At 34.1% G+C, this 288,358-nt stretch overlaps 4 protein-coding genes, 7 long non-coding RNA genes and 1 pseudogene across 11 annotated transcripts; 5 read left to right on the forward strand and 7 right to left on the reverse strand.

Annotated features, from left to right (window-relative positions):
- Positions 1-3,096: 3,096 nt before the first annotated feature.
- Positions 3,097-12,613, reverse strand: LOC123658408 (kelch-like protein 5). The gene is made up of 9 exons (XM_045593835.1): positions 12,490-12,613; positions 12,202-12,404; positions 11,884-12,081; positions 11,119-11,301; positions 9,600-9,752; positions 8,800-8,960; positions 6,495-6,702; positions 3,770-3,959; positions 3,097-3,239 (listed from the first exon to the last, which is right to left on the reverse strand). Exons 1-9 carry the CDS (start codon positions 12,596-12,598, stop codon positions 3,097-3,099), a joined length of 1,548 nt encoding a protein of 515 aa, XP_045449791.1. The 5' UTR covers positions 12,599-12,613.
- Positions 12,614-14,085: 1,472 nt separating this feature from the next.
- LOC123658409 lies at positions 14,086-16,605 on the forward strand. Its single transcript, XR_006743871.1, has 3 exons — positions 14,086-14,148; positions 16,163-16,166; positions 16,594-16,605. It is a non-coding gene; the product is annotated as an uncharacterized LOC123658409 (long non-coding RNA).
- A 6,058-nt stretch (positions 16,606-22,663) lies between these two features.
- On the reverse strand, positions 22,664-23,916 carry LOC123658395. Its single transcript, XR_006743868.1, has 2 exons — positions 23,829-23,916; positions 22,664-22,751 (listed from the first exon to the last, which is right to left on the reverse strand). It is a non-coding gene; the product is annotated as an uncharacterized LOC123658395 (long non-coding RNA).
- Positions 23,917-32,351: 8,435 nt separating this feature from the next.
- Positions 32,352-33,069, reverse strand: LOC123658463. Its single transcript, XR_006743877.1, has 2 exons — positions 32,993-33,069; positions 32,352-32,423 (listed from the first exon to the last, which is right to left on the reverse strand). It is a non-coding gene; the product is annotated as an uncharacterized LOC123658463 (long non-coding RNA).
- A 740-nt stretch (positions 33,070-33,809) lies between these two features.
- LOC123658462 lies at positions 33,810-34,196 on the forward strand. Its single transcript, XR_006743876.1, has 2 exons — positions 33,810-33,902; positions 34,073-34,196. It is a non-coding gene; the product is annotated as an uncharacterized LOC123658462 (long non-coding RNA).
- A 9,534-nt stretch (positions 34,197-43,730) lies between these two features.
- On the reverse strand, positions 43,731-131,633 carry LOC123658222. The gene is made up of 3 exons (XM_045593664.1): positions 131,300-131,633; positions 44,082-44,242; positions 43,731-43,790 (listed from the first exon to the last, which is right to left on the reverse strand). The coding sequence occupies exons 1-3, from the start codon at positions 131,631-131,633 to the stop codon at positions 43,731-43,733; spliced, it is 555 nt and encodes a 184-aa protein (XP_045449620.1).
- On the forward strand, positions 64,961-65,079 carry LOC123658762 (annotated as a pseudogene).
- Positions 98,367-102,002, reverse strand: LOC123658444. The gene is made up of 2 exons (XR_006743875.1): positions 101,937-102,002; positions 98,367-98,568 (listed from the first exon to the last, which is right to left on the reverse strand). It is a non-coding gene; the product is annotated as an uncharacterized LOC123658444 (long non-coding RNA).
- Positions 131,634-131,753: 120 nt separating the features above from the next.
- On the reverse strand, positions 131,754-168,083 carry LOC123658534. The gene is made up of 2 exons (XR_006743901.1): positions 167,879-168,083; positions 131,754-131,823 (listed from the first exon to the last, which is right to left on the reverse strand). It is a non-coding gene; the product is annotated as an uncharacterized LOC123658534 (long non-coding RNA).
- Positions 139,340-160,630, reverse strand: LOC123658535. Its single transcript, XR_006743902.1, has 3 exons — positions 160,618-160,630; positions 150,495-150,500; positions 139,340-139,456 (listed from the first exon to the last, which is right to left on the reverse strand). It is a non-coding gene; the product is annotated as an uncharacterized LOC123658535 (long non-coding RNA).
- A 14,192-nt stretch (positions 168,084-182,275) lies between the features above and the next one.
- On the forward strand, positions 182,276-183,422 carry LOC123658223 (lipase member I-like). The gene is made up of 2 exons (XM_045593665.1): positions 182,276-182,381; positions 182,465-183,422. Exons 1-2 carry the CDS (start codon positions 182,276-182,278, stop codon positions 183,415-183,417), a joined length of 1,059 nt encoding a protein of 352 aa, XP_045449621.1. The 3' UTR covers positions 183,418-183,422.
- Positions 183,423-211,270: 27,848 nt separating this feature from the next.
- LOC123658548 (D-beta-hydroxybutyrate dehydrogenase, mitochondrial) lies at positions 211,271-283,396 on the forward strand. Its single transcript, XM_045593932.1, has 8 exons — positions 211,271-211,499; positions 224,195-224,323; positions 230,779-230,958; positions 261,573-261,776; positions 262,534-262,687; positions 265,202-265,389; positions 270,057-270,230; positions 281,249-283,396. The coding sequence occupies exons 2-8, from the start codon at positions 224,207-224,209 to the stop codon at positions 281,405-281,407; spliced, it is 1,176 nt and encodes a 391-aa protein (XP_045449888.1). The 5' UTR covers positions 211,271-211,499; positions 224,195-224,206; the 3' UTR covers positions 281,408-283,396.
- The last annotated feature ends 4,962 nt before the right edge of the window (positions 283,397-288,358 follow it).

Below are 288,358 nucleotides of genomic sequence, written 5' to 3' on the forward strand. Positions count from 1 at the left end.
TGTTATCCCGTTTAAATTCTGTACGAAAAATACATGGTTTTGATTAGAAAAGTACATAAAAAATATTTTTTTTTTGTAATAAATTGGACAATTTCTTTTAAATCATCCATACATATAATAATACACATCTTTCCAATTTTTAAATAAAAGTAAAATAAAAAACAGTCTTATCAAATTAAAGTACAACATAATACAATATTTTTTACTCTCACAGAGCGTATTTTAAAAAGCCTGAGATCAATCAAGAAATTAATATTTTTCTTTAATTTTAAGTCACTAAACTAAACAGTAATTTAGCCTTTAAAAATATTTTGTAAAAATAATTATAATAAAAATAATAATTTAGTACAGAGCTAGCATAGCATAGATACGACAATAAAGATTAGAGAATATACCTATAGTGTAGAAAAATATGGTAGATTTTATATACTATACATCTCTGATAATTATATCAGTTCTTATAATGCAGAAACTCCTTATTTTTGTTTAATTTTTTTTTTAATATTACGAAGTCGGCAAACAAGCGTACGGCTCACCTGATGGTAAGCAATTACCGTAGCTTATAGACGTCTGCAACACCAGAAGCATCGCAAGCGCGTTGCCGACCCTATCCCCAATTTCCCCAGGAGTTCTAGTCACCTTACTCACCAACAGGAACACAACACTGCTCGAAAGCAGTATTATTTAGCTGTGATCTTCTCTAAGGTCGAGGTACTACCCCAGTCGGGCTGCTTCATATTTTGAGCAGGAAATTTCTTGCTGTGGCTTACCTCAGTTATTATTTATTACTAGTACCTGGGTGACCGAGCTTAGCTCGGTATTTTTAGTAAATCGTGTTTTTTGGAAATCATTGTATGAATTACATATTGATAATTGTGTTTGCAAGCAAACGAAAAAAAAAAAAAACGATTTCAATTATATCGACAAGTAATACAACGTAGGTAGACGAAAAAATAGTCAAGTAAATACGCATTATCAAAGATTAAGTTGTAATCAGATCTCGATGAAATTTAAATGTAGTCACATGATAAACATCAGCTTAACTTCGATTAACTTAAAAATCATCAAAATCGGTACACCCAGTAGAAAGTTATGTAGATTTTCGAGAGTTTCCCTCGATTTCTCTGGGATCCCGTCATCAGATCTTGGTTTCCTTATCATGGTACCACATCAGGGGTATCCCCTTTCCAACAAAAAAAATTTATCAAAATTGGTTTATAAATGACGAAGTTATCTCCGAACATACATAAAATATATATAATATATATACGGTCGAATTGAGTAACCTCCTCCTTTTTTTGAAGTCAGTTAATAAAATATCAATAATATTTTTCGATTTTACCGACATAATAAATAAAAAATATGAACTGGCTATTTAAATAAAAAATTACGAGTGCAATTACAAAAAGAAGGAAAAAAATTATCGATCTGGAAACATGGGGATTTGAACTGTGGTCTTTTCGGTCGATCCCGACCGGCCGATTTCCGACCTGAGCTATTATAACTTTATTGACATATGCGAAATTTAATTTCATTGCCTAAAAACTGGGATAAAACGACATTTTCTAAAAATAAATTCTAGCTAGATCGATTTATCGCCCCCGAAATCTCCTGCATACTAATTTTCATGAAAATCGTTGGGAGCCGTTCTGATCATCATCTGATTCTCGGAATTATATATTACGCTTACAATTTATATAACGCTTTTGGAACGCATACAATCTCGCTTAGTCTATTAGTAACTTATGTGCAAGATTAACTTAATGATTTAAAATTAGATAGCAAATATTTCTTTGGAAATAATTATTTTCCTTCGTAATTATCAAGATTAAAATTAGCATAGCAAATAAAAAAGCCTTTATTCGAGATTAATGTGCACTGAATAGTCGGTACACATATTTAAACTTAAAATCTGTCTTTTGCCATCATCATTAGCTGTCATGTAATACTAGAAGGACCATGCCAACAATATTTATTTGTCCCTAATATATGTATTTCACATAAGATTTTTTTTATATTACACCATCAAAGACTTATTACGGAAAGAGAATATGCGATAGCGAGCTGTTTTTGTGACAGTTTCTACTATAATCAGTTTTGTTATAACCCAAAGTATCAGCAGAAGTATGAAAAATATTAATATTGTTAATATGAAAAAGATGGAAAAATACAGATTCATTATTAAATGCCATAATATCATATGAAATGTTGATAGCTAAATAATTAATCAAACAGTCACACAATTTAGCTTCTTTTTAATGTTCCAATGAAGATATGTTTTAGCTACATAAAAGCTTTTATAAAAATTTGAATTTTCGGGTACATTCGTCAGTCAAGTAGTCATTTTATACATAGTTTGATAAGTTAGGCAGGAGTCGACTAAAATTTTTCACATTGAAACATTAAAAAAAAAACATGATCTTAAGGTGACCAAATTAAATGCTACTACACTCACTACAGTTTGATCTTTAAGCAAAAACTTTTGTCAAAATCAATGTATTAAAGCAAGAATACAGGAGACAAGAATAATTGTCAACGAATCACATCTTTGCACGCTCATTAAATATCTTACCCAGAAAACTTTTCAATGTTTTTTCGAGTCGAAATCGATCGAACAGTTAGTCGAAGTGGCGGAGCTAGGAGACACTTCATCAAGTTCACTAACAACAAATCACTAGTCCTCATCTAGGTTGGAGGCCGGTTCCTATATTAAAAAACGATACGTTTTGCTCACGAAATGTAAAAGAGTTCGTTCGTAAGTCTTCTTTAATGCCCGATTGCTATATTCAGAAATCATTTGCCTTACGAACTGTTAAATTCCAAACAAGGTATTTTTTGAAAATAGATAAATAAGGGATGGAAATGAGCGTACGAAGTTATCTGATGTTAAATGGCTACCGTAGCCCATGGTTACAACATTAGAGAAGATGCGGGAGCATTCCCGGCCCTCAGGGCTTAGGAAAAAGATGTCTGTACACGCGACGCTTGAAAACCTCTAAATTAATGCACATTCTTAAATATTCGTGAGCAAAACGAATCGTATTCGGAACGGTCGCTTCAGCCGACAACGTAGACGACGAGCTGGTGGGCGCGGTATCAGAAGAGGTTGCGCGGCGGCGGCACGGCCACGACGGCGGCGCCCGCGCGGCCCGTGCTCAGCGGCGCCAGCTTGCGCCAGCTGTCGCTCTCCGCGTCGTACACCTCCACCACGCACAGGTACTGCACGCCGTCGTAGCCGCCTGCGGGGAATGGCCTTAGTGCGCGGGCGCTCTCACATCCGCGCTACCTCTGCACCTTGTGACGTCACAAGCTTGACATGCGCACAGCGGTTTCACCTCAACAGCGTTCTAGCATTTGTGACGTCACTAAATAGGTGGAGTTCAAGTGACGTGATGAGCAATGCTATTTCTAGTATTTGTGACGTCACTACTCACTAACTTGACGTGCTCGACATTCAATTGACGTAATCAACGACGCTACCATTTCGAAACGGTTTTAAGTAATCTAAGGCATACACGATATCGTGTACTGTTTTTATGCACCATATCCCCAAAATCTTACGCGTCAAAAAAATTCATCTACATAGAAGTGAGTCTCTTCACTGTACTGTATTGGACCTACTATGGGAAAGCTATTTAAGTCGTTGACACTAGTTGTTAGCATAAATTAGAGATTAATAATTTTAATCTTGATTAGGTTTACTCCCAGTTCCAGTACAATTACAGTCTAGAACAAATGTGAAATAAGTTTGGGTAATAAGTATACAGACCGACGGCGACGATGCGGTCGCCCAGCAGGCAGGAGCCGATGGCGTCGCGGCCGTAGCTCAGGCGTGCTAGCAGCAGCCAACTGTCAGCGACGGGGTCATAGCGCTCCACGCACGCCAGGCGCCCGCCCGCCGTGTTGGCCGGCGCCTCGTGCCCGCCCAGCGCGTATAGGAAGCCGCCCGCCGCGCACACCTACTCCCACCAAGCGGAAATGATCAATTTGTAAGGACATGTTATTTATGTATTTTATAGGCCAGAAGTCAAAGGCTGTCGAAGGAGTTGTCTAAAGAATTCAAGCGCGTATAGGTAGCCACCCGCCGCGCTCACTTTTCCCCACCCCTCATACATTACTTGACCGAAGCTCACAAGAGTATATTTGAGTTTTAGGGTTGTCAACACGTTGCTGACATAACTTTTGCAGATAGCCGCCCGCCGCGCACATTTCCATCTACCTCCAAACGTTACACGACCGGCTCTCCGTATTTTTGTGGGTTAATAGAAGTTTTATGGTTTCCAAATTAAAAATTTCTCTCAGTTTAACATGTTTTTCAATTTCGCGAATAATAGCGGCAACCGAACATTTCTTTAGTTTACATTTTAAAATATTATTGCGATAGGCACAGCAGGGTGTACCCTACTCTCCAAGTAGTGTTGTGTTTCTGTGGTAAGCAAGGTGGCCAGAGCTCTTTGAGAGGGTCAGGGTTAGGGTCGGCAACTCTCTTGCGATGCTTCTGGTGTTGCATGGATCAATAGGCTATGGTCCGCATACCAGGCGGACTATACCTACGCTTATTTGCCTTCTTAGTATAAAAAAGAGTATGTATATGTTCTGATGTCAATTCGAAGGTTGTTGACGAATCTCTTTTTTTGCTTCAGTCTGATGAACTTTTCAAACTGTGGTCTAACGGGTTTTTCAATATTGCGAATAATTGCTGTAGACTAACTGTAGTACCTACATTCACTCGGCACATATTTATTAAGTTATGAAAAGAAAAACTTAATTTTATTCAAATATCTGTCTCTAGAAGTTTCGACATCGGCGAGCCAACGCCCACTGTCAGCTCAATAAAATCAAATCGTTTTTAAAAAAAATAAAAACGTGTTCGTTTCGGGAAACCCGACAAAAGTGATAACTTAAACTAATCTAAGTTGAACTATTTAATATTGAAATTGTTTAACTTGAGAAAAGACGGCTAGCGCGCGCTGTGGGTCAGAATGAAAGAGGGGGATCCTGAATACCGCTGCCGTATGCGCGAGAGAAAGGGAATGCAGGTAGTCAGCTCTCAGTGGAACTCTCTTTCGCTTTCAATAAAACAAGCTCCAACACAAGCTTGCTTCAAGCAACGCCTTAAAAAGCATTATATGTCGCTCATTAAGTCATAACTGTCGCGATTTGTAGTTTACTTTATGTGTACATATATTTATGTGTGTGTATATATGTATATATTTTTATATGTGTATGTATATATGTGTGTATGTATGTATACGTGTGTGTATATGTATATTATATAGTATACACTAAAATATTTACTTATGTTTTTTTATTTAATAATTATTAATTAATATTTAAATTTTATTTAATGTAAGTCTATCATATCGTAGTTTTTATCTATTTATTATCGATTTTTCCTCCTTAATTTGTGCACACTTCTAACCGCAGCTACTGCCCGAGTAGAAAAAAGGTCAGGCTCAACCAGATCATGTATCTGGACCGGATCAGGATAGAATAAGGCATGCCTGATCCGGCAAGCTCTATCAGGACCAGGTCCGGTCCAGACAAGGATAGCCTGATATAAAATATAATCAAGTATGGTAAGGCATACTGGATCAGGACCCGGGGCGGTCCAGATCAGGATAGCCTGATGTAAAATATAATCAAGCATGGTAAGGCATACTGGATCAGGACCCGGTCCGGTCCAGATCAGGATAGCCTGATGTAAAATATAATCAAGTACGGTAAGGAATACTGGATCAGGACCCGGTCCAGTCCAGATCAGGATAGCCTGAAAGAAATTACGCAAACTGAGCCTGAATCGCGCTATCAATGTTTTCAAGCGCACTTAGTATATATACAGTTATCAGGACAGTCTAGCAGGGAGTCCATTTCTACACAGTGGAGCAGTCGTAAGTAATAGGAAATAGTTAATTAGTAGTTAATTATTAGAAGTTAATAAATAAAATTTAATTAATAATAATATTTAATTAATAACATAATAAATAAAAATAATTAATATTTAAAGTAAAAACATAAATAAATAATACATTGGAAAAAATAAACGGAAATAAATATCATAATTATGTTAAGTAACTTATTTATAATATCAATTCGCTTTTTTTTTTGTTAAACAAATTTTTCAAGAATATTTCATGTTTTTTAAAAGGACCGGACTGAACCGGCTGATCAGGATGAGATGAGATTTTCTGATCTGGACCCGATCAGGAAATCTCATCTCATCCTGATCAGGTCCAGACCAATCATCTGCGTTACATGCCTTATCTAGTCCTGATCAGGCATTCCTGGTCAGGTCCTTCTAAGGAAGACGAAAAAATTTCTACTCGGGTGTATCGTGTCCAGTACCCAAAGGTTATCTGGAAGAAATCGTTATTTAGCGATAAGATCGCCTTTGTACATCTTGTATTGTATCTTTCTTTATGTGTGTCTGTATTTTGGTGTACATTAAGAATAAATAAATAGAAATAAATAAATAGTAAGTTATCAATTCTCACGCTGACGCCGCCGCGGCGGCGCGTCATGGGCGCGCAGTTGGCCCAGTGGTTGGTGGCGGGGTCGTAGCACTCGACGGAGCGCAGGCAGGCGCCGCCGTCGCGGCCGCCCACGGCGTACAGCCGGCCGCGCAGCGCCGCCACGCCGCACGTGCTGCGCGCGCCCGCCATCGGCGCCACCGTGGTCCACGAGCGCGAGCACGCGTCCCACCTGCGCGCACGCAACACTCACACGCGGCCCTGACCTGTCTCACCGCGACCTACCCGAGGGCGGTGACCGTCCACGAGCGCGAGCACGCGTCCCACCTGCGCGCACGCAACACTCACACGCAGCCCTGACCTGTCTCACCGCGACCTACCCGAGGGCGGTGACCGTCCACGAGCGCGAGCACGCGTCCCACCTGCGCGCACGCGACACTACACGCGGCCCTGCCCTGTCTCACCGCGACCTACCCGAGGGCGGTGACCGTCCACGAGCGCGAGCACGCGTCCCACCTGCGCACGCAACACTCACACGCGGCCCTGCCTTGTCTCCCCGCGACGTATACGTAAAACTTTGACATTATATTGCTACAAATTATTACAATTGTTCAATCTTTAAACCGATATTACTATACTATCATTACAGCCTATACAGTCCACTGCTGGACATAGGCCTCCACAAGTTTACGCCAAAAATAACGTGAACTCATGTGTTTTGCCCATAGTCACCACGCTGGGCAGGCGGGTTGGTGACCGCAGTACTGGCTTTGTCGCACCGAAGACGCTGCTGCTCGTCTTCGGCCTGTGTATTTCAAAGCCAGCAGTTGGATGGATATCCCGCCATCGGTCGGCTTCTTAAGTTCCAAGATGGTTGTGGAACCTTGTTATCCCTTAGTCGCCTCTTACGATACCCACGGGAAGAGAGAGGGTGGCTACATTCTTTAGTGCCGTAGCCACACAGCACATTACTATACTAATTATTTGAAATTTTTACAGAATTGGAATAATAGGCGCTAGAACGGCGATAATTAGAATAACGATAAAAATTAAATACTTCTCATCTTTCACACTTAAAACAGGGTTTGTAGTCCAATTTAAAAGAATAAGAAATGGGCTTGTAGCGAAAGAGTAATAACGATTGTACTGTTGTTCACACGTATATAAAATGGAATCTAGAATTCTTGAGAGATATGCAACAGTTACTACGAGACATTATTAATTACGACATTAATAATTAGCATCGACGCTGTTAATATACGTAAGGAATTTGTGGAAAAAAATAATTAGTTGAAGTTCAAAATTCTAACAGTTTTATTTCCACTAACGTAATAAATGTAGAAATAATTTATATTCGTCGGTTTGTAGTTTTTTTTTATCGTTTTTGTAATCATAGACTGACGGTCGGTCATATTCGCTAGGGCGCAAAATTTAGAAATAAGTCCTTGATATAAATTACTTTATTCCACGTTCACTTGATAGTAAGCGTATTACGAAAAATACAGATTAATTGGTAATGTACAACTTAATTATAATTAATTTTTGTTAATAACTATAATAATGGGATGGTTTATGCACTACTATCAATATAAGTTGGATGTACAGTGGTTACTTTCAATTTATAGAATAAAATGATTTAATCGTTTTGGGAAATATTATTAATTACCTAGGTACATGTACTTACTTAGTAAGAAAATAAAAATCGAATATTTTTTAATATAATTAATAAGCAATATCTGTTCTAACACAAAAATAAATAATAAGAATAGCAATCCATCACAGTATAGGTTCTTTTTTATATGTAAAATTATCATCCACAGACTAAATTGCTCAAGCCTTTTGTTAACCTTATATATTACGCTTAAAGTCGACATAAGACTACAGATCAAGAGTCTTGCGACTAAGCGACTTGCCTAGTAAAGCTAGGGATGTTACCCGACGCCAACGGTATTTTTCTATTACAATGTCTTTCACTTTTTTATCTGCACATTTTTACCGTACTTATAACTTAAGCAATTGGGTGTATATCGTTTTTTTTTTATAATTTATTTTTTCACAGTACACTGAGGTAGGACACAGCAGGAAATATCCTGCTTAAATTCTGTAACAGCCCGACTAGGGGAGTACCTCAGTTTTACAGAAGATCTCACAGCTAAATAAAACTGCTTTCAAGCAGTGTTGTGTGCCTGTGGTGATTAAGGTGACTAGGGGGTAGAGGTAGATGCTCCTAGTATCGCAGGCGTCTATGAGCTACGGTAATATTTTACCACCAGATGAGCTGTACGCTTGTTTGCGGAACTAGTTGTATAAATATAACAAATGCCGTTACCTCTCGACGGAGTTGAGGTAGATCCAGCCGTCATGGCCGCCCACGGCGTAGACGGGCGAGTTGGGCGCGTCGCCCAGCACGGCCACACCCAGCCCGTGGCGGTGCGTGTTCATGGGCGCCAGCGTGCTCCAGCTCAGCGACGTCAGGTCGAAGCACTCCACCTGAATTGTATGGTATGGTATGGTTAACACGGGCTGGTTTCCGCAACTCGAAGACTTTGCGCCTATTTTGCGTGTGTGGGAGTGATTCGATTCACTCTTGCCACCCAAGCTCCTCCAGAAACTTTAGAAGCTTTTTTGGCTTCTTGAAGCACTCCACCTGAAATACTTGTCACTGACAGACTACTTTCGAACTACTGTCGTTTTTTTTCGCTTCTGAATCGTATTTATTTGACAGTTAAATGAATAAATAAATGTAAGATGTAATACAAAAAAAAAAAAAAAAAAACACATTTGAAAGTAATTGTTTGTGTAGCTTGGTTTATACTAAAAATTGATATTTAAATGTTTTTTCAATTATTAATATGATAATAGATTGCTGAGTCAGTTTATATTTACTATTTGTTATTAAATAAGTATTCAATGAGATGATAGATATCATAGAATGATAAAAAAATAACATTATATTAATTCAAATAGTAATTGTTATATCTAGTTCGAAACTTAGTGCATGTAAACAAATACAAAAGAAAGTGCTTTGTATTTCAAAACATAAAATTACATTATTAATAATGTAACAAAAATCAAAGTATTAATAAGTTGAACGACGTGAGTCATTTGAAGGTCAAAATTTATAAATACCGAATTCAGAGTTTTCAGTCCATCTCGTCCTCCGACAACAATAAGCTTGTTTTGCATGACTGCAACACCAAACTGTAGCCGACGGGTTCCCATCCTCATAAACGGTGTCCAAGAATTAGTCCTCGGATCATACATCTCCATATTACTCGCACCCTAAAACAGTAAACATTAAAATTGTAAGATTATTATGTAAAGTTACTTTTGTCTTTGTTCATACTACTTACTGGTTTCGACTTGGCTTCAGCTGCTTGAAGATAAAACAGGGTCTACGGGTTAACTTCATTAGTCTCACGTTCTTATAAAATATGAATTTCTCTTATTTGTGTTGATCTCTTTAGATATGTATAAACAAAAAGAAATAAAATTAAATTGTGGATATATTTCATTTAACTCTATAATAAATAAATAAACTTACAAATATATAAAAACAATTTTAATGATAAATAAATCAATATTGTTTTAATTAAATAATACTATGTGTACAGTTCCTGACAATAGTTTTTGTTTTAAATGTTTTATGTTTTTTGTTTAAAAAAAAAGTGTAATTTATTTATGTTGGAAATTGGAAAGAACATATAAACAATGTCTGTGACAAATTACGTGCCCTTTTAGCCAAATTAACCATAATTAAACCCAAAATTCCATTCTCAATACTATTAATGTTTTATAAATCTTTAGGTGAATCTATTATATCTTATGGACTAAGCACCTACGGTCTTACATTTAAATCACATCTCGATAGAATCTATCATCTCCAATTACGAATCTTAAAAACAATCGTACCCATATACATAAGAAATAAATACAAAAACAACGCATTGAAATTATTTAACTACTGCAAAGTAATGCCAATACACACTAAAATAAAATATACATTATTAATAGAACAATATTTTAATTCAAACATTCAAATAAAAATGAGTCACTATAAACTAACAAGAAATATTACAAATCACACATTAAAAATACCTAGGCATAGTAATTTTTATGGAAAACGTACGCTTGAATATATTATTCCTTTCCTAATAAATAATCTGCCATCGAATTTAAAAAAAAAAATTCAAAAAAATAACTATAAAAACATATTAAAAAAATTCTTTTTAGAACAACTTAAAGAGACAGATTGACATGACCGCTTTTTTTTTTTTTTTTTATTATGATTATTACTTTTTTTTTTTTTTTAACCACTTAATGTTATTTTTTTTTCTTTCCAATTATATTCACATGTATAATAATCTAAATTTATATAGCTCTATATCATATTTTTATGTTAGTAAATAATATAGTATGTACTTTAGTATTATTACTTTAGAAACACAGTGCACTGTTAAACTACCTATTCATTGTTTTTGCTGCACTGTTTATCACATAAATTGTATCTTTTTTTCTTCTGTAAATAAATAAATAAATAAATAAATAAATAAATAAATGTATTTCATATTTTCTGTTTATTTTATAAAATGCTGTCTTTTATTGAACACAATAGATAGTAGTAAATTATTTAAATCGTGTCCATCACCTTATAGCCATCCATGCCACCAATAGCGAGCAGTCTTCCAATAGTTGATGTCCGAGGTCTTGTTCGATGGGAGAACAGCATCGATCTTCTCTCAGGTAATAAGTGCCACTTAACAGCTTCCATTATTAATGGTTGGCATTCTGGCACATCCCCACACGCTTGTTCAACTTTATCAATTAAGTACTAAAACATAAATATTTCAGAACATACACCATACCATACCACTTGTACAGAAATAAACAGGTAATTGTTTATATATAGATATTATAGACCAACAGTATGGTTCTACTAACATTTATGTGTCTACTTCTACATGTTGCAGTGCTATGTATTTTTAGCCTAAAAGCACCTTTAATAAATACTGACTACACACATTTTAAAAATAAAAAATATATTAAAGACCTTACGTTCTAAAATTGATGTGTAAAATAAAACAAAGTTATAAGTGAAGATAAATAATAAGACTGTTTCTGTTGTGTAGATTTAAGTGGCTTATATTACTTTTAATCTTTGCAGCAAATTTTAATTATCATTTTGTAGTTGTTGTGTACAAATGGAAAAACAACATTATTATAAAGTAATAGTAAAAGGAAATATAATACATCTTATGAGAATGTAATGAGTCATAACAGGGCCACTTACAGGTCTTTATATTGCATATCATAGAGTACATTATTAAACAGCTAGGACAATAGGACATATTTTTGTAATGATATTTATCTTTGATAATTTTAATTAACCTATTACAACAATGAAAAATCTTACCTCTGATGAAAGTAGTGGCAATTTAATTAATTTTAATAAGTTTGGTAGATGGCTTTGTCTGTTGGCATTATCATGTTGAACCCACGCCATTAGACTTTCAAATACATTTTCTTCAGTAACAACATTGAGATCATCAGATTTGAGTAAATTAGATAATTGGTCAGCTTGTAAAGTTAAAAATTCTTGATGTTTAACGACCTAAAAGTTAAGTAATTAATTTATTTTAATCAATTTAGGATTGCAATTATGTAAAATATAACAGCTTAAGTAATTACTTATTATTACTTTGAAATTTCAAAACATAGTGATTTCAATGACCTGCATGAAATGTTGATAAGTGTACTCCAATGCACTTTTATGTAAACCCATACAAGATTGTTGTTCAGCAAAGAAAGCTATCCCTAAACAATTGCATGGATCCAGCTGTTTTTCAAGGAAGTCACAGCAAGCCTTGGCAACTGAGTGTAACTGGAGTAAGCTCGCTGTTGACAAGAGGATCTCTACTGTTTCTTCACTTAATTCTGCAAATCAATGTGAAATTTGAAAATACTACATTGAAAGTCAGAAAAACAAAGGAACTTATTTATAGTAATGAGATTAAAATACCTATAGTGCCTGTATAGCAATAATGAACAAGTGATCTGAGTGCTTGTGAATCAACTCTTTCTAGAGTTATTTCAGATGACTGGGCTTCTCGTAGAGAGCCTGTGAACATGGCTGCAAAATACTCACTACAAGAAGCTAACACAACTTTGTGTGCTGGAATCCTGTTGCAAAAGATAAAATTGTTATAATAATGCTTAGTCATTTTAAATACTAAGACTAATATAGCAGCAATATTTGCGAAAAATTAAATGATGATTGTGATATTTTGGCCAAGCTAAGACTATTTAAATTAGGGAAAATGTTTTTGTATTGTGTACAAAAAAAGTTTCCAATTAAAAAGCATTAGAGAAAGAATATTAATGGAAAACATCCACTCGTTAAAGTACACTTGGTCATTCGTTAGTTAAGTGGGCTCCGATTTATGGGGTGAAATGGGGGTGGGGGGGTAAAGGGAGGTGGGGAGGGTGGGTTTTTTAGCCCCCCGTAGTGTGCATTTCACGTAAACCCCGTGGTTTCGAAGATTTCGTGTTTGAAGTTTTGGGGTTAACTTTACGTGATTCAGAGATATTACAATACCTTAGAGCTCCGTGTCTGACTCCACCTTAACTCCGGTGCAGCGGGAAGTGCACTCATATGCTCCATTCACCAACTTTCACACTTTATTTTCGAACAAATTTACGTAAAAACGATCTCGATTGCAAGATCAACAAACGATACGAACTGACGCTTAACGACTGACAAATCGACACTTTTAAACAAAATAACGCGTCAGACATAATATTCTAATAAAATTAGTAACATTGCGTGCTAGAATATAGGTTTAGAAATTCGAAAAATACCCAAAACCGAATCGGAGCACCCCACTGTCCACGTGGTCTTGGTCTGTCCTACCCCTAGAGTGTTTTTTTTGTGCCGCGGAGGCGCGGAGGGAGGGCAGCCCTCGCCCGCCGTGCGAAAGCGCGCGAACGAATGCGTAGAGGAGCGGCTGAGGCTGGTCGCCGAAGGCGACCAGCCTCCGCTGCGGAACGGAGCATGAGTGAGCGTGCTTTCGCACGCAAGGGCGGAAGGGCTGCACTTCCCGCAGCGCCGGAGCCAAGCGTTCCTCTAACTTTCGAAATTCTTCTTCTAACCTCAAAACTTTAACCATGGATATCTCCATAACCATGGGGTTCTGAGGTGTGACAGTGGTACCAAGGGTAGCGCCCCCCCCCTTCCCCCCACGGTCCCGAAATTCGGTTTTTCCTAATCTAAAGCTTTGTGTTTTAAAGGAAATGCTAAGTGACGCCTTATTTTGGTCAACGGTGTCTATTTGTTAGTCGTTAAACGTCAGTTCGTATCGTTTGTTGATCTTGCAATCGAGATCGTTTTTACGTAAATTTGTTCGAAAATAAAGTGTGAAAGTTGGTGAACAGAGCATATGAGTGCACTTCCCGCAGCACCGGAGTTAAGGTGGAGTCAGACGCGGAGCTCTAAGGTATTGTAATATCTCTGAATCACGTAAAGTTAACCTCAAAACTTCAAACACGATATCTTCGAAACCACGGGGTTTACGCGAAAAGCACACTACGAGGGGGGTAAAAAACCCACCCTCCCCCCTCCCTTCACCCCCTCTTCCCCCAGGACCCCATAAATTGGAGCCCACTTAACTAAAGATTTACCGTACACTTTGCACAAAGAAATATATCGATTAGTAGGAAACAATAACTTGTTATATTTAGTAACTTCGTTTTCACCTGCATCCAGCGGCTATTAAAGCAACGTCGCAAAGTTTTTGTGACTGGTAGTATCCATAAATATTTTTCATTGTTGTTTCGGAATGTCCTTTATTACAATGGAATTCATCTGGATTTGATGCACTAGAAAGGCTCAGCTGACTTAATTCCCGAGGTAAGCCTTCATCAATCGAATTCGTCGAAACATTATCTTTAGATGTTTCTGTTTTTTGAGACTCGCAAGTCGACATTTTTGAAATTTGCCGTTCAACGTTATTGTGAATGATTTCTTGACTTCAAATAAACCGGACTTCATCAAGCCTCAACTAACAACCTTGAAAATGAAAACAAAGACTTGTCACTGTTTGTTGGCTGTCAACGTCAATGTCGTCGCTTTTTCGTAGTGATGACAAATAAAGAAATCTGCTAAAAAAATAACAGGGTATATATAGATTTTATTTATTTTATTTATTCTTAATGTTCACCGAAATACAGACACATATAAAGAAAGATTCAATAGAAGATGTACAAAGTCGATCTTAGCGCTAAATAGCGATTTCTTCCAGATAATCTTTGGGTACTGGACTCGATACAGTAGCAGCGGTTAGAGGTGTGCACAAATTAAGGAGGAAGAATCAATAATAAATAGACGAAAACTACGATATGATAGACTTACATAATTATCAAAAAAGAAAAAAGACAAATAAGTAAATATTTTAGTATATAATGTCTCATGAGCGAAGCCTTCGCTCCGATGATAGTTTACTTCTTAAAATTCCTCCCCACTCCACTAATTTCTACACTAAATCGTTTACTGTCCAAGCTGCTCGGCTTTGGAACTCCCTTCCTTTGCCCATCAGACGCGTTGAATCCCTTCCAATTTTCAAGAAGTCGGTGAAACACTATTTCTCTCAATTTTAATCCTTCTATCTAGTCACATATTATCTCCTGTCCTCACTTTGAATTTTATCATAATAATTCATTAACTCTATATACGTCTATGTATGTCTATTACAACTTTCCATTTATATATGCCATGTACATACATATACTTTATTTTAATTTTTATTATTTTTTTTTACATTGTTTATTTGTCTAAATATATTGTATATGTTTAGGTAAAACTGTACACCTAAACTGTCTACATATATACCATTTCCTTTACCCAAAGGTTGCCTGGAAGAGATCGCTCATTAGCGATAAGGCCGCCTTTTGTACTTAACTCCTGTTTTTATTTTTGTATTTTTGCTCACTTTTGGTGTACAATAAAGAGTTTTTATTATTATTATTATTATATATAATACACATATATACACACACAAACACACACACACACACACACACACACTTACATACATACATATATACGCACACATACATAAATATATACATACACATACATAAATACACTGTGACATACATATATTTACATAATAATATGCATAAACAATAATTATATACACATAAAATACATTAACAAATAATTATTTACTAAAAATAGTATATAAATATCATACAAATAAATGTTTTTAACGGTATGTAGACAGAAAATGTTTTTTAACACGTCGTTTAAAAATATCTATCGACTCCGCTTGGCGCCTCTCATGTCTCGCGGGAGGGCATTTCATAGTTTTACAGCCTTAACACAAAAAGACACACTGACTGTGCGATATAGGATGTTTAAGTCTGTTGACACCCTGAGAACGAAGGCTTAACGTACTAGGGACGTTTGAGCCAAGAAAACTAAAACATTTTTTTTAGGTATAGGGGAATAGTGAGATGGAAAAGGATAGAGTAGAGAAAAGATAGAAGATGTAAGTTGCGGCGTTCTCTTATTTTAAGCCAGTTATCCTGTGCTCGATAATCTGAGATACGATCGTACTTTCTTAAACCAAATATTAATCTAATGATCATGTTTTGAAGGCGTTCAAGTTTATTAAGGAAAGTTTCAGACAGGTCAGAATAGTAGACATCAGCGTAATCAATAGGGAAAAGAAGTGTGTGGGCAAGTGATATCTTTGTTTTGATGGGCAAAAATTTTTTCCACTTTCTCAATGTGCCAATTGCAGCATATATTTTGCGACTGATCTCCAAGAAAGTGTGCTGTCTAGAATAAGGCCTAGATTTTTAATACTGCTATAAAATTCTAATTTCTAGCCACCAAAACAGACAGGAGGAAGATAGGAAACATTCACTTTGGATATCTGTATTGAATTACCTATTATGGAAATTTGCGACTTATTAGGATTTATCGACAGTCCATACGATTTACACCAAGAACATAACCAACATAACCAAATTCCTTATCCTATATCGTCAACAGGAGTTGTCAGATAGATCTGCAAGTTATCAGCATATAAATGAAAAGGAAGAGAAACGATATAAGTTAAAGAATTAATAAATATGGAGAACAGAAAGAACACCACCCTGAGGTACTCCAGCTCTGTCTCAGAAGCTGCTGCATGAAGAGAGCTTGTCAATGGTTCGAATGCTTTGTGCGCGATTATAAAGATAGGAAAGGAACCAATTAACAGCATCTAGTGAGAAATTTAAGTTTTCGAAAATTGCGAGGAGAATGTCATGGTCAACAATGTTAACTGCGTTCGAAAAGTCTAATAAAATTGAAAAAGATTTACTTCTTCTTATCCTGGGTTCTTCTTCTTGCGAGGCCTCTTGAATTTGATATTGTACCTCTCGAGCTCTGCTGCTCCTCAGTCCTTTACTACTTCAACTAAACACTGAGGAAAATAAAATGCTCAAATATGCGTTCCACCTAAAAAAATCGCCTGCAACGCCCGGAGCGTTTTTACGTTAGTCTAACGGCAATTTCAGCGAACGTAGCCTATGTATATTAAGGAAGATGTTGTCTACGAAAAATATACGAAGATAAATAATAGATTTGATAAGTTAGATTTATTATTATGTAGATTTGATAAGTTAGATTTATTATTATGGTTTTTGAGACAAGATTTGATTCGGTAGCCTTTGTATTTTAATTCTTCTTCTTATTAAATGTCTTTGTCACGTTTGCCATTGGAACATTTTAGTTCAGAAATGACTTCCGCTTTTTTTAAATATATTCGGGTAGGAGGGCTCTCGTTGAGAACCACGCGTTGGACGGGATCCTACGAGTGTGCCGGATTGGGCAAGAAGCACTAATGTGGAGGTAGGAAGAGGACCTGGCGGAGCAGCCGTATGGCATACGCGTAACGGCTGCCTTGCGCCCGGTCCTAGAGCAGTGGATGCGCCGTAAGCGCAAGCCCCTCGCCTTCCGTCTGACGCAGGTTCGCACCGGGCATGGCGGCTTTGGTGACTACTTGTATCCGACGGCCCAAAGACTGGATATCACGATTATGGCACGACGGTGGACTCGGCCCAGCACACCTTCGAGGTGTGTTCGAAATGGGCGGCGCTGCGTCGTGATCTGACGACAATCCTCGGAGCGGATTTGTTTCTGCCGAGCGCTATCACCACGATGCTCACCGGACAGTCCCCATGGAGAAGAAGTCTGGCTTTTTCGCCGAGGCTGGCCTGTCGCTGGAGGGATCCTGTTGCCCGCAGATCCGGGACCCTCCAATTAAAGCAGCTGAAGGCTCCCACAGGGGTTTGGTCGGTTTCTTAAAATATGAACGTTTTCCTTACAAAGGCAGGTATCTAAACTTTGATATAGTAAAACTTTTACAAATATAAGTACTATATTTTTCACACATAATATTAGCATAGTTATACTACTAAGCGTTATGTTTAATATCCCTAGTAAGGGGAAGAGGTTCTTCTTTTTTTTGCGGTCGGATAAAATAAGTCTTTGAAAAAACCGACTTTAATTACACCAACGACTAATACAAGAAAGGTAGATCACAAAATAGTCAAGTTAAGGTATTATTAGAGATAACTCAAAAAGTGCTCGATAGATCTTAGGTAAGTAGCCGTGGCAGAAGCAAAAATTATAAAACTGGGACAAGACGTGTGGCAAGTGAACCCCAGCATGCTTAAGATGCCCGATGCTGAGATCATCATACCCGGCGGATTTACCTCTACTCATATTAGTAATGAAGCGACTAACATCCTTCTCTGTAAATTGAACCTTAATCTGGCCGATGGTCCCAGCATCCGGCGAGCGAAACACACCAGTGCCTTGCCGCACTATCGGCCTGAAATGCTCACCAAACATATTATCAATCATATTTTGATCGCTAGCACCATCAACACTCAAATGAAGGCCAGGCTTATATGAGCAGAAATGCTCATATTTCCCGTTTCTTTTCAGAATTGTGTGAAATTGTTAGCAGAATGACGGGAAGCAAGTACATCTATTTTATTTGATCATGCCAATTTTGGCACCACTTTAACTTTTGCTTAAATAATTTTCTAAAAACCTCAACCTGGCCTCCCTGTGGTAACATGAAACATATTTGTTGCATCCCGCAACATAACCATGTTTGATGTCTAAATTATTTGAATTAGGCTCACACTTCTTTAATAACTATTACATTATTTATTATTAACAACTAATACTTACATTTTGTCCGTAGCACATTGGACAAATGTCAGGTAACCTCGATTTAACTAAGAATTATTAATTAAATTTCTGTTATTTTTATTTAATGTTTATTAGATTGTATACATAAATAACCAAAGATGATTGATATGACGGTCCTATAGTTTACCAATAAAAAGTTATACCTTATACGAACAGAATTATTTAAGCACTTTGCTAAAGAACGGAGAGTTCAAAATGTCATTATTAATGTCATTAGTTTTATAGGTTTTAATGATCTAATTAAAAGACAGATCTTAAAATTTACCTAATAAAAAATATCTGCAAATGTAAATTGGCATAAATTATTTAAAATGTATTTGCTATAGTAATTTTTCATTGAGTTACGGAAGTTACGGACAACGAAAATTACCGTTTACAAAAGTTTTATCAAGAAAAATGACCACAACATATTTGCCCTTAGCGAAGGCAATTCAAAAATAGGTGAATAAATGTTATAAATGTTTCCACATTTCTTTGTTTATGTATTACTAGCTGACCCAGCCATACGTTGCTGTGGCTCAGTAATTATTATTTATTAAAATATGTGTAAATTCTATATTCAAACACGCCACCTATAATCTAGAAATATAAATACGGCTCCATCTACCGGATAACTGGGTAAATTAGATGCCAAATCGCCATCTTTTAGGGTTTGATAGAAATAACCGCTAAACACACGCTAAAGCCGTATAAAAAGCATTTAATTTGCAATAACAAATATTGAGATCAATAATTGAAATAAAAACGAACCTATCTCTGAAATAGACCAAATTACAGATGCTTAAAAAATTTGATGAAAATTGGTTCAGTAGTTTCGGAGTTTATGGCTACCATACATCGTGACACGAAATGTAATGATTGTACACTTTCGTCTTTTATTTAGTTTGAAAGTTTTATTTTATTTTACGGTAACAAATAAAAAAGTCTCTCTGTCAGCTCCGACCGACGTACGACTAGAGTTTACTCCTTCAGATCGACTGTCTAAATAGGCACAAAAAGGGCTTACTAGTCTAAGAAAAAGATTAATACCATATCAAATGGTAATCTTATACTATTAAACGAGCAATTCTTGTATATATATTTATTTATTATTTTTAATAATATATAAATAATTCAAAGATAAATAATCTACAGTTTATGTTAAAAATATTGTATAATAATCACATTAATATTTAATATTTGCACACCGTAAGGTAGAACATGTTTGGACTATACAAATGTTAATCCTGTACAACTTCAACACCATGTTCTTGCAAATAAACAATTATTATTATTATTACTTTTTCGTTAATCGGGACGCAGACGTCGTACCCGTCGACGAAGATCCGGGCGTAGGGAAATCAAGCGTATGCGTGTAGTCGCCTTCCATCTTGCCACAGAGTACTATGATATAAACAGGAATAGAGACCAATCTTGTTCCATAAAAAGGGCCTGAAGAAACTAGCGCCATCTGTATTTTATAGTCAGAACTAAAGCTTTGTGATACCGATGTACATATAGTTATGTATAGGTATATTTAATTTTGTGTTTATTTCAGGGATTGATAATTGAAATACAATTTAGCTAATAATGTTTTTATTACTATTGACCTCGATTGATTAATTATCCTATGCTATAATATGTAAAGATTTAACATGGTATGGTAGAATATTGCAAAATTATCCATTTGGAGTGGCTAGATGAGTTAGATAGAGATATGTGGCTAACCTACCACATCGAACTATTATTAGTGTTCTGGTGAACGTTAAATTGATACTAAGTGGACTGTATATACATATATCTGGTTTATTAGCCGTTTCAGGAACAATAATGTGAATGCAGCAAATATTAAATAGACAGTCTTAGGCGTCGGATCAAAGGGTCGCTGACGTGTCGTAGGTCGAGCCGCCGTTGTCCTCTCTCCGATCCTATGGTGGGGCTGTCCCTCCGTCCCTCGCCGCGCACCGCGCCCGTGGTGTTGCGTTAGTCCGCAACATGCTCCCCGGCTTGAGAGCTGGAGGCTTCAAGATCTAGAAGTGGACATATATTATTAAATGCCCTTCTAATGGTGCCACCCTTGGTCCGGATTTCGGCGACTCTAGAAATCCCATCGCTACCCGGGTATGTCTTGATTACCCTTCCCAAACACCAAAGAAGAGGCGGAAGAGCTTTTTCTTTTATGAGGACAAGAGACCCAGGCATAAGCTCCGATCTTGAGGACTTCCATTTTGTCTTGGCCTGAAGTAACGAGATGTATTCCAATGAGAAACGACCCCAAAAATGTTGCCTTATAAGTTGTATCCTTTTAAAGCGTTCAAGAGCATTGATGTTAACAGCTGATACCTCTCGCTGAGGAATAAACATTAATGGTCGTCCAATTAAAAAATGGGCAGGAGTCAAAGCGGAAAAATCACAAGGATCAGAGGAGAACGGGGTTAGGGGACGGGAGTTCAAAACTGCCTCTACTTGAGTGAGGCAAGTAGACATCTCTTCATAAGTGAAATGAGTGATTTGAAGTAACCTACGAAGGTGATGTTTAGTACATCGAACTGCTGCTTCAGCTAAGCCGTTAAAATGTGGACTATATGGAGGCACAAATTTAAATTCAATACCTTGTCCAGCAAAATGACCTTCAAGATCTGATTGTGCTAAAAATTTAGATAATTCATTAAAGGTACCCACAAAGTTTTTACCGTTATCAGAAGTGATACTTGAAGGTTTACCGCGTCGTGACACGAAGCGATTTAACGCGGCAATATATGCTTCTGTCGATAGTGCCGTAACGAGTTCGATATGACAGGCCTTTACAGAATTACAAATAAAAATTGCCAAATAACATTTAATAAGCTTACAACCTCTGCCTTTTCGGTCTGCTACCAACACCGGCCCAGCATAGTCCACGGAACAGTGTAAGAAAGGAAATTCTAATTGAGTTCGTGATGCAGGTAACTGTCCCATTACAGGCTGAATGGTTTCGGCCTTGTATCTGCGACACCGAACACACTTATTGACAATACCTTTTGATAAGTTTCTGCCACCTAAGGGCCAATAAGTCTGTCTTATATTCGCTAAAAGTAATTGTGGACCAGCGTGTAAATATTTTAAATGAAAATAATTAAATAAAGTTTTACTAAAATGATGTTTGCTACAAATTAAAATAGGATGTTTGGTATCATAACTGTATGGCGCACTATTAAGCCTGCCACCAACTCTAATTATATTATTTGTGTCCAAGAATGGAGATAAAGTAGACAGTCTATTCTTTATAGGCAGCTTTTTAGCAGATTTTAAAATAACATATTCATCGGGAAACATTTCTAATTGAACCTTTTGTATTATTAAATTTAATGAATTTTGAAGCTCTGTTACCGATAAATATCCTTTTAATTTAGTTTTGTTTCGACAATTGTAAATAAATCTTTGTAAATAAGCTATCGATCTTTGTAAATAGGTAAAATTTGATGTTTTATTAATTAGACTAGAAATAAGATATATATTAGTAGTATTATTAACCAAAAGAGAATAAGAAAGTAACTCAGGTAGATCTTGTTTCTCGTTAAATCTAGGCATTTGTGGCCACTCGTTTTCATGTTTTAATAAGAACGTGGGGCCGTGCCACCACAATGAAGAACTACTGATGGAATCAGCCTTCACCCCCCGAGAAACAAGATCCGCCGGGTTGTCTGTTGACGGTACGTAGCACCACGTGTGACCCTCGGTAATTTCTTGAATTTCATGAACACGGTTTCGTATGAAACTTTTCATTTGAAGAGGTGATGTCTTCAACCATCCTAAGACGATAGTTGAATTACACCAAAATCGACATTTACTTATATTTAGAGTTAAAGAGGCTAGTACCTTAGCGCACAACCTTGCAGCAAGCAAGGCTCCGCAAAGCTCAAGACGAGGCATTGTCGTTGGCTTTATCGGCGCTACTCTATTCTTAGAGGTCAAGAGGTGCACAGTCACTAGCCCTGATTTATGCACAGAACGAATATACAAACAAGCACCGTATGCTCGTTCTGAAGCGTCTGAAAAAACATGAATTTCTAAAATATTAAAATCATCACTTCGAACCCAACGGGGAATTTTTAATTCATTAAGGGAAGACAACCGACTCGCAAAAGCTAGCCAACGATTTTTAATTTCAGTACACACTTCATCATCCCATGAATAATGCTCAATCCATAACCTCTGCATTATAATTTTAGCCTCAACAACGCAGAGGCCTACAAGGCCTAGTGGGTCATAAATTTGACTGATGACACTAAGGATGTGACGTTTAGTTACTTTTTTATGAAGTTCAATATTAATTGAAAATGACAGTATATCAGCATCACATATCCAGCTGAGACCTAAAGTTTTTGAAGCAACATTAGAATTAGTTTCTGAAAATTTTAAAATATTATTCGTTTTATCAGAACAAGGAGATATTTGTTTTAAAATTGATAGATTATTAGACCTTAATTTTCTTAAATTAAATTTAGCTGATTCTAAGGTAGATATTACGCCCTTGCAAAGTGTTACGGTATTGGCAATAGTAGAAGACCCCCCTATATAGTCATCCATATAAAAATCTTTTTGTATAGACTGTTTCACATCATCATCAAGGACATTAGATGCTAATGTAACCAAACATTTAGTGGCTAAGTATGGCGCAGATGCCGTGCCATAGGTCACCGTATTAAGAGTATAAGTTTTTAATGGTTCATTAGAATTATAACGAAAAATTATCTGTTGAAGAGAGCGTTGAGACGGATTGAGTTCAATCGCTCTATACATTTTTTCAATATCTTCAGTCACGACATACTTATGTTGACGGAAACGTATCAAAATGGAGTAAAGATCTTCTTGTACAGTTGGACCGACCATCTGGATGTCATTAAGTGACACGCCTGAAGAGGTGGCCGCTGAAGCGTCGAAAACTGTTCGATGTTTTGTAGTAAGGCTCGACTCACGGATGACACCGTGGTGAGGTAAAAAATAATTAATTGGTTGAAGACAACTGTGTAAAGACTCCTTATTTTCTGTCATGTGACCAAGACGTTCATATTCTTTCATGAACTCAATATATCTATTCTTAAAAATGGGATCTCTTTGAAACTTACGTTCTAATGATAAGAAACGATATTTTGCCTTTTGATAAGATTCGCCTAAGACTGAAGGATGTTTTTTCAGTGGCATTGAGACTACAAAACGGCCATCATTTTTACGTGTTGTGTTTTCAAAAAAATGCTGTTCACAGGCACGTTCCTCCGGAGACACGGAGTGCACAGTTGTTACCGAATCTAATTCCCAGAAACGAGACAAGTCTGGATTTAAGCTTTCATTTAAGAAATTACAAATAAAAGGAGAAGAGTGTGATTTAGGACGAGCAACATAGCCTGACACCAACCAACCCAGTTTCGTTTCATAAAGTTTAGGTAAATGTTTACCTAAATCAATAGAATTTTTTCCTAAGACTGACCAAAAAACGTTGGCCCCAACTAGTATGTCTATAGTTGCAGGCTTATTAAAAGATGAGTCAGCTAAATTTATTCCTGAAGGAATTGGAATATCCTTAATATTGATAAAAGAAGATGGTAAAGCTTCGGTAATCTGAGGTAAAATGTGACAGTCGATAGTAGCTCTATAGTCGTTATTAAGAGACTTTATAGTAAGACTACAAGACTGTGTACTTTTTGAAATATTATTATTAATACCTGTCACCGTGGCGCTCTCTTTACGTCGAGACAAACCCAGCTTACCGCAGAAAGAAGTCGTAACGAAGTTAGCAGTGCTGCCATTATCTAGCAATACTCTGGCTAAGTGCTCGACGCCCTTGCTGTCGTCGACCTTCACTTGCGCTGTGGAAAGCAAGACGAGTGGAGGAGTACTTAACTGTTTTAAATTAGTCGAATTAGCAAAGTTATTTACTGAAACAATAGGCTTAGTAGGCTCCGTTGTGTGTAAGTGCAAAAGCGTATTATGCCTTTTTTTACAATATTTACATTAAACAAGATTACATCTGTTTTCCACGTGCCCTGGCCGTAAGCAATTAAGACATACCTTAACATCCTTAGCCTTTTTTATACGATCTTCAATAGAAAGAGATTTGAATGTCTCACAGTTAAATAAGAAATGACTTTGATTACACATAGGACAATTTACTACTTTTTTATAAACGTTTTGTGCTTTATTTATATTATAATTTGAATTTTGATTATGTTTTATATCTGCAAGAAAATTTGTGTTAGGTTTATTATAATCGTATTTTTGTGATTTTATAATTTTGCTTTCTTGTAATGTTTCTAATAAATCTGCTCTATTGCTAAGGAATGTCATAAAATATCAAGTGGCGGTGGATTATTCAGGGAATTTCTATGTGTTTCCTATTCCCTACGAGTAGTTATATCGAGCTTATCAGCCATCATATGAATGATTAAGGTGTCCCAATACTGAGTGGGCTGGTCTAATGTTGACAGAGCACGTAAATTTTTATTTGCGATGTCTATGAGGTGACGAATAGATTGAGAAGATTCTTTTTGTATTTGTTCTACGTTGAATAAAGCCTGTACATGATTGTTTACAAGTAATCTTTTGTTGTCATACCTACTGCATAATAATTTCCAAGCGTTCGCATAATTATCGCCTTTTACATCTAAACTATCAATAACCAATAAAGCACTATCTTTTAAAGACGCACGCAGATAATGCAATTTATTAATGTCATCTATATCAGACCTTGAGTGGATTAAAGATATAAATGTGTCCCTATATTCCAGCCAATGTTGATAGTGACCATGAAAAGTGGGTATTGAAATTTTTGGTAATCTAACACAGTTAAATTTGGAACCACCTGCCTTTACATCTTCGAAACTCGCCATGGAACCATCCTGAAGCTCGCGCCGATGAGAGGGCTGCTCACCAAGTAAACCACGAGCCTTAGCAATAAGCTCGTGATACTGATTTTCAAAGTATTCGTGTTCCTGGCACTCATTCTCCAAATTATCCGATAACATTTCAATGTCACACTGTAATTGGTCGAAAACAGTATATAAAGTATCGAATTTACTAAGTCTTCCTTCTAAATCTAACAATTGTACACTGCTTAGTTCCTTTGAAGGTAGTATATTAATAAAATTAGAGAAGATGGTTAATTTTGCTTTAATACCAACACGCTTTTTAATTAACTTTTCCATCTTTGTTTCGGCCATAGCGTTATAAATGCGATCGAATAGTAAAGTTTAATAAATTAAATAAACAAATAACAATATTCAATTATAATAAACTGATGAACTGAATCGATTACGCAACTGAGAGAACTGCGAACAATAGGTGAGCGGACGACTGCGAGCCGATCGACACAAACTTTATAAATGTATAAAATGTGCAGTAATATTTTGCTTTTTAATCGATTAAATAAGGAATTTAAATTTTATTCCATTGAAATTATGTAACTAAAATCTCAATAATTCGTCTTACTTGGCACTCACTAAGTGAAGGTAGTTTTTAAGAAAAAAAAAGGGAAAAATATAGGATGATAAAGGATTAATTGGAACGAACTCACAAGCTTAATCCATCCAAACGTAACGATGATGTTCGTTTCTTTGTTCTTTTTGAAGCGCTGCTGAAGTCCACACAGTCCGAAACGGCGATCCTAAAGGACCATTGTTAGTGTTCTGGTGAACGTTAAATTGATACTAAGTGGACTGTATATACATATATCTGGTTTATTAGCCGTTTCAGGAACAATAATGTGAATGCAGCAAATATTAAATAGACAGTCTTAGGCGTCGGATCAAAGGTTCGCTGACGTGTCGTAGGTCGAGCCGCCGTTGTCCTCTCTCCGATCCGATGGTGGGGCTGTCCCTCCGTCCCTCGCCGCGCACCGCGCCCGTGGTGTTGCGTTAGTCCGCAACATTACTTAAGTAGTAATAGTAATTCAATGAGGCTACTACAAGATAACTTACCTGATACTGATACCTTTACCATATAACCTTACCGAAACCTTTACTTTAAAAATACCTTCACCGTTCATAACCTTAACCATTACCGTTACCAAAATACATTGACGTGTTCGTGAAACAGAAAGTACATAGCTCTGAAAAGAGCTGTTTTAATGTTCGTGAAACAAGATTGTTAGCTCTGAAAAGAACTGTTTGGAAGTAGCACAGCACACCATGCAAGCGGATGCACCAGCAATTACATGCACAGAAGTCTTCAAGCTAACTTGCACGTATTCTTCATGTATATCTTCACGAAGTACAATCGCGCCGCCGCCGAGTGAAGTACACGTCAGAGATCCGTTCGCCGCGCTGATCGCCGCCGAAACCAGCGAGCCGCGGGAACGTATGTTCTATTTATAGTTATCGCTCTGCGCTACCGTGCTTCCGACTCACAACGAAGCGCATGAGTCATCGACAGCGGCACGCGCGGAGAAAGAGATAGCCACGTGCGGAAAAGAGACGCAAGGCTTAAATAATAAAGATCTCTGATTGGTCATACAACTTCTTTACTATTGATATACTTAGTTTTTTATTGCTAATAATTTTATATAAATATTACCATTTTTTGTTTAAATATATTCGATCGACACCTTCTGATCAACACTTTCATTCCGACACTACAATAAAGATATATTTCGAACATTACAATTGAGTCGTATAGAATCAAAGGCGGCTATCTACCATTATTGGCAAAATTAAGTTATTTATGTGGCAACATAGCAAAGTTTGAATCAAAAACGTTTCATTATTCGTTAATGATCAGAGACGGCTATTTAACTTGTAAATCGTATCCAAACTTACGTTACAGAAACAAATACGGCCATCTTTCGGATGTGATTTTCAAAAATGGCTATCATAATGTCCCAGCCAATCACAGACGCGTATTCGACAGTTAGTTTAACGGTGATTTCAGTACAAGGCGTTGAGTTTTGTAGTCAGTTTTTAACAATTTTTTAAGTGATAAAATAATAAAAGCGACATAAATCAACGTAATTATATAAGATGGAAAGTCAATTAACACAAGTACATTATAATTATGCAAGAAAACGACAGAGAAATCCAGAAAACTGGAAAAGGAATGTAGCTAAGAGAATGAGGTGAGTACTTAGTTAGGGTTGACTATAATATATTTATATCTAAAGGATTTTTAATAATACCATGTAAGTAGTTTTTATCTGTAAATTTTATTATGCAAGAATCCAATAGTTTTGGTGTGTAGGTATACATTTTATAGAGAGTATTGTAATATTTTATCCATTGTTCAGGTACTCAGCGAAAAGTGTATCCGAAAGGGTATGTGATCATACTACAAAATCTTTTCAGTGCAATTCTCTTAATATGGCTTATTACTTGTCCAAGAACAACTGACGGCAACATCCAGTCTAGAAGATTATTGTGAAGAGAGGCTCGATGAATAGAATGATTTGCGAATTTAAATTTCAAATATATTAATGTTGAAGTTAAAAGGCATATTTTTAGAAGATAATTTTTTTTCATTTAATTATTGATTTCCAAAGTTTTAATTATTATTGATTTCCAAATATTAAATTATTTATTGATTTGGCTAAGATCTAGATTAGGTAAAACCGAATTTCGGGACCGTGGGGGGATGGGGGGGAGAGGGTGGGAAACGCTACCCCTGGTACCACTGTCACACCTCGGAACCCCATGGTTATGGAGATATCCATGGTTAAAGTTTTGAGGTTAGAAGAAGAATTTCGAAAGTTAGAGGAACGCTTGGCTCCGGCGCTACGGGAAGTGCAGCCCTTGCGTGCGAAAGCACGCTCACTCATGCTCCGTACAAAAAAAACCGAATTATGGGGTTTTTGGGTGTGGAGGGTGGAGGGTGTAGGGGAATCTATACAAGGTAACACTGTCATACCTCAAAACCCCATGGTTATGGAGATATCCATGGTTAACGTTTTGAGGTTAGAAGAAGAATTTAAAGCTATTGTAATACCTTTGAGCTCGTACTGTTTGCATTGTGTGACAAATCGACACTTTTAAACAAAATAACGCGTCAGACATAATATTCTAATAAAATTAGTAACATTGCGTGCTAGAATATAGGTTTAGAAATTCGAAAAATACCCAAAACCGAATCGGAGCACCCCACTGTCCACGTGGTCTTGGTCTGCCCTACCCCTAGAGTGTTTTTTTTGTGCCGCGGAGGCGCGAAGGGAGGGCAGCCCTCGCCCGCCGTGCGAAAGCGCGCGAACGAATGCGTAGAGTAGCGGCTGAGGCTGGTCGCCTTCGGCGACCAGCCTCCGCTGCGGAACGGAGCATGAGTGAGCGTGCTTTCGCAAGCAAGGGCGGAAGGGCTGCACTTCCCGTAGCGCCGGAGCCAAGCGTTCCTCTAACTTTCGAAATTCTTCTTCTAACCTCAAAACTTTAACCATGGATATCTCCATAACCATGGGGTTCCGAGCTGTGACAGTGGTACCAGGGGTAGCGTTCCCCACCCTCTCCCCCCCCATCCTCCCACGGTCCCGAAATTCGGTTTTACCTAATCTAAAGCTTTACCATTGATTTTCAAAGACTTAATTATTACCTATTGATTTCCAACGATTTAACTATTATTGATTTCCAAAGATTTAATTATTGTTGATATATTTTTGAGCAGCCCTAGGATTTATCGCCATCTGTATTCACATGTCAGTATCAAATATATCTGTGAAGAAAGTTGGTATCGAATCTGGCCATTTCTGGGGGTTAGTATCAAATACGGCTATTTTCAATAAAAAAATTCCATCACATTATCTACGTCTTTACACGTAAGAAAAATAACCATAGATTATAATTATAGTTTATACATTATTCATCGGTCACACAGTTTTGGAGAAATCATTTTTTTTAGTTTACCAAAAATTAGTTAAAGTGTAGATAGCCGCCTTTAATTATATACGACTGAATTGTGTTGAAGTTTTAGTACACACTTATCAAAATTGGAAACGAGACTGCTTTTCGCTATTGCTAGTATTCAATGTTCTTGTAAAGTATTAAATGTATGGCCAAACTCATATACAGTTGCAAAGGCCACCCTTTCAGTATAGTTAACAGTACTCTGTGGGCCACCCTTTCCACCTAATCTTGTATAATATAAATTACTGATAGATTTCCTGGTTGGTAAAGAAATTGAATTGTGAAATTGTGAAAACTACTTATGTGATGCTTATGTCTTATGTAACATTTAGTATGATATTTTTTAGCTTTCATCTGTACTTTATATTCTTCATCATCAACTTGTCTTCTCCCAGATAAAATTTTATTTATTACTTTACAATAATTAAAATTCATAAATCTAATCACAGTATTAATTAAATAATCTATGATTTTTCTTTTATGCGTATTACATTGTATAAAATCAAAATTGACTAAGGAATAAATAGACGTTTTAATAATATCCTTTAAATAATGAAATTCTAAGTTTTCTTTGATAATATGATAAACTATGTTTTGGAAATTGGATGTAAGTTTTATTAAATTTTTACTGGGAGTATAAAGCCATCGCCGACCTGCATACTCCCTGTATTTTATGTATTCAATTTCATCTTCGCTTGTGAAATCATTTTTGCAGACAGAGCAATTTTTAAAAATAATTGTTTTTGTTTTTTTCAAAAAATATTCGCTGATGTACTGTAGAGGTGCCAATATTCTTGTGTCCTTTTCTTTATTTTCTATGTCCTCAAAATTATTTTTTAAAATATTTTCAATATCAACTGTACAGGTTGACGTGGCTTCAGTATTTTCGTTGAGTACAAAGGAATATAAAGCATCGCATAAGTCATTTTCACAATTTTCTCCTTGTGTGTGGACACTGCTTAAATTGTTTATTAAAAGAGTGGCAAAAGCGGACTCAAATTGGTCGCATGTCGGGTTAACGTTTCGACACCCGTGACTTCTAACCGCCCCAAAGAAATTCTTTAGGGGATCTTGATTAAGGTGCCGAAACCAGACTGATGTTACCCCATATTCAAGTCGTAATTTATTCAATAAAACTTGAAATCCTTCCAGTGTCCACACCCAATTTTTTATGGTCGGAACAATTTCGACCCTGCCAGCAGAAGTCACAAATTGCATCGAGTTAAAACTGTTTTTGCTTCTGTCCATGTCTTTATATTGCCAGACGTTAGCGTAGCTGGGCCGAGTAGTGGCTTAGCATTTTTATTTTTAGTATGACTTCCATTGACGGAGTCAAAGACGTTGTCCATAAATAACAGCAGATCTGCAGTTTCCTTGCATTCCATGGGTAGAATTCCTTTATCTAAAAATAAAAAAGGTATTCATTCATATACACATCTAATTGAGTGTAAAACTTTATAGGGCAAAGGTTTCGGTAATCCTGTGTTATGTTTGGGGTACCTAGTGAACATTTTGTGATTACAAACTTCCTCGAAACTCGTCTCTACTGTACAAAAAATGTCAATTTCAAGGAAAAGAAAAATGGTTAAATAATAACTATAAACTAAACAAAACAAACAATTTGCAGAATAGTCTTGGTCAGTGGACTCGCGTTGACTTTTAGAGATTCTAAGACTGGTTATTAAGTTTTCTAAAGTTGCAGTGAAGTACCGATGCATGTTGAAAAAAAAAAAAAATGGAATAACAAAACCACGGGCATTATAAGCCTGTGAATATATCACTTACATAAAAAAAATATAAATTACCTGCTAGATATCCCATATTGCGACTAAACACCTGAGATGCAAATTTAACTTTCATCTTGTTTAATTTATCAGGATTTAAGTGGTATTCTGTTAGCTTTGGTATCAGCCTTATGCCTTTATAGCCAGGGTTTTCTTTAAAAGTTGTAATAAATGAGACCATTTGGCAGTTTTAGTCTCGCCATCTTTAAAAGTTAAATTTTTAGTCATTAAATTGTTCCTCATACCCTTGGGAAGGTGTGGGGGGTCATAAAGGGGAATGATTTCTTTATTATTTATTAATATTACATTTTCTTTTGGAGTTTCCCATCTTCTTAAGTAGGTCCCCCTGGTCTCATTTATTAACAAACGTATCGCCTGACGATTATTTGTTCCTTGGTCACAGACTGATGCTACCACTATAAAGCCTGCTTGTTGTACCTCAGTAAGCCAACTCTGGCCCTTTTGTGGCACTGGCTGAAAATGTATAATAAATGGCTTGTTTGAAGTTTTTAATCAGACCACGCACCATAAAGACTACTCTACTACCCCTGTAATTTTATTTTTCTTTCATTATATATTATTTGTGCTTTTAATGATACTTCATCAAATAATAATATGCGCAATCTTTCTGAAATTTTCATTTTTTCAGCCTTATCTTTTAATTGCATAAATATATTTTTATTTACCCCAGGTCGAAGATTGCATTTTTGAATCAGTTTTGCGATTGTCTGATTTGCGGCAATATAAATATTTTTCTTAAAAATCTATATGCCTTTGGGTTCTGTTTAAAAATCGATAATGCTGCAATTTTTTCTTGTAGCGAGAATCGTCGTCCTTTATCCTTTTTTTTTATCTTCTCGCAACTGTATCGACATTAACAGTTTTGCCGTGCTTGAGCAATTCTCAAGTACATCTAGTACTGTAGGATTGGCAACAAATTTTTTCGCTGCCTTTATTTCAGCTGTCTGCTTTTTAATTTTATAACTTTTTTTTTTGACAGCCATTATTTTCATCCGTACATTTATTTCTGGCCTGGAGAGCTTAAAGGTCCTAGCAGATATTTTCCTGCCTGAAAAGTAGGAAATGAATTTTGTATGAGTATAAAAGTAAATTTGTTTTAAATAACTGTTAACTCTTTTGTAATGTTTTACTTGCGAATTTGAATAATAATTATACACAGTGTACACAGATAGTCATAATTTTATGTATACAATAAACAATAAGAATGTAAAAAAGAAACACAGGACACACAGTAGTCAGACAGGAAATGCTGACCTCTAGTTATCCTATGGCAATAGTTCTATTAGAGAAATAATTTTTGAACACGGATTAGTATTTTCGGAGATTATACCTGTCCACATTTTACCTTTTTATAATATAGAAAAAAACATTATAAAGACTTAAGTGGTTTGAAAAAGGAAATCTCCAGAATCCAGTTACAAAAATTCTGTCATTGAGAGAAAATTAAACTATGAAGTGACTGTTAGAGGATACCTCTTTATACGAGAAAAATTAATAGTTCCAGAGGGAATCTTCATGCGGGTGAAGTTGCGCCTGTGCCTTTGTGTGTTTGAGCTCAAACACACATGAGCAGGAGGAGATCAAACTTATTTTGTATCATATGATTATAAAACTTACCTAAATTTTGTTCAGTCCTTTGAGAAGTAGAAGGTAGCACTTGCTCACATACCACTCTTTCCAGATCTGAAATATGACTAAGTCATTATAACTCAAGGCTGGTCAATTGTGCGTAGGCATGAATCATGAAATAACATTAGGGAAAACTGTTTGTAATATAAAGTATTTAATAAAATGTTTGTAATATAACCAATGAAAGATTTTTTTTTTACCAAAGTCAGATAACATTTACTTAACCATGGATTTAAATTGTCATCTAACAGTTTTTGTACAGAGTAACTGTCAAAAATTCAAAATTTATTCACAGAATAAGACTGTTTAGTATATAATAAAAGTTATGTCGATTTCGACCTTTGTGATAGTGCCAACTATGAAACTTTAAAAATATAGACACAAACACAAAATAATTTTATGATATTGTATTTAATGCTAAATAGTACTTACTAATATTTTCTACAATGCTTGTAGATGTATACATCAACTGCTGAAGTGATTCACGAGCTGAAATAAAATATATACAAACATATTTACGTACCTTTATCTTCATTTTACTTGGTATGATAGAGGCCATTGTGACTGTTCGCACCATATTTTAAGATTCAAATAATGCGACATATAAAATTTAAACTGCATGCTGGGATCAACATTGAAACATGTATTTTGATACAGAACCCTAGAAGAATAATATAATAATACCTGTAGAAGTTGATGGAATTGGCTGATTTACAAGTTCTTGCAAAGGTTTTCTTCCAACACATGGTATTTTTGGTTGTGACAATCGATTGAAACCTAAAAAAATAAATAAAGGAATAACTGTATTAACAATTTTGCTCAGATGCTTTAGTTTTGTAATTAATTAAAGCAACAGTGGCCACTCATATATAATTATGTGGTCAACATGTTTATAATGGTATGAAAGTCATTTAATTTGATTAAGTCTAGGAACTATACTAAATATGTTTAGTAGTTAGTATTGGTAATTATATTTTTATAATTTAATTTAGTGTGCATTTGTAAGTTCCAAAATATCACCTCCAATTGAATATAACCACGTATTAAATTGTAATTTATCTTTTTCAGGGTTCGGAAATCCATGAAGAACTGCATGTATGCCTGAAACTAATTATGCAATTATTGATGTATATTTCTGTCAGTTTCCTTTAGTAATAGTTAATTCAAATAAAAATATTGGAATTATAAAAAACATGTTTGACTGAAAGAGAAAAATGGAACATATTGGTGTTTCGAAACAAATTGGATTTTATATTAAAGAGATACGAAAACTGAACAATTTTTTTTACATAATGTAAAAAAGTAATTTTGAATTGCGTTCAATACAAAGTCCCAATATTTATGATTTGACTATTAAAATGTGATATGGTGTCATACCTCTGCTGTCCTTGCACCCAGGAACGCAGCAGTGCTTATCCGATGACATGATTCTTAAACTAAGGGAGTCTTTTATCTCAAACTTAACTACACACACTTCACACTGTGTGAACTTCCAACTTCCAACTTCCAACTTCCAACACCTCCAACACCTCCAACACCCCCAACACCCCCAACACTCCCAACATCTCCAACACCCCCAACACCCCAACACCCCCAACACCTCCAACACCTCTAACACCCGCAACACCTGCAAAATCTGCAACATCCGCAACACCGGCAACATCTGCAACAGCTGCAACAGCTGCAACTCCTGCAACACCTGCAACGCCTGCAACACCTTCAACACCTCCAACATGTCCAACACCTGCAACACCTGCACTGTGTCCTGTTCACACGCACTGGAGTCCTATCTCAATTTTGAAGACACAACCACACACAAAATTACTTTCTGATCACAAATCGACGGGTGCAAAGTAAAAAAAGTTACAATTTTGAGATTTTACAACATGGCAAAATAAAAAATACAAATATCGCCTCATTTCTTGTACTTTTGTCAAGTAAAAGAAGACATCTACTGCAGTTTTGTAAAATTACACGACGTACATGCGTTCAACTACCACCTGGCCGTTTTTACGCAGTCCGTGCGGGGGGCGCACGTTCATTCCTATTGTGTCATCAGTCAGATGTCATGTACTTCGCCGGCCGGCAACAATGTTTGTTTGTTTTGGCTTTTTACGTATTAAGGTTTGTGTGAATGTGTTATCATAATAATAAACCATTTGAATACATCACAATGGACATGGTAAAACGTTTTTGGAAATTTTTGGAATTGGAAAAGTCATACTTATAAATATATGGAACATCTTTATTAAATCCAGATTTATTAATTCCTATGTAGAAACGACCAAGTGGTAGTTAACTCAGTTGTCATATTTTTAAGCACAATGTAGAGGCGGACAACTGCAATATCTCGTAAATTAAACATAATTAGATGAAATGAAATATACAATTGTTTGTCTTTCTAAAAAATATAGCAGTAATGAAAATTTCAACAAATTTGGTTTGAAATTGACAAAATGGGAGCACTTTTTCCTATTATGCGCTCTCCTGAAAAGTTGCTGTTTTGTAAATAACTCTTTTTACTTTGTACCCGTCGAAATATGAATTAGTCGGAGGAACATTAGCTCAACTCAACAACAAACGCATAACATAACACAGAAAGATCACGAAAATAAACAAAATATCGCAAAAAACCGGCGCAAGCGACATTTGTAATTTGTATCAAACAGAATTGTATTGTGTGAATTTAACGCAATAAAATTTGTGTTTAGCGCCATCCAGGTATATGAATTATAAACATTCTTTAAAACTGCCATCTCTTATTTATAGTTGTCACTTTTCTTACGATTATAATCCGACAATATTAAAAAACACATCTAAATCTATTTTGTAGAGGGACTACATATAACACGTGGTTCAATAAGTCCCGAGACTAAGTACTAAAAAAAGGTCTTTTTTATAAAATTAATTTTTATTCATCAACATAGTCTCCTCCAAGAGCGATACAGTCCCTCCAACGCTTTTCTAACTTTTCTATCCCATGTGTGTAGAACGATTTGTCTTTGGCTTTAAAATAAGCCTCCGTTGCTGCGATAACTTCACTATTTGAGTCAAATTTCTTACCCTGAAGCATTTTTTTGAGGTCTGCAAACAGCCAGTAATCGCTGGGGGCCAAGTCTGGCGAATAAGGGGGATGAGGAAGCAATTCGAAGCCCAATTCGTTAATTTTGGCCATAGTTCTCACGGACTTGTGACAAGGCGCGTTGTCCTGGTGAAACACCACTTTCTTTTTGTTCATGTGAGGCCGTTTATCCGCAATTTCGTACTTCAATCGCTCCAATAAGCACATGTAATAGTCACTATTTATATTTTGCCCCTTTTCAAGGTAGTCGATGAAAAGTATTCCATGCGCATCCCAAAATATAGACGCCATAACCTTACCGGCCGATTTCTGAGTCTTTGGACGCTTCGGGCGGCTTTCACCAGCCGCTCTCCACTCCGCTGCCTGCCGATTGGATTCCGGAGTGAAATGGTATATCCAGGTTTCATCCATTGTTACATACCGACGTAAAAAATCCTTTTTATTATGATTCATCAGCGCCAAACATCGCTCTGAATCATTGATACGTTGTTCCTTTTGATTAGTTGTAAGCAAACGCGGCACCCACTTAGAAAAAAGCTTTTTCATGGCCAAATTTTTATTTAAAATAGTGAAAACACTACCAGCTGAAATCTTCACTATCTCGGCTATCTCTCGCACTTTTACCTTCCGATCTTCCAATACGATTTAGAGAACTTGGTTAATATTTTGTTGAGTCACTGCTTCATTTGGACGACCTGAGCGTTCCCCATCACTGGTGTCCATGCGACCGCGTTTGAAGTCGGCATACCACCGACAAATGGTTGCTTTAGAGGGAGCTGATCCTGCATAACATTTTATAAGCCACTGCTGTGCTTCAACGGTATTTTTTCCCATTAAAAAACAATGTTTTATCAACACGCGAAACTCGTTTTTTTCCATTGTATCGAAATTACAACAGTAGCGTCACTTAAATGTTTCAAAATCAATAATTTTATTGTTCCATTTTTAAAAATTTGACACATATTCTTGTATTGATAGCCAGTACTTTTTAAAAATCAAAAGAGTTTTTAATATATGCGCCATTTCCAGGTTAGTCTCGGGACTTATTGAACGATCTAGTACTTCGTGATTTTTTATCATTGTACCTATTGCTGTCCCCAGTTTTTTGTACTAAGATTAATCGCCCTGCATCTTGCCGTGCGACTGACCAAATAAGTTGGAGATAGTCAGCGAGCTTGTATAAGGTAACCGTGCTAATGAACAATTGGACAACTTTTTAATTGTACGTCGATCGGAAGTGCATTTCGATTCTGATACGATCGGTATCCAATTAATTAGTTGGACAACTTAGTTGGAGAAGATGTGCGGGCTTCCATATGTCACTATACCTATTAGTATACTCTGCGATTTAGTCGTAACGGCGTTCGGCCAACTTAATTGTTTGTGTGCGGGAGCACTAAGTTAATAATATTTTAAATAAATAATTTTTAATTTCGAGTCTGTTATGATAGACTGTCATAAAAAACTGACAGACAGATCCTAGCGTATAATCAAACTTTCATTGGGCGACTGCTAAGAATATTTTGCGAATTTCGATCATAGATGGGGCGACTTGAATCAAAACTTTCTGGCAAGCCTGCATTCGGAATTTTATTTTTGTTAGTGATCGTTTACTTGGTACACTACTGCAGCTTACATTAAGAAAACTAATTATTCTTATTATTAGTATCCCTAATGCAGACGTGAGTCCACCGACCAAATTTATGCTAACTTAATTGATATCTTACATGCAAAAAGACATAGCTTTTTTTATTATTTGTTATTTTTCTTTTTTTATGTATTTTTTATCTTTTTTTATTATTATATTGCGCCTTATCTTAATTATTATTGTCTTTGTTTATATATACACTCACTTGCTATCTATAATATATGTACACTTATTTTCTAGTTAACGTATATACCTATACACTTATGACCTATTTATTTTATTATTAGTAAGTTGCTTTTTTTTTCTTTATCCTATTTTTTTTTCTTAAGTACATTAAATTACAATTTACTCATACCAATACATGTGCAATATATTAATTATGTAGTGTTGTCTTCACACCCCAACACGTTTTAACATTTCGAGCACACCCTCAATGACGGCAGCATCCCTGTGGTGAATCGCCATCCTGAGGCTGTGCTCGAGGATGTCTTATGTAGAAGTTTCCGCTGCCTTCGCCACAAAGCGACCAATTGCGTCGTCACGGTCGTCGGTGTAATAGCCACAGGTGTTGGTGTGTCTAGCCACGGCGACTACAGCGTGCGAGACGCTGTCGTGGATCTTGAGCCTCCTTGTCTTCGTCTGGAGAATAATGACATCCTCATAGGTCTGACCCTGCGCCTCATGGATGGTTCAGACGCGTGAACCCTCACCGAACCCGTATCTCTGGTCAGTCAGCAATCTCTTCTCCTCTTGCGTAAAGACCAGGTACAAGATTCGGTCCCTTCCTACAGGAATGCGCGCGCCCGTGAGGCTCTCCATTTGCAAAGATCGGATCTTTGTGCTTCAGCTGTACACGGTCTTGTAAACCTCACTGATGGTAAAGCCGACGTCTTTGGGATTACGATGCGTGCATGACAACTCACATGAGATGGTTGTTAACAGGGTTGGTCTGCGGTATCGCATTTCGAACAGGTTGTCCCTGTCGATGTACGGCAGCTGATTTATATCTCCAATGAGAACTACCTTCTCTGCTCCCGATAGTCGGGCGGCCATTACTATGGCTCCGAAATGGTTCATGAGGTCCACCGTTAGGCGTTTGATTTTTGAGCCCTCATGGAAACCATTTATCAGCACGGATGCCATAGTGCGCACCTTTTGCTTGGCTTTGTTGCCATAGCGGTGCGCCAGTTTTTCCTTTAGGTCTTTAGCCGCCTCGACTGTGGTCGATGGTAGCCCCCAGGTCACGGACGGTAAACAGGCTTCCCGTCGCCCGAGATGGTTTTCGCCATCCACAGTATCCAGTTTTATTTTTATTTGTATTCCTACTCGTGCTATTTTTAAGTAGAAACGAACACGATAACAATTGTAAGCATTGATAGCGGATTTCATTTTTATTTTTAATAAATTTTAGTGTAAGCAGTAATTAACTAAAGTAATAACCAGTACCAAAAGTCTTCAATTATTTTCCTACGAACAATTGATATGATTTTTGTGTTTATTTTGAATTAATGATATTATCATACTTCTATGAAACCATTTCAAGTTAATAGTCTTACAAACACAGAAAAAATATTGACATAGTTATAAAGATCGGTGTTATCGTCATCATCTAGATATTGACATCGTACCATCTCCATATTGACTTATCGGAGATGGTACTAAGATACAAAATACGATTGGTGCTATTTTTGGGGCAATTCCTCGGTTGCCTTAGGATTTCATGAAGTTCTGATGTAGTGAATTTGACATCAAATAAATAGTCCTTTTTCGCTTATAAATAAGTTAAATATTAATATTAACACACAAATACGTCTTCTTTGTATGTATCCTACTTTTTTTTATGAAACTCTAAAAATAATATTTAAAGTTATTCGAAAGACATTTATTTACTTTGGGAAGAGAAAGTTTTAAGATAAATTTTTGTTAAAAAAATAAAATAAAAAGCGGAGAGGACAAGAAATTGTTCTTAAATTAAGGGCAAAGAGAAAACACATTTCATCTGGCTGAGGCATTTATTAACATTTATTTTTATTTTTCAATTTTTTATCTTAATACAACATATATAGTAATTAACAATACATAATAAATAGTCCAAAAGTATATTACGCCTACAAAATAGCGTAGTCGTTATAAGATAAACGCCACGTGAGTTGCTTACACATATTTTACGATTGTAAAGGCAACTCATCAATGACACTATTGAAAGATAGGAATGTTCTCCGAGAGTATAGTGAATTTTGTATTGACGCTTACGGAACATGAACGTGAAGAAGATTGGAATGAATTCAGAGTACTCTTAAGGAGAGCACTCTTTAGGAGGTAAATAAACATAAACAGACTGATTATTTTTCACGGAGGCAAGTCCAGCGAGTAGCCCAAGTGAAAAATTTTGGAATTTTGAAAGATATTGCTTTAAATTCAGTTATTATCAATCTGTAGAAGTTTAAGTCATCTCAAAATTTTAGCAACGTTTTTTTAAATCTGTGCCGTAATTAAATTTACGTTTATTGTTTGTCTTTTTTGGCAAACATAACATTATGAGAAAATATATGTTAATCTCTATCTAGTGGTAATCAAACGTATATAAGTATCTACAAAAATAGTTGCCTTTGTAAACAGTGTTATTGAAAACAGACGATGAAATTATACAATTGTTTCTGTGTAAAATAGCATTAATTTTGCATACATTAATCGGTATATCGGTTATGCGAAATCTATTACGTAAATAAAAGGTTAACAACTACAAGTGCGTCTAAAAATATGGTTCTTCAACAATAAAGTTCACTGATTTCAAAGTCCTTTACAGTTGTCTTAATTGAGCGTAGAGATTTTAGTAAGATACCTTTGCGAAAGTGATACAAAAAAAAAATACATTAGATTATTTTTTTTATACCATGTAAGTAGGATCAAACTGAAAATGACTGATGAGCGTTTTTATTTTAAAGTACATGCGTTTAATTGTAATTTTCAACACCTAGCATAAAAACGCATACTGCTTTTTATTTGTTGGCTGTGCGTGCTATAGCTTAAAAAGTACTCATAGTTTGTGCTCATGAAGCTAGACAAAAATTTTACAGTTAGGCGTTATTAAAAATGAATGAGCTATTCATTGGGGCTTTACTCAGACAAAGCTAATCAACACTGTAAAAAATAGAGTTATCGTTATCATCTTATGTAAGTAGATAAAATTGACCAAAAATTGCTAAACGTTTCTAAATCATAGGTTTACTTATAAACTTAACAGATATGGTTTTTTAGAAAGTGGTAAGCTAGATTGAGATAACGACATCCAATATTAACACGATTAGCCCGTATTTTATAAAGACCGGCATGAGTGTAACATGTCCCAAGTATATAAATTAATAATCACATTGATAGGTGTAATAAGTCTATTCTCGAGATCATGACTTGCACCTTAACCTATAGTATTAAAAATATCACATTAAATTGCTGTGCACATACGAAACAGGCAAATTTTGAGTGCAATTACATTAATATATTTATTACCATTAATTGTTATCCTAATAAATTATAAAAATTTAGGAAACAAGATTTAAGTGCATTATATTATAAACGAATGAATGAATGAATAGTCTTAGAAAAAAACACGAAAATATTTAAATATAAATTTTTAACGCAAGATGATCGCTTTGAACCGTTACTTTATATTTTATTATATTCGTTCTTAATTGACACATTATATCTATGCATTTTAGATTAATCAACGACGAAATTGATTTAAGTATGTCAAAACAGTTTTCTTACATAAATTTAGTATATTTTAGTTCTATTCTCATAAAAAGCGAACAAAATAAAGTAAAAGTAAAGTAAAATAAATTTACATGAGAACATATTATCTGGACCGCTAATATTACAAAAGTATAGTAGTAAGTAAATATAGTTACACATGATAGGTATGATAAATATTTTGCAATACAACAAAGCATGCATAGAAAAGTTTTTGAATACATATATCCAATGTCTAGTTTTTGAATGAATTGTTTATTTAAATACCGCAGAGACTGATGGCTCAAGAACTTTCGTTCTATCAGACTAGAACGGTATTTATTTAATTTTAAATTAGCTGCAACTATATATTTTTAATGTTTCGGTGTTCATCTAAAGAATAAAAAACTACGATGCTTTGACGTCTCCTTAATCACAAAGATATTTATCACGAGTGCACTAACGTTTGCATCATATTATTTAAAATTTACTATCATAATAATAATATACCATAATTTAAATCTAAATTTGAATAGTTGTCTTCTTAAATTCTAAAAAGATAATATTTTTAAATAAGATCTAATCTACTCACAAAAATATGGTGCATATACGTCGTTCAATCTACCACGAATTACTTGTGCAATATTTTGTATATCAATTAATTACTTTAATGGAATGACTCTATGTTCAAAGAACTATACCTACATTATTTTCAATAATATCTTATAAGTGAATCCACGATATTATGCATATATATTAGATATTTACTAAACATATTTTTTTATTGTTTTAAACCTATCAATATATATAACATTAATATATTTGACATTAATTGAATATAAAATCCTTCTTAAACACATTCCAAGATGCGAACGTTAGTGCTGCAATATCATGCTATAGCTATATTCATGTAGAAAAGTTCGAAGCAACTTAATAACTACAAATTAATATTATTATTTTTGTGCACTTACATAAACCGTAAAATTTCAAAAATATTTAAACTGTTTTGTTAAATTTTAAGAAAAAATACTTTTAATCACATTCGTCATTGAATTTCATCTTATAATGCATATACATACATTAACACAAAACTATTCAAACGTCTCACTTAAAACCTTAGATAAACGTTCGTTTTCTAAGGTTAAGTGAGACGATTGAATAGTTTTAGATTTCTGTTCGTTTTGCTTGACATTTTTGAAAAAAAAATTTATTAAGATTGAAATTTGTAAAGCTATGTGTGAACAGCGAGAAACATTAAGTACTAAATGAACTAGAACATAGGCGCCTTGAGCAAATTAAAATAACCCTTTCAGTCGTAGCGTAACAAAATACTATTCATTTGAAAGTACCTACGTAATTTATTAATACACACTAAAACACTTAAAATAACGAATTATATATTGAATTTATAGGATTACTTTATGTTACTAGCTGCCTGATTTAAGACGCTTCGTTTCGTGGATAAATGTATATTGAAATCGTCTTTATATTTAACATATTTTAAATATCAAACCAATTTAAAATAAGGTTGCATTCGATGACTGCTTGCAAAAGTGCTTTAGTAATGAAAGCAGAAACCGTTTGCGAAACATAGGCCGAATAATTGAAACATAAATATTTCATTAGATTTAGCTATATACACATAATTACCGATCTCCTATTTACTTTACAACCCTCACAATAAGGAATTAAGTAACTTAATATAGAATAAGTAGATTGAGTGAATAAATACTTTAACGATAGATATTTAGTAACATTTATTTTTCGTCAAATGAAGAACTATAATTTCTAAAATATTTATTTATGTATATTATGTACGTTCTATCGACTAACAATGTCGACTACCAGTCTCACATTTTAATTTAATAAGTGCTAGAGGGTACGTAATGAGAAACAAATTAGCTGCAGGGACATTATAAGGACGAAACCAGGTCGCATTACTAGCTTACTTTCAATGACTGTTCGTAGCGTCTGCGCGTACGCATTTCAACGGCATTTATTGTTTTTAGGTTCAAATCAGTTCGTTGAATCTTTACACTACACTTTAAGTGGTTAGGTTTTCGTCAGATTGCACCACTACTTGATATGTTTCATTACGTTCATCGCATTTCCTAGTTAATACGACTGATTGCGTCCAAATATTTATAGTAAGGATTCTCAGCTTTCACTGAATGCGAGTGCACATTTCCGTTAATTGTCAGTCTATCCATGCAGCGCTGTTGGAATGTTAGATCAGCACTGGGGGTTCGGTGTCCGGGAGGGTGCATCATCTAGCGACCGCGCGCCCAGCGCAGAAGTGCGTCGGCCAAGACATCCAGGTGGGCCTTTGTCTGAAAATTTATTTATTTAGCTTAATAAATATAGTAATAATTAGTAATATAATAACGGCACTTTTTCTTTTTATTTAAAACTACAATCAATTTCAGTGGAATACTGGTTTGGAGAGACGAATACATTTAGAGAATGTGATTTTTTGTGTTCTGAGGCCGTTTTAAGCTTGTTGTAAAAATTATATATATAATGAATGACTGAATGAAGAATAATTATTGTTTAATTTTTATTATTCTGGGTAAGTATTTAATCTAAATTCTGGATGTAAGGTGATAAAATATTTTATTTACCGTTTTATAAAACATGCAAGCCTGTCGGTCCTCATCTTCGCCGTTAGGACAATCGATGAAACCGTCGCAGAGTACATGGTCGTCGATGCAGCGGTAGCGGCCCTGCCTGTCCGTAGTCGGACACGCAAATCGCTCCATACCGTCAGCCGCCGGAGGACACTCTATAAACAAGGTAAAAATAATAAATTAACACATCACTTTTTTAATTTTCTATAATCTCAATACACGTTTTCGATCTTATTGCTTTTCTAACAACACGACCGCCTTAGTATCACAGTAGGTACAACTGTACTTATAAAGATAAATAATTTGTTAGATTTCTTTTTTTAAATTAAACGATTTTTGGAGCGCCCAATACATTATCTAGCAATGCCATTAAGAATCCTGCTACACGGCAAGAGTGAGAAGCATTGACCATAATCTCAAACCAATAAAAAGTGTTGAAAAATATGGATAGAAGTCATGATTGTACTGTTACACGTGAATGGAGTTTCAAAATTTATAATTGAGTTTGCAAACTTATATTGCACATCGTTCTAGGTAAACCAAGTAGGTACTCAATACTACATTAATGTAATTATCAGTAAATATTTTGAAACTCAAATACATGTTACTATTTTGAAACTTTTAAGGTTTCAGACCATTGTTACGAATTTAAATGTATTTTTTTATTTAAAGATAACAACAACCGTATCTCATCCGTATTTTATTAATTTAATTTATTTATTTCCGTATTTACACAACATATTCAAGTAACAAAATGTAGATATATAGCTGCCCGCCCGCAAACATTGTTTTGCCATATATGTTATTAACCTCCTTAATCCCCCTCCCCTCCTATAACTTAGGCGTATGAAAATTAGATGTTGGCCGATTCTTAGACATACCCGATACGAAGATTAGTGTTAACAATTACTGATGATCCTAAAAAAATAAATAAACAAATAACTAGCTGACCCATCGAACTTCATTCCAACATATTTTTTTCCTGAATATAGTGAATTTTTAAAAATCATTTCGTCATTATTTCTTATTACCGACATTTAAGGCAAATCCTTAATTTAGAATTATTTGAAACAGCAATTAGGGAGTGAAAATATATATCTAATGTAAAAATTAATTATTTGAATAAAGAAGAGCGAAACTCGCTCTCAATACTAAGCGATATTGCTGAATCGATGTCCGAAACGACATATCGTTAGATAAGAAATGCTGAAAGCGTGACAGTTAACAGACGTAATTTATAGCTAGCTAGTTAGTTGTGGTTTACCGAGTCTGGATCGCTTTGATGCCAAAACCTCCGCCGCCTCCGCGTGGGCTACGTGTTATAAGCACGTGGATGTCAAAATCTATGACGTTAAAGGGCACGTATAGTAAGCTTTTGTAACATCAGTAAATGTTAATGAGTTTTATTTGCATTGATATTATTAGTTATATGTATTTTCATTGGACTACGGTGAGTCAATAGGAATGTAATAAATTTGGTATTCTATGTATATGTTTGTTATATTATTGGTGGCGATAAGGCTTTAACGACAATATGTGGCTGTGGCTGTAACTTATGTTTATAATAGAGACGTACAGTAAGTAAATCAAGTATATGTTACGTATGAAAAAAACTACGTAAGAGCAGCTATAGTAGTATAATCTACACATATAATAAAATGGTAGGAAAGTCAAAACTGTACATTGAATATTTTTTTAAAAGAATACTTGGAGTGTGATCTACAATCGATACCGAAGCCAAAAATATAGTTTTTTGAATTTTTGTCTGTTTGTCTGTTTGTCTGTATGTATGTCCGGGATAAACTCAAAAAGTACTGCATGGATTTACTTCAAATTTCGCACGAATATTATTAAGAAGTCGGGTCAACATATAGGCTACATATTATCACGCTATCACCTACGGGGAACGAGCAGTGAACCTTCATTTCTTCAACGCATTCTGTAACAACATGTTAATAACCATGCTATATGCTAGCTTCATACTATAAATAAAGACATTCTGTAGTATATTTAGTGTCATTGCACCCGTGCGCGGGCGGGTCGCTAGTAATAAATAAAATTAAATTGTTGATTACAAGAAGTTACAGGTAAAAAAATTTAGAATAAAATGCGGACATCCTTAAATCGAAATGATTAATATATTTTTAAAAAATTGAACCTTAGCAATTTATAAATTTTTAATACTTACGATTATTTTTATTTAACTAAAAAATTTGCTAGACTTTTTTTGAACGACTGAGTTCGATTTTTTTATTTATAGTTGGTAATGGTAACAGCCATTCGTATAGCTTTATATAAAGAAAAGGCTCTCGAAAATAATTAGCTACATCGCGCAATTGTATATCGGCAGGTATTAAAACATTACCTATGTAACGTACCTACCTATGCGTTCTTAACGGAATTATCATTTTTTGATGTTAGTACTACATAATTTTTAAGTTTAGAGGTCACATATTTCTCAAGCACAAGATTCTTCTTAAAAGAGTATTTGTGATAAAAATCCTCTTTTCTCTTCCTCAGGGAAGAGAGTGAATTTAAACCGAAAATTCTGGAAAACAATTCAGGACAACCAAAATGATGAGAATGAAACAAAAATTTTTACATGCCAGAAGATGACGACGATGACGAAGAAGAAGAAAATTAATGCAGTTGTTCTTTAAATAATGAAAGGTTTACATATATTTTTAAGTTATTCATAATAAGGCGTATTCAAGTCGTTTTTTTTTTTGTTTGAAAACTAACACAATTGAGGAGTGTTTTTACAAAAGGGGATATTTGCATATTTGTAGTTTTTTGCTAACTGAGTATAAAGTCTTGTTCTTAATGATAAATCACATAATTTAGTCACTTATATTTAACGTAAGTAGACGAAAAATTGTCAAGTAAATGCGCGTTATCAAAGATCACTCAAAAAGTACTCATCATATTTATCTTGATTAAATTTAAACGAGATTACAAAAAAAGCATCAGCTTTCGATTAAAACAAGAATCATCAAGTAATCAATCATCATTAGTATACTCAGTGAAAAGTTATGCGTTATAATAAAATGTCGGTCGACGAAAAAATAGTCAAGCAAAAACGCATTATTAGATAGATATAAATCAAAAAGTACTTGTTAGATCTCAATTAAATTTAAATAGGACCACATGATACGCACCACCTTTTGATAAAAAAAAGAATAATCGAAATCGGTCCACCCAGTAAAAAGTTCTGAGTACACAACTAACGGGGATATTTATAACTAGAACAGAACAAATGGGGATATCATTAAGATTTCTATACAAAAAAATAAAATATACACTATATTTTTTTTTGTTTTGTACCACGAAATTAGAAAGTCAAATATTTTTTTATATTCTATTAATATTATTACATAGTACCTACTTATTATCTATATATATTCTATGGTTGAGTAGTTACGGGTTAATACTCGTAACTCACCCTTATATAACATCGCTCAAACTCAAAAAAAAAACCACCCAAAGTTTAAAGAAGTGTGTTTATCATATAAACAATCTATGTAATATTTAAAATAGTGATAAATAAATAAATTGTATTGTTTAATTTTTTTCTGAATTTATCCCAATTTTGAAATAAATAGTATTTTTTAAATAGTATTATTTAGTTAGTTTGTATTTTCTCTCTGTAACGGCATAATATTTGTTATTTGTGCATGAGTTTTACATCAAAAAAGTTGTGATGACGTATTTAACAATTTGTATTGTTTATTATCAGACATTTGACGAGCTTTGGGTGTTTGTGCAGTCCTTGTGGGTCTCCCCACTGTACCTCGGAGGCCACGTTAAGCCGTCGGTCCCGGTTGTTATCATGTACACCTGATTGCGATCATTACTCTTAGTAGGGAATAGGTATATCCGCTAACCTGCATTGGAGCAGCGTGGTGGATTAAGCTCTAATCCTTCTCCTACATGAGACAAGACGCCTATACCCAGCAGTGGGATATTTTACAGGCTGAAGCAAAAAATGACTACGCTGCGACGCATCCGTTTTTTTGCATAATCTTTAGTTCCTTCTAACGTGTATGATATTTTATACACACGCATGTTGATAGATGGTGTCAAACTAACAAATACTTTCGCAAAGACATAATCTTCAAGGTCATTGAGCAACGTAATGGCCTTATTAAGTGACTTGGTAGTAAATACCTATTATATTATTATATTAGTATAAATAATACGACGACACTTTACCTTTGCTGTTAGTAACTGTTACTCAGGGTTTATGCAAATTAGATTGAGTAGCAGTAAATTATTTATATGATATCAAAGTCCCAAGTGGTTTAATTGATTCGATACATACAACGTACATAATGTATAGGAAGGCTCTTTGAAGCCTACGCAAATGATATATCTTTGTAATCTAATCACGGACCAAAGGCTTCAAAAGGGACGTTGAATACATTGGTATAGATTTTGGCACTTGAAGACTTATGTTCTTTCTTCTTTGTAGCTGATACGGTTGACAAATTAGATTTATGTGTAATATTTTTATCGACTTAAATTTTTGTCACTGTTCGTTTGTACTATGTTAAATTTGATTCATCTTCCAGTTTCTTGTTGAACTGAAATTTTGCACGCGTATGTAAATCGGAGGATAATTTAACATTGCCATAACAGGAAGCTGATCTGATCTAACGTAAAATGTTTATGGAAATGCTGTAATAAAACGACCCATTACCTTTTGGCAATACCTTCGAGTTTAGCGTAGGGACAATAACAAATAAGTAAATGCATATATGTAAGAAATAAGTAAATATAATAAAAAAACATATAATCTTTTTAGCAATAAAAAACATATAATCAATGTAATAAAAAAACATATAATCTTTTTAGCTTTATAATAAAATAGTGACCCGCCCCGGCTTCGCACGGGTACAATGCTGATACTAAATACTATGAACAAGAAAAGGTACCTATTCTATTCAGTTCCTCTTTGAACTAAAATAAAGCCATTATTTCTCGTAAAAAGTAAAGGATAAAAAACGGTTATTGCGGGTTATCCCTAAGAGATAGACATATACCATTGGGGACTTTTTTGCAGAACTTTTTAAGGTATACAATACTGTGGTACATTATTTTAATCTATCTCGTAGGGTTAAGCCAGCGTTTGCAATATGAGCGCAAATAAAAGTGTTTCTTTACGACATCACAGTAGAAACCTCTAAAATCACATGTGTGTCTCTACTACTAGTTACGTCATCATTTTGAGTTAACTTTTAGGTAATCTTGTATTGTTGATACTTCAGCAAAATGGGAGAAAGAAGAAATGTCTCAAATAACTTATTGTGATTAAGGAATTTAGACATATTTTTACTCCATCAAGATTTAAATTGAAACTACAATAATCACGACCGACGATCACGATCACGATTCAGCTTGTAACATCCCACTGCTGGACATAGGCCTCTTTCTCCATATAAGATAACGGTCAGCTCAGCTCAGCTCAGCTCAGCCAGCGCCAAAACGATAAGATGGACAGGTCGCAGCTTAAATTCACCACGCTGCTCTACTGCAGGTTGGTGGATATATTTCCCTAGTATGAGTAACAATTCCACTGCACGTTCGAGTTTCTCTCAAAGATAGGATTAAAAATGAGACTATCCGCGAGAGAACGAAAGTAACCGACGTAGCCCACAGAATTAGCAAGTTGAAGTGGCAGTGGGTCATCTGTGTCGCAGGACCGATGGCCGTTGGAGTAGACGGGTCCTGGAGTGGAGACCGCGTCTTGGCAAACGCAGTGTAGGACGTCCTCCGGCCCGTTGGACCGACGATCTACGTAAGATTGCCGGTGTAGGCTGGATGAGGATTGCGGAAAACCGGGATGTCTGGCGCGAACTTGGGGAGGCCTATGTCCAGCAGTGGACTGCAATAGGCTGAAATGATGAAATACCCATTCCGAGCTGGAATCGAAACCACAAGCCGGGGTGTTTAGGCGCTTACATGACACGCACACCACTACATCAGAGCGGTTGTTGAGGTATAATAATAAAAACTTCATCATCATCATCATCATTTCAGCCTACCACAGTCCACTACTGGACATAGGCCTCCACAAGTTCATGCCAAAAACGGCGACAAATCATGTGTTTTGCCCAATAGTCGCCACGCTGGGTAGGCGGGTTGGTGACCGCAGGACTGGCTTTGTCGCACCGAAGATGCTGCTGCCCGTCTTCGGCTGTGTATGTCAAACTACTGTTGGATGGTTATCCCGCCATCGGTCGGCTTCTTAAGTTCCATGGTGGTAGGTGGTGGTCTTTCAGTAAAACATTTGAAAAAATTACACTAAATCAACTTCTTTTCCATTTTAAAGTTAATGGAATTTTTCACAGTGAACAATATGGTTTCACTAGAGGTCGTTCTACGACAGATGCTGGTGTGGCACTTCTCAAACATATATATGACGCTTGGAAGAAATCACAAAATGCTATTGGTATATTTTGTGACCTATCAAAGGCATTCGATTGCGCGGACCACGGGATCTTATTAAGTAAACTTGAGTATTACGGCGTTAATGGTAAAGATCTTAATCTAATTGTTTCATATCTAATAGAATTCAACACTTATCAATAAACGGAACGAAGTCTTCTGGATCTGTGCTAAAAATGGGCGTTCCACAGGGGTCGATTCTGGGTTCATTTCTTTTTTTAATATATATAAATGATCTGCCATTTTATGTTAAATATATTTGTGATATAGTGCTATTTGCAGATGACACTTCTCTAATCTTTAAAGTTGATAGGAAAAAAGTAAATTATGATGACGTGAACACTTCTTTTTTGCGAATTCAACATTGGTTTAAAATAAATAACTTGCGTTGCAAAAAACCAAGTGCGTTGTGTTTTCATTACCTAATGTTAAGCATCCAAATTATAATTTTATAATAAATAACGAGAGGCTTATTGTCAATGATACTATATTTTTCTTAGGGATACATTTGGACTCACAACTTTAGTGGAATTCCCATTTGTCATCCTTGAATGGTAGACTCAGCTCCGCAGCATTCGCAGTTAGAAAAGTACGACAACTGACCGACGTTGCAACTGCACGCTTAATATATTTTAGCTATTTCCATAGTGTTATGTCTTCCGATCTGTTACCGTGGGGTAATGCTGCAGATATTGAGACTATATTTGTTTTGCAAAAAAGGGCTATTCGTGGAATTTACGATCTTGAAGCTCGAGTCTCCCTACGGGATGTTTTCCAAAAGGTAGACATATTAACAATTGCGTCGCAGTATATTTATAAATATTCATTGTTTTGAAATAAATAGTAATAATTGCACTGTAAACACGAGAAGGAATAACAAAATTGTAACTCCAAGTTTCCGACTGCGCAAAGTAAGCGTTTCCTTTCTGGGTCATGGTATTCGCATGTATAATAAAACCCCACAAACGATTTTGGAATTGTCTCAACATAAATTTAAAGTTTTTATAAAAATAATAATAATAGATAAAGCTTATTACTCGGTGCAGGATTACATATTTGATAAAGATGTGTGGACTTAGTGGCGCTGTATTTTATGTAACATGTTACTAATTTTGTACTAAAACACAGTTTATATATTATTTTTCAACAGAGTAACTGCGGGGTTTCTTGCCGATTCTTCTCTGCAGAACCTAGATTCCGAATCGGTGGTAGCTTTACTTCTACAAATATAATAATTGATTTCTAAAGTTTTAATTTGTAAAATGGCGATTCGAAAGTGCTCTTAGAGCTTATTTAAATAAAGCTGTTTTTGATTTTGATTTTGACATAGTTGACTATTCCTATATAATACTATATTTATTGTATGCTTATTAATATCTACTACCGTTAGGTTCTTATCATTTTATGCCATTTTCTGGGAAAATTTAGATATTAGAAATAATAATTCGTTTTCTGAAATTGTTCAAAAATGGGCAATATAAAATATTTCTCCAACACATTCTACGATAGAATCATATAACACCGCTATTTTATTACTTAAAAAATGTTTACTTTATAATTGTATTTGCTCACAAACGAAAAAAAAACCGACTTCAATTTCATCGACGAGTAATACAACGTAGGTCGACGAAAAAAGCGTCGAGTAAAAACGCATTATTAGATATAGCTCGAAAAGTAGTTGTTAGATCTCAAATAAATTTAAATGGGACCAATTGACACACACCACCTTTCGATTAAAAAAAAATGTCGAAATCGGTCCACCCGGTCAAAAGTTCTGAGGTAACATACATAAAAAAAAATAAAAAAATAAAATAAAAAAATACAGTCGAATTGAGAACCTCCTCCTTTTTTGGAAGTCGGTTAAAAATGTTCTGCACGTGGTCAATAATATCTTACATAGCAGACGAAGCAACAGCTATGTCACTGTCAACGTATTTCAAAGGAAAACAAGAATCTTTTTTAACCGACTTCCAAAAAAGGAGGAGGTTCTCAATTCGACTGTATTTTTTTTATGTACGTTACATCAGAACTTTTGACCGGGTAGACCGATTTCGACAAATTTTGTTTTGGAATCCTAGAGAAATCGAGGGAATCTCTTGAAAATCCGCAATAACTTTTTACTGGGTGTAACGATTTTGATAATTTTTAATTTAATCGAAAGCTGATGTTTATCATGTGGTTACATATAAATTTTATCGAGATCTGATTACTACTTTTTGAGTACTCTTTGATAATGCGTAGTTACTTGACTATTTTTACGTCAATCTACGTTGTATTACTACGATGTAATTGAAGTCGGTTTTTTTTCGTTTGCGAGCAAACACAATTATTTAAATACTACTAGGTCGGCAAACAAGCGTACGCCGCGTAAGCGTACAGCGACGCCTGCAACACCAAAAGCATCTCAAGCGCGTTGCCGATCCGATCCCTAATGGAGGAGCTTTGGTCACCTTACTCACCAATAGGAACACAACGCTGCTTGAAAACAGTATTAATTTGTTGTGTATTCTGTAAGGTCGACCCCAGTCAGGCTGCTCCATATTTTCTACATGGAATTCCTGCTGTGCACTACCTCAGTTAAATCTAAAGATACGCTTACGCTTCAGCCTGTAATATCCCACTGCTGGGCATAAGCCTCATGTAGGAGAAGGATCAGACCTTAATTCACCATTCTGCTCCAAAGCGGGTTGGCGGATCTAAGGATAACACATGCTTTATTTTATTATATCAGTAATACTTATAGGCATTAATAATATCCAACACTATAAAGAAGCAACAAAGATTCCTTTTTAACAAGTTACACCAACTGGTTGAATTCCAAATATTCCGGGAACATTCCGATAAATGAAATAGTGTCAAATTGTTCATACCGTCCAAAAAGCGTTTGTCATATTCAGAATGGAGAAAATAAAGAAATAATGCTATTTTACCAAGTGAATATGGCTCAGACCACATTCTGCACGCATCGTTTAAACTAAAAAAAAACAAAACTAAAAAGTCTTGTGAGTTTAAGTAAATCATGAATTTGTGCGTCCTGCTCTATCGAATTCACAGGAAGGAATATTGAATCAATTAAACATAGTTCAGTACAATCTTTGCCATTTAGTGTAATGATTGATGATAAAAAAATGTGTATTTTTACTATGTGCCATCAAATTTTAATTTAGAGAGACTTAGTATTAAGCCACGCAATGCTACAACTGGCGAATACTATAACTTCCCGAAAATAGTCTAAAATCCCGTAATAATAATTATTCCGGGGTCATCCGGAGTATGGCCATGTATGTGTCCGGGCGAACGCTCTCGGTCGCGCTAACAAGACCCTGCTGCGACGTCCGCAGCGGGCCTTCGCGATGAGGGCGATACGTGGTTACCGGACGGTGTCCTGACCAGCGGCGTTCGTGCTGGCCGGTGATCCCCTCAGGGAATTGTAGGCGGAGATCCTCGCTGAAATTTACCATTTCGTGGCAGCGAGGAGATACCGGGGGAGCCCCTGACGTCGGAGGAGGTCGCACGCAAGCGGAGGCAGGCGCAGGACACCCTGTTGCGGCGGTGGACGGAGGACCTAAGGTCTCCAGTGCCCGGGCAGCGGTGTGGTGGGCGCGGTCAGGCCGGTAACGTCGGAAGTGTGTGGGGCGGCGGTTCGGGTGGCTGACCTTCCGTTTGATGCTGGTATTTTCTGGACACGGGTGCTTCGAAGAGTACCTGCACCAAATTGCGAGATGGGAGGTGACTCCAGCCTACCACAAGCGTGGGGCGCCAGAGGATACGGCGCTCCGCGTGGGACTCGTAGCGACGCGCGCTTTCGGCCGCTCTCGGACGGGATCTCTCACTGCTGAGCATCGTAAAAGCTATGCTTATTGAGCAGAGTGGGAGATCGTGGCAGTTGTCGGTCTCCTTCTGCGAAGAGGTAATGACGCAGATAGAGGCCGCGGAGCGGGCCAGGGAAAGTGACGTTTCCGCTGACCCACTCCGGCGCAGACGTACGAGGGCAAGGAGGAGACGGTTTACCCACTTCCTCCCCCCTCGTAATCGTGGGGGTCGCCGGCCGATAGTCGGAAGACTTCGGCCGGCCAGACGACAGGACCCCACATGTCTGAGGGGTGGCCTTGTTGTGAGCGAGGCCACCCCACCATTATGTCGGGACCCGGAGACTTGCGAATGCTAGCGCGACCCCATCTCACCCCTCAGAGACGGACACGTGTGGTTTTTTTTAGTCAGTAGGAGCCTGACATAACCCTTTGGCGCCCTCGCGCCGGAGGGTATCCATGATGGATTTTTTCCATGTAAAAAAAGAACTGCACAGAACCGGGAAGTTCGGCACGTACTTGAGGAGGCAACTGTGAACTGCGATAGGCTGTTGCGAATCGAAGTATTTTAAATGTTTGTGTTGTTCTAACATAGTTATGGGCTAACCAAAAAAACCTAATATTTCTGCGGTCTTAAAAATTCTATTGGTTGTAATCTCCAATCTCCTTCGTGTTTCTCCATTCTACGTGACTAATTAAAGCTGTTAATTAAAAATAAAAAACGGGTGTACTTTAGACCACACAATTGAAGTTAAGCTTCTGTAGCTCCTACAGTAATATATGGAACGTAACTCTCTCAATTTCTATCTTCACTAACTTATGTGTCCCTCTCAACTTCCCTTTGCCTCGACTGATCGCACTTTTCATATCGCTCACGTCCCATATTCACTAGCTTACTCCTTAAGTCAAGCGTGAGTAAAGAGGTATTACTTCAAAAATCAGTACTCAAAGCATTTATCCGTTTTTAGCCCGATTAACAGATAAAATTTGTTAAACATTATATTAGTACGGAACCCGCGTAAGAGTTTGGCTCATTGACCGGACTAACTGACTCACTCAAAAAAATACTATGGAACTAGAAATTTTTTGCGTTATTTTATCGTAGCAACTGATTTTTAATTGACGTCATAAAAAAAGATTTAAGTATGCACAAGTAACAAATATTTTTAATGTATTCATTTCGTTACAAAACAGTCACGAAATTATAGGCGGCAGATTGTATGTGAATATATAGTTATGCTGTTAGTGTACAGTTAACTAATGATATCTGAGACTGAGATGAATTCGCGATGCTTTTAGATATTATGACGTGAAGGGCGGCAATGTTGTAATATTATTTCACAATTTTTTGTAATTAAATAACTATTACTTATTTTTATAGTATTTATTATATATTATAGTTATAGTATATATTTTTAGTTATATTTAACTCCAATTTAATACGCTGAAAAACATTTTTGATATTAAATATTGTCACAAGACAAGTATAAATTACAATGTACAACGTTACTAGAGCAGACATTATAATAAGAACGAACAAGAAAAGTTAATTGAAGGGAAAGTTATTGTTTGAATGAAAAGCGATCTATATTTGTAAAGATTTATGTTACCGTACCGTACCGCTTACGAAGATAGCCGGCTACTCAGTTCTGAGCGTCTATTTTTAGCCGCGCCGGGGAAAGTGAGGCCACGGCTCGATTACGAACATCGAGCGCCCTCTACGTATCTACGGTGGGCTCTATGGCGGCAACGTGTTGTGCATTCGTAAGCATGGCACCGGACTATTCACGTAAATCGTCTCAAGCCTTTTTGAATAGATTCCGTCGTGTTTTAATTATATACGAAATCAGATTTGCATATGGGATTAGAGTTATACCGCTATTTTATAATATATATCATATTTAATAAAAACTGGTATGTTAAATTTTGGAACACGAAAATGATCAAATAAATTTGAATTAACGAAGAAATATACATACATTTGTAAACAAAATTATAATAATAATAATTTTTTGCTTAATTAAGCATCTTTAATCGCTCTGAAGAGGGAACACAAATTTTTGAAATAAACTTAATACAGTTCAGTCTATCTTATCTAATTTTGTTCTATGTTCAATGATTGGGCACTTACATTTAAAAGGAAAACTGTTCCACCGCTATTACAAAAAGGGGGCAAAAGCGTTCTCATTGTTGTTAGTTAATGAACTGAATCAAGGTTTATAGCAAGAAAATAATAAACAAGATTAAAATCAATTAGTTAACTTTTTATTAAATATTACATTTGATTCGAACTTAATTCCAAATAAATTTGTTTGTAGTACTATACAATATGCAGGAAAATGTTATATAAAGTATTCAAAATGACGCGAACGTTAGCTTTAAGGTACTAGCAGCTGAGCATCTCATTACAGAGACCCGTGTGAAGTATCCATGTCTGAACGCTATAGGCACTATTGTTAAGGAATATATTCACACTGCATTCCAGTTATATTCCAGTGAATATTAAAATAATTGATTGCTAAAAAGTTTACTCCATAAATTAATTAATATTAATATTTTTTCAAATGTTAAAATTTTCATAACTTGACTAAATATGTAAACTTTAAAACAAATAAGTAAAAAGTTTTTAAAAAGTATTCCAAGCTTTTCCTGTTATACGTTAATATTACTTTGACTAGAGTTTTGTTATTGTTATACAGTTAAAAGTTTTTTACTCGGTTAAAAAACGTAATCGAGAGAACTTTAGAAATGTAAGAAAAGTTTTACCGGAAAAAATAATAAAAAGAGTTTACAATTTCATATAATTATAATTTAATAAAAGAAAAGGAAGCTGCAAGTTTGCCTTTGATTCTTATTATGTTCTTTTTCTTATTAATAATAAGCAAAGTTGAGGTCTAGGTTGTGGTGCGCTTTCTTAGGAACTTTATATCTATTTCTCTATATCACTACTGACTGTGTATTGAAAGGTACGTAATATTGCGTCGGCGTTTTAAGCTAAACCATTTCGTCTATACTAGCGACTCCTTTCTGCGGGCGCACTAATCAATAGAGTCTGGGGTGCTGCGTTTAGCAGATTCTATTCCAAAGACGACAGCGTCACGATACGATATTAATACGAACCTGAACCTAAAACAATTTGAAGAAATTTCGAGGGTAGAAGTACTTTTTTTACTTTGTTTAGAATATAGAAATAAATTAATAAAATAAAAATAATACTAAGGGCATACCAAAAAATTTACTGTTTAGTTAAGTCTTTATTGTTATTTTTTATTTACTTGATAAATTAAAAACATTTATAAATGTTTGTCTATATGTGTCTGTACGGAATAATAATGAATAGTGCTGGAACGGATAAATAATACGCGGCAGCCTGTAATATCCCACTGTTGGGCATAGGCCTCTTTCCCCATGTAGGAGAAGGATCAGAGCTTAATCCACCACGCTGCTCCAATGCGGGTTGGCGGATATATTTCCTACTATGAGTAACGATCGCTATCAGGTGTATATGATAACAACCGGGACCAACGGCTTAACGTGCTCTCCGAGGCACGGTGGGGAGACCCACAAGGACTGCACAAACACCCAGACCACGGCAAACACCTGTATGGCCAATACAAATGTTTGTCATGTGCGGGGATCGAACCCGCAACCGCCAGCACAACGGGTACAATCCATGGCTGTGACCGCTGCGCCAACGCGGCGTATAAATAATAAAGAAGGTTAAAAGAATTCCTAAGGAATCAGGATCATACCGTTAAAAAATCAAATCAAATAAAAAATATTTGTTTGCGCTTATAAAATACACGCTCTACTTCAAGGTTTGTGTTGTTTCAATTTATTGCTAACAATAAAAAAAATTTAACATTTTTTTTTTTTATTTAGAAATAAAATGTTGATAAAAAGAAAAATGTAAAAGCTATAACTACGCTATTGCAAGGTCTGGGGCTAACGGTGGATGTCGCAAAATGCGTGCGTTCGGAAATTCCTGCCGTCCGGCACTGGTCGTCACCTTGCCGGGCGGAATACCACACATATACTTCTTTTGAGTAATAATATATATTTTTCTTAACTAGATGCAAAGACGATTAAGTGCAAAAGACCACAGGGTAATAGAGCAAAAGGCAGACAAGCAGGCAGCTCGTAAATGGCTTGAATTAACCAAAGACTGATTAATTTTATGAATTATTTATTATTTTTTAATGTTTTAATTAACTGAATAATTAGTTGTTGTAAATTGATAATTTAAAATAGATAAATATATATTATACTATAAAATAAATACTTACGTGATTCATACAACTGGTGGTTGCCCGTCGTCGAAATTCAAGTTGTCAAAGAATATATTTATATAATAATAAACAAAAGAGTATATATGATTAAATAAAAGGAAACTGTTTGTAGATTAGGCCATGTGGATGTAATCGCTGAAATAGCATTTTTTTTTAGATTATGCAGCAAACACATGTAAGCTTACGAGAGGCAATTTTTGAGATTCGGTACATTCGTCTGGACCGTAGATCGATAATTTTTCGTCTTTCTATTGATACTACGACATGGCATGTCTTTAAGGCTATGACTAGGGTAATTCTATAGACAGATGACATTCTTTTTAACCACTATACTGTCACTTTGGCAGTGTATCCATTCATTGAACAAAAACTGCTGCTATTAACTATTTAATTTATTATATTACAGTTTCCTGCGACTTCACTCACGTAGAAATCGACTATGTTTAAACCAAGAGAAAATAATCTACAACCTAGAGAAGCATGCAAGATAAGGAAAGAAATAGGAAATTTGCGGATCCCATCTTTTGGGATAAGGAAAGAAATAGGAAAGAACCCAACTATGATAGTTATTGTCTCCACAATAGGCATAAAAAAGATATTTTCAAACAGAAAAACGTACTAATTGACACTAAATCAAAATATACTATAGTTAGATCAACAACAAAAGCAGATAGTGAGTATGAAGCAGCCATGGAAAGAAATCGAAGTTGAAATGGGCTATGGCTTATAAAAGTTGGACTAAAACCACTACATTATGGAATGTTCCGTAACGTTGTAGATGAAGACCTTTGGATGGATGGAAAGAGTATACAAAGAAAATTGCTGGCCCACAATGGCAGCAACTAGCCCAAGACCGAGAAAAATAGAATGTTTTTTAGACGGCATATACCTGAAAGGGGTTCTAGTGATCAACTAAATTGGTGCGTACATAGCAAGATAATATATTTTTGTGGTATGATATAATATAAATTCAGCGGTATATTACGTCCAATAAATTAATTTTACATATTAGTATTATAGGATATTAGGTTTATTAGTATAAGAATTACTGTATAACTGGAAATAAAAGGCTTTTGAAGTAAAACTTCTTTACACACGCTTGACTTGGGGAGTAAGCTGGTGAATACATGACGAGAGCATTACAAAAAGTGTGATCGGGCGAGGCGAATGGAAGTTGAGAAGGAGATATAAGTTAGTAAAGATAGAAAGTGAGATAGTTACGTTTCGTAAGTTTTTCTTCAGTAGTGTAGTCAGCACACTTTTTATGTTATAAAATCAATTTTTGATGATTATAAAATTATTTTCTATTAAATTAGCTGCACAAAGATATACAAACTATCCTGGTTCCGTTTCCGTTCGCTAAAAAGCGTAAAGTGGCAAATTAGATAAGGAGAAGAGGCAAAAAAAAAGAGTCATGCTTGGTTGTAATTTATAGTGTTAAGTGTGGATTGAAAACGGAGGTAGGACATTTTATTACAAATTTTCTAAATATTTACGTTACATCCAATCAAAAATAAAATTTCATGCTTCTATAATTTTTATTTCTCATATGACAGGATAACATTTGAGATATAGTGATTCGTCCAAATAACATTAAGACTGGACTAATTATTTATGTATTTATATATTTTAATCAATATCTAACGGGGTCTAAGAAAAAATAATATAAAAAGTAATAATATGTCATCAATACCTTAAGGAAAAAACATCAAGTTTTTAAGTCCAGAAATGACAGATTTTCATACGAATTTCATTCCTTATTATACCCATTTAAGGTTAGAATTTTTACTAAAACTGAAACATGTGTTGACTCATTTTTAGTTTTTTGTTCATCGGTAGTTCAGTATTAAACTTTGATGTATCCAGCTAAATAAATTATGAACTTGCCATTTAACTTTTAACCCCATATTATCTCTTTAAAGGTAGATTGCCCAAAAATGCTGAGATACGTATTTATTGATTTTCCTAATTCAAAAATTAAATTTCACGCTTCTAAATTAAAAAAAATTATGGCCTCGTCATACACACTTTCAACCCATATTTTTCACCGTTTTAGAGGTTCACATCCCAATGCTGGGCGTAGGTCTCTTTGTCCAAAAAATAGAAAATAAATTTAGCACTTCTGCGATCCATAAGTGTGCGTATGTGTAATGTTTGCCTTAGATGTCATTCAAGTTACATTGAAAAAAAATGTATTCAATTAAAATCATTTACAAGTAATCGTATGACGAAAGATACAATCGTTAGTAAAATTCAAGTTTGTGTTTTTGCCATAGTGAACAAATTACGTGGGTGTAGGAGTGATCGAAGGTTTCAGTTGGGTTCTGCAGACTTAGTGGCGACGAATACATTCCGAACTAATCGTTACTCTGACGTATATCTGCAACCTACTCGTAAACTGTCCTTACGTAAAACGCCTTACCGCATGTTTAGACGAAATGATACCGATTTTCATTGATGATACTTTTTATGAAAGGTTCTTTTATATTTAAATTTTTTGTTTCCGCTTGAAAGTAATTCTTTATGTACCACAGGGTCGATTGAATTTGTGAGATTCTTATTTCCATGTGGTTTTTGAAGGCTTTCAACGAAAGTTAAATTTTATCCAGGTCGTCGTTTCCTCGGCTAGTCATGGTAGGATTTTAAATGTAAATGTTATTATTTTTTGTTCAGTAAAATTTTTATTATAATCTGCTTCAGCCTGTAATATCCTGCTACTGGTGATAGGCCTCTTTCTCCATGTAGGAGAAGGATCAGAGCTTAATCCATCACGCTGCTCCAATGCGGGTTGGATATATTCCCTGCTATGAGTAACGATCGCTATTAGGTGTACATGATAACAACCGGGACCGACGGCTTAACGTGCTCTCCGAGGCACGGTGGGGAGACCCACAAGGACTACTGCACTATATTGTATTATAATAATAATTATTAATTATGATTTATGTTAAGACTGCCTTTGGAATGCAAAATATTAAATTCAATGGATACTAATTAGACGGCAATATGCCATTGGAATTTTTTAAATTACTACAGTATTAAATAAATCTTAACATTTTCTGTCAACTTGATTAATTTTACCCGTTTAATAGCTAATTAACTTAATCCGCCAACCCGCATTATAGCAGCATGGTGGATTAAGATCTGACTCTTCTCCTGCATTCGGAAAGAGGCCTATGCTCAGTAGTGGGATATTACAGGCTGAAGCGATTATATTATTGGATTTTTGATTAACGTGAACATGTTTAAACGTTATCTATAACACCTACTGGTTGTGAAGAACCGCAATCAGTAGTCAAACATCTTATATATATATGTGTGTGTATGGAATATTATTCTAATTAATTAGTCGATTTTGTTAATCTATACCTACTAATATTATAAATCTGAAAAGTTTGTTTGTTTAAAAGCACTTATCTCAGGAACTACTGGTTCGAATTAAAAAATATTTTCAGACTATTTTTTTCCTCAAATAAATGCATGTGAAACCGCAGGGCACAACTAGTACTATTTTAAATTTTAAATCTGGATTATTTGTCAAAACAAAATATGTGTCTTTAATGTGAGGAGAACAGATGTTATTATAATTTGTTTCATGACTTGTACAATTTTAAATATTGTAGAGAGTAATAATGATGTTTTATTCATAGACGATTTAAATATTTTCGTAAATATCGTAATATTGTCAAAAATAGTTGAAAGGATTTTAATGTTATTCTTTTTAGAGATATTCATATTCTTAAGTGCTGTCAGGATATTAAGATTTTCTGGCTATGATTACCAAAAGACAAGCTATTTATATCATTTGATGTTATATTGATTGACGTGTAGCGTGACAAAGCAAATTACGTAGATCGTCTACGCCGTAGCGGCGTAGATGTTGTTAAAAATAAAATGTTAACGTATTGGGAACAATACCAACTTGAATAAGTACTAAGTATAGTTAGTACTACGGATTGAAATCAAGGACAGTTATATATGCACGTCACTGGGATGTGTGCGTCACCCGCACAAAGTTAATATATGTAAGAGTATGTATGTACATTCGTACTTTATTTTGATTGTTTCTTAAAATATATTTTACAAACAATATGAACATTTTATACAAACATTTCTATACGCAACCCTTTCTTTTTGTTTAAAGATTAAGGTGAGCGTTATGATTTTTATAATAGACTAGACGTCACTCCTTATTTTGATCCACGTATGTATTTACTTTTCTTATCAATGGCACAGAGAAATTTTATAACCTTGATAATAAAAGTAATGATATAAGGTATAAACAATTAAAAGTGTACACATTTTTATGAAGAAACAAAGTAATCTCTTTCTACAATATTTAAGATAATCTGAGTTTAACTTATCCGCCAACCCGCAGTAGAGTAGCGCAGTGGATTAAGTTCCGATTCTTCTCCTACACGGAGAAAGAGGTCTATGCCCAGCTGTGGGATATTACAGGCTGAATCGAGTTCAACTTCAATTTAAGGTTTCAATTTCCATTGGGTTGTGATTTATGGTTATTAACCAGAATACAAAGTTTGTATCACAAATTTTCAAGACCGACTGAAAACTTTCAAACATAATACATCTGTGAAGTTTTTGCTCTTAGCTTTAAGTTACGATGTTTATTTCTTTCGAAACTTTATTCCATAAAAGAATCACAACAATGGTCGCTATATCTCTGTGCTCACGATGGATATTGACTTCGTATTATAATTTCCGATAAATCGATTCCTCTTAGCTAAAATATTTTCTTTACAGAAATCGAGAGTCATGGATCTGTATATTTATTAGAGTAAAGAACCACGACTAAGAATCAGCTATGCGAGCGAGTCTCTGGTGAAGATCGTGAAGCCATTAATCATATAACAAGCTCTTTATTGCTTCAATGAAATACTATTTGAAGTTGACAATGTGAAAATATTTGAAGTGGCCATGTAGGCACTCGGTTTTTTAATCAGATTCATTTGTAGGCATTGCTTTATGGATTTAGATATGGTATTTATATTTAAATTCTAATAGGTATTCAGTTTGGTATAATTCACGTTTTGTAGACTGAAAAAGACATCTTGCATTGTATTGATAATACAAATTTTTAAAATTGATATATTGAAATTGATATATTGAATAATCGTAAAGTATTTTAGTGTTAACTATTTAAACAAAATCAAATTTAAAAATTTGCTACGAATAACTTTGTACGCGGAATATGATCTATTACACATACTGAACCCCCTTTTGAAAGAACGGTTTAAGAAGGGTTTAGTTTCAGACCATAGCAGTACATTTGTGCACAAAGATTTTTCTAAGTTCCCGCCAAATATCCCGACTGTTTATCATTTTATATAGTATTAATATGTATTTATCATATATATTAATAAAGATTCATTATAAAATCGATATGAAATTAAAACTGTAGAAACAATAAAACACATGTAAATATCTGGGGCATATCGATCGTCTAGCGCCGTACTAAATTATGTAGCTCTGAAAACAAACGAGATATTTATAACGACATCAACATGCTCGAAGAAGGGTAACGGTAAAAATAGATTAATAAGAGTTATTTTAATACTCCACGTGACAACTTCACATATATGCTTAAAATAGTATTAATTAAAAACTTTTTAAGTGGGTGGGTTGCTATTGCTTTAATAATATAAAGCTAGCTTAAATTTATTACACTGATCCACAGTATACTAAAGTATCTTATTTTTGGAAAGTACGTGTCATTTATCGGTCTCTCCGTTTCGAACTGAACAGCAATCGATGTAATTTGTCACGAAACCGTATCCAATAGTAGTTTATCATGAATAGTATTTACGGACATTTGAAATATAATTCCTCCGGATTGCGAGCAATTAAAACGAAATTGTGTGTTATTTGTCTACGGATTAATGGCTTTTGGGAGGAGTATATTTTAAATGTTTCCTTTCGGTATATATTTGTACATTATACAAGAAAGTACTTAAGCTGACAGAGCAGTGAATATTGTATTTTAAATTCGATGCCAAGAGTTGAAGATGCCAAACAATAGGCAATACGCTTTTGAGACCCCATCTTAGTATTATATTTCTGCCTATTGAGCCACCAAAATCTCGCATCGGAAGTAGTTTTCGTATTCTACGTGTGCATATAATACCTTCAGTCTCATCTGTGGCAAAAACGTTTGTGAAAAGATTAGTGCACTCAGTGGTAGATTCGTTTCTTTAAAGATTTAATTTTCTTTATAAAATAATTCAGTGCTTTTGAAGTGAAACTTCTTTAGGCGCATGGGGGGTAAAATTTTTACGGATCAAGCGCATCATGGCTTTTCAGTCACGAATTTTTAAACGTCCATACCACGTTGAATACGCCGGTTTCCGTCCGATCACCGAAGTTAAGCATCGTCGGGCGCGGTCAGTACTTGGATGGGTGACTGCCTGGGAACACCGCGTGACGGCTTTTTGTTTTTTCAATTCGTTTTTTAGTTGTTTTTTTTTATTTGTTTGCCAAAGAAGTTTCACTTCTGACATGTGTACTTTGTACGCACGCAATTTTTTTTTTCAATATCTTTTTTTAGCTTAGTTTAGTTTTTATTAGTTTTTGTCAAATAATTTGCCAAAGTAGTTTCATTTCTGGCATGTGTACCTTGTACGCACGCAATTTTTCTTAAATACAATTAGGTCGGCAAACAAGCGTACGGCTCACCTGATGGTAAGCGGTTAGTGTAGCTTATGACGCCTAAAACACCAGAAGCATCACAAGCGCGTTGCCGACTACGCAAAACAGTATTATTTTGCTGTGATCTTTTGTAAGGTCCAGCCAGGTACCTACTTTCCCAGTCGAGCTGCTCTAGATTTTAATGAGGACATTTCCTGCCCTACCTCAGTTGCTACTCAGTACTACTGACAATTGGCAGCTATTTTGTTCTTAAAACTGAAACAATTGAATATATTACTGGCTTCTTTGATAGCGTTAAATTAAATAAGAGATTTTGATTGAATTTTTATTGAAAATTTTGTGCCTCAGTTGCTCTTAAGTGTTTTATTAAATTTAAGTAACAAGATCTTCCTTAAAATATCGTAACATAGGATATATAATTATATCCTCGGGGATTGCCGGAGCGTAATAACGTTTCGTGTACTGCGTTTTATAAAGAAAAATAGTGTGGAATAAAATTTACAACATTGTTAGCATTTCTGAAATAAGAATTATAATTCTTTTAAAGTTTTTTTTTTTTTTAAAGATAATTTGAAGGTTTAGATATGATATCAGTAAGTATTTGTTTATTTCACTATATATCCTTGGTTTAATCAATTATAACAGTAAATAAACTACTCACTCTCTACTCTAAAAAACCACTGTAATGGTGCGTGAGCTGTATAGGCATTTAAACACCACCGGTTTGCGGTTGCGGGCGTTCGGGATTGATATTTGTATTTGTTCAAATATTTCTTTCGGTTTGGATGTCTGTCATTGTGGGGCTCTAACCCGTGCCTCGGATAGCACGTTAAGTCATCGATCCTGGTAGCTATCATAAATACCTACCTGATAGCGATTGTTACTCATAGTAGTGAATATATATCCGCCAACACATACCAATGAAAAGCGTCGGGTGTTTGATATATTAAATGTAACAATTATTCTACTTGCAACTGTCTATGTGCGGAGAGTTATAAAAACTTAGTAAAAAGTTATGAAAATATTGTAAAATGCACCCCACGTTTTTTACTCTGAATTGAATTATTCTCTTAATTATTTTATTATAATTTTATTTTAAAGTAATTAATTATGATTGACTGTTTAATCTTTTACTACTGTAATATAAACTCTTTGTAATTAAAAATTATGTTCTACTTTTCAGTTCGATTAGCTATAAAAGCGTGGTTTATTAGTTTTTGCAAACTATAATTTTTGTTATTCGTTTTATAATTTTCAATTTTTTTGTGAGTCCATATCATAAATAGCTCAACTATCGACAGCAGCTAGATATCAAGCCGTTTCATTTCACTTTTATCCAACACATTTGCGTAGGGCTGGTCGCAGGCAATGCGGAAGTGGAGAGTTTTGAAACAATATATACTCTATGCTATACTAACAGCTGGCTGCTTGCCAATATTCTGAGACTCTTGTTAGCTTCTGAAGAAACTCACGGAATAATTGTTTTGTCGTCTTTTAAAGATCGTTTCGTGTATTTGTTGGTGTTTATAATGAAATTTAAAACTCAAGAATAATATCACTGCTCAGAATAATAGTCACAGTCGGTTTGTTGTATTTGTATACGCGACTGTTTATTAATAATGATCATCATCATCATATCAGCTCACGGACGCCCACTGCTGAGCATAAGCCTCCCCTAATGCTTTCCACGACGATCGGTCCTGCGCAACACCCATCGGCGGCTTCCCGCGACCCTGACTGGACTGTCGGTCCACCTCGCGGCGGGCATGCCAATGCTGCGGCGTCCGGTACGCGGTCGCCATTCGAAAACCTTTCCGCTCCATAGGCCATCTGTTCTTTGAGCTATGTGGCCTGCCCATTGCCATTTCAACTGTGCGATCCTTCGAGCAATGTCGGTTACCCTGGTTTTCCTACGGATATCCTCATTTCTGACTCTATCACGTAGGAAAATACCGAGCATTGCCCTCTCCATCGCCTGCTGAGCGACTTTGAGCCTTCTTATAAGGCCCATATTTAGCGACCACGTTTCGGATCCGTATGTCATCACTGGCAACACACACTGGTTGAAAACTTTCGTCTTCAGAATAATGATACCCAATAACATATAATTTTCGAAATTAGTTGTGTTAGAAGAAATGATGTTTCAACATATTCATAATCAACAACTGAGGTAGGGCACAGCAGGAATTTCCTGCTCAAAATATGGAGCAGCCCGACTGGGGTAGTATCTCGACCTTACAGAAGATCATAGCTAAATAATACTGTTTTCAAGCAGTATTGTGTTCCTGTTGGTGAGTAAGGTGACCAGAACTCCTGGGGGGGGGGGGGAGATTGGCGATTGGGTCGGCAACGCGCTTGCGATGCTTCTGGTGTTGCAGGCGTCTATAAGCTACGGTAATCTTTTACCATCAGGTGAGCCGTACGCTTATTTGTCGACCTAGTGGTATAAAAAAAATCAAAATTAAAATTATTTTATTCAAGTAGGCTTTGAGGCTTTTGAATCATTATTTAATAAATTAAAATAATAGTAGTTTTAATTAATTATGGTTAAAAGGAAAGCTCGAAAAGAAGAGAAAAATCGCCAAGAAATGCCACAGTTAAGTACCTATTAAAAAAAACGTTTATTTATAAAATTAGTAAAATCTTGTAATACAGTACATTTTTATTATTATTATACTTTTGTACCGAATAATAAGTTTTAGCTCTTCTCAATTCTTTTTATTAAAATAAATTAAAGAATATGAGGAGTAGTATTATGTAATTATATCTTAATATATATAAATCTCGTGTCTCAATATTTGTCCGTGATGAACTCTTAAACTACTTAACCGATTTTAATCAAATTTGCACACCGTGTGCAGTTTGATCCAACTTGAAAGATAGGGTATATTTTGTTTTGATATATGTAATTATTATATTTAAGAAAAAAAATAAGGCGATACGAAGTTTGCCAGGTCAGCTAGTATTTTATAAGTTTTAGAATGACATTTATAAACATGTTTTGTTTACCAAATAGTTCTCGCCCTCTTTCAACCAATACGGAAGCGTTTTACATAAGTATACTGAATATAATAGTCTTATAAAGTTTTCATGGTTGTATTATTTTTAACATCTGAGTCAGTATTTGAAGCATTTGCTTTTAACAAGTTTTTTACAGTGGTAGAAAATTTCAGAAGTATTAATTATTATTTGTTTACAATTTCAACGCCACTATCAAGATGGTACAAACTTATGGTAGTAGTTAGTCCAATTTGCCTACCATTAATGCTTTTTCAACTAAGTGGTGAAATAATTATGGGAAATAGTATAGATCGTGCTGATTTCAGGTTAATATGTAAATTTTGATTCGTTTACTTAATTCGTTACCTTTAACAGTGCCTCATGTTTAATTGACGTTTTCTAGATACCTGTGTTTGAAGCATTGCTACTAAAATAAACTTTTATGGATTCGTGCGTGAGAAGGCTTAGAATGGCTAAAATTGTTTTAGTATGAGGTTATTCCCCCTTTCGCTGCTATTTTTATACTATTTTTGTTAACCTAGTTACGAAACGCGACATGCGTTATATTTAAGAAAGTTGTTGTGTAAGTTATGTTAAATGATACAAAATAAAAAGATATGAGAATGCTGTTGTTTATGTATCTACAAAAGTTTTCGATGCATGTGGCAAATTTATAGCCATTTCGATTTACCGACGTCAACAAAATAAGACAAAAATATCATAAAACGTAGCCTTTCGTTTTCTTTATAATGTTGTTTGTTCATTTTATCACGAAGTATCTATGATAGCTATACGAAAATAAGAACATTAGATTCACCTTTTATTACTATACCGTTCTTTGTTTTTTTATCTTTAATGATTAAAGTTTAAGATAAATTATTACTACATTTTTCGTAACTGTATGTATGTGATAACATAATTTTAAAATGTATTCAATGTGAATGTTATAGTTTGCGTGGTTTAGAGGAGAGTTATTTAAAACGAGGGTTGAGCAGATTGAGGCTTTTGTCGAGGTGCGAGGACGGGCGGCACCTGCGCGAGATGCACCGCGCGGTGTGCACCCGCGCGCCAGTCAGTCTGGCGCCTCGGGTCACCCCTCCCCCGCCTTTTCACGTCACTCGCGCACCCTGCTCCCACGCCCGCCCTTGTTTTCAACTTTGATTGATATTTTGTTACTGAAGTGCGTTTCCCGTTTCGAAAACTTTATTATGTTTTATTCTGTTGTTGATAATTATGGTAAATAAATCGGAACCATGCTTGTTATGTTTTCTTGATAAACACGAATGCGTATATTTTAATAGTTCATTTGATACTTTCAGTGTTTGTACGCGTTATTTTTGAAGTTATACTTCTTTTGGCGCGTTATATTATTATATATATTTTTACGATGCGCGCGTACACCGTCACAAAAAAAAACCGACACCTTGAAGTTAGCTAGCCAATGAAGTATAACTTTTTACATGCGTACATAAGTACACACACTTTTACGAAATTTATTTAAACAGTAAAAAAAATCAATTTTACAATTTAACACGTTTAACTTAACGCTGTCTGTTTTTATATTTTTAATGATAAATCAATTTAAAACATAAACGAGATCTACGCATCAAGTTTGCACATAACAATAAAAGTTATTCGCTCCGACTTAATTTCACATGCATATGATTATTATTATTATCATGCAAATATGACGCAAAAAGGCTTTATTATCCTGCTATTTGGCAAATCAAGTTATGGTTGGATCCAATTTCTTAGCGTGGGTGTCGTTACTGACTATCTCACGTAAACAATAGATTTTTCGCTATTCTAACGTTCGTTAACGTAAATTGTACAAGATAGATATTTATTCCAGTTTATAGGCTGCTCTTATTCAAAACCACCTACGAGCTAGAATGATTATTTTCACTCAATTTACATTAAATGTTTTTATTATTTATTTTATTAATGTTTTTAGTGTTCTTTCTTAATGATAGTTTTTAAATATATACTTGTAATTAATAATAATGAAATATAGTACCAAAATGAGTTTTTATTTTGAAAAACTGTACGAGTCGGGACAACAATCACTCTTTTAACTATAATGTTAAAAAAGTACATCATCTATTGACGACAACGCGTTGGCGTGACGGTCACAGCACTATGCGCAGCGGATTATGGTTATTGCACTAGCCGTTGCGGGACCAATCTCGCATATGGAATAAAATTGTGTAGGCCGTAAAGATTTTTGACTTGGGCTGGGCGTTTGTGCTCGTGTATTGTGTGTTTCCGGATCCCCGACACAGAAGTAAATCCTAGTGGGGGCCGTTTAGTGTGAGGCATTTATTTATACGTTTAATGTTTATGTAATGTATAATTATAATTTATAATTATATAACTGTTGCTTTTTCAATTTGTTCGATGGAGCATATTTCACTGAAAAGAAGAATATTTTGTTACCAAATACGCCATAAATGGAAAAATGTGTATTTTTTACATAATTTCGTTGAGTTGTATAATATTAGGTCGGGGAAAAGGTTTTTTTCGTATTTTATATAGAAATTTTAGGTAAGATTTTACTACTTACTTACTTATTTTTTTTATTTTTTTTATTTTTTTATTTTTTGATTTTAATTTAATTATGATTTTAATTGTAGCTTGATACTTAATTATTTGATTTGTGATTTTTTAAACTGTTTTTTTTTTTTTTTTTAATTTATTTGTTCCATAATGCCCGTAATGATTTTTGAATTTCTTTATTGATTACTTTTTTTTCTCTCAATGATTGTTAATCAATTTATAGTAATGTTTTTAGTATTATTATTAAGTTTTTTGATATTGAACTATTGTTGTGAAGCATCTCTTCTGAACTTTGTCATATGTTCTTTTTTAATATCGGAAACTATTTTTGGTTAAGTGATACTATTGTGTTGTGTTTTCCTGTATATTTATGTAATACCGTTTGTTTCCAAAATAAAGTAAAATAAAGTAAAATAAAATAAATTTATTTACATTATTTATAAATGGTAAATAATGTAAATAAATTTGGTAAAATCTTACGTACCATTTTGTTCGATAACTTGCCGCCATCTTGTAGGTAGTGACAGAATTGAAGAAGTAGTTTTGACAGTCCTCTTTTGATGTAAACTTTACACTACCTAAAAAAATTTAAAGGGACCGAAAGAGATGGAAATCCGAGGATGCAAAATCGGACGTACCTATATGGTGGATGCATTAAATTAAGACATCCTAGTCAAACTTTCTCAATTTTTGTAGAGTGGCTAAAGACGTATGTGGCCGGGTGTTGTCAAGATAAAAGATTACACTCTTTCTGTTGAGCAATTCTGGCCATTTAATCTCGCTTTCTTGGTTAAGTCTCATTAGCTGTTCACAGTAGAAATCCGAATCGATGGTTTTGCCTGCGATAAAAGCTCATAATTAATGTTGCCTTATTTGAATTAGAAGAACTAGTTCTTCCGTGACCATGGCGCATGCAACTGCGCCGAAATATCGGAGCCTCAAAGATAAAAAGGTACATGGTATAAATCCCGAAAAAACGAATTCAAATAATGTTAAGAACCATGAAAATTTAAAACAATATAATGTTGCCTTTTCAGTTCCACCACACACTCAACTACTACTTACTGTACTGTGTGGCTACGGTACTAAATAATATAGCCACCCCCTCTCTTCCCGTGGGTGTTGTAAGAGGCGACTAAGGGATAACACAGGTCAACTACCACCTTGGAACTTAAAAAGCCGACCGGTGGCGGGATAACCATCTAACTGCTGGCTTTGAAATACACAGGCCGAAGACAGGCAACAGCGTCTTCGGTGCCATAAAGCCAGTACTGCGGTCACCAACCCGCCTGCCCAGCGCGGTGACTATAGGCAAAACACATGAGTTCACGTTATTTTTGGCGTAAACTTGTGGAAGCCTATCTCCAGCAGTATAGGCTGTAATGATGATACACTCAACATTATCTTATTGCGTATCAAACCGGGTTTTGCGATAGTCTGTGCAGCTTGAATAACCTTTGACTACGATTTTTTCCATAAATTCTCATCGTTAGTGATCCACTTTTCGTCACCAGTGATCAATCTATTCAAAAATGGTATGATATCATTACGTCTTGAGTGAGAATGGTGAATGAGTACACAGTACATTAAATTTCTTTCGGTGACTTTATGTGGCACCCATGTATCGAGCTTTTTTGTATAGCTAGCCTTTTTCCAGGGTCCAGCCAGGGTTTTATGGTCAATTTTTAGATTTTCAGATATATCGTTACTACTTAAATGTCAATTTTTAGTTCCATTTTTTTCAAAAATGTCGTCACGATTGCCCGTACTGGGCGACCGGAGCAAAATGCATCTTTGGCATTAAAATTTAATTTCATATAGATTATTTAAGTTAGTCTGTACTGTTATCATGATTCAGCTGATAACATCCCATTGCTGGTCTCTTTCTCCTTGTAGGAGATGGATCCGAAATCAATCCACCACGCTGCTCCAATGTGGGATGGTGGATACATTTCTAGTATGAGTAACGATCGCTATCACGTTTATATCATAACACCTGGAACTGACAGCTTAACGTGGCCCCGAGGCACGATGGGGACCAACAACGACAGATGTTCAAACCGGAAACAAATATTTGTATAACGGGAAGGCACCAGCGCGATTTTTCTTTACGTGTAGTGTTATTATATGTATAAATAATTACAAAATGATACATTCGGCAGTGAAATTGCTGTTTTTTGTTAAATCCATTTTTGATTACTTTTTAACCGACTTCAAAAAAAAGAGGAGGTTACTCAATTCGACCGTATATATATATATATATATATCTTGTGTGCGCGTGTATGTCACTGAACTCCTCCTAGACGGCTGGAGATTCAAGCGAATTCGAGGATGGTTTAGATTCACAATTTGGTCCACTGGAAATATTTATTAACTAATTTTTCATTTATAAGTAGTTGTTACTTTTGGAATGTTTTACATTGGATCCGGTTGACTGCGCTACCATCGCAGCATCAAATATTAAATATTATTCTATTTTAATTTCAGCTTGTCCCGACAGTTGGTGCTGCGATAAAATTAAGATTTTTTTTTGAAATTTTGTGTTATGGCAAAACAACGTTTGCGGGGTCAGCTAGTATAAATATATATTTTTAATATATGTTCGGAGATAACTTCGTCGTTTATAAACTGATTTTGATAATTCTTTTTTAGTTAGAAACGGGATACCCCTGGTGTAGTACCATGATAAGGAAACCAGGACCTGATTATTAATATCGTATTTAATTAATGGAAAGCTGATGTTTATGATGTGGCCACATTTAAATTTCATCGAGATCTGATTACAACTTTTGGAGTAATCTTTGATAATGCGTATTTACTTGACTATTTAACCGACTTCCAAAAAAGGAGGAGGTTCTCAATTCGACTGTATTTTTTTTAATGTATGTTACATTAGAACTTTTGACCGGGTGGGCCGATTTCGACAAATTTTGTTTTAATCGAAAGGTGGTGTGTGTCAATTGGTCCCATTTAAATTTATTTAAGATCTAACAACTACTTTTCGAGTTATATCTAATAATGCGTTTTTACTTGACGCTTTTTTCGTCAAACTACGTTGTATTATACCGCATAACTTTCTACTGGATGTACCGATTTTGATAATTCCTTTTTGTTAGAAAGAAGATATCCCTAGTTTGGTACCATGATAAGGAAACCAGGATCTGATGATGGGATCCCAGAGAAATCGAGGGAAACTCTCGAAAATCCGCAATAACTTTTTACTGAGTATACCGATTTTGATAATTTTTGATTTAATCGAAAGCTGATGTTTATCATGTGGTCACATATAAATTTTATCGAGATGTGATAACTGCTTTTTGAGTAATCTTTGATAACTATTTTTTCGTCGATCTACGTTGTATTACTCGTCGATGTAATTGAAGTCGGTTTTTTTCGTTTGCGAGCAAACACAATTATTTTTCGTCTACCTACGTTGTATTACTTGTCGATATAATTGAAGTCGGTTTTTTTCTTTTGCTTGCAAACACATTTATTTACTATAGGCGTATTATGATGTTTTTAGACGAAATAAATATTTCTTTTAACGTAATCTATATTATAGTTTTAGTTAGGGTAGTTTTTATGTATGTTATTTTATCTAGGCTTAAGGCAATTTAAATAGGGTAGAAAAATGTTTATAAGCGAAATATTTTATGTTTTACGTAAAAATAATAGTTAAGATATGTAAAACATTTTCTAAATGATTAAGTCAAAGTAAGAAATAATGTGTAAGCCAATAGAACGCATTTAACACCTTCATATTATATATTATTGGTTTTTAGTCAATTAGCTTAATATCATCAACTCCTTTTTATAGACCTTTTTTATAGAGCCAGAAGATGAAGCCGTTTCAGGATTTGGCTGATACTATATCTCAAATGTATTAATTTCTTAGTCCTTGGTTGACCTCTATTGGACCATCGTGGGCGTACGAGCCGTTATGACTTGTACTTAAATATATTTCTCGTAAAACTTTTAGTTTTAGCGCCTGCAAAGTCAAATATTTCGAATAATACCAAGAATTTATTTATGTCGATTCTTTATTTGTATTCGTAAATTGACCTAATTTATGTATAAGCCTTCATTAAAGTTTTGCTCAACTAAATTAAAAGTTTAGATATCATTTTAACTTTATTCATTAAAATAAAAAATTGTATCCTTTGCGAATACCGGCTGACAAGCTTTTGAGCTGTAACTTTACACCATAGAATTTTTCACATAATGATGGTGAAAGATTAAGATTTTCAAAGAACAAAGACTTTTGTTAAATAACTTAGCATCCCAAACATTCTAATAAGTTAAAAAAATTATCGGTTTTCAGAAAAAGCCAGGTCGTGAAAAGCTAAATAGTTTTATAGAAAGCTTCCGCATTTCTGAAAATATCGAGCTGTTAGCTATTATTTCCATTCCAATATGTCTCAACTCATTTCAGGAAAATAACAGTTCGGGTTTATAAAACGGTGCAAATTTTCAATAATTGTCGTGTATTATATATGTATATATATATATATAAACTGCGCCAATAGGTTAGTAAATTATGTACTAAATCATCACTTCAGGCTACCGCAGTCACAATATAGCGCAAACTCAGTCGTATTATAGCGTAAACTCATGGGTTTTGCCCATAGTCACTACGCTGGGCAGGCGGGTTGGTGACCGCAGAGCTGTGTATTTGAAAGCCAGCAAGTTGGATGGTTATCCCACCATCGGTCGGCCTTACAATTTCAAAGGTTGTAGTGGAACTGTCTTATCCCTTAGTCACCTCTTGCGACACCCATGCGAAGAGAGGGAGTGGCTATATTCTTTACTGCCATAACCACACAACAAATGTAGGTACTAAATATATTATTTTTAGGATTATTTTATTTTTATATGCATATTTTTATGTACAAATATGTATATAAAAATCCTAAAACTAGCCGAAAAGATTAAATAAAATAACTAATTTCCTTTACTAATCATAAGACATAAGCGTAGATTATATCCAGAATTGTTGCGTTCTGACATTATTCGAGGTAACTATAGTACTGTTATTGTACTATTTATTTATTTAAAACTATTTTTGATATACCTATCTGATGGAACCATCTCAAATGGAAGGACGGATTTAAAAAAAAAGAACCTACAGCTCCTTTTAGTATGTTTAGTTTTATTTGGTTTCGTTAGGTCGCTTTTATTTTCTTTCTTTTCGACGTTGCTAGTTGAACAAATTCACAGTTCGTTTACTTATTTACTTAGCACTGAGTCATTTTAGCTATAGAAACATTTCCGTATAAACAGGTTATTAGGACCCTTAGTAAAATATGATACTGATGTTTACCAGTTGCGCGTCGGGAGAGTGAACTTTGCTCTTAAAATCCAATCAATAGACATAGGCCATAGATCATAAATTTCATAACAGCTTTTCTGTGTCCATTTATGGTGCTATCTTGGTTGTAGTAGTAAGCTTTACATATAACGTACGATTCCTATTAATATAAGCCATTGGTGGGTCTAAACAAAATAGGTTAATCTTTGCTTAACTATTTTGTCGAACGTTAATGTTATTAACAATAATGATGTATTCCACATGAGACACAAAGAGAAGCAAGTAAGAAAAGAATATGGAATGTTTATTTAAAATCTATAAAATGCTATTTCATATTCATCCATTATTCATAAAATTTGCTTTTCATGTAGGCTGAGGTCTTGTTTATTCTGAGTAAATCAGAGGTGAAAATATATTTCTCTACATTTCTGTACTTGTTTATATTTTATCGGAACGCGCAAAATAAGAATACGTGGTATTTCGTGGATTGGTTTACGTGAAAACACACATATCTTAAAAGTAGGAAACGTATTCTGGAGTCGCTTGTGCTATAAATATTTTCATATAACGGCGATTACTTTCAACTGAGTGGAATAAGATGTGTTATTATATGAATATATTCATATCATTCAAACAGTAGGTACAACTAACAATATAAAAAGTTTCGATATTTATCGATGAGGTGGAGGCCGCTATATATAATATAGATATGTCCCAGATTATCAAAGGGCATATGTCAGGAAAATATATGCCAGCATATAGCGGCACAGGAGGCTTCGGGTTGGAAAGATACATGACAGAAATTTATAACACCTGTGAGAGACCCGGTTTTGGTAGTTGCTAAGTGCACGAGAGTAATGATGGATGACAGCATACTCAAGATCGTAAAATCCTTTTCAAGAGATCTTGGTGTTGTCTTATACTTGGTCTAAACGCAGGAAAAGAAAAAATCCTAATAGCCCGGCGATACGGGACCGGCGACGGTTCGCGCGTCATGGCCATCTATGAAGTACAAGGGCAAACCTACGGCGAGGTCGTCATCATCCAGAAAAAGGCCACGAGGCTCAAAATCCACGCCTGTGCCTCACGCGGTAGTAGCGGTGACGAGACACACTTACAACTACTACTCTGACGACGGTGACGATGGGATCGGCAAGTCCATTAGTCGAGCGGTGGGTGCCTCGGCGAAAGCCATCTTGGAGCACAACCTAAAAAGATGCATCTTAAAGCACGGCAAGGGCTTTGCTCAAAATTCTAAAGGCTGGTACGGACTCCAAGTCTGTAAAATAGAGTGACACCAGTGGAGTGAGTGTGTAATGTTTATACATAAATAACACGTGGTTCAGTAAGTCCCGAGACTAAGTACTAAAAAAAGGTCTTTTTTATAAAATTAATTTTTATTCATCAACATAGTCTCCACCAAGAGCGATACAGTCCCTTCAACGCTTTTCTAACTTTTCTATCACATGTGTGTAGAACGATTTGTCCTTGGCTTCAAAATAAGCCTCCGTTGCTGCGATAACTTCACTATTTGAGTCAAATTTCTTACCCTGAAGCATTTTTTTGAGGTCTGCAAACAGCCAGTAATTGCTGGGGGCTAAGTCTGGCGAATAAGGGGGATGAGGAAGCAATTCGAAGCCCAATTCGTTAATTTTGGCCATTGTTCTCACGGACTTGTGACAAGGCGCGTTGTCCTGGTGAAACACCACTTTCTTTTTGTTCATGTGAGGCCGTTTATCCGCAATTTCGTACTTCAATCGCTCCAATAAGCACATGTAATAGTCACTATTTATATTTTGCCCCTTTTCAAGGTAGTCGATGAAAAGTATTCCATGTGCATCCCAAAATATAGACGCCATAACCTTACCGGCCGATTTCTGAGTCTTTGGACGCTTCGGGCGGCTTTCACCAGCCGCTCTCCACTCCGCTGGCTGCCGATTGGATTCCGGAGTGAAATGGTATATCCAGGTTTCATCCATTGTTACATACCGACGTAAAAAATCCTTTTTATTATGATTCATCAGCGCCAAACATCGCTCTGAATCATTGTTACGTTGTTACTTTTGATTAGTTGTAAGCAAACGCGGCACCCACTTAGAAAAAAGCTTTTTCATGGCCAAATTTGTATGTAAAATAGTGAAAACACTACCAGCTGAAATCTTCACTATCTCGGCTATCTCTCGCACTTTTACCTTCCGATCTTCCAATACGATTTTGAGGACTTGGTTAATATTTTGTTGAGTCACTGCTTCATTTGGACGACCTGAGCGTTCCCAATCATTGGTGTCCATGCGACCGCGTTTGAAGTCGGCATACCACCGAAAAATGGTTGCTTTAGAGGGAGCTGATCCCGCATAACATTTTATAAGCCATTGCTGTGCTTCAACGGTATTTTTTCCTATTAAAAAACAATATTTTATCAACACGCGAAACTCGTTTTTTTCGATTGTATCGAAATTACAACCGTAGCGTCACTTAAATGTTTCAAAATCAATAATTTTATTGTTCCATTTTTAAAAATTTGACACATATTCTTGTATTAATAGTCAGTACTTTTTAAAAATCAAAAAAGTTTTTAATATATGCGCCATTTCCAGGTTAGTCTCGGGACTTATTGAACGATCTAGTATAAGAAAAAGTATGCGCTCATGGTGCTTTGTGCTTAGGCTTTTTAAAATATTACAAAAGGAACTTGCTTAGTACATTTTCAATATTAAGTAACTTAAAATGTATTCTCGCGTAAGTGACAATGATGTATCAATGAGAATAAATGTATTTAAACCAAATAAAAAGTAAAGAGTTACTGAACGCAGGTATAAAAATTGTTTCTACATAAAGTAAATATATATATTTTAGTGGGTTTTTTAACAATTGGGCAATTACAGTTACGCTTACGCTTACGCTTCAGCCTGCAACATCCCACTGCTGAGCATGGGCTCTTTTCCCATGTAGGAGAAGTTTAATTAACAGCTATATTTCTTTAATTTGGTTAAATATTCCTATATTTTAAATGTTTATCGACAAAACAATTAAGATAAAAATTGATATATTGCATTGACAAACAATGTTTAAAAAATCTGAGGTTAAAAACGTTAAATTAATGTTTGTTTATATTGTCTATTTGTCTGTATTCTATATTTTGTCAATATTCTATATTTGACTAGCTCGTTGGCGTAGTTTGTAGTGGCTCTGCTATCTGCTCCGCGTATTGCGGGTTCGATTTCCGCCTGAGTCTGGGTGTAATATTTGTATTTTATCTATTAATATGTTAGCAAAAAAATATTTAGCTATAACAACGGCTGTTACATATAACACAAATATTATATATTATTATTGTAAATAATATTGAGAGAAAATGGAAATAACAGACATAAAAGACCTTGCAGCCAGATAATGAGTGCTCTACACAGCTTTCAAAATATTGCTACAATTCAGAGAACTTTGATAATGAGAAATCATAAGCCGTATCAAAGTGGAAAAACATAAAACCATAGGTTTAAAAAAGAGGCAATTGTTTGTATTAGAATAAAGATAGAAAAAATTTATTAAAATATTCTTCTGCAATAAAATTTAGCAGCATTTATTACAAAATTACATCTATTCGTCGATATCGTTATAGACATTGATAATAATATTCTGTAAATAAATAATGATTAAACTTGACTTATTTTATTTTTGACTGTAGGACAAAGTATAATAAAATACGTTATGAAAGTATTTTTAAAATAAGCGTGGTAGGATAGATAAAAGGAAAAATATTTTCATAGTCTAGAAAAGGAAAGTATAAGTATTTTATTACAATATCTATCAATATATAGCAACAATAACACATATTGTTTTCTAATGTTTACGCGAATTTTACTCATTTAATAAAACACTTTTTTCGGATTTTATCGCGGTTTATTGTTAACTTTTGATTGTTAACTTTGATTTGAGCGACACCTGGAGACCGAACTTCAACATGTCAAGCAAGTACTGCGAGACAACAAGCTTCGGGTACCGCGTCCTCATCGCAGTGAACGTGTGAAACCAGCCACCGTCGAACGAGTACCTGCTGTGCTACCTTTTATGAAAGGGGTCACTGACAAGATTGGCTTCATCTTAAAGCGAGCTTCTATAAAAACTTTTTTCAAGCCGCCAAAAACGATAAGTCAATTTTTACCATCTGTCAAGTGTCATATACCCTTACAAGATGCAGGAGTATACAAGCTTGATTGTGACTGTGGTCTCTCTTATATAGGACAAACAAAACGATCGATCAAAACTCGCGTTAAGGAACATATAGCTGACTTAAAACATCGTCGCTATACTAAGTCTGCAATCTGTGAACACAGTCTAGACACAGCTAGCCATTATATTAGATTCGATAAACCACAGATCCTCGCAAAAGAACACCGATTCCAACCAAGGATGATCCGTGAGGCTATTGAAATTAAAAAACATCCAAATTTCAATAGAGAAGATGGCTGGCAATTACCACCTGCTTGGGACCCCATTATTAATATAATTAAATCAAAAACCAAGCATAATTCACCACAGATTAAAGACTCAATTAGCACATTCTGCGTAGATAGGACTATATAAGATATTGATGTATGTCGGGTAGTTTCGAATAACTTTGTAACGTTGGGACGTCTGACACCTCAGTCCTCCCGTGACCATGGTTGCTGTAAAGTATCCGAAACGTCGGGAATCAAAAGTTAACAATAAACCGCGATAAAATCCGAAAAAAGTGTTTTATTAAATGAGTAAAATTCGCGTAAACATTAGAAAACAATATGTGAACCAGTACGGACTGGAAATCGCAAATAAAATTCGCCGCCTGGAAGATCTTATGACAAAGCGCGCAAGATTTATAACATCATTAAATTTCTTGAAGAGATGCAGAGACCAAAATCTTATCCCTACGTGTGTCAAGATTTCACCAAAAAACGACATCCTAGGGAGCGCAAAAATCTTAAACCAGGCGAGTAAAAAGTTATTACGGACGGTGATATATCAAAATCGTTTCAATCTAGCCGCCTTAGAAAAAGAAATAGGAGGGGTGACCGCCGCGTTAAAGATAGTTTTAACGACATTTGATTTTGATAATTGCATAAAAACTCTGAATAAGCGCGAAATGACAAAATATGATAAATGCAAAAAACGACAAATTTTAAAATTCGATAAGTTAAACAGCAAATCAAATGTCATAAACAACAAATCGAACACCACAGACAATGACAGCTCACGCGCGGTTGTCAATCTGTCAAAATGTCAATTAGATGTAAACACAATAAAAGTTTTGGAAAAGGGATTAAATTTCGCTGTTACACCTCGCAAGATACCCTTCGAAGAAATTATTTGTAACGTTGAAGACTGTCTGTCGAAAAACAATATAAAGAAGGAAGATTCGGAGGCTATCAGACAAGATATATCGTCAGCATTACGACGAAGTTCTGTGCCGAAACTAAATCTTCCCCGCGAACAATTAAAAGCCTTATTAAATCTACGAAACAGACGTGAATTAACGGTTCTTCGTGCGGATAAGGGTAATGCAACGGTTGTGATGGATACGTCAGATTACAATGATAAAATTCAACAACTATTATCGGATGAAAGCACTTACACAAATATCAAAGCCGATCCAACTAACAAGGTTTTGAAAATTACTACTAATCTAATCAAAAAGTACTCCGAGTCGTTGAATCTAGACGTCAAATCTTTGATTCCTTCTTGTCCAAAACCACCTAAGCTGTATGGTTTGCCAAAAATACACAAGGCTGATGCTCCACTCCGTCCAATTGTCAGCCAGATCGACTCACCAACCTACAGACTGGCTAAACATGTTGCCCATGTACTTTCGCCACTGCGTGGACAAACCAGAGCACATACACGGGATTCGTACCACTTTGTTAATGAGATCAAACATCTACATCTCAGTGACAATGAAACTATGGTTAGTTTTGATGTGCAATCACTCTTTACATGCTTACCGGTTGAAGATTGCATTAGTATTGTGTCAAGAAAGCTGAAGGAAAATGACATGCCGATAGAATATGCTGACCTTCTCAAGCATTGCCTTACATCTGGCTACATGTTGTGGAATAATCAGTTCTACAAGCAAGTAGATGGCGTAGCGATGGGTTCACCAGTATCCCCCGTTGTTGCTGACATATTTATGGAGGACTTCGAGGAAACTGCTCTGCGTACCTCGCCCATAACACCCAGGTTCTACAAACGGTATGTAGATGATACTTTCACAATATTACCATCTGATAAAGTATCCATATTCTTACAACATCTTAACTCCATAAATTCCAAAATTCAATTCACAATGGAGTTGGAGGCAAATAAATCTTTAGCTTTCTTAGATGTATTAGTCATCCGTAATCCCAACAATACCTTAAGCCATACAGTGTATAGAAAGCATACCCATACGGATAGGTACTTAAACGGCGAATCACACCATCATCCTACACAGTTAGCTACCGTGGGTAAATCTTTGTTTCAGAGAGCACGAGGGATCTGCGATGAGCGACACCTGGAGACCGAACTTCAACATGTCAAGCAAGTACTGCGAGACAACAAGCTTCGGGTACCGCGTCCTCATCGCAGTGAACGTGTGAAACCAGCCACCGTCGAACGAGTACCTGCTGTGCTACCTTTTATGAAAGGGGTCACTGACAAGATTGGCTTCATCTTAAAGCGAGCTTCTATAAAAACTTTTTTCAAGCCGCCAAAAACGATAAGTCAATTTTTACCATCTGTCAAGTGTCATATACCCTTACAAGATGCAGGAGTATACAAGCTTGATTGTGACTGTGGTCTCTCTTATATAGGACAAACAAAACGATCGATCAAAACTCGCGTTAAGGAACATATAGCTGACTTAAAACATCGTCGCTATACTAAGTCTGCAATCTGTGAACACAGTCTAGACACAGCTAGCCATTATATTAGATTCGATAAACCACAGATCCTCGCAAAAGAACACCGATTCCAACCAAGGATGATCCGTGAGGCTATTGAAATTAAAAAACATCCAAATTTCAATAGAGAAGATGGCTGGCAATTACCACCTGCTTGGGACCCCATTATTAATATAATTAAATCAAAAACCAAGCATAATTCACCACAGATTAAAGACTCAATTAGCACATTCTGCGTAGATAGGACTATATAAGATATTGATGTATGTCGGGTAGTTTCGAATAACTTTGTAACGTTGGGACGTCTGACACCTCAGTCCTCCCGTGACCATGGTTGCTGTAAAGTATCCGAAACGTCGGGAATCAAAAGTTAACAATAAACCGCGATAAAATCCGAAAAAAGTGTTTTATTAAACAATAACACAATTATATTGACCTTTGATAATATAATAATAAAAGTTATGTTTTTTCTGGCTTAACTTTCTTCCTCCTTTGACCTTTACAGACACGGTATGACCTAATTTAGAAGCGTCACCTTTAATTATTTGGTCACGAGTTCTTCCCATCTGTTCGTTTTCTTTTTATTTTTTTCTAAATTAATATAACGCTTTAATAAACCACTCTGATTTAGTGGTAATAGAGTCAATTTGAACTCTTAAGGGCCGCTAGTGGGGAAGTCCTGGGGTAGTTCGAGTTTCTTTAATTCTATACGTATTTTGGGGTGATGAATCCGAATCTGAGGTTTGCGGACAAAATTTCGTGACGCAACATTGAAAAAATCGCAAAAAAGCAAAAAAAATGTGGTGTCATGGGACACCAGGTAGGAACGAAGTTCCTTCGGATAGTATAGAAGCAACACAATTTGAAAAAAAAAATATTGAATTTTATATATATTTTCTAGTTCATAATTTCACGACATCTAGCTATCGGTTCCTTGGACTTCCCTCAGGTTAGACACATCAAGCCAATTTTTTTCCTATGTACCTCAGGTGCCGCTTTTCAAGAGCGTATCAACGATGTCCTGGTTCCCGAGACTGTCTCGGATAAAGATAAGATTGCGGTCAACTCTCGTTACGCCACATATCCATCGTATCATCTTATCTCTGTGACAGAAGCTCTCGAGTGTGTCGGGATAGCGCTGGCCAATATTCGCAACCCTTGAGCTTGATCGGTATTCGGGGATCGCAGATCAAAACTGTAACCTCTTGCTATTTGGCACAAGCAAAGCGCATCCGAGTTTAAACGTCGTGATCGATATTTCCAGAATCGTGCAGGATGAATCGAAGGCACCTGTATTTCTCCGACTTAACGGCTGGTTCAGGATCTATTTGAATCGCGCTAGAGTCCGGACTTACACAAGCCATGTTTTCGGTCTTCGCCATATTTGGCTTAGCTGCCGTTTCAGATTCAATTTACTCTCGTCAACGAGCACCGAGCCGTGGTGTAACCCTGACAGTAATCGGGAAGGAACAGGTATCGCTAATAGTAGTCCAAACCATGGAAGCACACTGCGATACGTCTTTTTACGATAATGTCAATATAGGCTTCAGGCATGCCTTTCAATCGTAACGCAACCCACATATGACGAATCGTACAGTCAAAGGCATTTTTCTGTCTAAGAAGGCTAAATGCAAAGCTCTCGTTTTGTCCCTGTATACCTTCATCAGAGTTCTGAGGACAAAAATGGCATCTATAGTATCCGATCGTAATTGAAACCTATACTGATAGTCAGAGACAGCACATTGCAGGCGAAGCCTGATATTGATAACACGCTCGAGCAGCTTCATAATGTGACATATGACCTTAATTCTATTATTGCTACCGCAAATTTGGACACTGCCCATACTCTAAGTGGTGATGATATTTTTTTATACAACTAAGCCGGAAAACAAGCGTACAGCTCACCTGACTATACCCCTGACCCACCTCAGGAGCTCTGGTTACTTTGCTCACCACAGGAGCACTACACTACTTAAGAGTGCTACGTGTTAAAAAGTTGTTCGTTGGGTTAGAGAGTCACCCACAACTCCTAACACGAGACACAAGAGAGAGAGTAAAAAAAAATCCTACAGAAACTTAATCTTCTTTTTCAACAACTCACAAAATCAACTTACACTTCAGCAAAGCTTAAACCTATAAGAACTACAATGACTCACCCACAATAAATTGCACTCAGATCTTAAGACGGCGAGAGAATCCAACCCAAAAAAAGAAAAGAGCAAAAAAAGCCCCCCGCAACACACGTCCTCAGCCTTATATACAGCAAACCCAGTGTGTCGCGACACAACTACCCCCTAAGGTGCACCGCAACGTAATACGATACGAGGGTATTCCAAAAAATTAAATCAGTCGCCTAGAAAAAGTAAATAGCAACGCTAGTGCATAACTGTGCTATTATACATCAGCAGGAACGAAACTACGTGCTAATAAAAATATATGCTACAAGAGCAGTGTTATTTAGCTGAGTTTATTTATAACTTTGAGGTACTCCAGATTTTAAGCAAGATATTTCGTACTGTGCCCTACCTCAATGATTGAATGAAACCGATTTATGATACCGATTTTGCGTCCGAAATGTTTAGAAGTTACAATCATCATTAATACGAAGCAGAATAATAAAGGCTTAAGTAATAAAAGCAACAATTGCAATATTGCGTAATATTATACATATTATATATATTTACGTTGTCTACTTTTTGTTTGAAGGCTGTTGTGTTTATCTAGATCTAATAATATATTAGGTAGAAATCATATATATACTTTACTAATAAGACAGAAATGGGAGACTACGAAATACCTCATATTATGTAGAATTACATACGAGGTAAAACATGAAGCTTATACGTACGATTAAAATTCGGTATTTTTAGATGATATAGGCTTATCCTCGAATTTAATATTTTCTTTGACAGGTTCCCTGCGATATCGTTGAAATAAATGATTTAATAACTTATTAAATATGAAAACGTGTTTCTAGGCTATTGTTCCGTCGCTAATAGCTGACAATAGTAGTATCTTCTTTGAATAGAATAACATCAAAGATTTAATCGTGCTGCGATATTTATCAGTTTAGAGAGCAGTGTTCTCGAATATGTAAGTTCTATCTGGTCACCAATGTATAATATTTATAAGGAACGACTTGAAGAGGTCCAAAAAAGGTTTTTAAAACACATTCTCTATTGCACTCAACAGTTCTCCAAATCTTACATTGAAGATAGCCACCGAAATAACATATTATCCCTTGAGGCGCTATGTCTTAGGTATGTTGTTTTTTGCATGATATAGCTAATAAACACGTGGATTGCCCGGAGCTAGTAAGTACACTGTCATATTGTGCACCTAAACGTCGTACACGTCATACGCTTCTGTTGTCTCTTCCTTGTAGTAGCAGAAAATATTATGCCAATTTTGCACTGATTAGATCACCACGTATCTTAAATGAATCATTCAACGATATAGATTTATTTGCATTCTCTAAAGCTAATTTTAGAAATAAATTAATCTTAAAACTAAAAACTAAAAGTAAATAAATGTGCGCGTCTTTCGCTAAATATTTTTGAATCCTTAGCTATCGAGATAATAAGCATTATTGCAAGCTAACGTTCCCTAGTGGTCATGTACCGATCCCAAGATATTGACATCGTAGGGCTAGGGCGTCAACTCCTAATCCACACAACACACTGTGTGATGACACACATAATATATCTGCCTAATACCCATTTAATTAACTAATGATCATAATAAATATAATGATATTAATGTAACTTTTTATTATATGATAAAAAAAAAATTGATCCATAGCTGTGACTATTGTAAGCGCGCCATCCCATTGGTCCAAATGCAACAATGTAACTATACTTATAAATATTATAAAGGGAAACCTGTTATTGGCCTTATGTTTTTGTAATTTCTTTATAGTATGTATTAACTGAAACTGGTTTTCTTAATAAATAAATAAATAAATAGAGTTGTTTGAGGCTATTCGAACTCGCATCACTTTTATAACAGAAGATTTTATCTAAAGGCTTATAGTCCTTGCATTTGTATTTGCAGTTTGAAAGCAGAATTTTATTAATTTTAAAAAGATTATTAAAGAAAGTAATAAATTTACTTTTTATAAAACTAAGTCGGGAAACAAGCTTACGGTTCACATGATAGTAAGCGATTGCCGTAACTTATACATATATTTTTGATTTATTAGTTCATCATTACAGCCTATACAGTCCACTGCTGGACATAGGCCTCCACAAGTTCACGCCAAAAATAACGTGAACTCATGTGTTTTGCCCATAGTCACTACGCTGGGCAGGCGGGTTGGTGACCGCAGTACGGGCTTTGTCGCACCGAAGACGCTGCTGCCCGTCTTCGGCCTGTGTATTTCAAAGCCAGCAGTTGGATGGTTATCCCGCCATCGGTCGGCTTCTTAAGTTCCAAGGTGGTTGTGGAACCTTGTTATCCCTTAGTCGCCTCTTACGACACTCAGGGGAAGAGAGGGGGTGGCTAAATTCTTTAGTGCCGTAGCCACACAGCACAGATTTATTAGTTCATTCATTCATTATTATATGTATAGAAGTCTATGTATTAGGTCGGGGAAAAAGTTTTTTCGTATTTCATACCGTAATTTAAGATAAGATTTTACCAAATTTATTTACATAATTATAATGTATATGTATGAACCATTTTGTTCGATAAAACTTGCCGCCGTCTCGTAGATAGTTACAGGATTCCGATGCTGTGGAAATTTTGGGACTTCTCATAAAGAAACAACAACAAGTAGTTTTGAAAGTCCTCTCTTTATGTTAACTTGACGTGACACTACCTAAAGAATTCTGCAGAGACCAAAACAGATGGAAATCTGAGGGTGCAAGATCGGGCCTTTATGGTGGATGCATTAAGACTTCCCAGGCAAATTTTCTCAATTTTTGTTGAGTGGCTAAAGACGTATGCGGTCAGGCGTTGTTGTGACGGAAGACCACATCTTTTCTGTTGATCAATTCTGGCCACTTATTCTCATTTTCTTTCGTAAGTTTCATCACCAGTAGACAATAGAAATCCGAATCGATGGTTTTGCCCGGCAGTAAAAGCTCGCGATAGTCTGTGCAGGTTGACCTTTGACTACGATCTCTTTGTTTTTTTTACTCAAATGTTAATTTATTGTTCCACTTTTTCAAAAATGTTGTGACGTTTATCCGTAACCAGAGCGCAACGCATTTTGACATCAAAATGTCCTGACTGGAAACGCTTAAATCTATTTTGCTCTACTCTTACTGACACTATTGTATATTGTATTGGCATTAGGTCTATAAACGTCACAATTTTGTTTGCAGGGTGTGTCTCGTTTTTCCCTTTTTTAAAGTAAAACTTTGAAATCTACCGAATTTCTTCATTGGATTCACTCATTTTAGCGAACAGAAAAATAAAGAAAAGTGGCGGGAGACTTTTCTTTTACTTTTTAATTTTGTTTTTAAAATTTCACCTTTTCATGGTATCAAACAAACCAACAAGTTACAAACAATACAATCAAAAGCCCTGGTCACCTTAACCATCGCAGAAACACAAAACTGCTTGAATGTAGTATTATTTAGCTGAGATCTCCTTTATTGTCGAAATATTTCCCTAGACGAGCTACTCAGTAATTTTTGAGAAAATAAAAAAAAATCCATGTAAATTTTTAAACTTATTTAGGGCTTTTCAAGCTTTTCCACAATTTAGAACATATGTACATAATGCAGTTGCAGTAGAAAAACCTATAACTGAACAGTGTTAATAACATTTAAAATACTCAAATACATAAAGTACACGCACGCGACAATAGATATAAAAATCGATTGTCATTTTCAGGATCCTGCACGGCTATTATTTTGACGGTTTTGATGAAAATTCAATGAAGTTTTTGTAGTCATAATAATTTAATTTAAATTATAGAACTGGGATTATACAATAAAATTTTGTATCGTATTTAGAATATTATTTGAGAACTTGTATCTGTAGTTTTGAAAACTTGTTTATGTTAAAACAAAAGTTTAAGAAAAAAAAATTCACAAATTTTTCAAAGATTTTACGTAAAATATTTTACAAAAAGTACTTTGTTACTACACCAATTCAAATCGATTCTTCATAGTACGTAAATAGTAACAGTAAGAACTTAAATAGTGTCCACAAAAAAGATTACTACATAACTGTTGATATCATCTCACGCACATGAAAGTCGGTGACTATAATAATACACTATCATGAAATTACAGCAAATAAACTACAGTTTATGCTTCGTATACTTTAATTAATGAAACCAAATGGACCAGTCTCGTAACGTTGATTCAGTGCTGTGTTTGTAAGCAAGCGGTCCGGTTTGTAACAAGTGGTCGCGTGTTTTACTAACAAAACTAGTTACGGGAAAGATCTCAAAGTATTTAACGTTTTTAATTAAAAATTATACTTCACAAGATATTAAATAATAAAAGTTTACTAGAATTTACTGTTAATAAAATAGGTATTTGAGGTTTCATTTGCATAAAAATAAATTTTTATTACAGCTGCCTAGTAGTGGGATGTTACAGGCTAAATCAATAATCAAAGTTTGAAGTACCTACCGTTCAAATATTCGGATCTTCTGATATATGTAATAGTACCTTTTTTATTGTATATGCCTTCTAATAAAGAACAAGAGTATTTTCGAAGAGAGTAACTCTCTCTCTTCAAGGTAGATCTTATCTTTCCTTTACTTTAGACTAGATCATGTTAAGGCGATGGAATTCTATGTACAAAAAATCTGAAATCATTGTTAGCGCCCCATTCCTGCTCACAATTTTTTGAAAAGGCTTAAAGATGAAATGAAAAATGCATTAGCGTTAAGCCCGCCTTTTTAACTGACTTTAAAAAAGGAGGAAGATACTCAATTCGACCGTATATATATACAGGGTTACAGGAAAAGTCGACCTAGATCCGTTAAGGGCGTTTAGTACATACCATTTCTGAATGATTTTGCTATGGAACCCTCTATCCTAAACTTAACCGTTTTCGAGATATTCGAGTTTTAATTTTTTTTTATGAAAATGCCCAATTTTTCGTCTATTGAATTGAATATTTTGAATTTTTTTGACTCTTATGATTATTTTTTTGGGTTTTTACATGAAGAATGGGATGCTTAATGACCTCAATGACTAAAATAACAACGAGGTATAACACTAGGGTATTTATTAACCTCAAAGGTGAAACTTAGTTTCTAAGGCTACATGGCAGTCAGAATAAATAACGCTTATTTAATCTAATTAATTTGACTTAAGTTCAACATCATCATCATTACAGATTGTCGGTGATTGTAGTAAGCTAAATGAAACAATAAATCAGTTCAAAATAACATTTATTCACCTAATGTTTTTGAAGTTCATGTTCTACGTGTCCACCTCTATTTCGCACACATTTTCTGTAGTCAAGTAAATACTACAACAACCTGGCTACAATAACAAATACAAACAACACACACACAACAAACAAGTACAAAAAATATTATTAGATATGTCAAAACAATAACAGTATAATAACAGTATTCAACCTAATAGTCAATGAAACAAATTATGAAAGAAAACTGAATACAACTTATGAGTAGATACTAGAGTAGTTATTGTTTTACTTGGCACCGACTTCAAATTATAAAATATTTATTTAATCATTTCTGATTAACTAAATCAAAATACGAATTACTTTGTACTAAATAAATTTATTTTTCACTTTTTAGTTTCCTTTTTGAAGACGGTTTTTTTTGTTAATTGGTATATGTACTGTGTATACATACATATGACTTTAGTAAAAAGAGGTTACTTAAATATTACAAACAGACACTTCAATTTTATTTATTTGTATAGATAACAGACAGGTAGGCTGTCAGAGTTACTCTCGTATTTAGATTTTTATTATGAATTTTATATGTGACTGGAAAACCTCTTACCTCTACTTTGTAGAAATTATTATTATCGTTGTAAAACTAAAAAAAAAATCTGTTTGATTACGGATATATCTGTGTTTCTGTTATTCATCTGATAACTATCTATTTGCCTGTAGCGGTCGCACAATATTTTTAAGCGTAAAGGTTGATTGTATAATTTGACAAAGTTACAAATATAGGTAAACGTGCTGGGGTATAGGTAAATTATTACCTGCTTTAAAAAAAATAGCGATCGCGGAAACTTTCGACAGTTTTGCTACGGCAAAAGGTATTTTTTTTTTGCTTTATTTTGATAATCTATTGACAGTAGTAGACAAGCCTAATAAGGTGAGTAAGATTATTAAAAAAATTATCTCTCAAGTATTTGAAACTGCTAATGTTTAGATAAATCATTTTTTTTTATTTCTAGCCAAGGACAGCGTTTTATTAAAATAAATAAGCGGGTTAGGATACACGTAGAATACAAATATAAGTGTACAGACCAGAAGAAAAAAAAAAAAACAGAAGAATTAGGTATTTGCTGAGACAGCTGCGCTAGTTTGTCGTTTCTCTGTTAGCATCGTAGTTAAAGGTTTTGCCTTTTAATTATAATAATTATTTTTTTTTAAATAAATTTTTTGTCTTGATTTAATTGTACAAAGTATAACTTATTTTCTATCTTCATTAATTCCATCAGCAAAGTTATGTCTTCTCTTGAACTGAAAAACTCAAGTGACTCCCAATTCACCTTCGCAGGAATACTCACATACTTACTTTGTTATATTGCATACTATTTAATCCTGCTACTCCTTCTTACCTACGTGAACGTTTGAAGTATCTCAGCGAGTCTCATGAGCGAAGGCTTCGCTCCGATGATAGTTTATTTCTTAAAATTCCTCCCCACTCCACTACTTTCTATACTGAATCATTTACTGTCCAAGCTGCTCGGCTTTGGAACTAAAAGTATGTCCAAACAATGTATCTTTAGAAATAAATTCTCTTTTGGGGTTAAAACAGGGGATGGTAGATTGACTCATTCATCACGAAACCTCCGAAACTATAAGAGCTACAAATTTGATATTTGACAGGTAGGTTCCTTATAAGGCGTAGACATCTACTAAGAACTGATTTTACGAAACTCGACCCTTAAAGGGGTAAAACGGGGGTTGGAAGTTTGTATGAAAGTCCTATGTTTTTAAAGTAAGAGACTTGAAATTTAAAATGTATGCTCCACAGATGGTGAGGAGGTCTCTAAACAATGTATCTTTAGAAATCAACTCCCTTTCGGGGTTAAAACGGGGGATGGTACATTGACTCATTCATCACGAAATCCCCGAAACTATAACAGCTACAAATTTGACATTTGATAGGTAGGTTCCTTATAGAGCGTAAACAACCGCTAAGAACAAATTTTACGCAACTTGACCCCTAAGGGGATAAAACGGGGGTTGGAAATTTGTATGAAAGTTCTATGTCTTTGAAGTAAAACTTTGCCCATCAGACGCGCTGAATTCCTTCCAATTTTCAAGAAGTCTGTAAAACATTATTTTCTTCAATTTTAATTCTTCTGTCTAGTCACATAATATCTTCTGTCCTCACTTTGAATCTTATCACAATAATTCATTAACTATAAATACGTCTATGTATGTCTATTACAACTTTCCATTTATATATGCCATGTACGTACATATACTTTATTTTTATTTTTTATTTTTTTAAATTATTTATATTTATATATTTACATTATTTATTTGTCAAAATATATTGTATGTGATAAAGCTGTACAGCTTAACCTCTACCATTCCTCTCTAAATTTATACCATTTCCTCTGCCCAAAGGTTGCCTGGAAGAGATCGCTTACTAGCGATAAGGCTGCCTTTTGTACTTATTTCCTGTTTTTATTTTTGTAATTTTGCTCACTCTTGGTGCAAAATAAGAGTTATTATTACTATTATTATTATAAATTACTTAAAAAAATCTATTTCAAAAAACTTCCATTAAGATGTCATCCATTTGTTCGAGTTCGATATCAATAAGCAGAAACACTGTATTCGAATTTGTTTGCTTGCATTCTGGACGAAGTTGTTATTGTAAGTTTAAATCGAACATCGAGAGAGTAACTCTAGATTGGTGACATTGTAAACACGTGAACCGAAGACATATCTGTAACCATTTATACAGAATTTAGTAGAGTTCTATGTAAAATATTATCAACATAGAGATACATTGTGTGTGATTAATTAACTTTACATAGTCATACGATCAGCTTTATTACGGCTGCGATTTAGCCTTGTGTAGAACGTAAACATGTCCAAGTATTGCAATATATTAATTATTATAAATAACTAAAGAGATATTAATACATTATGAATACATCAAGTGGGGTATGGCACAGCAGGAAATTTCCTGCACAAAATATGGAGCAGCCTCGACTGGGGACCTCAACCTTCGGAGGGGACTTGTCACTGCCGAGCGTCATCACCGCGATGCTCGGCGACGACGAGTCCTGGACGGCGATAGTCACCTTCTGCGAGACAGTAATGTTCCAGAAGAAGAATGACGAGCGGATGAGAGAGAAGGCCGCCAATGAGGCCTCCGACCGCAGGCGACGAACGGGGGTGCGTAGGAGGCGCTACCTAATGCGCCTCCAGTAACGTCCCTGTACCTGTGTCAGGCCGGGATGGGACCCAGTCCTGCTAGACATGGCGTCATCGGGATTGTTCAGAGGTGAGCCGGACAGTCCCCATGGAGGAGAAGCCTGGCCTTTTCGCCGAGGCCAGCCTGTCGCTGGAGGGATCCTGTTGTCTGCAGACCCAGGGCCCTCTAATTAAAGCGGCTGAAGGCTCCCGCAGGGGTTTGGTCGGTATTGCACCCCCAAGTGCTGAAGCCGACATACGGTCTAGGACTGCCTACCCGGGCGTCCTGGATATCACCCGTAAATGAGTTCTCCTGCGATAAAAAAGTACCTCGACCTTACAGAAGATCACAGCTAAATAATACTGTTTTCAAACAGTATTGTGTTCCTGTTGGTGAGTAAGGTGACTAGAGCTCCTGGGGGGAATTGGGGATAGGGTCGGCAACGAGTTTGCGATGAGTATGGTGAGCCGTACGTTTGTTTGCCGACCTAGTTACATAAAGAAAAAAAAAGTTCTGTGACCAGAAGTAACAGATTGACAGACGGATGGTCGAGTGGAAGAAAAATGTTTAGGAATGAATGTGAATAGGTTTTTCTTTTATTAAATATCGTAAAAAATTCCAGTAGTACCTAATAAATAAAAAACTTCGAATTTTTTGACCACGTGCATTTTGTATTATTTAAAAAAAATCTTAGCTCATACTTTTTTGTATGTATTATTTTATACTTGGGTATAACGATATTAATATTTATAATAGTTACTTAGTATAATAGTACTTACAACGATTAATATATTATGTCGTGAAAGTGCAACTTGTTGAATGTGTAATTAAATCAAAAACAAAATCATTGATCAATCTCCAGGTGCAATTACTGCCTTCGCTTCTTAGAAACCCCCATAAAATGATTTATTACCTATTTTTATTTTGTAAAAAAAATTGTTAGCATAAGGGGTAACATCACAATGAAATTTTCGGGAAATCGTTTCTGTGTTTTAATTTTTTTTTCCTACAGTTTGAACCTTAAAGAAAATTTCAAGCTGAATTTGAAGTTTGTAGTCATCATAATATAAATGGAGATTTTTTTTTTGATATCTTCGATAATTTTTGTTTTTATTCATTTTGATTAATTTTTTTTCATGTTTTAATATAAAGTATGCATAATATATATAATATAACCGCTTTTTACTAAATGCATATGGATGTATACAAGGTACATATACCAAAATGACATTTTTTACAATTTTTATCTGTGTGTCTAAACAGATGTTTCGGCTAATCTCTGAACCAGCTGGACCGATTTTGACGGGAATTTCACAGGCAGATGATAAGCTGATGTAATAAGGAGTAACTTAGGCTACTTTTATTTTAGAAATTTATTTCTTTGTGACTCTGCGAACTGAACAATATTTTTTTTTAATTCCACGCGGAAGAAGTCGTAGGCACAGCTAGAGCTTAATAAATACATAATTCACATTTAGAAAAGTAGTTTTTACTTCAGCGCTAATCAGTTCAAAAAATTTAACTTAATTTTAGTTTCTCAGCGTTGCGTAACCCTGTAATGTGTAATGGAGCTCATCGAGTGCAAAAAGATAAGATGATTTATATACAGTTGTTTTTTTTATACTAATTATGAATTTCGTACCACTTGAGCCTGACCGTTTAATTTAGCATTCAATTTAATCCGATCCTTCTGCATGTAGATCAAGCATAGACAAGGCAGGTGGAATATTACAGACTGAAAGCAGGAAGCTGAAGGATGCAAAACAAAGGCGTAATATTGGTTACGTATTGATGATTCCAGCCTTGCTATTTTATTTTTAAAGAAAAATTGTTATATTGTATGTTAAAATGTGTGTAAAATAGGTCCTTTAAATTCTTCTTCTTTAATACTGTAAATTGAATTTTCATATTGTGTTGTGACCATTTTGAATAGTGGTACATCTTATCAAATCTGAATGAATAGCGCTTAGCGAATACTAATAGTCCTTAATAAGTAAATAAATAAATAAATGGTTATAATAAGCTTACGGTAAGCAACGTTGTGGTGAAATTTATACATAGAATTTTATTTCATAAAGTTACAAAGAGTAATAAAGCATGATTAACATTTGAACATAATAGAAGCCTCAACTTTAGTTCATCACGTAACCGTACCGTGTAGTGTCGTTGAAGCTTTCTTAACTGCCATATTCTTTTTTTAATATAGTAATTATGCACGAAATCTTATTAAGTTGCGTTAACTAAAATGGCTTTGCATGTTTTTTGGCGAAATATTAGATAGTGCAAACAGAATAGTCATTTTGTCGAACTTAATCTTTACTGTAGCCACTTAGCAACTAGCTGCCCGGACAGACTTCGTTCTGTCAAAAGATAATATTAAATTTTTTTTATTAATTTTTTATTTTATTAAAACCTTCCGTAGGCCTTAAGAAACGTAAAAAAAATATACTAGCCGAATTGGTCGAGACCTTCTTCTTATTTATAAAGACTAGTTACACCGACGGACTTCGTATCGACATTATTTTTTTCCTGAATATATTAGTTTTCACACGCATGTATTCCTGAAAATGATGTCCACAAATAACAAGTATCTAATTTGATGCAGTCGTTCGGAAATTTTATCCGTAGATATATTTCAGCGATTCATATTTATTTTGACGACGCTTTGGCGCAACGATGGCGTGGCACTGGCTGTCGCGAGTTCCCCTCTGAGGACTGTCGTCAGATCGTGACGTAGCGCCGCCTATCTCTGGCACACCACGAAGGTGTGCTGGGCCAAGTCCACCGCCGCACCACAATCGTGACATCCAGTCGTCGGCTCCCTGAGGGCCGTTCGATACAAGTAGTCACCAAAGCAGCCGTGTCCGGTGAGAACCTGCGTCAGACGGAAGGTGAGGGGCTTGCGATTACGGCGCTTCCACCGCTCAAGGATCGGGCGCAAGGCAGCCGTTAGGCGTGTGCCATACTGCTGCTCCGCCAGGTCTTTCCCCACTTCCGCATTAGCGCCTCTTGCCCCCATCCGGCGCACTCGTAGGATCCCGTCCAACGTGGGGTTCTCACCGAGAGCCCTCCTACCCGAGACGTATGAGTAGGTCTCGGCAAGGACCTTCGCCACGAGCTCCCATGGTGGGTCACCAGCTAGAGCAGTAGCTGCAGCCCACGATACCGTACGGTACCCCTGGATCACCCTCACCACGATGATCCAAATCTAAGAGATCCGACTTAATTGTGCTTTAGTCTATGTAATATAGATATCCTCATTATCAATAATTGCTAACCGTAAGACAACCGCTGCAGGGTAATTGTGTTAGTCCACTGCTGATTCAGGATAGTAAACCACGCACTGCACAAGAAACAGGGCTTAAAAAACGAGTTGCGCTTGAAATTTGTTCGAAACTTAGTGTTTTCTTTTTCACTTCCCGAACCTTCCTGAGCTCCAAAACTTTCTTTTTCCGGAATACAGGGTATTTAATGCAAGGAAAATATTTCAATCCCGATGAGAAAGTTAAAACCATCACTGAAAATTTATTTTTATACGTAGCAAAGTCAATATTGAATTACCTAGTTCAGGTTTCTGTTTTCATATTGATTTTTGGAACGAAGTTCCTTATCTTAATTTAAAAAAAAACGCCCGTAACGTTACAAAAAAGCGTAAGATTTTTTATGTATAGTCTATGTATGATGGCTATACAGTGTCTAATGTATAGTCTACGTGATGACTGTTATTATTATTGCAGTTAGCTACTATTATTAATTCATTCGATAATTATTATATATTGTAAATAAAATAAAGGCATTAAAAAAAAGTGTGAGTGTCAGCTCCGACGCACGACTGGAGCTTACTCCTTCAGATCGACTGTCTAAATAAGCACAAAAAGACTGATTAATCTAAAAAAAGATAAATACCATGTCAAATGGTAAATAAACGAATCAAATAACGCCATCTATCGGAACCAAAATGATTTATTAGAAAACGTCTTTACGCCTTTAAACTTTACGCGATAGATGGCGTTACGAGAAATGTAAAGAGGTCATTCGTTCAGTAGATTTTACTCCTCATATTTTTTTCATACTTTATAATTGAAATCTTGAAAATCGATTCTTAAGGAGCGAACTCCGAACTGCTTGTAAATTTGAAACTCTGGCAAGGAAATGTTTTCTTACGAAGGAGAAATTTTTGAGTTGATTTGGTAAAGTTGTTTATTTGTGGCTTGAGGAATACCTAAGGATTTTAGCGACATTCAGTTTTTCTTAATAATATTTTCCTTCAATGAATTGTATATAATATGTGAATAAATATAAGAAATGTCAAAAATTTATAATTATATAATTATACTTGATCATTCTGTGTAAAAAATAGGAACAATCTAAAAGCGTGGTTAACTATAACATAGTAATTTTCAAATTTCAACAGCGTTTGAATTAAGTGGAGTACTAACAGAGTACTTAGTGGAGTACTAATCGATCGTTTATAACACGCTTTGTGAAGACTTTTGTCAATATTCGGTTGGTTGCGATTATGGATAACTAAAGGCTAACGTGTCATTCATTGTTCTTGTCGTGTTCGCTGTTTATAACAAGCTAAAGAAACTAGATTCTAGAGGACACCTTGCATGTGACGTAGTTGGCACTCCCAAACCGTCATCTGTCATCGGAATATTCTATTTTTAGTGTAACTTCACGTCATACTAGAGATTCACCTGCTTCGTAGCTTTTATACGACAATGATACTTCCATATTTAGTTTTGCGTATTTTAATTTTAATATTTTTTATAAAGAGTAGTCTTTTGTCTGATTTTGTATAGAGTAGATAGTAGTAGTATGTAGTTTTGTGCATATGGGGTGTGCGTGTGTGCGGGTGTGAATGAGCGAGGGTCGCAGGGGCCAGCGGGCGGGGCGCGGTATCGACGCGTGAGCCACGCCTGCGCCGAGACATTCACCTGTTGCCGCGAGGCCATGGAAAGATACTCTTTCAAATTAAGATAGACACACCTGATACCAAAATAAAGCAAAGTATTCGATTATTATCATTCGTTACATAATAGGCCTACTTATTTAACTAGTCAAAGACCTAATGTGCATTTCGCTGTGCATTCAGTCACCGTTACAATTCTTTGATAAATAAAATTAAATTTAATGTAGCAATAATTTTTTAAATTTTTTCATAGATAACCACAGACTAAGAAAAACCTATATATTTAGGGTAGAAAATCATAGTAATTCAGTAACACATTAAGATTAAAAAATCAAAAAATCAATTAACAAAAACTATGTATTTTTAGAGCTTTTAAATAGTAATTTGATGTAGGTAGTATTAATAAACGATTAATACTGGTGTTATACTATTTATTTACTTTTTGTAAAAAAATGTAAACAACATCTAATTAAAGGCATTGAAGTGCAGTGTTGATACCAAATACATCATAGATATCCTAGTTACATAGTTACGATGTACTTATTCTGATAATAACATCTAAATTGTAGTTTACGTTATTTAAACTATTTATGAAAATGTTTGATAAACTTACGAATTAACCGTTTTAAATGAAAGAATATTATAGACTATACTAATGTAAGTAGTAAATAAAATAAATAAAAATAAGAATAATATAATAAGGACACTTGTTCTTAAATAACTTTCAATTAATTGATAATTTTTAATAATACATCACAATACAATAATTTAATTTAAGCAGAGAGTTTTTAAAGTTAACTTTTACCTTTCTAAGTTTAAATCAATTTATAGAATACTAACGCACCCGACAGACTTCGTTCTGTCAAAAAGGAAAGGAATTTGGAATGTGGCAGTTTTTTGTTCCTCCCTATTTTATAGTCGGCGCAAAAAATTCTCCTGAATAGAACCCTCACCCTGATGATACCGGCGTGTAAGGTTCAGCTCGGATGACCAAAGTATCTTCGCTTCCACGAACTTTGGCCACCCTTCTGTGACCTACTAAAACCCCGACTGGGATGTATGCTAGAGGGCTTCAAACTAAGAGGTGAACTTAGGGTTCAAGCCTGACTGGAAAATAATCTAAAGGGACAGTGGGAACCTAAAGGTGACAAATATTAAAAAATTGTGTGCCTTAATGACATAACATAGAGATAGACCGGTTATTAACCGACATGATTGTATTTAACCCTTAATTTACCCGGTAGGTCCCTGGGACTCCATTGAAAACTTTACGCGCTCATAAAATCGTTAGTTTTTGGATTTAGAAATTGTGCGTTCCAGTACCTTCACACAGTGACGCACCGAACGCGGGGGAGAGTGGACGTTGATGTACGTGACTCCGATCGGTAAGTAATCACGCTAGTGGAGTCCGTGGGACTCCACCGGGGTATAAATGTTACTGTGATGAACATTAGCGTTTGTGTTTGTCTGGGTGTTTACTATGTATTATAAGTATATATTTACAAAAAAAAAGAATGTAAGTATTATATCTATTATCTAGTACCTATATACATATCTATCTTATATTTATTTATTATTATTTTAGCCTATTTACAGTATTTTTACTGCTTTTTTTTTTCAGGTGATATAATGGTGTCTCACAGTACGATAAACGTATTTGACGATGGTGCTGAGTCTGTAATAAACAACTGGCTCGCACAAGTAAGTGACAGCGACACGGATGGTGATGGTGAGGATCAACAAAATATAGCGTTGAACCAGTCTAGGAGACTAGAACCTCACGAGGTGGTGTCTGAATCCGAGGATGACTGCGAGCTCTCAGACCACAACTCTGCTACGGAGTACATCAATCGCAGCAGCATTTACCTAAATTATCTTGTCTCGATTTCATCAAAGCTATTACAACCGAACTCGATGAAAGCAATTTAAGAAGTAGATTGTATAATATAATACCAAACTTCCTTCCTCCCAGTTACGCGCTATCATTTCGGAGATAACAGGCACTCCAACTCCACTTCACTTACCCGTAGAGAGCAATAATGAGCAGAAACTGCCCCGAAATGAAAGAAAGTATTGTCACCTGTGTCCACCGCGTTTAAAAAGGAAAACTGCATATATTTGCCATAGCTGTACTAAGCCTGTGTGCCTTAGCTGTGCAAAAAAAAAATGCAATGACTGTGTCACCAACCGTGACTAAAAGGTCTTGCACGTTTTTTGTTTTTGTTTGGGCCATGTTCTTTTTTTTGCTTTTTATAAAAGTTTATTATGTTTTTGTTATATTTCTTAAAAATTTACTTTGAAAAATTGTTTTGTTTTTGAAATGTTGAGACTAGAAGTTAGGTCTCGTAATTTTATTACAAAAAGTGCCATATTCTAGAAGTTCCTTAATTAAAGGCTGTCATTATATAATTTTAAGTAAAAACTTATGCCATTGTTAAACCAAATATATAATAAATAAATATAAGAAGCATTTTTATTTAAAAAAGTATTTATTTCATGTTAAAATTACGATTTTTTTTCCGGGAGTCCAGGGGACCCCACCAGGTAAATTGTGTATGTATGAAGTCACCGGGTATATCAAGGGTTAAAAGTAAGTCTACGTAACAGAACGCGCGACGCTTCGTGACCGATCGCGCCGATTTGGCCATTTCCATCAGTATTAATCGCATCTCGAAGGTGAATATACTTGTGGCGACATCTATCACGCGAAATACGAACGACAACGAAACTACGTAATTAGAGAAAAACTGACGTATGCTACATCGCGCTATCAGAGTTTTCAAAGTAATCACAGCCTTCTAAGTGATTTTGGCAACGCAAAGTGCATTTCGGCAGGTCACAAAGCAGAGACGCTCTTCTCTCCCTGTCGACGTGTCAGTCAGCCACTACGCATCACCGCAGAAAGTTCCGACGCAGCATGAAATACGCGGCAACTGGTTCCGAATTGTCAACACAGCAGTCAGCCACTACGCATTAACGCAGACAGTTCCGACACAGCAAGAACTATGCGATACTTGGTTTCGACGCACTGAAACATTCCAATGGCCCGGCAAGCATCAAGATGTCAAATATGCTATCGACCTCCGGTCTCGGAGGGGAGTGATGTGGCGACATTTATCACGCGAAATACGAACGACTACGAAACTACGTAATTAGAGAAAAACTGACGTATGCTTCATCGCGCTATCAGAGTTTTCAAAGTAATTAAGTATATATACAAGAACCCGACAACAACCGTCGGGGCGCAGTACCCCGCCAGACACACACCCGTCTGGTCGGAGGATTCTCCCTTTTCATCACACTACATACTCTTCAGATCGGAGTTTGGTCTGATTTAACCTGATGAATGTTAATCTTTCCGCTTCAGTTTTAACATATACCTCAACAACATACTTGTGATATAATCGCCGACATTTCAATATGTGATTGTCTTCATTTTTCGGTAACAGAAAATCCAAGAAAAATAACACGTGTACACCGGCCAATTGACAGGTTGTATAGGACTTGGAGTCAAGTCCTTTAAGCCATACCAGTGTTGTATGTGTGTAGAGTTTTCATTTTCCTATTAGTATGTATTTAAATAATTTTGCACAGATAGGGATATTAAAAAAATAATTTTTAACAAAAAAAACCGACTTCAAAAAGGAAACTAAAAAGTGAAAAATAAATTTACTTAGTACAAAGTAATTCGTATTTTGATTTAGTTAATCAGAAATGATTAAATAAATATTTTATAATTTTGAAGTCGGTGCCAAGTAAAACAATAACTACTCTAGTATCTACTCGTAAGTTGTATTCAATTTTCTTTCATAATTTGTTTCATTGACTATTAGGTTGAATACTGTTATTATTCTGTAATTGGTTTGACATATCTAATAATATTTTTTGTACTTGTTTGTTGTGTGTGTGTTGTTTGTATTTGTTATTGTAGCCAGGTTGTTGTAGTATTTCCTTGGCACCAACTTCAAAATTATATTGAACCCACTAACACCAGCGCAACAGTCGGTGCTGTGACCGCTGCGCTAATGCGTCGACATACTATGAGTAAAGTTCGCTATCAGGTGTACGTAATAACAACCGGGACTGACAGCCTAGCGTGTTCTCCGAGGCTAGGTTGGGAGAACCACAAGGATTAACAACTAGACCGAAAATAAATATTTGTATAAACATAAATATCCACTCCGAGCGGGAATAGAACCCGCGACCGTCAGTGTTTAGGCGCCACCGACGCGGCACATGCACCATTATATCAAAGCGGTCGTCAAACAGCAAAAGGTAACTGCTGTGAATTGTTGAGAAATTCCCTCGAGTGTTTATGGGCTCCATCATCAAACCTGGTCCTGCGACACAGATGATCACACAGTAGGTAATTGCTATAAATCGTTGAAAAGTTCCCTCGACTATCTTTCGTCTCCATCATCAGACTTTAATGGCACTTGTAACTCATATAGGTGCAAAGTTCTCATCAATAGAAACGAATTAAGTTTAAACAGCAGGTAATTGCTATAAGTCGTTGAAGAGTACCCTCGAATATCTTTCGTCTCCACCATCAGACTGAAATGGCACTTATAACTCATATATATGCAAAGTTATCATCAATAGAAACGAATTAAGTTCAAACAGCAGGTAATTGCTATAAATCGTTAAAGAGTTCCCTCGACTAACTTTTGTCTCCATCATCAGACTGTAATGGCACTTATAACTCATACAAGTACAAAGTTCTCATCAATAGAAACGAATTAAGTTCAAAAAGAAGGTAATTGCTATAAATTGTTGAAGAGTTCCCTCGACTATCTTTCTTCTCCATCATCAGATCGACTCCAAACCTTTATTAAATAGTAGTGCTTTATAGTACTTAATGAAAACATGATTAAATTTACTAGTTACCCTTACGATTTTTGAAAGTTTCCCTCGATTTCTCTGGGATCCCATCATCAGATTCTGGTTTCCTTATCATGGTACCAAACTATAAATATCTCCTTTCCAACAAAAAAAAAGAATAATCAAAATCGGTTCATAAACGAAAAAGTTATCTCCGAACATACATAAAATATATATATATATATATATATATATATATATGTCTAACGTATGCTTTGGGCCACATTGTGATTTTTTAATATAGTCTTAAGATAAGCCTCATAATTAACATATGTTCATATGTTAACGTATGAACAAATATTTTCGATTATATAACAATTCATATACTATAACGATGGTTTGGGGACTCATCAAAATATGGTATACTTTGGGAACTGTCTCTAAAATATACATCTTACATTTTATCAGCAATCATGTACTATAAGTATGGTTTGAGGACTCATCAAAATTTATTTTATTATTTATTTATTTATTTAATTACAATTTGATTCTTTACAAATAAAATTAAAGTTTTTAAATATTACGGTGATCAGAGCTGACAAACACATGCTTTTTTTATTATTTACAATTCAAATAAATTATTTAAACTACTTACACGCACATACTTAACTACGTTAAATCGAAGTTTTTATTGATTGATAATTCCTAGAAATCATAAAATGTATCACAAAATAACATTAAACATATTCTATTAAAACACATATAAAATAAATCAAAATCAGATGGCCTTTTTATCTAATTTAGAACGAAAATCTAGCTGAAACCACAGATATACAGATTTGAAGACAAAATTATTCACCGTATAACAAATATACTTTTTTTCCGACTCTCGTCAATGTTGATGCGAGTCTGATGCCTATGCTAGGTATAAAATACCTGTATTACAGGTCATCACTCAGACTGTCCCCACAATATACTGTAGTATGTATATAGGTTTAGGAGTTAAACAATATATTTATTTAACAGTTTAGCACTCGAACAATATAGATATCCGATATCCACAATTTTATTTATTACAAAACCAAATTACCTTTTTTCTCGCTAGCCCTTGTCAAAATTCTCGATCATGCGCTCTGTACTCTTTCTAGAGCGTTCTTTAGAAATGACAAATTAATTTGAATTTAAAAATTGCTAGTGAAATAACTAATGTCAAATACGTCGTATACTACGGGTATCGTGCGGATATGCTTGTTTATTAAATATATATAAAAATAATATTTTATAAATCAAATAATAAAAGTTAATATATGTGAAATACAAATTAATATAATATACATAAACGAATAATAAATGCCAGGTAGCCTACACCACCCCCCTCCAGAGACTGTCAAGGGCGATAAAAATCTGGAAAATGAACGCGACGTCCAGAACGAGTTGTATGCTGTTTCTGAACATCTGGTAAAGGTTCTGGTTCAGAATTTGTAGGATCAGACAGTATAAAGGCCGGCTTAATGCGGTCTATTGATACCGTGACTTCTTTACCTTTTAAAAGTATTTTGAAAACTTTGTCATCCCTTGACAAAACCTTATGGGGGCCTGAATATGCAGGATGAAGAGAACCACGCGATGCGTCTTCGCGGAGGAAAATGTGATCGGTGGTTGCTAGTTCCTTATAAACAAAGAGTTTTGGCCTACCGTGACGAGAAGCGGGCGAAGGTTTTAATCGTAATGCGATCTGTTTAAGACGAGCGGAGAAGTCAGAGAGATCCGTTGTATCGCCGTCAGTAGGCTGAAAGAATTCGCCCGGTAATCTTAACGGCTCCCCGTAAACAAGCTCGGCAGATGAGCACTGAAGATCCTCTTTGAAGGCACTACGAATACCTAGGAGAACCCATGGCAGAGATTCCGTCCACCTGTCATTAGCATGACAAACGATGGCAGCTTTAAGTTGACGGTGGAATCTTTCCACCATGCCATTGCATGCTGGATGATAGGCAGTCGTGCGCTTATGTTCGAAACCAGTGGTCTTTGAGAGGCACTGAAATAACGCCGACTCAAATTGACGACCACGGTCGGTTGTAATTGTAGATGGACAACCGAATCGAGCGATCCACGTTGACAGGAGTGCTTGGGCCACTGTTTCCGCAGTAATATCCGCGATCGGTACTGCTTCCGGCCACCGAGTAAATCGGTCTACCGCCGTTAGACAATACCGATAGCCTTGCGAAAGTGGTAAAGGGCCAATAATGTCAATGTGGATTTGGGTGAAACGAACTTTAGGCAAGGTGTACGTACCGATAGGTGAAGTAACGTGTCGATTGACCTTGGCTTTCTGACATGCTAGACACGCGCGAGCCCATTCACGGCAGTCTTTGCGTATGCCAGGCCAAACGAATCGTTCTGCAACGAGTGTTATTGTCGCACTAGCGCCAGGATGACTCAGCGAGTGAAGGCTCTCAAAGACTTGCTTGCGAAAAATCTTAGGTACATAGGGTCTAGAGATCGGTGTACTGACGTCGCAATACAGCGGAACTCGACTTCCAGGTACCGTCAGTTTCTCTAAACGCAGAGACGAACCTGCTGTTAGAAGGGTTTGGAGCTCTGAGTCACACGATTGGGCTTGGGCTATGTTCTCGATACTCACCGGTTTACCTAATTCTTCAATTCTCGACAAGGTATCGGCAACTACGTTACTCTTGCCAGATATGTGTTGGATATCGGATGTGAATTGAGCAATGAAATCGAGGTATCTATACTGTCTAGGTGAACAGTTTTTCTTCCTTTCATGGAATGCAAAACTGATCGGCTTATGGTCAGTATAGATAACGAAATGCCGGGCCTCGAGCATAAATCTGAAATATTTTATGCCTTCATATATGGCGAGCAATTCCCTGTCATATGGTGAATATTTCACCTGTGATGGGCTAAGCTTCCGCGAAAAGAAGGCTAGTGGCTGCCATGCTCCGTTTTTGTACTGTTGCAGGGCTGCACCAATTGCCTTATCGGAAGCATCTGTCACCAAGGCAAGTTTAGCAGTACAGTCGGGGTGTGCTAATAAAGCTGCCTCTGCGAGGCTGTTCTTACATGCGATGAAGGCTTCGAGGGCCTCCCCCTTAAGATTAATAGGTTGTGACCCTTTGACAGAACCCGTCAGCAACGCATGTAGTGGAGCCTGGACTGCAGCTGCTTTAGGAAGAAATCTCCTGTAAAAATTGAGCATGCCCAAAAATGCCCTGAGCTGACGTACCGTGGTTGGAGTTGGGAATTCTTTAATCACCTGTACCTTGGATTCCAATGGTTTGGAGCCGTTCTCGGAGATTGAGTAACCTAAAAATTTTACCTCGGGCACACCGAAAACGCATTTTGCCGTATTCACTAGCAAGCCATATTCTCTGAGCTTGGTGAAAACTTGGCGGAGATGGTGTTCGTGCTGCTCTTCATCCTTGGAAAAGACTAAAATGTCATCCAGATAAACAAAAACAAAGTCTAGACCTCTAGTGACTTCGTCTAGAAACCTCTGGAAGGTCTGACCCGCATTCCGGAGTCCGAAGGTCATGAAAGGGAATTCGTATAGACCGAATGGAGTAGTAATCGCGGTCTTCGGAATGTCTGCTGGATCGACAGGTATCTGATTGTATGCCTTCAGTAAGTCGATGGTGCTGAAAATTTTGCAGCCCACGAGATTGTGTGCAAAGTCGTGGATGTGTTTAATCGGATACCTGTCAGGTACAGTTCGGGCATTTAGCATACGGTAGTCACCACAGGGACGCCAACTGTTGTCCTTTTTAGGCGCTAGGTGAAGAGGAGATGCCCAAGGACTCTGTGAAGGTCGAGCCGTCCCATTATCAAGCATAGCCTCGAACTCCTGTTGAGCAATTTTTAGTTTATCGGGTGCTAATCTACGTGGAGTACAAGATACTGGAGGGCCTGGAGTGGTGCGAATATGGTGTACAGTATTATGTTTAATGTCGCGATATGTACCACTTGGGCGGGTGATTTCGGGAAATTCCTCAAGAATTTTGTGATACCGAGTCTCACCGGTCAAGATTTTGACAGAGGTTATATTAATACAACTAACGACTTTGGCTGTGGATGAAAGTGAAGTTATACTATCTAACAAGCGTTTGTTACGACAATCAACAATGAGACCATAAAAGTTCAAAAAATCTACGCCTATTATAGGTTTAGTTACATCGGCTACAACAAATCGCCAATTAAACAATCTTCGCAAGCCAAAGTCTAGATTAAAATGTACAAAACCATATGTAGCTATAATAGAACCATTTGCAGCACACAGATTGTAATCCGTTTTGGCACGACGATATCGAAGAAGGGACCGAGGGTAGACACTTAAATCGCTTCCTGTGTCGATTAAAAACTGCACCTTCGAAGCTCGATCCGTGAGAAATAGGCGACCAGTAGCAGAGGATGGGCAGTCAGCAGTCGCCATTATTGACCGCCCCTGGCGTTTCCCTCCTTGAAGTCGCATGGTTTTATGCATTTGCTGGCTTTCACTCCAAACTTCCAGTGGTACCAGCAAAGTGGGTACTTCCTAAAATTCGACTGAGATCGTCTAGACCTGGATGCCGATCTGCGCTGAGATGATCTTGCGGATCTGGTATTGGATCTACTTCTCCTTTCTGAAGCTAGTTGCTGGAACTGTCTCCGAAGTTCGGCGATTTCTCTTGTAAGTGCTTCAACGGCTGAGCTGGAACTGGCTTGGGGTTGGCTGGCAGACGCCACCGTGGGTGACGGAGTAGCTAACTCGTGGATACGATCAGCTAAATCTGCCAAATCGTCGATGCAGGTTGAAGATGGTTGGCCTGCGAGCACTGTCTGGATTCCGTGCGGGAGACGACTAACCCAAATGGTCCGTAGGAAGTCATCAGGAACATTGGCACCAGCAAGGCTCTTTAAATGGCGCAAAAATTGAGAGGGCTTACGGTCTCCAAGCTCCTCGTGCGTCAAAAGCTGCTTAATTTTCTTTTCCTTAGATGACGCTAGCCGCTTAATCAGCTCGGTCTTCAGCTTTAAAAATTTGTTAGTAGGTGGTGGACTAATAATAATATCCTTTACCTCTCTGGAAATTTCGTTGTCAAGCTGGCCCACTACATAATAAAATTTTGTAGCATCTCTTGTTATACCAGATATTGTGAACTGCCCTTCTACTAGCGCAAACCAAAGTTCAGGTTCCTCCGGGCAGAACGGGGGGAGTCTAGCGCTGACTTTAAAAATTTCAATATCACTATCGATAGATTTTTCTGTCGGCGTGGTATCACTACGTGCATCTTGATATTCTTTATCCATCGTTCAAAAGCGGGGTCACCAGTTTAGGAGTTAAACAATATATTTATTTAACAGTTTAGCACTCGAACAATATAGATATCCGATATCCACAATTTTATTTATTACAAAACCAAATTACCTTTTTTCTCGCTAGCCCTTGTCAAAATTCTCGATCATGCGCTCTGTACTCTTTCTAGAGCGTTCTTTAGAAATGACAAATTAATTTGAATTTAAAAATTGCTAGTGAAATAACTAATGTCAAATACGTCGTATACTACGGGTATCGTGCGGATATGCTTGTTTATTAAATATATATAAAAATAATATTTTATAAATCAAATAATAAAAGTTAATATATGTGAAATACAAATTAATATAATATACATAAACGAATAATAAATGCCAGGTAGCCTACATAGGTATATATGAGTATACTTTGGGAACTGTCTCTAAAATATACATCTTATATTTTATCAACATAATCATAATTATCATCATTATAATATAAGAATGGTATGTTACATCAGAACTTTTGACCGGGTGGACTGATTTCGAGAATTTTTTTTTTTAATCGAAAGGTGGTGTGTGTCAATTGGTCCCATTTAAATTTATTTGAGATCCAACAACTACTTTTCGAGTTATATCTAATAACGCGTTTTTACTTGACGCTATTTTCGAAAATCTCGAAAATCCGCATAACTTTTTACTGGGTGTACCGATTTTGATAACTTTTAATTTAATCATAAGCTGATGCTTATTATGTGGTCACATTTAAATTTTATCGAGATATGATAACTACTTTTTGAGTAATCTTTGATAACGCGTAGTTACTTGACTATTTTTTCGTCGATCTACGTTGTATTACTTGTCGATGTAATTGAAGTTGGTTTTTTTTTCGTTTGCCTACAAACACAATTATTTCACGACACTTCATGTTTTAACTTTTTTTTTTTTTTTAGATTTGTTAATTTTGACCGAAATAAATTTTTCCAGTTTCATATATACTTAGATAATATTTTCCTAAATGTGTAAAACTATTTTGCTTCCGCTTGCCAATTACTGCGATAAATAAAACACGGATTAAATTTTTACATACTTATTTGTGGTGTTATATGTAATTGTATATCTACTTAGACATGAATAACAAAATAGTTGACTTTTGTCTAATAATGCTAAATTTACTATTAGGTATGCTATGTTTAAAAAAAAACAAGAGTAAAATGTGTAAGAATATAAACATATTTAAATTATATTATTTCCACTCTTCTCGCTTTTCTATTTGCGATATCTATACACGGTCACCAACCCGCCTGCCCAGCGTGGTCACTATGAGCAACACACATGAGCTCGAGCCATTTTTGGCTCGAACTTGTGGAGGCCTATGTCCAACAGCGGACTGCAATAGGCTGAAATCATGATGATGATGATGATGATACAAATAAAAATAAGTGTTGCTTAGCATTATAACTCGAGAATGGCTCGACCAATTCGGCTACTTTTTTTTGTATTATATGTTCCACAAGGTCCACGGAAGGTTTAAATGGTAAAAAAACAAAATTAATTAATTTTTATTATTAACTTTTGACAGAACGAAGTCCGTCCGGGGACCTAGTAGTTTCGTGTTTGTCTATATGTTTGCTAAATTTGTTAATCTTTCCTGGCTTATTGTTGAGTGCAGATCATTTTTTATAAGTTTTAAACGACGTCAATAGGCGACAAGAAACCCGTACCACAAAAATATTAATTAAATAAAATTATTTTAAAAAATATTTCTAATATGTTAAGTCAACATATCTCAAAACAGAATATCCAGCAACATTCTAGTATAAAAACAAATCTTTTAGAGTTACACGTACTTAGAAACGAAATAAAAACATGCATTCTTATTTCACGTAAATGATATATCCAGAACGCCGAATTCGTCCTATACATATTTATTGCGTATGAATCTAAAGGAAAAATTAATACACGTTTTGTTAGTTTTAATTTTTATTTTTATTTGTACTTACAAAGGTGCTAATAATTTTTATTTTTGGTAGTATGTACCTACCTACCTAATAAACTTTGGTTTTGAATTATTCATCTTTACATACATAAGATTTTCATTCCAGAGGCCAAAAAAAGAAACAAATAAAAGACTATTCACACACTTCAATAAAATAATAATTCAATTACTATTTAACTACAATATTAAAATCATCAATGCAATAACGAGTGTTGTTTACGCAAACAAGTGACGACTAGTCCACAAGCGGGGAGTTCCCCGGGGCCGCAGTACGGGTGGCGTGGGTTCGTTGCCATGGAAATTATTATCGTATAGGTAGGTTTAATTATATAAGTATCCGAGTGAACCTCGGCAATCGAGGGGTTGTCCGCGATTTTTCAAGGTATAATCTAAACTCACTATCACGTACTCTGCATTTGTGTATTGATAAGCCATACCTAATTACTAATGACAGGTCTCATTCGCACACGATATATTAGGTATACGCGTAAGATCGATCGCTAGGCGCGCGCGCGGGAAGATGGACGCGCTACGACATCGATTCTTACGGCGGCTCTCGCCCTACTAACCTAGTAGGGTACCTACCTACTTTCGGTAGTGAAAAATAAATTATAAATTTTTGATAAAAATTAAAATTTATGTCATCATCATCATTTCAGCCTATTACAGTCCACTGCTGGACATAGGCCTCCACAAGTTCACGCCAAAAATACGTGTACTCATGTGTGTTGCCAATAGTCACCACGCTGGGCAGGCGGGTTGGTGATCAACCCGCCTGCCTAGTGTGTGTGTGAGTTCAAATATTTTTATTTTCAAAACGTTGTCGCGTCGTGGGACTACTAAGTGAGAAAAACAGGTGTAGTCGCAGATTGCAACAAAAGAATTTATAAAGAAATTTGTACATAATAAGACCGTGCAAACTATTTTTTCCAAATGTCACTTTTACTTACTCTGAAGCTGAATATAATATTTGTTAATTTTTTTATGAAATCGTAAAATTTTACAATATTTTATATTAAAGTCGATTTTACACTAATGTAAATATATTAAAACATATTCATGGTTCAACAGTTTTGTATTTAAACAGTCATGATTTTCTTATGCTAGACAAATTAATTTTGTTTCAGGAAACAGTTTATATGTATGCTATGTAATGTTTGTTAGGGGATCGCTGAATTGAAAAATTTGCGTGATATATTTTATGTTAAAATTAATAAAATAAAATTAATTAATATTAAGATATGGCATCCTAATCTATAATATTATTTTAATATATAAAAGCGAAAGGTCACTCACTCATCACGAAATCTCCGAAACTATAACACCTACAAACTTGAAATTTGGCAGGTAGGCTCCTTATAGGACGTAGACATCCGCTAAGAACGGATTTTACGAAACTCGACCCCTAAGGGGGTGAAATGGGGGTTGGAAGTTTGTATGAAAGTCCTATGTTTTTGAAGTAAGAGACCTGATATTTAAAATGTATGCTCTATAGATGGTAAAAAAGTGTCCAAATAATGTATCTTTAGAAATCAACCTCTTTTTGGGGTTGAAACGGGGGATGGTACGTTGACTCACTGATCACGAAATCTCCGAAACTATAACACCTACAAACTTGAAATTTGGCAGGTAGGCTCCTTATAGGACGTAAACATCCGCTAAGAACGGATTTTACGAAACTCGACCCCTAAGGGGGTGGAATAGGGGTTGGAAGTTTGTATGAAAGTCCTATGTTTTTGAAGTAAGAGACCTGAAATTTAAAATGTATGCTCTATAGATGGTAAAAAAGTGTCCAAATAATGTATCTTTAGAAATCAACCCCTTTTTGGGGTTGAAACGGGGGATGGTACGTTGACTCACTGATCACGAAATCTCCGAAACTATAACACCTACAAACTTGAAATTTGGCAGAAAAGCTCCTTATAGGGCGTAGACATCCGCTAAGAACGGATTTTACGAAACTCGACCCCTAAGGGGGTAAAACGGGGGGTTGGAAGTTTGTATGAAAGTCCTATGTTTTAGAAGTAAAAGACTTGAAATTTAAAATGTATGCTCTATAGATGGTAAAAAGGTGACCAAATAATGTATCTTTAGAAAGTAACTCCCTTTTGGGGTTAAAACGGGGGATGGTAGATTAACTCACTCATCACGAAATCTCGGGAACTATAACACCTACAAACTTGAAATTTGGCAGGTAGGTTTCTTATAGAGTGTAAACAGCTACGAATTAATTTTACGAAAATCGACCCCTAAGGGGGGATCGATCCAAAAAACGGGGGTCGAAAGTTTGTATGAAAGTCTTATGTTTTTGAAGTAAGAGACTTGAAATGTACAATATATGCTCTATAGATGGTGAGGAGGTGTCCAAAAAATGCATCGTAATCTATATATATATAAAAGAGAAAGGTCACTAACTCACTCATCACGAGAACTGAAAAACCGCTGGATGGTCTATCCATCCAGGTTGGACAAAGATAAAATTTGGCAGGGAGGTATAGTCAGCAGACGTCCGCTAAGAACGGATTTTACGATATTCCACCGCTAAGGAGGTTTAATTGGGGTTGATAGTTTGTATGAAACTTAAACAGCCTGAAAATAAAACTAAAAATGTGGTGTATAGAGGTTTTATAAAAATAACTATTAAATTATACTAAATTGTGCCTTTTAAAAAGTTACTCAGTTTGATAAGCGTTTCGATAAGTGACTGAAATAAAAAAATAATTTGCGTTAAACATTTTAATAGTAATGCATATCTTCATAACCACGCGGACGTAGTCGCGGGTAACAGTTAGTGTATTATAAAACAAAGTCCCCAAAAGTGTATGTGATCGATTCGCTCAAAATCTACTAACGGATTTTCACGCGGTTTCACCATTCGAGAAAGGGCTCCACCATTGGCAAGAGGAAGGTTTATGGAACGGCTAAGCCGATTTTGATGAGAGTTTCACTGGAAGTTTGCCGGGAAAACTTTGTGATACACTAATTTCAACGCGGGCGAAGCCGCGGGCACAGCTAGTATTTTATAAAACTAACAAGAAGATACCACCTACTCGTTGTTACTGATTTTGTCGAAATTTATATTTCTCTAGTGTCCTGTGCCGGCTTTGTACGGGTGACTACTTACCTAGTACAATTATAATTATTATCTCAGCAACAGCGGGGGGCGCGGAGCGAAGGTCACATCGAGCGGGTGACGTCCTCGGTATCTAACCCGTCATTGAATAATATTTTCGCGCGCATTTTTAAATGCATACCTACTACTAATAGATATTTATCGGTTTCTAAGTGGCTTTTATCGTTTTCGATGAGATCCTATTAGAATTTTTCAATAGGGATAATACTTACTAACGTACCTACGTTCTATGTTCGGCTAAGTTCGGACTAGTTTTCGATAAGTTACAAGTTTATTAGAATAATTTTTTTTTGAGTGATGATTCGAAAAGTTCATATATAACAAAACGTAAATTTATTGTTATTATTCAATAAATTTCGTTATGTATGTATCTTATTTCTTTACATGAAATAAATATCGTTTAATGGAATTAATTGTAATATAAGTATCCTCATTCCTAAGGTCAAATTCCTGAAAATAAAACCTTGATAGCTCAATTTGTCGATTTTTTTGGCATCTTTTAAAAAAATGAAATCATAAATTTTAGTATTAAAAATTCCGATTAATTAATTAACGAAAAATACATTTAATAAATTGATTACTTATTTTTCTTCATAAAACAAATTTACGCGTCAGCTTCATATGTTACAACTTTTGTTTCTTTTTCGTCCCCGTTCAATACCGTAAGAAATTCAAGCCACTGAAATAGCGTTTTCATCGGTATATGACTTATCAAATTACAGTCTTTTATTGAAAATAGGTATTGTGATATTTTGTGAATAGATTAAATAATGGTGGAGTGTATGTCGAAAAGAAAATCGATGGACTTATCAATGTTGGCAATAGGAACGCTATCTAAAGATTGCCGTATATAGACGAGTGCGACTTACAGTATATGAGCAACAGTTAAATGTGTACAATAATGACTCCAGATTGTATTCGAATAGTAGAGATAATTTAAGGACAGTCCCCGATCATACTCTTAATAGGAAAGAGTACTTGAAAGACTTCTGAAAAATAGGTATTTGAATAAAATGTAACTGTCTCGCTGTATGCCGTCGCCGCACCCTGAGACAAGAAAGGGATAACTGCAGCTCAGACCGTTTTAGGTAGGTAGATAATTATTGACCAAAACAGAATTTCGTAGTCGACTATTTCCTCCCCAAAACATGCCATTTTTATGTTACTAAAAAACCTTCAGCCATGCAACAGAGGTTCTCGGTTTTTTGTAAATACGCATTATTTTTTAATGAGTGTCTGAAAATGTATAAAATAATTGTATTTGCTCATTACAGCCTATACAGTCCACTGCTGGACATAGGCCTCCACAAGCTTACGTCAAAAATAACGTGAACTCATGTGTTTTGCCCATAGTCACCACGCTGGGCAGGCGGGTTGGTGACCGCAGTACTGGCTTTGTCGCACCGAAGACGCTGCTGCCCGTCTTCGGCCTGTGTATTTCAAAGCCAGCAGTTGGATGGTTATCCCGCCATCGGTCGGCTTCTTAAGTTCCAAGATGGTTGTGGAACCTTGTTATCCCTTAGTCGCCTCTTACGACACCCACGGGAAGAGAGGGGGTGGCTAAATTCTTTAGTGCCGTAGCCACACAGCATTTGCTCGCAAACGAAAAAAAAACCAACTTCAATTACATCGACAAGTAATACAACGTAGATCGACGAAAAAATAATCTAGTAGGTAACTACGCGTTATTAAAAGAACCATCCACAAGCGTGATATGTCGTTGGCAAGGGCTCTGCTCAAGATGCTGGGATCAGGCGTGGCTCATGATATAGTAATAAGAAAGTAGATATATAAATATATAAATTCTTATATCCTTTTGGTTTATCAAATAGTTACAAATAGCAGTTATTTTGCATGTTGATATATTTATTTAAATTTTAGTTAAGCTAAGTTTGATTATTAATATTATCTCAACTTTACACTTTATATAAATTTGATTGATGACCTTTTTAAATGAATTTTATTATTAACAAGTAGTATCTTTACTGTTAATTTTTTATGCGAAGTAATTTTAATTATACTTGCTACACGGCATTAATATATTGTGGAATGTTGTGTACCCCGTGATGGGATACATATTAGATAATAATGTAATAGTGAATTATATATAATGTTCCATATGTATTTTGTGGATGTACCTATAAAATAAAATAAAAAAATAGATAAATAAATAGTTATGTAGTGAAATTTAAGTAAATAACAGAAATAGATAACTTATACATAGATAAACAAATAATAACTATATAAAAAATAATATATACATATAAGAAAAAAAAAAAACCTTACTAACAGTAACATAGGTTAAGTGTACATTGTAAGTAGAACATAAGTGTACATATATGGTAACTAGGAAATAAGTGTACATATATGATAACTAGGCAAATAAGTGTAAATATAGACATAGATAAGAAAAATAATAATGTTAGAAATTAGAAAGCAATTATGTGTATACTTCTGCATAAACAGTATTTAGTAAGGAAAAAAAAAAAAAAAAAAACCGTCGACGTCGGACCACGTCCTAGTTTTACTAGGCAGTCACAGGACTGTCGATCTGTAGTATAATAAGTAGAAAAATCGCCTGTAGTATTATAATGCATGCATGCTAAAGAAAGGCACGGGCATTTTGAGCCCGTGGATCAAAATTTATAAATAAAAAAAACTACGCGTTATTAAAGATTACTCAAAAATTAGTTATCAGATCTCGATAAAATTTATTTGTGACCACATGATAAACATCAGCTTTCGATTAAATTAAAAATTATCAAAATAGTACACCCAGTAAAACGTTATATGGATTTTCGAGAGTTTCCCTCGATTTCTCTGGGATTCCATCATCAGATCCTAGTTTCCTTATCATGGTACCAAATTAGAGATATCTCCTTTCTAACAAAAAAAGAATAATCAAAATTGGTACATCCAGTAAAAAGTTATGCAGTATAATACAACGTAGGTCGACGAAAGTAGCGTCAAGTAGAAACGCATTATTAGATATAGCTCGAAAAGTAGTAGTAAGATCTCAAATAAATTTTAATTGACACACACCACCTTTCGATTAAAAAAAATTTGTCGAAATCGGTCCACCCAGTTAAAAGTTCTGATGTAACATACATAAAAAAAATACAGTCGAATTGAGAACCTCCTCCTTTTTTGGAAATCGGTTAAAAATAGGCAATATTTCTAGTTTTTGAAGACTCCTACTCCCTATGATGATGAAAGCATGGTCATGAAAGTTAAAGGTTTTACCTTACAAGAATATTTGATCTAGTGTCATTATCCGGGGAGAAAACAGTCGACTACGTTTGTGTGGAGAAAGAACCGATAAATTAGATAAATTAGAAACTGTTCCCAAACCATAGGCTAGATATGAAAATGTTTTAAAACCAGACTCCAAAGTATACAAATGTCCCCTAACCATACGTCCGCTCGAAAAACTCTCGGCAAAACATACGTTATGCCTATACTTATGCATATAAGTATATGGAAATCGCGAATCTCAAACTGTAATAAATTTTCAATGTCCTTGAGCCGAAAACACGAATAATTGCGAACATACGTCGTTTTGGCTTTGGAGATTTTTTTTACATTTTTAGAGTTAGCTTTCGCTCAGAAAACTATTGGCAACAATAAAAAAATAATTTGGAAAATCTAAATATGGGTGACTCCTAACGCTAATTTTTTTATACGAAACTTTTTTGCGTTTCTTACTCACACAGTAGCAAGAAGAAGAACGTAATACACCGTGAGTGTTTTTAATGCCAACGCGATTGTCGGACATAATCATAATATTTCTATCTACTCTATCCCTATATGCTTTATCTATTAAAGTCTTTTATTGAAAATACATATTGTTTATTTATAAAATATTAGTGGAGTGTATGTCTAAGATAAAATCCGTGAACTCATTAAGGGTGGCAATAGAAACTCTATCTTGTTACGTATATTGTTGAGTGCGACTTATGGTATACTTTATATGTGAATAAAAATGTCTCCAAACTATATCTTCCAGGTTTTCAAGTAGAAGAGATAATTTGAGGACAGTCTGCAAATTATAGTTCCCTATAAACTGTCCCCAAATCATACGCTTCATATAAAGATACTTTGAGGACAGTCCGCAAATTATACTTCCCTATAAACTGTCCCCAAACTATACGCTTAATATAAAGATACTTTGAGGACAGTCCGCAAATTATACTTCCCTATAAACTGTCCCCAAACTATACGCTTAATATAAAGATACTTTGAAACCAGTCTTCAAAGTATACAAATGTCCCCACACCATACGTCCGCTCGAAAAACTGTCTGCAAACCATACGTTATGCATATATATATATATATATATATATATATACGGTCGAATTGAGTAACCTCCTCCTTTTTTTGAAGTCGGTTAATTAATAATTAAAGATAATAAAACCCTTTTTTAACGGGATTTGTTTGACAGATCTAATGACGTGAAAACTGATGCATTTTATGTTACGTGCCGAAAATAAAAATCAGCACTAATGATCTATAGCTCTTACATTTTTTGACTATTAAATTTGGTCGGGTTTGCAATATTATCACTTTTGCTGGGTTTCGGAACGCGACATTAGATCCTCCAACACGAACACGCACACTGTTTTGATTGATATGATCTTTGTGCAACGATAATAAAGTGCAAATTGACCCTTTGACGTTAGGAACACACCTACATTGCTTAGACAACAGAGAGTGCTTGTAATTTAATATGAGCTTTATTGAATAGCAATAAAGTTCAAATTTATTCTACATTTTACTCAGAAGACGTTTGTATGGGAAAAAGAAAAGGGCTGTTTTTAAGGTTTTCCCAGAAATGATTCAAATTTTTGTCTTTTGTTGATTGTCAACGTCTGTAGTTAAATTGAAAAAATAAAAAAAAGTCTTTATTTTAAATATTTTTTGGGTTTGTTTAATTTAAAATTTTGTTTATGGTTGGATTTCGATATCTAGCCGACCACTAGTATAGTTAACTAGCTGAGCTCGCAAACGTTGTTTTGCCATATATGTTATTATTAATCCCCCCCTTATAACTTAGGGGTATGAAAAATAGTGTTGGCCGATTCTCAGACCTACCCGATATGCGCACAAAATTTCATAAAAATCGGTCCAGCCGTTTCGGAGGAGTATTGTAACTAACATATATACATTTGTGACACATATTATATATTATTATTACCCTACTAGAAAAAAGGTCAGGCTCAACCAGATCATGTATCTGGACCGGATCAGGATAGAATGAGGCATGCCAGATCCGGCAACCTCTATCAGGACCAGGTCTGGTCCAGACAAGGATAGCCTGATGTAAAATATAATCAATATGGTAACGCATACTGGATCAGGACCCGGTCGGGTTCAGATAAGGACAGTCTGATGTAAAATATAATCAAGTATGGTAAGGCATACTGGGTCAGGACCCGGTCCGTTCCAGATCAGAATAGCCTGAAAGAAATTACGCGAAATGAGCCTGAATCGCACTATCGATGTTTTTAAGCGCACTTAGTATATATATATATATATATACAGTTATCAGGACACTCTAGCAGGGAGTCCATTTCTACCCAGTGGAGCAGTCGTAAGTAGTAGGAAGTAGTTAATTAGTAGTTAATTATTAGAAGTGAATAAATAAAATTAAATTAAAAACAATAGTTAATTAATAATATAAAATAAATAAAAATAATTGATATTTAAAGTAAAAACAAAAATAAATAATGTATTGGAAAAAATAAACGAAAATAAATATAATAATGATTATTTTAAGTAACATATTTATAATATCAATTCGTCTTTTTTTATCGGTCCCGTCCTTCTAAGGAACACGAAAAATTTTTATGGTGAAATAATTTTATATCACCGGCAAACTACATTATACCAAAAGTTATTTTTACTTTTTTTTACTTTGTTCTTAATGGACATCTGTATTTTTAATTTAAGTAATATACAGAATAACTCTTATGTAAGATTTTGTTATATTGAGCCAAACTAGCGAGTACTTTTTTTAAGTTTTAATTTTTTAAGAATGGGTAAAATCTACAAGCGATAATAATATCTAGGACGAAACTTTAAACTTGATTCTCAACAATTATGCGTACGAAATAATAGCATGTGAATTTTATTCGTATTTAATGTTTATGGTTTTTAAAGGAAATATTTAAGAGCATCATTAACAGTTAAATAAGTTACTCAATGTCTAAAACAGAAGTTAGTAGTAGTACAAATAACTTTTGTAAAGACCTTGTCTTCGATAGTAACCTTATATGTTTATTTAACAGGCACAGTTTGAAGGTTGTAGGGATCTACGTGGGTCGTTACAGCTTCTCTGAACAACAACTACGGACACGTTCTGCGCTAACCATAATGTTCCGAGAAAAGGTTAATTTTGTTTTACAGCGCCGCAAACTGGTGTAACGTTAAGATGGCCAACATAAATTTTATCTAATTACACTTCGTCATATTTTAATTATTTTCATATAATAATGTGCTGGTATAATGTTTTCATTTCAGGGCTATTCAAACTTATAAAACTAATGTCATTAAAACTGTTATTGAATCCATATTATGCAATATGTTTCTATAGGAAAATAACGAACATATATTAGTATTATAACTTCATAACAACGTAAATCATTGTAATCTCCTTCATTTCGCTTCGGTTCATTTCTTCGTCGATTAAAAATATCCATTGATTAGCATAAAGGAAAATTAATTTCAGTCCATATTGGAACTTAATTGTGAACAATTTGTTACGTAAATGTAAGGAAGAGGGGTGTTAGATAGCGTTAGTCTTACTATACGCTGAATACACATTCTTATACAACAAATGCGTTATAAATAAAATTCTTGGCTTAATTAACACGATGAATTTAACCCCCTCAGCGGTTGCAGCGTTTAAGCGAGCTGTCGGAAACAGCTAATGAACTTGTTGCTTCTGACTGATAGGTTGGACAACGCTTTAGAAACAACTATATATGTGAGGACTTACTGCTTAGATCGGTATCAAAAAAATACTGACAAATTGGTTGTATTTTAATCAATTATCAAAACAATTTATAAAAATAATGACAAAAATGCCATTTACTAGTGCTGCTTCTTTGCATTTTGAATTGGTATCAAATCATTACAAAATTATTTTTAACTTTAATGTTGCCTTATTAATAAGTATCAATCAGAGTAACAACCGTTCCAATACCCTTTTTACCATTTTTGCTAAACGACAAACTGAACGTTTTTCTTTTAGTATTTTATAAAATAATATAAAAAAATCTTTTTGCAAAAACTTTTTGATTTTTCTAAAAATTGGTCTTGATAATGTGTTTCTGATTTGACTCAACTTATACAAAGAGCCGCTTGTAACAGTTTAACAGTAAACGAATTGCTGTCTGTAAAGTTGGTTTACGGACGATAGTTTAACGTGACAACGTCATAACAAAACGTCTCCTCGGATGCATAGGCTAACCGAGTGGAAAAGAGATAGATGCGGCGCAAGCGTACAATGAGCGTAACGGGACAAGGAGCGTAACGCTAACAATGAGTTATCCTTTTGTGCACGTAGCCGGCATTCATCAATCGTTGCCACGTCAAAAACTCAGAAGTGAACAAAGGGTTGCTGTACCAATCACGTCATTGAATGTGTGAAAAAGCATGTCTTCAAGTCATACATGGCAGAAGTGAAACTTCTGAAAATTCGTAGGAAAGTAGCCCTAGCGATTTGTTCTATCGACGATGATTAAGATTTCGGGGAAAAGATCGTAAGATAAGTTTTGAAAAGTAATAATAATAATATTCTATATCATTATATCCAATACATTATATTTGTTTCTTTATTGTGCCACATTTTCGTCTCATCTACTTTCAAATCACAACGATTCTAAAGATGCGGATGCCCAAATACGCGGAAAGTTCGCTGTGGGATATTGATTGTTTCTTAAACAATGTCGGGATCTTGTATTTAAATGTCGTAGTAGAATTATTACATAGACATATAAATAAATTTATTTCGTAATCGCCTAAAAATTGGGTATTGTTAATTTAATTGGTCTTGCATAAAGTTACTAATAATATTACCACAATATAGAGTCGAACCTGACATTTTCCATAGGTTGTAAAAGTAATGTAGTTACTGTAACAAAATATCAAAATGAATAGCAAGACGTAGGTGTTCGCAGCTGATTTATTTGTAGACAGGCAACAGAGGAAACCTCTTCAATGTCTATATAAAAATAAGTACGGCTAATGTTACCTTTGCTTACATAAAATAACTACGTCTTTTATACGAAAAAGCGACGGTGTAATAAAAAGATCTATTTCAATATTCGTAGTTCAGTTTTACGTTAGTTTTTATGCTAATGTACATTGAAGTTTTGCACATAAGGACTTTTAGTCTCTCTCTATTATAATTTCGGGTTCAAATGTTTTAACATTAGTTTGCATATTTAGTTGTTATGGATTACAACAAACTGTAGATATGTCACTGCTAGGTAATTAAATTTAGTTGTATGGAGGCGAAAAGCTTAGTTCCGAAAAATTTTGTGGGACCTATAAACAATATTCACTATACATATATTAGCTGTAAGTGGCTATTGCCAAGACCCATTTTGGCGCCGGAAGCACAGAGGAATTTAAGAATATAATGCGGAATTTACCGAATACCGATGATTCTCGTAATTATTACTTAACTAGCTATACCCGCGACTTCATCTGCATGGAAGAGTGACTTTTGTCAAATCATTTTTTGGATATTTTTTGGTTTACTATTATATTTCATATTTTATATATACATATTTGCATACTAGTTTTCAGCCTCTATTCCATATTTATATTTTACACCTCTGAGGGTAAAGCTTTTACAAACTTTGAGTGTCATATTTAATTATATTAAATCAACAGCCAAAAAATAAGATTCAAGCTTCTATCTCGAAAAATAACGATAGTTTCATCCCCATCTTTTCACCCTTTTTTTCGCATTATAAAGTAGTCTATGTACTTTTTCAGGCTCTATACTATCTGTGTACCAAATTTCATTTAAATCGGTTCCGTAGTTTTGGCGTGAAAGCGCGACAGACAGGCAGACAAACAGAGTTACTTTTGCATTTATAATATTAGTAAGGATTACTAGTGGATTTGTGTCTCCTACGTACCAACAGGAGAAATCGAAAAATTTCTTACTAGAGTACTTAATGATCATCGAAAAGCGTAGTATACTTAAGTTTTTGACCGCCTTCAAAAAAGGAGGAGATTCCTTATTCAACTTATACATTTTTTTATGTCTGTTAATTCAGAATGTTTTAGTGTTTGCGATCAAGCACAATTATAAGTACCTTGTTTGTTCAGAAGTTATGTTGCACTTTTAAATACATGCCCGTCTGATATCGAATCAAGCGTTCTATACATTGATCTAGCTTTATATTTACTGAGGCATTCGTACCTGACGTAGAACACATTTTTATAAGTAACTAGGGACCCGCTTCGGCTTCGCCCGAGTGCAAAAACTATCAGTGTTCCTCTACTATATTATGCATGTATAATACATATAAGTCTCACTCTATTTACAAAGAGATTCGCTTTAAAATCCGTTGCGTAGTTTTAAAGATCTAAGCATACATACAGCGGGAAGCGACTTTTTTTTATTTTATAATATGTAGTGATATTGATATGTAAAAAAGAAAAATAAGAAGTAGAAATATATTTTCACAGAATGATAACAACGGTCGGATAATTAATTGAGTTTCATGGTGATTATGAATAAAGGGAAAATTATGAAAAAGATGTGAAGGGCTGACTAGCTAACCTAAATGTATTATCTAATTTCAGCGGATTTCCTATCTGGGCTTATACAAAAGTGATTAATGACAGGGTCGTTTAAAAGGTTCCTATTTGTTCACATTACATGAAACTGTGAATCAGTTAAAGATCACAACGCGACGTCCTGATATTGACACGCTTATAAGTATGTATATTTACAGTTCAATTGAGAAGCTCTTCTCTCTTACATATATATACACTACCGTCCAAAAGTTTGGAAGCACACCTGATTTCAAACAAAACAAAAGATTGCCGACTCCCTGCGGTAAATAATAGCAATAAAATAAAGTTTTATGACCTTTTGTGATTTTTTAACACAAAACAAAAGGACTACTAGTGCATATTCCTTGAGTTTTAACAAATTCCTGGATTTTGACGAAACACGTGTTTTATTACTTCATCCGCCGGGGACTTTCTTTCATGCATTGATGCGGTTTTATTGAAAATATTTTGTAGTTTATATCTTTTTTGGACCTTATTTAGTCACACTTGAGCATTAGAACGCGAAGGTTGTGATATTAACATCGTCTGTATTCAAAAGATTTCGACTACTTCCTTGACCGTCTTTTTTTTTTATTGAAAATGGCAAAACGCAAGCAAATCACACTTGAACAGCGAAGCGCTATTTGTACTCTGCGTGAGGAAGGCTACAGTGAACGCCAAATCGCAAAAAAACTCGGAATTTCTTGTAAAGGTGTCCACTACACCCTCGCTAGAAAAAAAGAAACTGGCAAAAATGAAGATAGAAAAAGGTCTGGTAGGCCCAAATCCACTACAAGTCAAGAGGATAACTTCATCAGAGTTCTTTCTAAACGGAATCGTCGCTTAACTGCACCACAAATTACCGCATCTCTGAATGAAACGCGAGGAACACCCGTGTCAATAACAACAGTTAAAAGACGACTACTGTCTGCGGGGCTAAGAGGTTGTGTTGCAGTTAAAAAACCAAAACTAACAATTCGGCATAAGAAAAACAGACTAGAATGGGCAAAGGAACATAAAAACTGGACAATAAACCAATGGAAAAAAGTTCTTTGGAGTGACGAATCGAAGTTTCAGATTTTCGGGTCCAATAGACGTGTTTTTGTGCGCCGATCTAAAGGAGAGAGAGCTTCAGAAGCTTGTACAGTGCCTACTATCAAACATGGTGGTGGTAATGTCATGGTTTGGGGGTGTTTCGGCAACAATAAACCCGGAAGTCTTGTGAGGATAACCGAAAAACTAAACAAGGAACGCTATTTGAAAATTCTTAAGGATTTCGCCATACCCGGTGGACTGAATCTTATTGGTCCTGGGTTCGTTTTTCAGCAAGATAACGACCCGAAACATTCGTCCAAACTGTGCCAGAACTTTTTAAGGAAGAAAAAAGATGTGAAAATCATGCAGTGGCCGTCTCAATCACCTGACCTTTCTCCCATTGAACTTGTTTGGGATGAACTAGATAGAAGGGTGAAAAATCAATCTCCTACGAGCTCAGAACATTTGTGGCAACTATTACAGAGCGAATGGAAGAAGTTAGATGAACAGTATTTTATGAAATTAATTAGTAGGATGCCTAGAATATGCGAGAAGGTAATTAAAGAGAGGGGTGGACACTTCGATGAAGCTAAAATTTAATTTAATTTTTATATTACTTATTTAATTTCATTGTTGTAGAAGTGTGTTTTGTCTATTTTTTTAATTCTGTATCAATAAAAAAAATTTAAGATGGCTTACTTTTATTTTATTTGATTTTATCTTGTTGCTTCCAAACTTTTGGACGGTAGTGTATATATATATATATATATATATATATATATATATATATACTAGCTGTGCCCGCGACTTCGTCCGCGTGGAATTTAACAAAAAAGTTATTGTTCATTTGGCAGAGTTATAAAATAAATAGCTTTCTACAATAAAAGTAGCCTAAGTTACTTCTTATTACATCAGCTACCTGCCAGTCAAATGCCAGAGATTAGCCGGAACAGACAGACAGACAGACAAAAATTGTAAAAAATGTTATTTTGGAATATGTATCGTGTATACATATGGATGTGGACTAAATGCATATGGATGCATTTAGTAAAAATCGGTTATTTTAATATTACAAACAGATACTCAAATTTTATTTATTTGTATAGATATAACTCTAACTGTAAGTTAATTAAAATTAATTAAATAGTTATTAAATTCAATTTTAATATTGTATTTTAATATTTTTTAAGTTTGAACATGATAAAGGTTATGTTGTCAAAGACTACAATAATTTATTATGGTTATGTTTGACAGGCAGTAAAAACAAACAATTTTAATCTATAATATATTCTCAATTTGACCACAGACTTTAACAATAAACAAAAGAGTATATATGCGTGTATATGTCAAATATAGTAGTGTGTGTAATGCTCTGTATTGACTTAATGTATTTTTATGCATAATTAAAAAAAAAATAGCATTCTACACTTCTTCTCTCTATAAGTGTGCGAAATTTCATTCTTCGTCGTCCGCGCAATTTCCGTAAAAAGGGGTACAAAGTTTTTGCTTCTCTTATTAACATAAAGAAGATACTTTAGGTATGTTTTAACGGTCCCTTTCAAGTTGAGTAAGCAAAGGTTTATTATTTTATTTTAATTTTCAAATATATATTTTTATATTTTTACTTGGGTTTAATTTTTTATTTTATTAGTTTTTTTCTTAATTATTCTTATTTTATTTTATACGTTCTGCTTCTCATTTGAATTAGTTATTAGTGAAAACTTTACAGGTTTATCTTATTAATTATAATAAATTGTTTGAACTATTTTTTAAATCATTATCGTATATACACATACACCTAAGAAAAAGTTATTTTAAATATCGGATTCCGATTCGAAAGTACTATTTGATTATGTTGGAATTTAAACTAATATCTGAAACAGAATAAATAAGTACAATTATATTATCTATTTAAAATTGAAATTGAGCCCCTAAGCTTAGTACAATTGATCATCATTAAATTTAGTAGGGCACGAGTTTTAATTAAGAGTTTATTTCCCTATACTATAACTTTATTTTAAGTTTAGTTACAGCTTATTCATAGACTAGATCCCCAAGTTACAAGTCCTCGTATATCGCTGCGTCAGAAAATAAGAAGTGAGGCATGGAGTGGCATTGTGCTCAGCTTATGGACGCAGGTACGAGTACGTGCCCATCCCCTATTGTGTGAGAGTCATCACGTACGATTGTACGTGCAACATTTACCAATTTTTTGCGGTTTTATTTATTAATACTCGCAAACTTTCGTCTAAATGCAAGTTTTTTATCCGAGATTACTAGAATATTCGTAAAATTTGCCATAAAATATCGCATACAGAATGTTCAATTCCTAATTACGTTCCTTCACATGGGGCGTTTTATAGGTGTTATACTCGTAGACCAAGTATAGAAAAATCTTAGGCCTTTTTTAAATTTTACTTTGTCCTAATATACGAAGTACTCTGGCAACGTTCTTCTGCACATCCGTCCTACTATATGTCTTAGTCCTATAAGAAAATCGACAAAGTAAAATATTAACACTAAATGCGCATACTACTAAAGAACCGTATATGGAAACGAATTCTTTTCCTCGTCGATTTTTTTTTTATTGTAAATTATAGCTGAGCTTACGCGCTCATGAATAGTATCATGCGGAACGAGTCTATCAAAGTAACTTGTATATTTAAATAAAGACAAATTTAAAAATGGCCTAGGATTTATTAGGACTGGACTTTTAAATACTAAAAAAAACAGACAATTATCATATTGTATTAGATTGTCACATCAGTCAGTCAGTCAGTTCAGCCCACTCAGCCCAGTCAGTGCAGTCCACTGTTGGACATAGGCCTCCCGCATATCGGGATACACACACACACATATATATATATATATATATATATATATATATATATATATATACAAAGGAGATGGACAAAATAAAGACATTAGGCTTTATTTTGGCCGTCTCTTAAGGTAAACGTTTTAGTGTTACAATTATTTAACACTACCATTTTAATAAACTTCTTATATGTTTTTTTTTAATTTTTTTATAAAAAATTACTTTGAATTTAAGTATTTTTTCATAATATAAATAAATATGTACATAGCTATTTCCCATATGTTTTAGTCATAAACAAACGATTTCAGCAACCAGAACAATATTAGGTCTTTCGATAATCACTCAATGTTGAAATTAAGAGTATTTTATAAAATTTAAAACATAATTATCACTTATAATACGAGTACATGATTTAAAAAAAAATAACCATTATTTAATTAACAAACGAAATACAAACACGGAAATCTTAAGGTAAGGTTAAATATATATTCATAATAAAAGTTAGTTATTCCTCGAATCACTTAGTGAATGTACATTTATTGTACATTACAAGAATTAAAAGGCACAATTTATTGAACAGAGACCTACGAAGAAATAATATTTTAGTTTTAAATTGCAAAACTATCTTTTTTAATAAAGTATATTTTCTTCTAAACAATTTACGAGACTTTGTCGAAATAAAAATCCGGTCAATCGAATTTAAAAACATTTTGTCTAATGCTGTCAACCCAAGTTAATTTAATAATTGTTTGAAAGCGTAGTTGGTTAAACATTTTCATAGGTTAATTCTGTGAAGCGTTCATCAGCAACGCGGCAGTTACTAACCCAATTAATACGAGTATGTCCCATGCCACCGCAGTATATAATTCTTAGAAATATTTCCTTTATTAATACATGAAATGTAAAATATGTGGGTAAAAAAGTTTTTGGTGTTCTTTAGTTGAGAATTATAAAGCTAAACATACCCTACTTCCACACTTCTAAATATTAATTAATTAATATGTACTAATGTAGTACACTCAAGTTTTTAACAGAACCTTATTTGACTAACAAATCTTTCAGCTTTTTAATAACCATTTATGTTTTTAATTTTGACAATGGACTGAATTTTCCAATGAGGTATTTATTCACATATTGATAACTTCCATTGGGACAAATATCTGCTCCCTTAAAACCCTTGACGTCGAATAAACAATACGTAGGTATTTGAAACATATAAACAATTTTATTATTAACTACACCATCTGAAGAATAAGGAAAAATGTATCTTATACGACGCCGCGTTGGTGCAACCGTCACAGCCACGGATTGTGCCTGTTGCGCTGGCGGTTGCGGGTTCGATCCCCGCACATGACAAACATTTGTATTGGCCATACAGGTGTTTGCCGTGGTCTGGGTGTTTGTGCAGTCCTTGTGGGTCTCCCCACCGTGCCTCGGAGAACACGTTAAGCCGTCGGTCCCGGTTGTTATTATATACACCTGATAACGATCGCTGTTACTCATAGTTAGGAATATATCCACCAACCCGCATTGGAGCCGCGTGGTGGATTAAGCTCTAATCCTTCTCCTACATGAGGAAAGAGGCCTATGCCCAGTAGTGGGATATTACAGCCTGAAGCGTAGTATCTTATATTACTATTCTTATTTCTATCTATTTTAAAAGAATAATATAGATTCGATTAATGAAACAGTAAATGTAAAGAAAATATCTTACACACAGATAAATAAAAATGAAAACCTGACTAGCCTGTTTAAGCAATAGTCGTTTCGTATGTTTTAAAATATATGAATATACAGCTTGTCACAAAGTAAAATACATCATTCATGAAAAGTATGATAGAAATAGGAGTAAACGATGTTTGATGGTACTATTAGTAGAAACTGTCGTTTGAATGAATATAGGAGCTGACATATGATCCATTCAGCCGTTCACTTCGAACCAGGCCTCAATTGTCATAGCTCCATTAAAGTCAAGCGTCGGATACGTAGGAACATACGATGTACCACATGAATTCTAATCAACTGATGACAAGGAAATCATACTCTATGTTAAATGTACTGTAGCACTTGTACAACATAGGTTTCTATGTTCGTATACTTAGCTTTTATTACACGATAATTTCAAAATAGAAATTCCTAAGTCGAAGAGAAAATAAAATTGTGAAAAGAACTTTCTTCTAATATAACAGATGGTGATACGGACAGAATTTAAGAAGGTAATTTAGATAAAAATATTTATGCTTTATTCTTGGGAGTTGTATGTTATTTTAAAATTCTGTACGTATAATAAATAGTTCAAGAGGGATATTGACCATTCTCCAATTTGTAAAAAAATTGTATGAAAATTGTATGAAAGATGTATAAAAATTTTGGAATCCCTGTTTCAAACACACAATAGCTTACAATAACTTACTATACAAATCATCGTTTTTTATTAGGTATTTTCAGCAGGGTAATCATTTTTAATTATCATCATTATACATTTAATAATTGTTAGTAGTCAAATAAAAAAATACAACTTCAATATACATTTACAAGTTCAGTATAATACACATCTATACAAATAAATAAACTTGGAGAGTCTGTTTGTAATATTAAAATAACCGTTTTTTACTAATGCATATGGATGTATAACGGTATATTTGCCAAAATAACATTATTTACAATTTTTGTCTGTCTGTATGTCTGTCTGTCTGTTTGTTCCGGCTAATCTCTGAAACAGTTAGACGGATTATGACGGGACTGTCACTGGCAGATATTTGATGTAATAAGGAGTAACTTAGGCTACTATTATTTTAGAAATTTATTTATTTTATAACTCTGCGAACTGAACAATAACTTTTTTGTTAAATTCCACGTGGCTAAAGTCACGGGCACAACTAGTTATTGATATAATTCAAAAAATACTAGAAAGATCTTACTCAAATTTAAATAAAACCACACGACAACTGACAGATTTCGAATATAATAAGAATCATTCAAAATCGGTGCACCCAATAAAAAGTTATAAGTACACAAAAAATACAGTTGAATTGAGAATCTCCTTGTATTTATTGAAGTCGGTTAGTAACAATTATCGAGATCTATAAAGTTTGACACTATTAATTTCCTTAACAGGCTTCCATAGGTAAGGTTGAATATATAAATTATTATATTCTGTATTTTAAAATTGGTGATATGAACCCAGCTCTAATCCGTCTCAATCTTATATTCATAATAATTTTGTTTTATGAGTGATTTTGCAAATGACTTGTAAACACGACACTTCATAATAAAATAAACGAGAAGAACTGTAAATGCTAAAGAAATTACACTTTCTTTGAGATTATTTTAGGGTTTGGTAATCAACTTAGTATTGTAGCTGGTTCTTCCAGTTCTTACCTACTAATATAACAAGAAATTAATATATTTAAATAAAACGAATGATAAATTTGACTAGCCCGTTGGCGCAGTTTGTAGTGGCTCTACTTTCTGCTCTGCGGTTTGCGGGTTCGATTCCCACCTGAGTCTGGGTGTAATATTTGTATTTATATATGTAATATTTCTATGTATATTTATAAAAAAGTATTGTTATTAATTAAAGTTGTAATATAGCCGGCTGTTACCTATAACACAAGCATTATGTTGCTTACTATAGAATCAGACGGCCGTGTGTGTATGTTATAAGATATTTATTTATTTGTAAAAATAGAAATCCTAGAGAAGAAATAAGGGTAGCTACTTCGCTACCACTCGCCGAGTTATGGTAATTTGTTTACCTTTTTTTTGGTCGGCTAAAATACAAAATGTCGGTTAAATAAAGCTTATTAACCTAGTAGCAAATCGTCACAAGATTTTTAAATATACTAATATGTACTTACCTATTTGTGGTACATCATAAGGTCGACCAGAACGTGACGCACGTAACATCATTTGGCTCGCGAGCTCAGTAGGTAAGTGAGGTGCTCGTTTATTGTTTCGCATTCGACGTCGGTCCTTGTGCACAGGTTGGTGCGGTATGTACGTACGATCTATTTCAGTCGGCGCTGACTCTTCAAATATTTCTTGCAGTGGCCGTGAGTGTACTTGCATATCACGGCTGCCGCGCCACTCGGTGGAGTAGTGGCGCGGCGTGGGTTCGGCCACCGTTCGCAGCGTTAGCGCCGCCAGCACCGTGGTAACACAGTTCACGTGCATGATCACCGCGGCCCTCATCCGTCACCATACACACATCTGCTGCTACTAAGTACACTGCCCAACGCGGACACCCCCCGGGCGCGTGCCCGGCCACATTATTCGAATTTTTCCACTATTGTGTTAATTTTTCTTTTTTTCCGCTTCAGCTCAGTTAATATAATTTTTAGTTTGAAATTACTCTTTGTCCTCGTTAGGGTGCCGCAAGAACCTGAAACAACAAAATAACCATTATTAACGATTACAAATCAATAATGAGAAAGTTATCAATGTAATTAAAGTATATTTTTTATGTTAAACGAGAAGTTTATATTTTATTTACCAATGACTTCAATAACGCATTTTTGATATTTTGTTATTTTTTTGTTTTTATCACATGTGTTTTTTTAAATTAACATTACATTTATTATGAGCATTTATAAAGTTGACAACGCCTCAGATAATTCATGTGAATGTCTTGGATGAATGATTTGTTTTCTATGAGGCTCATTGTAATTGTAACAAAAATATCAAATTTTTTAAAATATAAATACGTCACGCTACTGGTCTTAAATTTTCAGAAAAAAAAAAGAAACCAATCCAACACATTCAATAAATCCATAATTATGAATAATTAGTCTTTAAAGGTCAATCCTGCAAATTGAAGATATTTTGAATTTTTTTTTTCCAGCGAAATTGATATAAAGACAAAACTGCTATTTTATTTATTTTGTCTTTCTGTCTGGCACAGTTGCGCGTAATGCTTAAACTACTGGGTGAATTTAAATGAAACTGGGTACTTTCACACTATTAGCTAGTACACTGAATACATTTTATCTCGTTAAGCACGATTACATTTGAACAGGGGACGAAATTCAAAATCTCTATTTAGTTGTGATTTATTAACGTGTAGCCAGAATTTAGTCACCGTTTTTTATTATAGAGATAGAGAGAAAGAAACAAACTTATTAAAATTCCTTGGATTCATCGTGCAGGTGCCGGGTCCATCGTATGGCAGAAGGAGAAACTCAGAGCAGTGCCTAGGACTTGCGACCTAGGTATAGGTTTAAGGAGGCCCCCTTTGAGATGCGCATCAACGCTCACCTTCACTGCTCGAGTTTCCCGCCCTGCCTAGCCTAATTTGGTAGGAACCTGTTAGTGCAGCCTTAGACACTCGTTCTAAAATAGAACTTACTGCAGTTCTCGACAGGCCAAGGTCTTTCAGAAGATTATAGAGAGATTTTGCTGGTATACCTCTCACTCCTACTTCTACCGCGTATAAGTTAACCACATAACCATTTTTGTTAAGTTCGTTTGTTAGATTATAATATTTATTTAATTTTATTGTGTGGTCTTTAGGAATGTTGGTTTTCCACAGTATAGTGAGTTCTACTAGTATTATATGTTTAATGTGTCTAGAAAAGAGGAATATGTCAGGTCTGGATGACGAAACACCAACATCCTCTGGGATTTTATAGTGCTTGTCATACGTATCCATTAAAATAGTCCCCGTGCCGGCACCTATGATTGAGAAATGCTTGCTTTTAGAGTTAACAGTTGAGCCATCCTTATGTATCAAATATTAGACAGTAAATATATTAAGGTTGTTTTTATTAATTAGTTTAGAAATCACTGATATCACATTATAATCGTTAGCAGAAGGTTCCATTAATTTGAAAAACGGAAAAAACGAATTAAGTTGATTTATACTTTATAGTATAAGTTTGATTAAGAAGCGTAGCGATCGCATTCGTACTGTTTTTAACCGACTTCAAGTAGGAGGTTCTCAATTCGACTGTATTTTTTTTTTATTTTTTTTTATGTATGTTACTTCAGAACTTTTGACTGGGTGGAGCGATTTTGACAAATTTTCTTTTAATCGAAAGGTAGTGTGTGTCATTTGGTCCCATTTAAATTTATTTGAGATCTAACAATAACTTTTCGAGTTATATCTAATAATGACATGATGATTTTAACTGAGGTAGGGCACAGCAGGAATTTCCTGCTCAAAATATGGAGCGGCCCGACTGGGGTAGTACCTGGACCTTACAGAAGATTACAGCTAAATAATACTGTTTTCAAGCAGTATTGTGTTCCTGCTGGTGAGTAAGGTGACCAGAGCTCCTGGGGAAATTGGGGATTGGGTCGGCAACGCGCTTGCGATGCTTCTGGTGTTGCAGGTGTCTATAAGTTACGGTAATCGCTTACCATCAGGTGAGCCGTACGCTTGTTTGCCGACCTAGTGACATAAAAAAAAATGAGTTTTTACTTGACGCTTTTTTCGTCGATCTACGTTGTTTTATACCGCATAACTTTCTACTGGATGTACCGATTTAGATAATTCTTTTTTTGTTGGAAAGGGGATATCCCTAGTTTGGTAACATGATAAGGAAACCAGGATTTGATGACGGGATCCTAGAGAAATCGAGGGAAACTCTCGAAAATCCGTAATAACTTTTTACTGGGTGTACCGATTTTGATAATTCTTTTTTTGTTAGAAAGGGAATATTCCTAGTTTGGTACCATGATAAGGAAACCAGGATCTGAAGATGAGATCACAGAGAAATCGAGGGAAACTCTCGAAAATCCGTAATAACTTTTTACTGGGTGTACCGATTTTGATAATTTTTAATTTTATCGAAAGCTGATGTTTATCATGTGGTCACATAAAATTTATATTTTATCGAGATCTGATAATTACTTTTTGAGTAATCTTTGATAACGCGTAGTTACTTGACTATTTTTTCGTCGATCTACGTTGTATTACTCGTCGATGTAATTGAAGTCGGTTTTTTTTCGTTTGCGAGCAAACACAATTACTGTAGGTTTGATTTTAAATAAACTCAAAATGTTATTGCAATATGGTTAAAAAATTATCACTTGGATATTAAACATTACAAATGCGAATAAGGATGCTTTCTTTGAATAATAATGCTACTTTAATTTATAGGAATTGTTAAATGCTTTTTTTGCTTTACTATAACTTTTATAATTTTATTTGTGCATAATGCTCTACTGGGCGTAGTTCCTGACGTAGAAGATAAATGTACTCCCGATGGTATCATTGGGTTTGCAGAAAACTTTAACAATAAATATAAATTATTGTGGTCTAAGTACTTGCAATTGCCACGCCTTCTAAGTCCATTACGTGATTTAAGTTTGTTCTTAATATCATTCTTAGCATATGAAAAACTTAAATATTTGTATTTAACTTTCTCCCTTTCTTTTTATTTAATTTAAACGTAATTTAATGTACGTATATTGTTTCTTTGAATTCTGAAACTTTGATTTCGATGAATTAATAAAGTTTATGCTTTTGTTACGAATAAAGACTTAATTTAGTAAATAAGATAAACATTAAATCTCTTTTGTTACATTTGTTAAAACAACAACATACACACACATACACATCGACATATTTTCTATCATGCTTGCAATTCTTTTGGTTATTATCATGTGAATATTGTTTGTAAGATATACATATATAACAATTTAGAAAATATTTGAAATTGTTTATCAACGAAATTACTTCTTATTACAACTAAACGTAACTTTTCATGTTTATTTATGAACATAAAAAACAACAACAAAAAGCAATTCAGTTGTCAAATATTAAGAAGAACAACAAAGTATTTATTTCATCTATTTTATTATTCTCATTTTTTAACCTTTAAAAAATAGACCTTTTTCAGACACCAATCTATGCATAGTTATTTTTAGCACGTTATCAGATTCATTTAGAGTTAGAAAATTTTTCTTTTAATTATTTTTATTAGCTCAGAGTTCTGAATGGAGCTTGCTGGAATTAAAAAGGTTTCGTTGGCTTAAAGCTTCCTAAGCTTCGCTTATTCAAAGGTAGATTGCGGTTACGCTTTTTATTAGATTAATTCCTTTAAAGAAGAATAAATTTGTATAATGTTAAATTATTTTCTAATACTTTCAAACACTAAAATTTAAATTTTTCCATACATATGCACGGGGTAAAAATATATATGTCTTATCCATACTGATACTAAGTTTTTTTAAGAAATAGCAAGACTAAAAATATGGTACAAACCTAACCTAATCTAATTAATATCAAACACACACATAATAAATACATAAATATACCTACACAATAAAACAATCTTGAAGATCAAATTTTAATTCAAGTTCTCTCTTTCATTTACTGTTGAGGTGCAATGATTTTGGAACGTGTAACTAATGTAACGTAGGAATAAAAAATTACCATGCTTGATTACTATAGTCAGGCAAAAAATGTACTTAATCCTCTTTAGCTATAACAATTTTTCTATAAAGACTTTATTAATTAAAAGTACAACATAACAACGTGTTACAATTATTAGTGCTTTTTCTAGACCAACTGGTCGAAATTCGACCATAATTAATTTAAATTAAAAGTTTGAACATTATTAAAGTTCCGTTTTCAAAGACTATACTTCTATAATAATAAACAAAAGAGTCTATATGCGTGTGTGTGTCAAATACACGGTGGTGTGCGTAGTTTTTTTTATTGATTTAATGTATTTTTATGCATAATTTAAAAAAAATATTAGCATTTTGCACTTCTTCTGTATATAAACCATAAGTGTGCGAAATTTAATACACTTCCATCCGCGCAATTTTCATAAAAAGAGGTAGATACAAATTTTTTGCTTCACGTATTCATATATAGACTGTTACAATAAACGAAATATTAACATTTTAATTATTTTATGATAGTTTGGGTTTGATAGCTTATTACTACTTTTACTATACCACGTCCTGCACCCAAAGGTTATCAGGAAGAGATTGTTCTTCTAGCGGTAAGACAAGCTTTGTTCATTTTTTTATTACAGTAGTACATATATCTCTTATTGCACACCACTACCAAAAAAAAAATTCATAAAAGCCAGCCCTGCAGTCACCAACATGCCTGCCCAGCGTGGTGACTATGGGCAACACACATGAGTTCGTAATTGTCGTATTTAATATGAAAAAGTTTAGTTATTTCATATAAATCTGGGCGGTAGGTACCTACTACCGCGCATTAATCGTAGTTTTTCCCGCGTAAATCCCGAAATCGCGAGAATTACGGGATTAAAAGTAGCCTATATTAGTTAATTCATAACCTCCTCTATCATCCAGTGAAAGTCACATAAAAATGCTTCAGCCAGTCAGAAAAAAATTTCAAAATCATTTGTTTGTTTTTTAGTATCATGTAAATAACTATACACACTTGAAAAAAGACAGCTATTTTTAAATATCAGACAGACACTTCATTTTTATTTATATGTATAGATTTTGCTAAATCATTAAATAAAAAATTACATTGTAAATAATCATAAATATTAAATTGTAAAGCTCGTAGTTATAAATTTACGTTGTTTATTTTTCTTAAGTTTTTGTATTAAAGTCGTTAACTTTGTGTGGTTGAACAATTTTGCACTTCAATTTTAAGTTATTTCTTGTACTTATACCTACTTAAACAAATATTTTAGAGTTCATTTGAGTAAAGTTTTGCTATTAGATTACAACAAATTTGTATGAAGAACTATATAAAAAATTCTAAACAAATTAGTCTCATTTATTTTAGGTTTTTTTTTGTAGTAGTGTTGGGACGTAACATAAAGGTCCCTTTAGCTATAAAAGTGGCGTCATGTTAAAGTACAATTTATACTTACGTACGAACCGACCCTGTTAAGGTGATGGAGAGACGTACACGCTCAAACACGTTGAAGTGATGGTATCCTTATACTTAATTTTAGAAAATTTAATAAATTTTAAAGTGACTATAATAACTTTATAGCCGACTCCCTATTTATAGTCATTATTTTTATTTGTATCCTTTAGTTTAATAATTAACCAACAGCTTTACACGTGCGAATAATCCGCACTTAATAAGTATCATAATTATCACTGTAAAAAATTACAAAAAAGTAATTATACGTGAGTTGATTTGAAATTGTACAAAAATTTACCGATCATCGATCATATTGACGTTGTTTCAAAATTAAAGCCATCAGATGGCAGCATTGCTGTATTGTGTCTCAATGTATCTTCATATATGTAATTTTAATAATTAATTAATTTACAAAAATAAACCCATAAAAATTTTTTTTTGGTTGTGATTGTCGGTAGAAAAGCAATTATCTATAAAATGATATATAATTTATGTGGAGTAATTGTGAGGTTTTTTCTAAAAAGGGAGGCAAACATCTTAACCTGAGCGTATTAATATATATGATAACGCATTTTTATTCCCCTTTAAAATAATTGGAAACAAATTTATTAAAAATGAAACGCATTTCATAATATTTTTACTTAAAAACTTTGATTTGAATACATAAACTTGAAATCGGTCACATTTTATGTTCAGTGAATTGAATAGCTTTGAAGTTTTATATACAAAATGTGGGAATAACATTTCGTGATCACAAGTATAAAAAATAACCAATAATGATCACGTGAATAAAATGCGGCCCGTGACAATTGGCAATGCCTAATGACATTTAAAACGCCAACGTTCATTAGACCGATTAACGATTACCTTTAGCCCATCATATTTCTATTTTTATTAAATATATTATAAATTTAAAAATAGGTTACATACTAGATCGTTCAATAAGTCCCGAGACTAACCTGGAAATAGCGCATATATTAAAAACTCTTTTGATTTTTAAATGTTGATGAATAAAAATTAATTTTATAAAAAAGACCTTTTTTTAGTACTTAGTCTCGGGACTTATTGAACCACGTGTTAGTAACTATTTTTTCATATATGTAAGATTAATACGTAAAGCAAAAACCTTGTACCAGTTTTTACGAAAATTTCACGGACGGAGGTGTATGAAATTTCGTACACTTATAATTTATATAGAGAAGGAGTGCAGAATGCTATTTTTTTTAATTATGCATTTAAATATGTTAAATTAATAAAAATACTACACACACTACCATATATTTGAAACACACACGCATATTATACTCTTTTGTTGATTGTCATAGTCTGTAGTCAAATTGAAAAATTTTAATCACCCTTATATCTTGTTCGCGTTCTGGCTTGTTCTGCAGTCAAGTAAAGCATACTAAATAAAAAGCAAAGAGAGTGTTTACGTTATAGGTGTGAGATCAAATTATTTTGCACATTTCAATATACAAATAATATAATATAACCAGACAGAAATTGGACTGATAAGACCAGAGGCTCCCAAACTTTTTTTTCACATCGAAACTTTCAAAAATTCAGTGGTTCTGGTGGAACCTCTGCAGAGGAATATTAGACTATTTTGATTTGCCACCCTATGAATTGAGTGCAAAAGGAATGAAAGTTTTAAGCTGACCGTTACTTTTAGGCCAGTTATTCCATAATTCAATTAAATAATCGAGTCAAGCGAAAATATGTCTCGGCTGAAGGTTGTAGTGTATATGTTCACCTTGCCCACAACGGTGGACACGCCTTGTCGACACGTTGTACTGAGATAAATTTTCATGGACCCTCGTTTATGAATTGTGAACCTCCATTTTTTGATCATACAAATGTAGACCCCCGTCGAATATCCCGTGGACCCCTTGGGGCCATATGGACCACTTTGGGAATGAATGGCTTAGACTGTAATCGTTAATGTTAACAGTAATTCTTTTAAACATTTTTTAAATATCATATCATAAATCGACCGTTCAATTGGGGATCGAACCTGCACCTCCGACTGACCGTGTCGGTGCTCTAGCCAATTAAGCTATGGAACGATGTACCCGTTAGATCGAAATTTTTGATATGATGATTTTATATTCGGTTCTAAGCGACCGGGTCGCCGTCTATAGTAAGTTCTTTATAGAAACCCGTAACTATTCAAAGTTTTAGATTACAATGAAAATCTTTGACACTTGACACTCAGCGCAAAATCTTTACACTATATAAGATTTTAATCACGGTCTTGTGAACAAGACATTCGCAGTTAAAGTAAGTCGAAATATTGAGCTCCGCAAAATAAAAATAAAAAACATGGTAAATATCCCGTTTTGAATAGTTTTAGTAAATCTCTACACTGTCGTAAAAGAGGCACTGGATAGGAACCGGTGGAGGTAGATCATCCGCACCAGATATAACCCTGATGCTGACCAATATCCTCAGTTGTGAAGGACCGACTGAAGAGAAAGAGATTAAATTATATACTATGAGTAAAAACTTTCAGTGTTTTTATTAATATATATTAATTTTTTTGTAGTCTATTCCTTAAGAAATGATATAGGGGCTGGTATGAAAAAACTGACGCTGCGTGAAATAAAATAAAACTCTGATATTTAATGACGCTGAGGCTTTTTACAGCTTTTTAGCGCTAGAATAACAAGCGTCAATTTACGTTTTGATAATAGAGTTTTATTATTTTAATAAATTATAATTTGATTTATTTAATAATACCAATCAGAGTTGGGAAAATGTAATACCATCCTGGCTGACCCACTCTCAGACTTGGCCCGAATTTTATATAAGTTAGTGGATAGGAAAACTTAAGTTGTGAATATCTAACAATTAAACTACGTCTCCTAACCAGGGCGACATAATCGCCCTTGCGATAAAGCCCTTAAATTTGATTTAAAAAAAAAAGAAACCAGTCAGCTAGAACAACGAAGTTTTGCGGTTCGATTCCCACTGTGGATGGATACTTGTATTTATACACCGGCCTCGGAGAGCACGTTAAGCCGTCGATCCTGTTTGTTATTATAAAAACCTGATAGCGATCATTACTCATAGTAGGGAACATTTCCGCCGACCTGCAGTGGAACAGCGTGTTGGATTAAGCTCTAATTGTTCTCCTACACGAAGAAAGATGCCCATGCCCAGCAGTGGTATGTTACAGGCTGAATTGTGATCGCCGTATAGATAACTTTGATTTTTAAATATTACGGTAATCGTTCTTAAGGAATACACTCCAATCGTATGTCGGAGCTGACACATAATTATAATAAAGGAGACGTTAGGATGATGTTGTAAATATCAACTTTACCTGCACATACTATCTTTGAATATAACTATGATCATACGAAAAGCTGACTCTATTTTCCGGCATCCTGTTATAGTTTGCCTGAAAAGCCAACGGACTCATTTTTTTGTTTAAAAAAAAAACCCAATTGCCAAACGACTAGCGAGGTTTCGAAAAAAGCGGAAAATAGAAACTTAAAATTGAGTTGATAAAATAGATTCAATTATGAATTGCGAATTTGTATCAGTTTCACATTAATATTAATTTAAATCTAAAATAGCTTAGATTGATTGATTTATAGGTTTGTTATTATTACACATAAAGGAAATCTGATGCCGAAAATGACACGACGATAAATAATTTTAGACTGCCTTTACAATACGAGGAACTTAAGGGCCAAAACCTGTAGCGTGCTATCGGCAAGGCTATATTTATAATTGGGTGGCGTGTGGAGGCCTGTTGACGTCATCGCTAGCGGGTGGGGGCGCAGGCGAGCCGGGAGGCGCGCCCTCCGATACGCACTTGCAAATTCGCACCTCCATGAATGGAGGAATTAAATTATCTCCAGACCGACCGACTCACAGTCCACGACCTGAGCTGAACTCTAAAATAACTGCGCATACCATCGATGCCTCAGTCGAAATGTTATTGAACCACGACAGGATATGAATATTTTATATCGAGTTTCCCATATATCGAGTAATAAGTAATTCAATTAAGTTCCCTATGTACAACAGAAGGCCTTGAATATAATAATAGATGTAATTTCAGAATAAAATTGTGAATGTATAATAGGCATTCGAGGAACTCTTAATAATTAAAATAACTGCCGTAATTGTATAGATCTTTGACACAACATTTCATTGCGTTATCATAACAATGACATATATTTTTCAGTTCAACTTAAAGTAAAATAAAGATAATTTAAATTTAAAAACTTTAACCCCATAATTTTTACTATACGTACATGCAAAAGATGTTCCAAAAACATGTTTCGTAAATAAACATTTAATCTTGTTTCGATAACGAACGGTGAGCAAGAATATTCTTTTTCGTTCAATAAATTGGAGTGAGAGACTATTTATTGAATATGTTGAACGTAACGCTCGTCTTTTGTTTGTGCGTCTTTCGATATTTACTTTATTAATACGTATGAAGCAATGCTAGTTTCAAAGAATTTAGTTCCACATAAGCGAATTTTAATCATTTTAATCATTCTAATTATTAATGTATTAATTAATATTGTCATATATATTCGACAATGCACTAAGTACTAAGGTAAAACACACAGTTTGCACTAACACACACACACACACACACACACATACACACATACGAAAAATATGATTAAGTTATTATCTGGGACTTTGGCTGTGTATTTTTACGATTTTGCAATGTGTACAAGCAACCATTTTTTCTAACATTACAACACTTTTTTTTGTTATTCACACCTACATGGAGATGCTACATGGATATGCCCAAAAAAAAAAAAACTATTTTCTTTCGTGTACTTCGGTTTTGCTTACGGCTCGTAACCTTTTTTTATTAAAAACTAGCTACGCCCGCGACTTCATCCGCGTAGTATTAAATGAATATTGTTCAGTTCGCAGAGTTACAAAATAAATACATTTCTAAAATAAATCTAGCCTAAATATATCAGCTATCTGCCAGTGAAAGTCCCGTCAAAATCAGTTCAGCTGATTCAGAGATTAGCCGGAACGAACAGACGGACAGAATTTTTTTTTAATTTTTTTATTTCGTATAGGTACCGTGTTTAAATCCATATGCATTTAGTAAAAAGCGGTTATTTTAATCTTACAAACAGACACTCAAATTTTATTTATTTATATAGATGTATGCTTAAAGTTTAGGAAGCATACATTATTGAAAAAAAAAGATATGAATTTATTTCACATTCTTGCCTTAGTCGGAAATTTAAAATATATTATAATTTGAACAAACAATTTTTAACTTTGACCGACAAAGGTCCAATAGAAATGTTTCTTAAGGTTATGTTAGGAATGGTAGAATCTTAAATCAAAGATATCAATAAACATTATATACTTTGTTGTCTACTTTTGTATAATATTAAAAAAAAAACATGAAACAAAAAATGCTACAATTTCAAAGAGACCTAGATAAAGTGTTAAATAGAAATGATTCATTTTTGTTTACACTATTCATCTTTACTTACTTAACTCAACAAGCGATTATCTACTTAATTGCTATTGCTTATTGACGTCATCACCAGTTCTTTGGCACCATGTATATTAAAAATACTCGTCAAAACCAACATTAAATCCTTAAGCTCAGCCGTAACCTCCTCTTTAAAAGTTTCGTCCCCGATTTTATGCCCTTCTACTAAGTACAATTTTTTAAGAGTCATGCCCTAATTAATGTTCAGTGTCCTATTTAAAGGGTCCAGTCGAATAAAAGGGTAAAGTAAGCGTCTAGAATACAGAATATTATTAGAGAATTTATAACTACAGATAAAATGTCTAGACATGCATAAGAGTTAATGCTTTTGTTACAAAAAAAAAAAAAAATGCTTTGGGCGAAGTTTTAATAATACTAAACGTGCTATTGTAAGTAAGTAACTGTCTAACCTTCTTTTCAACCGACTTCTAAAAAGAAGGACTCATAATTTTTTACTGTGTGACCGATTCTTTTTTTTTATTCGAACGCTTATGCTTGTCATATGGTCCATTTAAATTTTGGTCGAGATATGACGAGTGACTTTTAATTTATCCATCATAATCGCATTTACTTGACTATTTTTTCGTCTACCTTACTTGTCGATGTAATCCAAGTCGATTTTTTTCATTTGTGAGCAAACGCAATTATCTTACATCGTAATATAAGTCATGCGAAAGACACGAGCCTAATAATAATAAAATCAATAAACACAAATAAAAATGTTATGTTGTGTATTAGTAGTCAATGTAAAATTTTATACGCATTACTACGTGACACACACCTGTGAGGTATGCTGTTTAGCTTCCTAAGTGATATATTATTCGATATAACATGTTGTCGCATACATATTAATATATTCAACATACTTTTTTTTAAAGATCTACGTCAAAAGTTAAAAAATGTCATATATACCGTTACTATGAACAAAAAGCATTAGAAAGTAAAGATTAATTATTACTTTGAAAAAAAAAAAATAAACAATAAAAATAAATTAAGCCATATAAGTTAACTTCTTCCATAGTCCGTGTCCAACGATATTTTTGATTCTGACACGGGGTTCATTTCACCTTATTTAGTCAGTTACGGTCTTATAAACGTTTCTTAATATTTAATCAATTGCTTAACAACGGATTAGCAAAAACCTCACTTATAAACACTATTTAGCGTTAAGAAGTCGTTAAGTAGTGTTTAAAAAGCCGTCAAAATTAAACACTGCCGAGACATAGTTTAACTCTCGCTAAGCGGCAAGATGGCGGATTTCACATAAATCAGATGTTCTATTGTGACGTCTGATCTACTTACTTGCGTTTTTTTGATAGAAAAAAAATATATATTTGTGCTTAAAGCATGGATGGATTGGCAAAACGACGTAGCTGATTTAAGGTAGATAGATAGTAGCTGATTATGAGAAGAAGAAAATTATAAAAAATGTTATTTTGGTATATGTACCGTGTATGCATGTATAAAAAAGCGGTTATTTTAATATTACAAACAGCCACACCAATTTAGTTGTATAGATGACAATTTAATTAGAATACAATAATCCTCTTTCATTTTCTTTTAATTTTCTTATTTTAATTTTCCAATTATTTTAATATTACAAACAGATACTCCAATTTTATTTATGTGTATAGATGACAATTTAATTAGAATACAATAATCACACTAAAACTCAATAAAATGTTTAGAATAAAACTCATTGATTTTCTTTTAATTTTAATAAATTCATGAAAATGTTGAAAATTAAATAAGTTAAATTCATGACATTTGGACACGGTCATAGATGATATAATATGGAAAAAATAGAACTTTTAACAATTTCGTTCATTCAATTTCTCTATCTAATCGATTATTTTAGGTATAATCTGTGCCAACCATCTATGTATCGTTCTTTGTTCGTTTCTTAACTAAGTAACAGCTAATCAACGTTTATAAGTAAACAAAAGTTAAACATGGATTTATAGTTTAAGAGCGGTTTAACTAAGCGGTGGCTATTGCTTAGCGAGATTTTTATATGTAAGACCGTTAGACTCTCTTGTATCTATTCGTAGCTTCAATAGTCTGTTCACGAACGGTAATGTAAATAGTAACTTAGGATATTTAGCTTTATAGGTGTAGATTATCTATATTTCTTTCTTTTATCATTCTTAATTACGCCTATAAAATATATGAACAAAAACTGATCAATATATTTGAAAGTAATTTTTTTAATTAAATTAAACCTCAATTTAAAAGCGGTCTTTATAATTAGAAATCATTATAATTGTTTGAAGAAAAGATAAGTACTGATATCACAAGCAAAGATAAAGACGAAAACATTCCTGTTACATAACATTCGTTATACTAGTTAGATAGAAAGCGGTTACTTTCTAACGTTGACACTATGCAGGCAACGTGAGGTTTTTTCGTTGTGGTTGATATATAGACATATATTTTAAGCCTGTGATATACTAATATTTCACTTACCCCTCTTCTTAACATAATCGAACATCGAATCGTTGTGTTTTAATCTGCAGCGAACGGATCGTGCCGTGTACCTGTGTACCAGAGCTTATGTATCGGTATAATTAATCATCAATATACGGTTTCATTCTGTAGTTGCCAGCTTAAAGGAGAAAAATGAAGACTGACAAAAATAAAAAATAATGGGACTTACTTATAGTAATAGATCTAAATCAATTGAACGATGTTTCGCGTCTATTGAGAATTCCTGGGTTAAAACAACCTTTATTTTCTCGGTTTATAATAAAATAAAATTCACAAGAAATTTTTAGAAGAATTTCTAAAACAAAACTCGAAGAAGTTGTGATGTATATAACGTTTTATTGTTTTCAGTGTTAAGGCAATTAAATTTTTGTGATTAATTTATAGAATTTGAAAATTCTGAATGACGCTATGGAAACTTATTCGAGATTTTTATAATTTCTCTAGAAATATGGATCAAGAGTTCTAGATACTAAAAATAAAAATAAAAATCGAAATAAATAGCGAAAAACATTAAAAATAATATTTTAAGGCAAACAACTGCTATATACGAGTATATCGTATACATAATGCGTGCGGTCAGAGGCCTCGAGCGCGTCGTGCGTGTGGCTGCTACGGGTAATCGATGGGTTTCGTGTCACTGTTTACTACTCTGATGCGAACTTTAATTCAATTACACTTATCACGCGAGTCGATCTTTAACTGAGCTATTATGAAATGTCCCGATTTTTAATGTAATTTGTCTTTCATCTAATATTTATATTATTTCGCTTAGCTCTATTAAGTATAATCAACCTTTTTTTAACATAAAATCTAACAAATTTAATACACATAATTGTGTTTGCTCGCAAACGAAAAAAAACCGACTTCAATTATATCGACAAGGAATACAACGTAGATCGACGAAAACATAGTCAAGCAACTACGCGTTATCAAAGATTACTCAAAAAGTAGTTATCAGATCTCGATAAAATTTATATGTGACCACATGATAAACATCAGCTTTCGATTTAATTAAAAATTATCAAAATCGGTACACCCAGTAAAAAGTAATTACGGATTTTCGAGAGTTTCCCTCGATTTCTCTGGGATCCCATCATCAGATCCTGGTTTCCTTATCACGGTACTAAACTAAGGATATCCCCTTTCCAACAAAAAAATAATTATCAAAATCGGTACATCCAGTAGAAAGTTATGCGGTATAATACAACGTAGGTCTACGAAAAAAGCGTCAAGTAAAAACGCATTATTAGATATAACTCGAAAAGTAGTTGTTAGATCTCAAATAAATTTAAATGGGACCAATTGGCACACACCACCTTTCGATTAAAACAAAATTTGTCGAAATCGGTCTACCCGGTCAAAAGTTCTGATGTAACATACATAAAAAAAAAAAAAAAAAAAAAAAAAATACAGTCGAATTGAGAACCTCCTCCTTTTTTGGAAGTCGGTTAAAAACGGGCAGACCCGAGAAACCTCGTACCACCATAATTTTTTTTTGTGAACATATCGAATCTGTATATATTTTCTTATATAAAAAAAATCGTCTAAAAATTGCGATGATAAGATAATAAATATACTATACTATTTTTAACAGGTTTTTAGTCTAACAGGAAAGTTAAAGATGTGTTATAAAAAATCGAAAATATTAAAAACATATAGGTATATCTCTGCCAACTCGCATTAAAGCAGCGTGGTGGATTAAGCTCTGATTCTTCTCCTAAATGAGGAAAGAGGCATATGCCCAGCAGTGGGATGTTACAAGCTGAAGCGATATAAACATAAACAAATAGTTATATAGATAAGCCCAAAATTTAAAACAATTTAATTCAAGATTGAAATAATAATAAGTATGTAGGTATTTAAAATTCCTATAGTATAAAAGCTAAACCCTTAGGTTCGCGTCAGACTAATGTCTATCAATTTAATTATATTTGTTTAGGTTTCGATTCAATTTCATGTATTAATGTATCAAATATTTTATTTTGTTTTAAATTAGATACAGCTGAATGTAGACGTATGAATCAAACTATATAAGTTTCAAAAGAACAATAACGTGAAGGCGCAATTAAATATAAAATACAATATGTTGCGACGTTGTGAAGTTAATGATATGACTAGTTATGTCAGCGTCTTCATTGTGCCTGCAACCCACTTGGCTACAAGGTGCTCTATATGCAAATATTTTCTTGTATTTTTACGACATCAACCTTAACAGAAATTCTTTTAATATTCTTACACCCTTAAATATACTAATATATAAATAAATACATTGAAATCGAATAACATTATCAGGTCGATTCAAGTTAGAGTAAAGTATTTTAACACGTAAATGTTTGTTACTTGGTAACAATTTTAGCCGTACATCTTTAATGGTTTTCATAAACAATAAGCTTCCATGAGTATATCGTAATAATACATATTTATATAGATATATGATGTGCGTTTAATGCAGGTAGGAACATACGTGCCTTAAACATACTTAATGTTAAATGCTATGCAGAGGAAATATTCTAGGGATACAGCGGAAATTTATACGTATGAACATTTAATAAATTTCGAACAATTCCCTTGTACGAAAGGGTGAAATGAATCGGATATGTAAATACAAAGAGTGGCCACAGACGGCTTGTCGACACTCGGCATAGACATCGTGCCGCTAACCTAATTGGCGCCAACTCTTCGGATAATGCTAATTTTATGACATAACTACCCATTTGAGAAATTCTGTGCTAGGTAAGCTGTTATTTGCGTATTTATTTCAGATAAAGTTAAATTTGGTTTCATTGTCTACATTATTTATTTATCAATTTTTTGTTACTTACGTAGTAAAAATAAACACTAACTTATTAACAGCGTATGTATTGAAGTATATGTTGTATTATACTCCGTCCATTCGTTAATTTTCTGTTTGAAAGTTCAAAAATTTTTTAAATTAGTGACTACCTCACACGTTACCAATTCGATTTGAAATAATAGTCGATTGTATTAATTGATTAGACTTTATTAACTACGCGGTTCAAAGTTAAATTTCCGTCAAAAAATAAATAAATAAATGAACAGTTATTGTTCTTTACTCTTGGTTTGAAATTAAATTCCAAGATTTCGACTTAATTCCTTGCAAATAATTAATCTTGAAGTCATAGATACTATTTTTATTTCCTTTTTTTATTAAATTTATAGAAACAATATTTATATAACGTAAAATTATTTTTATCATATGATCGATTTATTTTATTTCAAGAACTGTTTGATAGTCTGTGTGTAGTTCTTCACTACTAATCACTACCCGTCAATAAAGTATGACATTACTGTAGAATTTTATAGTACACTAGCTGTGCTCGCCACTTCGTCCGCGTCTAATTTAAGAAAAAAGTTATTGTTCAGTTCGCAGACTATTAAAATAAATAAATGTCTAAAATAAAAATAGCCTAAGTTACTTCTTACTATGTGGTTACGGCAGTAAGAATAAAGTCACCCCCTTTCTTCCCATGGGTGTCGTAAGAGGCGATTAAGGGATAACACAGTTCCACTACCACCTGGGAACTTAAAAAGCTGACCGATGGCGGGAGATAGTTTTGAAATACACAGACGGAACACGGGCAGCAGAGTCTTCGGTGCGACAAAGTCAGCCCTGCGGTCACCAACCCGCCTGCTCAGCGTAGTGACTATGGGCAAAACACATGAGTTCGCGCCATTCTGTGTCCAGCAGTGGACTGTATTAAGCTGAAGCGATGAGCGACTCCTTGTTAAATCAGCTATCAGCACCATTGAAATCCCCATCAAAATCGGTCCTGCCGTTTCAGAGATTAGCCGGAACAAACAGACAGACAGACAAAAATTGTAAAAAATGTTATTTTGGTATATGTACCGTGTAATTAATACATGCATATGCATTTAGCAAAAAAACGCTTATTTTAATATTACAAGCAGACACTCTAATTTTATTTATTTGTATAAATTATTTCGAAATAAAAAAAAACTGTAATTTATAGGCCTGTCAAAAAGAAAATAAACGGTTGGACGGGGTATAAATATGTTAATTAAATATAAGTGTACATATTCAATATATCTTACATAATAAACTGAGATGACATCGACAATCCTAACTAAGACTACACATATTGTAACTTTAATAGTAAGAACCTACAGAAATTATTTCGGTTATATTAAAAAAATTCAATCAAGAACTGTGCCACATTTCAAATGTTTAATTCTTAACATTCCACTATTTGATAAAGGCAACGATCTTATTGAATTATAGAAAAAAATATGAATCAAGTTAATAAAATGTCCCCTGGCACTTTTACTGGACTTTATAACGCCCTTCCGGCCAGCGATGTTCTGAGCGCGACGGTCAAATGTTCGTTCCACTCACTTATTCGTGGAGCTTAAAAACCACAAATCAAGCGGAACTGTTCTCACTTTAACAATTTTGAACCGTCGTTGACACCAAATCGTTAGCAGTTTTCACGTTGACTATACTTTGTCAAACATAAAACGATTTTAAGTAATCGTCATATTCTTTAACAACTTGTGTCTTCGTACAACAGCATTTTTATTGATATAAATATGTCTTATTATTAAAATTAAGAAATTGTATTAATATTAAAATAAATTGTCATTGAATAGATCATGTTATAAGTATGGGAAGGACCTTCGTGTAATTGTTATTGTTAGCCATTGAATGTGGCTAAATTAAATTGGCCTTAACCTGGAACCTTCAAAAAAATACATGCATACTGTTGAATAATTTTTATTTGTTTGGCTCGGAAGCGTTAACACAAAACAGCGATCCACTGAAGGAAATAATATTTAGCTTTTAGTAATTGTGATGTATCGAGGAAAATAATACGAATTACTTGATAGTAATTGTAGATAATTTATTCAAGCCTCAAACCAATTTTCTCTCGATCCATCAATGTCAATATCTTACTTTTTAGTCTTTCATATTTATTACTGACCTAACAGTGATGATACCATTTTTATAGCTTTTGTAGCTTCGGTTTTGTAAAGAGAGCTTGTTTTAAGTTTCGATCCTATACAATACAATTTTTTTTTTGATATCGCAGGGTAACCCATTTACGGGTGATATCCAGGATGCCCGGGCAGGCATTCCTAGACCGTATGTCGGCTTCAGCACTTGGGGGTGCACTACCGACCAAAACCCCTGCGGGAGCCCTCAGGCGCTTTAATTGGAGGGTCCCGGATCTGCAGGCAACAGGATCCCTCTACGCACCCCCGTTCATCGCCTGCGGACGGAGGCCTCGTCGGCGGCCCCCTCTCTCATCCGCTCGTCGTTCTCCTTCTGGGACATTACTGTCTCGCAGAAGGAGACCATCGCCTTCCAGGACTCGTCGTCGCCGAGCATCGCGGTGATAACGCTCGGCAGTGACAAGTCCCCTCCGAGGACTGTCGTCAGATGTCGTCCCGACGTAGCGCCGCCCATCTCGGGCACACCTCGAGGGTGTGCTGGGCCGAGTCCATCGCCGCGCCACAATCGTGACATCCAGTCGTCGGCTCCCTTTGGTCCGTCCGACACAAGTATTCACCAAAGCAGCCATACAATACAATACCCTATACAAAAACGGTTACTATACAATACCCTAGTCAGAAGCGTTTTAGTTAACGCGTCCCCAGTCTGGATTCCCTCGTATCATGTTCACGTTGAAAAGATAGAACGTGTACAAAAAAGCTTCACCAGGTTCCTACGTTTTAAGTGCCCTGGCTGTCCGTATGGAGCTGACTATTCGGTTAGACTAAACCATTTCAACATGACATCATAATAACAACGTAACAACTCATCTGATCGGATTGTGCTTTATAAAATCATAAACAACTCAGTTAATGTACCTGAATTGCTCTAAGAAATTAATATATGTCAAAAAAAATCAAAATAAAATAAAATAAATAAAATATATGTGTACCTCAACAAAACCTGGTGAGATCTAAACGTAAAACAAACACTTGGTCAAAATGCACCCATGAATTGACTGATTACCAACTACAACACACTAGACAGTTGCTGTGGTATCGACATCTTTGCGGACACGTTTCCTCAGTTTGCTAAAAATTTGTTGACAGGTTCTGGAATGTAATTATAATTGTTAACTCTGCATATTTCTCATTTCTGTTGTTCTTAATTTTAATTTTTTAGTTTAGTTTATTTTTGATTCGACACTTTTCTAATACACTCGTTGACGGGATCGATATTCCTAAGCTGAGTTTCTTTATAAATGCTTTAACTAATTCTTCGTTTCTTTTTTATTTTGTATATCTGTTAATCTATTTATTGATGTAATGATAGAACAAAGTTCTTTTATATAAGTGATGTGTACTTCTATAAGTGAAGAGTTCACCATAAACTGTTATTTTCCGAATATTTGAACTCTTTATTGTTAATAGCGAATAAGTAGTTGAAGTACATTTATAATAATAAAAGATCAACTAGCTATTATCTACCTCACAGAAAGCAAATAAAAGCAACTATTGTTAAGTTATAAAAATATCCGAAAAATACCACATGTTCCTGATAGTCATCATCCAAAATATATTAGAGAGAGAAAAAAAACCAAAGACTTGTGTGTTGGAGCTATGTTTGTGTTCTACGTGCTCTGTCGATAAACATCTCAACAGAGAGAATCATAGACGAAGAGTTTTTGCTTTTGCTATATAGTATAAACAAGAAGTTTGAATTTCGTTTCAATTTATAATGTACTAATGAGGTTATTATAATAATAAAACCAACTTCAGTTATATTGTCAAGTACTCGTAATACAATTTCTTCTGCATGACTTATATTACGGTGTAAAAAAAAACCGACTTGCATTTCATCGTCAAGTAATACAACGAAGGTAGACGTAAAAATAGTCAAGTTAATGCGTATTATGAGAGGTAACTCAAAAGTCACCCATCAGATCTTGATCAAATTTAAACAACAAGCATCAGCTTTCGAATAAAAAAAAAGAATCATTAAAATCGGTATACCCAGTGAAAAGTTATGCGGTATAATATAAGTTAGGTCGACAAAAAAAAATAGTCAAGTAAATATGCATTATTAGATATTACTCAAAAAGTAATTGTCAGATCTTGATTAAATTTAACTGGGACCACATGAGACGCACCACCTTTTGGTTAAAAAAAAAACATCGAAATCGGTCCACCCGGTCAAAGTTTCTAAATTAATATACATAAAAAATACAATCGAATTGAAAATCGCCGTTTTTTTGGAAGTCGATTAAAAAGAATGAAACCACTTCATTAATTCAGGGGTCAAGCCCACCTTTGAGAGCTAAAGGGCTTAAAAAAATATTTTTTGAAGTGGGCGTACATATAATTTTTATTCGTCTATGTAACAAAATATTTTATTACTCACACGCCTAAAATATTTTATTACGTGACATTTTTATTTAAAGCTTCTATTTAACTTGCAGCGTACGTATTTAGGTATGCTTGTTATTTTGGAATCTTACAACTAAATTTTCAAGCATATGCATGTTTAAAAATCATAAATTAAAAGTAAAAAAACAAATCTTTGTTTAGATGCGCTTAAAAGAAGATTTATCTTTGTAGATAAACAAATAAATTAAACAGCTTGATCCGATTGATGGTAATTTTTAAGTTTCAAACTAAGTAAATATGAGTACTTGAATTTCGCGATAAGCTATTCTATCTGTACATATAAATAAAATTGAAGTGTGTAATAAAATAAAAGTTTACGTATTTAAAATTGTTGTGATAGAAGTGTTAAGAAATTTAGGCTAATTTCTTAACGTCAGAAAGGTTATTAAAAAGGTATGGTACACAAATAGACCACAGAATGTATTAAAGTGTATCTAAAATAAATATTTATAATTTATGTAAAATGTTCACCCGAAGGCGCATCTGAGAAATATAATATCATGTATATTAATACGCTAAGGTTAAGATGTTTACCTCCCGTTTTAGAAAAAACCTCACAATTACTCCACATGAATTATAATTTGTGTACGGAGAAAAAATAAAAATGATTTAAATTATTACTTAAAATTAGTACATTCTTTTTAACCGAATTCTAAAAAAGGAGGAGGTTCTCAATTCGACTGTATTTTTTTTTTTATGTATGTTACATCAGAACTTTTGACTCGGTGGAGCGATTTCGACAAATTTTCTTTTAATCGAAAGGTGGTGTGTGTCAATTGGTCCCATTTAAATTTATTTGAGATCTAACAACTACTTTTCGAGCTATATCTTATAATGCGTTTTTACTTGACGCTTTTTTCGTCGACCTACGTTGTATTCTACCGCATAACTTTCTACTGGATGTACGGATTTTGATAATTCTTTTTTGTTGGAAAGGAGATATCCCAAGTTTAGTACCATGATAAGGAAACCAGGATCTGATGATGGGATCCCAGAGAAATCGAGGGAGCTTCTTGAAAATCCGCAATAACTTTTTATTAGGTGTACCGGTTTTAATGATTTTTAATTTAATCGAAAGCCGAAGTTTATCATGTGGTCACATATAAATTTCATCGAGATATGATAACTACTTTTTGAGTAATCTTTGATAATGCGTTGTTACTTGACTATTTTTTCGTCGATCTACGTTGTATTACCCGTCGTTGTAATTGAAGTCGGTTTTTTTTTCGTTTGCGAGCAAACACAATTATGAATGTCTAGTTTTATTTTTTATTTTTTCATCAGTATGTTAATTTTTTTCGACGTAGAAAAAATTAAATTTCTTTTTTTATAATTATTTTTACAAATATTTTAATCTACTAGAACTCTTATTAAATATAATTGTTTTTAGGCAATTTATGTTATTTTTTCTTCTCATAAACTTCATAATTTTTCGTGAGCTAATATGGATTGATGTCAATTAAATTTGACACGAAAAGTTATATTTGAGGTTTCTGTCAGAAAACGTAATGCATTTTTATTCTAAAAAAAGGTATATTTCGAAAGTTAAATTTTGAATTTCTTAAAATATAATTACAAAGCTCATTTCATCAAGTAAACACTTTTCTGTCTTGTTTATATGTATTTTAAAATAACTTCTAAATGCCTAATATTGGCCCTTACAGTAGGCCCAATGCTTACAGTTCCCGCTGGTTACTTAATTAAACAATATAGAATAATAATACTCGCATTACACATATGAATTGAGGGCATATATACCTAAGAAATTTTCGAAAATTACTAAAATCGGACACATAAAAATTTTTAGTTGTCGGCTTCGCGTGGAATGCACCATATGTGATATGCTAGTAGTTGTGTAATATCACAAACATCAAACTTAGTATTTATTATTATTTTTAACCGACTTCCAAAAAAGGAGGAGGTTCTCAATTCGACTGTATTTTTTTTATGTATGTTACATTAGAACTTTTGACTGGGTGGAGCGATTTCGACAAATTTTCTTTTAATCGAAAGGTGGTGTGTGCCAATTGGTCCCATTTAAATTTATTTGAGATCTAACAACTACTTTTCGAGCTATATCTAATAATGCGTTTTTACTTGACGCTTTTTTCGTCGACCTACGTTGTATTATACCGCATAACTTTCTACTGGATGTACCGATTTTGATAATTCTTTTTTTGTTGGAAAGGAAATATCCCAAGTTTAGTACCATGGTAAGAAAACCAGGACCTGATGATGGGATCCTAGAGAAATCGAGGGAAACTCTTGAAAATTCGGAATAACTTTTTACTAGGTGTACCGATTTTGATAATTCTTTTTTTGTTGGAAAGAAGATATCCCTAGTTTAGTACCATGATAAGAAATCCAGGATCTGATGATGGAATCCCAGACAAATTGAGGGAACTTCTTGAAAATCCGCAATAACTTTTTATTAGGTGTACCGATTTTAATGATTTTTAATTTATTCGAAAGCCGATGTTTATCATGTGGTCACATTTAAATTTCATCGAGATCTGATAACTACTTTTTGAGTAATCTTTGATAATGCGTTGTTACTTGACAATTTTTTCGTCGATCTACGTTGTATTAGTCGTCGATGTAATTGAAGTCGGTTTTTTTTCCTTTGCGAGCAAACACAATTATGTACTTCATAACTGTGTCGTAAATATGTACTACTCATTTGTAATTTAAGAAACAGGATTACTTATAATATTATTGTTTTATATTAATCTAAATTATAAAGATAAGTGATGGTTGTAACAATACAATTAACTCAATGGAACAACACTATCAAGTAAAACGAATGTAATCGGATTGCTAATACAGATTATAATTTACAAAATTATAAAAAAGGTAACTTACAAAAAAGTAAATATTCCTAGGAGAGTCGACTGTGATTAAAGAAAATATAAAAAGACCTTAATTTATCCTCTGAGGTGTAATAATATTTCTCTTAGTAAAGTTTTGATAGCGATGCTTAAGGATATTGCTTGAAACTTTATGAATCGAGAAAAAATTATGCGCTAAAATAAAAATAAAAAATTTTAAACGTAAACCTACGCTACCATTTAGATTAGTTGTTTTTTGTTTTAAATATTTGTTTAACGCAGATCAATTCGTTTAAGCGTATAAAAATCGCGCAAGAATAAAATGAAAGTTTCTATCGTACATAAAATATTGTCCTTTAAATAAAATGGTTACACGTTTCACTCTGGATTTCTACCGTCATTAGTTTGACACAACACTTGTTGCAACGTTAAGATTATTTTTGTCGTAACATTAAAAATATAGCAATATAATAGAATTTAAACTATTTACAAACACCTATTTACACGTGTCTATCTCTCATAATCATCATCAATCATCTACATCTCTACATGTAAATCTATACAAATAAATAAAATTGGAGTGTCTGTTTGTAATATTAAAATAACCGCTTTTAACTAAATTCATATGTATGTATACACGGTACCTACATATACCAAAATAACATTTTTTATAATTTTTATCTGTCTCTCTGTCTGTCTGTCTGTTTGTTCCGACTAATATGTAGAAATATATAGAAATATAGTATACACGTAAATACGTAGAAATATAGTATAAAAATCTAGCTGACTCGGCGAACTACACACCGCCATAATTATTTCGTTAATATATCTTTTTTTTTAATGTTCTCTTATAAAAAACTAGTTTTGAAAATAACGAACGCAATGAAAAAACAATTATCCAATTTGGTGCAGTCTTTCGCAAGTTACGAACGAACATACATTTCGAAGATACATTTTTAGATGAGGTATTTGACTACTAACTGTCCTTTCGTTGTAAATTATAGGTGTGCTTACGCGCTCATTGGACGGTTTATGCAGAACTAAATTGCTAGTATAGCTCGTATATTGGGACAAAATAAAATTATAAAAGGGCTATGAATTTTTTCCGTGAAACCGGCAGTTAGTATTATACGGATATACATGTATGTATTGCTCTGATACTAGAACATAGACATAAAAATAGTGAAAAATAGTAATGTGATAACCTGCAATTGTTACTACAGTTGTAATAATGCTAATCGTAAAACTCGAAATTGGCTGGACCATTTCAGCTAATATTTTTTCAAGTTTTTTAATAAACTGAGAAAAGTTCTTACAAAAAAAAATGGTACGTCTGTCTGGTCAAGAAGTATATAATATGAGTAGAATTCAGAGTAAGCAGCTGGTCTAAATAAACTCGTGTAACATATATAATGTTACTATTTTGGTGCGTAATTGCTCTTTTCTTTTGCTAGGCGTTGTCGTACATTAGCACGGTCTTTGTGACGTGTGGGTTTTGCGTATGGGGCCATAGCTGGGGATCGGGTGAGTAGGGTTTAGCTCATGAGTATATAACCGCTTGCGGCGAGTGGCCTCTTCTTTTTCCTTCATTTTCCAGCCACGGCCAGGTTCAGGGTGCGATTTGTTGGTGTCCTTGGCGAGGCGGTCACGAACGTTGCCGGATGCTTCTGATGTGACCACGTGGCGTCACATTTTGCACAAAATTGCCGGTTCTGATGTTGTCGACCCTGCGGCAGTCTGTCTGAAATCGTGGGGAGTTGCGTGAGCCTAACCACGTGGTGCAAGGTGGTGCTACGGACGGTGCCACGTGGTGATTCGGAGCATGATTCGGCTAAGTGACCTTTTATAACCTCCAACCATGTGCCAGGAATAAGTCGAACCTTAAATAGCTAGTGCTACAGTTTTTTTTAATTACGAGTTTGTGTGTTCATAATTTTAATTTTAATTTTAAAAATTTGTCATCGTTTATTAAACTACATGAGTGTTACATTGAAGTATAATACTATATACTATGGTGTGTTATACTTTGCAATAAATTAATTTCAATCTGTTATCTTTTTGATTTCATCATCCTTTAATTGAATTATAGTTAGTTTTTTATTTATTTTTTAGTTCGTCGTGTTAAAAATTTAATATATTCTCTCTAGATTCTTTTTTTTTAACGCGCGACAGTCGTATAAATAGTAAAGATGGCCACAGGGTAAGTAATTACAAAAATCGATCCGTATGTTTATCGACAATATTTAATAGTATTTAGTTTTAGACGTAGTAAGTGGTAATGGATAGTTTGTTCTAGTGTAGACTATTTGTCTGGTGTAGGATTATACTTTTTTAATTTAAATTAAACAAAGCTCGCCATGTGTATATATATATATACATTAATAAATGAATGAGGTAGGTATTATACGCTAAGAAAGATTAACAAGGATCTAACAAAAGATAATACATTCTAAGGTCGAAGTTACAAGACCGGATTAATTTTAGAATAAGGCTGTCTTATTTAGCTCTACACGAGAACTTGTTAAATTCAATTATTCGTATAACTATTATTTAAATTAAATATTACTTTTTCTTTAATATTTAAAAATTCGGCATTGATATTAACTTTTAGAGACTTGCATTAAAACGTACTTGGATATATGCTTTTTATTTAATTTTTTACTTTATTGTACAACACAAATATATTACAAACAAAACATAAAGATTAAGTTACATATTATGAAGTACAATGGGCGGACTTATGCCTAATTAGCCATTTTTTCCAGACAAATCACGCAATTTACATGTTTTTTCACATCTTTTACGTTCAAAAGTAAATTTTTATTTAATACATACGTCTCGTATAAAATACAAAAACTGACAACGAGCAACCGGTCACAACACTGGCTTGTAGCTGTTGCGCTTGCGGTTGCGGGATCGATCTCCGTACATGGCATACTGAGGCCTGTGTCCAGCAGTGGACTGCGATAGGCTGAAGTGATATAACTAGGTCGGCAAACAAGTGTACGGCTCATCCTGGTGGTAAACGATTACCGTAGTTTATAAATAGGCTTATAGACTTTATCATTCATCACATTACACCAGGCTTAATATTATTGATTTTATTTTTGGCTATGCTTTAGAATCTATCGATCATATCGATTAGTATAATTATAGCAGACATGTTTCTTTATGTGTAGCATTTGTTAATTCTTTATCAAGTATTTATATTATAGAAATATAATTACTGAACAATATGTTCAGAGTTTATAAATCTTAAATATAAAATAAAAACAATAAATTTATCTATATCATATTTAAAACATTAATTATTTAGGATAATCAAGTTTTCACTGTGAAAACAAACTCGTATTTTTATATAACTTAAAAGCTATAAATAGTTTTTACAAGGATCCTCCAGTCAGGAGAAAATAAGGCATAATACTTTAATGAAGACAGTCTTTATTCCGCTCCTTTTTCTATACCGAGTAACTTAACAGGAAAATGGAAACACGATTATTGTTATATGTAACGAATTTTCTTAAGGTCAATGAAATAGAATATAATGTTATACATAAATGTTCGTTTAATTACAAATCTTGAAAAAAGATAAAAGCGAAGCTTTTTTCTTAAAGTAATTGTCCTTTTATTTCACAAATACAATTTACTGGGAAATAAAAATCTGGTAACACAATTTAGTTTCCTCGCAACAGGATTACCGTTTCAGTATTGTATTAATCTGAATTCTTAAAGAACCAAAAATAACGTTTAGTCCGTTTTTCCGTCTATTGATTGCTTCAGCCTGTAATATCCCACTGTTGGGCATAGCCCTCTTTCCCCGTCTATTGATCGTGACTATGAATAATAATAAATATCTACCTAATAAAACTTACACACAATTACATTACAATACAATTACAAATTTAATTGTTACTTGTGCCTAGTTGCCTGTATTGAGAAAACTTTATTGTATATTTTTGCTATCTCGACTGGCACACGAATTACTTAAAATGGTTATCGGAAAACTTCATAAAAGCGCTCAAAGTGATCATAGCTTGGAGATTTGAGAAAACATTAACATTATATTTTTAGCAAGTTTGCCATATGCGTGTTAGGTATTGCGCTGTAAGCTTTAAATAAAAGGCGAAACTAAAATACCTTCGTGACATTAATGCAATCTAAATATTTTTTTTTGTTTCTTAACAGCTTTATTTTTTATATTTAGACAAAATGTTTAAGTGTAAATTTTTCTAGAATTCCGAAAGCAAATTTGAAAACGGTGTAACATAAAATGAGTTACACCAAGAACGCGTTTTTTAAGCAAAAACAATAAAATCTAAGCATTAGTACAAGGAAAAGCAATTGAACAGTAGGTATAGATATAAAACTTTCAAAATAATTATCAACATCTTATTATTGACATCTGTTGAGCGATAAAATTACAGTTCAGGAACCAGTGAGAATGTAACCCACTGGAGCGTACACTAAAATAATTAGTTGTTCTCTATTAGTAATAACTTATTCCTACGCTCGCGTGTTGTTGCAAAATTAGCATATAAATAAAATACTATGCATTTTAAAAAGTTTTCAATTGAAAGTTCAATTAATGATAAATTATTTCGGCACGTTTACACACAATACAGTCGCATAAAATATTTAAAAACGACTAGATCGTTATGTGCGTAAAGTTCATTTCTATTAATTTAAATATTTTTCTAAGCTCTATAAACTAAAACATTTAAATTGTAATATTGTACAAATATTATTATTAAGTTTTCCTGCCGTTTGAGCAATTTGCATTTGATTATGCAACATAAAACGGGTTCACTGATAATAGAAATTTAAATTGGTTTTACTAATAATACTATAATAACCTTTTTAATAAAAAGTATAATAAATAAGTGTGTGGGTGTATATACTAAAAAAGAAAATAAAATTAAGAGGCCCCCAAAATGTTCATCTTAAATTGGACTTTTTGCTTTCTTCAAAATCATTATTGTGTCTAGTTGATAATAAAGCTGCGGTGTCGCAAAAGAAAACACAGTGCGTTTTTGGTTCCAAGGTTAGTGTTCTGGAAATTTTGACCTGCAGAACAAGTCTCGGGACGGCCGGAGACCAAAGTTGATAATGAAGAATTGAAAGCTATTGTGGAATCGGATCGTACGCACTAGGAACGACCACCATGCTACTAGGATACTGAAATATTGTTTAGTACCCTGAACTTTTATATTTGTTTAAATTAAGTTGATCACTCATTGATAATGATTAGGTACATTCAACGCGAATACTTCATCATTCCGCGAGTTGTATTTATATCCCTGTTCTCGTTTATTGTACTATAGTGTATGAAACGCTAACGAACCTTTTTAGCATCGCCTCATGATGTGTAAATTTGTTATTCGTATGTAACCTAACTAAATTTAGAAAATGTATATGCTATTATAAAATAAAAGTAGTCACTGTAATATGTTTATAACGCAAAATTTTCTTAAGAAGCTATTTTTTTGGCCCAGAGGAAATTTTCAAGAAGATGCCCGGCTCTTGAGGTAGAAACGGATTATGTGGGATTCTTATCCACTAAAACCTCTGCGGTGGTCGTCTTCGACACGAAGTTGGAGGAGCTACGGGATCGCTTGTGCATGCGCATCCGTTGCTCCACCCGTGCCTCGCTCCACCCGAGATTGTTGGAGGACAAATAAGCGACGATGCCTTCGTCCTCCACGTCGAGATTAATCGGTCCTCTCCCGATCTCTCTCAGATGACTACTTCTGGGACATGACAGTCTCACAGAAGGAGATCACGGCTTTCTACGCTGATTCCTTTTTGAGCATCGCTGACACAACAACTCGCAAGGAAAGATCTTGCCCGATCTCTCGGACCAGGATTTGATGCTCAGAGTACCAAGCCGGACACAACTCTAGCGTGTGCTGTGCAGAATCCTGATCCGCGTCACAGTGGTAGCAAATTGGTATCGCTTTACGTCCGATCTTACACAGGTATTCACCAAAACATCCATGACAGGTCATTACCTGTGTAAATCGGAAGGTACTCGATGCTTTCGTCCCATCCAGGCTTCAAAGGCTGGCAGACTTGCTCGTACAACGCGTTTGTGCGCATAGCGCTACTCGTAGAGACAGATATTCTTAAGACGCTCTACCATATCCTTACATATACTAAGTTTTAAGCAAACATACGCAAATATTCAAAACACATTAAGCAGAGACGCGTCTGAAGCTACATAACCTTATGACGTGCAAGATAAAATGTTAAAAGTTGATATATGATCATTGCCCTGTAAATATATTTATATCTTTTATGCTTCTAGTAATTATTTAAATATTCAATTATATAAGATTGTATTGATTTTACTGTTATTATTATTTGTTTAAGTACCGGAAGAGCACAAACATGGCGACACCATCTTCCGAATAATTAATACAAATTACTGATTGCTCAGCCGCCAACTTTGTACTCTACTGGCGGGATCGTTGCCTTATAAATATGATAATTTGTACGTGAAGAGTTACCACCTCCGCCGGCGAAGGCGAGGTCTCCACGTTCTGACGGCTCGCACGCGCCTAGGCACGTAGGCAGCGGGCCACCCGTAGCCCGACTCAGCGCACCGCACAGCGCTTTCTTCACGCCGACTTCGTTCTAAGCTGAGGTGCGATCTCGCTAAGAGACATTCTTAGGACGAACGGACATCCCGAACCCTCTTAAAGGGCTCCCCTTTTTCACTCACAGCTGGGTCTCCGTACCCGGCCACCCCACCTGGTGATGCTGTCAAGGCCGATAGGGCAACAGCACTACAGAATTCGAAAAAAAAAAAAATAGTGGAGAGATAGATGTTATTTAATTATTGTGCGGCTAACGTGACTATTCGATAATAAGTGGTGTATAAGTGATACAATAAGTCTAATAATTTTCAATGTAATTAAATGTCTGTATTGTGAATAAATAAAGTATATATTTAAAGCGAGAAATAAATGTTTTATTGAGTGTTTCATTCATACTTTACAATAGTTATAATTTTAATAACTAGTTAGTTACTTTTAGTTTTTAATGTGATCAGAAAGAAGGTTATAAAGACTAAAGACTGATTTAAAATAAACATTAATTTTGAAACTAGACACCACAGTTTTCTTAGGGATAAATTTATGCTAACAATTTTCGTAAAATTTGCATTTGAAAAAGTTATTATTCAAAAGCAATTGTTATGAAATCGTCATTTATTGACTACAGGTCGCTACGACGTTGACAATGCATTACGTGCCCTGAAGGTTTGAACGTTTATTATTAAATAGCCAAAAGACTACAATTGATTGGGTTCTTCGTCAAACAATAATAAATAATACTTAACCATATAAGTATTATTTAATTGATTCGGTATTGTTATATAAAATGGTATGTTTATTGGTGCTTAGATCCGATTTTTCACATGCAAAGAAAGAAAAAAAAATCCTAATTCCACACGTAAGAAGAGTTGAGAGTAGAAGATAATATAAAATAATCAGTCTACTAAAACATTGGTCATGCTATCTCTTTCTATATCTCCGCTTCTGTTGTTAAAATTAGGTGGCAATGGGATTTAATAAATTACATGATTAGAAATTAGTAAATTATAAAAGTTATAAAGTAATCGATAACATTTACTTTAAAAAAACAATGTTTATTTTCGTATGCGTTAGGATACGTGTGTTAATAATAATCGAAACATCTGTACTTCATATTTGAATCTTCCTCATTTCAGCGAACAGGAAAATAATATTTTTGATTGAATATGTAGCGTAATATATAACCAAACACAATAAAATTTAGATCTACGCAGTAACATTATTCAAGAAAAAGTTTTTTTTTTAAACTAAAATTATGACTTGTGTGTAATATTTGTATTTCATATATTTATTAAGACTTTTTAGGGTAATATATTTAGTTATAATGAACTGTGTTTGCTCGTAAACAGGAAAAAACCGACTTCAATTACAACGGAGCGGAGGTGGACGGAAAATTGTCAAGTAAATACGCGTTATAAAAGAGATAATCAGATCTCGATCAAATTAAAATGCGATAACAAGACAAGCAACAATTTTCGATTAAAAAAAGAATTATCAAAACACACAGTAATAATATGTGCGGTATAATACAACGTAGGTCGACGAAAAAAGAGTCAAGTAAATAGGCATTATTAGATATAACTAGAAAAGTACTTGTCACATGTCAAATAAATTTAAATGGCATAACATGACACGCACCACCGTCAATTAAAAAAATCACCGAAATCGGTTCACCCATTCAAAAGTTCTGAGAGGTACATAAAAAAATGCAAACGAATTGAGAACCTCCTCCTTTTTTTGAAGTCGGTTAAAAGACAAATAAAAATATAATCTTTATATAAAAATTTTAAGTCTTATATTTTCGAAGTTTAAAACACATTTCAAATAAGATATTTTTTATTTTTAATTAATTGACTTTAAAAAGCTAAGCTTCGTTGAATATTCAATTCATTATTACTAAGTCAGAACTCTTTATTTTCTTCAATTTATACTATCAGGAAATTGTATGATGTGAGCGAGATTCTGTGAAATCCCGCCACAATCGGCATTTTAATGGTGTTATTAAAAAAATATGCTGTATATCATGCGATTTGTAATTTGCGTTAAGCATTAATTCTTGCCAGATTAATTTGTATGAAAAGGATTTGTCACCTTCAACCTTTTTCAATAAACATTATTTTTCCGTTGCTAACCTAGATATTACTACTCAATTTTCACTTTATTTTGTAAATACAGATTCATACATATATTCCGCACATTTAATGAAAAAAAATTAAGATAAAACTATAGTGAGATTAGCTATCGATAGACCAGAAGTTACCGCGACAACTAACTAATCTCGCTCGAATCGAGCTCAAGCTCAAGATGCCCATAATTGTAAACAATTGCAGTTATTCTAGATATATATTAGGATAATAGTGAACAGTGCCAGATATATGCTGTTTAGTAAAGGACCTGCGTAGATTCCTTTATGTACGTAATAAGTTTCTATGTATCGCTACAACCTGACATTAGTACGTTTAAAACAAATGTAAAAATTGCGGTTATTTTCATCTACCAAAATACTATAGACTTTAAATAAAAAAAATTATATTTTATATAATATAATATGTATAATTTCTTCGGCTCATCATATCATCATATTAGTTAGCACCCGTTTTACATTGTTTTAGTGCTAACCATGTTCTTTTAGAGAGTCGGTGATCATAAGTAATTAATATGATACTAAATCAGTCTGAATTTATTAGAAATATTTATAATAATAGTAAATTGATGTAAGTAATTATAAAGTCCCAATCCCATTTCTATTAACAACTTATATAAGTTGTTTACTGTAATAGCACTTTCCCATATGTATTTACATTTTTAAATATTCAGTAAAAGATAAAAAATCGCCCCCCCCCATTAGGGGGAAGAGGTAGAGTGGCCGCACTCCTGCTACTTAAAGTATGTTCCGACCATGTGTTGTTGAACCTTCCTCAACAGAGATCAGCAATTTGGAGTATGCCTGCACTTTTTTTACAAAAACATTTAATAGGGTTTTAGGACCGAAGTCCAATAGGTGTCAAAGATACCACAGCCGATTCGATTATATTCGATATTCGATAAACATATTTATTTATTACACACGCACACACACACACACACATATATATATATAAATAATATTTCCTTGTAACACGAAAGTGTTATAAAATATGGAAATATTAGGGGACAATCAAGCATAGTTAGCAGTTTTTCAGGTCACTCTGTCAAACTGCTCATTGGCCTTAATCCGTCTATTGCAGACGATTTAGACAGTGTCAGAAAGACACTGTGTTGCCTAGGACACTCTTCATGAAAACGCAGAGTTGCCTAAGCTCTGCGCCACCCTCTCGAACTCACTGGCTAGGCCCACAGGAACGACGAGTCGATACGTGTGGAGCCAGTTCGGCTGCAGGAGTCTTTCGCATTTTAGAGCTATGCCACGAATGCCTAACGGATACCCCATTCCGGGTTTCAAATGAAGTTTTCCTTCTCCAGGACTCTGATGATTTTGGGCCAGGTTTATCCCTCGGTCGCCTTTTACGACCCTCAAGGAAAGAACGGGGATGGTGCTATTCTACTCGGCCGACACCACACGTCAAACTGCACCACTACAGTATCATATCCACACATGGTGGTACAGATGTCAAAAGACGCGTCTGAGCAACGGCGCCATAGCACTGACATGGATCATCGATATCAAGTCCAATGTACATGCATGTGAGTGTACGCGCGCCTCGCCGCGACCACTCATCCCATATACACCTGACGACGAAATTGACGTATGACAAGGATAAGGATATTGTTACACAACCAACGTATAAACTTTACAATTACTAAAATAGAATAATCAAACTGAATGAATATTGGTCAATTACCCAACTGTACTTTCAAAAAAATGATACGAATTTTCATCATTACGAATTTTCAAGATTTTTTAGGCAACCCATTTTTAATATATTTGCTAATATACTAAATTATTATCAGCTCGGTGAAGAACGATTAAGATTCGGATCTTCTACTAATCTATATACTAATACGTGAAGTAAAAAAATTGTACCCCTTTTTACGGGAATTGTGCGGAGGGAGGAGCATGAAATTTCGCACACTTATGGTTTATATAGAGAACAAGCGCAGAATGCTAACATTTTTTTTAATTATGCATAAAAAATACAATAAATCAATAAAAAAAAAAACATTACACACACTACAATATATTTGACACACACACGCACATATACTCTTTTGTTTATTATTATAGAAGAATAGTCTTTGACAACAGAACCTTAATAATGTTTAAACTTATAATTTAAATTAGTTATAGTCGAATTTTGACCACTGGGCGACCACTAGTATGAAATAATCATTACAGCCTATCAGTCCACTGCTGGACATAGGCCTCCACAAGTTTACGCCAAAAATAACGTGAACTCATGTGTTTTGCCCATAGTCACCACGCTGGGCAGGCGGGTTGGTGACCGCAGTACTGGCTTTGTCGCACCGAAGACGCTGCTGCCCGTCTTCGGCCTGTGTATTTCAAAGCCAGCAGTTAGATGGTTATCCCGCCATCGGTCGGCTTCTTAAGATCCAAGGTGGTTGTGGAACCTTGTTATCCCTTAGTCGCCTCTTACGACACCCACGGGAAGAGAGGGGGTGGCTAAATTCTTTAGTGCCGTAGCCACACAGCACTTTACTTTAGATTTCGTCAGTGTAGTTTGTATTTCCTGTAATTTATGAAAAACATACGTGCAAGTAAAAGGTTAAAAGTGACAACAGAACTGTTAAAGTTTTAAGTACCTTATTTATATTATTTAACTTTAAATGACAAAATTGTTAGGGTTTTATTTGATTCGCTTGCCAAGCTCTTGCTGCCAACGCTCAACTTTCTCGTCCATTCTTATAAAAATATTTCTACAAACCATTCAATTTGGAACAGTTTTCTATATTTGTAAGTAATACCAAGACACACAATCAGTACTTCTGTAAATTTATCCGTCTCAAATTCTAAAAATCGATACTTTTGTTGTGAATTTACTATAAATTTGTATATTATAAATATAAACATTTAATTATATCTGGTTACAATTCGGTTCCGCTTGTCAATTTTTTACTATGATGATTTTTGAATAATACAATCAAAAAATGTTCTTGTACATTACATAAAACATTTACGAGATTTCAGTAATTTAGATTAACTGAATGGAAACCAAAGCTCAATCTCTTTTATATCTGCCGACAGTTTTCGACACACTATTACTCTTCCCCAGAGCTAAGGAGCTCATAAGGTAGTCTTATCAAGAAATGCATAAAAAGTTAGATTTCATACATAATTTTAACTTCAAACTAACTATAAGCGGTTTGGAATACTCCTTTGAAAAGAGGTACACTTTTCTTTAAAAGACTCATTGATGGATAAATCGACGTCGCACCAGACGAACAGTTGTTTCAAAAGTTGTTTCAGGAAAAAACGCGAACTGTTCGTGACAATTGTCCTTAAATTTATACATTTTGACTTAAAGATCAATAGCGTCGTGTTCTTCTAAAAAGTTGGTTTGATAAAACATATTATCTGTTTTACAACACGCAAAAAAATTAAGATGAACAATTATAATTATTAATCTTCATATTAAAACTTAATTTAAAAAATGAAGGATCTTAAATAAACAAGGATTGACAAAAAAAAAATTATGTGAGTAAATAATTTTTTATTTAATAAAATGTACACGTATGATGGAACAGAAAAAAAACGTTAGCAACACATAAGCACGCAACCAAACGATAAAATTGCAAGCTCAAAAAGCTGGTATTGAAATATAAGAAATTGACGTAATATTCTATGAAGAAGTATTAGTACTCACGTGTATGCGAGCGCAGCTCGATGTGGTCTTGGTGTTAAGTGACAAACAATATGTACAGAAAGGACACCGTGTGAGTTTGTTATGCCGGCAGCGCGGTGGCACGGACGGCGTGGCGCGAGGCGGTGAGGCTGCGACGGCACTGGGAGAGCGCTTGGATAGGTGGTCGGGACGTGCAGCTAGCGCGGCGGCGGGCAGCTACTGGAGGAAGGCGGCAGGCGTCAGCGGCAGCGCGCACGGCGCAGCCCGCCCACGGCTGGGTGCCCGCCGTCACGCCACTTACCCCACACCGAATAATTCTGCACGTATTGCAATTAAGATATTTGTTTCACTATTTATATTGATCATTTATAGTTTTTATGTAACGTAATATGTGCAATAAAGAATATTATTATTATTATTAATAATAATAATAATAATAATAATAATAATATTTCTTTTAAATGACATTATTATTTCGGACAGTCTTTTAAATGTAACCTCGGGGTCATGCTTCTATTCAATATATATTTATATTTTTAATTCAATATTTTAGTCTGTACACTGATTGTCTATCGAGTTTGTACACTTATTCGATACTGATACTTTGTTTGTACATATTATAATTCCCAGTTGGTATGAGTGTTCTGGTGCGTCATACTTACTTGAACAGAGGATTTTATTCGTCATCTTCTATGTATTCAGTCAGATTAAATGCTAACAATACTAAGTCATAGCGTAACAACATTAAATACTGAGGTTATATGTTAAATTATTTGTTGTATGTTGTATACAATTATCTCCTGTACAAAATTTTAATTAAAATAAAAGTAATACGGGAATGACCCCTTAAAAACGAGCTACGTACTTCATTCCAATTTACTAACTTGAGCTTTAGTGAGTTTGGATATTTAACCGATCATAGTGATATGAAACCACCCCTATAATTAAAGAATATGATGGGCTAGATCAGAACGTCATGCGTGAAGTAATTTTAAAGATAAGCTACAATTCATGGAACCTTCTGCACAAATCAAATTACATTAATATTGTAGGATATATTCCTTATTTCAGTTAAGATTTGTTGGTTTTTTTTTCTAGGTAATTTCCCTTATGGTTATATTTTATTTTGTTTGTTTCGTTCTAATGCTTACTTCTTGAAATTCTCTATCACTCCCATTTACTTTTATACTAAATCTTTTACTGTTCAAGTTTCTCGTTATTGACGTTCCTTACCGTTGCATATTAGACGTGTACAAATCCTTTCTCTTTTTAACCGACTTCCAAAAAAGGAGGAGGTTCTCAATTCGACTTTTTTTTTTATGTATGTTACATCAGAATTTTTGATCGTGTGGACCGATTTCGACAATTTTTTTAAATCGAAAGGTGGTGTGTGCCAATTGGTCCCATTTAAATTTATTTGAGATCTAACAACTACTTTTCGAGTTATATCTAATAATGCGTTTTTACTTGACGCTTTTTTCGTCGACCTACGTTGTATTATACCGCATAACTTTCTACTGGATATACCGATTTTGATAATTTTTAATTTAATCGAAAGCTGATGTTTGTCATGTGGTCACATATAAATTTTATTGAGATCTGACAACTACTTTTTGAGTAATCCTTGATAACGCGTAGTTACTTGACTATTTTTTCGTCAATATACGTTGTATTACTCGTCGATGTAATTGAAGTCGGTTTTTTTTTCGTTTGCGAGCAAACACAATTATTAAAAAGACTGTCAGGAAGAATTTTCTAAAAATTCAACTGTAATAAAATTGTTTGTATGTATGTATGAGTTTACGTATGTATATATGTATATTCGTATGTATGTGTACATATGTGTATATAAGTAAGTATGTTTACACGATTATATCTCACCTTGAAATTTTACATCAAATTTGTAAGCCTTTGCCGAGACAACACCTATAGCTTGCCTGGAAGAGGTTGCCTGGAAGAGAACATTTCTTTGCATTTTCTGAAAACATTTACCATAATAATGTATTTTTTACACAATCAGAAAGTAGAGATTTCAACGAACAAAAAATCTACCGACTTTTTTAAAAAACTGATATTTTGACGTAAGAATTTTCGATCGAAAATTAGAGTGATTTTTCGATATTGAGGTAAATTAAGGTGAAAAACTAATAGTTTAAAACAAAAAATACATTAAATTTAGGACATACATAAAAAAGTCAGTTTTCACCAAATTTCGTAAGAACAAAAATTGTAAAAGAAAAATAAAATCCAAAAACTTGGTTTTTTGAATTTTTCACATGAATTTGAGGTTATGTGAAAAAAGTGTAAATACAAAAGTTTAAAATCTTTTTATTACCTACAACTTTGTTATTTCACTTTTTTGCACAGGACTTGTAGTTTAGCCGGAAATCGAGAGAAACCGCTTTTTACCCTTAAACCCCTCCTCGCCCCAGATCACCCGTAATTTATTTTTTCTTTCATTTTCGTTGTATTTTCTTCCTTTTACTATCGGTCTAAGTTACTAAGCTAAAGTTTTAGTTTTACAAAAGGCCTTACTTATTTGATGACAAAAATTGTGCTTCTTCTTCTGTAAAATGTTTAAGATTGCCTCACACATTCTGGCGCAGTATTTCTGATATGCAAATAATTTACGAATCCGACGGGCACCCACAGACCATCTAGATTATCAAGGTCAAAAGTCTCCTATTTTTAATTTACCGATTGCTCTCTTCCCGTGGGTGTCGTAAGGGATCGACTAAGGGATAACACAGTTCCACTACCACCTTGGAACTTATAAAGCCGACCGATGGCGGGATAACCATACAACTGCTGGCTTTGAAATACACAGGCCGAAGACGGGCAGCAGCATCTTCGGTGTGACATAGCCAGCCCAGCAGTGGACTGTGTTAGGCTAAAGTGATGATGATGATGATGAGTGATGATTGTGATGTAGCTAACTTTTTGGCCGCACTAATATAAATAAGTCAAAATATTGACCCCGTATTTACAAAGCGAATCATCACGCGGAGCGCCTTTAATCCAAACCCACAAAGTCTAAAACTTAGATATAATCTAATTTTCATTAGCTTGAAATTTTGACCTTCACCGTGTGTAATTGCTAAATATTGTTTACGTCTTTTAAATATGTTTAGACTGTACAATTGAAACAATGAATTATGAAATTACTTAGTGCAATAAAGAATATTATATATTTCTTGTATATATATATATATATATATATATATATATATATATATATATCTGTTTTTACAGAGAAGATGTACATTTTAGTTCGCTTCAGCCAGTAATATCTCACTGCTGTGCATACGTACCTTTCCCCATGTTGGTGGAGGTTAAGAGCTTGATCCACCACGGTGCTCCAATGCGGGTTAGCGGATATGTACTATGGGTAACGATCGCTTTCAGTTGTACATAATAAGAATCGAACGGCTTAATGAGCTATCCGAGGCACAGTGGGGAGACCTACAAGGCTCAACCCAACAAATCAGCTCAACAAATTGCTCAAACACCCAGATCACGGCAAACACCGAGGGTCTGCGGGTCCGATCGCTCGCTTGGGATGGATGGATATTTGTGATTGTACAAATATTTATTTCTGATATGAATCTGTCTTTGTGGATGACATGGATGGACGTGGATGTTAGTATATGCTTTCATGCAAAATCTTACTATTTTATATTAAAGCACAGTTTACGTCTCATACCTTTAAACGAGCAATTTTTGTATATATATAATCTGAATCTCAGAAACGGTTCCAACAATTTTCATGAAATTTAGTGTGCAGGCGGTTTAGGTGGCGATAAATCGATCTAGCTAGGATTCATTTTTAGAAAATGTCATTTTATCCGTGTTTTCAGGCAATGAAAATATGGCTACAATATCATTAGAATACGAAGGTAAATTTCGCCAATACTATGTATAATGTTATAATAGCTCAGGTGGGAAATCGGACGGTCCTGACACGCGAAAACCCCGGTTTGAATGAAATATGTCTCTAGTTTGATTATTTTTTTCCATTTTTGTTTCTAATTGCACTCGTGATTTTTTATTTAAATAGCCAGTTCATATTTTTTTAGTACTAGTGATCGGCCAGAGGTCGAAATTCGACCATAATTAAAATTTTGAATTAAAGAAAACCAAATAATTATGAAAATAAAGAACCTTTTTAAAAAAATTTCAATCTAACTACAGACTGACAATCAACAAAAGACTATAATATGCGTGTGTTTGTATCAAATACACTACTACTATGTGTATTGTTTTTTTATTGGTTTAAGATATTTTTATGCATAATTTAAAAAAAAAACATTAGCATTCTGTACTCATTATCCATATAAACTATAAGTGTGCGAGATTTCATACTCCTCCGTACACGCAACTTTCGTAAAAAGGTGTACAAAGTTTTTGCTTCACGTATTAATATATAGATTAGTTTGATAATATTTCATCAGTATGTAATTGGTATTTAAATAAAATTTCCAAAAAACACGATTTGCTAAAATAAAAACTGTACTATTATTTTTAAGAGTAACAAACATTTATTATGCTATCATACATTATGACACAAACAAATAATTGTTTTATGTGACATGTTGAGCACACAAATTGCGTAACAATTTTAACAATTAATCTAGGATAAGGAAGTTTTGGGATCTATAAATCAATTTTTAATTGACTTCAAAAAAAGGACAAGGTTCTCTAAAATTTAAAATTAATTCTAATTAACTTTTATTATTTTCTTCTATATATTTTAATTGTTACACTTATCTCCAGATTACGTTCTAATTCACGTGCCTGAATCATGCCGTTAAGACAGAGCACTAGAAAGTGTTTTTTTTTTTTTTAATTCTGAAAAGAAAAAGTATTTAAATAAAATTAACATTTCAAATTATTATTCTGTCTTTTTACGTTTTTTATATTTAACGAATATAAAATTAAATATATATCCAAATAATGTTAAACACCCACGCTTCTTTCGTTAATGTAGTCATGTTTGAAATTTGCCTATGTTGATAATTTAAACATTTCTTTCATTCATTTTTAACCGACTTCCAAAAAAGGAGGAGGTTCTCAATTCGACTGTATTTTTTTTTTTTTTTTTTTTTTTTTTTTTTTTTTTTTTTTTTTATGTATGTTACATCAGAACTTTTGACCAGGTAGACCGATTTCGACAAATTTTGTTTTAATCGAAAGGTGGTGTGTGCCGATTGGTCCCATTTAAATTTATTTGAGATCTAACAACTACTTTTCGAATTATATCTAATAATGCGTTTTTACTTGACGCTTTTTTCGTCGACCTACGTTGTATTATACCACATAACTGTCTACTGGGTGTACCGATTTTGATAATTCTTTTTTTGTTGGAAAGGGGATATCCCTAGTTTGGTACCATGATAAGGAAACTAGGATCTGACGATGGGATCCTAGAGAAATCGAGGGAAACTCTTGAAAATCCGCAATAACTTTTTACTAGGTGTATCGATTTTGATAATTTTTACTTTAATCGAAAGCTGATGTTTATCATGTGGTCACATATAAATTTTATCGAGATCTGATAACTACTTTTTGATTAATCTTTGATAACGCGTATTTACTTGACATTATTTTCGTCACCTTACGTTGTATTATACCTCATAACTTTTTACTGGGTGCACCGATTTTGACGTTTCTTATATAAATTAAAAGCTACTATTCGTCACGTGGTCCCATTCAAATTTAATTGAGATTTGATTAGTAATTTGTGAGCTATATCTAATATTGCGTATTTACTTGACGGTTTTTTCGTCACCCTACGTTGTATTATACGTTATATCTTTTTACTGGGTGCACTGATTTTGATCTTTTTTGTATAAATCAAAAGCTAATACTTGTCATGTCGTCAGTTTTAAATATGATTGAGACATAATGAGCAATTTTTGAGTAATCTTTGATGACACGTATTTACATGACGATGTTAAGACGACTGCGGTCATGTTCAATACTGTGCCACAACGCCATCTATCAAAATTTTATGAAATTACGTCGTTCACTATCGATCAAATTACAATATTCCACTAGAGTAGAGAGTAGCAGTTTATTCGTTATAAATATATTTGAGCTTTTAATTTTTGAGTTATCGCTAATACTGGGTATTTACTTGGCTATTTTACGTCGACCAACGTTATATTAACCTCATTACTATTTTACTGGGTGGACCGATATCGATGATTCTTTTTTTAATCGATAGGTGGTGCTTGTCATGTGGTCCCATTTAAATATAATTGAGATTTGACTCGAACTTTTTGAGCTATATCTGATATGGCGTATTTACTTGACTGTTTTTGGAGTTTTCTCCTTAAGAATCGATTTTCATTTAAGGCTCCGGAATGAAAAAATTGAACAGTAAAATCTACTGAACGAATGACCTTGTTAGAGATGGCGTTCAGACGTTTTCTAATAACGCAATTAGGTTCCGATAGATGGCGTTATAGATTCATTTATTTACAATTTGATATAGTAATAATATATTTCTTAGACTAGTAAGCCTTTTTGTGCCTATTTAGACAGTTGATCTGAAGGGGTAAACTCCAGTCGTGCATCGGAGCTGTGTGAAAACATGAACAGTACATATTTTTAATAAAAAAGACATAAACCGTAATTCAATATAAATCCGCTTCAACTAAAAAACCCGCCGTAATAAGCGATGTCAGCGCTTCGCGCGAATCGACGACGGGCCTTTTATGTTTCTGCCTGCAATCGCTAACAAAATGTTAGAAATAACAGTAGAACATTATATAATTGTACAATTTTATAATGTCGCGTTATATGGAATACGAACAAAGTATTACTATTTTTTCGTCGATCTACGTTGTATTACTCTTCGATGTAATTGAAGTCGGTTTTTTTTTCGTTTGCGAGCAAACACAATTATTTCATTTATATTTTATTAAGAAATTATAATCATTTTAATGATGTATATATAAATACTGTTACAATTAAAAATAAACAAAATATTACAATTGAATTTGAAATCTGTCATTTTTATATGATTGTTCACTGTGTTTTCTCATTTTTGCGGCAACACATTGTAAAATATTTTGCGATATTACGATGGAGTAGGGTGATAAAGAAAACCGAATCGCTGTGATTGCATTAGACAAAGTAGGTATGGAATCAAATATAATTTTTAAAACTTGACGTACGCTTGGTATTAATCAAATGTTTGTGTACCGGACTTTTGATAGGTACAACGGAACCTCCTCTGTTTGTGACAGAGAAAGATCTGGCCGCGCGTAGTGTTCATACGAAAAAGGCGATTAAAGCACTAGAGGAAATAATTCGAAATTCTGTCCGAAAGCAAAAGATCTTAGTTCTGGAGATGAAGCGAACAGCATCTAGAACCATGTCGCGTATTTTAAAAGATAACTTAGGACTTGCTAGCCTATAAGTTACTATAATATAATTAAAATAACTACTTAAGCGGTACGCAAAGGGAGGTCACAGAAAAGATTTTGTTTACGGACGAATTTTTTTTTACAATTGAGCAATATTTAAACAAACAAAATGATCTTATTTATGCTCAAAGCTCTAAGGAAGCTTCCCAGTTAGTCAACAGACTACAACGTGGGCATTATTCGACTTCAGTGATGGTTTTGCGAGGTGTTAGTTATGAAGAAGTGACTGAGCTATATTTTTGTGGAAATGGTATCAAAACATGGGCACAAGTGTATCAAGAAACCATTCTTGAGAACGTAGTTTAGCCCCTTAACAACACCAAGTTTAATAACCAAGAATTTTCCTATCAGCAAGACTTGGCTCCGGGTCATAAAGCTCGATCCACCCAATCTTGGTTAGAAACCAAAGTTCCGGACTTCTCCAGAGCTGATGACTGGCCATCATCTAGTCCCCATCTTAATCCGCTGGCTTATGATTTTTTTTTAAAGGTTTTATATTAGTATAATAAACTAACACACTCTAATAGTAATAAATGTTAGGTGCAATAGAAAAAAAATATGTTTTTCCTTGTATATTTATGGCAAGGCTATATATATATATATATATATATATATACTAGCTATACCCGTGCAAATAATTCACACTAAGTAAATGTAACAATTATCACTTTACAAAATAACAAAAAGTATTTATACGTGAGTTGATTTGAAATTCAACAAAAAATTTGCCGACCGTCAATCATGTTGACGTTGTGTCTTAATGTATATCTACATATATAATTTTAATAATTAATTTACAAAAAAAGGAAAGACAATTTTATTGTTGTTGTCGTCGGTAGAGCAAGCAATTATCTATAAAATGATATATAATATATGTGGAATAATTGTGAGGCTTTTTCTAAAAAGGGAGGCAAACAACTTAAATCTTAGCGTATTAATATATATATGATGATATACGAAATTTATAATTAAATATTTTTAAGTGTAAATTTTATTACAAATGCTTTTTGTTACCTGTTTTATTTGAGTGCGTATCAGACATACTTCGCATGGTTATAGTACATTACTTATAGTAGTTCATTCAAACCTATGAATAATATCTTTAGTATCTTTGACTGAGACCAATTTGGCTAATTTTTATATTAAAGTATTTGCTGAAGTTCAAAGAAGGTTTAAACGGAAAGAAATATTTTAAATAAAAAGTAACGAAAAATACTAAAACGACAATTTAATTTTCCACTACAAAATGTTCCTAGCTGTAAATAATTGGTTTGTCTTTTGTCAAAAAAATTATCACTTGGTTGTCAAATATTTATAGGTGCGTCAGAAAGTCTTTTGTCCATATTCTTCACGATATCGGTGAAACGAAGTTCACCGGGTCATCTAGTATGATATAAAAGTTTGTCATGAAATTTAAGTACCCGTATTTACTTCGTTTTGAAAATTGTAACAATTGAAATCAATTATATAAATAAAATAAAATAAAATAAAAATAAAAAATAAAAAAATAAAAAAGCCTTTCATTTCTTGCGAATTTTTGACAAAAGTACCAAAAAAAATACATCTAACATAATTCAATGTATACATTTAACAGAAATACCTTTTTCCATCTAGGAACTTAAGTAGTTTTGTTATTTCACTTGGTTTCACAAACACTTAACTTTAAACTAAACTTTAACTCTTTTCTATTTTATACAATTAGAATTAAAAACAAGTATTATTCTATATGTTAAATGAAGTTTAAAAAACAATATTAAATTAAGTTTAATCAAATTAAAATTTATACATTCAAATAAACAAAATCTAATCGAATCAAGTAAAATTATTCAAATAAATCAAAGCTACACAATTTCAATGTATCATAATTCAAATTAAAAATAATTAAGAAAGTCAATAAAGTCAAATGAAATCAACAATTAAATATGAAAATTAAATTAATGTATACAAATCAAAAGATAAGATTAGTAACAATAAACAAGCAGTATGTAATAATTAATTATTATTAATCATATTCATCTTTCGTTTGTAATATGACTGCAATGCGATATTGCATTAACATTTAAATTTATAAATTAGAACTAAATAATAAAATCACATAACCAATTTATTCTATAAATTTTCAAAATTTATTCATCTTTAAAGTTGCATTCCAAAATAAAATTCAAAATTTAAACTATGATTGCATTAAACAGATTCAAAATTTAAAATTTAAAACTTATAAAAAAAAATGTATCCAAACCAAACTATTAAATATCATGCATTCATGCAAGAACCCCTCTTATTTGAGGGTGAAGGCCTCCTCCAGACTTTTCCACTTATCTCTATCTTTTGCAATTGTCTTCCAGTTTTTTCCTGCTATTTTTATTATATCGTCTTCCCAACGAGTTACTGGCCTCCCTCTCTTTCTAATACCCGTAGGGCCCTGCCATATCGTAAGTCGAGAAGTCCAACGGCCGTCGTTCATCCTGGCTACATGGCCCGCCCAGCGCCATTTCAACCTCTTTGAGAATTCGAGTGCATCTATAACTTTTGTCTTTTTACGTATGATATCGTGTCGGATTTTTTGTATTTTTCTCACATCTGTCATGCTTCTTTCCATACTCCGTTGGCAGGATTTAATTTTGTTTTTCACTTGTTGTGTGTATTTCTATGTTTGACATCCGTAAGTGATAGAGGGGAGCACGCAAGAATCCATAACTGTTTTCTTTAAATTTAATGGCACAGCACCTTTAAAGATTTTTTTTAGGTTCCAGAATTTTTTCCATGCGCCTGAAATTCTTCTCCCAACTTCTAATTCGTTACTTTGTTTACTGAAGGAAATTTGTTTGCCTAGGTATATGTAACTATCCACGTATTCCAATGGATTTTCGTCGAGATATAAGGGTTGTTTTGTACTGTTAGTCATAATTTTGGTTTTACTCAAATTCATTTCTAAACCTACTTCAAAGCTCACAGACTTCAGTGCTCAATTGATTCCAGTTCTTTATCACTTTCAGATAGTAGAATAATATTGTCGACGAATCTGAAGTGGCTAATAAATTTACCGTTAATGTTTAGCCCTGTTCTGTCCCAATTTAGCTTTTTGATGACCATCTCTAGTACAGCTATAAAAACTCTCGGTGACAGTGGGTCGCCTTGCCGTACACCTCTCTTCACTGATATCGGCGGTCATGTCCTTTCAAGTTTTACTCTACTACTACAGTTGTTGTACAAATACTTTATAACTTCTATATACTTTTGTTCTACGTGATGTGATCTTAAAGCTGTCCATATAGAGGAGTGTAGGATTGTGTCGAAGGCTTTTTGATAATCGATAAATGCAATGTAGAGTGGTCTCCGGTACTCACGGTATTTCTCTATTATTAGTTCAATTGCATGGATATGATCTATCGTAGAATATCCGCGTCTAAAACCAGCTTGCTCTATCGATTGGTGATCTTCTATACTCTTACTAATTCGTTTTTCTATTATAGATGAAAAAAGTTTGTAGAGCGTTGGCAGCAAACTGATAGGGCGATAGTTGGATATCTCCTTTGGATCGCCTTTTTTGTAGAGCAGAATTATGTCGGAATCCGACCATTGACGGCGAGACGGCGTGATACCTGAAATTAATATAGAGTTAAATAGCTCTGTCAAAGGACGTGTAAGATAGTCACTGCCTTCTTTTATTGCTTCGTTAGTAATTCCATCAGGACCTGGGCATTTTTTAGTTTTTAGTCTTTTGATTCCCTTTTTAATCTCGGTTTCGTCTATCATTTTTACCTCTGAGATATCATCTAGAGGGTGCTGGGTGCTGGTAAAGACAATTTTATTTGAGTCACTTAAAGCTTGACAATCATATAATTTTTTGTAGAAGTTTGTTACAGTTTTTATAATATCAGATCTGTTATGTGATAATTTACCCGACTCTTTTAATTCGCTTATCCACATCTTGCTGCTATTTAATTATTTAAGTGCTCTTTTAACGCTGCCACTAGTATTTATATGTTTTTCAATTGTTTTTCATCGATAGAGCATGTAGTCTCTTTTTATGCTTTTACCTCTGAGTTTATACAGAGCTTTTAATTCATTTTTCTGTGTTCGTGTCTTCGGTTTAATTCCATGTAGCTTTTTTCTTTGATCTATAAGTTTTCTGGTATAAGCTGATAATACACAAGGTTTAGTGGAAAGTTGTTCGGGATTATGTGGACTCTTTGTTATGGCTCGGATTATTTTGTCATAATTAGCTTGTATAGTGGCTTCATCTTGAAATTGAAGTTGTTCTTTATGTTTTTCTAGAGAGCTTTTATATGTTAATATTTCTGAATCTTTCTCTAATAAGTTCAGTAAGTGGTTTGTGAATTTTTTACGACTTTTCTTTAGGTTTCGTAATAGCAAAGATGCCCTTATAAGTCTGTGATCGGAAGGGTATTTGTATTTAAAACTTGCACATTTTGAACATTTTTATCTAAATTCGTTAGTATCTAATCAATTTTAGTCTTTGTTACTCCGTCTGGCGATTTCCACGTCAATCTTTGATTGTTGGGTTTTTTAAAGAAGGTGTTCATTATGCATAATTTGTTTTCGTATGCAAAGTCTACAAAGCGCTCGCCTCTACTATTTCTTACACCGTATCCATAGTTCTTCATTACCAAGCTATCACCAGGTCTAGGTTGCCCAATTTTAGAATTAAAGTCACCCATGACTATTACGTTCCTATCACAGCTCCTCAAAGTATCGCTAATAGTATTATAGAAGTGTTCCACATCTTCATCGCTTGAAGTCTCTGTAGGTGCATAGACTTGTAGTATATCTAGTTGATACCCGTTTATATTTAGTTTTAAAAGAGCCACTTGTTCTGATATTCCTCTAAAGCTCATGATACTTCCTTTAAGATGTTCCTTAACTCAATCAATAATATAAATTAATTATATAAAGTTATTTAATTTACAGGTTTATCTACATAGGTCTCATGTCAAGCTTTTATATTATACTAGTGGTCGCCCAGTGGTCGAAATTCGACCACAATTAATTTAAATTATAAGTTTGTTAAGGTTCTGTTGCCAAAGACTATACTTCTGTAATAATAAACAAAAGAGTATATATGCATCACCATCATCATTTCAGCCTATTGCAGTCCACTGCTGGACATTGGCCTCAAAAAGTTCGCGCTAAAAATGGCGTGAACTCATGTGCGTTTCCCATAGTCACCACGCTGGGCAGCCGGGTTGGTGACCACAGGGCTGGCTTTGTCGTACCGAAGACGCTGCTGCCCGTCTTCAGCCTGTCTATTTCAAAGTCAGCAGTTGAATGGTTATCCCGCCAACGGTCGGCTTTATAAGTTCTAAGGTGGTAGTGGAACTGTGTTATCCCTTAGTCGCCTCTTACGACACCCACGACATTAAAGAATATAGCCACCCCCTTGGTGGTTATATTCTTTAATGACGTAGCCACACGGGAAGTATATATGCATGTGTGGATCAAATACATGGTAGTGTGTGTAATGTTTTCTTATTAATTTAATGTAGTTTTATCACCCGTGCATATCGTATGTTCGTATCGTATTTCCGTGCAATGTTTCTAAAAAGGGATACAAAGTTTTTGTATTCACGTATTAATATATATAGATAAATTGTGTAATGAAGTTATATCTTGATAGTAAAAGTTTATTTTATTCTTTTCAACTCATTAAAAATAAAAGTTTGTTTTTAAAAAGCTTTTTAGTTTTAGTTAATGTTTTACTTGTTAGTAGTAGACTTATTCCACTATCTTTATCAGTCTGCTATATTAAATTTAGTGACGTCACTTTATTTTCGAGTTATTCTTAGCAAGCCCTTTCATTTGATATCTATATTGTAGGAGTATATTAAAAATACCTATCCCGCTATTTTGGTTTTCCGCCGCTATAGATTTAGAATTACTCCACACAGCTAACCATACATTGTCATCCAAACTAAATATGTATAAAAAATTTCAGTCCAATCGGTTAAAGGTATAATGCTTCAAAATTGAGTTGCAAGATTCACCCTTACAAACATACTCATTTACTTAGATATATATATACATAAAATAACCGCTTTTTAACTAAATGCATATGGATGTATACACGGTACATAAACCATAATAAGATTTTTTTAAATTTTTTGTCTGCCTGTCTGTCTGTTTGTTCCAGCTAATCTCTGAAACGGCTGGACTGATTTTGACGGGACTTTCGCGGGCAGATAGCTGATATAGTAAGGAGTAACTTAGGCTAATTTTATTTTAGAAATTTATTTATTTTATAACTCTGCGAACTAAACAATAACCTTTTTGTTAAATTCTTCTCGGACGAAGTTGCGGGCACAGCTAGTATTAGTATAAAAATAATATAAAACTGGTTTGTTTAAACATATAATTCGTGGTTAAAATTTAGAAAATAGTCAAAAAATATATCTATAACAGATTTACTAATGTGTACTTTTTTAACCGACTTCTGAAAAAGGAGGAGGTTTCTCAATTCGACCTATATATTTTTTATGTGTGTTCGCGGATTACTTCGTCGTTATGAATCGATTTTGATGATTCTTTTTTTGTTTGTCTATGAAAAACACAATTATTAAGAATAAATAATACAAAATTAAAATTAGAGAAAGTGAAAAATTATGCTTCTAATTTTGGCGATATGTTAGAAGTCGTATTATATAGGGTTTTTACTTAATAGAATAATAAAATGACTGTTACTTAGAGAAAAATGTAACTATTGTATAACATATTATACAAGAGTAATTTAAAGTTAAGTCACAAATATAAAGTACATCAACTCGCTTATTGTAACACACAATACGCGACCTTCTAAGAGCGAATGTAGTGTAATGGATATTAACTTTAGCGTAAGCCCCTCCAAATCTTTAAACACTGCTGTAGGTGCCAGGTAAACGACTGGACCTTTCTCTCAGAGCAGACAGTGACATAGTGACCGTGTAAACGCAGAGGGTTTGTCATGAAACTCTATACCGTTATTGTGACGATGCTCATCGCGATTACCTATTTGTTTGTGTTTAAAGTGACAGCTCAGAGTGATCAACAAAATCTCAGTTTATTAGAGAACTTGTACGCTAAAATGTCCGGTGCATGTGAGTGTACGACCTTGTCCTTTACATTTATGGCCAAAAATTGTGTAAGTTTTATTTAATTGAACTTTTATTTGCATTTACAGGTCGCGCTATTATGGATCTACAATTAAATTCTATGAATAGTCAAAATGAAATATTGAGAACTATGAAAATTATATATATAGATAATATGGAAAAGCGAACTTTTTCTATAGAAAAGGCTTTTCAAACATTAACTGAATCGGGTGTTTTTGATATAACAAGGCAAACGAAAATAATAATTCATGGCTATAAGGACAGTTCACAGTCCTCAGTTTCGTTGGATATAGCGGAGAGTTACAACGAAAAGAAAATGTTTAATGTTCTTCTCGTGGATGCGGAAGAAATGATGAATCAAAGGTACATTTTGTCCGTACACAATGCTCGTCTAGTGGGAAAAAGGTTAGCAAATTTGTTAGGTAATCTGGAAAACTTCGGAGCCAGCGCTGACGATTTTCACCTTATTGGTGTTAGTTTGGGAGCACATATTGCGGGGTGGGCTGGAAAATACTTTCATAAATATAAATCACATTTACTAGGCCGTATAACTGGTTTAGATCCCGCAGGCCCGTGTTTCTCTTTTGCATATCCTGATCAGAGATTAGACAAAATGGACGCTAAATATGTAGACGTGATGCATTCGAACATGTTAGTACAAGGAGTGATTGAACCTCTCGGTCACGCTGATTTTTACTTAAATGGTGGAGGACCTCAACAACCAGGATGTATCATGCCTTCTTGTAGTCACCTACGAGCAGCTCAAGTTTATGCAGAAAGCATACGGACCCCAAAATCATTTGTGGGTATTCGATGTCGCAGCTGGCAACAATTTGAAGCAAATAAATGTAAAAATAAAGATTATGCCGTTCTCGGGTACGGTTCCTCAACCTCGACCCGTGGTCTGTATTACCTGCGGACATCGGCCGGCTCACCTTTCGGCCTTGGTATGAATGGTACAAAACAAGTTGCTTCGACTAAAAATAATAACAATTGGTTCATGAATTTAAGTTACACTTGACGAAATATTATTTTCAGTTTAGTGCTGTTTACGTTACGTTCCGTTGCCATAGACGCTTAGTTGTTTTGTGATATGTTTTATGTATATATTTTTTTCGGTTTGTACAGTTTATTGTTTATTAGTGTAACAGGACCTTTGCATTATTTATAAGATCCTAAACATTAGGTTAAAGGTTAAAGTAAACAAAATACGGTATAAAACGCTGTTATTTTCGAGACAATTATTTTACTTGTTTATTTATAGCTATTAAAATATACACTAAGCAATGAACAAATATTTTTTTAAACACAGTAGTAAATGTAAATAATTTTAGTGTAAGAGCTCCATTATTTCGTAGTTTTCTTTTCTTTAAAAAGAAGGAACATCGCATAAAATCGATTCAGCACGCTTTACCCTTTTTAGAGCGTGATGGATTTGTCTCCGCTATAAAGATTTTTCCACAATTTAAATAACTAATTTAACCGACTTCAAAAAAGGAGGAGGTTACTCAATTCAACCGTATACATATTTATTTTTCATGTATGGTCGGTGACAACTTCGTCGTTGAACCGATTTCGATGATACTTTTTTTATTGGAAAGGAGATATCCCAAGTGTGCTGCCATGATAAGGAAACCAGGATCAGATGATAGAATGGTAGTGACGACTAGTGCGTTTGTAAATTTTTTCCGTGTACTTACGTTATATTACTTGTCGATGAATTCAAGTCGGTTTTTTTTCATTTGCGAGCAAATACAATTATTATTTCAAATGAGAGCAAGATTTTATTTAAAAAAAAAAACTAAGTATTAAAGGCGCTAGTCTGTATTTAAACCAAAAAAATATATATTCTGATGTTTTAAACTTTACAATTAAATTTAAAATAATTACAAAATTGTTAGATTATTACATTTATTTACCGAATAAATTTTGAGCAAAGGAACATTATACCTTCTCATAATCTTGAAATTGGACACGACCTTGTGTTAAATATGTTTAATACAAACAATAATAGTCATAATATATACATATTATTTACACATATTTAACGATAATATTACTATATGGTATGTATATTCAATCTGTATGTTGTTGTATGCATGTTGTATTTTGAATTTAATTAATAAGCAATAAATAAATCCTTTTGATTTGCACAAAAATAAATGTTTAAAATGTTTTGTTATTTATAAAAGTATAACTCGTACGAATTACGAATTATATTTAGCATCCGACTTATTTTTCTTTGCAAAAACAAACGATTGGCCGAATTTTACGTCACTGTTTCGTAACAAAACCACGACGAATACAGAGTTCCATTGACGTAGCCGCGCAGAGAAATCTAAGTTAATTACCTTATAACGCTCCGTCGTGAGTAACTGACCAGAAGCGTCCATAAAACTTAAATTTTATTATATTATTCACATTGTACATTTCTATGGTATTACGTAGTAGCTACACAGCTATTCTTGCTATAAATGAGAGTGTAATTGAGTTGTATTCAGTTGATTAAATATAAATACAAAAATTAAAACCTTAATTGTACACAAGCATACATTATACACTATGTTATTTAAAATGTAGTAACAATCATATTTATTTGCAATACCTATCTTTTAAATTATTTTATTTAAATAACAAGAAATTAATGTCATACATTACGTGTAATAAGCCGAGCGTTAAAACATAACAGTATTTCATAAATGACTTAGTTAAGCGCTTACTAAATTTATCACATTGGCTAATATTGTAAAACAATTTCTTGAAATTAACCTTCTCAAAATGGAAACTAAAGGTGAGAAATACTCTATTTATTGGCCAAAACGATCGTTACAGCTACGCTTAATTAAGGTTATCAGAAATATTTCAGTTAATTTAATTTTTGTTGTCCAAGAGTTAATGATCTGTCGTAAAAAATCTAAGGAAAATGTCTAATCAAAAGTGTTAAAGGTGTTGTTTTTTGTTTTTTAATTAATTTTAAAGCTTTTATATTTTAACACATCTTCATGAAGTATTAACGTTTATCGTATTTTGTGAAGGCTTTTATACAATTTATTTTGCAAGAAAAAATAAATTTCAAGTGCTTGTTTCATTACATAATTGTTCTGAGACAAAATGCAAGACTTGTGTGTGTGTGTGTGTGTGTGTGTACCTATGTGTGTCGATTTTCTGAAATAAAATTTAATAACCGCTCCTTTGAATAGGGTCAATATCCGTCTTTTCATAAACATAATATTATAATAATGTTTATAAACAGATTAGAAGCGGATATTGATTTATTTCGCGACAACATTAAATCATACAAAAGTAACATTTTTTAATGATAGTTGAAATAAATAGATAATAATTATAGTCTGTCTTAATTAATTGAATGATTGGTCACCCATACCACATGTCATTTTTAATAATTCTGCTATTAGTTACAGCGACAAGGTAAAAAATCTCGGAGTCGTTTTCGGTAGCCATCTCTCTTGGGTGCCTCAACTGAGCGAGTTAAGCCGCAAGCTATTCGCAGCCGTCGGATCACTTCGAAGGCTTCAATATTTCCTTCCACTGCCCACTAAAATTGCATTAGCACAGTCACTTCTTCTACCAATTCTTGACTATGCTGATACTTGTTATCTTGACCTCAACGAGGAGCAATTGAATAAGCTTGAGCGCCTTCAGAATCTTTGCATACGGTTCATATTTGGTCTCCGCAAATATGATCATGTCTCCAACTTTCGTAAGCAACTCAAGTGGCTCCCAATCCGTCTTCGCAGGAATACTCATATCCTCTCGTTATTATATTGTGTACTATTCCATCGTGACACACCTCACTACCTCAAAGAACGCTTTGCGTTTCTCTGCGACACCCATGATCGTCTCTTCGATCTGACTCAAATCTGGTCCTTAAGATTCCACATCACACTTCTTCGTTCTACGCCAACTCCTTTTCCGTAACAACTGTTAAGCTCTGGAATTCTCTCCCTCTCTCTATAAGAAAAGCTCAATCTGTATTTAGCTTCAAAAAGTATCTTAAGGCTCACTATTTGTCACTAAATTCGCCATGATATATTGTCTTTTCACCTTTGGATGACATAAATATGTATGAATCTATAATATAAAAATGAGTCGCTGAATGTGTTGCTAAGCGCAAAACTCGAGAACGGTTGGACCGATTTCGCTAATTCTTTTTTTAAAATATTCCTTGAAGTATGAGGATGGTTCTTACGGAGAGATAAATTCTAAAAAAAAAAAAAAAAAAAAAATTCCTGAAAAAGTCTAAAAACAACACTTTTCTATATTCCCATACAAAAGATTTGTGATAATACTTAAAAGTCAATTTGAACTTTAATACCATACGATAAAGTTTGTGTTAGGCGATACGAAGTTCGCCGGGTCAGCTAGTTGTTTATATTTATATATGAGTATATGTGAATGTATGTAAGTGTGTAAGCATAAGTATGTATATATGTACATATGTATGTATAATTTTATAATCTATTGTGATGTATTCCAATTTCTATAACAATTATTTGTACACTTCCTAACCGTTTTTCTATACGCTGTCCTATATACCCAAAGGTTGTCTGGAAGAAATCGCTCTTTTAGCGATAAGACCGCCTTTGTACATCTTCCTCTAATTATACTATTTTTGTTTGTATCTTTTTATGGTGTGCAATAAAGAATATTATTATTATTATTATTAATTTTTAACTAATGCTAATTTAAATTTAAATTGTATTTCCTTTCATTATTTTATTTTTCTTTCTGTATATAGAATAATTAGAACACTTAACATAATATTTTTTCTCTATCCTTTTTTTAAATCTGACGTAGTGTTTTTTTTTTCTTCTTTTATTACTTTAGCCACACCACCAGCTAATCACACAATTGAATTTAGATATACTTACATATATAAATAGTAGCGGGTGGAGGATTAGGCCCCGGCAGGAAGATCAAACGGCTGGGGGTTAGGGCTGTAAGGCTGAGGAAACGGGCGGACAATTCTAGCCGAGTCGAGTAACACCGCCTTCTGCATCCTGACTGCGAGCGAACCATCCCGGATCCCCAGTTGCCTCAGATGGCGATAGCCGGAATCAAACCGTTGCCAGGCACATAAGAGCAAGCTCATGGTGGAGAATTTTGGCTACTTGGTTATATCTGTGCAAGTATTAGCAAGTGCATAACAACCCGAAAGCACATGACACGACAGAAGTCAGGAGTGCCATCCTCCAGGGTGTACTTTCAGTAGTTGTTCGTCTTAACCATCTTATTCTGTATTGTACAGACAAAACCTTCGGCTTTTCCAAAGATGTCCCCGAATCGCAGCCACTGCACGGAGGTCTTACTACTTACCACGAGACCTGCGTCGCGCACTGTAGACACGGGTTCGACTTCAGGAGCAGCCTCGATGTATTGAGCCATGTACCGAGCTCGATCTGCCAGGTTCTGTTCCGTGGCAGTTAAACAGCACAAATTCGCGGTGCATTACAGGCCAGTAACCAGTCCACCGGTCTCCTGTCCCAAAGCCCTTTAGTACGCAAGCATCACTCTCTCGTTTATCTTCAGTGTCCATCTCATGCCACGTACTCTACCAGCGACGGGCACCGAATGCTAAGTCCTTTGGGCTTCTGTCGTCGCCAAGTCAATTGGTGGGAATAATTGATCGGTCGACCGGTCAGGTGGTTGTGCCGGCCGGTGGAGTTGGCTGACGGCCCGCATGCTGCCACGTCCAGCGCCAGCTCCAGACGCACTCTGGCGTACCTCAGGCAGCGGCCTTATGCACCTTTCTAAATTATCCTCCATTCATTATTATTTTTTAGTGCTAATATCGTACCTGTGTGGCTATGGTAGTAAAGAATATAAGCCACCCCCTCTCTTCCTGTGGGTGTCGTAAGAGGTGACTAAGGGATAACACAGTTCCACTACCACCTTGGAACTTATAAAGCTGTCCGATGGCGGGATAACCATCTAACTGCTGGCTTTGAAATACACAGGCCGAAGACGGGCAGCAGCGTCTTCGGTGCGACAAAGCCAGCCCTGCGTTCACCAACCCACCTGCCCAGCGTGGTGACTATGGGCAAAACACATGAGTTCACGCCATTTTTATCGCTTTTACGACACCCTAGTCATAGGAAAGGGGTGGCCTATTAATAGGAATTCTATTCTGCCGGGAATCACACAGCGGTTATTATTATTATTATTATAAACCAGTTTAGCCTGAATTCAGATTTAACTGGTAATGTACACAAAGTTTACACACATTTTATATGCAATATGTTCAATGTGACATTTAGAGATTACGGTACCCCTTGAAATATACTCTTTTAGTATATTAAGATCATATTTCTTACAGTAACGAAATCAAAGTTAAAAATTAGGTTTGGAATTATTTAGATTATCATTCCGTAATAACAACTGCTTTGGTGTAGTGGTGCGTGTGCCATGTACGCGTCTAATACCGGCTGTTTGCAGATTTAACTCCCACTCGAGATGGATACAAATATTTCTTTCCAGTTTAGATCTCTGGCCTTGTGGTCCCGGTTGTTTCTACATATCCCTTTTAGAGATCGTTACTTTTAGTAGGGAATAATGCACCAACCCGTAGTGGAGCAGAGTGGTGGATTAAGCTGCGATCTTTTTCTTTCATGGAGAAAGGCTTATGCCCAGTAATGGTATGTTACAGGTTGAATCGATTAATCGATCATTTCGTAACGTGATGATAATCCTAAAGTTATTTTATCACATAACACAATATTGCAATTTAAGTGTGTTGTATGAAAGACAGTCAGCACTTTGTTCCTTAACTAATGTCCATTTTTACATGTGAAAATAGTTAGCAAGATTGTTTGTTTTTCGGATTGTAAGAGCTCCCACACAAGTAACTTTTCTGTCAGAGAAGTCATTCAAGTATTACGTAAGCAGAATTTTAGTAAGTTTTAACTCCCTCATCCACCTGGTCAGCAATAGTCAGCAAAACCCTACCCCCGCCCCCTATGCTTACGTAAATATTGATATATTTTTAATCCATTCAGAAATAACAAATAAATATTGCTGACGTAACCACCATCTAGACCACCCCAGCCCCCATGTCATTAAATATAAGCAAAACATAGACCCTCCACCTCTCTTTGGTGTTTACGTAATACTTGAATGACCCTTGATCAGAACCAGATCTCTGTTCCAAAAATCAGAGCAAGACTAATTAATACACGCTATGTAAAACCTCGCCAGTCTTAAACGATTTACTTTACTAAAAACTTATTAAATGTCTAATAATCAAAAAGTATCTAACATTTATCTAACATTATTATCTATATGAATAGACCAGAAATTGAGCTAACAACACATACGAGATTTTTTTACGAATAATGTTATCAGCAAATAGGTTAGTAACAACCCATACATCGTTAAGCTCCGACTCCTCAATCTCGTACACAATAGTGGATTTTTACGAGTCTAATCAAGAAGAGATTTGTGATTTATCTGATTTCGCTCACAAAATTATCTGAAAACAGATATAGTAGATATTTTACTCGTCGGTATACAAATTTATAAAAAAAAACTATGTAGTTATACAATACAATATTTCTAGTCAATACGCCTAAAAAAACGTGCGGTTAGCACACGACTTTGTAATTTTATTGCTCTAAATCACTATGACCATTTATGTGTGACGGCATTAGGTATAGTGAAAGTAGACGGAAAACAGACCCTAGTTCATGTCCGAGAAAAAGTCACGAACAAAACATGGTAAAGCACTAACTGTTAAAAAATACAATAAGTTGTGTGCTACGCTTAATAAAATATTCATTCTTAAAATTTCGCTTCTATTACCCCAATAAATATTTTAATGTTTTACATGTTACTCATACTTTTACTAGGAAAGGTGACTAACTAATTATTCGAGTGTAGAGTAAAAAAAATAATATATGAAAACTAATTTACTAAGAAAATACCTCGTGATCAGTGAAATATAATACATTGTTATATAAATACTATTATCATCACAGATTTCGTTTGCATTTTAGAGTAACACCTGTCCCACTGGAACAAACTTATAAATAACGTTTCTTTTTTTCTTTGTTCACAAAAGGTTTTATAACCTATCACTTATCACATTAATTTATTGAAGTGAAACTTCCTTCCATGAGGGTAAAATTTTTATCTATAATCTATAATAATAATTTATATAAAAGCGAAAGGTCACTCACTCATCACGAAATCTCCGAAACTATAACACCTACAAACTTGAAATTTGGCAGGTAGGCTCCTTATAGGAAGTAGACATCCGCTAAGAACGGATTTTACGAAACTCAACCCCTAAGGGGGTAAAATGGGGGTTGGAAGTTTGTATGAGAGTCCCATGTTTTTGACGTAAGAGACTTGAAATTTAAATGTATGCTCTATAGATGGTGAAAAGGTGTCCAAATAATGTATCTTTAGAAATCAACCCCTTTTTGGGGTTAAAACGGGAGATGTTACGTTGACTCACTAATCACGAAATCTCCGAAACTATAGTGCTTACAAACTTGAAATTTAGCGGCAGGCTCCTTATAGGGCATAATCTATTGCTAAGAATGGATTTTACGAAACTCGACCCCTAAGGGGGTAAAACGGGGGTTGGAAGTTTGTATGAAAGTCCCATGTTTTTGAAGTAAGAGACTTGAAATTTAAGATGTATGCTCTATAGATGGTAACAAGATGCCCAAATAATGTTTCTTAGAAATCAACTTCCTTTTGGGGTTAAAACGGGGGATGTTACGTTGACTCACTAATCACGAAATCTCCGAAACTATAGTGCTTACAAACTTGAAATTTAGCAGGTAGGCTCCTTATAGGGCGTAATCTATTGCTAAGAATGGATTTAACGTAATTCGACCCTTAAAGGGGTAAAACGGGGGTTGGAACTTTGTATGAAAGTCCTATGTTTTTAAAGTAAGAGATTTGAAATTTAAAATGTATGTATAGATAGTAAAAAGGTATCCAAATAATGTATCTTTAGAAATCAACTCCTTTTTGGGGTTAAAACGGGGGATGGTAGGTTGACTCACTCATCACGAAATCTCCGAAACTATAACAGTTATAAACTTAAAATTTGTCAGGTAGGTTTCTTATAAGGCGTAGACATCTGCTAAGAACTAATTTTACGAAACTCGACCCTTAAAAGGGTAAAACGGGGCTTGGAAGTTTATATAAAAGTCCTATGTTTTTGAAGTAAGAGACTTGAAATTTAAAATGTATGCTCTATACATGGTGAGAAGGTGTTCAAATAATGCATTGTAATCTATATATATAAAAGAGAAAGATCACTGACTCACTCATCACGAGAACTCAAAAACTGCTGGATGGTCCATTTATCCAGGATGGACAAAGATGAAATTGGGCAGGGAGGTAGATTATAATTAATAGACGTCCGCTAAGAACGGATTTTGCGATATTCCACCGCTAAGGGGGTTTAATTGGGGTTGATAGTTTGTATGAAACTTATACAGCAGGGTCGGTTTAAAGCAAAATAACCGCGTTGCAACCCTATGTGTTCAAGAAACATTTATATTGATCACTTATAAGTAGTACAAAAAAATATATTTTTTACAATATCCAACCTTTACGTTACTAGAATACTTTTTATTTACCCCTGTCTTCACGGAGTCACGGAGGAGCGTGCGTTACGCTACTCTGTGACATATAGTTACGTAGAACCATATTAAAAACTGAATTGCATGCAGTATAGTTAAACATATTTACACTACAATACTACATTATTACTACATTATTTCATACCACAATTCTGACGAATTCAACGAACCATTTTGTTAAACGCGACGCGCGCTTCACGCGCACGTAGGCGCGGGCAACAGTTAGTGTATTATAAAACAAAGTCCCCAAAAGTGTATGTGATCGATTCCCTCAAAATCTACGGAACGGATTTTCATGCGGTTTCATCAATGGAGAGAGGGCTTCAAGAGGAAGGCTTATGGAACGGCTAAGCCGATTATGATGAGAGTTTCACTGGAAGTTTGCCGGAAAAACTTTGTGTCACACTGATTTCAACGCGGGCGAAGCCGCGGGCACAGCTAGTAATATATTATATAATTATATTGTAATGGTATATGATGAAACGGCAACGTTTTGATGAAACGGCAACGTTTTAACTTCAGATCCTAGTTTCCTAGGGATATCTTCTTTCCAACAAAAAAAGAATTATCAAAATCGGTATATCCAGTAGAAAGTTATGCGGTATAATACAACGTAGGTCGACGAAAAAAGCGTTAAGTAAAAACGCATTATTAGATATAGCTCGAAAAGTAGTTGTTAGATCTCAAATTAATTTAAATGGGACCAATCGACACACACCACCTTTCAATTAAAAAAAATTGTCGAAATCGGTCCACACGGTAAAAAGTTCTGATGTAACATACATTAAAAAAAATACAGTCGAATTGAGAACCTCCTCCTTTTTTGGAACTCGGTAAAAAAAACAATCGTTTTTAAAGTTTAATTATATTTTTTAAAAAGTTTGTAATGTATATAAAATAGGTGGAAACTTTTTAATTTTCGCTTAATACTTAACACCAACAAATCTGTATAATTAAAGAAATACATACCTATATGATGTAATTTTGAAATACACCTTTAGTATAAAGGATAAAAAATAAAAATAATTTCTTTCTTAAACATTGTGCTTTTGATTTTTTTTTTAGCTTAGCATTGCTGGTGTAATTTTTAATACTATATATCGAATCTATCAAAGAGACATGATACAGTTTGTTCCTACGTCGCTCTACAATTCATGCAGGTATAGAACTTTTTGCCTCGATAGTCAAAGCGTAGGAAGAGTCGCGAAATCCTTTCGGTTTATTGTGTGATTTATTCAAGGCATTTAGCTGTCTTCTGTGTACATTAATCAGGAATCTCCGTCATTGTGGCCTCAAAAACACTTATGAGCTCTCGCTCAGAGGGTTGAGGTAAACGGTGTTATGTCCTCTGGGTCGTTTGTAAAGATAGGGGTTGATTAATACGTGTTGTTCAATCTCTGTCTTTGCAGAATTAAAAAAAAAACACACTAAGTGAATTTTATGTAGAAAACCTTGACGAACTTGTGTTTTTCTTATAACTATCAACAATGATTAACATTCCTTAAAGAACTGAACTGGAAAAGTAGGTCATATCACTATATTTAATAGAATGTAAATTGTTTGTTGTATAATATTTAAATACAGCGTTTTAAATAAAACAAACTGCATCACTTTATACAATTCACTACTTCAAAAATTTATTGACGACTAGCTTTTAGTTTCTTTTGCGAACGTAATAAAAATAGAACTGGTTTATATGTTTATTTGAACTGGAGACTTATGTTCTACCACTTTAAATTTATTACGCGGGTACAGTTAAATAAAATTTTATCAACCAATTGCAAAATAACACGTTACTTATTGTAGTTTTATAATAACCCTCAAGGTAACGTAGTTACCACAAAGCATTTTTAATATGGATTTGGTTAAAATAAGAGCATAAAGTAATAAATCAGTTAATCGGGTCATCATAGCATAGCATGAATATAAAATGAATTAGGGATATTATTGCGAATATTTACAATTAAAAATTTCTCATTTGATAATATTTACACAAAAAAGCGTAAAGAGATACTGTAAAGAGTTTTTACAATAAACGTTCATATGTAATATTTATTTTTCTATATTTGTTCACATTTACGTGTGTTAAGATTATTTTTATTTTTATTTTTTATTACTTCTTTACTTATAATAACTATCATAACTAATAGAAGTTGTAGTAGTAGATAGATCTATTACTTGTACAAATTTACAAGGATTCCTCGTTAAACTTTTAAAGTAGATCATCAAAAAGCTAAAACTTTTCGTTGCTAATAATTGAGCCAACTCATATATTAGCCCGAGGATAAATAATAACTCCTTTCATGGAAAATTTTAGAGATAATAGAAATAAAGTTTAGTCTATATTATACCTTTAGTAAGGCTGCTCATTATCAACGAGGTTGTGTCGAAGAGCAAGTTGTTGGTGAATAATTAATTAAATATAACTAGATTGTATTATAATAGCCTTCATACTTTATTAGGGAGTGAAAAAATATTTACTTAATAAATTTCTTTTCTTTGAAATTAAAAATCGAGAATGGAAATAGGTACACTCCTACACAAACGTAGGAGGTATCTTTTTTATAAGACTTTCTTAGCCTTAATGCCGAAGAAATTAATAACTTACTTGAGCAACCTTTATTTAGTATACCTATTGTAAATATACTTCATATTCCGCTAATATTTAAAAATAAATAAGCAAATAAATAAGTAAACATTTGTATATACATTTTACTTCATGAAGGTTGCGTTTATTTTTGCACAGGCGCTAATATATTTTTTTATACAACTGGTCGGCCAACAAGTGTACGGCTCACCTGATGATAAGCGATTACCGAAGCCTATAGACCTCTCAATACCAAAAGCATCGTAAACGCGTTGCTGACCCAATCCCCAATTCCCCCCAGAATCACTTCCTGGTCTCTACAATGCGTGTCACGTATGTTTAAGCGTTAAAGTTTGCTTTCATAAAAAATTTATTCAATAAAGCTCTAGGGAAACTATTCGCAAAAGGCACTGTATATGACGAGCTTCCGATGACGATCATGCATAGATCGTCGGCCTAACAGACAAGACGACTAGAACAAAAAACCCACACACAACAAAATCACTCAGATTTAATGTCACAATAATTACGTTGTTGCGACCTCGAGAGTATTCAGATCTTTGTTAAGGGCAGCCAGATGTTGCTTCAGACTGCAGGTGATATATGTTTGGAAGCTCCACAAACAGGAAAGAGTTCTACAGAATAAAAATCACATATACGTAGTATATATAATATAAATATACATATATACTAAATTATGGGGTATAAGAGCTTGGAATTGAATTTGGAAGGCTTTGTACATAAATAAATAGTGGTTAAGATAAATGCGGTTATTTGTCTAAATTTATTTTCGTCTAATTGAAGATATATTTCTACTGTGTGGCTACGGTAGTAAAGAATATAGCCACCCCCTCTCTTCCCGTGGGTATCGTAAGAGGCGACTAAGGGTAACACAGTTCCACTACCACCTTGGAACTTACAAAGCCGACCGGTGGCGGGATAACCATCCAACTTCTGGCTTTGAAATACATAGGCCGACGACGGGCAGCAGCGTTTTCGGTACGACAAAGCCAGCCCTGCGGTCACCAACCCGCCTGCTCAGCGTGGTGACTATGGGCAAAACACACAAGTTCACGCCATTTTTGGCGTGAACTTATGGAGGCCTATGTCCAGCAGTGGACTGTGATTAGCTGAAATGATGATGAAGATGAAGATATATTTTTCATTCCACTTGAAATTTGGTTTTTATTGAATTAAAAATACATCTTAGTTTCCAACAGATGACCCCTTCTCATATATGATTCAGCCTATAACATCTTTCTATCGTACTAAGGCGTATACATAGCACAAGCACAACTATACCAGAGCGGTAAAGGTCGCGCATTGGGCTTTAGCTTCGACAACACAAATAACAAAAGGAAATTTTGTATCTATACAAATACGTGATGTACACAAATACATCAGATTTTTAAAATATGCCATTAATTCCTACTTATTTTAAACAAATACATATATTTCTTAGTTCGATGTCCGATTATTTCGAAATTCTGTTAAGCCAAAGTTGATTTCACGTAGTTAGGGTTACGATATATTTTTATTGGTTTGTTTGATTTCAGTAAACTACGCACAAATATGATATTACAGATAACTTTAGGATGAATTAGAAAAATAATAGACACAAGCTTTATTCTCTGCAATCTATACTAATTTTAAAAAACGCAAGTAATGTGATCTCTGTGGTATGCTTTGTTTGTCTAAGTTATACAAATACACTCTGTCCGGACACGACATACCAATATTTAAGGAAATAATTTTCCAGGTATTTTTATCAATAAATACATTTTACTTTTCTACTATCCCTACAATGTTATATCTCTCCCCCTACAAAATGGCGGCTATTTTATTTTTTCTTTGCGATTAAGCTAGAGCATGTACGAAATTTGCAATAAATGAGTAAATAACCGTCAGAGAATGATAAATTTGATGTCTTTAGAAAGATAAAATATTGTTCTAGCGACAAGCAGGAAGCGACTTTGTTTTATACTATGTAGTGACATTCACTTAGTCAATCGTTTTATTAACCTATAAATTACGCTTTTTACCCGGCTGCTAAGGAATGGTGTGTAATATTCTTCTTCTATGTATATATGTAATATTCTTTATTACCTCATATCGCTGAACGGATTTACGTAATTGAGGTATCGTTATATTTGTCTTAGGAGCCCAAGTGTAGTAGTTAATGACAAAAAAAAAAATGATTTCGAATACTGTGTATCAAATGTATGTATGTCTAATAATGTTAATGTAATGTGTATCAAATTAAAGGGCTCGATACAAGGATTTCAAAAAGGTATATCATAATTATTATTACCGTAATACTAATAAAAAAGTTTATTAAGAAAGTTTAAAAAATGTGGACTGCTCTTTCCCATGCCTATTACGCTGGCTTTGTGTAGTTATTGAATTTTTATCTTGTTCCAGCCTTTTCAGTTGATTTTCTATTAGTTGTTCTTCACGCGGGTGGGCTTTTTCTTATTTGATTTTTAATTATTATTTTATTACGATTTGTTTACCTTTTACTCAAGGCTCCCTGAATACGGTAGTGGTATCTTATCACTTTATATTCCAATAAAATAACTAGGAACTGAGTTTACGTTTACTAGCTATTAAAAGTTACTTAATTTTAATACAAGGATAAACTCACATATGTGAAAATATAAATATAATTTAATATCAGAATAAAATAAAGGAAATGTACAAGGCTTTGAAAATTGCTTTCTTTTTATTATAGGTGTGTTTATGATGCTATAAAACATCTTTATTTTGCACTTTTATTGAAATAATTCCTTTTGTGTACATTTTTATTATAAAAACGTAGATATATGTGGGTGTCGTAAAAAGCGACAGAGGGATAACCAACTTCCACTACTAAATTGGGACCAGAGACGGAAGCAAACGGGTTTCAGGATAACCATCTCCCAACTGACTTATAAATGCACAGACCGTAAATAGGCAGCAGTGTTTTTGTGCGACAAAGCCACAGATAAAGTGACAGCCCTACAGTTAGTAACCCGCTTACCCAGCATGGGGAATATGGGAATCGCCCCCAATGAGTTCGCGGTACGGACGCGGTACAGTAGGACGGAGGGTGCTAAGCATCACAGGGCTTCGGGAGTAAATGGTGTCAATCTACGGCTGGATCATTACCACACAAAACTCGAAGGCAACTAAGTCATATTAACTGTAGTATATACATTTAATGTAGTATAGAGGGCGAAGACATGACGACCATGGACTTTGGGTACTTGTTCTACTTCCGATTTTCCCAAGGTGTTGTCGGTTTTTAACCGACTTCCAAAAAAGGAGGAGGTTCTCAATTCGACTGTATTTTTTTTTTTTTTTTATGTATGTTACATCAGAACTTTTGACCAGGTAGACCGATTTCGACAAATTTTGTTTTAATCGAAAGGTGGTGTGTGCCGATTTTTACTTTAATCGAAAGCTGATGTTTATCATGTGGTCACATATAAATTTTATCGAGATATGATAACTACTTTTTGATTAATCTTTGATAACGCGTATTTACTTGACATTATTTTCGTCACCTTACGTTGTAGGTATAAACCTCATAACTTTTTACTGGGTGCACCGATTTTGACGTTTCTTATATAAATTAAAAGCTACTATTCGTCATGTGGTCCCATTCAAATTTAATTGAGATTTGATTCGTAATTTGTGAGTTATATCTAATATTGCGTATTTACTTGACGGTTTTTTCGTCACCCTGCGTTGTATTATACGTTATATCTTTTTACTGGGTGCACTGATTTTGATCTTTTTTGTATAAATCAAAAGCTAATACTTGTCATGTCGTCCGTTTTAAATATGATTGAGATATAATGAGCGAATTTTGAGTAATCTTTGATGACACGTATTTACATGACGATGTTAAGACGACTGTGGTCATGTTCAATACTTTGCCACAACGCCATCTATCAAAATGTTATGAAATTACTTCGTTCACTATCGATCAAATTACAATATTCCACTAGAGTAGAGAGTAGCAGTTTATTCGTTATAAATATATTTGAGCTTTTAATTTTTGAGTTATCGCTAATACTGGGTATTTACTTGGCTATTTTACGTCGACCAACGTTATATTAACCTCATTACTATTTTACTGGGTGGACCGATATCGATGATTCTTTTTTTAATCGATAGGTGGTGCTTGTCATGTGGTCCCATTTAAATATAATTGAGATTTGACTCGAACTTTTTGAGCTATATCTGATATGGCGTATTTACTTGACTGTTTTTGGAGTTTTCTCCTTAAGAATCGATTTTCATTTAAGGCCCCGGAATGAAAAAATTGAACAGTAAAATCTACTGAACGAATGACCTTGTTAGAGATGGCGTTCAGACGTTTTCTAATAACGCAATTAGGTTCCGATAGATGGCGTTATTGCATTCATTTATTTACAATTTGATATAGTAATAATATATTTCTTAGACTAGTAAGCCTTTTTGTGCCTATTTAGACAGTTGATCTGAAGGGGTAAACTCCAGTCGTGCATCGGAGCTGTGTGAAAACATGAACATTACATATTTTTAATAAAAAAGACATAAACCGTAATTCAATATAAATCCGCTTCAACTAAAAAACCCGCCGTAATAAGCGATGAAAGCGCTTCGCGCGAATCGACGACGGGCCTTTTATGAAATTTCTGCCTACAATCGCCAACAAAATGTTAGAAATAACAGTAGAACATTATATAATTCTACAATTTTATAATGTCGCGTTATATGGAATACGAACAAAGTATTACTATTTTTTCGTCGATCTACGTTGTATTACTCTTCGATGTAATTGAAGTCGGTTTTTTTTTCGTTTGCGAGCAAACACAATTATTTTGTTCACAAGACTCTCACTAGCAAAGTTGTGAAGGTCGGCAATACGCCGACCTGGGTAGCGTAACTAGTATTTAAACTCACTGACAGGTGCTCTCTAAAAGTAATACAGGTATATGCACCGACTTCTTCACACTGAAAATTTTGGAATCCCTGTTTCAAACACAAAATAATTTACAATAACTTCCCATACAAATATCGTTTTTTATTTTGACTTTCAGCAGGGTCAGTTAAATTTAGTTAGCTGTTATTTTGTTTTTCTTTTTTTATTTCAAAACCGTTTATCGGATTTTATTATACATACGAATATATCGGAAAAGAGTCTCCAACGTAGGCTTCTTAATAAAACTATCTTCAATATAATAATGTTCATGCTATACTTCGTGATAATTTGTTTCATAATAAAACTATTTTCGATACAAAACAATCACTTTAATTTTACACCTTTATCAAGAACTTAAACGAACACTTGATAACAATATTTCAATGACTAGAAATTCTAACATTAATACTTAGTTACGAACATTAGTAATGTTATTAATCTGACAACTCGAATAAGAATAATTGCCAGCGCGATCGTCGCACCGTATTTAAAGCGCCCGACTGTCGTAGCTCGCTGTATCGAACTATAAATGGTAATAGTTTCATATTAGGCCTATAAAGCGTTTTCGAACCATATATGGTAACGCGCTCGCGAGCCTCGCGCTGACGTAATCAATTCGTATAAACACGTTTAAACATGAACCTAACGCGGCTTTAGTACAATAATAAAGTAGAAGCAACTCGTAGAAACCGGTTTTTGACATCGGAGAGTGTCTCGCGCCGACAAATATCATAACCCAAATAATTGTGTTTGCTCGCAAACGAAAAAAAAACCGACTTCAATTACATCGACGAGTAATACAACGTAGATCGACGAAAAAATAGTCAAGTAACAACGCATTATCAAAGATTACTCAAAAAGTAGTTATCAGATCTCGATGAAATTTAAATGTGACCACATGGTAAACATCGGCTTTCGATTAAATTAAAAATCATTAAAATCGGTACACCTAATAAAAAGTTATTGCGGATTTTCAAGAAGTTCCCTCGATTTCTCTGGGATCCCATCATCAAATCCTGGTTTCCTTATTATGGTACTAAACTAGGAATATCTTCTTTCCAACAAAAAAAGAATTATCAAAATCGGTACACCTTAGTAAAAAGTTATTGCGGATTTTCAAGATTTTCCCTCGATTTCTCTAGGATCCCATCATCAGATCCTGGTTTCCTTATCATGGTACTAAACTTGGGATATCTCCTTTCCAACAAAAAAAGAATTATCAAAATCGGTATATCCAGTAGAAAGTTATGCGGTATAATACAACGTAGGTCGACGAAAAAAGCGTCAAGTAAAAACGCATTATTAGATATAGCTCGAAAAGTAGTTGTTAGATCTCAAATAAATTTAAATGGGACCAATTGGCACATACCACCTTTCGATTGAAAGTAAATTTGTCGAAATCACTCCACCTAGTCAAAAGTTCTGATGTAACATACATAAAAAAAAAAAAAAAAAAAAAAAATACAGTCGAATTGAGAACCTCCTCCTTTTTTGGAAGTCGGTTAAAAAGGGGCCGTTTATTTTTCGCAGTCGGAAACTTAGAAATACAATTTTGTTACTCCATGTCGTGTTTGTAGCTATTATATTATATCATAATTGTTTTTACTCGAATATTAAAAAAAAAAACGACTTAATAACATCGATAAGTAACACAACGTTGTTCGACAAAAGATGGTCAAGTAATTACCTATTATAAGCGATAACTCAAAAATAAACGCTTAGATATATTTATAAAAGATATAGTGCACTCAAGTGGATGATACAGCTAACTGCGTTATAGTAGATGTGGTCATGTAACATCATTTGATCGATAATCACCAATGAAGGATGTCGCGCTGGCGGTAGCGTGTTCCATCGCTGCACATTTTGTATTGGCCATACGTGCTGTGTGGCTACGGCACTAAAGAATTTAGCCACCCCCTCTCTTCCCGTGGGTGTCGTAAGAGGCGACTAAGGGATAACAAGGTTCCACAACCACCTTGGAACTTAAGAAGCCGACCGATGGCGGGATAACCATCTAACTGCTGGCTTTGAAATACACAGGCCGAAGACGGGCAGCAGCGTCTTCGGTGCGACAAAGCCAGTACTGCGGTCACCAACCCGTTAGCCCAGCGTGGTGACTATGGGTAAACACATGAGTTCACGTTATTTTTGGCGTAAACTTGTGGAGGCCTATGTCCAGCAGTGGACTGTATAGGCTGTAATGATGATGTAATGATACAGATGTTTACCGTGGTCTGGGTGTTTACTTACTATACCTTGTACGCTTTCCTAATGGGCGATTGTGCGTAGTTTTCAACCTTCTTAAAACAAGGTTTTCTCTCTATCTTTCATGAAAACACACTCCAGAAAAATCGGTTTAAGATCTAAAGTCATTTGTTATAGTCATGCGAACTGTTAGCAATTTATTATAATTGATCAATTAATTTATCGAATGAATTATGTGTATGACTAGCAATACCCGTGCGAATAATTCGCACTAAATAAGTAAAATAGGTACCGACCGTCAATCATGTTGATGTTGTTTCAAAATTAAAACAGTCATATATATAATTTTAATAATTAATTGATTTACAAAAATAAAAGCAATAATAATTTTTGTAGTTGTGGATGCCGGTAAAGTAAGCAATTATCTATGAGATGATGTATAATTTATGTGGAGTAATTGTGAGGTTTTTTCTAAAAAGAAGGGCAAAGATAACCTTAGCGTATTATAATATATATGATTATACATCTGTACCTTTTCTCCTTCATATGTGGTTAAGTTGTTATATTTAAGAAACCATTAATTAAAACATTAAATAACTGAGGATTTATCTAAAAAAAATTGTCATAAAGTTCTGTGCTATAAATGAGTGAACAATAAAAATAAATTGAAAAACTCAAATCAAAAGAAAGTTGCAGAGTAAAGCGTAATCCGGTTTATAAGTGGAAAAGTGAACCCAAGAGTGGAACGGACGAGTGAGAAATTGTACAATACTCGCCAGTTTAAATCTAATTTAACCCGTATATTGGATAATGGACCATGTGTAACACAGCTTGTTTTAAAAACATTGAGATTTTTGTTGAGAATCTGGAAAGCTTTACGAATGGCTAGACAGCTCTGTACCTTTTTTTACTATTAATTGACGTGTATTCTAATTATTTATCAAATTATAAAATTATATTTTGAGATAAGTTACATATAGGCAATAATTATTATTTTTTTTAATTTATATTTTTAATAATTTAAAATATATTTTTTTTATTAATATTTTTGGTTGTTCTTGTGTGTTTTAAACACTTTTAAACAAAATACATTAGATTGTTTCTATTGAAATTTTTTCTGAATAAAATTAAAGTCAAATGACGATTTTTTAATATAATTGTCGTAGAATCTTTGCCACTCCCTTTTTGCTCCCTAGGAGTCGTACAACATGAAATCGCTTCTAAAGAGCGTTACCTTTAGAAACTAACAATGTTTAATCTTTATTTTATAATATTACAAGCAAATATTCCTTCAAAACACAATATTTTATACAGGAAACGAAAATATCTCCTATGATTATTACTAAATTTCACGATTTGGAATTTTTTTTTTTTAGATTTTTAAATACTTTTGGTTTTGACAAGTGCCGTGGTAATAAACATTTATTATAATTACGCACAAATGCGTAAATGGCTATATAAAGGCTAATTGAGTGTTAATACTTTTTGTCCTTGTTTCCGGATGTCCTACAGTTATATTTGTATCCCACTCGCAGTAAAATGATTGAGCGTATTATTTTTCCTCGAAACGAACGAATAAAATATTCTTAAAACCATTTCTGTCAAAATCTTTTTCACAAAAAATATACCTATAGATATATATATATAATAAATATAAAAGATATAATATTATGATTAGTAAAGTTTATTAAAAAACGAGATTTACGCACGATTTCTCCGGGGACAGTTTGTGCTCCATTGCAAATAAATTGTTCCACGGTGAAGCCGGGCGGGCGGGCGTGTTTTAACGCTTCGCTAGTTGCATAAAAATACAAAACAGAAAAATAAATAAAACATTTTAATGCAGAAGGTACGTTTGACGCAACAGTTAGTTCATTAATTCACTTGTTTGATAGAACGTTCCAAATTTTTATTTTCATATTATATTATTTTTAGTAAATACTTATACTATGATACTTTTTTATATTTTATCATCCTTCTATCTTTTAAGTTATTTAGGTGCCTTAATACTTGAGAACTGATAAAAAAATACTCTGGAAACTGACTTTATGGTTTTAAAACAATAAATTCACCCTCCACTTGGTTCCGCTCGCTCTGTTGAATGTATATTTAAATATAAATAGCTCATACAAGGAAACAAAGATAGTGTTGTTCGTAGATAGATCGCGCTATCAAAGTGTCGTTTCGGTTTACTTAAGTCGAATATTGTATTCGGTACTTATTAACTTGTTTATCAGTCATTAGAGATTAAAGACTATTTCCTTAAATAAACACTGTTCGTCTTATTTAGACTCCAGAGGATGCTGAACGTTCCCAGAGTGAACTAGCGTTGTTGCCATATGTACTACAACTTTGTACACGCTCCCTTCGCCTATTTCATGACGACTAATAAGATTCATTTTCACGTTAAAAATGTAGGCTCTAGATGTTGAATTTATTATTTTGAAAAAAAAATAATTTCAGCCTCCTTAACGCAATATATTATTATTGTTAGGTTATTGAGGGCCAAAATATTCTTTTAATTTGTCTCGGGGTAGGCTCTGGAGGCTGATATTATGGTTTTAAAACAATAAATTTAGCCTTCTGAGCCTACCTTGGATATCTAAGCTGTTATCCTTATATACCAATAACATTCAAAATTTGAAAAAAATAGCCTCCTTACCGCCATTTAGGTTACTGAGGCTCAAAATATTCTTTTAATTTTTTTCTCGAGTAGTCAAGCCGAAATGTACTGCAACGTCAGTACACCGACGCTCAGGTCTTTTTTTTTAATGAAATGGTAAAATACATTTACGCACCAACCCCGCGACACGAAGGTAACGGGAGTGTGAAACTCTCGGCGTGAGGTGTAATGCCAGACTATCCACTAAAACACATATCTTTTTTCCGCTGGTACCTTAGTGGAGACGCCATGGGATCGCTTTCGCACACTACCACGATGTCCCCCGGTGATGGCCTTTCGGCCCCGTCGGAAGGGGCACTCAACCTTTCCAAGTCAATCCCTCCACCGTCTGCAGGAGGGAGATGAGGTCCAGGAGCTGCCCCACCGCCTGAGTCCGGGTGACCGTGAACTCCAGCCCTTTCTCGGCCACCTGGCCGCACTTGGTAGCCCCGCAGAAACTGCAGAGCGCCCAGCGCTACCCGGCGGCATGCGCTTGCGCGCCTTAGAAGGGGGAGTGTAGCCGCTCACCCCGTCCGCCACGTGGGGGAAGGAAAACCCACCCCCACGTCTCCGCGCCACACAAACCGCCGCACCTCCGTGTTCACGCACCTGCGCTCACAGGTCCACTCTGAGAACCAGAGAAGTATCCGGAGCGCATTCTCTGGTTTTAGTCCGCCGGGGTCCGAAGACCCCACCACACGCGGTGGTTAAACCGCGAGTGGCATCCCCCATCCGCCACTTGGGGACGCACCCAGTAGAAGTCCAGCAACTCCTCCCCTTGGGGCCTAGGGCCCTCGGGGGTCTGGGACCGACGCTTAAGTCTATCCCAGATATATCTAGCATATTCATACCGGTATGATGAAAGACGTCTTTATCATAAGCAAGGGAATGAAGTACATCACGCTGAGATGTACATCGCGCTGCCCCGCGGCGAGGACGACACTGACGAGGAGTGCAACAAACGCATCGTAATCAAGGTAGCCGCGCACTAGTTTTGCTCTACATTCAATAATAATATCCAATTATTATCGCCCTTAAAACGGTATCTGGAGGAGGGTAAAGTGGTGTATCCATATAAATATGAACTTTTTATATTACAATTAATATCAAACCTTATTTTGTTTTTATATTTTTATAAAAATATTTTTTGATAGATGGGGGCAATTAATATTTTTCATTTATAGATTACAATTTATAACTTGCTATGGTATACTTAAATTTTAAGCTTACTTCATTTCATCATCCACTAAATACTAATATTCTTTTTAGCTCATACGAGCATGAAATATTCTGGGATCAATATTAATTTTTCAAGGATGTAAAACGTGTACCACGTATGTATATTTACATTTATATTCACTAATTGTATTAGTTGTCATAGAAGTATGTATTTTAATTATAATTACCTACATAATTAAGTTTACAGTGTTGTTTATTAATTACAATTAACTGTTAAATTCCGTGTAAAATATATAGCGAAGATACAAATGCATGAATACAGGAGTGAAAATTATTTTGGTGGTTTAGCGTCTGGCAAGCGTTCAATCGCCGGTCGGGTACAAGTCGGTGTCTTCGATCGCCACACGACACACTTACCACCCAAAAATAATTTATGCTTGTGAAACAACGCTGGAATTTCACACAATTGCTTCAGTCGCACATATATCAATATATATATCATATTTTATACAATTTTTAAGCGAATTTTCATTTCATGTCGTTCTTTGATAATAATCATTTGTAGAATTATTAAAGTGAAACTTTTGTTCTATCGCCACAAATTTTTTCGTTCATCTATCGCATGTCGAATTTTGTATTAAAGCTGGTCGAGAAGTAGGGATAAAGTGAGAGGAGCATGGCAGAGCAGCCAAGACCAAAATGGCGGTGCCCATAGCTCGCATCAGCTGACCGTGTAGCATTTATATTCTCACTTATTCGTGCAAGTGTTCCGCGATATTTGTGGGTTTTGTTCTGTGTATTAGTTATTATCACTCACCGTACCTGACTAGAAACAGCCAGTGAAGTTGCTCATTTTGCAGCGTCAATGTTTCAAATGCGTTTCAAGACGAATAATACATACGGCAATAACGTTTAATATAATATTTATAGTTCCATATTTGGGAACAACGGGTACAACGGATAAGACATCATCAATGAACTCATTATCAAATGATATAATAAACAGCATATTGGAAGATGAAGATTTAGTGCTCAAACGTCAATAGGTTGCTGTCTAATCATGTATGATCTCTCTGTTGAATCGTGTACGTTTTACAAATGGTCAAATCATCACTTCAGCCTAATACAGTCCACTGCTGGACATGGGCCTCCACAAGTTCTTGCCAAAAATGGAGTGAACTCATGTGTTTTGCTCATAGTCACCACGCTGGGCAGGCGGGATGGTGACCACAGGGCTGGCTTTGTCGCACCGAAGACGCTGCTGCCCGTAGTTGGATGGTTATCCCAGCTTATTAAGGTTAAGGGTGGTAGTGGAACTGTGTCATTCCTTAGTCGCCTCTTACGACACCCACAGGAAGAGAGGGGTAGCTTTATTCTTACTGCCGTAATCACACAGCAGCGGTTGAATCAAATAATATAAAATTGAATAATAATATTGTAATTATATAATAATTGTTAAAGAACTTTCAAATAAAGCGAGATACTCTTGAAAATGATCTTGCTATGCTCTAATAGGATCGGTCAATTGAAACTTACAAGGTTGCTGGAGCAAACACACACATATAGTTTACAGTTCTACTATTATCAGCTTGTAGGACGTGGACTCAACAATGATTGTTCCTATTATGTGTACCACCAGTTTTTTATATGTCTAGTTCCTATTGTAAGTGTAGTATAAGTCAATGGTTTATTAGGGAAGACTTTGTAGCAACACCTTAAAAATATGGCTAGGCTCTAGGAACAATGATCGAATACAAAATGCAGTGTTGCCCCTTCTATGTGGCTCTTCTATTAAGTGTTTTAAATGTTCAGATAATTTAAATGTCCACACAGCGCCCTCTTGGATTCGTAAATTTCTCAGAATACAACGCATACGCTAGCAAACTAGTATTATGACTAATTCGCCCGTTTTGTCACTCGCTAGTCTTGTCAATGTCAATGTTACTAGCAAAACTTCACATTTTCCCCTCTATAAAATTTAGGTAAAAAACCGTTAAAAGTAAGTTTCTATTCTAATGGTATCTTCGCCTCAATTTTATTTAGGTAGCTATTTAATCCTAAGTGTCCCATAGTATTTGTCAGCTTATTAATCTAAGATTTAAACTGTAATAAACATTTGGCATAGCTGTGTCGTCTGACGAAAGAAGTTAATGTCAGAAAAAGAAGTTATGTCAGTCCAAATGTAATGGTAACTGATTTTTATACGTTAGGAGAGTTAAAGCAGCTTATTTCAACTCACCTCGTTTGCATTTTGTTTTGGCGTTTTGTTTTGCATTGGCGTTTTGTCGTAGATAGATTTTGCTCGTTCATTATGGTATGCTTGGGGTTTTGGCTATCTTTATAACAACAATATATGATATTACAAGAATTGTCAAAACTTCCTTTCTCATAGCACTAAATGTAAGGATTTGACTGCGCGCATCTGGCTAATATTCACGGTAATACTCTTGATAATGATTGTTTTAACATGATCTCTTTTAACAATGATTAACTCGAGATTCTCTACTATAACCTTCTGTACCTATAATCTTGATAGTTGCTTCTACTGCAAACAGTTCAGTTTATACTACACTGCTTGCAATATATAGTTGGTACTTCATACATGTCCATGATAACTTGGCTTCAAACTAATGACAATTATTCAGTTTACAACAAATCCTCTGTAATGTCTACCTTATTCGGTGTAGTTTCGCTAGAAGTAAGACATCTACCGAAAGCGGAACCTAAAACAAAGTACAAAAACTATATGAAAGGTTAGTTATATTAACTTATACGCCAGTGAAAGATGAATTAGCAGCAATTGAAACCAAAAACAAATTACATTAATGTCTATTATATTTTAATATAACATTTAATTTCAAACCTGTTTTCCTACTGTATAAATCTGTCATTAGGTTCGTAGTTATTTGTATGAAAAACTGTAGATTCACCATAGAAATAAAAATGAAAAATTAAACAAATGTATATTTTTATAACAAACTTCTTCTAAGTATTATATGTTTTAACTTTCCTAGACCATTGTTTCAACTTACTTCACTGAGAGGAGGGTTGAAACTACGTCAATAGTGTAGTTGTCTTTAAATTGATTTTTATAGTTACAAAGGAAATAGTGGCAGTTCTTTTTGTAACCTTTTATTAGTTAAATACTAAAAGTAAGCTTTAAGTATACAGCACATAACATACCATCATTTATTTTTAAAGTTCTGAATCTGGTGTTGAAACTGTTTCAATTCTCCTCGATCTACTTACCAGATATCATTATTCATCCTGACAAGCTTTGTGACCTGCAGAAAATGTTAAATGACTAAATTAAGTATAACATCTTCGCGATGAGAGCCCACCAACCTCATTCAGAAATAAGTAATAATAATTGGTGGGCACGTACGACTACAAATTTCCTGCGGTCCGGACCATATGTAGAGTTATATATTAATTTTATAACAATATAAGTATAGTATCGACGACCACTTTGGTAATAGTGGGCGTGGCGTGTTAACACCTAGACGCTGGCGATCGAGATTCGATTCCCGCTCATGGAGAAAGAGTTTTACGCCCAGCAGTGTTACAGGCTGAATCAATCAACCAATCTATCTATCTATCAAAATATAGTATGAACTCTCTGTTTCTTTACAGTACACTAACATCCCAATCATTTAATAGTCGAAGCTCGTTTATACAAAACACGGTACGAAATTATCCATAATTTCGTAGCACTAACTTAAGCCGGGTTTTTATATTTAAAAACATTTGTTAACAAACTTTTTATAGTTTTATACTATCAATAATATCAATTTAATAATATTAAATTATAATAGTAGTTCGATAACATGTATACTGCTAATATAGTGGGAATGGGTGGGAATATAATATAAATGTTAAATATGTATGTGTATACATATACACTTACACTGTTATTTCTTTAGCGACATCGATAAATATATAAAATTATATATATTTAAAAACAAACTTGAAAAATCATTAACACTGATAGCTGTGACTTGGCTATATTCGAAAAAAAAAACTGTTAAATATATAGTTTTTTTTTATAACTATACATTTTCAATTGTTTTTTTTTTCGTATTTTTTTTATATCACAAGGAAATATCCGCCAGTGCTAGAACATGTGCTAGGTTTTCTAGGCAGTCAGAGGATTGCTGGCCTGAAGTGTCAATCGCGGACTAGCAATAAAATTCTAGATGTTTTAAAAAAGGCACGGGCAACTGCGATACGTGGATTTTGTACAATAAATAAATAAATACCACAATCTTAAACTATAGTAATATTTTTTTTCCTGCTGGACCAAAAAGTATTATCTAACTTAATATTTATTTTAAATATTTACTAAGTATAAAACACAGTATGGAAATGGTGTTAGAGTATGAGAACAAATGTTTGTAACGTTTACTTTTCACGCAATCAGTGTTGCAGTTGTTCGCCACCTGTGAGCCGTATGTAGAACACACATATAAATCGCGGGCTTACCACGGCGAAGTTACATTTGAATTGCAAATTAAGCCTTAACAGTGCACATCGAGCTCGCTTCTGATCCCAAACAGACTGAATAATCTGTTACATAACTATAACTATAATCCTTACTAATATTATAAACTCGAAAGTAACTTTGTCAGTCTGTTATACCCTTCTAGTCTTCTAAGCCACCGAACCGATTTTGGCTGATATTTGGTATAGGGGTAGGCAAGACCTCGGAAGTACATAGGCTACCTCTTATGTCATAAAAATGTTTGAGAGGGGTTAAATAGGATATTCAAGTATCGTATAAGTATCAAGTATCGTATAAGGCCGTGGCGTTCAGAGGCTGCGGAGCGAGAGCGCGAAACTGACATTCACGCAGATGAGTTATGCAGGAAGTGACTGGCGGGAAGGAGGCGCCGCTATGCGCTCTTTCACTCTCCGCAACAGAACTGATGAAGGTACTTTGCTTCCTCCTCTCCACCAGGAGAGAGCGCTCTCGATGCCCGTGAGTACTCTATAAGCGACAGCGGCCTGCACAGGCAGGCCAACCGTCGGAACGTCACGGTTGCATGTGTTAGCGATCCCTTGACGCCCCACTACGACGATGAGGGCAATGCTCGGTTTTAGCAAGTATTCTGGCGCGTTCTGTCCATGCCGGGAGATACACTCCCTTCGCCTTTAGGCGGCGGGGCTAGAGCGTATTCATTTCCCAGCGTTAAAAAAGGATATGAAAGTCTTGGTGGAGTTCTTCATTTTCGTAGGGGAAGACGAAATCGTAAAACTTTTTATTTGGACAGTTGGTAAGGCTAAAAAAAGAACTAAATATAATTTGTAAAATGATTATACTTAAAAATAAAAAAATTCCCGAAGTAACTGGTCTACGCGAACGAATTCGCCAACGAAAGGCAGAATCCTATATAATAAAAACAGGCTTTATTTTGATTATCTTCACCGTAGTAAAAACAATTACAAAGTTTATATCTTCTTTGACGTTATTCGAGTAAAATATGTAAACACTAAATTTAAATAGGTCAGTAAATTCTGTTATTCTAACTATGAATACAGTCATAAGATATTTATATAAATTTTTATTAATAAATAAATATAAACGATAGTTAATAAAACGAAACTATAAACGGTTTCCACTCAACGATCGACCTTAAATTTCGAAAAATATTTTATTCTCACGATAGCTCAACAGACTCAGATTTGGATTTTACAGTCCATCCGAAAATGTAATATGTAACAAATAATATTGTGTGTGTGTGTGTGTGTGTTTAAATTTAACGTTTCGACTAGTGGCGAAGCGCCGGTCTAGGCGATTTAGTAAGTACAGTGGCATCCCGCAGCCGTCTTGAGACGTGAGTCGACGAAGATCGGACTTGTGAAAAAGCAAGACCAAATTTCATTTCGACTTGTAAAAGTACGTTCATTTAGTGATTTATTAAACTTACAAATTATATACCAAATTTATCAAAATGAAAAATATTAAAATTAAATTATAAACAAACCGAAAAATATCATTAAAATAAACGAAATCGTTTGTGATGGCAGCGTTTTAAAAGGTATTTGTATTGTTTTCAAAGAAACATATGTTTTTACTGTGACAGTGATTTAATATTTTATTTAGTGAAATAGAAAATTATCGTGCTTTGAATTATCGTTTAAAACGTAGAAACAGCAAGGAGGTCACTGGTAAATATTTCCTCAAGTACGCAAACTAAGTACAGGCAACTCCGAAATAAATTACAAGTTTGTATTTCGTTCGTTCAATTCCAACTGTTCAAAGGACTTTTCATGCAAGTATCAAAGAGAATCCGTAAATTGTTTTTCGTAAATTTTAATTCGTAATTTCTTTCTGCCTACCTTTAAAAATTTTTAGTGACAACATAACAGCGATCAAAAACAAAATTAAAATAATATTTCGATAGTTTTTAAATAAACAGATAATATAGTATTTCTTAGTACATATTTAATTAATGTTAATTTCAATTTAAAATTTTATTTTCTTTCTTTATTCTCTTTTTTTTTATTTTATATATGATGTAGTTTTTTTCCTTTCTTTTCCTTATAATACGTATTTCCATAGATGTTTTGAGTTATATTTTAAGAATGAAAATTTATTTTACTATTAATTTTTACTTATGAAAAAAAGTGTTGGTTTCCAATACAATAAAATAAAATAACATTTCTCAGTAACCTTTTTACAAATTTTATTATGTTTTGATACTAACAGATTAACTGAATTTTAATTACTTTGTTGCTACAGTGGGATGAGTGCGTAGGATTGTGTCTGGTTAAGTAATACCTAGGAATAACATTTATTTACTAAACATACTCAAACGACAATATTTTAAATAGTTATCATATAAGTACGTAAATGGCAAATTGCCTTATGTTATACCTACGTACGTAGCACCAGATATATTTTCATATTAAAGTAAAAGTTTTTAAAATTTGTTAAATATAATTACGAGTTTAAAATTAATGTTGATTATACCTACTATTTCATTATTTTTTATGTACAACTTTACAAGTAACAAAATCGTTAGTCACTGGCAATGATTGCCGTGATTCAGTTGAGATTAGATTGAAAGATTAATAGCGCTTTTAGATTAATACGGATGCCAATATTAATGTGTTACGTGTATTTTCAATTAATGGATAACCTGTATTTAGTTTCAAGTGTCTTCGTGATATATCTGTAGCAGAATATTTATGGTATATTTGTTTGTTTAATAAAATTACACAAGGTGAATTGCGCTGTAAAATATGACCCCGCGTAAACATACCATGCGTATAAATAATTCGGTGTGCAACTGTAATAGCTGTTGTTGGCGGTCATTTTGGAGCTCTGTACATTACCGGACATTCAGTGAAATTACATCTTCTATGTGTTGCAAGATTTACGAGTATCAGTGACTGCTCTTTTTATTATTAATAAGTAAACAAACAACGAGGTTGGTGCTTATAACTTTTTTTTATTTGATATTCATAGAATCTAAACTAAAAAAAACAGTATTTTAGCAACGGTATGACAAAAATCAATGTTAACATAACAAATAACTAATTTATATTATTAGTTTTATATAATATATATTAGTTTTAGATATCAATCACCGATTACTTCTTTGAATATATACGTAAATATATTGGTTTTGCCTCACGATTTTCTATGTACGTAGAGAAGACTATTATGCCAAACTATTGTAAATAAAAAATACCTTGAATAATTGTGTTTGCTCGCAAACGAAAAAAAAACCGACTTCAATTACATCGACGAGTAATACAACGTAGATCGACGAAAAAATAGTCAAGTAACTGCGCGTTATCAAAGATTACTCAAAAAGTAGTTATCAGATCTCAATAAAATTTATATGTGACCACATGACAAACATCAGCTTTCGATTAAATTAAAAATCATTAAAATCGGTACACCTAATAAAAAATTATTGCGGATTTTCAAGAAGTTCCCTCGATTTCTCTGAGATCCCATCATCAGATCCTGGTTTCCTTATCATGGTACTAAACTAGGGATATCTTCTTTCCAACAAAAAAAAGAATTATCAAAATCGGTACACCTCGTAAAAAGTTATTACGGATTTTCAAGAGTTTCCCTCGATTTCTCTAGGATCCCATCATCAGATCCTGGTTTCCTTATCATGGCACTAAACTTGGGATATCTCCTTTCCAACAAAAAAGAATTATCAAAATCAGTACATCCAGTAGAAAGTTATGCGGTATAATACAACGTAGGTCAACGAAAAAAGCGTCAAGTAAAAACGCATTATTAGATATAGCTCGAAAAGTAGTTGTTAGATCTCAAATAAATTTAAATGGGACCAATTGGCACACATCACCTTTCGATTAAAAGAAAATTTGTCGAAATCGGCCCACACGGGCAAAAGTTCTGATGTAACATACATAAAAAAAAAAAAAAAATACAGTCGAATTGAGAACCTCCTCCTTTTTTGGAAGTCGGTTAAAAAATGGCGCGCCACTTAGCGTTTCGCTCCAAAGCAATGTAAGCATATATGCATTGTTTTTGTCTAAATAACTGTAAAAGGCAAAAATCTACGACCATACAGTCTTATTTCATGTTATATTTTTTTTTAATTTATTTTATTTTATGTCATATACGAAAAATATTCAATATTTCAGTTCATTTTTAATAATTGTTACTGAATATATGACAGTAAAAAAGTAAAAATAAAATTATATTGAAGTGAAAAACATTACATGATTTAATTTAAAAAAAAAATACAAGATTCCAAGATTACCAAGATTCGTCAAGTAATAAAAAAATAAAAAACAAATTTATAATGAGTTTCAAATGTTTTTTTCTTTACACGTTTTGTTTCAAAAGGACATTGTTTTAACTTCAACTCAACGCTTACAAAAAAAAATAATAATAAAAAACCTTACAATTTACCCTAATTGGAAAAAAGAAAGAACAATTATGAAAAACACAATTAAAACGATTGACAAAAGCTGCAAAACCAGACTTCAATTTTTTATTAAAGCTTAGTTATTGTATACAAAACGTGTTTTCTCATATTCACGACCTTAAAAGTTGTTCAGAGTTTTTGGATAATTTGAATTTTTGAACCAATAGCAATAAATAATATATATAATACGTATGTTTTTTTTTTTTAAATACACCTTAGTGTTTTCAATTTTAAACAATGTTTTTCTTCGTTATTTTATCTTCTTGTCCTTTAAATGGCATTAAAGGTCACCTGTAGGTATTTTTGGACGGGATCTATGAATGACAGTTTTTCTATCATAAATAATAACAAACATAACTGTCAAAAGGAACGCTATCGTTCCTTTTTATACTTTATCCTCTTGCTAGTTCAACATGCATCACACGAATACTAGGCACTGAAATCTGTGTACCATTCCTTTTTTATTCCAAAAAAAAAACGAAAACGAAGCGGAAAGCTCATACAGGGCTTCAAAATAACTGCACTTATATCTATCATCTGGACAAATGAAATCGTGGACAAGCCATTCTTAATAAATACTCTACATGTATGTTTATCCGTCAAGTCGCATTGGAGCAGCGTGGTGAATTAAGCTCTGATCCTTTTCCTAAATTACACATTGCAGGCTGAAGCGTGATGCATATTTTTACCTCTCTAAAGTGACAAAATTCTTTTGCGTATTTATTATTTTACGCAAAACTCCAGTAGTTCTTAATGTCATTGATCGTATAAAAGTTGAATAATTTTAATTTTAATTTTTAGTTCCTTTTTTTAGTTTTGTTTTTCATTCTAAATTGATACACCTTTGTATTGATTATATAGTAATCAATTTGATTGTTACCTGATTTAGTCGATTTCCTCATGACTTCTAAAAATATAAACCGTATATCGTCACATTAATTGTGTCAGTGTGTCTTATACAAATGGTGGATATTATGCGGCTTTTAGAAAATGATAGAAAAAACGATTTTATTTGTCTATCAACTTAAAACGAAAATTTTAAAAATATTAAAAGAACATAATAATGCTTGCTCGCAAACAAAAAACAACGACAACAGACAAAACAACAGACAACGACATTGACAATTTATATAACGTAGAGGGTTGAAAAATAGTCAAGTAAATACGCATTCATTTAGATTTCAATTAAATTTAAATTGTAGGTAGCAGCGTACCAGCTTTCAATTACAAAAGAATCATTAAAATCGCCCAATAAAAAAACGTATGCGTATTTACTTGCTATTTCTTCGTTTACCTACGTTGCATTGCCTATATATACCTCACAACTTTTTACTGGGTGTCCCATTTTATATTTTATTTTAATCGAAAGTTACTGTTTGTCATATGTTTTTATTTTAAATTAAAATGGTATTGAATATGAAGTTGATATTGAAATGGTAACTACAGCAGTATAATTTAACAGCCAAGAGAGGTTTATCTACGCATTTACGTAAAGAACGAAAACTTCATTGACGGAGTCTTGTAAATATTTTGGCTATTTGATTTTACAATCATTCTTAAATGCAAGCAATGGCTTAAATATACGAAGTATAGTTAGTACACTTACGAGTAGGAGTACAATAAATATCTGTTCAAATAAAAATATCCGTCATAGTGAATGTGTAGTCGTGGCGAACATTAAGACGCTGATGACATATCTATCAAAATTATATTAATCTGGCGAGGGAATATTTTAGGTCACAGAACGTTGGATGTATAAAAATAAACCTGTATTCAATGCAGCGAGCGGTCCAAAACGAACCGCGACATTTACAACGGCTGCACTTTCTATTTGTAAAGCCACAGACGGCCACTTAGGCAATCTAACTCTAGTCATGCGTACTGTGGCTATGCAAAGTACTATGAACGACAGCACATGCCGGGACTCTCTTTTTTAACCGACTTAAAAAAAGGGCAATATTCTCAATTCGACAATATTTTTTTATAATACTTTTTTTAATTGAAAAGTGGTACTTGTTCATGTGGTTAATTTTAATTGATATCTGATAAGTACTTTTTGAGTTATCTCTAATAATGCTTATAGACCATTTTTGGTATACCACGTTTTATTATTACTATTTTATTATACCTCAAAACGCTTTACTAGGTGTACCAATTTTGATGATTCTTTTTTTAGTAGAGAACTGGTGCTTGCCAAGTAGTCCCATTTCAATTTGTTTGAGATCTGACCAGCAAATTTTGAGTTATCTTTAATGATGCGTATTTACTTGACTGTTTGTTCGTCTACCTACGTTGTACTACTTGTCAATGTAATTGAAGTCGGTTTTTTCATTTGCGAGCAAATACAATTATTCTGTAGTTATAGTACGAAGATAATTATGGACGAGACTATGCTTGGAATTTATGTTTTCTTATTACAGTAAGCTGTGAGGCTACGGCAGTAAAGAATATAGCCACCCCCTTTCTTCCCGTGGGTGTCGTAAGAGGCAACTAAGGGTTAACGCTGTTCCACTACCACCTTGATTTTTAAATCCGACTGATGGCGGGATAACCATCCAACTGCTGGCTTTGAAATACACAGTCCGAAGACGAGCAGCAGCGTCTTCGGTATTACAAAGCCAGCCCTGCGGTCACAAATCCGCCTGCCTAGCGTGGTGACTATGGGCAACACACACGAGTTCACGTCAGTTTTGGCGCGAACTTGTGAAGGTGATCCGGCAGTGGACTGCGATAGGCTGAAGTGAATTAGACTAGCAACGATAAAATATGCTGTCATCGTTTGCTCTCCATCTGTATTATCTTCAAAGAGATAAAAATGGCGTTAACTCAAGTACGTTTATCACTTCAGCTATCTATTATAGGAAAGGGTTTAAACATATGAAGAAGGTTGCGGTAGATTCGGTATTCGTACAATTACTAATTTCCTGGAAGACTCTATCATCAACCTTCGGCAGTGAATGAATTCTTTCTCTTACTTTCTCCAAGTAGAAAGTAGTAGTAGAGAAGTATTGGAGCTTAATCCACCACGCTGTTCCATAATATATATTATACATACTTCAGCCTATCGCAGTCCACTGCTGGACAAAAGGCCTTCCCAGTTCGCGCCAAAAATGGCATGAACTCAAGTGTTTTACTCATAGTCGCACCGAAGACGCTGCTGCTCTTTTTCGGCCTGTGTATTTCAAAGCCAGCAGTTAGATGGTTATCCCACCATCGGTGGCTTTTTAAGTTCAAAGGTGGTAGTGGAACTGTGTCCCTTAGGCCTTGTGTCCTTTATCTCTTAGTCACCTCTTACAACACCCATTCCTAAATATAAACTTGTTATGTTATATGTTAGGTTTTATCATCAACAACGTCAAGGCATTTAAGCGCTCATCAACCAAAATAATTCTCTATAACAGTAATATAATATCAGTTCTTGAATATGAAAGCGTGGTATGGCATACACGTTATGCTTGTCATATTACATATATAACCTATTCAAAAACGGTTAGTTCGACGTTTTCAACCATTACAGAAAAAAGAAGTCATTCTGTATAATACAGGGTGGCCGATCACTTGACGTCATAAAAAAAAATTTAGGTCCGGTATGTTGTGGGGTATTCGAATCACCCCCATGTATGTAACGCGATTTTTTATAGTTTAGGAGTTATGAATTTTTTTCGATTTTATGAGAAATTTCGACTTGACCATCTTAAAAAATTTCTAAAAAAAAAAGAAAAATTTTTTTTAGAGTTTTATTTTTTGCAACTGAATTCGCATAAGTTGTACTTTTATGCATAAAATAATCAGCTTCGTAGCTTTGATGAAAGTTATGAAAATGTTGGTCTAAAGTCAAAAATCTACGTTCCGTGAATTAGGACTTAAATTTTCAACTTTAAATTATAAATCTAAACAGGTGACCTTATGATTTCTTAGTTAGTCTTAAAAATGCGCCAGACTTTCAGCTTTCATAATAATAATAAAAAAGCCGTACTTAATATGGAAAATTTGGCTAAAATCGGTCTTCAAAGACAGCAAGGTGGAGAATTCTTAAAATTAGCCTATTGATTAAAAAAAGTTTTTTATCATTTTTTATCATTCCTAAGGCTAATTAATGATTAGAAAATGCTGGAAACCTATTGTGTTGGTTGGATAAGAAAAGTTTTAGGCTTTTAAGTAAGAACAAGATCATAATGTTAAAATCATTTAATATTTTTAAAATTTATAATAAATGTTCAACGTGGCCACCTTCAGCAGCAATGAAATAACGAATGGTGACACAAGTAGCAGTAAACACAATGTGAGCACAACTGAGATCAGTAACTAACGAACTAGCTTTGATCGGTTGCGATCGGCCTCTTATGCCACCGAGAGTGAGGGAGATAGCAATATAGTTTCTTATTCTTTCAGCCTATTGTTATTGCAAGTAAAATTTGCCGTTTTTTACGACGGTATAGAATGTGTATTGTTTCTGAAGGTGGCCACGTTGAACATTTATTATAAATTTTAAAAATATTAAATGATTTTAACATTATGATCTTGTTCTTACTTAAAAGCCTAAAACTTTTCTTATCCAACCAACACAATAGGTTTCCAGCATTTTCTAATCATTAATTAGCCTTAGGAATGATAAAAAATGATAAAAAACTTTTTTTAATCAATAGGCTAATTTTAAGAATTCTCCACCTTGCTGTCTTTGAAGACCGATTTTAGCCAAATTTTCCATATTAAGTACGGCTTTTTTATTATTATTATGAAAGCTGAAAGTCTGGCGCATTTTTAAGACTAACTAAGAAATCATAAGGTCACCTGTTTAGATTTATAATTTAAAGTTGAAAATTTAAGTCCTAATTCACGGAACGTAGATTTTTGACTTTAGACCAACATTTTCATAACTTTCATCAAAGCTACGAAGCTGATTATTTTATGCATAAAAGTACAACTTATGCGAATTCAGTTGCAAAAAATAAAACTCTAAAAAAAATTTTTCTTTTTTTTTAGAAATTTTTTAAGATGGTCAAGTCGAAATTTCTCATAAAATCGAAAAAAATTCATAACTCCTAAACTATAAAAAATCGCGTAACATACATGGGGGTGATTCGGATACCCCACAACATACCGGACCTAAATTTTTTTTTATGACGTCAAGTGATCGGCCACCCTGTATATTATATATATATTATATTTTAGATTTACTGAAAATGCAGAGCTTAAACAGCCGACGAGACTTATTTAATCTCAGTTTCTTTTATAAAATTATAAGAAACTATCTAAGTTGCTCAGCACTCAATTGCCCATAGGCTGAATTAGTAGTTATTATTATTATTATTATGTTTTTTAATGTTTACGCGAATTTCACTCATTATGATGAGGCAACTTTTTCGGATTTTGTTGCGGTCCGTTGGATTTTTTGGATGCCCAACATGACCATGGTAGCTGTAAATTTTACGAAAAAATTACGAATATTACTTAATATTTGAAACATAAAAAATGAATCACAACATTTTTTCGACGAACGGCAGGTATCTGACGGGCCTGGCGGGCTGCGGTGAGGTTGTTTCATTATAGTTTATATTAGTCTTGTGTAATTTAGTTTGTAAGTAATTTTTTTATATATGTATACATAATACAAAAAACATATGATGTATACCTGTAACTGATGCAATTAGCGCAAATAAAATAAGTATTATAGGTATTGTTGATAAAGATTTGTAAGTAATACTGTAACAGTCATTGGTGTACCAAATAAATAATTTTACGTTTCTTTAAAAAAGCAATAACTGTTCAAGATTTGGCGTTTTGTCTAATTTAAAACTGTATTTCGCACTTATACGTCCTGTTTACAATCCCATCAAATATATAAATGTGAAATGACAGCCAAACCGAATATCGAATAATGGAATTTTCTCGACTTCACCGACAAAAGAAGCGGAAAACTGCGGGATGTAATTCAAGCCCAAGATTTTACTCGGCTATTTTTGGTACACGCTATATTATATTTGAAAGTTAATGTACTTCGTGTTTGTACTAGACTTATACCATAAAAATGATATAATTTCCTTCGTTGACAAAAGAACTTTGGTACTTGGTTAGTATTTCGCTATTTTAATTTAACAAGGTGACTTTAGTCGTATGTAATAGAAAATTTCAATAAAAAATTATGTGTATATGATTTTTTTTATAAAATATTTATACCATTAAAATTATTGAAATAACTTCTTTATCAACCGACTTCAAGAAAGGAGGAAGTAGTCAATTCGGCTTTATTTTTCGAGATATAAAGCAGTACTTTATACAGTTAATTAAATACGCCTTATTAGAGATAATTTAAAAAGTGCTCGTCAGATCTTAATCAAATTTAATTAAAGGAACCACATGGCAAACAGCAGCTGTCAATTAAAAAAAATATCAGAATCGTTACATCCAGTAAAAAGTTATGAAGTAACACACATAAAAAATGCCATCAAATGAAGTATCTCCTCGTTTTTTTGAAGTCAGAAAAATTTTAGTTTGTCTTAAATATTTCAAATCAGCTGTAATTGACGTCATGCAAATGTACCGTTGCAAGCAAAGATATTAATTGACGTAATAACTCAAAATAAACATTAGCTAATAAATTATTTCATAAAATTGTTAATATTAAGAATCTCTTTTTATAATTTGGTATTTTACATTATACTGTAGTAATTACGGGCGAGTTTCAACGAGTTAATGCGTTCTTTTAACAAAACTCTGTTAATTGATTCATTTATAAATAATAACTAATTTTATTTATATCAGATATTTTTTCGTAGCCTGACGTATATTTTTAAAAGTTTGCTTCCTTTTGAGACACAAGTTTTGGAGCTTTTTGAGACACTAGTTTTCTATCTATACCGAACACAAAATACAGTGCACAAAATTTATACGTTTCGTTTCAAGTCCCTTGACATTAGTTTTCTTCTAATATGTGAGACAATATGACGCGGACAAGTTCACTAGCCCTGAACGTGCTCTATAAAGTGAAGCATACCGTAGTCGCTTGGCGTTTTTACACGTTCAATTTAAAACCAAATAAATTTTTTACATCATCACTTATGTAATTTCAACTACCCATGTTTATGGCTAAGTTTAAAAAAGAAAGTTTATTTTTTCAATAAGAAAGAAATGGAGAATTAATAAATAAAACTTTAACCGCAATTTTAAAATTCTTAAAATAAAAATGTACGTACACACTGAAACAAAAGTTTAAAAAACTAAATCCTATTTATGTAAAAAATAAAGAATTGTTGTAATGTATATAATTATATACAACGATACATGCATAGCTTCCGAACGACTGCTTTATACTGGATAATCATTTTTATGGTCTGTAAAAAAAATCAATATATTCATGAAAAAACAATATGGCGATACGAAGTTTGCTGGATCAGTTAGGTGTATTAAAAATTAATATAATGTTTGCTTAGTTTGAGCATATTTCGATTAATGGTTTAAGTATTTTTACGAATGTAAAATTAGCATAACACGACATAACAGAGCAAATGTCCAAAAATGTAAATTGTATTTATAAATAGTTTGAATTGATTGCTTGGTTTAATGGAATTTTAAAGCTAGAACAACATTTATTTTGACATATTCTTTAATTTACGATTTATAAATTTAAAAATGACAGAGAATAACATGCTAATACGTGAATAGTAAATCTAATGTATTATTTAAGACGATTAAATTGAATTTTCATTTAGAAATAGAGGTGAATCAATACGATGAAACTGTTTTTACCGCTCAATCATTTAGCGGAAATGTCAAACATTTACTGGATTTTATCGAAGAAAAACTTTTAATAGTGAGCATTGGATATTTCGGTCATTCCATAAACATTTGCATATTTAAATTTACTATAAAAATTAGATTTACTCTAAAAAAATCTATTTCGTGCGAATATTCTCTTATTTGCTTACCTTTGTAATAAAGCAATACATTTTGGGAAGTAATAGAAAACAAAATATATAAGAAATTGAGTATTTTTCTTTTTTCTAGTATTAGAAGTAGTTACTGCTTGGTCAATCAATTATAATCGGGGTTTCGGGAATAGATTTGAAGGTAAACTGATAAAAGCGATCATCAAAAGAGATATAAGGCGGCTTACACATGAATTATTCACATTTTAACTGCTTTTAAACTTGTTTTGATAGACTAACTGCACGTAAAGGGACATTATTTATTATTTACGCATTGTGATATTAAGATAAATAATAAGGTTAGAAACATCTCATGATTTTACAACTTAATGAATAAATGCGACCTAGTTTTACATTCGTCATCATCACACATCACTTCAGCCTATCGCAGTCATCTGCTGGACATAGGGCTCCACAAGTTCGCGCCAAAGCTGGCGTGAACTCTTGTGTGTTGCCTATAGTCACCACGCTGGGCAGACGGGTTGATCACCGCAGAGCTGGCTCTGTCGCACCGAAGACGCTGCTGTCTGTCTTTGGCCTGTGTATTTCAAAGCCAACAGTTGGATAGTTATCTCGCCATCGGCCGGCTTTTTAAGTTCCAATGTGGTAGCGAAACTGTGTTATTTCTTAGTCGCCTCTTACAAAACCCACGGGAAGAGATCATCTCATCTCTTTCGTTACGCTCTTGTCAGAGCGGTTGTGGACGTCACTTCTGAGTCACACGCTTGACGATCCGTCTTCATTCTTTCCGAACAGCTGCTTTTCGGGTGCACACAGGTAATGGAACGTCCACTCTAGCCTTTACTAGGCCCGTTCATCTCATAGACAATCTGCCGTGAGGTCTGGTTCTTTCTGCTTTTCCTTGGACGACTAGGTGTTTGATGGAGACATTGTCACGTCTAGTCGCGTGGCCAAAGAAAGTGAGAATTCGAGACTGTACGATGGAAGATAGACGCTGCTTGATGCCGAGTTCTTCCAGAATTGACTTGTTGGTCCGGAATTGATTCCAGGACACTTTTTACATTTTTCTCCAGCACCATATCACAAGAACATCTATTTTCTTCTTCTCACTTTCTCGCAGGGTTCACGTCTCCGAATCGTAGAGGAATATTGAAAATACCAGCGCTCTAACTAGCGGCGTCTTAGTGGCTTGGGTGATTTTACGATTACTCCATATTTTTTGCAGCTTATCCATAGCTCATCTGGATATCGCGATGCGCCGTTTGATTTCGTTATACAGCCTACGTTGTTCGAGATTAATGCTCCTAAATAGACATAAGATTGCACCACCTCACAGTTTGCTATTTGTGTCACTTTTGGCGAGTTGTTTTTAATTCGGTCGACAATCATGACTTTAGTCTAGCTGCAGTTGATCTTGACGCCGAATGGATGCTTATGGATGTCATCTTTTGGAGAATTTCTTTCATATGGCAGATACTAGTCGCGAATAGGGTGGTATTATCCGCACAACGTAAGTTGGAGATTTTTAAGCCTCTGATTGCTGCTCCATCTGTCCAGTTCCCAAAGGAAGGGAGGTGGTGGCTATATTCTTTACTAGCGTAACCACATAGCAAATTTCAGTTTTACATTAAATGCATATAAATTTAATTATAATAAGTGTATAGATATACGTAAAACAAAAACAAAAATTGTTTATGAAATGAATAAAAAGTTATAAACGTTGTTCTATTGAGCCTTATGTTTCGCAAGAATTGAGGAATTGTAACGGCTTCCTGTTGTTGCAGAATTAAACCATAATGGCTGCGGGCGACGTCACTCGCCGCGCCTCCATCACCGCGCCCTCCATGCACCGCCGACCGTCGGCGCGAAGAGGTTCGCTTATCAAAAACTCACAATCTTCTACAACGTCACAGGTATAAATTTTCATTTTTCTTTCAGTATATTATAAAGATAATTCAGTATATTTTACAGGTAAGTATTCTTGTATTTTTTGTTTCCTACTGTAAGTGGCAAACGAGAAAAGAACTTTAACGATTTTAATAATAATAATAATAATAATAATAATATATATATATATATATATATATATATATATATATATATATATATATATATATATATATATATATATATATATATATATGTATATAAATAAATTTTCATTATAAAATTAAACTAATGCTAGTCATAAATAGGACTAGTCCCCTTGTCAGTGTCCATGTCTCGGTACCGTATGTCAAAATCCTAATCCGCCTATTGGCTTCCTTCTCGAAGTTTTTTCGGTGTAGCTGAATATTATGGCCTAGGTAGACATAAAAGTAAAGTGAACATAGACAATAAAGCTTTTTTGCATCGGAAGAAACCTATCAACGATCTACTTTAAATCAAAAAAAGCTAAACGCCTTTGTTCTTTTTTAACCGAATCAGAATTAATCAGAAAGATTTTATATCTATACTAATATTATAAACTTGAAGAGTTTGTTCATAGATTAAATAAATAAATAAATAAATATCTACACAACACACACACGGTCGTCTGTTTCTAAAGTAAGAAACTTAATACTTGTGTTATAGGAAACAGCCGACTGGTATAGCCACATATTTTTTTTGATACACATACTTATAAATAATACATATATAAATAAATTATTACATTAGGCGGGCAATGGACGGTCAGAATCTCACCGTGTTGACCTTGCTGGACTTTAGCAATGCGTTTAACGCGGTGGATTTTGATTTACTGTTGGCTGTTTTGTGCTCACTTAACATATCTCCATCAGCAATTGATTGGTTTTATAGTTACTTGTTTGGTCGTCGGCAGCGCGTTCGTGTCCAGGATTCTTATTCAGACTGGTCTAACGTTAATGCTAGGGTTCCGCAAGGTGGCGTGTTGTCCCCGCTCTTATTTTTGATCTTCATAAATTCAATAACTCTCCGCATATCTTCTCTCTACCACTTGTATGCCGATGATCTTCAAATTTATTCTCACGCTAAGTTAACAGATTTACCTACATCAATAAGCAATTTAAATAATGACTTGAAGAACATATATAGATGGAGTAACTCCTACGGATTAAACATTAATCCCTCAAAATGTCAAGTCATTATTATCGGTAGTCCTAAGCTTGTGTCTCGAATAGATTGGTCACTTATACCACCAGTCGTTTATAACAACGCCGTAATCAGTTACAGCGACAAAGTCAAAAACCTCGGAATTATCTTCGATAGACATCTTTCTTGGGCGCCTCAGCTGAGTGAGATGAGCCGTAAACTATTTGCAGCTATCGGATCACTCGGACGACTGCAATATTTCCTCCCTTTGCCTACCAAAATTACGTTAGCACAGTCACTCCTGCTACCAATTCTTGACTATGCTGACACTTGCTATCTTGATCTTAAAGAGGAGCAATTAAATAAGCTTGAGCGCCTTCAAAATCTTTGCATACGGTTCATATTTGGTCTTCGCAAATATGACCACGTTTCCGAATTTCGCAATTGTCTCAAGTGGCTTCCGATTCGCTTTCGCAGGAATACTCACATACTCTCGCTACTATATTGTATACTTTTTCATTCTGATACACCTCTGTACCTTAAGGAGCGTTTCAAGTATCTTTGTAATACACATGAACGCACCCTTAGATCTGAGTCTACTTTGATGCTCGAATCTCCAGCTCACACTACTTCTTTTTACTCCAATTCTTTTTCAGTTAAAGCTGTTCAACTTTGGAACGCTCTACCTCTTCCTATAAAACAAGCCCAATCCCTGTCTTGCTTTAAAAAATACCTCAAGGCGCACTATTTGTCACTTAGTACGTCATAACATAATTGTTTTTTTTTTATCGCTGCATAACATAATACATAGGAGTATTGCTTCACTTGTATTTTGTATTCTATGCTTTTATCCATATTATATGTATTTCGTTTATATGTAGGTATAGTATTTTTATGCGTATGTATATATATGTGTATGTATGTATGTGTATATATATGTGTGTATATATATATATATGTGTATATATATATGTTTGTATGTATGTATCTATGTATTGTGCTGTATATGTATGTGTATTTGTACTCGATAGTTGATATTGTTCTAGGTGACACTAATTGTCACTTCTCTGTGTACACTTCCCTACCGCTTTTTCACTACGCTGTGTCCTATATGCCCAAAGGTTGTCTGGAAGAGATCGCTACTCTAGCGATAAGACCGCCTTTGTACACTGTTTTTTTTTTATTATTTGTAATATGTTATTGTGTTGATCGTTTTTGTGTACAATAGGTACTCCCAGACTCAACGTAGGAACGTACCCAGACTCAAGGTAGGAATCGAACCCACAACCCTCGGAGCAGAAAGTAGTGTCACTACAAACTGCGTCAACGGGCTAGTCAAATTGGAAATATCAAAAATCAAATCAGATAAGCCATAAAATATAGGCCAGTTAAAAATTGTAAAAAAAAAAATAGAAATGGGGGTGGCAAATTATTATCGATGGGCACCGGGCAGCAAAAACCTACGCTAAGCACTACCTTTACTGTACAATCATTTTTATGGGCTAAATACTAGACCTATGATATAGTCCAAATTTAGACCCCAGTATTCTTACTTCTTATCCAGTATTTTTGTTATTTTAAATTAAAAAAAATCTTTCATATGTTACTCGTAATTGTAAACCTGTTTGAAATATTATTTTCGTAATATACTTGTATTCTTAACAATGACAGCTGTGTTTAATGTATCTACTCGTATTATAATTATTATTTTCGCCATTTTCGAATAATATTTAGAAAAATATTTTCTTTTTCTTTCTGTCACGTTGTTCATCACAGTTTTGGGCTCTGACGCGTCCACTTCATTTGGGGCTTCTTCTCGATAAAGTAATTTATCAAAAAGAACACACACCCTAAAAAGGTTCCCAAGAAGGCTTCTCCCAGATAGACACACAAATATAAAAAAAAAAAATTCAGGTAATTGTATTGTGTATTTGTTAGATTAAAACAACAAAAAACTTGGAACCCTTAATGTGTAGAAATACAAAGATTGCTGTTGAGCAAGTACTACATTTCTTATTTATTTATTTATTTTTATTTATTTATTCTTAATGTACATCGAAATACAGACACATATAAAGAAAGATACAATACAAGATGTGGAAAGGCGATCTTATCGCTATATAGCGATTTCTTCGATAGTGCGATAGTGATACAGTAGCAGCGGTTAGAAGTGTGCACAAATTAAGGAGGAAAAATCAATAATAAATAGATAAAAACTACGATATGATAGACTTAAATAATTATTAAAAAAACGTATAAAAGGAAATATTTTAGTAAATAATATACATATACACATACATATACACACATACACACATATATACATACACATATAAAAATATAAATATAATCTTAAGGTGGCGTATTTAATTAAGCTTATAAGCTAAGTGGAAAAAATTAAAATTTCAAACGAAGACGCGGTTAAAGCTGCTGAAATACCATTAAATACGCTTTAACGTACATATAACCATATATATATATATATTTAAATAATAATTGTATTTGCTCGCAAACGAAAAAAAAACCGACTTCAAATACATCGACAAGTAATACAACATAGGTAGACGAAAAAATAGTCAACGCGTATTTAGCGTTATCAAAGATTACTCAAAAAGTTGTAATCAGATCTCGATGAAATTTAAATGTGACCACATGATAAACATTAGCTTTCGACGAAATTAAAAATCACCAAAATCGGTACACTCAGTAAAAAGTTATGTGGTATAATACAACAACGAAAAAATAGTCAAGTAAAAACGCATTCTTAGATATAACTCGAAAAGTAGTCGTTAGATCTCAAACAAATTTTAATTGGACCAAATGACACGCACCACCTTTCGATTAAATTTTTTTTTGTCGAAATTGGTCCACCCAGTCAAAAGTCCTGAAGTAACATACATAAAAAAATACAATCGAATTGAGAACCTCCTCCTTTTTTGGAAGTCGGTTAACAAATAAAAAACCTGACTGGAAAACTAGCTTATGATTTTTTTTACTAGCCCGTTGGGGCAGTTTGTCGTGGTCATGCTTTCTGCTCCGCGGGTTACGGGTTCGATTTCCACCTGAGTCCGGGTGTAAGATTTGTATTTATCCTTATATATTATAAAAATAAGTCTCCCGGCCGCGTCTTTCTGTCCCCCTGTCTGTCGACGACGCGATAAACTCGAAAACTACTAAGCGGATTTTTATACAGTTTTCAACAATAAAAAGAGTGATTCTTGAGGAAGGTTTAGGAATATAATTTATTATGCTTTTATGTAAATTAGCAGAAATTCGACGATGAATGTTGAAGAGGTCGCAAAAAATCTCGCCGATTGGGAGCTTTCCATGCGAACGCCGCGTAAACTAGCAAATAGTTGAGTAATGTACTAGCGAATTAAAAAATCTATAAAAATGCTACAAAAAAGTTCGCGATAGCATATCTCTATCTCTTACGGTTGATTTACAATAACCACTTTTATGTTCAAATTTTTGATTAAAAACATTATTACGTTATTTTAAATCTATTTTCTTTAGTTCAGTATTAATCCTTATTCAAATGAATATGTTAATTAGCTTAGGCATTTAACGCAGATTAAAATTGCCCTTTACACAATGTCAAACAAATCAATAGGTTTTGAGATATCGTCGTTAGAAGTAATTAGCATCAAAACATTTAAAACTCGGTGCGCCAATCTCTGAAACAGCTAGACCGATTTTGACGGGACTTTAACTGTCAGCTGATGTAGTAAGGAGTAACTTAAGTTACTTTTATTTTACAAATTTATTTATTTTATAACTGCAAACTGAACAATAACTTTTTTGTTAAATTCTACACGAAGTTGCGGGTACAGCTAGTATATTTATATAGGTATGTATTATTTCCATGTGTATTTATCAAAAAAATAATAATAACTAAATAAAACAGTCGACTCTTACCCATAACGCAAGCCATTAAGTTGCTTACCATAGGAACAGACGACCGTGAGTAAATCGCTCACTCGCGTTAATTTCTTTGAGAAATAAAGGTACTAAAATGTTGTATAGCTTATAGACTTCCTCGGAAAATGGACTATCTAACATATAATGAATGTTTCAATTCGTCAAACCAGGAGTAGTCAGTATCAACCAGTACTTCAGATTTGATTAAAAAATTTGAAGATTCAAACGCTTCAGCTTTGTAATATTAGTATAGATTAATATATTCATGGAATATCTGTTTGATATATGATGATGATTAATGTCATATCTTTCTATATGTTTTTCGCTTTTAAAAATATATCATTACTATATGGAAGAAAACTGTTTACACAAAATAAATTTCTGAACACACGTATACATATTTGACAACCAATGTACATGTCAATTCTTTTGGGAACAAAATTAAATTTATTGAAATATGCAAATTACAATTCACAACTTAAGAATTAAATATTTACAGATAGTTATGGTACAAATCATGTCCACGTGGAACGGTGCCAAGAATGCTGGCAACATTTCCCCGTTGTATCGCTATGCCGATTCTGTGGGCAAAAATGCACCAGCCCTCTTGTCACCTGTAGAGGCAATAAGGCGAGGAGTTATAATCATTTTATATTACTGACATTATTCAACATTTTTTAAATATAAAATACGCCACTATCCGAATATTGTGGATATATATCTTGTCGATTCGAAACCCATATTTGAATACGTTCTTTAATTTGAGGGCAGAGTTTAACCTAATCGACCGGTTGAACATTAAACCTTCCGGTCTTAAACATTTATGTTTAACAGCTACGAAAGCCATGAACATGTTGCATAGGAATTTTTTTAAGTGAAACTTCTTTAGACGCATGAGGGTAAAATGTTTACAGATGAAACGCAATAATAATAATATTAGCGTAACGAAGATGTGCAACGTTTTTGTCGAACAACAGAGCCACCTAGCGTGTACTATAGAAACTACAAAGGTTATTACATTAATATCGTATAGTATTACACTGAAAACTAGATGGCGCTGGAACGGAAATTGAAAGCTTTAGAATTGTAAATATATAAACGAGACAAAAATTAATTTGCCGAAGAAATTTCACTTCTGACTTGTGTACTTTGTACGCACGCACTTTTTTTTTCGTCAATTTTTATATGGGACAAAGACAAATACAACAAACCAAAAACCATGAAAATCGGTCCAACCGTTCTTGAGTTACAGGTGTTCGAACAAACCCGACTTTGTTTAATATATTAAGATTTATGTATTATTTTCTTAGTATATAATCTACAATATATAAATTACGTAGAACGTAAAATTTAAAATAGTATATACAAATTATAAATTACTTTCATTTGTTTGTAGGAGGTGCCATGGGACATCATTGATCGCTGCGCTTTACCTATCGTGTTGTGCCATGCTCTGGCTGTGGTGCTCTCTGCACTGCTAAACGCTCTGCACGTTAGCCAGATCTCTGTCTTCACATTGTTCCTGTGGTTTGCTATCTCCGTTACCGGATCACTTTGGTTTTACCATAACCTTCAGGTAAGTAAAATTTTGGTATGACTAACAAAAACTGAATCAGTTAATAAATGTTATTTTAAACCTTGATAAAAATACATTTCTCCTTTGCCTATACAAGTGTTGAAATTTTATACTACAACGCTCCTTGACTCTAGGTTGGCAGATAATTTGCCAACCTAGAATATAATAGAATAGAATAATAGCTGTTGTCCAATTCGCTTCGCTTCGTTTAAGCGTACTGCAGTGCACTGCTGGACTTAGGCCTCACCCAGTTCACGCCAAACTTCTCGGTTCTCTTCAGTCTTCATTCAGCCTCGACCGGAAATCTTACATCGATCGTCGGTTTAGCGGACCGGTGTGTGCCCCACAGTGTGTTTGCCAAGACGCAGTCTCCACTCCAGGACACGTCTCCTCCTGCTATCAGTCGTGCGACAGAGGTGAACAGCCCACTTCCACTTCAACTTGCTTATTCTACAGGCTTTGTCGGCTACTTTCTTTCTCTCGCAGATAGTCTCATTTCTGATAATATCTTTTAGAGGGATTTCAAGCATTGCCCGTTCCATAGCACGTTGAGTGACTTTAAACTGATGGACTAGTCCCTTTGTCAGTGTCCACGCCACGGCACCATATGTCAAAGTAGGCAAAATGCATTTGCGCGAAGACTTTTGTATTCAAGTATTGCAGAATCATCGAAATGAAGACGCGGCGAAGCCTACCAAACGCCACCCAGCCCAATCGAATCCTCCAATCAGCTTCCTTCTCGAATTTATTTCGGCCTAGTTGGATTGTAGGTAGACATAATCCTGAATAAATTCCAGAAAGGTGCCATCGTCCGATATTCTTCTTGGTATGACTTGTTTGTTTAATATAACTTTTGTTTTATTCAAATTCATACCGATACCTACTCCTACGAGGACTCATTTAGGCCACCAAGTATTTGGCTTAGCTCCTTCAATGTCGATGACGATATCCTTGGTGAAATGGACGTGAGAGATGTATTCGCCGTTGACGCCTTGTGGTGAGACGATTCGTTACGACCCTCGAAAACAGCTTATAGACGTGGTTCAGAAGTGAGATCGGTAATGATTATTATTCATTTATATAATAGGTTGTCTGTTACTTATACTATATATAATATCATATATGTAGGCTGAAATGAAAGGAAAGTAAATATAGTATAACACATTAACGCTACGAAGCAACGTAAGAAAGTACAGAAGAGAAAAAAATATTCTTCTATCTAATACTGTGACACACCACACCAATCCCCTACTGCGACAAAGTCACAAACTTAGGCTTGTTTATAGACGGTAGCTTAACTTGACGTCTCGTGTCAGGGAAGTCAGCAAAAAATAAACTACACCTTCCACTCCCTTAAGCTTCTTCAATACTCCCATTTAAAATGATAATTGTGCTTGCACAATCCTTTCTCTAACTTATCCTTGATTATGCTTTAAATGAATCCTTCTATCTGACTTCCTATCCGTCTTCGCCGTAATATGCACATCCTGTCCTATCTTTATAACACTCACCATGCCCCAAATTCACCTTCCAACCTTCGTTTTCGTTTCAAATTACGAAAATGCTCGAGGCACTATTGCATCACAACGATTCCATAAGTGACTAAATACAACATTATTTTTCTATGTAATCCCGTTGTTATACGCGCCGCAAATCGGTGCACCTTATTAAAAGTTGTGTGGTGCAACACAACCTAGGTCGATGAAAAATTTGTCAAGTAAGTACGCATTATTAAATATAGCTCGAAAAGTACTTGTTAGATCTCAAATAAATTTAAATGGGATCACATAAGGCGCACCTTTCGATTTAAATAAATCATCGAAATCAGTCCACCCAGTCAAAAGTGCTGAGGTAACAATAACATACGTATATAACGGTTTCTAATTATATTTGAGAGGTGAACAGAGCTTTTTTTCTAATTCAGAGCTAACTCTAATTTTCTATACTTGGTATGAAAATTTAATTTATTGTTGCTTTTTTGATATAAAAGTAAGAACGTAGAAAACTAATATAAATCGTATTTCTAACGACAAACAAAATTCTTTAATAGAGAAACGCCATCCCCGCCGGAGCGGGTAAAAAAGTTCCCCCGATTCGCCCACAAACGCAATAGTATGCGCCCACACAGAAATCAATTTCTAAGTAAAAGAGATTTTGTTATATAAAGAAAAAAATTTGCTTGTGTATCGGAGTCCAAGCCCTTGAAAATATTATCAAATAGAATGATATTGCCATCAAAATTCTTGTTGGTTTCTTGATTAGGAAAGTTTAATATATAGAGAACAAAATTAATTAAAAATTTGTATCTTTATCTATAGAAAAATGATTCTTCTGCTATGAAAGAAAGGAGTTGGAGCTTCATCTCTCTTGCCTAGGATGGCAGATATAAATATTTCAGACATTTTTCCTAGCCCAAGATCCGCCGAGGTTCACTTTCGTCGTAGTGCATGATCATGTGTCGGTGCATGACCAAATATGAAGTTAAAATCCGAGGGGCTTTGCAGATACCGTGCCGTAATACTAAATTGTTTACATATTATATCGGCCAAATGTAAAATATTAAAGAACTATTTAGCTCAAACGACGTATTATGAATTGTTAATTGTGTGCCCTTTGTGCTGAAAAAGAGAAGGTTTTCAATTCAACTATATTTTTAATATTAGTATAGTTTCCTTAATGATTTTCCAGTCTTACTATTTCTAAATAAAATTTCAGCTTTAAGAAAAACTTAAGTTTAATAAAGTCGTGTTTGTAATTTGTAATTTTTTAAAAGTCGATTGTTATTGTGAAAAAAAAATTGATTCGGAATACAATAACAACCAGTAAAATAATTTATTTCATAAAATTGTTTTTTTGATGGGGTTTTAAAGAATTTGGCGTAAAAAAACAGATACTGTTTATTTTAAAATGTAACACAGTATAAATACGGTTCAGCCTATAATATCCTACTACCGGGTATAGGCCTCTTTCCCCATGTAGAAGAAGGATCAGAGCTTAATCCACCACGCTGCTCCAATGCGGGTTGGCGGCTATATTCCCTACTATGAGTAACGATCGCTATCAGGTGTACATGATAACAACTGGTACCGACGGCTTAACGTGCTCTCCGAGGCACGGTGGGGAGACCCACAAGGACTGCACAAGCACCCAGACCACGGCAAACACCTGTATGGCTAATACAAATGTTTGTCATGTGCGGGGATCGAACCCGAAACAAAAATTCTCACACTTAAAATAATATAGATGGTAAGATTCCATACTCAATGTATATAACTTATAAAAATTATGTTATAAAACACGATGCTCCGTATCTTTCGAGAAATTCGAAATTACATAAGTAGCTTTGAAATATTAGGAGCGTAGAGGCTTGTTGTGGGCGACTAGCAACAATACGCCATTAGCATTATATTTAATTAAATTCGAAATTTACTTATATAATAAGACGCTTGTAATCTAAAATTACTGTATAATATCTTATCTTATTCTGTAAGCACATCTTTAAAGACATCTTTTTGCCTTTTCCTTTATACTTGTTAACATATAAAGCTAATTAATTTTACGTCGAATCAATCGCATCTTGTACAATTTTCATTAAATTCAGCCGTCAACGTTGGTACCATTTTCGTGATATTAGTAAAAATACAATAAAAGTATTCAAATTACAGCAATTCACAACTTATTTATGAATTTTCGACATTGAACCATCCCACTCATTATATTCTACTCATATTTCGCTGAATCACTTTTGCGTAGAATGATACGTATACTGCTGTATACGTAAATGTATCTTATATGGAACTATTTATTTAGTAGAATAATAATTCAGTTTAATGAAACGGATCAGAAAACCTATATCTCGATATCTATGAAATCATAAAAGTCGTAATGGAACTTTTACTGCATCTAATAAAAACAACTTGGAAACCGTAATATAGGACTAGAATTATTTTAAAAGCGTAGGCGTAAAGTGCATTGGGTTAACTGTGATGCCAACAACTTACACATGGAATGGTTTTACATAACAAGACTGAAACAAGACAAGAATTATAATATATTGACTCATATATTCTTTTGTTAAACTCTTATTAGTTAGTAGTTTCATTCAATGAAAGAAATTATTATTCAGGTCGTCATTTCCCTTATATGCTAAAGTAAATTATTTAGATTATTAGATTGTGTAACCACTTACATATATTTATTATATCTATATATCTATACATATAGTAAAATGGTAGGAATCATCTATGGAATTTCAAAAACATCATCATCAATCCCTTTTTGGATATATATAGAGCGCTCACCCTCCAGCAGCCCTCACCCTCCAGCAAAGTGTCCTGGTACCCAGAAGACCACGGTCGCGGACTAAATGGGACCGCTTTACCAGGGCACTCACGGGGCTGGAGTTTACGGTCTTTGCTTCGACTGATGCCGAAGTCGAAGGGGCAGTGCAAGAGATCACCGGAACCATCAAAACGGCTCTCGACGAGGCCACCTCGACGCAACCCACGCCAACGATCAGCAGGGACCAACTGCCTATCTCGCTTCACGGAAAATACGCAAGAAAAGGCAGTTGCGTAAGCTCTGGGCACGTTCCAGGTGCCCGAGGGTGAAGTGCGACATAAACCGTCTTGCAGAGGAGGTGTCACGGGCGCTCGTGACTCTCGATGAGTGTGACTGGGAGGACACCATCGATCAAGCATCCGAACACGATACGAACCTGTACACCCTCTGCAAGAAATTAACCAGACGTGACCTGCCTGTCTACCCGCTCATGGATAGAGCGGGTAACAGAAGATACTCCGCCAAAGACAGGGCGGAAATCCTGGCGGAGTATATGGAAGAACTGTTCTCCCCCAATGCGCCAAATACGACCGATGCAAATGTCGTCCGCCATCACGCGGCAGTCCACGAAACGGTGGGAAGGTTCCTGTCGGGCCCCATTTCAGAGCTCCAGGGAGGTGATCTCATCTCCCTGTCTGAGCTCAGGAAGGAGGTTGCCCGCCTGCCTAAGCGGAAGGCCGCGGGACCCGACGGCATACCAACTGCCGCGCTGATGCAGCTGCCTACTGGATGCCTCGCAGCGCTCGCGAAGGCATTCAATGGGGTACTTCAGACCGGACACTTCCCCGTCGTGTGGAAGACCGGGAAGATCGTGGTCCTACCCAAGCCGGGGAAGGACCGTCGACTCCCGGGAAGCTACCGGCCCATCACGCTACTCTCGCACTTCGCCTAGCTGTTCGAGCGACTGCTGCTGCGGAGACTCGCGCCGCATCTGCCCATGCGCGAGGAACAGTTCGGCTTTCGCAGCAGCCACTCGACGTTGCTCCAGCTGGCGAGGGTCGTTAGCCACTTGGCCAGTGAGCTCAACAAGCTTTTTAACTGAGGTAGGGCACAGCAGGAATTTCCTGCTCAAAATATGGAGCAGCCCAACTGGGATAGTATCCCGACCTTACAGAAGATCACAGCAAAATAATACTTTTTTCAAGCAGTATTGTGTTCCTGTCAAAACCGCATGAAAATTCGTTCAGTAGATTTTGAGCGAATCGATCAATTTTTTATTTCAGTCACATAAAATGCTTCTTACACTGAGTAACTTTTTAAAAGACACAATGTAATATAATTTAATAGTTATTTTTATAAAACCTCGCTATACACCACATTTTTAGTTTTATTTTCAGGCTGTATATGTTTCATACAAACTATCAACCCCAATTAAACCCCCTTAGAGGTGGAATATCGTAAAATCCGTTCTTAGCGGACGTCTGCTAACTATAATCTACCTCCCTGCCAAATTTTATGTTTGTCCAACCTGGATGGATAGACCATCCAGCGGTTTTTGAGTTCTCGTGATGAGTGAGTTAGTGACCTTTCTCTTTTATATATATAGATTACGATGCATAATTTGGACACCTTGTCACCATCTATAAAGCATATATTTTAAATTTCAAGTCTGTTCCTTCAAAAACATAAGACTTTCATACAAATTTCCGACCCCCGCTTTATCCCTTTAGGGGTTGATCTTCGTAAAATCCGTTCTTAGCGGATGTCTACGCTTATAAGGAACCTACCTGCCAAATTTCAAGTATATAGCTTTTATACTTTCGGAGATTTCGTGATGAGTAAGTAAACCTACCATCCCCCGTTTTAACCCCAAACGGAGTTGATTTCTAAAGATACATTATTTGGACATCTTCTCATCATCTATAAAGCATACATTTTAAATTTCGAGTCTCTTACTTTAAAAACATGGGACTTTCACATAAACTTCCGACCCCCGTTTTACCCCCTTAGGGATCGAATTTCATAAAATCCGTTCTTAGCGGATGTCTACGCTCTATAAGGAGCCTTTTTGCTAAATTTCAAGTTTGTAGGTGTTATAGTTTCGGAGATTTCGTGATGAGTGAGTGATCTTTCGCTTTTGTATAATATATAGATATAGATATAGATTATAGAGACCTATATCCATACGACTTAGAAACTTGAAATTTGATACGAAATTTCTTTTTGTCGAGTAGAGGTCAGCTAAGAACGGATTTTAAGAAATTCCACCCATAACAAAGGGTTGCGAGGGGTTAACAATCGGAAATTCCCGTTTTTAAACTATAGCTCGTATCGACTACATATTTGGTAGGAATCTCCTATATGTGATGTAGAAAATGATCAATAAGCGGATTTTATTATAACTCATCCCCAATAAGGATTTTGGGGGGGTGGGTGTCAACAATGAATATTTTAAATGTAATGTAATGTATAATTATATAATGTACTGAACCATTTTTTATCAAGTTTTACAAGCATCTGCAATTTAGTCTGAATTGGAAGATAGGATAGTTTTTATCGCAATTGGACCCGATAGGTGGCGCTGCTATTGGTATGTAACTCAGAAACAACTGGACCCATTTTCATCAAGTTTTGTAAGCATCTATAATTTGATCCAACTTGGAAGACAGGGTAGTTTTTATCTCAATTGGACCCGGTAGGTGGCGCTACTATCGTTATGAAGCTCCGAAACTACTGAACCAATTTTTATCAAATTTTATAAGCATTTGTAATTTGGTCTAACTTGGGATATAGAGCGCTATCGGTATGTCAACTATCAAATTTGGTAGCTGTTTTCCGGGTAGGACAAGGTCTGGCGACTACTGCTATTCCACCTAGCTTTTGTATCTATATATATAAAATGAATGTTTGTCTGTATGTCCTTTATAGAATTGTAAACTATGCATTTGATCATGTCATTATCTTCATCAAAGTGTTGTGCATGAGCCCACAAAGGTTTCTGAATTGGTACGACAAAACAAAATATAAAAGCGCAGCAACGCTGACTAGTAACATATATACTGAAAAAACTTAGCCGTTTTGTATTTAATAAATAAATATAAAGCCCCAGGAATTGCGATATACATGAGATCGTTTTATGACAAACGCTAGTCAAAGAAATGAAATGAATGAATAAACGAGTAGGGTAAAGTGGGTTACTATTATTACGTGGGATTGTGTATGAGCTCGTTTATAATAATAGAAACTTGGGGTTTTGGGTGCAAGCTTATGCTGTCCACGGGCACAATACGATCCACGATCTGTATACTTTTGATGTGATAATGTCTTCAATTCAGATATGTCGGCATATTTCAAAATATTTTAACAGATGACAAAAAATTAAATGTCAAGTGATATTGTATTATTTTTTTTTTTTTTTATTCGAAAACCAACAGCGTTTCAATTCGTATATATATAACATTTAACATAATATTAACAATAATAAGGCCAGTAATAGGTTTTCCTATCTATACATCTTAGTACTGTTACAAAAGGGCAGTATTAAGAGCCGATATCAAAATGACTTGAAAAACAAAACAAAATTAAAGTTAATAGGATAGCCACATAAAGGATAGTAACATAAAAGATACATGACCCATCACATTAAGAATCACAAACTAACAACAAGACGTAGAATAAGTACAGTGAGTCCAAACGTATACAAATAGCCAATGTAACATAATTTTTTTAAATAATTACCAACAGACATTGCAATTTTATTCATTTGTATAGATAATAAAACTTTGTAGTATATAACAAACACAACAACATCTACATGCAGACTTATAACTTGTATGTAGCTATTACATTTATTTCGCTTATAATGATTGCTTATGAGATTCCTAATTTACTCTTTTAAAATTTTTCTTAAACTTTTTTTTTAATTGAGATTTTGAGTTTATGTCCTTACACATCTCATTAAACAGACGCGGCAGTCTAGACAGAACAGAATTGGCTGAGTAATGGGTACTACATTTGGTCACATATAGGAGTGGTATATGTCGGGTACGACGCTTGGATGCACAATATGATATTGCTCCTACAAGCTCGGGACAATCCACGCGGCCATGGACAATATCATACAATTAAGAAAGACTAAGCATTTTGGGACGTTCCTCTAGTGTTAGAAGATTATTTAGGTGGCAATTTTTAGAATAAGATAGGGAAGGTTATCGACTTCGTTACAGAATGTGTTTGATAAATTTTTTTTGGACCCTTTCTAGACGATCAATATAAATGTTATATTGTGGGGACCAGATAGGATACGCATACTAGAGAACACTAATTATATTTCGAATAAAAGTATATAAATCCGATAGAAAACATATATATATATATATGTTTTCTATCGGATTATATATATATACGTAACTTATTGTTTACTGATACTATTACTATTGTGACATAAATTGTATCCAAATAATTATACATACAAATATGTGTAATATATAGCTAATGAACTATGTATGAATAGTATATTGTTGTTTTATCGAATTCAATTAGCGAGTTTGGTTTTCTATCTTATTAATTTCAAATTTATTGGAAAACAAAAAAGTTAGACAGTTAAGACATTGATTTTAATTTCTACTAAAAATATTTCATGAACAACTGAATCAACTTCCGTAGCGAATTTTCCATTACCAGTGCATAAACAATTTTATTAACACATCAAGGAGCTTACTCGATCGAGAGAGATCAAAGGTATATAAGTATAAAAATCAACTAGCGTAAGCGGTTAGGTATATACTTGAGAACATTTTTGATGGCAGTTTAATATAAATATTCCTAATGTAACATAACATGAACAGATATTTTTATCTTTTCACAAAATAATAAATTAAAAGGGCAAAGTAGTCAATGTATAGACATGATCACAAGAAGAACGAATCTACGTCTGAACATCACAGATGCATACAACCACAGACACGCACACACATATACACATATATATAGATAATTGTGTTTGCAGACAAACGAAAAAAAACCGACTTCATTACATCGACAAGTAGGGGAGAGAGGGGCTTGTTGTAACATTTTTCATGAAAACTAATATATCTTGAAATCTATTGATTATATTGCTACTAAATAAAGATGGATGGATGCTGTAACTATTCCTCTACCCAATAAAGTAAAAATAATACCATAACTATTAGTCATTATTTTACAATCAATTATTTTCTAGAAGAAGTGCGGTGTTACAACTTACCTCGTGCTTGGGGCAAGTTGTAACATCTACCGGGGCAAGTAGTAACGACAAAAAAAAAACGACACTAATACCTGTAATCATTTATTCTTTGTTTATTTTTAACAAAATTGACACCTTTTGAAAGTAGGTATTATGTAATTCTTATCAAAAATCAACTCAAATAGACTTTTAAGTAATCAACGCCTAAAAATTAAATAATTAACTGTTTTATGTACTTAAACACTATTTATAATCATCATTGCACTTTTATATTACAGTAAGTAATTAAATTATTTATATGTAAGGTATGCTTCGTAATTATCTCTTTTTAATATCTATCTAACAAAGTATTGTACTTATATAAGAATCAACATTTGGTAGGTTTTATTATAATTAAATTCAGTCTTCATCTGAGCAACAATTAATACAAATAAAAGAAATAGTGTCTCTTGTAACACATCCCTACATGTGCCCAAATCTTACAAATGATACACTCTACCCAATTTTCTTTATTTGAATCTGTGTAAGCTTCACCACATACCAGACAATATGTATCTATATAGAGAGATACGTGACATAATCCGAAAGTCTGACTAGCTTTCCGAATACTGCATTTTTTTTCTAAAACTTTAGCTGCCGCTAACTCGTACACTTCTTGGCTTTGTGTTGCCCGCTCTGACTTTCTTTTATACACCCTCATTCTGGAAGAACATAACTTGGGGCATATTGTAACACGTTACATCAAGCCTGGAATTTTGTTACAACTAGCCCCAGGTTTTTGTTACAACTAACCCCATGGTATGATTTTTAACATTTATCAACATAACTATTTAAACAATTTAGCAACCTTAAAAACTGTTACACATTATCAAAGATAGATAAATTTGTATGTAAATAAGATATAGAAAGTCTGAAATTAGTCGATATTAATAATGCAAACCAAAATTTTACGACAGTACAATTTTATATTACCTGGCAAAAATGATGCGCGTGCACAATTTCGCTCATTGCGCCGGCTGGCGGGACACTGGCTATGGCAACATGATGCAGCGCGGTTTATAGGTTAAATCGAGTCAAAGAAATGCGTTAATAAAGTTTAAGATCCTAGTGAAAAGAGCCTGTTACTACTTACCCGTGTTACAACAAGCCCCTCTCTCCCCTAATACAACGTAGATCGACGAAAAAATAGTCAAGTAACTATGCGTTATCAAAGATTACTCAAAAAGTAAATTTAAATATTTAAATATTTATTTCCGTATTTACACAACATATTCAAGTAACAAGTGACAAAAAAGGAACAATCAGTTTCTAGGTTTAATTTGAAAGCAATTACTATTTTGATCTCTACTTCTCCTAGCTAGGTAGCTGAGCTATCTGTATTAAGGAGAAGAGATTTGCCTCCCAAGAATTCTACAATTTTTACTTTTCATTAGTTTGCCACGAGTTGTTCAGAGTTCAAAGTTACATTATAGATTATAAAGTTACATTACATTCTACAAAAGATAACATACATAATTTTTAATATTAAGTAGGTTAAGCGTGAAATAATAAAAAACAAAAAACAAATAAAAACAAAAAAAAATGAAATAAAATAGTAATTTTGTAACAGATATGTCTGCATGATTTCAACTAAGAGTTACCAATATGTATTTGTGTGTGCGTGTATGTAAGTGTGTGTTGGTATATGTGTATGTTTGTGTTGGTGTGTATGTTTGTGTTTCTGTGTATGTTTGTGTGTGTGCAAGTATGCTGATATGTCTTTTATCAGGAAATTTGGTGGATGCACTACATGGTGACCGAATTAAGCAATCAGTTTGAGGAGTTCTTCAGTTTCGTCATAAGTTTTAGAAAGAAGTAAGGAACGGACGGTTCTTTTGCAAGTTGCATAGGGTAAGGAATAGATAGGTAATTTTATATTTAGTTTATTATACAGATATGGCCCGAGAAAATAATTATATCGTTTTGTGAAGGCATAATTCGACTGTGGGATAGTACAAATCTTGTCTTTTCGTCGTTTTCGGATCGGAATAAAGGGGGTCTTTCTGTGTTGCATAAGAATAGTCTGTAAAATATAGTGCTGTCTGACGTTGAGAACATTCCATGTTTTGTAAAGTTCTGTAGTTGGGTAAATAATAGGCTTAAATGTGGCTACCTTCAATATTGCTCTGTGGGCTATTTCCAGCGGTTTTATTGCGGAAGAAGCAACGCCACCCCAACATGCAATGCAGTAGGTAATAATTGTTTGACATAAGGCATAATAGACTGTGCGTATTACATAACAGTTGGCAATATGTCGTAGGTTTTTAAAAATATAAATTAGTTTCCTGACCCTAGTTGTAAGAAGATTAATGTGTGTTTTAAAGTTAAGAGTTTTGTCTATGTATATACCTAAGTATCGTATATTATCAACGGTGGCTATGAGAGGACATTTGCATGCTGTGTCTATTTGTGAGTATGCGTGACAGGAGTGAGCTTTTAATATGATAGGAGTTTGGGGTTGTGATTTTGGTGAAATAGAAAAAGTTATAAATTTTGTTTTTGATGTATTTAATGTAAGAGTATGAGAAAGAAGCCAATCATATGCAGAACTAAGACCGTTTTGAGCAATAATCTGAACTTCAGCCCACGAGTTTCCATAAAAAGTTAGTGCTGTGTCATCAGCAAAAGACACTATTTTTAAATTAGGGGTGTACAAATTACATAAATCATTTATGTAGGCTAAAAACAACGTAGGACCAAGAATACTGCCTTGTGGCACTCCACAGGTTATTGAAATTTCATTGCTAAAATAGTTACCCAGTTTAACCATTTGTGTCCGATTTGTCAGGTAGCTTTGAAATAAGTCCAATTGTAAACCTCTTACTCCCAACATGTCTAATTTTAATAACAGTTTGGACTTAGGAATGGTGTCGAAAGCCTTAGCAAGGTCAAGAAATATGGTAAGCACTTTGTTGTGGTTATTTAATTTGTTAATGATGAAGTCCATAAGGTCTTGAACTGCATCAGAGGTACTTCTATTCCGTCTAAAACCGAATTGTTGTGGAGAAATCAAATTAAACTTTTCAAGGAAATCTACTAATCTATTATTTATTAAACGCTCGAGAACTTTCGATAGAGAAGTAAGAACCGCTATAGGGCGATAATTATTAAAAGATTTTACATCACCTCCCTTAAAAATTGGATGAATAATTGCCTTTTTGAATGCTGTCGGAAAAATGCCAGTCTGGAAGCACAAGTTGAAAATATAACATAACACTGGTGAAAGTAATGAAGAGTATCTTTTTAAAGTAGCAGGTACTCAAAAAGTAGTTATCAGATCTCGATAAAATTTAAATGTGACCACATGATAAACATCAGCTTTTGATTAAATTAAAAATTATCAAAATCGGTACACCCAGTAAAAAGTTATGCGGATTTTTGAGAGTTTCCCTCGATTTCTCTGGGATCCCATCATCAAATCCTGACTAATCAAATCCTAAATCGGACCAAATGACATACACCACCTTTCGATTAAAAAAAAATTGTCGAAATCGGTCCACCCGGTCAAAAATTCTAATGTAACATATATTAAAAAAAAGTCGAATTGAGAAACTCCTTCTTTTTTAGAAGTCGGTTAAAAAGCACACGAGCGCGCGAGCATGTACTCACAAAGGCACACATTACAAAACTTTTTTGTACTTTTTTCTGGCTGCATTACACTGTCAAGAACTGTGTAGAGGGTAATAGATATTATAAAAGAATGTAATTTTACTCATAATGAAAGTAGTACATTATAGTTTTTTTTTAATGAATAAACATTAATAATTTAGGAGCATACTCTTCGAAGAAAACAAAAATAGCTTTCTACATACATATCACAGTCTTATTTTTTAAGATGCTCCGACACGTGATGTAGAATTCATTTAAGAGTTAGATATTCTTTAATGTCAATGTAGGTTCGTTAAATTTGCTTGTAATAAATAAAATACTTGACCTTGCCGCCGAGTGTCTTAATACATTTATCTACTTAATAAAATTCTAACACGTAGTGGCGAAGCATTCAGTACCATAAAAATATCCACTAGAAAATTGCTTTTAAATTAATTTTTATTTTCACTTTTTGACCACAGCATCGTCTAGGTAAACGGCTATTTATATTTAACTCCAGACATCGCATTAATAAGCAGTAATTTTACTAAAGTACTTAGTATTATTTTACGTTACGAATTCACAAAACTTAAAAGATTTTACAAACGCTTGCTTGATTTTTGAAAGATTTTTAAATAAATAACATTTTGCCTTATCGTTTTCTACTCAAATCTTTATAAATTTTATTCACCTTAATCTATTTATACCTTACGGTTTATCTTTAAAACGGAATAACGAATTTAATTGTAATTATTTATATAGGAGGAATCACAGTTTTAAATTTATTTTAATGGATAACTTTTTTTAAATATACAATTAGTACATATATACTCGTATAAAAGAAAATCAGATATAATCATTCGAATTACTGACCATTAATGAGTAATAGTAGTAATTTAAAAAATTGAATAGCACTGAGTGTATAAACGGCGTATTTTTCCTGGGCTTAAGACACTAAAACAAATAATTATGCAAGATTCTCGTGTCACAATGTTAGTTACCAAACTCATCCGAAACGAGTGGAGCGATTTTTATGAAATTTTGTGTGCGTATCGGGTAGGTCTGAGAACCGGGCAATATCTATTTTTCATATATATGACAAAACAATGTTTGCATGGGAAATAAACTAGCTGACAGACCTTCTCTTCACTTGCAAACTGCCAAACGGGTCAAGTTAAAATAATCTACGTTTTCTGAATTTTTCCAATTTTATGGCCTGTTTTCTTAACAATTTATTTTGTAAGAATCCGAAGTATAAGAATAATAAGAAGAATACGAAGTATAAGAAAACTTAATTAAAATAAATTAAACTAAGAAACTTTTTAAGAACGTGCTTATATTTTAAATACACTAAAAAATAAAATAAAGTTTTCCCTTAAAAGTTTTAAGATCAACATATAACGTCATTACACAATTTATTAATGATATAATAGTTTGTAGCGAAATACAAGTACTCGTATTCACTTAATTTAAATATGGTAAAAATTAAAATCAATTAAATTAAGTTATTTAATTTACTTGTATTATATACGCAACTAAACTTGACTTCAAAATCGTAAAAAAAGTTAGTTAAAGATCTTTACGATCTTTACAAGTCCGCCACATTGGATATAGAGCAACATCGCTTTGTTTTTCGAGTTCGTCGTGGTATCGAGTGCATTAAAAATAACCAGTCCGAGTTATTCTAGTGTCTAATCCTAGTTTCAAGTTATTCTCAGCAAGCCCTTTCATTTGATACCCATATTGTAGGAGTGCATTAAAAATAACTACTCCGTCATCTTGGGTATTGACACCATGTTGAATTTAGAATGAAATCCCATAACTCAACATGCATGTCTCCAAATTAAACGTGCATACAAAGTTTCAGCTTAATCGGTCAATATCACTATCAAGATACATGCTTCAACATTGACTTGCAAGATTCCACCTTAAAAAAAACATATCTACATTGCAAGTTAAATAAAAGCTTTTAAAAATAGCGTAAGTGGTCCTCCCATCAGTCTCAAGTTTTGCGCTTAGCAAAACATTTATTAACTCATTTTATTTAAATAGATAAATATCAGAAAATAGCGCATAGTACTTTTAACAATATGTGATGAGTAGCTTACAGAAACAAAGAGTCTACAGGTATATAAACGACATCACATAATTATTTAGACATTTGAAATTTTATAAGAAAAAAAAAATCATTTGTACTGAGACCAAAAAAGACATTTAACAGATATTTTGTATGATATAATAATAATATTAGAAACATGTGCATTGCAGTTAACATATATTTATAAATTAGACAATTATAAGCAACACGATAATAGTAGATACATTTATTACATTGCAATTTATCATGGGAACATAACAGTAGTCAATGACAAAAATAAAATTATGCAACAGCTACATAATAGCATCGTCATCGTAAACATTTTTTTGTAAATTGTTGGTAATTGATTTATTTATTTATTTTTAATGAAAATAAACAATATATAATATTTTTTATAAAATAGCACATTTTTGAATATCATATCAATAGAAGAAGAGAAGAATAGAATTCCTAATGTGTTGGTAACACAAAAATAAAATCGTACATATTAAAATAGTACATATTTGGAAAATAAGTACGTGGCATAGATGCGCCTTAAAACCAAGCAAACTTCATGAGTCAAAGAGATTAGAGGAGTGTGAAATTATTTAATTTAAAGATTACATTAAAAATATAATAAATAAAAGAATTGTATCGATCAATAAGAATGTTAACTAAAATTTAAATTAAAAATGTAAAAAAAAAGTTATGGTAATAATTATAATTATAATTTCAAATACGATTAGCCTTACCCTTAGACAAAATATTTTTAATATGAGAATTACATTTGCTCAATGAAAGATTAAATATATCACAATCCAGAAACAACTTGTTGTACTTATTACAACTTCTATTCATAAATAAATTTCGTGCGAAATTAGTTCTGGTTGCCGGAACGCAGAATGTCTCCCTACGTCTAGAACTAATTTGTGGACGATGGAAAAATAATCTCGAGAGCAGATAAGGCGAACCAACATGACTTTTTATAATTTTAAGCCGTACTGTACTTGGTCTCGTTGAACGAGTCAGTCAGTGGCATTCATCATTGTAAGACCGCCTGCTTATCCGACTTTCTCTAACTGGAAGTTATGACAATATATTCGTTTTTTATTTCTATAAATTGTTATTTTTTTTATATATATAGTGCTGCAAAATGATGATAATGATATGAACGGCAAGATGGGTTCCCCTATCGGTACAATTACGATTTAGCCTGTAACATCCCACTGCTATCCACTATAGGCCCCTTTCCCTATATAGGAGAAGGATCCGAGCTTACTTCATAACGCTTGTCGTCTGCGGGTTGGCGTATACATTTCCTACAATGAGTAGCAATCGCTATCGAATTTACATATATGGTAACGACCGGGACCGACAGCTTAACGTGTTCTCCGAGACACGGTAAGGAGACCCATAAGGACAAACAACCAGGTCGGAAATTATTATTTGTACAAACACAAATATCCACTCCGAGCGGAAATTAAACCAGTGACCGCCTTTTTTTAGGCTCTGCCGACACGGCACATGCACCATTACACCAGAGCGGTCGTTATACATTACAGCAGTCAGTTCTTCTGGCCACATCCATGTAAGATATTAGGGAGCCATTCTAGAAAGAAGTGTGGAAAGAGACCAATAGAAAGTGGCAATATTGGACTCGCAGTGAACAGGCCGAAAACCAAAGTCCCCATCTTCCTATAGGAAGTAGAGACGTGGACCACCTTGGCCCGAGAAAGGCAAAGGATCAATGTATTCGAGATGTGGTGCTAGTGACGGATGCTGAAGATTATATGGACATTAAAACGCACTAATGTATTGATTCCAACCCAATTCCGAATAACCGCCAACAACGCATTCTTTCCTATTTCGGATCCATAACGCGCAGAGACAATAAAAACCTGAAAAGGCTGTCATGAGGGCAAAATATAGCGCGGCCGTTCACCAGCAAGAGGGATCGATCTGATAAAAGACTTGAATTCGATAAAGACAGGACATCTGCACCAAATGCAACCCCGCATGCAGATGGTAGGGCACAGCAGGAATTTCCTGCTCAAAATATGGAGCAGCCCGACTGGGGTAGTACGTCGACCTTACAGAAGATCACAGCTAAATAATGCTGTCTTCAAGCAGTATTGTGTTCCTGTTGGTGAGTAAGGTGACCAGAGCTCATGAGAGGGGATAGGTGATTTGGTCGGCAACGCGCTTGCGATGCTTCTGGTGTTGCAGGCGTCTATAAGCTACGGTAATCTCTTACCATCAGGTGAGCCATACGCTTGTTTGCCGACCTAGTGATATAAAAAAAACCCCCAATGCTGACCACAATCCTCAGATACGAGGAACCAAATCCAGAGAGAGAGTATAAAATCACGTGTTTAGGGGGATAAAGATATTAAAAGTGTATATTCAATTAATAACATATTTGCCAAAAAGTAATAAATTCAATCTAATTAAAAAAAAAAACAACTATCAAAATAACTATAGATAAAATGTAACAAAATAAAATACATATATCTCACGTAAACTTTTAGTAATTGTAGTGGAGATGCATTCAATTCTTGTGCTTATTCTGCTCCATAGAAGTTGTTATAACTCTTGTATTTGAGCAGCGGAGGTCTCTGCGTATGAGTTTATTTACCCTCTTGGAAAAGCCTTCTGTTCTGGCGAAGCTACTTGAGCAGCATGCATTTCGTGTCTCCGCTTCATCAGATCCAAGTTTTTTGGGAGAAAGTTTTGATTACTTTACTGATCTGATTGAAGGAAAGTGTCTTCGAACCAGTGTGTAAACCATTTTCACCACGTTTTCGATCATCTCATCCACGTTGCTACTGGTTTCCAACGAATCAAATCGATTTTGGATTTACAGTTGGAACTGCTCGGAGCCACATATTATTCGGAGTAGCGTAAGTCAGAAAGTAGATTTCATCAAGCAGGTCCGTTCTTTATGGAGGCATATATTCAGAGTGCCCAGATCCCAGATCAAACAGTGTCTCAGAAGGAGTTCTAAAACCAAGCATTCTAAGCTACTTAATAAACAAATAACGTCAACAAAGCGTATAAACAAACCAACGACAATACCACTATTAACTTAGATTCATAGCAACCAATACCCCCCTCCTCAAAGATGCAACATTCAATCAATTTCAACTAAGCAACGAAAACCATCTTCCAATCCGGCTGGTCACCGTGGAAGATTAAGACCAAAACCCTCTATAGAAGCCATCTCAAACCTCTTCTATAATAAGAAAAGAGACACAAACCCAAGAAATACTTAACGAAAAAGAAGAAAGATCAGCTCGTCATATAGTAACTTACAACGTCGGAAGTTTATCAAATTATGAACGCTTAATTGAACTTAGCTCTTTAGAGGAGGCCCTCACTTGAGGAGGGGTTCATCCAAGACAAACTTCTATATTATATCTAGATTTAAACAGTTTTCTAAAATAAGTGAAATATGTGTAAATAACATCATTATTTTTCTTGTCTTATTCTTTTTTTCTTAAACTATGTATGTATTTTACTTTTTGCATGGAATAAAAGGCATTTTATTATTAATTTATTATATTCAGAGTGCCTCGTAACAGCTGGGGGTCGCTGTCAGTTTTAAGTCTATTAACCACTGATTACCTTTTATCCGCTATAATGAAATCTATCTCATTTCTCGTCACAGTATCGTAACACTGTCATATCCATCACCTTTGAGGCTTCTTCTCGAAAAAGGTGTTTATCAAAAAGAATTTCTATGATTTTATTAATTTTTATTTTTATTTGTTTTATCAATTTTTTAATTTCTATAATTCTTATTTTTATTTCTTCAATCTAGAATTTTCACAAACCCTGAAACACGTATTTATTCATTTTGTATCAGTAGCCTCAAAACAATGTTATTAATCTTTAACATCAAAAATAACAAACTATCATACAAATTTTAAACCTGTATTTCACCCCCTTAAGATTAGAGTTTCCACATATGCGGAAAGACTTATTTACTCATTAAAATCAGTAGGCCAAAAAATTAATGTCATATTTCTTATCTAAAAAATTATGGAACATCTATACAAATATGACTATTTACAAAACTATGTTTTGTTAAAATAAATGTATGTAAGTTCCTTTTATAGTAGTTTAATTTTAAATTGTCTTAATCTGGCAATATTTTAATTAGACAAGTTGACTCAAAAGTTTTATGACCTTCTTATGTTTATTAAAAGGGATAAGCCTCTTTAATTAAGGAAGAAAGAAACTCTGTAATGTAACCTTATACTTTGTATCTGTTATACGACTTTGGCGCCTTTCATCTTGCCTATTTGGACTATCTGATATTTTTATATTTATGTATCTGATATTTTTATATTTATGTATCTGATATTTTTTATATACTTTGATATTTAGTGCTCGGTCTATTATTTTAGTTGTTTTTTTTTAAAACGCCGCTGGGTGGCTTTAGTGTTTGTCTATAAAACATTCAATGACACCCACTGTCGGGGTTCCGGAAATACAACATACAAGCCCAAATACACCCAGGTCAAGAAAACACCTTAATGACCTGTAAAAATGTTGGCCATGTGCGAGGATTGAACCCGCGGCCGTTAACGCAACAGTCAATACTGTATTCGTTGTGCCATTGCGTCGTCAAATGATTAAATAAAAACTAAAAATGAAAATTGTAAATATAATATTAGTGCTAGTTTCTTTAAATATGTTTTCGTTAAGAAAAAGTTGATTTGCTTCAATAGATGATAATTAACGAAAAAAGCTTACAAATCTCCAGTGACACTGTGGACTAGCAACTTCTAACATTAGAACGTTTAAATAGATAAACAAATCCATCAAAAAAAATGTAGATAAAGAAAAAGCGTTGGTAATTTACTATTTTCAAAATCACGCAGAAACAAGGGCAGTTACAATTTATTTATCAATGTCGTAGTTATTTAAAAGAACATCCGATACATTTATTTTAATACTTGGCCGAACACTTGTTCTCTAAATTTTATATTTCAAGACATTTGAGTGAAAGCATAAGAAAATGCGTAGGACGTGCGGAAAGATATACATATCAAAAAAACTTAAATAGGGGCGAAAAGATCGCTTGGCGCGATTTTACTTTATAATAGTTGTATTTAAAATAATGTAGCTTGGTTGATAAAACGGCTCTTCATTCTTCGTCTCCGGACATCATATTCGTACATTTTAACCAACTTCCAAATTTTGGTCGGTGTCTGACTTTTGGTCGGTGGACTCACGTCTGCATTAGGGATACTAAAATAGAATCATTAGTTCTCTTAATGTAAGCTGCAGTTGTGTAACAAGTAAACGATCAGTAATAAAACTAAAAATCGGAATAACACAAGCACGGGGACTATAAGCCTGTGGACATACCTTTATATATAAAAAAAACCGACTTCCAAAGAAGGAGGAGGTTCTCAATTCGACTGCATTTTTTTTAAATATATGTTACTTCAGAACTTTTGACTGGGTGGACCGATTTCGACAAAAAAAAAGTAATCGAAAGGTGGTGTGTGTCATTTGGTCCCATTTAAATTTTTATACTTTTCGAGTTATATTTAATAATGCGTTTTTACTTGACGCTTTTTTCGTCAACCTACGTTGTATTATACCGCATAACTTTTTACTGGATGTAAAGGAGATATCTCTTGTTTGGTACCATGATAAGAAAACCAGGATCTGATGATGGGATCCTAGAGAAATCGAGGGAAACTCTCGAAAATCCGCATAACTTTTTACTGGGTATACCGATTTTGATAATTTTTAATTTAATCCAAAGCTGATGTTTATCATGTGGTCACGTTTAAATTTTATCGAGCTATGATAACTAACTTTTGAGTAATCTTTGATAACGCGTAGAGTCTTGACTATTTTTTTGTCGATCTACGTTGTATTACTTGTCGATGTAATTGATGTCAGTTTTTTTTCGTTTGCGTGCAAGCACAATTATTAAAATTTTGTATTAAATTCAGGCTACTTTTATATACCTTTTGTGTTACACACTTACATCACTAAGAAGTATTGTATATAGATAATTTGATACCGGCCTTTTCAGGAAAAAAAGGTTACATGGAAAGAACATGGGAAAAGATATAATATATGAATCTGCTGTTTTAATTATTTTCATTAACTTTGTGATTGTGTTTGTTCGTGACCAAAAAACTGACTTCAATTTGTATCGAAGAGTAATCTATAATTAATATATATAAAAGCGAAAGGTCACTCACTCATCACGAAATCTCCGAAACTATAACACCTACAAACTTGAAATTTGGCAGGTAGGCTCCTTATAAGACGTAGGCATCCGCTAAGAACGGATTTTACGAAATTCGACCCCTAAGGGGGTAAAATGGGGGTTGGAAGTTTGTATGAAAGTCCTATGTTTTTGAAGTAAGAGACTTGAAATTTAAAATGTAAGCTCTATAGATGGTGAAAAGGTGTCCAAATTATGTGTCTTTAGAAATCAACTCCCTTTTGGGATTAAAACGGGGGATAGTAAGTTGACTCACTCATCACGAAATTTCTGAAACTGTAACATCTATAAGCTTGAAATTTGGCAGGTAGGCTCCTTATAAGGCGTCAACATCCGCTAAGAATGAATTTTACGAAACTTGAGCCCTAAGGGGGTAAAACGGGGGTTGAAAGTTTGTATGAAAGTCCCATGTTTTTGAAGTAAGAGACTTGAAATTTAAAATGTATTCCTTATAGATGATGAGAAGGTGTCCAAATAATGTATCTTTAGAAACCAACTCCTTTTTGGGGTTAAAACGGGGGATGGTAGGTTGACTCCCTCATCACGAAATCTCCGAAACTATAACAGCTACAAACTTGAAATTTGGCAAGTAGGTTCCTTATAGGGCATAAACATCCGCTAAGAGCTTTTATGAAACTCAACCCTTAAAGGGATAAAACGGGGGTTGGAAGTTTGTATGAAAGTCTTATGTTTTTGAAGTAAATAATAATACTAAATTGTGCCTTTTAAAAAGTTACTCAGTTTGATAAGCATTTCAAGTGACTGAAATAAAAAAATAATTTGCGTTAAATATCTTAATAGTAATGCATATCTTCATAACCACGAGGACGTACTCGCGGGGAACAGTAAGTGTATTATAAAGTCCCCAAAAGTGTATGTGATCGATTCGCTCAAAATTTACTGAACAGATTTTCATGCGGTTTCACCATTGGAGAGAGGGCTCCACCATTGGCAAGAGGAAGGTTTATGGAACGGCTAAGCCATTTTTGATGAGAGTTTCACTGGAAGTTTGCTGGGAAAATTTTGTGACACACTAATTTCAACGCGGGCGAAGCCGCGGGCACAGCTAGTACTATATATAATATTCAATTAAATATTCTATACCTATTAGGGGTAAATCAAAAAGTACTTGACAGATCTTGATCTAATTAAAATGGGACTACATGACGAGCACCAGATTTCGATTTAAAAAAAGAATAATTAAAATTAGTGTACCCAGTAAAATGTTAAAACACAAAAATAAAATGAAAAAAAGTAAGTTAAAGTAATACACAAAAAAATACAGTCGTATTGAGAACTTTTTCCTAAGTCGCTTAAAAATAACTAAACCTTTATTAAATAATTACTCTCCGAAAGATAAGCTGCACCATAATAAGTTTTTAAATATTTTCCAATAATCTACAGCTACAACAGACAACAACAACAGTTTAACAGAAGTTAAAATTTCCCTTATAATTAACTCGGACAGACTCTTACGTTCCGCGTAACAGGTTCGGTAGCAAACAATATTTAATACTACTAAATTATCTGAAAGAAATATGATATATAAAAACTGAAATTGTACAATATATATACCAACTCGCAGCTGAGCAGCGTGTTGGATTAAGCTTCGACCCCTCTTTTACATAGAGAAAAAAGCCTATAGTCAAACAGATAGGTTAAGTTCGAACCATCAACACAATAATCTATTCGAAAAAAAAAAAACTATGAAATTTTTGTCTCCTAATCTTTTTTGCACTGTGGATGTTGAAATAAAATGAAAATTATATTTCACTTTTGTCAATCCCTAAAATTCGATGATTGGTCAAATTTAATCCCGAAATTTTTGATACTAAAAATAGAATCTCTAATCTTGAAGATTATGACATCAATGCTACTTATAACTATCATCAATGACACTAACTTTATTTATTAACATTAAAATAATTATTTAGGTACTTGAGGTTTTATATAAAATAGATAATAAAATTAAGTTATTTTCGTTAAAAACATTTAATTTACTTAATTTCATAATTAATTTTTAATTATGAATTGCGTTCCTAGGAATAAGTACATTGAATTTTATTTCTGTCAATTCAGTCAAATACATATGCAATTCTACATGTAGGTAGCATTTGCTGTGTGTTGCCAACCTCGGCATAGTCACTTGCGTCATCCACTCTATTCGAAAGTCCAATTTAAAAATAGGTTAACGGTCGTTTTCGCAAAATACACACTTCTAAATATACATCTTGAACCTTTCTTTCCTAACATATAAACGTGTAATGCTCTCAAAATCTAGTTTTTAACTTTACGGTCTTAAATGGACAGACATAAAAACGTAAATATTAACTTTATGTCTTGTATTAAAATATAAATCATTAGTGGGAATCATATAGCATACGAAAACTTCTGTATAATACAGCTACCATCTAATAGAAAAAACTTTCCGAATACTAAAAATATTTTTTTAAATAATACAATATACCTATTATCAAATTTCATTAACATTCGGTCGCGTTTCCAGTATCAATAGGCGCATATACTATTGTAGGCTAAATAGAGTGAGGGACACAGTGTATTGCTCAAAGTTGTATAACTCTCCACATTGATGTCACCCTACAATGGACGCAACGTATCACAACATAACAACAGAAAATATATTAATCTATTTATTTATTTATTTATATATAAATTTATTTATAAAATCTATTGAGTAGTTTAGATAAGTAAAGTTTATTTCTTGTATATGAGCGATTGAGAATACCTATTTAACAAGAAAGCATTGGACATCACAATCATATAGTTCATATTATTATAATAATAATAATAATAATATAACGACCCACCAGATAATTTCGGTAATTACACTTGAAAATATTTTTCTTTTCACCCTCTCCATCTGTTTTTTTCAACGTCATTTTCTCGAATCTCGAAGCTTACTTTTTTCGTTTACTTTTTTAATGAGAAATTGGCGGTCGTACATTGTAATTTTTTACAACCTCGAATTTAAAATTAATTTTTAACAAATATAAAACTATTTTTTTCCGAACAGTGACGTTATAATAATTCTTTTATTTTTATTTTATGTAGGTATAATAATAATACAAAACGTTACTATATTCCTCAAAGATTAATTTACGTATTATACGGTACAATGAACTATAATTATACATAATTATATAGTGTCACAGTAGTCAAGATTTTTTTGTTAATTTTTAACTTACATTTTTACTTGCTTAACACTATTTCCTGACATTATTCAGGAATCTAACTCAATACATAAACGAATGAATCTAGTACTGTATAGAGTAAAACACACAGATTGCCTGTTATGTCATAACAACATAATATATAATGCCGTAAGACCCATATGGTTTTACAGTTTAGTCAACGTAACAAATAACATTAATAATGATATGTAAATAACATTTTTTCTTTGTGCGTTACTTAGAACAATGAGAAGACGGTGGAATTAAGAATTAACGATTAGGCAACCCCAAAATACTTGCTTTGAACGTCATTACGTCACGCATAGCTGGCAGTACTTTCAATTGCTGAATAAAATATTCACTCAGCAGTTATTATAACGGACATCAATCAAGCTGTCGCCGTCTATTTTCAACGAAGTCTTTATTTCCTCGCTCGTCCTTTGAATTTAATTTATCTAATATCAACTTATAGAGGTAAAATAACATATCACAAATATATATCTATACTAATATTATAAAGCCGAAGAGTTTGTTTGTTTGTTTGTTTGTTTGAACGCGCTAATCTCAGAAACTACTGGTCCGATTTGAAAAATTCTTTTAGTGTTAGATAGCGCATTTATCGAGGAAGGTTATAGGCTATATATCATCACGCTAAGATCAAAAGGAGCGGAGCACCAATGAAGAATGTTTCAAAATCGGGGGTTCTTTTTTCCTCTTGAGAGCTTCCGCTGCGTGCGCTGTGAAAACAGTTAAAGTTTCGCAAAAATCACGTATGACAGAATTGACCCTCTTTGAAAGTTCTAAATAAAAGTCCGCGCAGCATATATCTATCTTTTAAGGTTGGCTCACTATAACCTTTTTTATGGTAATCAAGTTTGTTCCAAAATAATGCATTATTTGCGAAGATGTTTTTATAAACATGATATTAATCCTTATCTAAATAAATACGTTATTCATCATAAGTATTTAATTTAAAACAAAATAGCCTTTTACATAATTCGATTTCAATGAGTTTCTCAGGAGATATCGCAGTTTTAAAATAACATCGCAGCAAAATAATGATCAAGTATTGCGCGCGCATCTGTTCCACGCGGACGAAGTCGCGCGCAGAAGTTAGTCTATACTAAGCAGAGAGTAAAAAAGCTAAAATATACAAATAAAAAGAGCATTATTATAGTATTATAAGGAAAAAAAATAATAATAATAAAAATAATTGTGTTTGCTCACAAACGAAAAAAAACCGACTTCAATTTCATCGACGAGTAATATACAACATAGATCAACGAAAAAATAGTCAAGTAACTACGCGTTATCAAAGATTACTCAAAAAGATAACTATATCGGATCTCGATAAAATTTATATGTGACCACATGATAAACATCAGCTTTCGATTAAATTAAAAATTATCAAAATCGGTACACCTAGTAAAAAGTTATTGCAGATTTTCGAGAGTTTCCCTCGATTTCTCTGGGATTCCATCATCAGATCCTGGTTTCCTTATCATGGTACCAAACTAGGGATATCTTCTTTCCAACAAAAAAAGAATTATTAAAATCGGTACATCCAGTAGAAAGTTATGCGGTATAATACAACGTAGGTCGACGAAAAAAGCGTCAAGCAAAAACGCATTATTAGATATAACTCGAAAAGTAGTTGTTAGATCTCAAATAAATTTAAATGGGACCAATTGATAGACACCACCTTTCGATTAAAAAAAATTGTCGAAATCGGTCCACCCGGTCAAAAGTTCTGAAGTAACAAATATTAAAAAAAATACAGTCGAATTAAGAACCTCCTCCTTTTTTGGAAGTCGGTTAAAAAAAGAAAAAAAGAAGAAGAAAAAAAACAGAAATTGCCATACATTAGAATAAGAACAGGTCGGTGGACTAACTTAAACAGCGATGTTGCTGAGTAACGCCTACCTTGATATAAAAAAAAATAAAAATAAAAATTGCATGTTTTTAGAATAAAAAAGGACATGGGTTCATAAGCCCGTGGATGTATATCACTTGTAAAAAAAAAAGAGCACTCAGTTTATAGTCTACTAGGTTAAAGCGTGGATTGAACTCGTATACGAAAGTAATTTCGTCCTATAGACAACCCGGGGAACGTATTATATATATATAGAAAGCATATATATATATATATATATATATATATATATATATATATATATATATATATATATATATATATATATATATATATATATATATATACGACCTTAAACTTCAACGCGGTGATCGATGTAATTTACGAACTGGTAAAATAGTGGTTGGTAATTAAATAGATTTAAATAGAATGGAAACAAGACTATGAATTTATTATCATGCAGTGTTCACGATCTAATGATCATGTTAACCGTTTGACCACGCCTACATTATATCGTATTTGTAATATCGGTAGAAGGTAAACGTAACATTTAATAAATTAAATTTTCATACTTTTCGATGTCGTTTCAGAGCAGGGCTGAGTTCATTAAATATCGCAATAAATTTGGAGAGTCAAAAATTGCGTTATTTTCAGGTATATTAGCACATAAATAAAGAAATTAGCCTCTTTGTTATTGTACATAAGTCAACTCATACACTCATTCACTCACTTGAGATAAGTAGTAAACGCTTACGCTTCAGCTTGTAATATCCCACTGCTAGGCATAGGACTTTTTCCCCGTGTAGGAGAAGGATCAGAGCTTAGTCCAGCACACTGCTCCAATGCGGGTTGGCGGATATATTATCTACTATGAGTAACGATTGCTATCAGGTGTACACGATAACATCTGGGACCGACAGCTTAACGTGCTCTCTGAGGCACAGTGAGGGGACCCATAAGGACTGCACAAGCAACCAGACCATGGCAAACATCTGTATGGTCAATACAAATGTTTGTCATGTACGGCGATCGAACCTGCAACCGCCAGTGCAACAGCCACAAACCAGTGCTATGACCGTTGCGCTAACACGTCTTCAGTATTAGTAGTAAAACTGTACTATAAATTTTTAATATAAAAGCAAACGAAATAATCCGAAGTGTTAAATAACCTAAAAACAAAATAAACAATATATTTGAATACCCCGTTCTTCCATATACTAACAGTAAATTTAAGTGTGTGTTCACAGTATTGCAAATGTTGCTATTCCTAAAGGGACCTCTTGTGATAAGTGATTAATATGGATATTATTATTATTTTTTGGTCCAATTCACGTTCCTTTATCAGCTATAGTAACGAAAATATATTTTTTACAAACTGATATAGCTCTGTTAAAAAATTCGTGAACATCGACATTTGTCAAGTTGTATCCCTTATCCAGTACTCGAAGCCATTATTCGAAGTATTCAACACTTAACTATTTTTTGTGCTTTGTACTTTAAGTGCGATTGTATTGAATTTCACATTTAATTTTCAGTACATTTTTCGTAAATACTGTTGTTTTCAGAGCTATATCCTTTTTGTTTGGAATACATTCCGCTAGGATAATTATTTTAGAGTTTACATAAAGACAAGTGCAAAATAATTTAACTATACGTGTATCATTTATCACACAATTTAAGCACTTGATAAATGTGTAAAAAAATACAATGCAAAAGTTTTTTTTTTTCGTAAACTACCTTAAAAATTAAATATTCACCGAAAACCTTACATGCATATTGAGAGTGTTTTACTCAACACACATAATTATTCATATACATTTATATAATTATTTATTTCTGCATAGATACTTATCCCTTAGGTTAGTGTACTTCCTATGCACATCACACACTCCACTGGTGTCACTATTTTATATATTATTGTATTTCATAGGTCTGGACACCACCCCTTTCCTCTTAGCATCTTGAGCAAACCCCTTGCCAGCAACATGTCATGCTTGTAGATGGTTCTTTTTAGGTTAGACTCCAAGATGGACTTCTTCGAGGCACTCGCCGCTCGGCTAAAGAACCTGCCGATTACGTCGTCACCGGCGTCAGTCAGTAGTAGACACAGGTATTAGTGTGTCTTGTCACCGCCACTACCGCATGAGGCACACTGTCGTGGATTTGTAGCCAGCCTCTCGGTCTTTGTCTAGACGATGAAGACCTCGCCGTAGATTTGCCCTTGCACTTCATGGATGTTCATGAGGCGCGAAATAATAACAAACTTTGATCCATCCATCGTCTCGAACTTTCGCGTTTCATAATATTTATAAATACGGGTACGGATAAGTACACAAGCAAACAAAGTAATCGCATTTCTCTTCTACTGATACAGTATACGGTGAATAAGAGGTAATGAACGCAATCAACATTTGCTCATCGCTTTGATTTAATAAAACTTATTTGATTTAAAAAAGATTCCATTACATACATACATACATACATACATACATACATACATACATACATACATACATACATACATAGATACATACATACATACATACAGCCCAAGCTAATAAAAGCGTGGTAAAAACGAAACAACGGTTGTATTTGTGAAAAAAAAAACAAATATGTTTCAATTTTTTCATTGCGTTTGTTAAATTAATTAGTTTTTTACTTTTTTAACTGTTGGGGAATTATTAATTAAGTAAATAAAAATTATCACCATTTCCAAATTATGTTAAAGTAAGCAAATACGTTTCAAGTAGATACAAACAATTGGGTATATTTTAAATGAAAATTATTTTTATTACCTTATTACCAATCTAGATTTATAATTACTTTTTTTTTTGATACGACACCCAATATCGTTGTCAAAAAAAAATATAAATAATAAATGAATTACTACGCGTTTTAACTGACTTCAAAAAGGAGGAGGTTACTCTATTCGACCGTATATATATATTTATTTTTAATTTAAAATCTGCATAATTTTTTACTGGGTGTACCGATTTTAATAATTTTTAATTTAATCGAAAGCCGATGTTTGTCATGTGGTCACATTTAAATTTCATCGAGATCTGACTACAACTTTTGGAGTAATCTTTGATAATGCGTATTTACTTGACTATTTTTCCTCCACCTACGTTGTATTACTTGTCGATGTAATTGAAGTCGTTTTTTTTTCGTTTGCCTGCAAACACAATTATTGTATTAGCGACTAAAACTAATAATAAGTAATGATTAACGATTGCACTCCCTTATTTTATTAAACGGTTTACAGAAGAATAATAATATAATATACTTATTATATTTTATACGAAATTTTTCTCAAAACCAATGTCACGGAAAAAGTTACGATCATTTTAATAAATCCTATTTTAGAATGTGCGTAAGTCGCTATTTCTTGCGCAGTGACGTCACAAAATGAGCTGATATAATAATTTTGTATGTGCGACGAAATCATTAAATTATTGTTATTGTGTAAGTAAATACGTTCCCGTATTTTTTCCGTATTTTTCTTTCAGTTAAATTCCGTCTATTACAAATTTCATTTAATTAAGCATTCTAAATATGAAAAATGATCTGTAATAATTTAGTAACTCAATAATAATTCATTCCACTGAAGATTATCAATACAGCTATCATAAAGTAAAAAAGTTTAGTTTCAAAGTTTTCAGTAAAGTAATTAAGTTTAGTTTCAATAACTGATTTAAGATAAGAGAAATAAAACAGGTATTGTTGGCAAAAAAAAAATTAAACAGCAATCGTGATCATTTTATAAATAGTGTTGTATCTTATTCTAAAAAAATATTTTCAAATTAAGTCGACAATTCAAGAATATGTTTGGTTATAATGTTACAAATAGTAATCAAACAACTGTTAGGGTTAATAAATTAAAGTAACAACTTCTTAATTAAGTAGGTTCAACCTATGGCTCAAGGCTTTAATTTACATACAGTAAATAGTTTTCCTTTAGGTTGCAAATTTAAATTAAATAAATTCTTCTTAAATCGAAACTAAAAGAAATATAAAATGATAGTTATTTTAGTAAATTGTAACAGCTAATTTTTACAAAGTGAAGATTTTCATTTGTTTTTCAGGTAACAGCAGCAGGCAAAGCTGTACTGGTAACGGGATGCGATAACGTTTTGGGAAACGCCCTGGCCAGGAGACTAGACGATTTAGGGTACCATGTATTCGCAGGCTTCCAAAACAAAGCCGGAAATATTGACGCAGATATGTTGAAAGAAGATTGCTCGGGCAGATTACATACTCTACAATTAGATATAACATCTGAAACACAGGTTAATTATTACGTAATTTTTTGTTGGAACTAGTAACAAAACTATTTAAAAAATCTTAAAATAAACATTTGAAAGTTAGTATCTCGAATGAAATAGGGACAAAGAAACTTATTTAAGAATTTTTGCCTTACATATGTTATTGTTTTAAAGGTACAGATAGAAGTCCTTTGCCAAACAGAGGTATAGACCGGCAGCAGTCTCGATAAAGAAAATTCCATTGGTTCATTTTATGTACAGCTAGCAACGAGAACTAATAAACTCCTAATCTTTAGTAATTCATAGATAATAATATTTAATTTTAGAAGATTACTAACTAAGTCTAATAAAATGGGATATTGTACGTGTACTGCTCGCGGCCAACCTCAGTTTTACCTTGTAAACACCATTAATAAAAATGGAAATGTTCGAGAAATTCGGAGCTTTAAATCCACCCACGCGCAGATTTTGCCTTAGAAATTCGTGATCTTTGCCAAAATTTATAAAAACATCTCATCTTCCTCCAATTTAATTAAGTCTGTGTTTGTTTATTGTATCAATTCCGTTCTTAATAAGTATTCATTTGACCGAAAAATTATCATTTTATAAGGGACTAAGTATACTTTATTAAATATATATATATAGTGATTATATTATTAATTTGTTTTCAATAACCAAATTATAATGAAAAATCTTTTTCTGAAAAGATTATAGATGTCTGACCTAATTTTTAGCGACCTCAGTCGATACTTGGACATAACCATTATGTTACTGTTTGCAGATCCTCTCCGCATCGTTGTATATAGTTGATCATCTACCAGAGGGCGCTCAGGGGTTGTGGGCTATCGTCAACTGTGAATCTTGGTGTGCTCTCGGCGAGCTGGAATGGGTTCCATTCTCTGTGATCCGAAGAGCGATGGATGTGAACCTTTTAGGTAGTAAAAATCTACACGTATTGTTCACTTTCGCTGTAAGATGGCTGTAACAGTAAAAGTTGCTGCTTGTTTTAGATAGATGGCGGTAGGGTTTTATTATTTTCAGTAAATTGCCTATCTCTCAGATCTTTAAATATATGTTACTATGTGTGTTTTAGGCTTATGTAAATGTCTGATGGTGTACACTATGACAAAAATTTTTGATTGAAGTAAATAATGTACTCAATAAATATTTTTTTATGCCCCGTACTCGTATTATTATGTTTTCTACTTTTTTTGGACAAAAAGACAGCTTTTGTTAAACATTTCAAACAGACAGGTAGTACACTGGCTCTTGTTAAATTACATGTTATCATACGAGAATATATTTGAATGTACTATATTCGTATAGCTGTAGTAAGTGGTAGTTAGTTTTAGACTTTTTACGACAGCCATGAATGCCACAAAAATTAATATTTAACAACTATATGAATTCGTCCGCGTGGAATTTAACAAAATAATTATTGTTCAGTTCGCGGGTATAAACAACAAACTAAAATTAAATTAGCCCAAGGTTTTCCTTATTACATTACCTATCTGCCAGTGAAAGTCTTGTCAAAATCAGTCCAGTCGTTTCAGAGATTAGCCGGAACAACCAGACAGACAGACAGACAAAAATTATAAAAATTCTTATTTTGGTACATATATGTACCGTGTATCCATACATATGAATTTAGTTAAAAGCGGCTATTTAATATTACAAACAGACACTCCAATTTTATTTTTTATTTATATATATGTATTATAGATGAAAATTTGAAAATGTATCAAAGAACTTAAGCAATGAATCATTCGTTAGAGCGAATTTTATTTAAGACAAGGTTCAATTAAAAGAGTTTATTCAATATAATCGAAATTTCAAACTGCACTATCGCATAACGCCTAATTTGTTTAATGTAATAGGTAAAATGTTAGTGTTTCTTACGTAAGCTTAGTCCTTCATGTACGAGTTTATTAAAGCAATTTATTTGCATTCATATATACAACTACAATTAGGTTTGAAAGCAAATCAAATGGTTACAACTAAAGTTATTGTAATTAATGATATCTTTTACAAAGATTTTATAACAATTAATTTAGATTTCTGGTTGAATGGTTGCTTCTTCATTCTAAAATTACAAAAATTTTGTGATAAAACTAGTAACTGTATTTACTCATTAAGGTTCAGAACATCGAAAGAACAATGATATCCTGGTGCTCTGGTCAATCAAAAAGAACCGGGAAATCAAATATCAGTCCCGGTTCTTTCAATACTTTCAGGAATTTTATTTTAATTGGGCAATTCCTGCCAAAGCTAACTAGAGATGCAAAATGGATATCCACGTGATAAGATTAATAACTTGTCCTGAAGCGAAGGCAGCTATGGTAACAACATGACGGTGGAACTATGTCAACGAGTTCTTCAGAAATTTCCCTATTGTATAAATGATAAAAACTCATGTAGAATAAACATTTCTGTGGAGAGATGAAAGGGTACCTACGGTACTACATCAATGGTGTTCGAAACTGAGAAAAAGCACGTTATTATCAAAGTCAAATCAGGAACTTACGATTTTTGAATCATGGTCAGTAAACTATTTAACATTAGACTTCTAACCATGAAAAGAATGAAAAGTGCAAAGACTAGCTCTTTACAAAATTCACACATTGAGTGTCTGCATCAGAGGATGACTGGCGGTGCATTTCTCTTATTGATTGAAAACTACTATTTTGCTTTCCTTTTTGTAGGTACCTTCTGTTTCATGCCACGATGTTAGTGATACTGATAGATATTCCAATCTACTGCTTAGGCAAGACACCAAAATGAAATTCCATTTGGTAAACCTTATAGCCCCACGACATAACTGAATATATATGTATTTAAAATTTGATCAGCTTCTTGCAAAACTTAAAGTTAAGATTACTATTTAATATTCTCTTTTAAGAATATCTTCTTTAGGATAAGATCCCTTGTAACCACTGCCGCTACCTTAAAAATGGACATGGATAATTCGTGACGGTAGCCGTGTAGACGATTCTTACTAATGTTTGACTTATTGACTTTCCATTCTTACAGTTACTCACAAATAAATATAAAAATTGAAGAATTGAAAAATAATGAAGAATTAAAAAAAAATTGAAAAATTGAAAAATTGAATAAAGATTGAATTGAATTGAATTGAATTGAAGTAGAACTAGGAAATAGGGTATAGGAAACATCGTGCTCAAAATTTGAAGCAGCCTGGTTGGGGAATCACATCTACATTACAGTAAATCATAGCTAAATAACACTGCTCTCAAGTAGTGTTGTGATGAGTAAGGTAGTCAAAAATCGTTGGCAGGGTCGGGTATAGGGTTGGCAATACGTTGGTAAAGCTCCTGGTGGTGCTATCGTCAATAAATTACGGTATCTCCTTACTATCAGACAGACCTTGCATTTGTATGCCACCTGTGGAAAAAAATGTATAACTAAGAAAATTTGTAAAATATTTACAGGACCAGCACGACTAGTTCAAGTGATGCTACCACTGGTACGACGAGCGAGAGGTCGTGTGGTCCTAGCTTCATCTATCCTGACCCACGTAGCCGCACCAGTGCGAGGAGTGCACGCCGCGTCCCTAGCAGCCCTCGACGCGCTCGCCGCCTGCCTCCGTCGGGAACTAAAACCGCGAGGTGTTGACGTAGTAAGTCACAAACAACAGCTTTTAGTTAAACTAACAACTATAAGAGCGTTCGCCTCCCTTGAGAATGGAAACGTTGTTGCGTAAGTTACTAATGATACGTTTTAGTTAAAGTATAAACTATAATTTCTACGCGTCCGCCTCCGTTGAGAAATAAAACCGCCCGTCGATGACGTCGTAAGTCACTAATGACGCAATTTGCTTTATTGTAGGGCGGCACTTTCAAGGCTCATTTTACTCGAAGATGCTATCATTTTTTTTTCATTAGGAGCGTTATTTTACAGTAGATTCTTTTGAAAGAAATTATTAGAGAACACAGGACATACATTACCGTTTCTTAACAATTTCTTGACACATCTTACGTGTTATGATAATGATATGCTAGTTGCATTCCTTAAGTTAATAATATCTTATTTATTTTCGCTTATATCTAATTCTATTAAACGAGCAATATCGGAAACGGCTCCAACGATTATCATGAAATTTAGTATGCGGGGGCGATAAATCAATATAGCTATTTTTAGAAAATGTCGTTTTATCCTTGCTTGTTGGCAATTTAAAAATGACTACAATATCGTTAGAATACGAAGGTAAGTTTCACAATTGTCCATATAATGGTCATAGCTCAGATGGGAAATCGGCCGTTCGAGATCGACCGAGAAGACCACGGTTTAAATCCCCATCGATTATTTTTTTCCTTTTTTTTCTGATTGCACTTATGATTTTTTATTCAAATATATATTTTATTATTATGTCGGTAAAATTGGAAAATATTATTCATATTTTAAAAATATGTAAGTAATTCGTATTTAAATATGATTTCCAAAAAACACGATTTACTTAAAATACCGAGCTAAGCTCGGTCACACAGGTACTAGTAATTATCGTTTAAAATACAAAAGTGCTGCGTAAAAATTAAATATACCAATATTAAATTAAAACCTAAGAAAGTGGGTAAATACTCACTTTCTTTTATTGCTATGAAATAATTTAAAATATTTATGTAATACTTTTGTTTGATAAGTACCTAATCTATAAAAATGGATGCCTGATACATGGCGCGTCGTTCTTCAAAGCCGGAATATTTCCTTTGACATAAATATTACGACATACATGACATGACGACGTATATGACATTACGAGCTTGTATTTTTAACCGACTTCAAAAAAGGATTAGGTTACTCAATTCGACCATATATATTATGTATGTTCGGGGATAACTTCGTCGTTTATGAATCGATTTTGATAATTCTATTTTGATAATTTTTGTTGGAAAGGAGATATCCGAAGTATGCTACAATGATAAGGAAACCAGGATCTGAAGATGGGATCCTAGAGAAATCGAGGGAAATCCTCGAAAATCCGTATAACTTTTTACTGAGTGTACCGATGTTGATGTTTTTTAATTTAATCGAAAGCCGATGTTTATCATGTGGTCACATTTAAATTTCATCGAGATCTGATTACAACTTTTGGAGTCATCTTTGATAATGCGTATTTACTTGACTATTTTTTCGTTTACTTATGTTGTATTAATTGTCGATGTAATTGAAGTCGTTTTTTTTTTCGTTTGCCAGCAAACACAATTATTATAATATTATTATTCCTTTGAAATATTCGTTTAACATTCAACCATGTATATGTATATATATATATATATATATATATATATACATACATAAATTAAAATACTATCTATGTTAAATTTTCATCGCAGTTAAAATGGTTGATTATGTGCCAAAACAGTAATTACACAGATAAATATACGTTTTAATAGTAAGGAGGCTTTAAATGTTGATAATAATATATGTGTATATTATAACAATCTAATTTTGAGTCATTACTATCAAAGAGTTAGTTTAGCAGACTGAACTTATTGAAACATATTAACATAAGACAGGAAGATTATAATAAAATCAGGCTCAAATTACCTAGATATTAACCTTAATTACCTTGAAATGTTTTAGTAATTTCAAAGTTTTTCTAGAATTTCTTTTAAAACATTACTATAAAATCATAGTAATCTATCTATATTCTCTATGTTCAAATTGTAATTCCTAACTAAGTCTTTAATATTAAATTACCCGTGAAACTTGTTTGTGCATACAAATACGCAGTAATCTTGATTATAAACACGTCATTCAAAGACCACAGACTGGATCAAAAACTGCGGTTTGCTCTTTGATACAGTACCCCAATGAGTTGATTAAAATTTCGACTTCATTCATTCAAAAAAATGTTAAATTTTATAATAATATTATTTGCGAAATATTTCCTTATTTCGTTTAATTTCCACGCTCTTAACTCTTTTACGTTTTGTGTATATTGTCATGAATGTCGATTATTGCATAGGTTGATGCTACACAAAAGCTTTAAAATTATAAGAAGCTTTCTAAGCATTCTTATTTATTTAACATTCTATATTAATTTAATCGGTAATCGGTATTTGTATATTAATTTAATCGGTATTTCTAAGGTAAACGTAATGGAAATTAAATTTTCATACATTGTTGTTACATTTCACACACAATGTTACCTAAAATAATTACATTATCTACATGTATTACCACTTACAAGCTAGCGAGCTCAAGCCATAGGGCGTCACGACGTCAATTCAGTTACTTCCAAGACTCAAGTACAGGGGATAATTCGATTTGCAAAGCTTTAGAAACATACTTCTTGAAAAACCCTCTATAAGCTTGTTTGCGTTTCAGAAATAAATGTCAACTTTCTGATCGATTCAGAGCCTATTAATCTGTGTTTGTTGAGAATTTTTAAATATTTACTCGTAGATCAAAATAAAAACGGGATAAAGGAAAATTGTTTTCGTAATAAAATATTTAATCTACTTGCTGATTTTTTCTCAGTGTAATTTTATTACAAAAATGATGTGAATGGAAATTTAGGTAATTTTGAACCCTTGAATTACATACATTTTGTATTCGTTATTGTCAGAACGAGGTATAAACAAATAAATAATAAAATATTACGCTTCAGATTGTAATATTCCACTTCTCACAGAGCTTAATCCACCACGCTGCTCCAATGCGGGTTGGCGGATATATTACTATGAGTAACGATAGCTATCAGGTGTACATGATAACAACCGGGACCGACGGCTAAACGTGCTCTCCGAGGCACGGTGGGGTTGTCGCAACAGGTACAATCCATGGCTGTAACCGTTGCGCCAACGCGGCGGCGGCAATTAATAAAATATATTAAAAGAAAATTAAAAAAAAAATCGGTTCATTCACAACATGTGTGTATGTATGTGTATATCGTGTATGTGTGTCTGCATGTATATATGAATATATGTGTGTGTATGTATATGTAAATAGTCTATCTGAAATAACTTAATAAATAGACATACACTCATATATATGTGCACATATGTGCATAAATACATACAAAAATATGTAAATGTACAAATATATGTATGACTATTTATTGAGTTGTTTCACATTATTTTCTATAACATTAAACTACACCTACACCTTCAATATATCATCTCCTTTGCCCTGAGGTTGCCTGGAAGAGATTGCTTTTAAGCAGTAAGGCCGCCTTTTGTACATTTTTCTACTAATTATTGTTAATGATGCTTGTTTATTTTATTTCTTGTTTCTTGTACAATAAAGTATAAGTAAATAAATAAAATAAAAACAATATGACGGTGGTAGTAAGGCTGCCTTTTGTACATTTTTCTACTAATTATTGTTAATGATGCTTGTTTATTTTATTTCTTGTTTCTTGTACAATAAAGTATAAGTAAATAAATAAAATAAAAACAATATGACGGTGGTAGTAAGGCCGCCTTTTGTACATTTTTCTACTAATTATTGTTAATGATGCTTGTTTATTTTATTTCTTGTTTCTTGTACAATAAAGTATAAGTAAATAAATAAAATAAAAACAATATGACGGTGGTTGCTAGGACAGTTAATAATTATTAATATTGGTTTACTACTTGGTAAGATATCAAATATTAGGTAAAAAAAAATTGTGTAAATTTTAGCATTACGTGCTAGACATGTGCTACACATTACGTGTATACGTATTCAGAGCCTGTAACATCCCACTGCTGGACACAGGCTTCTCTCTCCATCCAAGATTGGAGGTTATTCCACTACGCTGCTCCACTGCGGGTTGGCAGATATGATTGTCCCTGTTACTACAAATAACGATCGTTATCAGGTATTTATGATAATAAAGGGGACCTGCGGGTTAACGTGCTCTACGAGGCACAGTGGGGAAACCCACAAGGACAGACATCCAAACAGGAAAGACATATTTGTACGAATCAAATATCAATCCCGAGTGAGAATCCCTTCATTTTATTATTGAAAAAAATGTCCTTATCGCAGTATCCTATAATATCTAAGCCGATCATGTATTGTGCTTTTGATATAAATCAGGCACTTATTTTTCTATTTCAAAAATAAAAACTCAAACACAAACCTTGAAAGGGATAAAAGGTTTACGGTTTTACACAAAAAAAAAGATTATCGTACTTCCGAACTCTAATGTTTTTAATGTAAAATATCAATATAACCTTAATGCAGAATCAGAACGAAAGCATGCAACCACTACGTTATTTTTATACATCCACCAGATCAACTTAAATAAACAATGTGTTTGTTCCTTTTATAAAGTTAATAATAAATTTGTGTCAGGTGGTCGTTGCCGCTGGCGAATATACTACGGGAAGCGCGTGGCTCTCAGAGGAAAAACTTCTGGAACAAGCTCGCGATATGTGGAAGAGGCTTAGTGACGAACAAAAGGGCGCCTACGGAGAAGACTATTTCGAACAAGCACTCCGCAGCTTAGAGAAATATACTAAAAGCCCTGTAAGTATGAAATGTTATGGCAACATGTAGTATCGTTTAGAACATTCAGCCGGCTGAATTTTTTCGTATCTTATTGAATAATTTATAGACAGGGAAAGTAACGATTACCTTTTTTCAGGATTTACCACTGCCCTAATATTATTGGGGCAAACAAACTTATAAAAAAAATATACGTGTGTGTAGTTCGCGCATATAAATGTCGGTCACTTTTTGTGAAAACATGTGAAACTAAAACAAATTTACAAAAAAGCGCCTGTTCTCACACTTTGATCACAATGAAACAAAGGCGAAAGGAGAAATTTTTCATGTCTGTAGGCACAGCTCGTTTTGTTGTCATGGTAAGGGTCATTGGACTCGTACGTCACATTATTCACGTGCCTTTGTAAAGTTCTTTTAATTAAAACCATGAAAAGAACTAACATACTATTTATTTTTATTAAAAATAAAACACTAATTTTTGAATAATTTATACGAAGACAAAAGCATTTCAGAGAAAAAGATGACAGTGAAAATTTTATCATTATCATAATCACCTCAGCCTAATACAGTCCACTGCTGGACATAGGCCTCCAACAGTTCTCTCATGTGTTTTGCCCATAGTCACCGCGCTGGGCAGCGGGTTGGTTGCCGCAGGGCTGGCTTTGTCGCACCGAAGACGCTGCTGCCCGTCTTCACCCTGAGTATTTCATACCCAGCAGTTGAATGATTATCCCACCATCGGTCGGCTTTTTAAGTTTCAAGGTGGTAGTGGAACTGTGCTATCCCTTAGTCGCCTCTTCCGACACCCACGGGAAGCGAGGGGGTGGCTATATTTTACTGCCGTAACCACGCAGCAATTTAATATTCTATATAAATTTTATTTTTACAACATTATGAGTAGATACTATATGTGTTATGAGTGTTATATATAAATATAAGTAAACTCACACTTAATTTATATTCACCATAATCATGATTGCTGCAATAACACTTATCTAACAATATTATTATTCATAATTAACGCCAAATAAATCAATTTAATAACATATAACACTACCGAAATTAAGTCAATAACAATAATCGTTATGTTCCTTGGAAATTGCGTTATTAATTCCATATCCGTACTTCAGTCAGTAGTGGTCAATTTGATTACGGTCATACCAACGTAATGAACTTCTATCATCGTAATCGTATCAGGTAGTGGTAAAATAACAACACGTTGTTTTAAATTTAAATTTACATGCATAATTTATTGTTGATTTTGTTAACGCATAATGACTTCATAAATTAGTTCGTTTGTATGTTTTAATGTTAAGCTCGTTTTGTCCTAGGAAAATGTTTAACTGAAAACGTACGGTTCGTACGCGCGAGACGCGTTGGCGCAACGATCACAGCACTGGTCTGTGGCTGTTGCGCTGGCGGTTGCGGGTTCGATCCCCGCACATAACAAACATTCGTTTTGGCCATACAGATATTTGCATGCTGTGTGGTTACGGCATCAAAGGATATAGCCACCCCTCGCTTCCCGTGGGTGTCGTAAGAGGCGACTAAGGCATAACACAGTTCCACTACTACCTTGGAACTTAAAAAGCCGACCGATGGCGGGATAACCATCTAAATGCTGGCTTTGAAATACACAGGCCGAAGACGGGCAGCAGCGTCTTCGGTGCGACAAAGCCAGCCCTGCGGTCACCAACCCGCTTTCCCAGCGTGGTGACTATGGGAAAAACACATGAGTTCACGCTATTTTTGGCGTGAACTTGTGGAGGCCTATGTCCAGTAGTGGACTGCGTAAGGCTGCTGTGATACAGATATTTGCCGTGGTCTGGGTGTTTGTGCAGTCCTTGTGGGTCTCCCCACCGTGCCTCGGAGAGCATGTTAGGCCGTTGGTCCCGGTTTTTATCATAATACACCTGATAGTGAACGCACAACGCATTGGAACAGCGTAGTTGATTACGCTCTGGTCATTCTCCTAAATGGGGAAAGAGGCCTATGCCCAGCAGTGGGAAATTATGGGTTGGAGCAAAGCAAGAAAAAAACGATTCGTAGGGTGGAATCACAGACAACATGATTGAAACCGCGAATTTGAGGTTTTTTTTTGTAATGTGTAAACTTTGCAAATAATAAACCAATTTTATAGTTTTTCACTCTTAGAATGTTAAAATATCTCTAAGTTTATGGTACAAAATATGAATGTATAATTACACAATAGTGTATTGTAATTAATTCTGTACTAAAAGGTTTATTTTGAAACTGTACTACAGTATGAATTAAATTGTTATCCACCAATAACAACTAAAACATTGTACCAATACCAACTAAAACAGTCTGAAGCGTTTCTAACTAGGTGACACGTGTCACTATCTGACGACAACTATGTAACAAGACTGTACTGTGTTTTACGTCTAAACACCGGACAGTACACTGGATTACAAATATATTTATACAATTACATCGTGTGAGTTGCGACCATGCTGGCGTAAATTAAAATCGAATATACATTACCTATTTATTTATTTTTTAGAAAATATCAAAAAAATTGCCATATAATAAATTTATCAAGCCCTAGAATTATTTATTGATTGATGAATCAACGCCTCATACGCAACAGTCCCCAATGACCAAAAAATTCAATTAAATATTTTTTTCTGACTTAAATCCTCGGGGAGTTCCGACAAAAAACAAAAAAGAAAATGGTTGTTTATAGTCAATCTTATAGAGCCTATCAGCTCAGTCGCAGTTCACATTATAAAACAATTCTTCCTTCTGTCTTTCACTATTTTAGTTTATAACACTTGAAACAAATTCAAAAATTTTAAGGATGACAAAATTAAAAGTATGATATTATGTGTATATTTTGTTTTAACAAATCTAACTTATTTTAGATTTTTGTATATAATTTTGTTTTTAAAATAATTTAAAAAAATGCATAATATTGTTTATAAATTTTCACCATGTTATTGTCTAAGATAGGCACAGATGCCAGCACCATAGCGACGCGTGTGTCTTAATAACAGTAATTATTGTTGATAAATAAATTTCGTCCCTTTCCTTTTTTATGCATATATAATATGAGTATAATTTGTATAGGGGTATATATATATATATATATATATATATATATATATATATATATATATATATACATCCTGCTAATAATTAGGCGTCCCACATGGGCCGAAATGCATCTAAACTGGCGTCCACCTCTTTTAGACGTCCGCATATCGGACGCCACTTTTTTAATCGATGTCACATTAGTCCTTTTGGCTCTAGCTACCTGTACAACAAAAATCGCCGGAAGGCAAAAAATCGTTGAGATATTTGCATTTGTATAACTAAAACTTCCGCGAAATTCCGCACCAACGGTGCAGCGCTAGTCTAGCGCGTATATCGACAGAGCGTATACTCTGCTAAAACTCTTCCGATACAACCGATTATTTGACGTCCTATTGCGACGTTGCCAAACTGACTGTATTTGAAGGTTTTGAAATATTCAATTAAGTCAAAACAAATCATTTAAAAACAGTTTGCCGAAGTTGCTACGCACGTGTCGCTGCTTATTTGACGCTCGGTTGCAATATACTGCTTAAGTAGTAAAATAAAATAAAAGTACACTTAAAAGGAAAAAGTGAGGCTTTAACGAATTTAAAAATTGAATTTACATATTAAACGGAAAAGTGACACTATTTTGTCATAAAAATAAAAATATTTCTATAAGTTAATATACATTATCTATACTTTTTTGCATGCATATGGAAGCCAGGCTGGGTAGCAGTCTTTGAATTTGAAAAAACAAAGGTTCTGTTACATTTAATACATTTTTGCAATGATCTTTTATTTGGTTACTGAGCGCCCCTACTGAAAATTTGTGTGTTTTGTTTAGTGACGGTTTGGTCATGGACGTCGAATATGTAGTGGTTCGAATATTAGGTATACAGGTTTACGACGTCCGTATATATAAGGTAAGGGCTACGCAATACGTAACACATATACGGACGTTAGTTTGACGCATACTGTTATTAAGGATACGAAGTTTTTTTTGCAGCTGTTCTGGCTTTTGACCCAATCCAGGCTACACGCAATGCCGTCAAAAAACTTTGGGACACTTTTAGACAATGAAAGTTTTAGATTGCTCTCGGTCTCCGGTTGGGAGCTCCACTGTGCTTTGAACACAGATCTCCGTGCGGAGAAAGAGGTCGATTCTTTCGGACTACACGGCCTTTCCTGTAACAAGAGTTCAGGTAGGTTTCCCGCTATGGTTCCCTAAACGATACCATAAAAAAGCTCTTGCCACCATCGACGTTCCTGCTCTTATCGAGCCTACTGGAATTAGTCGCAATGATGGCAAGAGACCTGATGGATTGACGTTGGTTCCCTGGGAAAGGGGACGGGCGCTTTTGTGGGACGCAACCTGCGTTGACACACTTGCTCCTTCTCATGTCAGGGAAACAGCCTTAAAAGCGGGAGCCACAGCGGAAAAAGCTGAAACGAATAAACGGCACAAGTATTCGTCATTAATTTCAAATTACATCTTTGTGCCATTTGCAGTCGAAACACTTGGACCTTGGAGTAGCAGTGCTAAATTTTTTTTAAATGAGATGACTCCTTGCCTTATTGCCTCCACTGGTGACAAGAGGGCTGGTGCATTTTTTTGCCCAGAGAATCGGCATAGCGATTCAACGAGAAAATGCTGTCAGCATTCTTGACACGATTCCACGCGGACATGATTTATACCAAAACTATCTGTAAATATTTAGTTCTTAAGTTGTGAATTGTAAATATGTATAATGTTTAATAAACTATTGTTATCCACTTAAAAAAAAGAGAACTTATAAACCTACTTAAAAGATATACTTTATATTTTATAAGTAAATATTGTTTGACGACGTTTAAATTTGCCAGACGACGACTTAGGTAAATCATTCTAGTGAAATAGAGTTAAGTAGTTAGACTATTTAGTCTGTATAAATAATATTTTAGCCATGAGTGAATAATATGATGAATAATATGTTGTTTGTAAAAGCAGGTGGCACAACTATTTGTGGCTATAAAACTTAATTAACCTATAAGATTCGTCAGCGAAGAAGAAAAAAGAATATCCTCGTATTCTTGAATACCCAGTTACCCATGTTCTAATGTTCTAAAATTACTTGAAATCCGTTTAGCTGTTTTGGCGTGATGAAGACACAACGACACATACAAACATATAAAAAAAATGTTCGATTCAGTAACCTGTATTCATAGACCGTATCACTTTTTTTAAATATCTTCAATGTACAGAAAGTATCCGTGGCAGGATAAGGGAACATTATTTATTATTATTCTTTGAGTCAAAGAATACTTATAACAAATGGACACAACGATAAATAATTATTTATTATATTATTATTCTGATGATGTGCTACGTCGTCAATAATTAAAATGTTAAAAGCCTAAATAAAATATATGTTGCAGCTTATTAAGAGAGCTATTATAAGATGAAAAATTGGAGGTGTTCCTATGACTGTTACATGTTAAAATTTCAACGAGCGTAATAGAATTATTTCTTAAGTTAACGATAGATGATCACACCTACTAGAAAACTGGCAACGTCGCATTTCAGCTTACTTCTCACTCATTTCATCATTACTTATATAGGACGCTAAATAATCGGTGCATTAAGTGAGGCTATATGGATATATGGAGGAAGCAATAACATAAGTATCATGAAAGGGGTTCATAAATGGTTGGGCACAACTGTAAGCAGAATATTCTCAAAAAAGAAATTTAAAGAAATTGATATAGCCCACGGAATTTAAAATGAAAAAAATAAGCAACATTCGCAGAAAAAACGTATAAAATGTAAGCATAAATGAGGGACGTCGTAATAACGCAGTTCGTGCTTGACGCCAAAAATGTATCTGGATGTATATATATATATATATATATATATATATATATATATATAGTATATATATATAGTATATATATATAGTATATATATATATATACTATATACAGTATATATATATACTATATATAGTATATATATACTAGCTGTTCCAGCGACTTTGTCCGCGTGGAATTTAACAAAAAAATTTATTGTTGAGTTATAAAATAAAAAAAAATCCAAAATAAAAGTAGCCCAAGTTAGCCTATCTGCCAGTGAAAGTCCCGTCAAAATTCATGTATCCATATGTATTTAGTAAAAAGGGGTTAATTTAAACGAACAGACACTCCAACTTTTTATATATATATACTAGCTGACCCCGCAAACGTTTCTTTGCCATATCTTTTACTATTAAACGAGCAATTCTTGTATATATATATATAATCTGAATCTCGGAAACGGCTCCAACGATTTTCATGAAATTTAGTATACAGGGGATTACGGGGGAGATAAATAAATCTAGCTAGGATTCATTTTTAGAAAATGTCGTTTTATCCCTGTTTTTAGGCAATGAAAAAATGGCTACAATATCGTTAAAATAAGAAGGTAAATTTCGCATCTGTCAATAAAGTTGTAATAGCTCAGGGGAAATCGGCCGATCGCGCTCGGCCGAAAAGATCATGATTCGAATCCTCACGTATTCCAGATCGATTATCGTTTTTTTTCTTTTTTTTTCTAAAAAAAATAAAATCGAAAAATATTATTCATATTTTATCAATATGTAATTCGTATTTAAATATGATTTTCAAAAAACACGATTTACTAAGAATACCGAGCTAAGCTCGGTCACCCAGGTCCTATGTTATTAACCCGCTTAATCCCCCCCCCTTATAACTTAGGGGTATGAAAAATAGATGTTGGCCGATTCTCAGACCTACCCGATATGCCCTCAAAATTTTATTAACATCGGTCGAGCCGTTTCGGAGGAGTTCAATGTTTAACACCATGACACGAGAATTTTGTATATTAGATAGTATATATATGTAGAATAACTTCTCTATCTATTTCCTCATTCTACATTAGTAAAAAGTTCTACATTATCTGTAATACCCTCTGATCTGGGGATTACCAAAGTACTCTCGAACAACACTTCGAACCAGACAAGAAACACGTAATTATTATATATTACATGCGTGTGAGAAAAGAGACTATTAATTTATTATACCAGATTTTAATACTTTTGTATCCAAGTTAGTAAGGGAATAATTACAATTTGAATTACTTGATTACAATAGTTTTGCATAGTATTGTAGGTTTTAGAATACTTGGTTTTAATTTTTATTATTAAGTTCGTTTTTCAATCTCTCTTATTTTATTCATAGCTTACTAATTTATTATCCAGCTTAATAGGTAATGAATATGATAGTAGTATTTATAATAATTATTTTGTAAACAGCAATTATGATAAGAAAGGAAATTTTATAATATGATTAAAAAAGAAAAAAAAATTATAGGTAAACAGGTTAAATTTGGTTGCAAAATATTGTAACGGTTATAAAAATATTTGTATTAAAAATATAAAAGCTGGAGTGATGAATTTAGATATACATATTTATTACTATGAAAAATAAATTAAAACATTGATGCAATTCACTTAAAGTAAATATTTTTATTTGTCGCTCTACATATAATATTCATAATTACAAACTCTCATTTACAGAGGATTAATTTTACAAAATCGCTTTACAGTCGGTTAGAAATAGCTTCTACATCTGTTATTGTAATTCTTTCAAATACCTAACTAATAGAAAATTTATATTTGAATTCGTTAAAAGACAGAAGTACTATTTCCTAATTTAAAAATAAAATTACTGGAACAAAATAAAGTAATAACAGTATTAGTTTACGTTGTGTTTTTTGTTTGACGCTTATCATCATCATAATCGAATTAAAACTTAAACATAGTTTCCAAAGCTTCGTTTATTGAACTGACAGCCTAACGACGTCTCACAGAAGTTCGCACTGTCCAGTGGCTGAAGCCCGAATGATTACAGTATTTTTTTTTTCGAATTGTTGAGTGCTGTTGGCCCTATCGTTGTAAACAACGTCACCGGTGAGAGGGGCCGGGTACTATAGACACCGGCCGCGAAGGAAGAAGGGGGCTCTAGGAGGGCTCGGGGAAGACGCTCGTCCTAAGGGTGTCTCCTAGCGAAATCGCACCTCGGCTTAGAACGTCGTCGGAGTGGAAAACATTACAGTATATTGAGTGCTGCCGTACAGTTCATTGCACGTATATATGCACGTTAAGTATTTTAATAAATCAAACGTGAATTACAAAGCAATGTTTTAAATAAAAGTAATCATTTTTACACTTTAATGATCAATCAATCTATACTAATATTATAAAGCTCAAGAGTTTGTTTGTTTGTTTGTTGGAACACGCTAATTTTTTTCAAATTAACTTGTGTGAAACCGCGGTGCACAGCTAGTAACTTATAAAGTGATTATAATACAATCAAATTATTAAACTGAATCAGTTCTATTGACGAATTATATCATAATAAAAGTTCTGTATGTTTATGTTTTAGATATATAATTCAAAGGAAAATAGATAATTATACAACATCAGAACAACTCAGTCCGTAAAACTTTTCTAGAAATGAGGAAATTAATAAAACTTTATTTATAATAAAATCAGTTAGATATTTATCTCGCGATAAGTAATAAATTTCATTAAATGTTGTAACATAAACTTCTATATATTAATTATACTTCTATATGTAGTATATTGTTAAATAATACTCAGTTGAACAGTTATTTAATGGAGTTTATATAATGGAGTTGCCCCAAAGCGATAGTAACGGTTACTCTTGCCATGTTAAGAATGCGAAAATGCTTGAGACTGAACCGGCTTGTTAGTCAGTTATTTTTAACCGACTTCCAAAAAAGGAGGAGGTTCTCAATTCGACTGAATTTTTTTTATGTATGTTACATCAGAACTTTTGACCGGGTGGACCGATTTCGACAATTTTTTTTTATCGAGAGGTGGTGTGTGTCAATTGGTCCCATTTAAATTTATTTGAGATCTAACAACTACTTTTCGAGTTATATCTAATAATGCGTTTTTACTTGACGCTTTTTTCGTCGACCTACGTTGTATACCACATAACTTTTTACTGGATGTACCGATTTTGATAATTCTTTTTTGTTGAAAAGGAGATATCCCTAGTTTTGTACCAAGATAAGAGGAAACCAGGATTTGATGATGGGATCTCAGAGAAATCGAGGGAAACTCTCAAAATTCCGCATATTTTTTTCTGGATGTACCGATTTTGATAATTTTTAATTTAATCAAAAGCTGATGTTTATCATGTGGTCACATTTAAATTTTATCGAGATCTGATAACTACTTTTTGAGTAATCTTTGATAGCGCGTAGTTACTTGACTATTTTTTCGTCAATCTACGTTGTATTACTTGTCAAAGTAATTGAAGTCGGTTTTTTTCGTTTGTCTGCAAACACAATTATATAAGTATAATATTTAAATTGAACATACTTGCAATTTTTTTTATTGCATTGCATTAGTTATTTTTGTACTATCTCTATTTGTCATAAAGCTAATATTCTTAAATAGTAGTTTCTTTGATAATAATAATATGAAGTAGTATTTTTTATGCTATCTAGCATAGAAGTTCTAGAATCTTAAGAACGACTTCACCTTTCAGGTAAATTACAACCTCGTGCAGTAGTTGTTTGATTATACTTGTAATATTTACATTGTTAACAATACTACCTAGAGGATGCACCAACAACGAACTAAATATTTCATTTTTCGTACACTGTACCCTGAATAATCTTGACGTTATTTCAGACAATATAATTTTTATCACTTGGACTATATTTTAATCTATACTTATACATGGAAAGCTAGTTTTTTTGTTTGGTTATATTGCGAACCGATCGAAATAATACCTGATCGATTAAATCTATACCTTAAGATGCAACTTGTTTCAGAGAAGGTTTTAGTTTTTTTTTTTTTATACATAGATAGGCTGGCGTTTGACCGCTATTTCACCTGATAATAAGTGAAAATGCGGTCTAAGATGGAGCACGCTTACCTAGAAGTAACCTATTCACTCGCGACTTAAAGATCCCCAGGTCATAGCTTTCGGGAAACACAGACGCTGGTAGAGAGTTCCATTCTTTGGCCGTACGGATCAAGAATGTACTAGCGAATCGCTTAGTGCGTATAGGGGGAATGTCAACCATATAAGGGTGATGTAACGCAGAGCGTCTGGTTGTACGATGATGGAAGGGGGAGGGGGGAATCAGGTCTTGGAGTTCTTGCGCACACTCTCCGAAGTGTATCCGATAAAAAACCGACAGGCCGGCCACCCCACGCCGATGATGTAAGCTTTGCAGCTTTGTGGCGACCAGTGCATCGTCACCGATGAGCCTCCTGGCTCGTCTCTCAATTGATTCAAGAAGCTCCAGCTGGTACTTGGCTGAGCAATCCCAAAGATGAGAGCAGTACTCCATGCATGATCGAACTTGTGCTTGATATAAATTCAGAAGCTGTTCCGGAGTGAAGTACCGTCTCACCTTCGAGAGGACGCCCAGTTTTTTGGCAGCTGTTTGAGCTTTTGCCTCTATGTACGAGCCAAAATTGAGGGTGGATGTTAGAGTAACGCCAAGAAGCTCCAGGTGGCCGGATATGGGCACGGGCACACCTCGGAAAGAGGGAGTCAGTTGGAAAGGACTCCGTTTTGCCGAGAAAAGACACGCCTGGGTCTTAGAGGCGTTGAACTCGACCAGATTTGCGTCACCCCAATCAGAAACGGCTTTAAGGGACAAGTTCAGACGCTGAATCATGGCTTCCCTCAGCGACTGGATCTTTAGTATATGATATGTTGGTGGATTATTCTATCGTGTATTGTTTTACCTACGACTTATCGTGTAAAAAAATATGGACGGACAGAGATCGCTAGTAGACTTAATATTTAGTTTTGATAATGATATATTACTATCTGTATGTTAACATTATTAACAATATTGATATCTGTTCGTACTTTAATCTAGATATAATTCAATTAACTGAGAATCTTTTTAATTGTCAAACAATGTTAGGCTAATATGATTTTATAAAACATAATTAATTTTTCACTAACAGGAGGCTGACCTGACTGCGGTGACTCGCGCGCTAAGCGACGGCGTGACCCGGACCTTCCCACTCGCCCGCTACACCCCCGTGTCCCCTCGCGAAAAGCTCAAGTCTTTGTTAGCCGAACATATGCCACGCTCGTTATACGAAGGCCTCTACACAGATTAATATTCTTAGCTACAATAAAACAGTTTGTATTAAAATCAACTTGAATGTTCTTACGATAACAAATTGTAACAAGCGACAGTGTCACTACTTCTATAATAAATTTCATCTACGAAAAATGATGTCGTTATCTAAATTAATATCATAAATTTTAAACTAAAATTGTATTTCGAACAAGTTTTCCCTTATACTAAATGAGGCCAGCTTGCCGTTGAAGCTTGCATGAATTATGTAAGCTTTTAAGGTCGAGTAAGTTTGCTGATCATTTATGCGAGCATCTAACCCTTGAACACGTATACAGTATCTTCTTTTACGAGAACGCAATAAGTGATAGAAGTGAGACTTTGACGTCTCCTCGATAATATCTTGTTTTTATTATTATGTATCTTCATGTTTTATTTATCACACGAATCATAAAAATGTGCCATCTAGTATAAAATTTATGTTAAATAAATATACCTACGCAAGTATTTAGATTATCTACGCTACTTTTATTTCTAGAAGTTTGTAGGCATAGAGAAAAGCTTTAGTACTAATAATTTATAAAATACGCAGTTACATATGTGTGTTAACTCTTTTGATATAAATACAAGCGTATTTTATTGATTTAGCTTAACATCACAGCTGATAAAATAAGTTTGCGTTTAAGCCTGACTACGAACCAATACAACGCGGGCATTAAAGAGAGAACGAACTCAATTTATGTATTTTTTTAAGTTTTTCAGGCGGATTTATGAAATCAGAAAACATTTACCAAAGTAGTAAAAATGATTTCCTTAATGAACTGATTATGTAAATCATGATTAGGCATAAAAATAACCATAGTTAAGTTTTTATGTTCAAATCCAATAACAAAATAGTTGGTCAACTCAACAAAATAGGATCAGCCATTTTTTATCGGCACTAACTAAATTTAAGCCGTCAGTCACACGTGCTCGTAAGCTATAGTCGTTTTAATGATTGATCTTCCATTTTAACATGGAAATGTGAAAATTATTTCAGCTTTTCTGTATTTATATACTATCATTTAAATAATATCCGTCTTTTAAATAATAATAGTGTACAAGTCATAAATAAAATCACAATTTGTTTTTTTATTCGTATTATTTTGAATATAATTTAATTTCAAATTTAAGATTGTTGTTTTTGAATATTTATCTTTTATGTTATAAGTAATTTAGTTCAATTTTATACTTAACGTCTTAATCATTGTGTAACCAATAATGTATTGTCTTGTTACGTGATCGTTGCCGAAGCACGGCGACGAATTTTGAAAATCAAGGATCCGAATATGGATACGGATACAAATAAAATATTGTATCACTTTCATTTACGGTTATAGCCGATTGTTCCGTATATTAGATAATTATCAAAGTAAGAGAAGAAAACAATAAATCACAACGGGATGTCTCTAGACTTAGTCTTATTTAGACTTCGTATCTATTCGAAATATTATTCGGAAATTTTATATCGGGTTCGATTACGGTTATGGATGGATTTTTGTTTTAGATATCCGATAGATTCTGTTTCGTTTGCGGAGCTCCATAACACCCCTAGTGAATATACACAGTACTATACTATATATTGTAGCAATTGTAGACAGTGTTTTACTTTCGTATATGTCAAGTTGGTGTTTAATAGTTGACAAAGTAATGTTGACAACTTTTATAGTACGCATTTAGAAAATTTGTTTATGATTTTGTAAAACACTTTTAAATATTTGGTAATTAATATAATCATTATGCTGACTTAAATTCAACAACAAAAGCAGGCACTTATAAATATAATTTAGACACGACATTTGTTACTAAACCATAATGACATGATTTTAATCATATAACAAGTGTTCAGAAATCATAATAATCATTTATATAACTTCAGATTCAACTACATTTCGGCTGCATTTACACGACGGAAAACAACAAATTGAAAGATTTTGCTTGTATGGATTTTTTAATGTTTGTTTATATATAATAAAGTTATTGGAAAATTTTGATCGTGTTTTAATTTTTAATTTGAACTTTACTTTATAATTAAAAAGTAAATAAACAGTTAACATTTGTATTAAACAAACAAATTTATTAAATAAATTTCTTACAGGATCAATGATTGGGGCCTCCTTTTAAGAATGTTAACGCCTGTGCCAAGAGACTCCGTTTTTACGTTAACATAACACAATAATAACATAGCAACAGTCAATAAAACTTTAACATTACAAAAAACATTACATTAACGGTAATGTTTAATGTAACATGTAAATGTTTCTATACAACTATAACATGTGAGGTGTCATTGAGGTGGGTGTATGAAAGTTAAGTATGTATGTGAGTGTGTACATTGTGTGTGTGATTTGTAGCGGAAATGTGTTAAGGGAAAGTAATTGAAAGGGTTCATAATCACCATATCCTCTATTTATCTATTATCAAAAATATTATGTGTGATACTAATTAACATGGTATATAAGAGCTTCTGTTTCCACATAACAAAATGTATTTATTTATTTATTTAATAAAAAGGTTTACCAACAGTGTTTGTACTAATACATTCATAAAATTAAAAAATATATATATAAAAACTAACACTAAATAAAAAAACCAATTAAAGGTAAACACAGCATGCAAATATACAAAAAAAAAAAAAAAAATTAAACAATTTTCCGAATATCAGTCAGTACCTGTCACTACAATCTAATAGTTACTATTGGTGAAACTTGGTCAAATAAAATAAGCTCTTCACGTGAATAAAATTCGCGCTGAATATGTCAATACTGGTGCTATATTGGTTGGCTATTCTACAGAGTCTAGGGATAGCGGAGTTGGCTCCTAGGACTGTACGCCGAAGTGGAGGGCAGAGGGGTGTTATAGGTTTTCGTGGACGCCTACGAGGGACTCTAAAATTATTTTTTGTAACAGTGGCGGACAATCTATTTTATTATTAACTAGCTTTTGGATGAAAATAAAATCTATGTATTCAAATCTTTTGCTCATAGACGGTATTTTAAAATATTTTAACCACTCGTTGTAAAATTTCAACTGATTTGTCAGTCTCTGCGAGCAGGTAAGGTGCCAAAATGCCAGCTAACACCTAGCTATTCTGTAATTTATTCATCAATTAGTATAACATGGGGTATATATTTAATTTCTGATTTATTTTACTGTGCAAAAAGCATGAACGTACCTTATATTGAATGCTAACAAATAAAATTCAATTTCTCGGGGCTTGCATTTGCTATAATATTCTACCGTCTTTTATTTTCTAAATGTAGATTTATTTTTATTTTATTTTTTATTTATTTAAGGTTATAGATTTGTGTTTTTTCAAAATCATTTGCATTAAAGACATGTTTATAATAGTTAGTAAATGACTCAGTTTATATAGTTCATTAGTGAAAAGATTATATTTATAAATGACATGACTTTGACTCTAGCATTACTGATTAAGCTAAAGCAATTTATATTTCCGTAAGAATGTTTCTTGATGTTAGTTTATTATTTGTTTCGAGTTCTGGAATCTCGTACGAAAAATGAATATTAATTTTATGATTCTACTGCCTACTTTCTCTAAGTGCGGTAACTTGATAAATTTTGATCCCCTATAACACCCAAATATTTTGTTCACACAACTGTATCTATTTTAGGACAGTTTCAGTTTTTATTTTGCATGTCTCTACGTGTGTCTATTTTAATGTGTAGCTCATTATCCGGCTGTGTATGATGATTTATTGAAAAACAAACATAATTTGACTTAGCTGTATCTAGTGTCTAAAGATTGTTTTTCAACCATTTGGTTACCAGAGACATATTCTGCTCGACTCTTTCTTTGATTTGTTGGAGAACTGACAGTGAAAACGATTTCAGTGTTCTCTGCAAAGAAAACACCTTAGCTTGGTGTATCTGCAAATTGCACAGATCATTCATATATGAAAAACAATTACATATGGTCCAAAATATTTCCTTGAGGGACGCCATACGATGCAATGGCATTCTCGCTTATAAATTCGTTCAATTTGACAATTTTCCTTCTTTCTGAAAGATAGTCTAAAACAATGAGAGCTCTTTTCCCCTTATTAAGCTCTGGGCAATTGTCGCCTGTTCATAAGTCACTGCTCGCAACAACGCCTTTAATATAAAAATACGTGGGTACTTATATAATATATATAAAAGTCTCGTGGCATGATGTTTGTCCGAGCTAATCTCCGAAACCACTGGACCGCTTTTAATGATTTTGCAGAGATATATAACTTTGACCAGCTTAAAATGTAGGCTATATTATTATACTTTTCTTCTTTTTCAACTTTGCTTTTCATTAATTATATTGAAACTTAAATGAATTTTCCTTGGCTGGGTATCGCAGGCAGTGAATTCGAATCCGATTGAACTCCTTTGACAAGACCTTCGTCTTCATGTTGGTAAGAAAAATCACTCAAACAGGGTGAAATTACGGTATCATATTTGCTGTGAGTGAAAAAAGTCTGAACACTATTTACCGGACCTAAATTTCGTGTATTTCGGCATTATGCCAGAAATAAATATAGTGTAGTTATTGAGACGATCCTATAGAAAATTTAGTGTTCGAAAGAGATAAGAACGAAAATGTCAAAAAATTTCCTCTCCACAAAGATGCAGTGAAAACGTCAACAACGGTGGCCTAATACTTTTGCACACTGAGGAACGTTATTTTCCGTTGTACAAGTAAAATATAGTCAAAATATATTATACTATGTTATTTTTTATATTTTGGTTCATCTCTAATAACGTAAACTACAAACGATTGAAAAAATAAAATCAATTGCATCGAAGACACCGGGTAGCCTGAAAATTTTGCACACCACTGTATATATAAAAATCTCGCGTCACGATGTTTGTCCGGGCTAATGTCGGAAAGTACTGGACCGATTGTAGTAAAATTTTGGTATAGATATTTTTATTTGATCAACTTAAAATATAAGCTATATTTTATTTCGATCAATGACCGAGATATTTTTATTGCAAAACTAGCTGACCCGGCGAACTTCGTATCGCCTAACACAAACTTTATCGTATGCTATTAAAGTTCAAATTGACTTTTAAGTATTATCACAAATCTTTTGTATGGGAGTATAGAAAAGTGTTGTTTTTAGACTTTTTCAGGAAATTTAAAATTTTTTTTTGAATTTTTCTCTCCGTAAGAACCATCCTCGTATTTCAAGTAACATTTTAAAAAAAGAATTAGCGAAATCGGTCCAACCGTTCTCGAGTTTTGCGCTTAGCAACACATTTTGCGATTCATTTTTATATATAAGATTAAAAAAATATATATGGCGGTTTAAAGTTCGCCAGGTCAGCTACTATTTGTGTTTTTTTTTCTCTCCTTTTAATAACTGACATTGAATTTAAATTAGCGTTGTATTTAAGATTTACTTTTTTTCTAAGTTATGTTGTCTCATTAATTAGTGTCATTTACTTTAGCCCTTCTACGAGTATTCAATACCAAGTAAGTTAAAATATATACATCTTACGAAATCATTACGTTTCATTAATTATATTGAAACAACGTATTATTGTACTCCGTACCTACTGCAGATCTTATGCAGCATTATATTAGCTTAATAACGTTACACGACTGTTAAGTTGTCTACCTAAGAAAGTTTCGAGATAACGCGGGTATCGCATGAGCTTAAGCTTGAATACTAATATCACAATAATAGATGCATTATGTTGCTTTCACCACTGCTAACTTTAAATAAGATATTTGTTATACCTAATAGTACACCGTCTCTATTATAAACCAATTACATTTTGCATTTTGGCTGTGTAATGTCAAAAAGGTTAAGGTAAATATTTAAATGTTAAGTCAACTAATTTTCTTTATTCTCTAATCTTAATTAAATGATAAGTGGTAATAATAAAAGTAAATAATGTTGTCTAAATGACACATATGTATATACATAACATAGTATATATTTATTCTATTTGTTAACACAATGACAAAGTGGAAATACTCAAAAAACTTTCACAAAGCAGTATTCGAGACTTCCTATGTGGCTGACTTTGAGAGCTTGAAGGACTGAAAAAAAGTAAATTAACAACACTGTCAGAAACAATGTGGTAATTAAAAAAGCTTCGCTTTATAACAAGATTACGTAAAAATATTTTAAAAATCATTCAGATTATTTATATTTTCTCACTTTAGTAAAATTAACCTACTAACATCGCTATTGTGTGTGTGTTGAATGCGAATGTAAATTTTACAAAACAACGACTGCTAAAAAAATAGAAATATTATATTAATTAATTGTGTAGCTGAAATATTATCATGACCGAGATACAAACTACATAACATGATAATTTAGATTCATGTGAAAATGTTGTGACAAGTAATAAAATCTCATATTAAAAATAAAATTGAGTTTTTTGAAAAAAAAAATAGTTGTATGTCAAACTTGAGTTATTACCTTATTTTAATTGAGGATTGTTTAAATTATAAGAACATTAATTAGTATATGTACTGACTAATTAAAGTTAACATAAAATGGAGTTAAATATTTAACTCTGATATAGACATGTACATGTGTAGTAAGGTCGGGGAAAAAGTTTCTTCGTATTTTATACAAAAATTCAAGGTAAGATTTTACAAAATTTATTTCAACCTGTAATATCCCATTACTGGGCATAGACCTCTTTCCCCGTATAGGAGAAGGATGAGAGCTTAATCCACCACGCTGCTCCAATACGGGTTGGCAGATATATTCCCTACTATAAGTAATGATCGCTATCAGGTATACATGATAACACCCGCAACCGACAGCTATGCAACGTCCTCTCTGAGGCACTTGGGGAGACCCACAAGGACTAACAACCAGACTGGAAATAAATATTTGTATAAGCAAAAATATCCACTCCGAGCAGAAATAGAACCAGCGATCATTGGTATTAAGGGGCTGCCGACACGCCACACGCAGCGTTACACAAGAGC

This window comes from Melitaea cinxia, chromosome 12, assembly GCF_905220565.1.
Source record: "Melitaea cinxia chromosome 12, ilMelCinx1.1, whole genome shotgun sequence".
NCBI lineage: Eukaryota > Metazoa > Arthropoda > Insecta > Lepidoptera > Nymphalidae > Melitaea > Melitaea cinxia.

Excerpts from the sequence above, each read along its gene's own strand:
- LOC123658223 (XM_045593665.1), top strand. The coding sequence starts at position 182,276 with ATGCTCATCGCGATTACCTATTTGTTTGTGTTTAAAGTGACAGCTCAG. Across the intron at positions 182,382-182,464 it reads CGCTAAAATGTCCGGTGCAT|GTCGCGCTATTATGGATCTA; the intron begins GTGAGTGTACGA and ends TTGCATTTACAG.
- LOC123658548 (XM_045593932.1), top strand. The coding sequence starts at position 224,207 with ATGGCTGCGGGCGACGTCACTCGCCGCGCCTCCATCACCGCGCCCTCC. Across the intron at positions 224,324-230,778 it reads AATCTTCTACAACGTCACAG|GAGGTGCCATGGGACATCAT; the intron begins GTATAAATTTTC and ends ATTTGTTTGTAG. Across the intron at positions 262,688-265,201 it reads GATGGATGTGAACCTTTTAG|GACCAGCACGACTAGTTCAA; the intron begins GTAGTAAAAATC and ends AAATATTTACAG.
- LOC123658222 (XM_045593664.1), bottom strand. The coding sequence starts at position 131,633 with ATGAGGGCCGCGGTGATCATGCACGTGAACTGTGTTACCACGGTGCTG. Across the intron at positions 44,243-131,299 it reads TTATGATGTACCACAAATAG|AGTGTCCTCCGGCGGCTGAC; the intron begins GTAAGTACATAT and ends CCTTGTTTATAG. Across the intron at positions 43,791-44,081 it reads CTTGCATGTTTTATAAAACG|ACAAAGGCCCACCTGGATGT; the intron begins GTAAATAAAATA and ends ATAAATTTTCAG.
- LOC123658408 (XM_045593835.1), bottom strand. The coding sequence starts at position 12,598 with ATGTTCACAGGCTCTCTACGAGAAGCCCAGTCATCTGAAATAACTCTA. Across the intron at positions 12,405-12,489 it reads TTGCTATACAGGCACTATAG|AATTAAGTGAAGAAACAGTA; the intron begins GTATTTTAATCT and ends ATTGATTTGCAG. Across the intron at positions 6,703-8,799 it reads TACCTCAACTCCGTCGAGAG|GTGGGACGCGTGCTCGCGCT; the intron begins GTAACGGCATTT and ends GCGTGCGCGCAG.